The sequence below is a fragment of the Homo sapiens genome, chromosome 12 (genome assembly GCF_000001405.40).
Source record: "Homo sapiens chromosome 12, GRCh38.p14 Primary Assembly".
NCBI lineage: Eukaryota > Metazoa > Chordata > Mammalia > Primates > Hominidae > Homo > Homo sapiens.
The window spans coordinates 85,314,904-85,603,261 of record NC_000012.12 but is presented as its reverse complement, the minus strand read 5'-3'; the positions used below and the strand labels follow the sequence as shown (position 1 = coordinate 85,603,261).

At 34.8% G+C, this 288,358-nt stretch overlaps 2 long non-coding RNA genes and 1 pseudogene across 3 annotated transcripts, besides 10 other annotated features; 1 reads left to right on the top strand and 2 right to left on the bottom strand.

Moving 5' to 3' along the window:
• Positions 1 to 35,019: 35,019 nt before the first annotated feature.
• LOC101059974 (p53 and DNA damage-regulated protein 1-like) lies at positions 35,020 to 35,384 on the bottom strand (annotated as a pseudogene).
• Positions 71,588 to 71,647: an enhancer, noted in NCBI's record as "active region_6695". NCBI's record gives its function as "activates an Ori minimal core promoter by ATAC-STARR-seq in GM12878 lymphoblastoid cells {active_cell/tissue: GM12878}" and the evidence as "EXISTENCE:reporter gene assay evidence [ECO:0000049][PMID:35858748]".
• Positions 75,216 to 75,715: an enhancer, noted in NCBI's record as "H3K4me1 hESC enhancer chr12:85921325-85921824 (GRCh37/hg19 assembly coordinates)". NCBI's record gives its function as "activates a minimal SCP1, AML or CMV promoter by ChIP-STARR-seq in naive H9 embryonic stem cells {active_cell/tissue: H9 hESC(naive)}" and the evidence as "EXISTENCE:reporter gene assay evidence [ECO:0000049][PMID:30033119]".
• Positions 75,716 to 76,217: an enhancer, noted in NCBI's record as "H3K4me1 hESC enhancer chr12:85920823-85921324 (GRCh37/hg19 assembly coordinates)". NCBI's record gives its function as "activates a minimal SCP1, AML or CMV promoter by ChIP-STARR-seq in naive H9 embryonic stem cells {active_cell/tissue: H9 hESC(naive)}" and the evidence as "EXISTENCE:reporter gene assay evidence [ECO:0000049][PMID:30033119]".
• Positions 83,717 to 84,011: a silencer, noted in NCBI's record as "tiled region #923; K562 Repressive non-DNase unmatched - State 24:Quies". NCBI's record gives its function as "represses a minimal TATA promoter and a strong SV40 promoter by Sharpr-MPRA in K562 cells {active_cell/tissue: K562}" and the evidence as "EXISTENCE:reporter gene assay evidence [ECO:0000049][PMID:27701403]".
• On the bottom strand, positions 113,135 to 285,243 carry LINC02820 (long intergenic non-protein coding RNA 2820). Of its 2 annotated transcripts, NR_183553.1 has the most exons (7): positions 285,147 to 285,243; positions 260,543 to 260,790; positions 249,997 to 250,057; positions 248,203 to 248,270; positions 203,652 to 203,769; positions 179,058 to 179,144; positions 113,135 to 117,607 (listed from the first exon to the last, which is right to left on the bottom strand). It is a non-coding gene; the product is annotated as a long intergenic non-protein coding RNA 2820 (long non-coding RNA). The 2 variants fall into 2 exon arrangements; NR_183554.1 differs by lacking the exons at positions 248,203 to 248,270; positions 249,997 to 250,057.
• On the top strand, positions 133,627 to 138,530 carry LOC107984537 (uncharacterized). Its single transcript, XR_001749238.2, has 3 exons — positions 133,627 to 133,686; positions 134,633 to 134,724; positions 135,418 to 138,530. It is a non-coding gene; the product is annotated as an uncharacterized LOC107984537 (long non-coding RNA).
• Positions 134,466 to 134,515: an enhancer, noted in NCBI's record as "active region_6694". NCBI's record gives its function as "activates an Ori minimal core promoter by ATAC-STARR-seq in GM12878 lymphoblastoid cells {active_cell/tissue: GM12878}" and the evidence as "EXISTENCE:reporter gene assay evidence [ECO:0000049][PMID:35858748]".
• Positions 178,462 to 178,551: an enhancer, noted in NCBI's record as "active region_6693". NCBI's record gives its function as "activates an Ori minimal core promoter by ATAC-STARR-seq in GM12878 lymphoblastoid cells {active_cell/tissue: GM12878}" and the evidence as "EXISTENCE:reporter gene assay evidence [ECO:0000049][PMID:35858748]".
• Positions 284,519 to 285,120: an enhancer, noted in NCBI's record as "H3K27ac-H3K4me1 hESC enhancer chr12:85711920-85712521 (GRCh37/hg19 assembly coordinates)". NCBI's record gives its function as "activates a minimal SCP1, AML or CMV promoter by ChIP-STARR-seq in naive and primed H9 embryonic stem cells {active_cell/tissue: H9 hESC(naive and primed)}" and the evidence as "EXISTENCE:reporter gene assay evidence [ECO:0000049][PMID:30033119]".
• Positions 284,519 to 285,723: a biological region, named in NCBI's record as "H3K27ac-H3K4me1 hESC enhancers GRCh37_chr12:85711317-85711919 and GRCh37_chr12:85711920-85712521".
• Positions 285,097 to 285,391: an enhancer, noted in NCBI's record as "tiled region #9199; HepG2 Activating non-DNase unmatched - State 24:Quies, and K562 Activating non-DNase unmatched - State 9:DNaseU". NCBI's record gives its function as "activates a minimal TATA promoter and a strong SV40 promoter by Sharpr-MPRA in HepG2 and K562 cells {active_cell/tissue: HepG2 | K562}" and the evidence as "EXISTENCE:reporter gene assay evidence [ECO:0000049][PMID:27701403]".
• Positions 285,121 to 285,723: an enhancer, noted in NCBI's record as "H3K27ac-H3K4me1 hESC enhancer chr12:85711317-85711919 (GRCh37/hg19 assembly coordinates)". NCBI's record gives its function as "activates a minimal SCP1, AML or CMV promoter by ChIP-STARR-seq in primed H9 embryonic stem cells {active_cell/tissue: H9 hESC(primed)}" and the evidence as "EXISTENCE:reporter gene assay evidence [ECO:0000049][PMID:30033119]".

The following is a 288,358-nucleotide window of genomic DNA, read 5'->3' as shown; positions in this document are numbered from 1 at the left end:
ATGCAATCTGATCAGTTAGATAGAGTGAACATTACTAGCCATATTTTATCAATGAGAAAAGAGAGGCAAAGAAAGATGAAGAGGTCTAGCCAGATTCACATGAAGAAGAGCTTCTTAAATTTTGTACTAAATGATATTTTAGCTTATTAAAATAAGCGATGTTCTGTGATTTGGAATATATCATGCCATTCATATATGCACTACAAGCCCCAAGTTCTGAACATAGGTGTGCGACTCTCCTCCATAAGTGCTGAAGAAACACGCGCTGTCACTCCTCCTAATAAACTCTTATAGCACCTGGTTCTGTAGACACTGTGCAATGAGGTACAGACATTTTTGTATGAGTTGTTTCTAAAATTGTCATTATCAGAATGACTTACCTTTATTTTTGGCAGAAAATGGGGTGGGGGACTGATCGTGGCGGTTGGACTGCATCTTTAACTGCCAGCTAATTTTAATGTAATTAATTATCCATTTATGATGCTTATTCTCAAACATGAGGTCCTATTTTTCACAAGTCTGTCTAAAAGGGTAGATCTTAAAATGTGCAGAATTTCCCCTCAGCTTTTTTACTATAAGAATATCTTGAGGTACAGAGACATAGCAAGGTCAAGTAGGTCTTGTCTTTGCATATATTTCTAGGAAAAAAAATGGTAGGTTATTCTGGAGTTTAGAATCTCTATAACATGAGTTGATGAAAATCTAGCATTTAATCCATTGTGATAATGCTCTTAACTCTGTATAACATCCACAATCCTCCCTTCCTGCCTTTACTCTCATGCTCCACGAAGGCAGGTATCTTGTCTATCTTGGTTACTGTTTTATCCCTAGGATCTGTAACAATGCTTGACACATGGTAAGTGATGAATAATACTTATTGAATAAAAAACTGAATGAATATTACCTGAATTTGAGAAAATATATTCTGTAACTAAATAATTTATCTGGCTTTTAGGAAGTATTATGAACCCAAGCTATAGACTTGTCCAGATTGTGGAGTATAGTCAATCATGTAGCCTCATTAATATTTTAGGCATTTTAGTATCTTATTAAAAGAGAAATTATGAAAACCATGCATTTTCAACCTGTCCCTGGACCTTTAGCAGAGAGATAATGACAAAACGAGACAGGAAAGGAATCTAAGATAATACAACTGGGAGTGGGGGAAAAAGAATATTGGTTTGGGGTGGCAGAGGAGGAAGCAGGGTGTGTATTGGGAATAGAGTGGAATGAATGTGTTTGAAGGAAAGAGTGATCAACTGGGATGACTGCTGATGAGAGGAAAGTTTTCATTGCCTTTGACAAATGGAGATTATATCAGAGGTTGGATGGGAATATCAAAGAGTAAACGAGAAATAAAGAAATAAATTAGCTACATGTAGACACCCCTACCTTTTTCCCCAAAAAAGCTTGGAAATTCAAGGGAGCAGAGAAATAGTACAACAACTGGAGAGAGATGTGAGATCAAGAGAAGACTTTTTTTTTTTTTCTAAAGGTATTAGAGATTGGGTGAATGTTGACAGGAATAGATTAAAAAGGGATAGATTACAGACTCAAGAGAAAAAGGGTATAACAATTGGAATAAAGTTCTTTAAAAATTGAGAGGCAATGGGACACAGGACACAAATCAGTATTAGCCTTTGCTACTGTCAGTGACAATTAGATTAAAAACTTCAAGAAGACTGATTCAGATACAGGTAAGTTTATAGATTTGTTGATGAAAAATGAAGGAACTCCTATTTGATGATTTATATTTTACAATTAAAGGTGGTTTCATATTTACAAGAAAAGATTAATGGCTGAAAGAAGAATGGTATAAAATTTAAAGGGAAAGGAAATGTATGTGACAATTGTGAAAAGATATGTTCCTATGTTCAACTTTTTAAGTTTTATTACCCCATTTGGAACTGACCATTGGTATGGACTTGCATTAGAGACTTGGCAGGAGATCATATGGTTCCTTCTTTTAGGAAATATGAGATTAGAAAAAAATATTTTCTTGTGAAATGCACTTTTAGAGACAGAAGTCTTATTTAATTGAAAATTTCTCAAGTCATTTATTCAGGGAATAATAGATCTTGGAGAAAAGGGTTTAGTTCTTTATTTTAATAACCAGCTTCCAATTTCTTTCGTATTTTAACACTGGTCCTTGCTGTCTTAAAGTCCATCACTATATGTGGTTAGACTGAGGAAATCATGCCTGAGAACAGTAAAATGATCTAAGGGGGTTTCCAACTGATTTATGACCTATTGTTAGCTATTTTTTGGTAAAGGATTATTTGTAACTTCATCTCAGGTACTTTGAAGATAATGTTTCCTGGTTTGTCATAAATCATGATATTGTAGATAAGTCTAAAACCATTTTGTATTCGAGACATAGAGAAACTAATTACCCTTCCTCAAATGTTCATCTCTAAATATGATTGCTTTCTCCTTAACTTTAATGTTCTTCATGATCTCTGTCTGTTCATGGTTGACCTATAATAGTTCAATGCAAATGCCACCTATATATAGTACCATATCATCTTTAAATCCACTAGTGCACATTAGCTTTTCTAAATTATTAAAGCGTTTGATCATACCTTGTTTATTGCTATTACCTTCCTACTGACCTTTTAGAATACTTTTAACAGAGATATCTTGAAAACCCTAGTAGATTATGAGTTTGTTGAAGATAAGAATATCACTTATCTGTCTGTTGTCTTTGTATTTGTCATAGCATAAGCAAAGGTTGTGACTTTTATGTTAGTGACTTGTATCATAAACGCATTTTTGTTTTAATGAGTGAATGAGCTTCCTGGATATTCAGATTTCAGGGATTTACCTGATTGAATTTACCTTTTAGAAAGATTACCCTTGTGCATTTTAAAACATCAATACAGGAAATATCAGAACCACTTATTCTATTTATGGTTTACTGTTTCTGAAAATGAAGACATGTACTGATGTCTGAATGGCATTTATATATGACAATAAAAATTGATGTCTTTCCCTGAAGGGGTGAATAAGTTAAATGAACAACTGTTTCTAAGGAATATCAAATTCACACCTCCTATTAAGTGTCTGGATAAATAAGGAAAATAGAATCTACGACAGCTGATATCGGGCAGTTCGTCTGTATGAAGTGACTATTAAAATGTGTATTCAATATTTTAAGGCCAGAAGAAACAATATTCTAAGAATAAATACGAATTAAAGCTACCAAATCACTACCCATTTCCTTAAATACTCATTAATGTTTTCAGGCACAGAGTAGAAGTGGTGATATCCCCCTGCATTGTATAGAGAGAAGCAAACATTCATGATTTAGATATCCACTACACAAATTCAAAAATGTGATTTTTAAGGGCTATAACAAAAATAGGAAACATATTTTATTAACAATAAAAAATTAAATTCCTGTTTTCAACTGTATCACTTGTTATTAGTTTTTTCTTCTTCTTCTCATTGTTAATTACTCTATTACTCTTTAGTTTTGAGGTTTTTTTTTTGTTTTTTTTTTTTTTTTTTGAGATAAGAGTCTTCCTCCCTCACCCAGGCTGGAGTGCAGTGGTGCAGTCTTGGCTCACTGCATCCTCTGCCTCCCGGGTTCAAGCAATTCTCCTGTCTCAGCCTCCCGAGTTCAAGCAATTCTCCTGTCTCAGCCTCCCGAGTAGCTGGGACTACAGGCGTCTGCTACCACACCCATCTAATTTTTGTATTTTCAGTAGAGACGGGGTTTCACCTTGTTGCTCAGGCTGGTCTTGAATTCCTGACCTCAGGGGATCCACTCACCTCGGCCTCCCAAAGGAGAATTTTTTTTTAAGATTTCTGCAATTAAACTATTTATACTTTCAATGTAAACTCTATACGGGGAGGGATTTATTTCTGTCTTGCTTATTGCCATGTTTCCCATATCTAGATGCTGGTGGATGCTCAATGAATATTTGTTCTACGAATACATGAAAAACATAATAGGTAGGGCAATGCCAACGAAAAAAGGTGCCTTCCGTCAGTAATTATTATTATAAATTGTTTAATTATCTGCCTTGCAATATTGTTTTATTTTTAATGAGAATAAAACTTAGACTTTATGACATTATAAGTGGTAGAAGTAGATAAATGACATAAGATCAACTAGACATATAAAATTAGGCAAATCATTTAAAAGGTGACAGCTACCATGCTAAACTCAAAATGTTGACAAAAGGATCAAATGATATCATGGACTCATTTAGGAAATACCCAACAGTATACAACCCAGGCACTGCAAGTTGTGGAAGAGAAAATGCTCTGTGAATTCTAATATTTATTTGTGTATCAGTGGTTGTAGAATTATGAGTAATATTTATAAGCTTTAAAATATATCAAAGTACTTTGTATCCATATTTCAATGGATTTTCACAAGAAATCTATGAAATGGGTTTTATCCTGTTTTATAGATGAAAAACTGAGACAGATTAAGTGACCTGTCTAAAGTCACAAAGCTAATAAAGGAAAGTAAAAATACATTGTGAGATTTTACATACCAGGCACTGACCTAGATGTTTTATAAATAAAAAAGTATGCCCAAGAACAAAAATTCCCCCTTCCCTCATTTTCATTTTCAGCTTTCATCCCCAACCCCATTCCCAGACACTGATTAATTTGCTTTTTGTGAATATATATTAGTTTGCATTTGGTGGAATTCTATATTAATGGAATTATGTAACACGTACTCTTTTCTTCTTTCAGCTTCTTTCACTCAGCATAATTACTTTGAGATTGATCCATGTTGCAGCATATGTCAACAATTCCTTGCTTTTTATTGTAACATACCACTGAATGGATATACCACAGTTTATTCTTTCAAGTTTTTTTGGAATAGCTGGATTATATGATAGTTGTATGGTTAATTCTTTATAAAAACTGCTTAACTGGGCCATGCATGGTGGCTTACACCTGTAATCCCAGTATTTTGGGAGGCCAAAATGGGTGGATCACATTGAGGTTGGGAGTTTGAGACCAGCCTGACCAATGCGGAGAAACCCCGTTTCTACTAAATATACAAAATTAGCTGGCGTGGTGGTGCATGCCTGCAATCCCAGCTACTTGGGAGGCTGAGGCAGGAGAATCACTTGAACCTGGGAGGCGAAGGTTGTGGTGAGCCGAGGTTGTGCCACTGCACTCCAGACTGGGCAACAAGAGTAAAACTCCATCTAAAAACAAACAAACAAATAAACAAACAAACAAACAAAAACTGCTCAACTGTTTCCAAGTGGTTGTAACTTTAGGAAACTAGAATCTGATGATAGGAATATACAATCATCAGATTTCTGGTTTTCTATATCCTTGTTGACACATGGTATGCTCAGTCTTTAAATTTTAGTCACTCTAATAGTGTGCTTTTGAAAAGAATGTGTCTTCTGCTCTTGGTGACATTTCTATAAATGTCAATTAGATCAAGTTGGTTGATAGTGTTTGATGTGGTTTGGCTGTGTCCCCACTCAAATCTCATCTTTAATTGTAACTCCCACAATTCTCACGTGTTGCGGGAAGAACCCCATACGAGGTGATGGAATTATGGGGGCGGGTCTTTCCTGCTCTGTTCTCATGATAGTGAATGAGTCTCACAAGATCTGATGGTTTTAAAAACAGGAGTTTCCATGCACAAACTCTCCCTTTGCCTGCCATCATATATGTAAGACGTGACTTGCTCCTCCTTGCCCTTGCCTTTCACCATCTGTCATGATTGTGAGGCCTCCCAGCCATGTGGAACTGTAAGTCCAATAAACCTTTTTCTTTTGTAAATTGCCCAGTCTCATGTATGTCTTTATCAGGAACATGAAAATAGACTAGTACAGTAAATTGGTACCAGTAGAGTGGGGTGTTGCTGAAAAGATACCCAAAAATGCAGAAGTGGCTTTGGGAACTGGGTAACAGACAGAGGTTGGAACAGTTTAGAGGGCTCAGAAGAGAGGAAAATGTGGGAAAGTTTGGAACTTCCTAGAGACTTGTTGAATGGCTTTGACAAAAATGCTGATAGTGATATGTACAATAAGGTCTAGGCTAAGGTGGTCTCAGATAAAGATGAGGAACTTGTTGGGAACTGAAGCAAAGATGACTCTTGTTATGTTTTAGCAAAGAGACTAGTGGTATTTTGCCCCTGCCCTAGAGATTTGTGGAACTTTTAACTTGACAGAGATAATTTAGAGTATCTGGCAGAAGACATTTCTAAACAGCAAAGCATTCAAGAGGTGACTTGAGTAGTGTTAAAGGCATTGAGCTTTATAAAGAAAACAGAGTATACAAGTTTGAAAAATTTGCAGCCTTACAATGTGGTAGAAAAGAAAATCCCATTTTCTGAGGAGAAATTCAAGCCAGCTGCAGAAATTTACCTAAGTAAGAAGAAGTTGAATGTAGATCACCAAGACAATGGGGAAAATGTCTCCAGGGCATGTCAGAGGTCTTCACAACAGCCTCACCCATCACAGGCTTGGAGGCCTAGGAGGAAAAAAATGGTTTCATGGGCCAAGCCCAGCATCCCTGTGCTGTGTGCAGTCTAGGGACTTGGTGCTGTCAGTCCCAGCCTCTCCAGGCATGACTAAATGGGGACAAGGTACAGCTCAGGTCATGGCTTCAAAGGGTGCATGCCCCAAGCCTTGGCAGATCCACATGGTGTTGAGCCTGCGGGTGCACAGAAGTCAAGAATTGAGGTTTGGGAATCTCTGCCTAAAATTCAGAGGATGTATGGAAATGCCTGGATGTCCACGTAGAAGTTTGCTGAAGGGGCAGGACCCTCATGGAGAACCTCTGCTAGGGCAATGCAGAAGGGAAATGTACCCCTACTGGGGTACCACCTAGTGGAGCTGTGAGAAGAGGGTCACCATCCTCCAAACCCCAGAATGGTAGAACCATCAACAGCTTGTACTGTGTGCCTGGAACAGCTGCAGACACCCAACACCAGCCCATGAAAGCAGCCAGGAATGGAGCTGTACCCTGCAAAGCCACAGGGCAGAGCTGCCCAAGGCTGTGGGAGCCCACTGCTTGCATTAGCGTTACCTGGATGTGAGACATGGAGACAAAGGAGATCATTTTGGAGTTTTCAGATGTGACTGCTCTACTGGATTTCAGACTTGCATGGGGCCTGTAGTCTCTTTGTTTTGGCAAATTTGTCCCATTTGGAATGGCTGTATTTACCCAATGCCTGTACCCTTATTGTATCTAGGAAGTAACTAACTTGCTTTCGATTTTACAGGCTTATGGGTGGAAGGGACTTGCCTTGTCTCAGATAGGATGTTGGATGGTGGACTTTTGAATAAATGCTGAAATGAGTTAAGACTTTGGGGGACTGTTGGGAAGGCATTATTGGTTTTGAAATGTGAGGACATGAGATATGTGAGGGGCCAGGGGCAGAATGATATGGTTTGACTCTGTCCCCATCCAAATCTCATTTTGAATTGTAACTTCCACAAATCCCATGTGTCCTGGGAGGAACTCAGTGGGAAGTGATTGAATTATGGCAACGGGTCTTTTCTTCGCTGTTCTCATGATAGTGAATAAGTCTCACAAGATGTGATGGTTTTAAAAATGACAGTTTCCATGCACAAACTCTCTTTGCCTGCCACCATCCATGTAAGACGTGACTTGCTCCTCCTTGCCTTTCACCTTTCACCATGATTGTGAAGCCTCCTCAGCCACGTGGAACTGTCAGTCCAATAAACCCCTTTCCTTTGTAAATTGCCCAGTCTTGGGTATGTCTATCAGCAGTGTGAAAACGGACTAATACAGTGTTATTCAGTCTTTTTATCTTTATTTTTATTAATATTCTATTTACTTGTTTAATCAATTATACAGGGGAAGGTATTGAAATCTGTGAATATAATTTCTCCCTGAAATTCTAACAATTGTTGGTATATATGTTTTGAAGCTCTTTAACTGAATGAATAAATATTTAGGATAATGAGTTTTTCTTGATAGATTGGCTCATTCATCATTATGAAATATCTCATTTTATGCAGTACTATTCTTGGCTTTGGAATCTAATTTGTTTGATGTTAACATAGGCAATTCAACTTCTTATGTTTCCTGCTTGCATCCTGTATCATTCTCCATCATTTTACTTTTAACATCTTTGTATCTACATTTAAAGCTGGATTTTTGGAGGCAAAATATACTTGAGTCTTGATTTTTTTAGTCCAATCTGTTAATCACTGCCTTTTGATTAGAGTGCTTAAACAATTTACAGTTAATGCAATTATCGATATAATTAGATTTAAATCTATCATCTTTTATATGTAGACATTGTTTCATCTGTCCTTTGTTTTCTTTTTCTCTTTTTAAATTTCTAATTTTAGTTAATAATTTCTTATAATTTCAAATTATCTTATTTATTGGCATATTACATTTAACATTTTGTTACATTATTTTAGTGATTGATTTAGGGCTTAAGGCCTATATCTTCAATTTAATCACAGTCTATATTCAAATGATACTATATCACTTCATATTTATTATAAAAGCCATACAGTAATGTTTTTCCATGACTTCTCTCTTGACCTTGTTTTCATACAATTTACTTCTACTAACATCTCCATTACATTATTATTTTATTTAAATAATCCATTACATCATAAAGAGATTTATATAGTAAGAAAAAGGCCTTATATGTATACTAGCATAATTACCATTTATAGTTGCTCATAGACCTTTGCAAGAATTCATATTTTCATCTGTTCTCATTGGCCTTCTTTCTGAACACTTCTGTTATCATTTCTTATTCAGGTCTGCTGGTGATAAATTCTTTCATCTTTTCTATGTCTTAAAATGTCCATATCCTAAGCAAAAAGAACAAAGTTGGAGGCATCACACTACCTGACTTCAAACTAAACTATAGGGATACAATAACCAAAAGAGCATGATGCTGGTATAAAAAGAGAAACATGGAACAATGGAATGAATAGAAAATACGGAAATAAGGCTGCACACCTACAACCATCTGATCTTTAATAAACCTGACTAAAGCAATGGGGAAAGGATTTCCTATTCAATAAATGGTGCCAGACTAACTGCTTAGCCATATGCAGAGGATTGAAACTGGACCCCTTCTTTACACCATGTATGAAGATCAACTCAAGATAGATTAAAGTCTTAAGTGTAAAACCTAAAACTCTAAAAACCCTGGAAGATAAAGTAGGCAATACCATTCTAGACACAGGAAAGGACAAAGATTTCATGAGGAAGACACTAAAAGTAATTACAACAAAAGCAAAAATTGACAAATGGAATCTAATCAAACTAAAGAGCTTCTGCACAACAAAAGAAACTATCAACAGAATAAACAGACAACCTATAGAATGAGAGAAAATTTTTGTAAACTATGCATCTGACAAAGGTCTACTATTCAGCATCTATAAGGAACTTAAATAAATTTTCAAGAAAAAACAAACAACCCACTCTATTAAAAAGTGGGCAAAAAACATGAACAGACACTTTCCAAAGGAGACATAAATGTGGCCAAGAAACATAGGAAAAAAGCTCAATATCACTGATCATTAGAGAAATACAAATCAAAACCACAATGAGATACCATCTTATGCCAGTCACTATGTCTATTATTAAAAAGTCAAAAAATAACAGATGCTGGTGAGGTTACAGAGAAAAAAGAACACTTACATACTGTTGGTGGGAGTGTAAATTACTTCAACCATTGTGGAAAGCAGTGTGGTGATTCCTCAAAGAGCTAAAAACAGTACTACCATTTGACCCAGCAATCCCATTACTGGGTATATACCCAAAAGGATATAAATTATTCTATCATAAAGACACATGCACACATATGTTCATTGCAGCACTATTCACAATAGCAAAGACATGGAATAAATCTAAATGCCCATCAGTGACCGACTGGATAAAGAAAATATGATACAAATACATCATGGAATACTATGCTGCCATAAAATGTAATGAGATCTTGGCCTTTGCAGGAACATGTATGGAGCTGGAGGTTATTATTCTTAGCAAACTAATGCAGGAACAGAAAACCAAATACTGCTATTCACCTGTAAGCAGGAGATAAATGATGAGAACACATGGACACATGGAAAGGGACAACAGACACTGGGGCTACTTGAGGGTGGAGGGAGAAGATCAGAAAAAAAAAACTATTGGGTACTAGGCTTAATACCTGGGAGACAAAATAATCTGTACAACAAACCCCCATGACACAGGTTTACTTATATAACAAACTTGCACATGTACCTTTGAACTTAAAATAAAAGTAAAAAAAAAATGATATTTTGCCTTCATACTTAGAAGATATTATTTCCTGGTAGAATTTTTGATTGATAATTTTTTTATTTTTGTTTTTAATTTCAGTACATTAAAGATGTTGCTTCAGTGCTGTTTTGCTTTCATTGTTTCCTTACCTTCGTAACTTTTTATGATTCCTATTTTTCTCTGGCTGTCTTTAAGATTTTCTCTTTATCACTGGCTTTGAGCAAATTAATTATGATGTGCCTTGGTGTAGTTTTCATCATATTTCTTGTGCTTAAATTTCATTGAGCTTCTTGGATATGTGTACTTATAGTGTCCATAAAGTTTGGAAAGATTTTGGCCATTATTTTTAAAACTTTTTTCTTGGCTCTACTTCTTCTGTTACGTGTATATTAGAACACTTTAAAGCCTCCCACAGCTCCCTGATGATATTTTTATCGTTTTAAGTATTTTTTCTCTGTGAATATTTAAGTATTTTAGATATTTGCTATTGATAGTGTCCAAGTTCACTATTTTTTTCTCTCCCAAAATCTCATTCACTGTTATTCCCATCCAGCACATCTCAGACATTATAGTTTTCCTCTCTAGAGGCTTGGTTTCTGTCTCTTATATTTTTTATGTTTCTATTAAACATTTTGATCTCTTCTGTAGCTTTTTAAACCTTGAAATATAGTTATAATAATGTTTTAATGTTTTTCTCTGCCAATTATAACATTTGTGTCCGTCTGTGCCCAATTTGATTGATTTATTTTTCTTCTTACTATGGGTTGAATTTTCCTGCTTCTTTGCATGTATGGTCATTTTTTATTGGATGCCAGACATTGTAAATTCTAACTTGTTGGAAGCTAAGCACATTTGTAGTCCCATAAAAATTCTTGAGCTTTGTTGTGGTATAAAGTCGAATTAGTTGGAAAGAGGTTATTTTTTCTTTTGCTTTTCAGATAAGATGAGACAGGATGAGAGTTTTGAACTAAATAGTCACATTATTCAGGAGAGAGATTTCTAAGTACTCTTTATAGTGCTCCATGATTTACGAGGTTTCGCAGTCTGGCTGATGAGAAAAGATGCGAATCATTCCCCAGCTTCTGCTAATTTTCTCACTGGCAAATGCTGATGAATATTTTGCTCCCTATTCAAGGGAGGCCTCTGCAGATCTTTAGGCTTTTCTCTGTGTGCAGCTCTCTTTTCCTTGCTACTCTGTTCTGTGATTCTAGCCACCTTGATCTTCTCAGACTCTTGCCCTGTCTCCTCATCCCAGGGAATCTGTAGGTATCTATTTGACTTCCCTATCCTTTCACTGGTCTGGAATCTTTTTGAAAACAGTAGGCGGGGACCATGGTAGGGCTTATTATATTTGTTTTTCATCTTTACAGGGATCACTATCCTTTCTCGTTTCATCTCCAGTATCTTGAAAACTGGCATTTTTTTGTTTTTGTATAGTTTGTCTGGATTTAGTTGTTCGAGGTTGGAGGGTAAATCTTGGAAAGACATCAAAGAGCTAAGAGACATACCCTCTAGATTCACTCTCCTTATTTGTCTTCCTTAGCATCATTTATTCAAGTTTTACCTCTTACCTCTCACTGTATAAGAGGTAAAAACTTCTCCACTTTTCTCTGTCTTTCAGTTTTGGAGTCCTTAAGGAATTAGTGCTAGTTTTTTGTTTTTTCTTACAGTCTAATAAGAGTCAATATATGTAGAATGCTTACTCTTAGTTATTACATTTAATCCTTGCAAGTATTCTGTGATCAATGTACAATCATTTGCCCCAAATTAACCCCAACTTCACTAGTTTTATATAACTAGTTGGTGGTAGAGTCAGGATTTGAGTCTAGATATTCTGATTGCAGTGGCCTTGTTTTTAACAACTATGCTCTGTTGCTTTGTTTTACGTTGTTCTTTCTTCCTAGGTGGTCTCATATACATGCATTATTTGAATTACCATTTATATATATGCTGATGACTCTTAGGATCTAGTCTTTCAATGCTATCTGTTTTAGAGCCTTTCAAGTTCTGGTTCTGACCAGTTCTGATACTAGTGGTTTACATTATTGAAGGATGTTTTTGGCTAGATGCAAATATTCAAAGCTTTCCACTTTGTCAAAGTCCTTGGATAACAGTTAGAAGTAAATTACGTGTGTATATACACATAGAGAGCTATAGATATAGATGAAGGTAGATCTATAAGATTTAGATATATTGATATATATGTATATCAATATATACATACATTGTATATATACATGTATATATGTATAACAATATATACAATATATATACATATATATGTATATATATACACACTGAACAGACATGGTGCCAGCTCTCATGTATTTCACAATTGAGATTATAAGTAAACAAATAATTAAAACAATAAATTAAGCATCAGCACACAGAGTATTGTAAAGAAATGACATTGTATTGGGCTATGAAAGAGGAAAATATATGTAGTGTGATAAATTAGGAAAAGCTTCCCTAAGGAAATAACAGTTGAGATAAGACATGTAAACACATGAACAGACATCAACTTTCAAAGAGCTACTTTTTGAATGATTGAAAAAAAAAGAATATTAACAGATATAGCAATATTTGTTTCAATCTGTAAAGCCATCTTCCTGGTAACTAAAAATCCTATTTTGGAGAGAGGATCATTATTACCATTACCCAAAGAGTCTCTTCTTATCAATTCTGATAAATAATGCAAAGTTGAAATTACTCCTGATTAGTATTTATCTTAATTAGGATTTTAAATTCAGTTTGAAAATCATGTGTTGTATATTCAATGTACTCAGACGCCCATTGTAAACACTACAGGGAATAGGTAGAATCAGGGCCCACTTACTATGGGTAATTGTATTATATATCATCCACAGACATATACTGAGTCAGTTTTAGATTGATTGGTAGATGAGAAAGATACGTAAATTTTTTTGCTAATGAGTAAAAGGTAATAATTTCCCTAGTATGTAATAAATTGTTGTATTTCTAAAGCAAAATATTTATCAGTTATAGCAGATACTTAATAAACCTTAATTATCTTGCTCCTGGATGCTCTGCCTTAATAATTTTGCAAAGATATTGGCAAAAGGAGGGAAAATATTTGTATGCTATATATATATATATATAAAACTTTAAAATAATATAATAGAAAATATGTCCATAGCAGCAAGAACCAGAGATTCATCAAAGAAACTAATCATTTAACTTAAAAATATGTTAAAAATTTGCAAATAATGAACTTATTTTATGTACTTATTTGTTTTAGTTAAGTATATATATCTATGCTAAATTTTGTAAATTTAAAATAAGGGCTGTACTTCCAGTGTGTTTGTGAAATAAAATGTAATGGTATGTGTGTATTAGTCTGCTAGGGCTGCAATAACAAAATGCTCTAGACTAGGTGGCTTAAACAAACATTTATTTTCTCACAGTTCTAAAGGCTAAAAGTCCAAGATCAAGGTGCCAACAAATTTGGTTTCTGGGAAGACCCCCTCTTCCTGGCCTTTATGTGGCAGCTTTCTTGCTGTGCCTTCACATTACCTTTCCTCTTTGTGTGTGCCGAAGAGAGAGATCTCTGGTGTTCCTTCTGCTTCTCCTAAGAATCTCTGTTCTATCAGATTAGGGGCCCACCTATATGACCTCCTTTAACCTTAATTACCTCCTTAAAGGCTCTAGATCTTAACAGAGGCACATCTGGGGTTAGGGCTTCAACACATGAATTTGGGGTGAACATAATTCAGTTCATAACAATATATATAACTTTATTATAAAGACTCAAGTGATGCCTACATATTAGCTATCTAAGGGTAAAAAATAAACCCTTGGAATTGTAAACACATTCAATGTACAATAAATTATATATATATACATGCGTATGTAAATAATATGACTGTACTTAGAGGAAAACATGGGATTACGTTATATTACATAAAGTATTGATTTATAAATATATATCTCAATTAAGACTATAAATTTCAAAATAAAAATAAAGAGAATGCATCTGTTATAATTTTTTTAAAGTCACACATTCAAAATATATTGAGTTATATATTTTGTAAAATTCTTACAAATCTTTTACCATTCATTTTATAGCAAGTGGAATTTTGTCATTAATTTTGCACTTGAGACAAGGGTAGAACTGATTTAATCAAGGCATAATTAGAGTACTTGACAACGTAATTGTATTCTATCACTAATGGGAAATGATCACGTATTTTAAAAATGTAATATGAAATCTTTTGATGACATGAATATTTCCTTTCTTTTATCTCCTGCTAATTTCTGTCTCCTCTCCACTGTCTCTTATTTTCCTTTATTATCACTCTGCTTTATTCATTGAGCTTCCTTTTCAACTTCCTTTTGATATATCCAGCAATTTTTATTATATTTGAATATAATTTTGAATTTATTTTCTTTTTTGGGAAGGGGTCTGCTTTTTCTTCTTGTAACAGGATTTCTAGCATGCATCATACAGGTTGATCTTCCTGGTATTTTAATTACTTTTCTGAAAATATTAAATTCAAGATCTCCTGAGACTGTTGTAGTCATTGGCAACATGTCTGCCTGTTATCTGCTTTCTCAGCCTTATCAGCTCTAAAACAGTTGTTTACCTGAATTTGATAGCTAATTTTTTTAAAGACCATTCTCAGGGAATATTTCCTAACCATGGTAACCATAACGCACAAACAGACACAGCCACTTTTGTAGAGAAGTGCTGTACTCAAAGATTGTTGGCTATATAAAAACCAATTTGTTTTGGGTGGATTTGGGGATAATGTCGCAACTCAGTCAGCTTGTAAAGGATTTATGGAAGATATGATGAACCTGTTATAATAAGCAGATTGTAAAGGAAAAATTTTATTCTATCCCAGAACATAACAGAAATTATTCTGAATGGCTATCATTCTCTTCAAGTCACAGGTTATTTTTTTGTTCTATGTGTTTGTTACTTTTCTATTCTTACTTACACAGGCAACTTTGGAATTTTATATGAAGCAGTACATTATTCCTCCTTCACTTTACCTCTGGACTCAAAGGTAATTAAAATTTCCTAGTTTCACCATGCAGGTATTGTATTCCACACTCTCCTTTCTGTACAAAACATGTACACGAGAGTTTATTCATTTATTCATTCAACAAATATTTATTGAGTCCACACTATATGTCAGGCTGTACTAGCTGCAAAACCTGATACTATCCATGCTTTTTTGTAGTCCTCTCTACTGAGGAAAACACACATTAATGAAATAATTACACAAACAAATGGCAACTTCCAACTGTGATAAATGTTGCAAAAGGTACACAGTGCTATGAAATCTTTTTATTAACTTTTATTTTAGGTTCAGGAATACATACACAGGTTTGTTATACGGGTAAATTCATGTAACAGGGGTTTGTTGTTCAAATTATTTCATCACCAATGTATTAAGCCTGGTACCCAATAGTTATTTTTTCTGCTCCTCTCCCTCCTCACACCCTCTACTCTCAAGTAGACCCCAGTGTCTGTTGTTCCCTTCTTTGTTTTCATGAGTTCTCACCATTTAGCTCACGCTTGTAAGTGAGAACATGCAGTATTTGATTTTATGTTTCTGTGTTAATTTGCTAAGGATAATAATCTCCAGCTTCATCCATGTTATTGAAAAAGACATGATCTCGTTCTTTTTCATGGCTGCATAGTATTCCATGGTGAATATGTACCACATTTTCTTTATCCATTCTGTCATTGATGGGCCTCTAGGTTGATTTTGATATTGTGCCATGTCTTTTGCTATTGTGAATAGTGTTGCAATGAACATTTGCATGCATGTGTCTCTATCGTAAAATGATTTATGTCTCTGGGTGTACACCCAGTACTGGGATTGTTGGGTCAAATGGTAGTTCTGTTTATCCCTTTGAGGAATCAACACACTGCTTTCCACAGTAGCTGAACTAATTCGTAAGTGTTCCCATTTCTCCATAATCTCTCCAGCATCTGGTTTTTTTTTTATTCTTTCATAATAATAGCCATTCTGACTGATGTGAGATGGTATCTTATTGTGGTTTTGATTTGCCTTTCTCTAATGATCAGTGATATTGAGCTTTTTTTCATATGCTTCTTGGCCACATGTATGTCTTCTTTTGAAAAGTGTCTGCTCATGTCCTTTGCCCACTTTTTAATGAAGTTGTTTTTTCTTGTAAATTTGCTTAATTTTCCTACAGATGCTACATATCAGGCCTTTGTTAGATGCATAGTTTGCAAATATTTTATCTTATCCTGTAGGTTGTTTATTCTGTTGCTAGTTTCTTTTGTTGTGCAGAAGTGCTTAAGTTTAATTACATCTCATTTGTCAAATTTGGGTTTTGTTGTGATTGCATTTGTTGTGATTTGTCATGAAATCTTTGCTCATTCCTATGTCCAGGATGGTATTGCTTAGGTTGGTTTCTTGGGTTTTTTATAGTTTTGGGTTTTACATTTAAGTCTTTAATCCATCTTGGGTTGATTTTTGTATATGGTGTAAGGAAGGAGTGCAGCTTCAATCTTCTGCATATGGCTAGCCAGTTATCCCAGCATCATTTATTGAACAGGGAGCCTTTTCTCCATTGCTTGTTTTTGTCAGCTTTATGGAAAGCTTGTTTTTGTCAGCTTTAGGTGTGTGGCCTTATTTCTGGGTTAATCTGTTCCATTGGTCTATGTGTTTGTTTTTGCACGCATGTCATGCTGTTTTTGTTTCTGTAGCCCTGTAGTATAGTTTGAAGTTGGGTAGCATGATGCCTCCAGCTTCGTTACTTTTGTTTTGGATTGCCTTGGCTATTCAGACTCTTTTTTTATTCCATATGAATTATAACCCTGTTTTTTTCTAGTTCTGTGAAGAATGTCAATGGTAGTTTGATAGGAATAACACTGAATTTGCAAATTGCTTTGGGCAATATGGCCATTTTCGTGATATTGATTCTTCCTATCCATCAGCAGAGTTGCAGTTTGATTAAAAATGGTCAATAAACATAAATCTAAACTGCCATATGAGAGAAGTTAAACATCTAAAACTTAAGACCAAGCCAGATAGCCAGAAGACTGATAGTTTTTATTTATTTATTTTTATCTTATTTTGTATTTTTGATAGAGACAGAGTTTCATTCTGATCCCCAGGCTGGAGTGCAGTGGCACAATCATAGCTCACTACAACCTGGAACTCCTGGGCTCAAGCAATCCCACCACTTCAGCCTCCCAAGTAGCTGGACAACAGGCGCATGCTACCATGCCTGGCTAGTTAAAAAAAAAAAAATGTTAGAAACAGGTGTCTCGCTAGTCTTGAACTCCTGGCCTCAAGTGATCCTCCTACCTCAGCTTCTCAAAGTACTGGGATTAGAGGCACGAGCCACCACACTAAGCCTGATACCTTTAATTGTTTTTTAATTTCTCTTTTCTTTTAATACAACTGATTAAAAACTCTTAAAGTAAAATATTTTCCAACAAATTCATTATTAAACATCAGGACAAAGTTAATGTATTTTTCTATGAAAATGATATAATCTCACATGGTCTGAATATCTAAAATATTAACACTAGACACAATATAATGAAACTGTAATTATTACCAGTAATCTTACTGAGTTTTATACTTAAACTGACTGGACATTTTCTACAAGGCAATGTTGAACTTTTAGCATTATTTTAATTCTACTTACAGATATGGGTTACTGGACATTTTCTACAAGGCAATGTTGAACTTTTAGCATTATTTTAATTCTACTTACAGATATGAGTTACTGGACATTTTCTACAAGGCAATGTTGAACTTTTAGCATTATTTTAATTCTACTTACAGATATGAGTTACCACATTAATATTGCACAATTAGTTTCCCTCTGCAAGAAGCCATCATCACAGATTAAAGTGTCTTTTTAAATACTATTCAATTTTTTACATTTTCTTGGGATAATAATGAGAAATTTGGACTTATAACTCACCAAGCAATTCTTCTCAACTCTTTTAATCACAAATTTTTGATAATTTGTGATTATCAGAACAGATATTTCAGAATATCTGAAAATCATCAAATTTCTGATAATGTGATCCATATCTCTATTGCTAGAAATAATAGTTTAAGAAGGCTATTCCTCTGTACATTAACATAATCTGATGTTGCTTTCTTCATCACTATTTATACTTTTTTTTGTTCACCATTTATAGTGAGAAAAGTTTATACAATACTTTGAAACAGGGAGATGATTTGCGTTCCTTTTTTTTTTTTGTCATTTGTCAGCTTACTTTTTTTTGGAGGGTTGCAGGGATGGAGTCTGGCTATTTTGCCCAGGCTGGTCTGCAACTCCTGAGCTTAAGCAATCCCCCTGCCTCAGCCTCTTGAGTAGCTGGGATGACAGACATATGCCATCACACCAGGCATAATAGCAAAGTTTTTGTATCTATAAATAAAAACGTAGTTTTTTGTGTTTGTTTTGGTTTGTTTTTTAGATGCTGGCTAAAAAAGAAATTACTTGAAGTAATACTACCGTTTTTGTTTTGGTAACAAAAAAATTGGTAAATGACAACAAAGAAGAATTTCCTATCAGTATTTTTTCCTTTATCAAATAATTGTTGGAAAGGATATTATCCTTTATAAAAAGGGGGGAAAGAAAGGCAGTGAACACCTCTCATTATCTCTTCATCTTTCTGCATCTAGGATCATAAGGGTAAAGCATAAAATAGCCTTTTCTAAATTACCGTATATGAAGCCAATTATCAGAAGCTGGCAAAATAAAAAATAAAAGTAAGTAAAAAAGGCAACCCTGAGAAGTCACTTGCCAATTCCATCGCCATCAAGTTACATTCTTTCTGAATTGCTAAAAGGACACTTACTTTCAGATCAGCTCAATTACTTGGATAGAATAAAAATGTAAATATTAATTAACTTGGGTCTTTGTACACTGAACATAAAACTCATCCTATACATGCTTTTGTAAATTTTCATTGTGTGGTATTTATTAAGTATTTGGAAAAGTTCCTCTTAAAACTTTTTCTGATTAGCACATGAGCCATGATATAGTAACCATCCAAGTTATTGTCTAAACCCTGACAATTATGAGAGTGAAACAGAGCTATTAATAGAGTAAGCCAAGAAGCGTAGAGTGAGTCTGTCCCAGGCATATATGGATATTTGGTCATCACAGCCACAGCTGTTTTGTAAATATATTTACATCACCATAAAATTACCTTCCAGGCTCTTTCATCTATGGCTACCTCCTCCATGAATTATGTTTATTTTTTGATATACTCTATCATATGAAATTTCATTAGTCTTTGTGTTTCTATTATCTTACAACATTCCTTTTAGTCCACTTTGTTACTGTTGCTTAGAAATCATAATGCCCATATTTACAGTACATCAAAGATAGTTGTATTTAATATATGTTAAACATTGGACTAGGAACTCTTTACCTACATGTATAATTTCACAGCAATATTATGAAATAGTCATTACTAAAAAAAAACTGAGGCTTTAAAAATTATGTATATTACCTGAGGATGTCTTACCAATAGAAGGACCCATACTCCAACTTAGGTCTTTTTGAGTATGTTTCTGTGTTGCCTGTCCCATTTTTTAAATCCATCTTAAATTTTAGCTTTAGCTCTGGTGATTAATCTTTTATATTAATAACCTTAACTTTAGTGTTTTACATTCATTTTATCTGTTAAACAATCATTCCAGAAAGCAAATCATCTTGGAGACAGTAGAATGACAACCATCCTGTAGAGCTTGTTGTGTTATTTGATTAAAAGGACTGTACAGGCAAAATCAATGACCATCTCATGCACTTATCCATTCATTCAATTCATTCAAGCAACATTCCAAAGCATAGAGATACATTAATTAACTACAGAATTCTTGGTAATGAGTCCACAAAGAAGAATAAAAGACACTTCTTGCCCTCAAAGAGCTTATCCTCTGTTGTGAAACTGCAACTCACAATTACAAACTATTTGTTAAATGTAATGACAGAGTACTATGGGAGAATAGAAAAGGACTAAATTCTGAGGGCAAGAGAGGGTGTTAGCAGTATGGCCAGTGAGAAAGGAAGGTCAGGGAATAATTTCTGGAGGAATTAATACCTAAGCTGAATCTCAAGGGTGAGCTTGCTTTCATATATGTGAACCTGGCAACTCTTCACTCTGATGCATTAATTAAAGAATTGCCCTGAGTTCACCTGAAGGCACAATCCTGTTTCCATGTACACAAAATGTAGTTACGTAGTCAACAACAAATAATTCAACACATACGAATTGCTTAACTACTACTCTAATTTCTTCTTTTGTATTCTCTTATATTAAAGTGATGAATAAGGCATGTCTTTGCCCTCAGGAAAATTCTAATCAAAAGAAATGTAAAAATGAGTTACAGGGTAAGGATGTGATTTTGCCATTCTTGTCAAGCAAGCCATTCAAATCACTGTAAGCATGTAAACTGCATAGGCTGCAAACCAAAGTTAGTTTGATGATATGAGAGGTTTCATCTGGCACTATCTTTGAAGGGTTATATCAATATTACAGGTTAATATAGAAATAAAAACTATTTTATACATATCTGACTTCTAGGCTTGCCCACAGGTTTGCCACAACTATTCACAAAGGTTGGGAGACAGAGTCATGGGACAAGAAAGGTGGAGGTTGGACAAGGTGGGAGACAAGCTGGCTTCTTCATGGATCCTTGCAGTTTGTCTTGGCTGCAGGCACGGTGATCTTAGTACACATCTATAAAACCTTACTTAGAATTGCTGGAGCCAGAAGTTCTAGGGAACTCAAAATTAAAAAAAAAAAAAGGGCAATATGATGCCTCTTTTGTATATTACAGAACATTCCTAGTGGAGCCTGGCTCAGCACCCTGTAAAGCCATTAATATTCCTGTAGTGGAGTGTATAAATAAGTCAGCTTAGAGCATATATATACTTAGTGTATGTATATACATATATTTTGTGTATATATACACATATATACTTAGTATTCGAAACAGACTGTGTCACAAAGGAATGGGGAAGAGAATAGGAACTCTATGAACTGTCTTCTGTATATTATTTCTTTTGTCTGTGTTATAAAGAGGGATCATCTAAAAAAATCCTATGTTTTAACAGATTTTACAGTCAATTTTAACAGATCAATTTAATGTGTAAGTGAAAGGGGGAAGGGGAAGAATAACCATGACATGTAATCACTTTGATAAAAAGTTTAATGCACAAAGGAACATCAATGTATTTCTATAGCAATTAATATTTTTCATTTTATTACATCCACTTGTCCTAAGATACCTGAGGGCAGGAAGTTTCTTTCTTGTTTATTGCTGTGTCAGTAGTACTGAACAGACTTGTCCATACAAAAAATTCAGCACTCAATCAATATGTACTGAGTAAACTAAACAAAATATGAATATAAAGAGTTGCAGGTTGCTTTTTAAAACTTGTTTCTGAAGAAAAAGATTTACAAGTTAAATATACCATTGACAATGGTTTTCTAAACTTTAGAATTTTGAATCTAGTCTAATGTTATTTATAACATCTCCCTGAGTGTCAAAAGCTTTGTAAGTATATGGAACTTAGAATTTTAGTAAATGTTATTGCAAGAATATAAGTCTTCCACATAAAATATTATCACATTATTTTGCGAACAAAAAACCTATAAAAAGCTGTATAAAAATTGGCTTATTATTTTTTAAGATTTTCTTTTTTCTTAAATGTTTTAAGAAGTCAACCAATATTCTATTATTATAATATTGTTTATTATAAACAACAATAATATATATAAAAGATATATATATATAAAATGTATTTATGTGTAAAAAATTGTGCAAAACCAAACTGCTATCAAGGTAAATTTCAATTATTTGTCTTATAATACATGATATTTAAATATATAATTTGCTCACCTATTACAAATTTAATGTTAATTTGGGAAAGTAAGGTGGGAATTATTTTCTTATGCCAAAGTAGACAGATATAATTTTGAGAGGGGCAGGAAATGTACTTGCTCTCCCCATTGTGTAGAAATTATCCTTTTTATAAGGAACGGTTTTGGCAGCTGTGTGCATGTGGCCATGTAGATTGATCTGTGCTTCCTCAGCAAATCAAAACAAAAGGAAAGCACATTTTAGCTATCAGGCTGTAGATAATTGAAATTAAAATTGTGAAACAAATTGTTTTTGACAAAAGAGTTTCCTCCTCAGAACTGAATATCAAAATGTGGTTTCCATTTTTTCCACTCACATGGCACAGCTTCCACTGTGGGTGACGTCCAAGATCCTGATTCAGGATGTGGACTAGGAGGGTCCAGGTCACGGTGACAGCAACCAAGGTTGTTGGATTTATTAATGTATTACTCATCTTGCTAAAACAAGGTTTAAAATAAACAGTCATATAGCATTGTCTTACCTTCTATTTCATTATTTTAATTTTAGTTTAATTACATAATCTAATTTGATTGAAGAAAATTAATTATAGTTAAAAAGTAGTTATACCTTGCATTTATGTAGAAAAAGAAAAGAAACAAACAACAACAACAACAACAAAATAGATCCCTGAAAGCTCTGGGGAACCTATGTTTTAGGAAAAGCTCAACTTCCAAAATTTGACAATCTTTAATTGAAATGTACCTCTAAACATAGTGTGATAAACAAGTCTTTAGAACTATATGACAATCAGGGCTGTGCTCTAGTTTCTAGCTTCTCTGCTCCAAAACAGTTTTTTATAGTCAAGCTTATTTATCTTTAAACCACCATTAGATTGAAATAGATCAATAAAAGAATTCTCTGGAGTCCAATGAGGAATTGCTTTAATCATGAAACATTACTCAAAAGCAAAAAAAAAAAAAAAGTTAAGAGCTGTGTATATACAATTATTTTTATCTTTAGACTATCAGGAGATTAAAATTGGTTAATAAAATAGCTGTCTGGTGCTCAAAGGGAGATTTATATAATCAGAAAATACTATATGAAAGCAAAAATGATGAAAGCAAACTATTAGTTGTTTAAAACAGAAATTGATGCCCATCAATCAAGGTAAGACATACACAGTTTCTTCAGATTCACTAGTTTTACATGCACTTATTCATGTGTGTGTGTATTGTGTATTTAGTTCTTGCAATTCTATTACATGTGAAGATTTGTATAACATAATCAAAATTAAAAACTGTTCGGCTGGGCACAGTGGCTCACGCCTGTAATCCCAGCACTTTGGAAGGCCGAGGCAGGCGGATCAAGAGGTCGGGAGATCGAGACCATGATGGTGAAACCCTGAAACTCCGTCTCTACTAAAAATATAAAAAAAGAAAAAAAATTAGCCGGGTGTGGTGGCGGGCACCTGTAGTCCCAGCTACTCGGGAGGCCAAGGCAAGAGAATGGCGTGAACCCGGGAGGCAGAGCTTGCAGTGAGCCAAGATTGTGCCACTGCACCCTAGCCTGGGCGACAGAGCGAAACTCCGTCTCCAAAAAAAAAAAAAAAAACTGTTCTAGCACTACAAAGATCTTCCTCATACTACCCCTAGTAACCATCCCCCCTTCCCACTATTCCCTGAAAAATTTCTTCATTGATGACAACTGAAACATCATTCTGCTACCAAAATCATAAGGTTTTTAAAAAGGATTGATATAACCTTCCAGTATATAGTTTTCATTGCAGTTTTTTCAGTGTCAACAAAACACTTCTCTGCTCACTGTAAACATGTATATTATAGGAAAATGCAGAGTTGTAGTTAATTGACATCCTATGATACACACTATTATAGAAGATTTGGGGTAAGATAAATACATGATACAGACATACAGCTGTCTCTAAGGCCATGACATGGATTTGGAAAGGCTTAGAGCATTGTAAGCCATTTTATGGATTTTACTTTTAGTCTGAGTGTAAGGGTGGCTATTGCAAAATTTTGAGCAAACAGCAATCTGGTTTTATTTATGCTTTAATAGGACTATACTGACTGCTGTGTTAAGACTGTAAGCAGAGGCTACAAGCATTCAGTAAGATAGGGAAGCAAGGTGGTAGCTGTGGATGTGATGAGAAATTATTAGCAACTGTATTTGTCTATATTTTGGAATAAAAGTAAATATTTCCTAACCAATCATGTGTAGAGTATGACAGAAAGAAAGGAGACAAAGAGCACAATGATACCTTAGGATAAGCCCTGGAACAAGGAGGTTGCCTTTCATAGAGAAAAGGTGAAATGGGCTGGGGGAGGGAGGAGAGTAAGAAATTATGACTTACTCTTTTTGGAAATCAATGCATGCACTGAAAGCGATTATTCAGCTTTCAATGTATGCATTGCATTGCTTACTAGAAACCATTGCAGTAGGTCTTTTTTATTTATTCATTTACTTATTTTGGGGGGACGAAATTTCACTCTTGTTGCCCAGGCTGGAGTGCAATGGCGTGATCTCGGCTCACTGTAACCTCCACCTCCCAGGTAGCTGGGATTACAGGCACACACCACCATGCCTGGTTAATTTTTTTGTATTTCTAGTAAAGACGGGGTTTTGCTATGTTGGCCAGGCTGATCTCGAACTCCTGATCTCAGGTTATCCTCCCACCTCAGCCTCCCAAAGTGCTGGGATTACAGGCATGAGCCACAGTGCCTGGCCTGTCTTGATTCTTATTTACTATTATTTATTATTTCTCTAGTTCTCTTCTTTTCTGCTACATCATCTGTTTATTCATTTGCCCAGTTGCTCTTCATTGTTTGCAAGGTTCAATATAAAAATATGCAAAAAGGATTTAAGGTCCAGGATAATTTTCTTATCCTCTAGAGTAGGTTGATTTTTCTTTATGCAAGTGTCTAGGGCTATCAATAGACCAGAGTGACCTTCATATTATCAAGAATTTAAATTAGAAGTTGCAAATATATTTTCCCCTTATTTGAGGGGTGTAGATCATCAGAATCCTAATTAAAACTGTTGGTGAATTACCAATGTCTCTTAGCAAAATTTGAACCCAATTTTTATTTTCATTTCTATGAATTTTCCAAAAACTCTCAACAACTTCTTGATCTCACCAACCACTTCTTCCTGAATTGGCAGATACTCCTAAAGGAAAAAATTGAGCTAAATACCAGGTTCATGTTTCTCTAAGTTTCATTTTCTTTTATTTTGGAATTTGGTCCTATAATTGTCTTCCTAGCACTCCAAATGCACATGTGTGCACATGCACAGACACATACGCAGATACACACTTTCTTAATCTACCTTACTGAGAGGGTTGAACCGAATTACAATTGCCACTAAAAGAAGCAGGACTCCTGGGCCATTAAATATTTTTTTTACATGTAAATCCATATTTTATACCTAATAATAAGAAAGTGAAAAGGTAAAAGTTTAAGAAGTGAATAAACAAAGGTGCTTTTATATTAAAAAAAAAACAAAAAACACTGTTTACAATCCTACTCTAGGTGGTGGGATATAGTAAGAAACGGATAGATTGCCAAGACACCTGCTATTCTGGAACTGACATTCTAGTAGGGGAAGACAGGAAAGGACCAAAAAAGAAAAAAACAAAAAACAGATATCACAAATGCTAGCATGGATTTTAAGGAGGCTCCTGTAACACAGAGCAGGCAGCAGATACTCTATATTGAATGGTCTGAAAAGGACAGTCTAGGGACAGGACACTGAATCCAAGAAATGAAAGACAAGAAGAAGGAAGCTATATGACAATCTGGCAAAGTGGCATATGTCTGAGGAATAAGAAGGGGCAAATGCACCTGTACTGTATGGATCACAGGAGAGAATTATAGAAGACTTTGTGAGATCAAGTGAGGATAAAGTGATATAGAGCCCGGAGACCAAGATAAGAAATGTGATAAATTAAAAATATGCCTGCCTTGGTTTATCTAATACACCCAACCTCCAACCACATAATGAGGAGAACAAGTAAGCTGAACTCTTGCCTCTTGGAAAATCATCAAATATATATTAGGAAAGGCCTTTTTTATATCTTTCTTCTAAAATATCTCTTATTTCTTCTTGTAATGACTTTTGAGTTTTTTGTTTGTTTGTTTTGCTTTTGTTTTTTTGAGATGGAGTCTCAGTTTGTCACCCAGGCCAGAGTTCAGTGGTGTGATCTTGACTCACTGCAACCTCCAAGTCCCAGGTTCAAGAGAACCTCCCACCTCAGCCTCCTGAGTAGCTGAGTTTACAGGCACCTGCCACCCCATCCAGCTAATTTTTTTGTATTTTTAGTAGAGACAGAGTTATACCATGTTGGCCAGGCTGGTCTCGAACTCCTGACCTCAAGTGATCTGCCCACATTGGCCTCCCAAAGTGCTGGGATTAAAGGTGTGAGCCACCGCACCTGGCCCCTTTTAATGACTTTTAAACCGATATGTTATCAGGCTAAACCAGTGGGTTGATGATGCACATTTATTATTTTTTTTCTCTCTTGGAATCAAAATAAAATGAGATAAAATGAAACAGCGTAAACCTAGAAGTAACAAATCACCATTTTATAATCTCCAAAGTAATCATTGATTTAGGCAAGATCATTAATGCATAAAAATGTTAAAAGTAAATGCAAATTTAAAAATGTAGTTCTGCATTAGAGAGTTAATAGCCATCCTTACTTGATGTCCATGATATAGCAAGAATTCCATTTTCCAGATCCTGCAAATATGTTAGTGACAGCTTAATGTCCCATGAGGACTCTTGAGGATCATGAGAAACTACACTAAAACATGACATATGATCTCATTTCCTGTGTGCCACTGTATTTGCCACATATATATATATATATATATATATATATATATATATATATATATTTGACAAATTCAACTAGGACATTTATTTCATTTCATCTTAGAGTTCTCCCTTTCTCTCTTTCTCTCTCTGTTTGTGTGCATGTTTGATCACTTCTTCCAACCCAATTGCATATATAAAACATTCCTCAAGTCATACCACTTTTGTAATACATAGTTTTAGAAAACTCAAATTAAAAAAAAAACACAGATATTCTATGTCACAATGGCCAGTAATAATAAAGGCAAAACATTAATATTAAATGCACGGTTGTAATGACAGACAAGAAACATTCAATGACTAGGACTAGACTATACATCTAGAAAAATGGGTGGTCCAGGAGTACAGCTATGTAATCCAGACCTGTTCAGGAAGTGTTTGAGGTTTGGTGCCATCTCGTGGCACTTTTCTGCTATGGCCTAAATATCAGTGGAGATGATCCTGGGTCCTTATGTTGAGGACTACTGCTATCTTGTGCTTTGTATAACATCTAGAGTGTTGGAAGGCTTTTCTCAGCATGGTTGCTTTGAGCAGCCCTGCATAGGGACGACTCAGAAAGGGTCTTTGTCCATGTTCCTAGTGTTATCTCAGCAGTTTACTGCTGTTGCTTATTATTTCATGCAGGCCTTATGGTAGGAGCCGGGAAATTTCTCAGTTCTCTTATTCCAGCCTCAGTCTTAGGTAAGCCCTGTACACTTACCCTTCCAGGATGGGGCTTTCTGAGCATTCCTTATATCTCCCAGCAACTCACCCTTCCCAATCCCCTGCCGACCAGAACTCTGCCTTGTAAGGATGAGGAGGGTCTAGGCCAAGAGTGCATTTCCTGTCTGTCCCCAGTAGCTTTGCTTTGTATTACTGCAAAAATATAAAACCCTGAGCATTCTTGCCTCTGCCTAGAGTCTGGATTTCATGTCTGTTCTCCAGCAGCACCATTTGAATACTGTAGTCTCATTTGCATACCTGCACCACTGACACAGGGGGTGGAGCTTGTCAGGTTCTTTTCTCTGATCCCAGTCTTTCTCACATGCACCCAGTGGAGGCCCATGTTAAAAGGCTGGTAAGAAAGTGCTGAGGTACCTCATGTTTGAAGTTTCGAGAAATTCTAAATTCTCATGATTTCCCAAATTTAATCTTCAAAAATTCATTAACATTTTAGACGTTTCCCTCTTAGCATGTTTATGTCAGCTGCTTCTTCCTCTCACACTCTGCTAAAGGAAAAATAGTTGGCATGTACACCATCTTTTTGGAGGGGACTGTCACCCTTTTGGAATTCAGTTCACCTAGTTGTCTTTCAACCTCAATTCTCTGATGAGCTCAGAAAAGTTATAATTTCTTAGATTATACTTTCTCTTTTTCCTTTCTTCTATTTTCTTTTTTTGATATTAGAGTAGTAGTGACATTGTCCTGTGTCTTGAGATTTTCTACATCCTAAGTGGAAGTAGAGCTCACACTAATCATATTAAACAATAATTATATAAATGTCAGTTTCACTTCCATAGATCTCTTGTAGACAAGGCATTTTTATATTCCCAATGCCTAGTGATATTTATTTATTATATTGTTGTAGTGGATTGTCCACATGTCTGTCTCTCTAACTAGATTACAAACACGTCTGAAGCAGTGACTGTGTCTCACACATTATTGTAATAATAATAGAGCTTATATTTACAGAGAGCTTGCTATAAATGTGGTCTACTCTGTTATAAACGCTTCATATTTACAATCTCATTTAGCATCATCACCAACTTTATAACGTAGGCATTATCATTCTAACCTTAAGTTCAGTAAGCAAACACAGACAGGGCAGGGCAAGGTATATAGGCATGTGACCTCTACAGTAAAAAGTATAGGGCATTACTCTGAGAAGGGCCCCACACTTAGTTTTAAACTCCCACAACACAAATTTACCTATGTAGCAAAACTGCACTTGTACCCTTGAACTTAAAGTATGAGTTTTAAAAGAAGAAATATCAATAATACATTTTTTAAAAAGAATCTGCTATTGCCACCTAGAAATTCCTAATACTTTTATTTTTGAATTACAAGTAAAGTCTATGAGATATAGAGCAAGCCAGTAAGTGGTGGAGATTGGCCTCAGGATGTCCATGCAAGTGCAGGCTCAGGATTTTGAGCCTTAGGCTTTAAGCAATTGGCCTGGTGCCCCATCACACAGGTATAGGCTTCAGCCAGTTCAGGGGGTATTCTGGGGTCCCAAGAAAACCAGGTGGCACCTGGGTCCAGATTAGGAGCCATGGTGAGATGCAGTAGAGATGGCAGTAGTGGTTCTAGCCACAAGAGAGAAGTGAGGCTCCATATATCAGCAGCACTAGGCTCCATGGAGAGAGTATGGCTGGATCGTCCATCCCCAGAGCCCATCCTTGTGGCTTGTGCACAAATATTAACTCTCTAAACCGAGGGCTGGACAAGAACTGTTAATGCACAGGCAATATACTATGTCAGCAAATAATTAAAAAATAAAACTTACACATAAATGTTGTAATAAAACGTACCAGGAAGTGGCTAAAATTCTTCAAAGTGTTTGGAATATCCAGTTTTGAAAACTGCTGCAATATTGGAAAGCAGATATCAACAGTCTTAAAAATAAAAATTAAATTTAAAGATCACCATATTGAACAGAAAAGAACATGATTTCCATATGAATCTTCAAATAAACTAAATTCTCAGGATAACTTACATTTAATCTTTAAAAATTCATTAAAATTTCAGATGTTTTCTTCTTAGTATGTTTGTCAGCTGCTTTTTCCTCTCATACTCTCCTAAAGGAAAAATAGTTTGCATGTCCACTATCTTTTTGGAATAAAGATAACTTTAAAATTAATAAGAAAAGCAACTCTAAAATTAAATTTTCTCTCCTAATTGAAGATACGAAGATAAAATGCATTACCAGGCATTTTGAACTTTATATATATATATATATATAATGAATCCATTTTTAGTTTCTTAAATTGATTCTACAAGTTACAGGGAATTTCTGAAGAAGTGTTAAAATAATATTGTGTAAGTTTAAATTTAAAACTAAACTCAGAATACATAAAATAGATTTGTATTGAGTCATAAATACTCTACATAGCTTTAGTAGTTTACCAAAAATATTCTTCTCAAAATAGAAAATTATTTGTGGCGTTGCATTTCTCAAGAGCAATTGATGTCACTTTCACACATATTTTTAGAAAATTTAAGTATAAGTTTTGATGACTTAATAAACAAATTTGCAGAAGTGATCCAGAAAAATCTTATGATTAATCAAGATACCACATTAATAAAGTATTAAAAGATATTGACATTTTCAATGATATAGAATCCTGGTGAGTGAATATGTTCCCTGATATCCCTAGATACAAAGACAAATCTCAATCTTTAAAACTTTGATTCTGTTCAATTTAAATCTGTTTTTCAATATTTTGTTTATCTTTCACTATTTGTTATATTACATAAATTTATGACACCAAAATGTTTTTCGTTTGTAAATTTATGTTTTTATTCATGTATCATGGTTCTCTATTACATTTTATAATTAATAAATTTTTAAAAACTGTTTAATTTTTAGTTACATTTAATGTCACTTTTTTCCTGCATTTCTTATGAGGTAACCCACATCATCCTATTGCAGTAGGCCTCACAAATTTTGCAGCTAGTAAAGCACATAGACAAAGTAAATTGCATAAAAACTCATAGCTAGCAAATAAAGCAGTCAGTATTTCAACTCAGAAAGTCTGGCCCCAAATCTCTTAATCACTAGGCTATGTATACAATTTCTACATTAAGGAATCAAAGCCCATGAGGGCAAACGGAGTGTAGGACATGATCAATAAGTAATAATCCAGGTAGAAGGGAGGACTATGTCTCATTGGACAATGCCGGTATGGTCTCCTGGAGCTGTTGATTTCAAAAGTTGCTGTTACCGTGAAGAACCAGATGATATTAATAAGCACAAGATAATACAATTTTAAAGAACTTGCATTAGTTTGTTAGAGCTGCTTTAGCAAAGTTCCACAACTTGGATGACTTAACCAAGAGAAATGTACTTTTTCATAGTTCTGAAGATTAGGAGCCAGAGAAAAGGTAAAGGCAGGGTCAGTTTCTTCTGAGGGCTGTGAGGGAGGTATCTGTTAAACTGCTCTTTTCTTGGCTTATACATGGATGTCTTCTCTCAGCGTCTTCACATTTTTTTTCTGTATACATCTCTGTGTCCAAATTTTCCCTTTTTAAATAGATATCAATCATATTGTATTAGGGGACACCTTAATGACCTTATTTTAACTTGATAACCTCTATAAAGACTCTAAGTACCATTGTGAGGTACAAAGGAGTGAGGACTTCAATATATGAATTTGGGCGGACACAGTTCAACCCATAACAATGCTATATGTTTTAAAGTGTTTTCACAGTGTGCTTTTATTTTTGCTTAGAGTAGGACTAAATGAAATGAAGAACTACAAAGGAAAATATAATAATTTCTACATTGAATAAAAAGACACTGATGTCTTCAATTATATGGAGTGACGGTGAATATGTTTCTTAATGTCCCTAGATGTTAAGACATATTTCAATCTTTAGGACATTGATTCTGTTCAATTTAAATCTATTTTTCAGTATACCACTAATGTTAATCAAATTCAGTATTTTGTAACAATAGCATGTCCTCCACTAGAAAAATAATTTAAAAATTAAATTCCATTGCAGAAGATTGCCTTGGGTACAAAAAAAGGCAACACTAAAAATTGGGGGTAAAATATGCATATTTTTCTGAATATGTACATTTTGTATGTACATATATATGTCTCTCTCTCTCTCGAAAATTATGGAATAGTAAGAGAAATGTTATCACTGAAAACAAATTGCCAGCAACTAAGATAGATTGAGGAACAATAAATATTCAAGAACAGCTATATTTTATTATTTTAAAAATCAGAAAAAGAAAAATATAAAGTTTTCTTAAAGTAGGAAAAAACAGCATTTTTTTCAGAATATCTTCAGTAAGCAGCCACTTTCTAGAGCTGTAAACCGTGAAGACAGATCATAGTGTTCAGCTGTGTAAACTAAGACACAGATAAGGAGATCCAGTAGGTTGTAAAAGTAACAATACTCATCACTTACTGTCTTTTATATTTTATATCATACTTGCACTGTTATATAATTTCTAGGGACTTTCAGAGGAATTGTAGTAGCTACAATGAATTATTTATCTGCACATGAACACAAAACAAAAAAAAAATGGAGTTAGTCCATGTTCCCAAATACGCATTCGAGGGAGAAGTGTTGTAAATCTATAGAAGAAAATCTCTTAAAGCTAAGGATTTGTGTTGAAGTAGGAAATGTTCCTAATGCTTCAGAGGACAGTTACTTGGGTGAGGCTTTTGTTTCTGCTCTGTATATTTGAAATCAAAGGTTTAGAGTGTCTATACTTTTAAAAAGAGAGTGACTTTCACAGTATCCTCATACTGTTAAGTTTAAAAGATTACTTATTTTGTTTTTCAATGCCATATCTAATTAGGACCAACATTGTTAAGAAACCTAGGTTAATATTCGCTAACCTTAAATATTAGTAAAAATTCTTAGACTTTCAAATAAGGCATTTTTTCCTCTTATATTTCTCAGCTTATTGTATGAAGAAAATGGCAAATAACATTTAGATTATGAAAAGAGAATCTGGAGCATTTATTCAATTATCAGTATAGAGTAGTACAACTACAACTCCAAACCAATAAATTATGCAGTTTAATTCAGTAAGTGTTTTTCTAAGCTACAAGGAATCCTATAACGGGAATAGAAAATTTAAAAAAGGAAAAAATATTGTGAATTTACAAATTGTATTTTATTTTAGGAGAAACTAGTGTTATTTTTTTCTACCCTACCATACACAGTAGACCAGCAGAGTGAGCACACTGGTTTTGCATGACAGTTGTGGTAGGCAGAATTCTAAGATGGTCTTCATGATCCCCACCCCTAGTATCCAATTCTAAGTATCCAAGCATAAGCTTTTCTCTTTGTTTGCAGACAGAAACTTTACCTCGCTTTTAACCATGAATATGGCAAAGTAAAGGAATTTTGCAGACATAAGGTTTCTAATAAAAAGGAAGATCATCCTGGGAGGACCTGACATAACCAAGAAAGCCTCTTAAAAGAAGAACCAGGCATTCCCCGAAAGAAGAGACTCGAAGCAGCAGGGATTCTTGCCTTCTGGTCTTGAAGAAGAAACAGCCATTTTCTGAACTACCTATGCAGAAGGTTACCTCTAGGAACTGTGAGCATCAATCTCACAAACACAAGGAATTGAATTCTGCAAAAAACTTGAATGATTTTGAAGAGGATCTCAAGCTCCAGATGAGAATACAATCCTGGTCACCTTTACTGCAGCCTTTTGAGATCAATATGAGGACACACTTATGCTGTGCCCACATTCCTGACCCATGCAAACTTTAAGGTAATAAATATATATTGTTTTAAGCCACTATTTGAGATAAATTTTATACAGCAATAGAGAACTAACATACGTAACAATCATGAAGTGTGCTAAAACATAACTGCAGAGAGCTCATCAGAAAAATGTTATTGGTCATAGCCTTTATATAGATCTTACAGTCTAAATGTTTCAATATTTATTTTCAGTTGCTTACACAAATATAATCACACACACACGCAGACACACACATACAGGTACACATACATATGTATACCTGAGAAACTCTAAAGGGAAAAATTAATCGCATTTAAATAACAGTTGTTAAATTACTAAATCCAGCATAGCTTGGCTTCGGGTAAGGTTTATCCCAGCCTTTGTAAGTATCCCAACTTGTAGGCACTTGCCCATTTTAAAAATATGACTATCAGTATGCTTCCTGTTCTACTTGAGGTCACATGGCATGACTTCAAGATAAAACATAACTCTGTAATTCTATATAAATAGTAGGTTAACTGTTGACAGAAGATTTTTGAAGTTTAAATAGATTAAAACTATAAAAACCAAGAAAAGTTTCATGTAATTTACATTAATAGAGAATAATTTATCAGAGTAGAAAGACCATCATCATTCAAAGACATAGAAAAATCACCAAACAAACTTAGTTTAATAGTAGATTTTAAATAGAAAGATAAAATATGACATGAAGCATTAGGTATGTATTTGTATTACTTTTACAATCAAAGTTGAAGAAGTATTTCCATCCGTATTTGATTTTTTTTTTTTTTTTGCCCTGACAGCACATTCACACTGGGACCTCAGACCACTAAAGGCAGAAGGTACTCTGAGCAGTCAGAGCTGGCCAGGCCCTGCTTTCAGAGGTGGTGGGGCAGCATTCTTGACACTCGTTATATGCTGTTATATGCTCAGGGGCACACCCACTCACTCATCCCTGGTGCAGGACTCTGCAACACCCTCCTGACCAAAGAGCAGCCACAGATGGCTGATAAGCAGCATCTACTCTTGGAAGCAAGTAGGAAAAAAGGGGCAAAAATGGAGGCAGTAGGGAGAAATGTGTGTGTCTGCCCATGGAAGGCTGTGGTGAACCACAAAGCACCACGATTCTGTCCTTTACTCAGAAACCACCCTTGAGCCTCCTGCTTTATTCCAATTCCATTACACCTGCCTGAAATTGTCTCTCCCCTTTCTAAGAGGAATGCTGGAACAAAGCTTCCATTGTCCCTCTCCCTTCCTCCCTGCTCAGGGCCCATGTGAACAGCAGGTCATTGTTGAGAAGTGCCTGTTGCAGTCATTCTCACACCCCACAGCCACTGCCACACACACCCACTGGTGACTGCCAGGGCCTGTCAATAGATCTTATGTCCACTGAGCCCCCGTGGTGAGGTCCAGCAGCCACCGACAGGTTGTGTTCCCTCCTGCCGTCAAAGAGCACCCAAGTACTTCAGACAAAGAGGCTTTGTACAGGAGCTATGGCCAGATTCTTTACACCTGATCCCTTACAGGAGCGCCTGTCCTTACAGGCATCAAGGTTGGAGGGTCTTCGGTCCTCCATGACCCCAGGTAGAGGAGCTGGTCACTGGTACCCCATCTTATTCTTGTGTCTCATCCTTTCAAGAACTTGAGAGCTTTATGTTCATCCTGACTGAAGGGGTTCAAGTTAAAACTCTTTGGCTCTGGTTTGCCTTGGGCCCATTGTTTTTGGATTATTTCTATTTATCCAGATGATCCTGATTTTTCTTAATCATTTCCTTCACCTGAGGGTGAGGCATCTTGACAAACATGTTCCTGAGGCAAACCACATCTTCAGAGAGGCTGAGACCATTCTGCAGGGCTCTCAGGCCCTCTGGGTTTTTATTCCTTTCGGTGTCCACATCCACAATCTGCTGTTTGTCCACCAGCACCTCCTCAACAAGCTCCTCCACCTCGAACAGGTACCACAGAACTTGCTCTGCATCATGTGACAGCATGGCACCAACCAACTCGGGTGCACAACCCCTCATTTAATCTTTCAATGCTGGAAGAAACTGCTCCATCATGTAATTAAAATACTGTACAGTGTTTTGAAATTAACATCTTGACACCAGTAATCTTATGTGTATATATTTAACTTTAGATTAAAGTCAAATAGGGCCTAAATGTGATTTCTTTCACCCTTAATAAAAATTTCAATATTCCAAAGGTGATCTAGTCATCTTGGAGCTTAAGGAATGTTGCCTTCCCATTGCCAGGCAGGGATAAGATGCCACTTCTACCTCAAAACTCTTCTAGGAGTTTTATAAATTTGCATTTTGCATTTAGGTCTATGATCTATATTGAGTTAATTTTGGAAAGAGTGTAAAGTCTGTATCTAGATTCTTTTTTTTTTTTTATGTGGAAGTCCAGTTGTTCCAGAACCTTTTGTTAAAAAGATTTATCTTTTTTTGTTGTATTGTCTTTGTTCCAATGTCAGTGATCAATTGACTATTTATATGGACCTATTTCTGGGCTCTAATTAAGGGAGTACTTATAAATATCATTTGGGACCCTTCTGTGAGGAAGACTTGACCTTATCCTTCATTTATTCATTTAATCAATAATTTGGCCATATAAATATGTATTTCTGTATATTTATTTTATATTTTGAGTTATAATTCAATACTACCTTGCTTATTTTATTTTTAAAGTTATTCTAGTTTTGGCCATTGAGAGCTCTTTTAAATTGGTTCCTGTGTCACTTTGACATAACCTCATTCTCTTTTGTTTGTTTGTTTTGAGTTTTTTCTTACTTTCTGGCACTATATGTATGATGCTCTTTTATTTTATTTTATTGCCTTAGTACCAGAATCTGCCATTTCTCCAAGGACCCCTGGTTCATTTCATTGGAAAATGGTAGCTATTGCCTTTTATACATTGCTAATTTGTTTTCTTAGAGATAATTTATACCAAAAATCTCCCAAACCAGTTCTTTGTCCCTGAAACACCGTTAATAGATTTTTTTCCTCTTCTATCATAATAAATGTCATGGCAGGGCAGTCTACACAACTGCCCCCACAAAACTAAACAAAACAAAATAAAACAAAACTAAGCCTGGGCTTCATCACTGATTCTTCATGTTCCCTTAGGCCACATATAAAACAAACAAACAAAAAACCAACACATTTTTCTTTATTATATTTTGCTGCTGTGGATGCTTATTTTGTCATTCTGCCTCAAAAACTGCCTTATTCCCATGTATTTTCCATAATGATGCAAAATTATGGTAAACTCTGGTATAACGTTACTGAGGAAATCAAGAATAATTATTTCTACCTGTCTCATCATCGCCACCTGGTATCACTTCCCACTTCCTCTCCAACCATCCAGCAGCATTGAATTTCTTAAAGTCTCCCAGGAGCCTCATGCTCTCTCACCTCCTGTCTCCACCCATGTTGTTCCCTCTGTTTGCAACACTTTTCTTTGACACTGACTCAATTAAGTAGCATTCACTCTTCGTGTTCAAATTTAAGTTTCACTTTTTTGCCCCACCATGAACATATATTACAGTAGCAATCCAAAAAAGTAATTTACACAAACTTTTAAATGCATATTTTCCATTAATAGAACAACCCATGTTTAATAAGCAATATATATGTTAAAAATCAACAGAAAATAGAATTTTTTAAAACAATGAATCCTTTATGTATTTATAATCCTTTAAATATTTTGTGCATATTATTTTATTATGAAAGCTATTTATAATATGAAGTAGAACTAAGTTTACTTTTCATTTGTTTCTGCTTATAAATACTATATTCCCTGAGATAAATCAATAAATAAGAATATATAATTCATTAGTGATAACAATGATAATCATTTCTGGAAAAATGACAGGCAATCCTCTGAATTAAACCCCAAGTCTCATATAATATATCATCATCTAGCTAGTTAGAAATGAACTTGGGCATTCTTCATAAGCATGTATAATCTTGTGTTTCAAAAGTTGGAAAAATAATTGTATATTTTCTTCAAAAACAAGTAGATCAAGCATATGATTATTATTGTGCCAAACTTTCATTTTAGTTGGACTTTAAACATATATATACTCGTTTTCTAGTTTAACCTAGAAAGCTTATTCTAAGCATAAATTAAAACAGTAATGTAGTATAACTTGGTGGTAAGCAAAGAATTTGCCTGACAAAAAATAATTTCTGCCCCTGCCTTCTCTAACATTCAAGATTCTTTTCATTACTATAACCTTTAAATCTTCATAAGAAGACACATTGTTTATGAATATGCCCAAGGCATAATATTTCTGTTGAAAAGCCACCTATTAATTAAGAGTAAGGCATGGCAGCCAACCAGCAGAAAACAAATTATTGAGAACATAGGCTTGGGGCATGATACTTCTGTATATGTGCAAGTGTATGTGTGAGTGTGCCTATGTCTCTGTGTGTATATGCCTATAAAACCTGCCAACAAAATGAGAGGTTAACAGGAGTTGATTAAAGGGTTGGCAAATCCAACGGGTTTAAGATAGTTTATGTCAATAAATATATGGTGAAAAAGGTACCTCATCAAAATATCAGTAAGGTAAAACTTAAAACCAGTATAATATTAATAATTTAAAAATATATACATTAACATCAACTCACTCTTTGGGAAATAGAAGAACTATGAACATATTCCTTTCTCAAACAAATTACAATGCAATTCAAGAGGTGAGGAAAACACACTTAAAGTGACAGCAAATAACAGTAATGTAATTAGATGCAAAACAAATGTGATGACTCTAAAAGCTGCAGGAAGTGAACAAAAAGCTATTACTCAAAAAATATTCATGAAGATCTTGCAATCTACATGTGTCTGGAAGTGTAATACACAAACAGAGAGCGTGCAGTCATAGCGGAAGGGGAAGATATTTTATCTGAAAGCAAAAGCGTGATGGAAAGCGTAGAGAGAGGATTAAACATGGCAGGTTTATAGAATAGGTGAATCTTTTCTGAAACAGGCTTTATAAAGCTTGTTGAGGTCAAAGTAAAGTTCCACTAACATTTGTATAACTTTTCCTATGCTTTTTTCAGTATACTTTGAAGATGTTGCTTATTTGCCTTAAATGGTAGACCCAAACTCCTCTAATTACTAACTCTAAGTGATCACTAAATATAGTTGAGCCTAACGTTTTGAATCTGCTGAATTGCAACTACTTGTCTCCTGCTAGTTTTGCAAGGTAGCTTGTGAGAATTAAATAAGGTTGCATATAAAAATGTTCTAAATGTTGTAATTATAATTTGAGTATATAATAATAAGGTAAGCTGCTACTTAATAATTCTAACTTGATTCTTCATATATTCATGCTCAATATTTTAAATAAAGAAATACAATAATGTAAAAATAAAAATAATAGAATATTTTATGAAACCACAAGTGAAGTAATCAGTGTTTCAGGCTTCTCATTACTTGATCAAGAATTTCAGTCTCCAATTCTAAAACTGCAATACACTGCAGGCTACAAAACTGCTTCTGCAATTGGCCTTTAATAATGAAAATTAAATCAGCCTCAGGTAAAAATTCTGTTTAGTGCTCCAAAACCATCATGAGAAACTTATGGGCATGGATAAAAGCATGTTTGAAATTAATGTGACTTTAATAAGTAATTAAAAACAATTATCTCCTATATCCACTGCATTTTAGTTTATTGAAATGGTTAGATTTTCATTTGAGAATTTAAATCTGTGAGATCAGCTTTACTTCCAGTCTGCTAAAAAAAAGAAGAAGATTACCTTATTCCTACTACTCTTTCTCTTTCATCTCAAAAAACAATTCATGCAGAATCTGAAAGCTTATTTTAGTGATAAATACGTTTTGCAGAGAGTTTTTGGCATTAATGAATTAAAATTGTCTCTTATGTTAGCTAATTTATCTTATTTTAGTAAAACTTTACTGTCATTTACTCCAAGGCTTCTAACTGCTCAACAAGATTGCATAATTTTCCTGTCTGATCCAGAGTGTAATAATCTATCTGTGTTATAAAGAATAGTCTACTCCACGATATATTACTTACATTTTCTCAGGAGTGAGCTCTGATAAAATTGTTTCTTGGAAGAAGAGCATTTGAGAATTGTTTTCGCCAACTTCCATTTCCCCTTTTCTTTTGCACAGCAATTATATTAAACACTTGTTCCCTTTATATTTTTATTGTTCCTTATCGTACATATATCCTCTAATGTTACCCACTTGAACGTTAACTTTTATACAGAAAAAAATATAGACAGTAATTATGATTAATCAAATATAATGCCAAATTTCATATGGCTGAATTTCCTGGATCTTAAATTATTCTGCTATGTTTGTTATATCTCATATTTACTAAACAATTTCATCCTATTTAGCTACAAAAGATGACACATATTCGATGCATCCTTCTTTTCTGATTAGATAATGATGTCAACTAATAAGTGAAGCAAAACTATGTAAGTAAATACATTATGGGCACTAGTGTGATTTAGGACAGTTTATATTAAAAAGAGGTACTCAGCAGGGATAATTTTGCCTGCCAAGGGATATTTAACAATGTCTGGAGACATTTTTGATCATCACAGCTGAGAATGTGTCACTAGCATCTAGTGAATGGAGTCCAGGGATGTTGTCAAAGATCCTACAGTGCATAGGATATGCATAGGATTTGTTGTGGGAAAACTGCAACAAATACTTATCCAGTTCAAAATATTAATAATGTCAAAATTGAGAAACCCTGATATAGACAGAATTTATGATTCCTACAGTTTGTCAAGTTGCTATTTATTTCTTGATGGAAAAGGAATCACACATTCGATTTTTAGTTCCAATAGCTCCCTTATACATTAGTCCAGATTGAGGTGTGCATTTCTCTGCTTAGTCATGTCATTCACTTTATGAAATGTATGTAACAAGAAAGCTTCCGATTACCTAATGACAGGAATCTATCTAAATTATCTACAGAGAGAAGAGGATGGGAAGCATTTACATGCATCATGTTTCTGATAAATGATGACTATTACTGCATTGTAAGCTATGTTAGTGGAAAGACAGGGGAGATGAGTGTATGCTGCATAATTTATACATTAATGTAGTATTTAGCATCTAACACATTGTTTGAATTTTAATGAAAAAAGGGATAGTCATTTTTCTTTGAACTATGTTTACACAATTTTTGTGTGTCTGTAGAAAAATCTTGATCTAAGCTGATTTACCCTGCCAACCCCCCCAAAATATAACCCTTATAGATACTTCATCATTGTTATATCAATTGTACTTACTATGCTTATTTTGTTAATTATAGACCTTGAATTAAGTGTGTTTTAAAATGGTCAAAATAATTATTACCAGTCATGATTTGGGTTGGGAAAATCTATTAAGTATACTAGCTAACTTGGGTGAATTTATGGACAATGTATGAAAGTACCCAAGGTTACACTAACATTTCATAAACTGATCACCTTTAGGTAGATTTACAGGGATTCCATTTATAAGCAGTCTATTGTTTGCTTCACTTATTAGAATTGTTTTACAAGACCTGACAAACTGCATTATTCTTGGAAAAACAATTACAAAAATGCCTTCCAAAAGTTAGAAGATCTTGCCTTACTGTTCTCCCTTGAATTATTTCCCTCAACCTGGAAGGAAACTGCTTCTCATATCATGCTTGTTTGATTCAGCATGGTGATTAAAAGTGTTTCTTTTGGAATCTAACAAATCTGATGCTTGAATCACATCTTTTCCATTTACTACTAGCTTTAATAATTTTGGCAAGTAACTTAACCTTTATAACTCATAATGTAGTAGTCATAATAGTAGTAAAAACAATTACACCCTGTATTATTGTGAAGATTAATTCAATGCATGTAATTTGTTTAGTAAAATGCAGGACACACAATGTGTTTGACAAATTCAATTAAATGAATTTTCAAAATATTGTGTTAAACAGCAAAGTTTTTGCTGTAGCCTAGATCACTTTTCTGATATATCCAGTGACCTACTTGCTATCTTTATCTTGAAGTTTAAAAATACATGCACACCAGATTAAATATGTCAAATCTGAACTCTTTTCCCTCCAAAACGTGTTTTTCTTTCTCCTGTTTCCAGGTAGTGGAGACATCCATAGAACTGTTCCAATCAGAGACCTAATAGTTATCCTTGCCTCCATCTTCACAATAATTCTTCATGTTTGTGAATCAGTAAGGGTCTTCTAATCTATCTGTTTAATAGTACTAGAGATGGGGCCACTTGTCTGTGTTGCTACCTCCTTGCCTTTTATTTTAAGTCATCATGTGTCCAACAGAAAATGATAGCAAAAGTTCCTTCAGTCATATCCTTGACTCTCTTCTCTTTTTCCCACTGATCTGTTTTTCTGCATGAAAACCAGAGTGGTTTTTCAAAAAAGATCAAATCATGTAGTTTCTCCACTTAAAGGCAGTGACTCCCTTACCCCATTGCTCTTAAATTGAATTCTAAAACACTTAACCTAAGTTTTAAGTTTATCTAAATTAAAATTGTAGAAGCCCTTAATTTTTTTGCATTCTTTTCCATAAGTAATTTAAATTAAATACCATACAAAATGACAATATAAAATATTAATATTAGGAAATATAACAATTTTCATTTTTGCTCACAATGATAATGACAAATCTTTTTTTTTTTTTTTTTTTTTTTTTTTGAGACAGAGTCTGGCTCTGTCACTTAGGCTGGAGTTCAGTGGTATAATCTCAGATCACTGCAACCTCCGCCTCCTGGGTTCAAGTGATTCTCCTGCCTCAGCCTCCTGAGTAGCTGGAACTACAGGTTGGTGCCACTACCCCCGGCTAATTTTTGTATTATTAGTAGAGGCGGGGTTTCACCATGTTGGTCAGGCTGGTCTTGAACTCCTGATCTCAAGTGATCTGCCCGCCTTGGTCTTCCAAAGTGCGAGGATTACAGGAGTGAGCAACTAATCTTTAATGGCTCTCCTTCAGAGGCATTCTCCCTTACTCCCATCGCCACCTCCCACTCTGGAATTGACTCTCTTTGCTGGTTCCCCTAAGCACATGTTGAATAGGCTTCAAGATAACTGAGCGCCAAGGCCATTCTTAAGCCTCTAGCTTTACTTTCCAACCCCTCTTGTAACTATTTCTTTCACATCGTCCAAGCATCCAGCCATTTTAAGTTGTGATTCTCTGCCTTTCTTGTAAGCATTAATAGTCACTGTTCCATTTACTTTGAATACTTTATTTTTTTCTTTTTTGTTAGCTTATTCCTACTCTATTCTCAAGTACATCTAAATGTAATTCCTTCAGAAAGGCCTCCCCCAACCCATTATTTCCTCATATACTGAGTTAGGTTCTTACCTCTAAAACCCCATGCTACTTTCCATTTACTGCTAAGACATCCTCCTTATCCAAATTTTACTACTTCATTTTATGGCTCACAAATAACTGTTCTCTTTTAGGTCCATCTCAGAGATCAGCATGATCCAGTCTACTGCTTGTTTTTGTATGGCTCACAAACTAAGAATGTTTTTGGTTGGTTGGTTTTTGGTTTTTACTTTTTAAAATTGTTGACAAAAATCAAAAGAAGAATAATATTTCAGGACAAATAAATATTTTATGAAATGCATATTTTAATATCTTTAAATAGAGTAATAATGTAAATCATCCACTCTCTTTGATGTATACAATGCTTATAAGTACTTTTGCACTACACCTGCGGAGTAGTTGCAATAGAGATCATATTGTCACAAAACCTAAAATATTGACTATCTAGCTCTTTACAAAAATGTTTGCCCACTGCTGGTCTATTATATCGGATGTCAAATTTCTTAAGGGGGAAATTATATTTTCACAATTACATCTTAGTCATCTGCTGTTCACTGTATACTTGTTAGATGAATAAGTGAACTAATAGGAGTGAATGAATGTAATGAAGATGAATCAGTTCAATTTATTCAGTGGAAAGTAAAGTAAATCAGGCTGGCTCAACCTAGGAAAAAAGTGACAACTGAAAGCAAGTAGGTTAGGTCACAAAATAAAAGAAAATATTGAAGAATGAGGCCTTGGTGAGGATAAGAACTAGCATGGCTCATGAGATCTTAGTAACAGGAACCATTGGATGATCTCATTCAAATACAGTGATTAACTTTGAATCTACATTTGGCTCAAAGTTCATATTTCCAGGAGAGATAATCTGACTACCCTTTGACTAGGGAAAACAATCACTTTCATTAGCAGTTCAATTTAGATATTATATAAGCTTGAAGTAGACAATCCCAACAATACTACTTATAAAATAAAATCAGGGTTCTAGTACCAAAATAAGGAGTGGTATTGATGCTAGCTAGACAACAAAATGACAAGATGTACCCTACAATAGAAAAAATGGGAGTCAAAATTATTTTAAATGGAAATATCTGGAAATTAGACTATAGCTGCCTGTTCTGGGACATCTTCCTTCTACCAAATTGAATAACAATATATTCACAATTGTCTTACTCATTCTCATGAATTAACTAGCTTAGTTTTAACATTATTGTTAAAAGTGAAACTATAAATGAAACTATTCATAGAGTACACTGAGCGTACTCTCCTTCTGATAGTAAAAATATGCCTACCTGCCAATTTAATTGGAGAAGATAAAAACCATTATTTTGTTCATTAGTGGTTTTATAATAACTTAAAAAAGAGAGAAGGACTGGATCACAACTTAGTATACGATGATGAATACACTGGTTAGGCTGTAAATATGAAATTATCCACATCCCAAACATTTTTGTGATAAAGAGATGACTATGGCATATTAGTAATGTCATGATAAAGGAAATGTCTCTAATAGTCTCAGAAACACAGAAAAACATTTACAAAGTGATGGGCACTAATAATCCCAATATTATTTATCCTCTAGTATTTTTCTTTTCATTCTTTTACTGAGTACTGACTGTCCTCCCAGCTAGTCTGACACATCTCATATTATAACTGTTCCCTCAACTGTTAAGCTTGAACTCTCTGAAAAACCTTTATTCCTCCCTGAATGAGGCCATACTGACAGCTTTCAGAGATCATTTAAGCTGTCACCACAATTATACCACCCTCCTTCCAGTTGGGTACCACATATTTGAATCAGCTCTTATATTTTTAATTCATATGTGTCAAGTTCTTGAAGTGTCCACTTTGAAAAATTTCTGAAGGATTCATATGCAGCTCCAACTGGAGTTCTTTTTATTTTTGTTGTTATTTCCCAGATAAGTAGCCCTAAATTTTTTACTCCTTTCTCACAATGACTTCAAATGAATGTCTCTTGTGAAAAACTTTCTCTTATTAAGAAAAAGAGCCAGCTGCTTAAAATGCTTACATAAAAACCAGCATTTTGAAGTCTTTTTAGTCACTAAACCACATCTGCTTAAAAAAAGTCATATCTAATGATGTTCAGCCCCTGAGAATGAAAGAAATCCAGCTTAACTTTACATATCCACTTAACTTCCTTAGTAAAACAAACTAAATTGATTTTATGATACATAATACTACATGTATACTGTAGATATGATTACTACTTAGCTGATAAAAGATAAAACACATGTTATTTTATTTTTACTGTGTCTACTTTCTACATAATAAATTTATTGTCTGCTTCTTCAGCTTATACAGTTAAGCTTTCTTTCAATTAATTTGTAGTTTAGATTGGACAAGTCACTGAACAATTGTTGAACAGAAAACAAAATTACATATTTACCAGAAAAAATTTAATCATAAAACTTCTATGTAGATTATATTTAGACCACACTATAAAATTTCTGCTGTGTTTCCTAATGTTTTTGATGCCTATGTTGACTTTTCTGGCCATATATTTTTATTAGCATCTGTCATAAAACAGTTATAATACAATTCAGTTCTACTTTTAGATTTTTATTCAGAGAAACATTTTCGGCCCAATTACAAACATCACTCTAGGAGACTGTTTTTTTTTCCTTTGACTTAAGTATAATTATAGTTTTACTCAATAATTTTGGTTGATTTAAATTTTATGATACAGCAACTTCTCATTTTGATGAGAATTTTTTCCTGAATATTATAATAAGGTACTCTCTTTACAACAACCTGACTTTCTGCATCAGGTGACATTTTCACAGTTACTTCTGATTTGTTATGAATCTTTCTTGATATTTTGATATGACTCCAGTGTAAGTTATATACCCCACAAATTTAAAAGTGAAGAAAACTGGCATTATGATCTTTGTTTAAATGCTTTCCAGAATGCTTGAGTACAGGAAGAAGATATATTGTTATAAAACCTTTTTAATGTAATTTTAAAATAGTGGTTTAAATTTATTAAATGCTAGAACACACATTAAAAATGTATTCTTACAAAAGTTTTTTAATTAGTATTTTATTTTCAAAAACAAAAAGGATTTTTTAAAAATTAAAAGAAACCACAATGTCTCCAACATACGGAATAATACATTTGTTTGTGCTTAGTAACATGTGAATTTTTTTTCTGGCTGTATATTTCATATGAAAAACATGGTATAACAGTTACTGTTTTGTGGGATACAAGAACAGTGTCTGCTGAAACACAGTAGTACCTGCCTTGAGATATTTTAAGATTAACTTCTCTGAGCTGTTCAAAGCCTATTGGGAAAATTTCCGCTAATCTAAGTGGTTTTCATCTTATTCTGAACCATGCTTTTATTTTAACTCTTAGATTATACAATTAAAATTAAGATTCAGTTAAAATTATACATTCATATACTCTGCATCTTGAAAAAAAGGTATTCACGTTTTCTTCTCAAATATGAGAGTAGAAATTCAACCAAGTATGCAAGACATCTTTCAGTCAAGTATCTTATATGTATCACAAACCAGGATGATTTATTTGGGAATGTAATCTAATCTATTTGGAATTTAGTTTTCCAATTTGAAAAAAATCAGGGCTTAGGACTAGTTAACTGCAGTCACTTTCAGTTCTAAAATTATGAAGTTTTTACATTCATAATATGAATATGTAAAATTCATATTAGTTTTACAAAATATGAAAAGAGAAAATGACAATGTTTCTTAAGAGTTTTTAGTATGCAATATATTTGGAGCATTTAAAAATGAAAACACACCATTTCATATAACAAGTTTCTTTGAAAGAATAAGGATAAGCTATTATAAAAATTGTAATTATTCTGCCATGTTATGCCTAAACATAGACCAAGACAAAAGAAATGGTAAAGCCTAAAAATTTTTTTAAAAAAAGACAGGAGAGACATAGAAGTACAACCAATTGCTATTAGAAGCTTATGAACCACATTTTCTCAAATATTTAAATTATAAGTCCTTGACTGCTTATTTTTTAAAAACTCACACTTTTATAGCTTTTAATATTGACTGATAATGAAATAAAGTATATATCAAGTCTTTAAAGTAATAAAATTAGGTTGCTAAAATAGGGCCTAATATCTTAGGCATCAATAACATGAGACTTAAAAGATATTGAAAGAAAGTAATATCATGTAAGCATCTTACATTTTTTTCAAGCCTAATTTACTGTTTTGTATTAGAAATTAAGATACATTGACTACAAGGTTGAACTTCTCTGTCAAGGTTAAGAATGGTGATAATTCAATCAAGTTCTTCCACCTAAGCTCCCAAAGAGGAGTATGGGTGCAACCGCTTCAGAAACTGACTACTCTTAGTTGCATCTTAAACTGGTTGTCATGGATTTCATCTTTGATCCAATGGATAACATGTGGAAGAGATAGTGTATGTTGGTGATTAAAAGCTTGGCTTCTGAAGTTGAACTGCCTAAGTCAAACTACCAAATCTGCCACTTTCTCTATATTTTGGATCAAGTTAGTTAGTTTGCTCTTTTTTATAGTTTTCTCATCAGTAAAATCAGGATAATAACAATGACAATTTCATAAGGTGTTTGTGAAGATAACATGAGTTATTAGGTTGGTGCAAACGTATTTGCGGTTTTTGCAATAGTTTCAATTGCAGAACCTGCAATTACTTTTGCACCAACCTAATAATACGGAAAATATGTTAAACAGTATGCTGCACATAATAATGACTGAAGAAGTACTAATTCTTACACTATGTGTGCATGTGGAAGTTGAAGAAGACGAAGGAAAAACTATCAGATGCGATTTCTGCAAATCCTACAATTCAAGACCTGGTTTGCAATTAAGTGTCCATGAGGCCATTATATGTCCATGAGGCCAGTTTCTGAACACAAACTACGTAACATAGAGTCTCTTCCACCTGATAAATTTTACAATTTTACAATTCTTTTTTTATTCCAAAGATAAAAAGGGGTATGTAACTCTTTACAACTTGATAAACTCTTGCGTATAGAAATAAAAATATTAAGGGCAATATAACTTTTTATCATCTTACAATTTTATATTTTATGGACTGTAGTTATCACTAAGGTTATACACAAATATCTAATCATGATCCTCCATGAAAATAGTAGGTTGCTAATTCCTGACCTTGCATTTAATTCCAGCAGATAGATTGCAACCTGAGTGTTTTTTTTTTTATTTTTAAATTGACAGATAAAATTTATGGATATTTGTCATGTACGACATGATGTCTTGAAGTATATATACAGTGTGGAATGATGAAATCTAGCTAATTAACATATGTATTGCCTCACACACTTATTTTTGTGATGAAAACACTTTACATCCATTCGTAGCATTTTTTGAGAATACAATACATTGTGTAGTCACTATGTTGTACAATATATAATGTACAATATAGTTTAAGAGTAAACTTATTTCTCCTGTGTAACTGAAATTTAAGACAATACAATGTTAATAATCCCCTTATTTAAAACAAATTAAATAGGTGAGCTAGTTTGGCATTCCTACTTGATAAGAGATACATATACGCCAATTGTTGATTACATATTTTATGACAGAGAGAATAGTTTATTACATTTTTATAAAACAATGTTGGAATAACTATCAGGCAATAAATATTTTAACTATAAAGTAATTATTTACCATGTAAATACCTCTATTATAAATCTATAGAGTTTACATCCAAATTTGGAGAACAAGCAGGAAATAGAGGGAAGTCATGAGAGTAAATTATTAAATAGAACTTGGAAGAATTTGATAACCTGTTTAAAACCAAGACTCATAATCTCTACGTCAGGTTTATCCATACTAGGTTGTTTTTATTACTCAAAGTGTTTTGCTTAACAAACATTCAATTGGTTCTTACTGTCTTCCAGGCACTGCTTTAAGTGCTTTAGAAACTGATTCATTTAATTCTCAAATCAACTCTATGTGACATGTGCTATCATTATCCTTCTTTTATATATTAGAAAACTGAGGGATGAGAAGGATGTGTAACATGCCTAGGATCATGCAGCCAGTAAGAGGCAGAGCGAGGGTTTGATCTCCAAGAGTTTGGTCCCTGTTTTCATGCTCTTTATCTCCACAATGTACTACCGTATGTGAAGATTTCCTTTTCATTATTTATCTATAATTATTTAACTTTTTTTTCCATAAAGATAGTTAAAAGACTGGTTAGGTTAAAGTCTCTAATTCAACATATCTTCAATTTGGCCTACATATCTAAGTATCAGTTATAGCTTCAGCATTCAAATCATCATCATCACCATCATCGTCATCATTTTTCATAATATCTTAGTAAGTGTGTTTCAATTGGTCACATTTAAATAAGAGCTTGCAAACATTCACTGGCTATCAGGCGCCATGGAAATTACTTTGACCTTTATCATCACCACTTTGGACTCTTTCTAAAATCATAGACGAAATTAAAATCAGAAAGCAGCTAAGCCATTATCCCAAAAGAGCTGAGAGTTCAAAGGAAACTTATGTTAGACACTGAAATGCATTATGTGATTATGTAACACAAAATTTGCTTTCTCAAGTGCTCTATTTGCTAGGCTGAAAATAAAAATCACACCACCATTCACCTCAGTAGTAGCTCAGTAATAGCTAATAGAAAGAGAAAATTATTTTCCCTAATGTGCAAGTTGGCTTAACAATGAAAGTTGATATTGATAAGAAAGCCTCAATTAGATTGATCCAGAGTTTAAACCAGTTACTAAAGAATTATCTCTTTGTTTGAATTCATTATTCACTAGATGCTAGCAAAGCTTAAATTACTGAATTTTGATAACTGATCATCTAACATTTACCAATATTATATATATATATAAATGTATATATATATATAGACTCACAGCCAAGAACCTATCTCCCTATAACTAGTAGTACACAAAAGCAATTGAGAAATGTGAATAATGAGACTAACAGGAAGTCATAATAGCAAAAACACCTTAAAAATTATACATAACTCATTTAGTGAAATTTTTCTTATTTCTTTTTAAAGATTCTTACATGTTTAGCTTATTGCATCCATGACAGTATCAGAATATTAATAATATAACCCACAAATTAAAATATAATTAATTTTGCAAGTAAAGCTATTTTTGACAATATTAGCCAGGTATATCTATAGAGAGGAAAATTATTGAATTTTTAAATTTAATATTTAATTATTTGCATGTAATGCTATAAAATCAAGTGTTATTGAGTTTCTTCCTTACCTACCCCATCCCTCACCTCAAGATATTAAGGTATTAAGCAATGCCAATTTTATCAGGTAAGCAAACTCAACTTCAATTGATTAGCTAATTATAATAATAAAGTCAGTGAATTTTAACGTTATATAAGCCACTGAAAAACACTCTCCTGACGATTAACTCCAAGTGGAGTGCTATGCTAACATTGTTTAGAAAGGTCATAGAAATAACAAGAAATCCAGTAGCTATGAAGCAAATATGAATGATAACCTCTCAACAGGCATCTTTATTACCTTTCTCCTGTCACTCCCACTAAATCCATTCTGCACAATACAACTTATTATATTTCTATATAACACTGTATTATTAAGCATAATTTTCTTTATGGCATTCCCATTTTTGAAATTATAAACTAACTTTTGCACACAAATATAGATGACAGTATATGAAACTCCCATGTATCTATCGCCTATCTTAAGAAAAGATGATTGACAAAATGTAAGCCACTATATATTCTTGCCGTCAATTTCATTCCAGAGATACAAAGAGACTAAAACATTTGTCCTGTTTGTTAATTGCTTATAGGATTCATCCTAGGATGAATGGTTCCCAGATCAGCATCAACATTGCCTGGTAACTTCTTGGAAATGCAAATTATGGAATCACATTCCAGATCTACTGAATCAGAAACTTGCAGGGGAGCTAGCGGAGAAACCCAATTAATCCTGAAGAGTGGGATTTATCCTCTAGTGAAATCTTCATTGAAAATCCTTACAGTAATCATTGTCTACTAGTAAAATATTTCTGAGTTTGCAATCTTCGTGAAGTTTGTGTACTATCCCTAACATGTGACACTGTATATTAGTTGTTTCATATATGTCAAGCCTATTTCTCTAGAATCAATTGTAAAGTATCTAATCATAAAATTTGTGTTTTTATGTTAGCCTAGCACAGGGCTGGGCCAAACTGTGTCTAATAATGTTGTCTTGATTTTCTCTTCATTGTGAAGAGAAAAAAAAATGGAATTGCATTACATTTTCTTTTGATACAATTGAACATTGAGGGCATATTGTATTTCATGTATTTGCTAAATCCAGGCGTACATTTACTCAACAGCATTGGAAATAAACAACAATAAAACTTTGGAGCTATTATCTGCCATTATAACAATAATTTGACACAAAATTGCTTGTATGTTTTCAGGATTGGAACAAGAAAAATATTTTTTTCTCATCAGTTTTTTCCAGAATTTCTAATACAAAACATAAAATTACCTCCCAAATTTCATATTTTTACTACCTGCATCACTGTATATTTACTGTGATTTAAAATGGTAAGATTATCAATACAGTTTATTGACTCCTTAGCTAGTTTGGGGCTTCCAATTTAGATTGTAACAGCAACATCTGATAAAAGTATAGTGTTTTAAGATTAACATGGTGTTTTCACTTTGGATCAATATTTTGTCTTTTGTATTGTATTCCCCCTTAATCTGATCCATAGAGCAAATTGGTCCTTGATAAATGTTTGCTGAATGGTTCATTGGCTAAATAGATTATGTAATCTCATTTGTTTCTCACATGAACCCTATTTCTCTCTTATTTTGAAGATAGGAGCATAGGGCTTTGAGAAGTTAGGCAGCTTAGACAAAATCACACAGCAGCTGACCAAGTTCTTGGTTCTGTGATTCTAAATATTCTATTTGTACTACTGCTTCCTTACTATCTCCTATATTAAGCTTAGGTGAGAGATAGAAGTAAGATAATAGTGAATCAAAAGAAACCCTATCTGTACTATTATTTTGAAATCTGAGATTTGATTTCCAGTCTGTGTTTGATGTGATGCGGTTTTATTAAATGCATGGGAATAATACTTGGTTTACCTGTAAATGGTCGGGGTTATCAAGAGATTCACAATGAAAGGAAAATAAAGCAGAAATGTCCTTGGATTAGAGTGCATTCCTCTAAATTGGTTTCTGAAAATGATCTGCAGAAAGCAAATTGAACAGAAGGAGATAAATCGCCAATTCTGCAGCATATAGGAGGAGCAGTAGTGCTCATTTAAACATGTGGCAAAGTTGTCACACCTGCAGGCCTCACAACAGATTGTGGGAAATGTGACACCCCAAGTTGCCAGTTTGGGATTGCAAATTTGAATTTTCTCCATTAAAGGAGTGAATCCCTGCTGCTGTGCAAACTTTAAAAGCTTCACTTTTACTTTACAACAGCATGCTTGCAAGCTTGGAAAACATTCAAAGAGCTGCTGCAAGTCAGGAAGTGAACTTTAAAAGTCTTGATCTGCAGTGGCAAAGGTCTGTTTGAAACAGTGAGAGAGAGTAGGTGATTTCATAGCATGTCTTGTTGAAGAGCTTGCAGAGTGAGTGCAATATGGCGTAAGTGAAGTCAGCATGGTACATATCTTTCAGACAGTATAATGTTCTTCCAAGGTGATCAAATAATCACTGGATGAATGTATTCAAAAGGAAAGAAAACAATGAAAGATCTAATTTAAGGTAAAAGCAGTGGGAAAACAAAGCTTGGGGTTTAAGCACTTCTTTAATAGGGCTGCTGTGAAAAGTTTCTATAGTGTGTGAAACGTGAGGCCAAGATAGTGCAGAACCAGACCCTTGTGTTAAAATACAAGAAAAAGAAAGCTTTATTAGGGAAGTCTAGTGCACTTACTCTTACACGTGCCTGGAACTCCTCAAACCTAGTAATTTAGCTTGTAAAATCATCACCATCATTCCACAATACCTCATAGAAAGACATTCTAATCAGTATAATAAGGTTTTCACTACCAGGTCTGTTTCTCCTTTTGTGATATCTAGCTTAAATTATGATTAAATGATAAACATAATAGTCACAATGCAATGTACACCCTAGTTAATTGTGAGATTATTTATTTTATTTCTATAACTATTGTTCAGATTCATCTGTTGCTGCAGGGAATTGAGAACTTAAGAAGAATATGAACAATTTATTTGACACCATGCTTTGTTCTTTGTATTGTCTTGAATTTAGTTCTCTGTCATAGGCTTGGAAGCGACCTCTAGACATTAGATCATCAGTTCTGCTTCAGGCAGGACAGATTTTAGCTATGCCAGATGGTAAGGCGTCGATCAAAAGGTTCCAGGAAAGGAGATCTACAAGTTTCCCTTGGAAACCTGTTTCAGTGCCAGTGCTCCTAATCCCACATTAGTATGTTCTCAAACATCTCCTGTCTGCTGATCCATACTCCAGGAATGTTCTGTCAATAACAGCAATGATCGTGAGCATCCTAAATCCCAGCAGCTAAAATTTAAGCTCATATACAGATGGCTGACTGCTTAACAGCATCCTTTGTACAATAACCCTTTATATGTTTAAGACTTTCAATTGTCCTTGGCAAAGGATATCATATAATGTAATGCACAACTCTGGGCGCAAACATGATACAGATTGCCTAAGAGCAATATAGACTGTATTGGAGTTGATTTTCCTTTAATGATCATGAATGGCTCACGTCCATTCATGATTTCTCACTCAACCTATGTTGTAACTAATGATGTAATGTTTAAAGATAGCTAGTTGGGGTTAAAGTACAAAGCTACCTTAGTTAAATAGACATATAGCTTTAGGGGCAAAGGATGTCAACATTTTATTTTTCACAAATATTGTTAACAATTGGAACAGGCACTTAGGCAGCAATGGTGGAAGAAAGAGAACTAAACTAATGGTTCCAAGCTCTATAGCTTCTCCTCCTGACTATGTAACAATGTTTTTTGTAAGCATATGGGAGAGAATTAAGTGGCAGAGACATGGTACTGTCTAAGAAAGGGATGCTTGCCTAACTACACCCACTCCAAGTAATGGAACTTCAAATCTTAGAATTTGGCTGTGGTCATTCAATCCATCCACGCGCCTGTATGTTTTTGACATCTAGAGCCTTTTTTTTAAATTTTTTTTTAAACGTGGGGGTTTATGAAGGTGACTAAAGTGTTTCTTGAAAGTGAATAAAATTGACTTTGAAATTAAAGCATATATATATGACAGACTATAAAGTACAATAATATATGGAGGGATTATAATGCCAACCTCATTTCTATCAGAGGAAAAACTGTTGTAATTCTTTTTGTACACTTTGCATTTTTCTTATTAAATGGATTGTCTTTAGAAAGTACCACATTACCTTGCTCTAAACTACCTGGTTGGGATGCTATTTGTTATTTCAGAACTCTTTTTGCTAAACATGGGAAGTTTTAATGCTCACCTCATGCAGTCTTTGTTTTTGAATTTTTATTAGTTGATTTCTGTGGGAGTTGTTGACTTCCTCCAGCAGGCTCTGCAAAATATCAGGCCTCAGTTTTGCTGATTTGCTGATTTGCTGATTAACAAAAATGGCTAAATTTGCTGATGGCTTACTGTCTCTCTTTTTAAACTAAGCTTGGGCTTCCTTGTAAAGGGTCTATATTTTCCTTTCCATTGTATTTGTAGGCAGTTTCGCAACGACTAGGGATATTTTCAAGCTGTTTTTGTGGAAAAAAACTACTTTTCCTTCTTGGAGTACAAGCTGAAAACAGCTTCCTCAATTGTTTAAATATTAACATGTATTCTGTATCCATAAAGAGTTTTTCATCATTTATCTATAGCAAGAGTAACTTTAACATCCTGTACACTTAGTGTTAAATAAATGCTATTTTATCTTATTTGGTAAATGTTGCTAATCTCTCAAGGGCTAGATTTTTTACCTGCTGTGGATAGAAAGTGCCATAATGTATAATGTATTACATCTATTATATTTATAGACTTACTATAATCTGAGAGAGTATGGTACTCAAAATACATGTCATATGAGCCCAAGAACCATTAGAATAATTCACATTTCCTGGGATTATTAACCATGATCAAACACGCTGCAGCAAGATGATATTAAACAGTAGGTTTTATCTTAGTTACCTTTTCCCTATGACTAGCCCCATTTATACAACACCGTGCCCAAGGAAACTAGAGTTTGGGAATGTCCATTGACAATAAAACTATTAAGTAAAGCACAGAGAAACCACGACATATCAAAAAACAACTAAATGAATGAAGTAGAGCAATACAAAAAAGTATAGATGAATTTTAGACCCATATTTTTTAAAAAGTACCCAAAGACTATGTCAGTATAATATTATTTTTACCAAACAGGAAGATAGGGAAATAGAATAAAAGAGGGGCACATTGGTAGATTCTTATTACTGAAAATATTTCAGTACCTGCATTAGGCAGGTGTCTTTTATGATTCTATCATACTGTTATGCATATACCCTACCACTGTACTAAATACTATTTTATATATATTAAATGTTACGTTAATAAAATAAATAAAGAATACAAGTAGAAAAAATAGCGTTTCTTCAGTACCAGCAAAAAATTCTCTAACAGGGCACTGAATATACAATATCCAATATTAACATCTGAATTAACACTAGTACTTAAGAATGAACACCAGGAGAGTACTAGTTATAATGATCACAGTACCAGTTAGACTCTGTTTCAGGTAGCTCTCCCAATATATTTGGAGTGCTATTTTAATAACACAGGATTTTTGAAGAATAGTACATGTAATGAGCATGATGCTTGGTATAGACTTCACTCACCCACTGACACATAAAGCCTAGTGCTCAGAATCCACATTACAATGACAGCTTCATCTTTCATAGGTCTTATCATAGCTTTTTCCTTTTCTTAAATTACATTCTATCAGAAATCCTTTGGTCTCTTTTCATGCCATGTTTCTGTTTGAAAAAGAAGTTTCCTGAAAATACACTTAAAAACAAACTTCCCCTAGGAAAAAAGAAGAATTTCTGATATCCCCTTTCAAATATCCATCCCTGCCACTTTGATGATGAGATGGTGAAAGTTGAAGATGTACATCCAGCAAGGTTGATTGATAACCCCTGATACGTTGAAGAAAGCATGATGAAGATGAGAAATCAAATTTTACAGAGATAATTAAGCCACAGCACAAATTACATAAGAGGGAAGGAGATGAAGAAGATACCAAATAGGAAGTCATTCAGGATAATTAAACAGAACATTATAACCCCAGGATAAAAATGTACCCTACTCAAAACATGTACGTGATTAGAGGCCAGGGGCATAAATTTAAACTGGATTTGTGTCACTTTAAGATGATCTATAGTAAGTAAAATCCAGGAATAAATTCCAAGGCTTAAAGATAAAATAACCCTATTACTGGAGTAACAAAGAGAAGTAAAAGAAAAAAAAATCAGCATTAAACATGTTTTGGAAAGTAGGAAAAATTACAAAGGCTAGTGGCTTAAACTATATTATGAGAAGATCTTTATTTTTTCTGAAAAGTTAAGAGTAACCTGGAAAAGCGTGAGCATATTTATGCTAACGGGGTACAGTTTGAGTGCTATGCCTCATACACATTCTATTTAGTACACAATATAATTTGGGTCCCAATATTTACTTTAAAATGTGTGTGTGCGTGTGTGTGTGTGTGTGTTTGAAATGCCTGCTAGCATGTATTGTCGTACAGTGGATATCTCTGGTTCCAAAAAAGGATCAAACAGTGTTTCATTATCAATATCTTCCTGAACAATGATTATTAAAGAATATCCCCAGGATTCCTGAGTTTACAGTTACTGAAGAAGAAATATTCCCTTATCTTTCGGTCGGTAGGAGCAGAAGATTACCCTCAGATATATGTTTTCAAAATTGATATTGAGAGACATGTTTCCTGTCTGATCTGGTAGAATCCATGGAAGCAGAGCTTATTATCAATTTCCTTTGAACAACAGAAAGTCTCTAGTTATTATTTTGAACTGAGCAAACTTACAGTTGCTTCCATGTAGTGCTAAAACTTCTTCATTCAAGCACAACTTCTGATTCTTTTACATTCAGTCCAATCCCCAGGGTTACAGTCTAAGCTTATTGAACCCCAGTCTGTCTTTTGATTCCATTCTTCTTTAAATTCTTTAGTATCTTCTCAAACTATTTGGTTTTATCATTCTTTTTTATTATTTTTTGATTTTATACATTAATGGGTTTTGCCATGCTGACAATCTTTCTTCATGCTGAGTTTGGTTGGTGAAAAATCCTGTAAAAATAAAGTTACTTTTTCTCTCCTGCTGTTATCATTGACTTTTTTGAAATCATTATTATTTGCATCTTTGGTTTCTTTCTGTTTATAAAGGTTTTATAGCTATTTGTTTTAAATGAAAAATGTCTAGGTCTTTATTTTTTCCAGTTTTAAAACTGGAAATTTTTTTAAAACTGGATAAAATTTTTTTATCACTCTGAGAATTTATTAATAGCAAGAATAGTTCTTCTACTTATGGAATTGAACTTTTTGGAAGGTTGTTTTTCCTTCACAGATTGATGGAATTTCATGAGCCTGGCCTTGTCCCTCTTTTAACAATAATAACAGACCAAATATTTAGTTAAATAATTTGTCTTCAGGGTGCATATATAAGTATTTTTGGAGCTCGAAGTTTCAAATAAACTCATCAAGGCAGGTAACTATACTGCAACATATGGTTTGCCAAGATTTAGATAGTTATGGCTTCAAAAACAAATCATTCTGGATTCTAAATTTATGTGATTAAGGGAATTATTTTGTTGTTGTTTGAGAGGTGGAGCTGGAAAAGAGTTTTGGATTTTAAAAAAGATTGTCTTGGCCCAATAAAGAGATAGAATACACTTCTAATGCCTCTGACTGTCCTGGAGAGATGACCATGAGAGCCTATATATTTACAGTTGCAGCTCTCCTCAGAGTGATCCCGAATTCAGGTGTTGGGGTTCCCATGCACAAAATAATCCACAAATCATACGTCTACATTTCAAATATAGCATGGATACCAAAAAAACTAAACCCTACTACATCATCCAGCTTTAGGTTCAAAGTCTATAAGTTTCAACTAATTTAGATTATTTTCTCTAATGGTCAAAGGAAATCCTGTTATAGAATGGTATTTGCTAGGGTGGGGACAAAGGTAGTTTCAAGCCCTAGTAGTTCCGAGAAAAATGCTCCTAAGCTTATCTTACTCAAAACCTAAGGCAACCAAAGAATAAGTAAATTATTATGCTTGGGGCTCATACTCTATATTTCTGTTTCAAGGTAATCTTGTTTTTACTCAGAATGATTTACCTCAATGATTCCCATAAGAATTGAAGGAGGAGGAGAAGGTAGCAGGGGGCATTTTTAAGAGAGAATATGACAATGACTTGAATACATTTTTAAACTACATGTGGCTCACATCCCAGGAGATGCATAAACACAACTCGGTAAAGCTATTCCACCACCTATGGTCATTGTATTCATTTCCTATTGCTGCAACAAATCACTACAAATGCAGTGGTTTCAAACAACACAAATTTATTCTCTCTCTTATTGGGTTAAAGTCAGGCTGTTGGCAGGTCTGGTTCCTTCTGGAAGCTCTAAGAGAGTATTAATTCCCTGCCCTTGCCAGGCTTTAGAAGTTGCCCACATTCCTTGGCTCAGAGCACGCTTCCAGCAATGACATTATTTGATCTCTGTTTCCATATGATATCTCTCACATGACCACCAGGCAGAATATTATTCTTCTTTATAGTCCAACAGAATTATTTTCACATATGCCACTGTTTAAGCACTTATTACATTGTGTGGCGTACTAGTCTGTTCTCATGCTGCTAATAAAGACATACCCGAGACTGGGTAATTTGTAAATGAAAAGATTTTATTGGCTCACAATTCAGCATGGCTGAGGAAGCTTCAGGAAACCTTCAATCATGAGGGAAGGGAAAGCAAACACAGCATTCTTCATATAGCAGCATCAAGGAGAAGTGCCAAGCAAAAGGGAAAAGCCTCATATAAAACCATCAGATTTCATGAGAACTCACTCACTATCATGAGAACAGCATGAGGGTAACCACCCCTATGATTAAATTACCTCCTACCAAGTCCCTCCCATGACACATGGGATTATGGGAGCTACAATTCAAGATGAGATTTGGGTGGGGACACAGCGAAACCATATCATAAGGTAAATATGTATTAGAAATACTCCTCAAGCTATAACGGGGTTATAAACTGTTAAACCTATCATAAAGTTGAAAAATTGTAAGTTGAACCATCCTAAGTGGGGCCCATCTGTATATCTGTATATATCTTTCTTTTGAAATGAACTCTTCAACGTCAGAGACAATGCTTAATTTCCTTTTGAATATCAATGCCTACCACAATATCTACGATATAGTAGATGCTTAATAAATGTTTACAATAATTAAATAACTAAAATTCTTTGTATCCGCCAGAATAAATTTTATAGCTCTCTGTGAAGTAGAGGTACATGCCATGAAGGATCAGTTCAAATTTTCTAGGGAGGAAGACCTCATCTGTTTTTGGTTACATGGATTGTGGTGCTTCAAGAGGAATGAAACTGTTCTTCCATAATCCAACTTCCAAAAAGAAAATAATAAAAATAGGCATCTTACTGTTCATCTATCTTTGTCTCACTTGTAATATTGGCCCTATAGCTAAAAACAATACACTTTTAAAATATTTCTGTATTTCATCTTTAGGTTTTTTTTATATTTTAGCATCTTTTATAAAAAGAAGCAATAAATAAACATCATATAGATGAACACTATTGGGCATTTGTCATTGAAAAAATGTAACTTTGAATGGTATTTCAAAGAATAAAATCAATCTGTAAGTATTGAGATCTCTTGAGAATTAAACACATATAACAGGTTTTAGCAGTCATATTGGAACTTGTCTCCATATGTCTCTTCATTTATAACTCTATTATAGCATTTTCCTTTAGTTTGGAAAGTATCTCATTGGGTCATTCACGTAAGAAAATGTAGGAAGCAAGTTGCATCTTCTTTGACATTTATTGAGAATTCTCAGCTCAAATTTATGAAATGTGGGAGTTAGTGAAACAAAAGAGCTTTGTCAAATGCTACTGCACTTTGATGAAGAAGTCAAGAGAAAATGGAAATTTATCTCCATCTCTTTGATCTTTTAAATCTATTCATGTCAAAATACCCTATCTATCAAACTACGAAACTGTTATCATTCCTTTTGTAATTCATTTATTTTGAAATTTAGGAGAAAATCTTGACATAACATAATTTATTTTTATTTCTGCAGTTCTCCTGAGAACAATTTTACCTAATCAAAATTAATCCATAAATTCAATTAGATTGATTGCTACTTGATAACACATAGAAAATATTACCACCCGGGTGCTGTGGTTCATGTCTATAATCCCAGAATTTTGAGAGGGTGAGGCGGGCAAATCACTTGAAGTCAGGAATTCGAGACCAGCCTGGCCAACATGGCAAAACCCAGTCTCTACTAAAAATACTAAAATTAGCTGGGCATCGTGGCCACAACACAATCTCTTGAACCTGGGAGACGGAGATTGCAGTGAGCAGAGATTGCACCACTGCATTCCAACCTGGGCAACAGAGCTAGATCATGTCCCAATAAATAAATAAATAAGAAAATATTGAGACTGCTTTTTTCCTGAATTAATCTGGATGTAGGGCAGTGATATGAAGCAATCAGGAAGAATATATTTTCAAATAAAAATACTTAAAACTTACACTGCTATCTTGAGAAATTAAAAATCTCTTTATAATGCAGTACTTTTTTTTTCCATCTGACCATAATGAGGCAAATCATATAAACTCAAAAATCCTCCCTCCACCTCTCATTTAGGATGCTAAGAGTGTCCTGCATCCTAATAGCAATTCCAAAACAACTAAAACCACAAATCCACAAGCATCACTAACATTGGCATATATCTGGTTCTCCTCTTCAAATAAGATATAGTTTTCTTTCATCAAGCAAATAATCCTCAGTCATCTACTGTGACTATAGCCTTATGTTTATTTATTTCAGAATTTAAACATCAGTAGGTTCTTAGTTCATAGAACATAATACTCTGCTTTTGATAGTGACACACCATACAGTTTACAGATGAACGTGAAAGTTTCTCCCCATGGAAACATAGGAGTCTACATAGAATTATTTGAAAAATGTAAATATTGACAACGTTCAATTTGCCAAACATATCTACAAGAGATAAGTAACTATTTATTTTCCAGTGAATATATAACACAGAGAATGACCAAAAATAAGAACATTTGAGAAAAAAAGGAATAATTATAATCAGACAGCACTAAATGTGGAAAAACTTATTTCCACTTTTGAGATACATAGCAGTCTAGCAAATCTCAAGCAGCCAAAGGCATTCCAGGGTACAGCATATTTACAATGAAAAGTATATACTTTCTTAGCCTTGTATGGAACTGTAAGAAGCAATTAGGCCTAAAAACAGAAGTAGAGCAAGATATAGAGTATCCAAAAGTTTTTACCAGAGAAATTTAACTTGGAGGGATGTCGATAGGAAGAATGAGAATGTTTGCATTGTTGCTTGAATAAGTGACCAATGGGTCATGAATTATTCATAAAAATACTTCATAGTTTGTACAATTTGTCAGGAACTATCTTAATTGCTGGGCTTGTAATGGTGAGCAAAAACTACGCTATCACTTTCTCATTCAACTAAATATTGAATTGGGGAAATAGCAAAAAAAGAGAGAGAGACAGATAGTGTGCAAGAAATATTTTAATTCAAATGCATGTGTTTGTTTATGAACATATTCCAAGGAATATGATTAAAAATGGTGCGGCAGCTTCCACTTAGCTGAGATTTAAGGAATGATTAAGATTGAATAGTGTGATAGTGGGTTATGAGTAAAGCTATTTACAAGAGGCAGAGGAAGGTCATGCAAAGTTCTCATGAATAGATGGACTATGTGACTTCTAGTTAAAATGATCCCCCACACAGAGAGTGAGGTAGACAATGATATAAGATGGTTCTGTGGCATCACCCTGAAGTGGATTCCTAGTCCCATTTCAGAAAGATCTACTCTGTATTCTAAGAGCAATTGGAAACCATTCCTGTGTTTAAAGTAGGAATAGTATACATGATCACATTGACAATTTGAAAATGTAACTCAAACTCTAATGAGAGGGCTCAGAATGGATTTAGGAAATACTATAAAAAATGAAATTCAGTCCCATAAAGCATATCATAAAGGCAATCACTGAGAATAAGAGAAGCATATATATTCAAGGGATACTTACAAGAGAGAAACTGAGGGCTTAGTGAGAAATAGGCCACGAGGCATGAGGCAGAGAGAAGTGTCTAGAATGACTGGTAATATGGATCTGTGTCATTAATTTATATAGGAGACAGTGGGGAAAAACTGTCTGTGAATTTTGTTAATTTTTTTTTAAATTTAAGGTTCATTTGAGGATCCAAATGGAGACATCAAACAGGCACTTCAATCAAAACAATATTTGCACGTTATTGAATCAAATCATACAGAAGAGCATAAGCAATTGTTTCCAATTCTCTTATTTGCCTCTCCCAAGTAATCTCTTCTAAACATTTCTGGGTTTTGTGTTTTTATTTCATTAATTCTAGTGCTTAACCCATAACTTTAAAAATGAGCTCAGATTTCTCTCTCTTGATTTATTAGCTTCAGTTAATATTTACTTACAACTGATAAAAGAGTAACTCTCATCTCAATGTTACTATTTATAGTTTTTACCTTCCTAAACTCTTACTAAAGGCATGTGGTTGATTAAATATAATTTTTGCCATTTATTTTAGTTATTTGCATTTATACCTCTGTCCAAATTAGTTGCTGAGCTGTATTTATTATAACTAATTATATTTTATGTGCTTAGTTTTTCCTCAAAGATTCTTCTTATTGCCTGCTGCAGTATTTATTTGAAAATAACCATTTTAGGTAAAATGGAAGTATATCATCTGAATAAACAGGCTACAAATGCATTTGCAGTTTTTATTAGCAAGAAGCTTGGGATATGATGTTTTAGTTAGAGAATTACATGAGGAGTATGCACAATCAAGGAAGATACATTTTCTTTTCATTTTTAAATTATTTTTAGATACTTGTTAGATATTAAGAAAATATATTTTCAACATCGATGAAAGATATAGCCCTGTTACAGAGTAAAATAAAACAAAACAGAATTCCAACAACAAAAATGGGCATGTTAATTTGAAAATAATGCTAAAATAATAACATCGTGGTGTGAAGAGTCAAATTTATTCATTCATTCAACAAATTTTTATGAACCAGAGACTATTCTAGAGGCTAGAGTTACAGTTTTAGGTTTTAATGGACTATTGAAAATAAAGAAATATACATATTACCTTTTCTATAATTCTATTTTATTTTTAATTTTTAAAAATTTTTTGTAGAGACAAGGTCTCACTCTGTTGCCCAGGCTGGTCTTGAACTCTTGGTTGGCCTCAAGAGATTGTCCCACCTCTACCTCCCAAAGTGCTGGGATTAAGTTTAATGGTTAAGATCTGTGGATATGATGGTAAGAATGATGAATTATATAGCTCCAGGGTTAACATATAGTTACTCATTGCAAAAAAAATCCTTCTAAAATACAGGCAACAGAACAATAATAATGGTTTCATCATATCTTTGATTAAAAGCTGAGTTTTATCCATGTCATATTACTATTAGGCAGCTATTTTTTAAGGCTCATGTTGTAGCATAGTTTGTTACTTTATGACTGTTGTGTGACCCTGAATAAGTTATCAAATTCTCAAGCATTAGCTTTCAATCTGTAAAACAAGAACGACAAAGATCCAACTTGCAGAATGTTTTTGTAATGATGGCCACCAAATAATTACAATTCTCTTCCATGGCTCTTGGTAGGATTGTACTTCCAAGTTCCCTTAAAGCTAGCTGTGATTGTGTTTTCCTTTGGTCAATAAGAGATAAGTACAAGTGCTGTGTGACACTTCTGTTTGAAAGCGTGAAGAGCCTGTGTGTGAAAACCACACTCTCTTTTCATCTACCATGATGATAGCAGGTGTTCTAGACAGTGTTTGATCTGTTAGCTTGGATCTAAGTGGCAAGACAATGTGAAAATAGCCCCCGACCAAACAGCAGTGAACATGTAGAGAGTGGGAGAAATAAAGCCTCGTTTTTATTTTTAAGTCAGTAAGATTTGAAGGTTTTTAACTAACACACACACAAATATATATATAAAGGATATATATGAATAATATATTTATATATTATATAAATGGCAATAAAAATATTTTTAAGTAAAAGAATATAGAAAAATAGAATTATGGGACTGGGTATGATGCTCCTGTGAGCAATGTGTAAGAATTTCCAAAGGAATAAGCTTAAATTTTAATTAATTTTAGTAGAGTTCTAAAGAATTAAAAAATATGATATTGTTTTTAAAATATGGTGTATATACTGATACAAGTATATGCACATAAACGTTTTTACATATAATATCTCAATGTATATTCACATATTTGGGATGGTTTTGATAAAACCCATTTCAATGTGAAGGAAAATGTAAAGTTTTTGAGGTGTCTTTTAGCATTATGATTTTATGAAGTTTATTTTTCAGCTATTTTGGCATTTAAAATAGGAATAAAACAGGTACATGCTATTTGATGAAACTGAAAAATGTTCAATATGTACTACTTTTTACATATAACAGAAATCATGTTCAAATAATTATGGAATTTTATCTGCTCTGATGATTTATGGACCCATTTCTCTATCTGATGGTATTCTTTATCATTTTGTCAGAAGACGACCCATTGCTGTAAGTTTAATACATAAATATATAAGTCCAATATGCATGTAATCAGAATAAATAATAATGATAATATGGACATGTTACATAAACATTAAAAAGCTTTGCCATTTTATTGTAAATTCAGAGACAGAGAAACAGACAGACAGATTATATGTACATAAAAATGGCTGTAAGATGAATAAGAAATGACCTTTGTCTTCAGGAAGCTAAAATATCATAAGGAGGAAGATACTCACATGAATGAACTAGATAATACTGCATTGATAAAATGTGTGGTAGGAATTTCAAAAGTCAGAAAGAAGAGTTCAGAGAATGAGGGAACATCCTTTACAACAGTCGCTTTTCTGCCTTAGGACCTAGCAACTCACATCATTTAGGATGAGTGGCTGAATCAGCACTCAGACTCTCAGAACAAAGCATTTCAAGTGTTTATTTCAATGGAAAATAGGAAACATTATATTTCTGACTAAGCATGTCAGTTATTGTAAAATCATTGAAAATATAAAAATCTGGAAATAAATGTTAGAAAAGATAAAAGTGTACATTTGAGTATAAAAATTGTAAATGAAATATGTGACCAACAACATGGCTTCATCCACCTACTGAGGAGAATATGAACAATTAAAAAGTATCACCTAGTCTCCAGAAACCTGAAATTACCTCAGGTAAACTCACAAACAAAAGCTTAACCTGAGACCTTTGGGATGATTGTGACTGATGACTGTGATTCAAGACATTAATCACTGATACAGCAACTTTTGGCCATTAGGCACTTTTACAAATTTTGAATAAATAATGAAAGATAATTGAGGATAATTTCCATGTGATAAAACACAAAATCCTACCAGGCTTAATCTACAAACAGAGAGTATAATTTGGACTCAGTTATAAGCTATTATACTCAATCATTTACTAGACAATGTTAGCAATTTTTGGAGCAATTTATATGATTAGTCAAAATAAGATTCATATTTCTTTTCCAGTTACATGGAATTTGTTACCTTCAAAATACAACAAGAAAAAAGTCTGAAACTAGACATGGGACTTTTAAAACTACATGGTCTGTTAGAACGTTCTATTGTGTATTGCCTTCAAGATAGCATTTATGGAATTCCAATAAAAATAAAGTTTGAGTGCAAAATTACTAGAGTGATAAAGCCCCTTTATCTATAGTAATGGTCTCCACACTCTGTAAATCGTAAATTTATTTTATCTGGAACTGAATCATAAAATACTTCAATATCAAGTACAGCAGAGGGTAGAATTTTATCATCCTCAAAACTAGAGTGCCTACAAGTAAAACCGAGAAGTGAACTTTTGTAGAAGTTGTATATGTATATTTTGTATATGGCAGTAATGTTGGGACTGAAGAGTGAAAGGAGAAATAAGAAAATGTAAACTGTATTCTTTCTTATTTTTTATCAACCAAAGTGAGGATTTGTTTAGCTTGATTTGTAAATTTGATTCAACCTTAATTAACATAAAATGTTATGGAGGATATATCATTATAGCTCAAAACTCCAAAAAGCAGATGTTTTAATTTTATTAGATTTTACACTTTAATATCAATCTTTTAAAATTACTTTTTAAATTTTTAAAACCATCTTTTTAAAATATTTAATCAATTTTAACATAAGTCAGCCTCATAGTTTTAAGACTATTATGTGAAGAAGTTCACATAATCGTTCACCTCATATTTATGAGCTAGGTGTATAAACCAGAGGTAGAAATTGATTTGGAGAAGGAAATTTTAATTTAATAAAATTCCTCTACATTTGGTGAGAACCTAAGATTCAATATCAGCAGTAAAAATGTCCCATCTCAACCCCCACCTTTGTTTGTTTTAGTTTGTATCCTTTATTCCCCATTCTTAATTTCCCATTCTACCATGTTCAATCTCTTAATAAAAGTAGAGAAAATAAGAAAAAGAAATAATCAATGTGGGAATTAAAGATTAATTTATTCAATGCATTATACATATATTTACCACCTACTGTGTGTTATTGCTCTAAATGCAACCAATCAAACATGAACAACAACATCTAAAATTATTCTGGAGCTTACATTCCAATAAAAATAACATATGGCTTCCAGCTCCATCCCTGAATTATCCTCAGCAAACTAATGCAGGAACAGAAAACTAAACATCCCATGTTTTCACTTCTAAGTGGGAGCTGAACAATGAGAACGCATGGACACAGGGAGGGGAAAAACACACACTGGGACCTGTCGTGGGGTGGGGTGGGAGAGCAAGAGCATTAGGTAAAATAGTTAATGCATGCTGGGCTTAATACCTAGGTGATGGGTTGATAAGTGCAGCAAACCACAAGGGCTCAAGTTTACCTAGGTAACAAACCTGCGCATCCTGCACATGTACCCTAGGACTTAAAATTAAAATTAAAATTAAAAAATAAAATAAGAAAATATGACTAAAGACCTGAAGCAAACGAGTAGATGAGACATGCTGATATCTTAATGAAGAGCACTCCAGTCAAAAGAAATGGAAAATACAGAGCCCTTAAGACAGAAACCTGCTTGCTGCTTCTGATGAAGAGTGAAGTCATTTCAGTAATAGAATGATCAAAAGGAGAACAAGGAGAACAGCAGATTATGTCAGAGGTAACTGGCTGAGGAAAAGGAAGACAGATCATGTGGGTTATAGCTGCTTTTTAAAACGTTTTCAAATCATTTGACACTCCTCCATTTACAGTTGGCATCTAATGTTTTCTTTTATGAATATAAGTGGGCTTGTAACTCTTTTGGCTAATAAACTACAGTGAAAATCACAGTAAATTACTCGTTAGAGTAAGCCATAAAAAGTTATGAAGCTTCCTGCTTCTCTTGAAATATTCATTCTCTGGGTGTTTCTCCTTTGTGTATCCCAACCACTTTGCTATAAGAAACCCAAACCACATGGAGAGGCCACATGAAGAGGCTCTGACAATCCTAGCAAAACCTAGGCTTTTAGTTTTCTCAGCCTAGGTGCCAGATACGTAAGTGAAGAAATGTCCAAATTAATTGAGGTTTCAACCATTTATGTCACCCTGAGTCATTTGGGTCTCCCCAGATAAGGTTTCAGACATCATATAACAGAAATAGCCATTCCCTCTGTGCCCTCTCCAAATTCCTGAATTACAGAAACCTTAAGCAAAACAAAATGGCCACTTTTTTACACTGCTAGGTTTTGGAGTGGTCTCCGTGAGGAAACAGAATTCAGTACTCACATTGGAATGCTGCCATAACAAAAAACCTAAAATATGTGGCTTTGGCTAAGAGGTAAAACTGCAAATTTTGGAGTTGAAATAGTCTTAAGGGGACAGTATATGGAAGCCTGACAGGCCTTGAGAAAGATGTTTCAATAACTTAAAGTAAAGAAAGTGTTATTCGATGCTAAAGAAAAGTTGACGTTGTTATATAGTAGTAAAAGTTTAGGAAAACTGCCATCTTTGGTGTCATGGAAAATAGAAAATGTACCTAAGAAAACAGATCTTAATGCAACAGATCTGGCTAAAGAGATTTTTGGCAGATTATAGACAGTGTCAAGTGGCTTCTTGGAACTTTATTTTATAAGATGTGTGTCATAGTCAGTTTGGGCTGGTATAACAAAATCACCATAGAGAGAGTGACTTAAAAAACAGAAATTTATTTCTTACAATTCTGGAGGCTGGGAAGTCCAAGACCAAGGAGCCAGCAGATCCAGTGTCTGGAGAGAAACTGCTTCCTGGTTTGCAGAATGTCATCTTTTCATTGTATCCCTCCATGGTAGAGAGCAGATAGAGCAAGCAAGCTCACATGCCTCTTATGAGAACACTAATCATGAGGGCTTTACCCTCACAGCATACAAGACAAAATCACCTCCACATCCTTCACCTCCTAATACCATCACATTGGGGGATAGAAATTCAACATATGAATTTTGTAGGAACGCAAACATTCAGTCCATAACTGTGAATATAAAGCATTAGCTGAAGAATGAATTATTCAATTTTCAAGCAAAATTTAAAAGGAATGTAAAAAGGCCAAGTGTTGCTGGATTTAAAATAAAACTATTTCTCATAATGTAAGAAAGGGTTATCTTGGTCTGAGACTAAAGATAAAGCTAAGAATACAACTATAAGGCCTTTGTTAAAATGTCAGGATGGTTTCACGTGGAGCCTCACAGATCCACTCAGCTCAGGCAGTCAAAGGCCTTTTAAAGATTTTAAGGATATGCCTCACGTATCCTCGCCATGAAACAATGAAGCTTCTAAAAATTATAAAGAATGTTATCCTACTGCAACTCCATAAGAAACTTAAAGTTGAGAATAACTCATTTCAAAAGGATTTGTGGGATTGATTTTTGTCTAATACAATGGATTACAACTCAGTTAAGTACTGAAGCCCACAGAAAAAAACACAATATGCCACCTTGGGCTGAAAAGGACAGGCAGTACAAAATCAAAAGAGGACCTTGGACTCTCAAATTTCTACAAGTAGAAGATAATTAAGAAAACTACGTAGCTAAAAAAAGGACTAAGCAAGAATGACTTAGAACAGAGAGGATCTCAGGGGATCTAGTCAAGATCTGGGGAGAATCAGTCCTAGGGAATTTTACTGGGCCCATAATCAAGGAAATGGCATGTACCTAACTGAATTTCAAAAATGCTGTGGGTCCGTGTTTGCTAAGTGCCTCCCTTACCTTTTCTTTTTGAATGGAAGTTTCTGTTGCACTATACTATGCCTGTTCACCCACATTTACTGGGTAACTGTAGGGTGGGCTAAAAGGATTTCAGATTGGCAAAATATTTACCCAAGGAATTGACCCTGAGGTAATTCCTGTGCTTCCTGATCTGATTTAAATTATGAGAGTCTAGACCTTAAGCCTGAGCATGATGCCAAAGTGGAATAAAGCTTTTGGTAGGTCTTTGAACATTTTGAATTTATTTTTCATGTAAGGAAAACATAAATACTTTGTAGCCAGAGCACAGATTATGCAATGGGAAAAAAAAAAAGTCCAAAAATTTGTTGAGGCTGGGTGTGGTGGCTCACGCCTGTAATACCAGCACTTTGGGAGGCCAAGGCAAGCAGATCAACTGAGGTCAGGAGTTCGAGACCAGCCTGGTCAACATGGCGAAACCCCATCTTTACTAATAATACAAAAGTTAGCCTGGTGTGGTGGCATGTGCCTGTAGTCCCAGCTACTTGGGAGTCTGAGAGAGGAGAATCGCTTGAACCCAGGAGGTGGAGGTTGCAGTGAGAGAAGATCACGCCATTGCACTCCAGCCTGGGCAACAGAGTGAGGTTTGGTGTCAAAAAAAAAAAAAAAAAAAAAGTTGACATTCTTCCCATGGAGAAGTGCTGTCTCTGTCCCTTCCTCTTGAATAGATGCTGGCATGTGTCTGCTTTGACCAATAGAGTGTGAAGAAAATGATGCACTATTTCTTCCAAAGCTAAGTCATAAAAGAAATGCAGCTTGTCCCTGGATTTTTTGGTATGCTCACTTCCAGATGATTCCTTTAGATACACTTCCTCTTACAAACTCGTTACCATGTTTCCAGGGAGCACAAGCTACATGGTCAGGCCATATGTAGGGGCTCTGGTCAACAATGCAAGCTGAGCCCAACCTAACCCAGATACTAGAAATGTGGATTAAAATCTTTCTAAATAATTTCATACATCCATGATGACAACAACTATATAAGTATTCCCAGCTAAGGCTCCAAACATTGAGAAACAGAAATAAATTATCCCTACTGTGCCCTGATTGGATTTCTATATCAAAGAATATGAAGTTGTTTTGTTTTAGACCACTAAACTTTGGGATTATTTGTTAAACAGCAACATTGGGCAGTGGGCATAGTGGGCATACCAGCTTTAGCTTTAACTATGACCGAGAAGATAAAGCATTGAAACATTTTAAACAAAGATACAAGATCTGGCTTAATATATTTTGAGACACAATTTATCTATGAAAAAATGTATCTATTTAAAAAATTCAATAATTTATTGAAAAAATGGGTATTATCAGTGTTGCTTTATATATGTATTTTGTAATATATATTTTATAAGCAAGCCTTGAGTCAAAATATAAAGCCAAAATACTGAACACAGTTGTTGTTAGAGAACAGTAAGAACTGGATTTTGAACATTAAAAAGATTAAGTTATTCCATTAAATACCCTTAATCCACTAACCCAGATCCCATTGCTATCTGCAGAAATAGTCAATTTTTATTGACTATTTGTTCACCAAATCCTCTTATTTCCTTCTAATAAGTGGTAGCTGGGCTGGCAAGCTAGGAAGGAGAAGGGCTAGAAGAGTTGAGTGAATGTCCGGAGGCAACAGCACCAGACCATTCTCCAGCAGGCTATGAGATGGGTGGACAGGCCTAGGAAGTTGCTACTCTGGTCTCTTACCAAATGCAGTTGTGTTTTTGGAGGCTCCTGAGTTTTTCACTACCAGTGTTACTGCAGGTAACTTTGGTAGAGTTAGGCATAAAGAGGAGTATAGATCCCCATACGCATTGGAATAAGCCTTGAATAACAACCACATTGGTTACTATAAATAAAGTGTGTATGGGGCACTCGGAATGGGTAGAGGGTATTTGTTGTTTCACAGAGAACAGCAAACTCTTCCCATCTTCTTTATGGACAATTAAATAAAGGGATCAACTTTTTTAACAACTGAACAAAATATTAGACATGGGTGTTAAGCATTAGACTCAATATGCCTATGACATAATTTTAAAGCAATATATTGTCAATTGATCTTTCTTCAAAGGTAATGACGTGAGAAAGAAGAATAAGATAATATGAGGGTAATACTAGGTGTAATGAAATATCAAACACTGATATACTAGAGAGTGAGTGATTTCATACTACTTACACCACTTTTAATGGAGACTTAGAAGTAATTCAACAAAGTGTTTCAATTAAAGGAAATGTCAAACTTAAGCAATCAATTTCCCATATGAAATGTGAAAGAAAATACAATTTCTTTTTCTTATTCCCAGGAAGTAAAATATGCTCCTGTTTAATCTCAGCCTTCAGAGTTTAACAGTATTACATTGCTTTCCCTTCTCTATTGTGTGCAACCCAGGATAGAATATTACCTCTGTGTGTCTAAGCATGAATAGAAAGTGAAAACAGCCAGGCAGTCAAAGACAGTTCAGAGCTTATTGCATATTAGATAATCATTCATCAGTTTTCAGTTTCAGCTGTTTGCCTCTTCAGAAACTTTTCTTAAACAAGACCTCTCATCCTGTAGCCTTCATTACACATAATATTTTTTATGTTTGTAATACTACTAACAAGCGTTTATAGAACCCTTACTCTGTTCCAGTGAAGTGCTGAGTTACATGTGATATTTCATTTGTACCTGCCTATTAATTCTCTTAAGTATGTACTGTTGTCTCTATTTTGTAGATGAGGAAAGTAAGCACAGAGAGGTGAAAAACTTTTCTCCAACATTTCAACACAGAAAATCTATCTACAGTATTTAAGAAAGAATGCTTTCTTAAATACTTATTGCCCTATAGAGCTCACAGTTAACTGTGCTTATACATATATGTTTCTACATTATATGATCATATGCACATGAAGTATGACATCTTACATGCCACTAAGAATTTTTATTCACTCAAAACATATAGCAAGAATAAAGAACTAAGTCCAGTGTTACATATCTAATCAAAATTAATAGAAACCATGAATTAATCATACCAATCATGATAAAGAAACATTAAGGGAAATATCATCTAATATTTCCATTAAATGTCTTTAATATTAGAATTTATTATTTTTTATGTAGAGGCCAACTTTGCCTTTTGAAAGGACATTCCCTGAAGAAGGAGACTGACTTTCATGGATGGGTCTGAAATAAATTTCAAAAAGGATACAATAAAATAAATAGAAAAAGGCCGAAGAACATGCTTAGTGACTTCCACACTATGCCACTCGGAGCCCCTGGGGCCCCAGACGGCAACAAGCGAGTTAGCAGGCACTGTGAGTAGGCTGAGAAGGACTCTGAACTTGCCCCTACCTTTATTTAAGGGGAGGTGGCCCTGTGGCCAGGGAAGAAAGAGCTATGAGTTTGAAGGTACAATTCTACTAGTTACTCTGAAAGTAGAATAACCATCTAGTCAAAGGTTACAATTTATGAAACAATGGAACATCCCTCAATCTGAAAGGTTGCTCTCAACAGACAGACTCTTTTAGGAGTATCTGTGAAGGGAACAATAGATAATCACCAGGCTACAATTTGACAAGAGATCAGGTATTCTGGGAACCTGGACCTACTCTCAGTCAGGGTCCCTCTAGAATAAAGCTCCTAACACCCACCCCTCCATCTGGAAATGGAGAAAAGTGGTTATATCACCCGTGGTTTCACTCCTCACTGAAAAACTTGGTAGTTGGCGTCTGACAATTTCTCAAGATCTAAGTCCACAATTAAATTATCTTTCAAAATGTTAAGCAATAAAAGCTTTGTACCTTTTTAAAGAAATTATTTTTAAAAATATAATTGTAGTCCTGGTGACAGGAATAAAAAGAAAAGTAACTTCCTCATTCTTTTCAGTAGTGAGGTCAAATTATCAACAAAATGCTTTTATTATACCCACTGCAATTTACATTGTTTTCAAAGTTCACTTGGATGGAAAATACACAGTTAAGGTCTTTTCCAGAGTCATTTAAAGAAAAACCTGAAGCATAATGTTAAACTAATTAGTCATATTTTAAGATGAGCAGGTTCATGATGATCCTAAATGCCTTTGATTCTTTTTTGAGAGGTAAGTGGGTGTTAAATTATACATGAAATTACTTCTTACAAAAGAAATATTTTATTAAAAATCTTTTAAAAGTGTGATATATTCTCATATTTAAATTTCATGAAAGAAAAATCTTACAAAGAATAACTTAGACCAGTCACAGTGACTCACACCTTAATCCCAACACTTTGGGAGGCCGAGGTGGGAGCATTGCTTGAGCTCGTGAATTTAAGACCAGTCTGGGTAACATAGTGAGACCCTGTATCTAAAAATAAAAATAAAATAAAAAATTAGCTGAGTGTGGTGGAGTGTGCCTGTAGTGCCAGCTACTTGGGACTGGTGGGGGAGGTGAAGTGTTGAGATGGGAGGATGGCACTGAGGCCAGGAGGTCGAGACTGTAGTCAGATGATGTGACTGTGCCACTGTACTCTGGCACGGGTGAAAGGGTGACAAGCGAAAACCTGTCTCAAAAAAAATAAAAAGAAACTTTTTGTAGCTAAAGGGAAATACAACATTTTAAGGCAAATCATCTTGAGATTGACAGGATTGGGGAAAAAAAAACGGACACATTTTTCAAGCCAAGTCTTGTTCATAAGGAGTATGATGGAAATCCTATTGTCACAGAGTTTACAACTCATTGTTTTCTTCTTTAATTGTGTTTCCTCCTAAACCTTTTTTTTAAAATAAATATCTACTCAATTAACTGATTTCTCTTCTCCAGATTTTGCTTGGAGGTCTAGAGTTTAATGGGGCAATAAATGACTGGCATTAATCAAACAACAAATAATTGTGCAATTTATGTAGTCCACTCTTAGCAATCAGATTTTTATATCATTTTGCCTCTTTCCCACAAATTCATTTCTACCTAACAGCGATATTTATTTTGTGCTCCAACTTAAGGTTTAAGAGACAAGAAGACAGAAGCCTCAGTGGTTTGCAGTGTGTATGGGGGAAAATGTTTTAAAGAAAAAAAGCCCTTTTCTCTGTTATCACTAAAATAGGGGTAGGGAAGATAAATATGATTCTATAATATATTCAAAGGAGAATGCTAGGTGTATTATCTCTGTTACTGTTAATTGCACAAAAACCCTGCAAGGTATATATTAGATTTTGTTTATATAAATGAGAAAGATGATGATCTTAGAGAGATGAAGAAATTTGCTTAAAATCACAGTGATTTTTCACAGAAAAGATCTGACTTGAACCAAGGTAGATCTCACCCCAATCATGCAGCTCTGCTGTGCTTGTTTTCATTTGAAGCAGTATGTGATCAAATTCCTGTAAACCTGGAGTCAGAGGCAGAGCCTATGCCTGCGCCCCTTAAGGGACTAGGTACAGAAACTTCCAAGGGTCAGGCTTTGTGATGGGCAGCAATTCAAAATACTACACCTGGCTTAAATTTAACTTAAAAAAGAAGAAACATGTGAATAAGATAACCACAGATCTTTATTGTTACAACAGTCTGATAAATGCTAAAGGAATGAGTTTGCTGTTTTGTACATACGTGTGGCAAAAAGATCTTCACAGGACCATGTGTAAGAATGCTTTTCAATGCAGACTGCTTTAAGAAAGAATGGGTTTGGTTCTCTCAGAGTCTATTAGGAGATCACACTTCCACATTGAGTTATGACTTACTAATAGAGAAATGACATGAAGCTTATTTTAACTCATTCTTATGAATTAAAATTAATACAGATATAGTTTGTAGTGAAGTATCATGATTAAGAGATCTCACAGGCTTTGCAATCAGGCAAACCAGGGTTCAAATCTCAGCTCTTAACTTTTTAGTGATCTTGAGCAGTTAACTTCCTTGTATGTTTTTCCCCATTTGTATAATTGGGGGATTACTAGTCATTCCACAGTGGGAATTTTTGTGCAGACTTAATGATATATATAAGAAAAAAAAACTAGTTCATACCTGAAAGATCTGCACCTATGGCTTTGAAAAGTGCAGTCCCTGCTTTCACTGGTTGTTGAGTGCCTGTGGCTTTTCCAAGTGCAGAGGGCAAGCTTCCAGTGGATCTACCATTCTCACATCTGGAGGGTGGTGGCCCCTTTCTCACAGCTCCACTAGACAATGCTCCAGTGAGGGCTCTGTGTGGGGGCTCTAACCCCACATTTCCCCTTGGCATTGCCCTACTAAAGGTTCTCTGTGAGGACTCTGTCCCTGCAGCAGGCTTCTGCCTGGACCCTCAGATTCTTCCATACATTCACTGAAATTTAAGTGGAGGGTCCTAAGCCTCAACTCACTCAGGCTTAAAACCATATGGAAGCCACCAAGGCTTATGGTTTGCATTCTCCAAAGTGGCAATTTGAGCTGTAACTGGACCCCTTTGAGCTCTGACTGGAGCTGGAGCAGCTGGGATGTGGGAAGCAGTGTCCAGAGGCTGGCAGGGCAATGGGACCCTGGGCCTGGCCGGCCAAACCATTCTTCCCTCCTAGGTCTCAGGGCCTGTGACGAGAGAGGCAGCCTGGAAGATTTCAGAAATGCCTTCAAGGCCCTTTTCTCATTGTCTTTGCTGTTAGTACATAGCTCTTTTTCAGTTATGCAAATGTCTCTAGGAAGTGGTTACTCCACAGCCTGCTTTAATTTCTCTCTAAAAAATGCTTTTACTTTCTCTGTCACACAAACAGTCTGCACATTATCCAAATTTTTATGCTCTGCTTCCTGTAAAAAATATAAATTGCAATTTTATCATTTATTTGCTCCCATATCTGAGCATAGATTCTTAGAAGCAGCCAGGTGACATCTTGAAGGCTTTGATGCTTAGTAATTTCTTCTACCAGATACTCTAAATTATCACTCTCAAGTTCAACTTTCCACAGATTCCTGGGGCATAAACAAAATGCAGCCACTTTTTTTTACTAAGGTATAACAAATGTAATCTTTGCTCTAGTTCTCAATAAGTTTCTTGTTTCCATCTGAGACCTTGTCAGCCTAGACTTTACTGCCCATATCACTATCAGCATTTTGGTCACAACCATTTAACCAGTCTTTAAGAAGCTTCAAACTTTCCCTCATCTTCCTGTCTTTTTTGAGCCCTCCAAACTCTTCCAACCTCTGCATATTACCCAGTTCCAAAGTCACTTCCACAGTATGTGTATAGCAGGTATGTTTATAGCAATGTCCCATCCTTTGGTACCAATTTTCTGTATTAGGCCATTCTTGCATTCCTATAAAGAAATATTTGAGACTGAAAAATGTATAAAGAAAAGAGGTTTAATGAGCTTATTGTTCTGCAGACTGTACAAGAAGCATAACCTAGGCATCATCTGCTTCCGAGGAGGCCTCAGGAAGCTTACAATCATGGTAGAAGGCGAAGAGCAAGAAGACATCTCACATGACAGAAGCAGGAGCAAGACAGAAAGAGTTTGGAGGGGAAGTACCACATACTTTTAAACAACCAGATCTCATGAGAACTTACTCACTATCACCAGAACAGCACCAAGGAGATGGTGATAAACCATTCATGAGAAATCCACCCCCATGATCCAGTCACCTTCCACCAGGCCCCACATCCAACATTGGAGATTACAGTTCAACATCAGATTTGAGTGGGACAAATATAAAAACTATCTCACTCAGCTACATATTTTAGGCATAATTAGAACTTGAGAGAATTAAGCATGTTGGCTGAACTCATGAGAAACTCAGAATTGATGCATATTATTGATCACTATCTTATAAATCTCCTGATTATATACACACAAAAACACACACACTTTTAAAGCTTTGGTGGCACTAGTAGTTTTTGTTTGTTTGTTTTTTTGTTTTTGTTTTTGAGATGGAGTCTCACTCTTTGCCCCAGGATGGAGTTCAGTGGCACGATCTCGGCTCACTGCAAGCTCCGCCTCACAGGTTCACGCCATTCTCCTGCCTCAGCCTCCCAAGTAGCTGGGACTACAGGTGCCCACCACCATGCCTGGCTAATTTTGTTTTTGTATTTTTAGTAGAGACAGGGTTTCATCGTGTTAGCCAGGATGGTCTCAATCTCCTGACTTTGTGATCCACCCATCTTGGCCTCCCAAAGTGCTGGGATTACAGGCGTGAGCCACAGCACCTGGCCTAGTAGTTTTTTTAAGGTTCTGTTTTCATTTCTACAAAGCAGTTTCCTACTTCCTAGAAGAAGAAATAATTTCAGAAACAAATTTATTTTGGAAATACAAAAGCTGTGTAAAACTAATTTCTTTTTTTTTTCAGAAGAATTAGAAAGATTAACCAGAAGATTATAAGGATTACAGAGGGACAACATAGATAGAAGTTGACATTTAATTAAGTTTGAACTTTTGTTTATTTCATGATTTGATTCTTATACCTCCATGGTATCTTTACTATGTTAAGTGCTTAAACAAGCTATTATATATAGGAAAAACAAAAGTTTCCGGAAAGATCCCAGAGCAGGAAAGAGGTAAATATGTCAAAAACTAAATGAATAAAAGGGCTGGATATACTGGAGGAAAAAATGAGAAACTAGAGGCCAGACTAAGAATAAAAACCACAGTATAGGACGAAAGAGACATGAAAGATAACCAGATTGAAGATTCAAGTGAGACTTTTGAGTTTAACATCCTGGCAGATTCTCCACTTCGGGGATAAAGCAGAGCCTGCAGATAAAGTCACTGAGATATAGAGGAGATGGAAATTACTGACAGAAAAATGAGGATGAAGAATATTTAAAATAATGTGTACAAGCCCTTGACAAAGATGAGTGTCTTGGATGTTAGTAGATGGCCCCAGTGTGAAAGATTGTACCAGAAGTACAAGACAGAGGAATCAAAAGAAAAGCCATTGGCTTAATATTTTAAAATGTTGATGATTTGATTCAATAGTTTGAATCAAAGAGATATTTGCCCCTCTCATTTTTGCCCCATTGACAGAAAGAATGAGAAATTTGGAGGATCCATGAGGGCTGCTAGGCTAGCCAGGCAATGTAGTAGGCTGAATAATGCACAGAGACACAGAGAAGAGAACATCATGTGAATGAAGATGGAGGCAGATATTTAAATGATGTATCTACCAGCCAAAGAATGGCCAGAATTGTCGGCAACCACCAGAAGCTTGGAATAGGAAAAGTCTCCTGCAGAGGATCCAGAAGGGACCAATCCTGTTGGAATCATGATTTCAGAATTTTGCCCTCCTAATCTGCAAAAGAATTAAGTTCTGTTCATTTAAAACATTCTGTAATAATTTGTTGCAGCAGCCCTAATGAGTTAGTGAAAAACAAACAAACAAACAAAAAAACAAAAAAAAACTAGATTTTCAGCCAGCAAGATGAAATAATGGAAACACTTAAATATACGCATCATAGTTAACAGAGACATGGACAGTGATAGGCTACTTGGCCTGAGAAAGGGAGGAACTAATTTGTCTTAGTAATAATGATAAAGAGGGAGGTAACAGTAAGAAAATGTCTTGACTTAGATGACCAATTGTTCATAAAGAGAAATTAGGAGTTGAGATTCATAAAGAACATGCAGCCAGAAGTGGTGGCTCATGCCTGTAATCCCAGCACTTTGGGAGGCCCAGGGGGGTGGACCACCTGAGGTCAGAAGTTCGACACCAGACAGGCCAACATGGCGAAACCCCATCTCTACTAAAAATACAAAAAGTCGCCGGGCATGAAAGCGGGCTCCTGTAATCCCAGCTACTGGGGAGGCTGAGGCATGGTAATTGCTTGAACCTGGGAGGCAGAGGTTGCAGTGAGCCAAGATTGTGCCACTGCACTCCAGGCTGGGGTATAGAGTGAGTCTCTGTCTCCAAAAAAAAAAAAAAAAAAAAAAAAGGAAATTAAAGAGCATGCAATATAGACAGTATTGGAAAAACTAACAGAAACAACCCCCTGGAGTGGAAATTTTAAACTTTTTCCTAAACTCCTTCCTGAGAGGCATCAGGGCGTAGCAGAACTCAGGATTTGGAGCCAGACAGATTTGAATAACAATTCTTATTTTTCCACAAATAAGATATGCATATTTGGAAAACTTCTTTACCATGCTTGAACATCATTTTTCTTATCTATAAAGTAAGAATGACATTAACTCTTTCATAGAGTTGTGATGATTTACATAATATAATGTATTTTGAACTGCGAGCACATTGCATTCTATATAATGAAGATAGAGGACTTATCCCATAGGGTTGTTATGAGATTGGATGCATATAAAATACATAATAAACACTCCTATATGTTAGCAATTATTTAATATTAGCTTTTCATCAACCTCTCCTAGACCTCAATATTAATTACAGCCTCCTAGAGAAGAGAAGCATGAGCTGGCATTCAGTCAGAGCAGATACGCCTGTCTAGACAGTCTGCTTGAGTTTTTAATACACCAGTTGGAATACACCTGTTTAATGTGTTTCACAGAAAATACTCTGAATATAGAGTATTAGGACACATTTTAGCATACACCCTTTTTGAGGTGTGGCTGGCTCAGTAAAAATGTGCTGATGACATGAGAGAATATGTTATTAATGACATATTCTTGGAACATCACTGTATTTGTAGTTACATTTTGTCATTGCATAAGTGTGTACATAAAAGTAACAATAGATTACTCGTTATGAGAAATATGCGAACTATAAACACTTGTGTACTATCTCTGATTTATATTGCTCCCAGATGTTCACACATAGTAAAAGGCAAAGGCAGGAAACAATAACTTTGTTTATAATAAACTAAATAAAACTTCTCTGATAATCTTGCATAAATGAATGACATCAGAATTACAATTTATTGAATACATTATATACTGATAAACATTATCTCTGGATCAGAGAGAATGGTTAGTATCTATACTGTTTTATAGTTTCTTTTTTTTAACATTTTGGAATAATGAATATGCCAAATGAATTATTTCATGGCACTTTTATTGGGCAAATATTCACAAACACATTGGGCACTGGACTGAGTCAAATTCTCTATCTCTAGGACTTCTAATGTAACATGCCTGAATACTTTCATTCACTTGTTCAAGAAATAACTACTGGGTAATTACCATATTCCATGTACTATTCTAGGTACAGATGCTAAAACTGCAAACTACATCATTGTCCTCAAGGAGATTACATTGAGTGGCATAGAGATGGGAAGGGTTGGCTGAGAAGACAAACCAAAAACAAACAAACAAATAAAATAATAAGTGTACTTAATTAAAGAAATACAGTAGGAAGTGAGTAAGTGGTGCTGTTTACAGGATGCCTCACTGAAAAGATGGTATTGAAAGTAAGACCTGAAGTATTTTAAGAAGTCAGTTAAGAAGAGAGCTGAAGCAAAGGCTTTCCAAGCTGAGGATTATAAAGCACAGTGACCTTTTGTCTTAGCTTGGGCTGCCATAACAAAATATTATAAACTGGGTGATATAAACAACAGAATTTATTTCCTCACAGTTTTGAAGGGTGGAAGTGTAAGATCAGGGTGCTAGCGAGCTCAGGGTCTGGTGACAGCTCTCATTCTGGCTTGCAGATGGCTGCCTTCCTGCTGGGTATCACATGGCCTTCCCTCTCTCTCTTCCTCTTCTTATAAGGTCACCAATCTTATTGGATCAGGACCTCATCCTTGTGACCTGTCATAACCTATCATCCAATCCTATGACCATCCAATCCTTATGACCTATCATCCAATCCTAATTACCTTCTAAAAGCCCTATCATGTTGGGGGCTAGGGCTTCAGCATATGAAATTGGAAGGACACAATTCAGTCCGCAGCACCTAGGAAGGAGTTCAGCTGTGGGAAGAGCATTAAAAAAAGGCCAACGTGGCAGGAGTGAGCAAACAAACGGCAAGACAGTAGGCCAGTTAGGCAGGATCCACACAAATAGGGTTTCTAAGGCAAAAGTTAAGAACGTGGATTTTTTTCTACAAGTTATGGGCAGGGGGCATAGAATAGAGGGTGTTAAGTAGGGAAATGCAAAATTTGATTTGTAGTTTAAAAATTACTCTGGCTGCTTGGTGGAGAGAAATATTAAGGGAAGAGTCAGAACCAGCTATGGAATTTGAGAGGTGAAATTCTTGTTCAAAAACTATTAAGAATTTCAAGATGCTGACAGTACAATATTAAACCAACTGTGAGACCCTTATGTATGAGGCCCTCCATGACTGCACAGGTCACATATCCGTGAAGACAACTCTAGAATCAGGTGTAGAAGGAGGAAGACCACTTACAAGATTATCGCAGCTTCTGCCGTTGAAAAATGATGATGCTCTGTAATAAGGTAGTGGAGGTGGGAATGAAGGCAGGTTGAGAATTGAGGAAACACTTTGGATAGAAAACCCAGAGGAGTAAATATGGGAGGCTGGGGAAAAGGAGGATCTGGATTCAGCAGGTGGTTGGATGGTGACTAGAGCTGGGGAGGCTGAGGGAGAAACAGGTGGGCTGGGGGTGAGGATCAAATGTTCTTATCTGGAAGGCTACATTTAACAATCAATAAAAAATCAAATTATTGAAAAATAATATATAATGTTTTGGGGCCAGGCATGGTGGTTTACACCTGTAGATCCAGCACTTTGGAAAGCTGAGGTAGGAGGATCCCTTGAGCTTAGGAGTTCGAGACCAGTCTGGGCAACATGGCAAAACCCCGACCCTACAAAACATACAAATATTAGCCAGGCATCATGTGCCCACCTGTAGCCCCAACTATTCAGGATGCTGAGGTGGAAGAATCACTTGAGCCCAGGATGTCAAGGCTGCAGTGAACTGTTATCGTACCACTGTACTACAGCCTAGGCAAAGGCAACAGAGGGGAGACTGTCTCGAAAGAAAAAAATATATATATATATCGAAATACAGTTTACTCTTGGAAAACATCAAAATATTGAATATATGTAGCTTTTCCTTGACAATTTAAAAAGTTTTTGAAGTTGTGGTTTGCAAACTGGCGTCTATTTATATGTGTAGGTGTGCATTTGTTTATACAATCTGTGAGGTAATTAATATAAATTTTATTATTTTAAAAATTATTTCAATCACCTATGTTTAGCAGTGTTTTAAACTATCTCTGGTAAAAGATATTTTTTCCTTAATTTCAAGTCCATTGCGGACCAATACTTTTGTAAATTTTTTTTAATCCTAATTACTGACAATATACAATTTTGGAGAATGAAAAATTCAAGCCCCTTTATTTTGCTATTAGAGTCAATAGATATAAAATTGCTATGTAAACATTCTAGAAGTGTTTAAAGGACTAAGCTCCGCTTATTTTTTATTTTTATGGATATGTAATCGTTGTATATATTTATTATATACATGTTATATTTTGCTATGAGCATACAATGTGTAATGATCAAATCAGAGTAACTGGGATATCAATTACCTCAAACATTTATCACTTGTGTTAAGAACATTCCGAGGCTGGGTGCAGTGGCTCACGCCTGTAATGCCAGCACTTTGGGAGGCAGAGGTGGGCAGATCATGAGGTCAGGAGTTCGAGACCATCCTGGCCAACATGGTGAAACCCCGTTTCTACAAAAAATACAAAAATTAGCTGGATGTGGTGGCACGTGCCTGTAGTCCCAGCTACTCAGGAGGCTGGTAGGAGAATCTTTTGAACCTGGAGGCAGAGGTTGCAGTAATCCGAGATCGTGCCACTGCACTCCACGTTGGCAACAGAGCGAGACCCATCTCAAGATAAAATAAAATAAATAATAATAAAAAAGAACATTCCAAATTTTCTTTTCTAGCTATTTTGAAATATACAAAATTTTATCGTTAACTATTGTCACCCTATTGTGCTACTGAATATTGGATCTTATTCCTTCTATCTAACTGTATTTTTGAACCCATTAGCTAATATCTTTTTAACCCTCCACTCCCTCACTATCCTTCCCACCCTCTGTTAACCTTCATTTTAATCTATAACTTCATGAGATCAATTTGTAGCTCCCATATATAAGTAAAAACACGTAATGTTTGTTTTTCTGTGCCTGGCTTATTTCACTCCTCCAGTTTCATCCATGTTGTTGCAAATGACAGTATTTCATTATTTTATGTCTAAATACAATTACATTCTGTATGTGCACCACATTTTCTTTATCCATTTATCCATTGATGTTCACTTAACTTGATTCCATACCTTGGCTATTATGATGAACATGAGAGTGCAGACACATCTTTGATATACTAATTTCCTTTCTTTTAGATATATGCCCAATAGTGAGATTCCTGAATCACATGGTAGTTCTGTTTTTAAGTTTTTTGCAGAAACTCCACACTGCTTTCCATACTGGTTCTATTAATTTACATTTGCATGAACTAAACCATGTACGAACATTTCCCTTTCTCCGCATCTTTATCAGCATCTGTTACTTTTTGTTTTTTTGATAAAAGCCATTTCAAGTGGAGTGAGATGATAGTTCATTATGATTTTTATTTGCATTTCTCTGAAAACTGGTGATGCTATAATCTCAATTCTTGTACTTAGCTCATTGCAAACTGAACCAGTCACTTTGAGAAGCACGGTTTCTGACTACCTCCCAATAACTGTTCTTCCTTTCTTTCCCTAACCAAACAACTCCTCTTTCTATCTCCCTCTTAATCCACAAACCCTTGATCCTTTAAATTGCTTTGTCTGTGTCACGCAGGTGACCTCATCTCTTACATGCTCCCTGTAGCAGGGGTCGTTAGACATTTTTAAGTCACATCCAGTTCTACTAATGAGAAGCAGTAAAAGGTGGATAATCAACCCTAAGTGTGGAAAAAAAAAAAAGAGAAGATAAAAATAAGAGACTTTCATGGCAATTGAGGTTTAGGATAGGTTATCTAAAAATGGAACAATAATAAGCTTTTTACCACTGTTATCTCTGGTACCCATTCTACTAAAAGAATATCTGCTACTTTTTCAGCCCTGAATTTGAAAAGTCTGCTTTGTTGTCCTCACCTGCATGAATGAGAGCCTCTAGGCTGTTAAAGAAGCCAATGTGTGGGTCAGAGGAGCTTACAGTGAGTGGACAAAGCAAATATAATCCTGCCTTACTAATTTCGTAGGATATTCACCTTTCTGAAGTCACACAAATGTAAACATGAAAAATATTCATTATAAAAGAAACCTAGGGAAAGTGCAAACACTTGAAGAATGTGCATTTTTTACAATTGCATTTGTTTTATTCAAGCGCTTTTAGTTGCAAGGAATAAGAATCCAAAGAGTTAACAAATAAAAGAGATGCTATTTCAAGTAATTGATGGAAAATGCTATATATATGAAATAATGTCAGGAATTATGGATGAGACCTGGCTCTGGGAATTGAAAAGCAGGAACCCAGACAATAGTATGCTAAAACCTCTGATTTGTAGCATTTTTCTATTTCTGTGGTGTAAATATTCCCACCATGGCTGTTTTTAAACTACGAACTTGAACATAAAGTGGGACAAGATGCCCAGAAATATACAGTTACATTACATTACACACCAGAAGCACACCAATAAATATAGAATTCCTACCATTTAGATATAATATGCATAAATAACCTAAGAGGAGGAATAATAGTAAAATAATTGGAAAATATGTTTTGAGTATACATTGTCCCTATATATTTATATGTAAGTTTATATGTTCAAATTTTTGATAATGCCTGGGTTTAACAACCAGCTTGTTAAATTTGTGAACATTTAACAATCAGCTCTTTTGAACCAGCATAAAGAACCTCTAATACGCCACTAAATTGGGTTTGCCACAGCTTTAAATGCAGGTCTTACTCTACATTAAGTTCCAATTTTAGAGTCCACAAGCAATAAAATATAGCATAGTCTAATTTTTCTGTTGAATTTCACAAGGGGAAAATGCAATATATTCTTCATTCTTTAATAGACAGTTGTATCATGATTGATCATTCCTGGTCAGGGATAAGTAGAAGTATTATATAAATCAAAAATGACCTCTTACTATAGAAATATTTTAAATTCTATGATATATGGTTAAATAATAAGGCTAAATATGTGCAAAAAAAGATAAGAAATAATTGTTTCTCTGTTAGTATTATCTAACAATGATAAATATCATGACAGGTGATATTTATCAAAATTGCTTGTATGCGGTTGTTAACACAAAACAATAAGTAATTACTAGATTTTTTAATCATGAAAAAGCTACCTACAAAACTAACTGCTAATCAAATTGAAAACTGTCTCTGTTTACTATGTAGTAGGACCATTAAATCCTATTCACGAACCAATGTGATGAAGTATAAACTATGAATGTGAAAAACAAGAAGTCTGTGGACAATTTTGTTTTCCTCCTGTGTACCACTGACATGGCTTGTTCACTCCTTGATTGACAGTAAAAAGAACTGTCTCTGATGTCATACTTAAAACACAAGCCAAAGGCAATGAGTGAAACTCCAGCATATTCTGATTCTCCCAAAGCCAGAATAATAATTAAGACCCAAAATGAATTTGAACGAGGAGATAACCACATTAGCCACACCTTAGTAATGGCATGGCAGCTATTTTATACTGAAGAGTGGTCTTATGATTTTTTTAATGATATAGCTCTCTAGCAGATTTTAACTTATTTTTGGCATAAGAAAAAAGATAGATGTCAAAGGTAGCAAAATGATGCATTTTTAAACACTATTTCTATTGTCCAGTTTTGTGTTTGATTTTATATGCAAAAGTTGCTACTCTTTAAGTCTAATATATCTTACAGTATGCAGGCTACTTTCATTAGAATCACAGGGTAGTGGGCAAAAGAGAGCAAGGCTTGATGCAAACATAGATACCTGGGCTCCACCCAAGGCGTACTTCTGAATCAGAACATTGAAGGTGTCCCTCCACTCCCCCTTCCCTCCATCATGGCTACTGGAGGTGATCCAAGCATGATTCACATTAAGAAGTAGTTTGTTTTCCTGAGCCTCACCACCTGCCATCTAGTTTAAGGTGTGACCCCTGTAATTCTGGTTTCTTTTTTGAGGGTTTGTCTTTTCCAGGATGACTGAAAATGAACATTTTCATTCCCTTCAGGGGAAATCTCAGGACTGTGAACCCATCACAACAATTATATCAGAACACAAGACACGACCTGGTACATTCAGGATTTTCAGACTTGCTTAACCTTAACACTTAGTCAGGGAGACTCAGTTCCAGGTTGAGCTGCATAGAAAGCCAGGCCACGTGTTACTAGGTCTTTCCCCAAAACAGTGCTACTTGTGCATTCCATACTTAGCCTTCTTTGGATAATCTCCATCACTCTGAACAAATAAAAACAAACTATATTTTATAGGCAGAATGTCATGTTAACTCATCAAAATAAAAATTTTTTCTCATTTTATAAAAAGCAACAGTCTGAGAGATTCATCCCAGACTCAACCACACATGATTTATATCATCAAAGGGACACAAAAATGGGGATTTTGCCATTTTCCACATGAATAAAGGATAGGACTTGCTTTACATTTCTGAAAATAAATAGAACATTTTACAGTGATTTTTTTCCCCATATAAAAGTCTCTTCTAAAGGTAATTCATACTTTTACTTCTTGGGAGAGAGAAAATTTATATTCTAGAAATGAGAGCATTTACTGATTGTACTCTTCAGAGTTAATATAAATGAATAGAGTTAGTTTCCATTAAAAGCAGACTTATACATAATATATATTTCAAAATATATATATGCAATCTTTATAGAATTAAGGTATGTACTCTTTTTAATTTAAAGATATGTATTCTTTTCTTATTCTCTTTTGCTGCATCAGCATTAATTTCATTAAGCATTATTACTAAAGATGATTCTAACAGTTTCATGCATTCATCTTTCATTTTAGAAATATTTCATAGACCTTCACTATATCTCCAATAGTGCAAGATTAATTGTAATAAAAATGGCATGTCCTTAATTTCAAAGAGTGAATAATTAATATTTCTGGTATCCTTTGAGCAGCTTTGGTGTAAAATTCAGGAACTACTCTTTTGGTTAATACAGTATTCAAATAAATGATTTACAGATTTAATACAAATATTTAGTGTTTCAGCATTTCAATTGTCTAACAAATACTGTATTGTTTATAGACCTCATAAAAACGTATGCCTTTAAACTTAAAATTAGAATACAGAATTATTCATTAAGTTACAAACTTTAAATTGGAAATTCAGAATAAATCTGTTAGCTACTCTAATGTGCAAAATTCTCTTAAACATTAATTCTACTTAAAATGTAAAACACAGATTACTCCTATAAGTAATGTAAAACACATTAGTTCTAAGGTTATTATTTAATTTATAATTTCTATATTTATTATAAATATTGATTTAGAATACGTATCCTACAATGCAAATAATTCTCATCCCAATCTATGGAAATGAGAATTTTCTATGCCAATGCATTGGGATTTTATTTAAATCATTAAAAATTCTAATCACATCACAGGATTTTTTTTATTTTGTCTGTAACTCTATGGGTGCACACCCAATCAATTTCTGTTATACAAACTAAGTCTCTAAAACTGAAAAAAAAGTTCGTGTCCTAGGATAAGCCATATTACTACCTAATTTTTCCAGTCTTTACTCAAAAAGTCTGAGCTCCCACTAGAATTTTTGCTACCTCCCTTTACTGCTTTATTTGCATTTCTTTAGTTCTCTTAATACATTTGTGTCTTTCCATGTCTGTATAGATTCATTAATGCTGTTTGACAGAGTCCTTCATATCATTATTATATAATCTGTTGATCTCCATCCCCCTCATTTAAATGTACACAATTCTGCAATATTTGTGTTTGTTTACTGTTTTTGCTGATTTCCTTTTTTTTTTTTTTTACCACATTTTCCCTATTTGATAGGGCCAAAACTCATATAGTTATTAAAATGACATCAGACTAAATTATTTTTATTTCACATGGCTTTGTCTGTTTCTGTTGGCATATTGTCATGCTAATAACAAATGTAACCAAGTAAACAGGCAGCATCATTATAGGAAAATGTACTACAATAAAGGAAGTGTGACTCTCCATAGAATATATACTACTAGCAGCTTATCCAAACTTAGATGAGGAAGTACAATTAGTTTAGTGTAGCTTAAGAGTAGGCATCTAGCAGACAGTAAAAAAGAGAAAGATTCAAAAGATAAATCAGGGCTATATAAAGTGGAATCCAGTTGACTGGAAAATTATAGGAGTTTTCCTGGAATATTGAGCTACCCAAATAAGGTAGGATATCATGAATTTGTAGCAGTCCAGGTAAATGCAAGTATCTCCAGCAGTGCTTACCTTCCCTCAGAGTTCTATGGACATTATTGCTAGCTGGAGTAACCCTGGTTAAGAATTTTGCTATCTAAAGACAATGACAGCACAGACAGATGAAAGGCATGATAATACTGCCATGTGGTGGCACATGCAATTAAGCTGATTAGGAAAGAAAATGAAGATAGGGTGTAACTACTGGGAAAAAATAGAGTGGTTAAGAGACTCATGGTCTCCAATGGATCAAAGAAAATGTATGATAGAAGTAACGGAGGCAACCAGGAAAATAGGAGGTTGCAGCCAGAAAGAAGAATCTCTGAACTTACTATTATGGAAACGGACTTCTGAGATGACAAGTTTTAAAGTATAGCTTTAGCAGAAGTGGAAAACTAAAATAGGTGGGTATAAAGGTTCCTGGAGTTAGCAAGGTCAGGAATCTGATGAGCTAGATTGTTCAACAGAGTACTGATACTAGATTACAGTCATCTAGTATGATCTAGAAATTCCTTGTAAATGAGAGTGGCTGGGAGTTTGAGTAGATAAAAGCAATTCTTGTGAGCAGAGACTTCAGCCCAATTTCATAAGCCTGCAGAGAACAAGGAGTTTTACATGAGGATAAAGAAGTAATAGTTGAGGAGCAGCAGTGGGAGAAAGTAAGGATAAATCCTCCCTTGTTACTTTGAAATAGATCCACTGGAAAGTAATGTCTTTAGTGGAGACTCAAGTTTCCCAAAAGTGGAAACAGCATTCAGGAAACGGATTATGATAAAAGCGAGCTTGCTTACTCTGAAACAGGGATTTCAGAGAAGAAAGTAGGAAGATTTGGAAAGAAAGCAGCTGTGGGAGAATGAGTTTGGGTTGAAAAAAACACAAAGCAGCATGGGTATTATTACATAGGAAAGAGGGCATGACAAGATATATCTACATCAGGGTCAATAACTAAGGAAAACAGGTATTCTAGAGTTACCTGGCTGCAAGCTTTCCAAATAATTGATCCTGGGAGTCCATTGTTAGGTATGTGATTGGTGGCTAGATCTTTCAAAGCTTAGGGGAGCTTCGCTAGATGCTTAGGCAGATGAAATAGGGTTAGAGCCTTGTCTCTAGAATCTGGAAGGGCTGGTAAAAATTGTTGTGATCTATTGATTCATGTATTATTTTTCCATTTTGGTCATCAATTGTTATTTAAATATTTTTTAAAATTTTAGTGTATTTACAACTGGCTGTTTCAACTATTTATGAAGGACTGGGAAGGATTATATATATGCTATATTAAGTGGATATATATTTTAATTAATCATCCCTTTACTTTTGATAATGAAGTTACTTCCTACTTTTTGCAATTATGAAATACACAAGTATTATTACACATAAATATTTATGTATATTTCACATCATTGATTATTTTCTTAAGATAAATTCTTTTAATTAAGAACACCAGGTAAAATAATATAATTGAATTGTTTGTAACACACAGGCCAAATGCTTGAGGTGAACAATACCCCATTTACCCTGATGTAATTATTATGCATTGTATGCTTGTATCAAAATATTTTATGTACCCCATAAATATATACACCTGCTATGTACCTACAAATCTTTTTTAAGTATATAAACATTATTCAGACTCCAAATTAATTTTCTGAGTTTTTCTCACTTTTGAGTAATAGTTTCTTTTGAGGATATCTTCCTCAAATACTGGGTTTGATAACTTTAAATAATCTTTGATAATTTGAAACATTAAAAAATACATTGTTATTTACTTTATATTTCTTTATTAATGACATTTATCATATTCTTATATGTTTATTTGACATATGTGATTTGCTTGTTTGTTTGGGTTCTGTGTCCCACTGTTTTTAGATGCTTATATTTTGTGTGTGTATGTGAATTAATAAGAGATCATTACACATTAATTTTGCTAAATCACTGTCAAGTATCTGGTATATAATTTCTCAGTTGATTGGCTTTTACATCATGTTATGCTATTTTTAATTTATAGTTTTGATTATACATGCATGCACATGCACACACATAGACATTTATCACATACATACATACATGTATATCTATTTTAATTTGGCATGAGCTATTTTCAGGTATTATTTCCTGAACTATTATAGAAATCACATGTACTACATTTTACTTAGACTAAATTTTATAATTATTTTATATAAAATGTTAAAATGTTTAAAAATTTTATTATTTCTAGTAAATGGTGGTCTTAGTTATAGCTGTTAATTAGTTTAATCATTTTCTTTTCAAAGAAATGACTAAAATCTCTAATTAGTTATTCACAAATTTTGCTGATGCCCTTTGCATGAATCTCATTCTAGAAAAAAAAATCAGGCTACTAATTTTTTCTTTAAATAAAAATGGTATGTATATGTTATACACTTATATATTCTTATTTGAAAATGAAATTTTGTGGGAAAAAAGAATACGTGAGAACGGGATTTACAGCTTTTTTTATACCTGTTTTGTCTCACAAGTCAGCCATTACAATAGAGAAAAGTAATCATGATAGTCTTATTTTCTGAACTATTAGAATTACAAGCCTAATTTTGCAGTGATAATTATTTGACTTTTTTTTTTCAATATTATACTATTATCTAGAACTAAAAGTCAGAAATCAAACCTGGATATCTTTTTCTGGTTCAAAGATAGAAAATTCAAGGGTGCTGAAATTACTCTGAATGTTGTTTTTATTTAAGAGCTCAATGAATAGGAGAAATAATAAAGTTATTGGTGGTTTATATAAATTGTGGTTATTTTTAGTATTACCTTTTCTAATAAAATTCAAGAATATAAATAGGTTATATAGTGTCTATAAAGTGTTTAACAAAAATCTATTGTCTAATTGTAAACATCAACTAAGATTTTTAAAATAAATACTATCAAATAGACAATAAGCTTACAGGTACAAGTGATATGAAAGAAATTACCATTTTCTGTTGGCATGTCAGTTACCTTAGTTCACAAGAAAAACAACCTATATAAATTGTTAATATTTTAAAATGTAAAGCATCAAGCAGATAGGTTACAACATTTTGGAGCAAGAGCAAATGTGTTCATTGGCCTTTTAGCTACAAATACTTTGCTACAGAATATTTTTTGCTTATTTTACATGATCTGAAATGCCTGAATCTTATTAAAAAAGTCTGAGTCTTACTAAAACAATCATGAAATATTAATAGTTGTAGTTAGTTAATTAAATTATTATTATCCTGATGATGATGATAATTAGGTTAATATAAAAACAATTAGGTAAGTTCTTTTGAAGGGCACACTTTAGGAATATTCTATTTGAGACCAGAATGGACATTTTAAATGAGGAATATCATTCACTGGTTGGCCTACAACTGAAGCCATCATTGCACCTACAGGTCTTGGATTTTATCCTGATTCATACTATTTTACTCTACACTATTTCTCTATTGTATTATCTCCCCCCAAAGATTATTTTTTCATCAGAATTAAGGAGAACTATATGTAATACTATCTATTTTGTTAGAAAAACATTCTCTGTTTTTCTCTTAAGAACTATGTATCTCAAATGTTACTTTTCTATGATGTCTTCTAGGCAGGTTAAGCCCTTTTGTCATCCTTCATATCTCTTCTTGTTATTTTATCCACATAAATATGTATTTTCATAAAAATTTACAAGACCCTTCTTAACCTTTAATGCTAGGACTGTATTTTATTTATTCTCATAGCACTAATAATGTGATTGAAAAATAACACTCACTCAAGTAAATGCATAGGCGTCCCTGCATTCCTTCCTCTCTTTTTCCTCTTCCATTATTCTTTTCTTAAAACTATAAAACTTATTTCTACAGCACAAATAATTTGATCTCTTTGTGAAAAAAAAATCCTTTGTAAAATTTTCTTCGTGATTATATGTTGGCTTGTATATATTCCATTCCAAGTCCTTATACATTGTCCTCAAATCTCTGTCACCATTTCTCCCATCCTTACAGTTCACTCATAAATCTTTTTATTTCACTGACGCAGGAGAACAAAAGAAGCAACAGAAGAAATTTTCTGGTAGCTTTGAGCAAAATAACTACTGAATTCTTTCTTTACTGCAAAGAATCTGTTTTTTCTACTCTCCTGATTAAGATCGACATCTACACATGTGCCAGAGATCCCATTCATCCTGACCTACTCAAAAATAGATATTATTCAAGCAGCTCACTCCTCTCAAGACATATCAGATGTTCTGTCTGGGGGAGAATTATTCTTATCAGCATACAGATATTTTTAAAATGTCTTACATATTAAAACTATCCTTTTTTGATCCCATTTTCCTTTGAGTTATTGCCCTATTGTTCTGCTGTCTTATTGGCAAAACAAGTCACTCAAAAAGCAGTCTATACTACCCATCTTCAGTTTTACTGTGGTAGGCATAATTCTAAGAAAACCCCCAAAAGTTTTCCCCGTCCTCTTGATGTACAAAACCTCTATAATCCCTGGGACCACAAATAGGGTGAATTTATTTCTGTGATTAGGTTTTGTTATGTGGCACCGTTAATCTTAAAATAGAACATCCAGGTAAATGCAGTTTTTTCCCAGCTTTTCATAAAAGAGGAAGTCAGAAATTCAAGTATGAGAGATTTTACATGAGGGAGATTTTCCATTGCTGGCTTTGCAAATGGACAAAACCACATGCTAGGGAATGTGGGTTGCCTCCAGAAGGTGAGAGTATTTCCCACCTGACAGCCAGCAAGGAAACAGGGACCGCCCATAACCACCACGAGGAAGTGAATCTTGCCACAACCATGCAAGCTTAAAAGAAGACCACAAGCTCCACATGAGAACACAGAGTGGCTGACAGTCCTGCTGTGCCACAATTCTGACCCAGACTCTGAGCTAATAAATAGGTGTTGTTTTTTAACCACTAAGTTTATGGTAGTTTATTTCACAGTACTAGAACATTAATACACATCCCATTCTCCACTGACTCATTCCAAATAGTATTTAGCACCACCATTCCAACAAAGCAGGTCATCAGTGATCTCCATATTGATAAATTTGATGGACAATATTTGATCCTATTTATCCAGACCATCAGCATTATCTTACCATGTTGACCACTTCCTTGGTCTCCAGTTAGCCTCTGTGGTACACCATTCTTTCAGATTCCTCTTATCTCAACTGGCCTTTTTCTGGCTCCACCACACTCTTAACTTGGTTTCTGAGACTCCACATCCTTCCTCCAGATTTTTCTCCTACTTTTCTTGTAACCTGCCAGGATCCTTGGTGGACTGAACAAAGGGTGGCGAAAGCGGGAATAAAATTCAAAGACAAGAGAGTATATTTGGAAGATGGGGTCAGGGGGCACGTTGCCTCTAGTGGACAAGGGCCCTGAGCTTTACACAGACCTCCATATTTATTACACAAAAGAGATAGCAAGAAAGCGGGGGTGATTGTCAGGTAATTGTCAGCCGGCTGTTTGGTTCACAGCAGGCTTGCAAGACTGCAATAAGTGCTGGATTTCTCAGTAGATAACTTCAAGGAGCCCGGTGCCAGGGAGTGTGAGGCCCTCAGCAAACCTTTTGGTGGCAGGCGCAGTGTGATTTGCTCACATCCTGCATTCATGATCAACAGTTTGCTGTTTGATCATATAGCCTCCAGTGGAATGCTGAGTTGGTCACGATCCCACAGGCCTTTGGCTCCCTGAATTTTCTGATGCTCCTTTCAATCTCTTTTGCTGGTTTTCCCCTCATCTTTTCTGTCTCTCAAATCGAATGTCTCCGGCTTCATCTTCAGAACTCCCCTCTTTCTATTCCCACCCCTGGCTCATCTTATCAGGTCTCACGGATTTAAGTACCAACTACATGTTAATAACTCCAAAGTTTATATTTAGTCTGCTCTTTTGAAATCTAGACTCATAATATCTAATTACCTACTTGATGTTGCCTCTGGTATGCTTAAAAAGCAAATCAAGTGTACCATGCTCATAGCTGAAATCCTGATTCTTCCCTGCCAAAACCCGATTATTCACAATCGGGTTTTTCACAATGAGGACATCCAGTGAAAGCCAGGTTCATCCTTCTAGGAACCTAAATTCCAAATATTAGAAGTTTGGCTTAATTTCACTCATATGTCCTCCCACATATTTGATCATTTGGTAAGTTCCCTTAGAGCTTACATTCAAAATATATCCAGAATCTATTTTTCAATACCTCCACCACTAACCACCTGGTCCAATCCATGAGAGCCTCTTTCATGGAGGATCTTACTGCTTCAGGTCTTTCCACTACCACCACCACCACCAGATAATTAGGAATAAATGTTTTTTTAAAGTACTAAACAAAAAACAGATTTCATAACTTACCACAAAACCCTCCAATGGCTTCCCATTTCACTCAGATTTGAAGTATTTAAAATGCCCTCCAAAGTTCTTGATGATCTGGCCCGCAGTTGCCTCTCTGATTCTGTCTTACTGTTTTTTCCCTGGTTCACTCCACTTCAACAACGTGTTTTTCTTGTTCATTTTCCCAGCATGGTAAGCCCATGTTGCCATGAGTCTCTGCAATTACGGTTTCCTCTGCCTGGGAAGCGTGTTTTGTTTTGTTTTTGTTTTTGTTTTGTTTTGTTTTAAGTCATTTTCATGGTTCAATTCCTGATGTATTTCAGTCACACTTCAGATCTCTTAAAAGAGAAGCCTTCTCTAATCACCTGAGTCATATAGTTCTGTTCTGCCTTCTCCATCACTTATCCCTTCATTTAGTTGTCCAGTTAACTTTTTTCTATAAAACGTATCACCATATGACAAATTCTACATGTACTTTAAAAAATAGTTTAAGATTTGTTTTCTCCACATGAGAATGTAAGCTGTATGAGGGTAGGGCCATTTTATTCACTCTTGGTTCTTCTACACCTTAAAAAATTGTCTTGTACATAGTTGAAATTCCTATTTTGAAAGAATGTCTTAAAGATGATGTTCAAACTAACTAAATGGTTCAAAAATTGCTGTGACATTTCATATAGCTGATGCCAAATAACTAGTTTTACAGATGTATCCTCCAGCACACTGAGCTCATTAACACTTCAACCTTACTCCATCTCAACCAACTGAGTAGTTTATCAGAAATGTCTAATTTAATAAGTTCAGTATGTTTTGGAAGATAGAGCACTGTTTTTCTCCCAGACTTCTAGGTTCATGTTGGAAGGGGTACAACTATAACTGCTTCCAAAAGTTGTGGTGTGTTTCAAATTAGATAATATATATAAGCCTTAAATTCCATAATAATCCAAATCTTAATTTATTAAACAATGATTTTTTATAAGGTGTTATGCTTGGCAATGAATGAGAAGAGGGCAAAACGATAACAACTGCAAAACAAATGCAATGATCTACACTTTGTTATCCAAAATAATAGTCAATACCTAACACAGGAATTTTCTAATTTGTTCTGTAATTTTCTTATAAACTAAAAATAAGACCTAAAGGCTTGACTGGACTCAAATTAAATATTTTTGGCAAGAATAGTCTAACTAGGTGGTGTTGTATACCTTATTTTGTACCATAATAAGAAGCATATAATGCCTGGAAACATTATCATCAGTAATACTAAGATTTATTACTCAGCAAATATGTTGTCAGCCAGATCTCTTGTTTGTTCCATGCCAAATGAACAATAGTAAGAAAAAAGTGAAAAGGTTTTTATTCCCTGAAAAAGTTTTTAGTCATAACTGATTGAGCAATTATCACAACTTGTTCTTGATCCACTGCTGAACCACAAGAAAAAAATAAAAATTTATTATTCTCTCAGGTATAATCATTATCCAAATGACCACTTATATTAATTTAAAAGATTTGGGCAACATTAACAGTTTTTGACAAAATGGTTGATTAAATGTAATAGAAACAGGAAATTATGTGACTGAATCATATCGTTCAAATTCTTTTATTTATTTATTTATTTTTTGACAGAGTCTCCCTCTGTCGCCCAGGCTGGAGTGCAGTGGCACGATCTCGGCTCACTGCAAACTCTGCCTCCTGGGTTCACGCCATTCTCCTGCCTCAGCCTCCCAAGTAGCTGGGACTACAGGTGCCCACCACCACGCCCAGCTAATTTTTTGAATTTTTTTTTTTTTTTTAGTAGAGACAGGGTTTCACTGTGTTAGCCAGGATGGTCTTGATCTCCTAACCTTGTGATCTGCCCGTCTCGGCCACCCAAAGTGCTGGGATTACAGGCATAAGCCACTGCGCCCAGCCCAAAGTTTTTAAATGATATTTCCAGCAGCAATACATTTCTACTTAAAGTAATTTTTTTTTGTATATAATTTAATACATGTTGTTTTGTCTCTGGCTGAGGTACAGAGCTTCCTGTTAATCAAAGTCATGCATACATTTTTCCCTTATTCTTAATATCTACCTAAAAATTCAAAGAAGCATATATGATTAATTTTGTTTATCTTGCTTACAAACATACAAATATAATAACTCTGGAAAATATAGACAAAATGAAAAAAGTAATCTGATAGAATAATAACTTGAATAATGGAAATTTTTAAAATATTAGGCCCTATATGCCTAGTAATTAATGAAAACAGAATGTCTCAAATAAAGCAAAACATAATATAATTGTATCACCTAATATATAACTATACTTGAGTGATTTTGTTTCCAATTTCCATATTAATAAAGCATTAATAAAGAAATCAGAATTTGGAGAATGAGTATAGTAAATAGTACTTTGATTTACTAATGATTAAATGAGTATTCTGTTTGAATACCTTTATCATTGACTACTAATTAATTTTACAGAACTTGACACAGGGATCAACTATTTTGCCAATAAACCTACAAAATAATGTTAACTATATTTGCTATTTTCTCTATTTAATCATTGGATTGAATGGATAACATTCAGTTTGGAATTAGTCTTATGATAAGGTTGTGTTAAAAGGAATCATGTATCTGTTTTTAATTTCAAACTGTTGTATTATCTTTTCCACACATCTTCACATCTTCACCCCATCTCCACATTCAAAGTATAAAAATGGTAAACATAAGGAAACTTGTTTAATCATCTTAGAAATGAAATAATCACAAGTTAATCAAAATTTTGCTTTTTTTTTTTTTTTTTTTGAGACAGAGTCTCGCTCTGTAGCCCAGGCTGGAGTGCAGTGGCGTGATCTCGGCTCACTGCAAGCTCCGCCTCCTGGGTTCACACCATTCTCCTGCCTCAGCCTCCCAAGTAGCTGCGACTACAGGCGCCCGCCACCACATCTGGCTAATTTTTTTGTATTTTTAGTAGAAACGGAGTTTCACTGTGTTAGCCAGGGTGGTCTCGATCTCCTGACCTCCTCATCTGCCCACCTCGGCCTCCCAAAGTGCTGGGATTACAGGCGTGAGGATCGCGCCCGGCCTTTTTTTTTTTTTTTTTTTTTTTTGAGACAGAATCTTGCTCTGTCGCCCAGGCTGAAGTGCAGGAGTGCAATGGCGTGATCTCAGCTCATTGCAACCTTCATCTCCTGGCTTCAAGTGATTCTTCTACCTCAGCCTCCAGAGTAGCTGGGATTTACAGGGATGCGCCACCACACTCAACTAATTTCTTTATTTTTAGTAGAGACGGGGTTTCACCATTTTGGTCAGACAGGTCTCAAACTCCTGACCTCAAGTGATCCACCTGCCTCGGGCTCCCAAAGTGCTGGGATTACAGGTGTTAGCCACTGTGCCCGGCAACAAATTAATCAAAATTTGAAGTACCATTTAAACCTAGTATGTTAACAACCTTAAAATTCTTGTGAAATTGCACAAAAACTATAAATTCTCAGGCTGCTATGGGCATTATAAATTATGCATAGGTATATGACCAAATATTTTAAAGGATACACAGTTCTTATGTCTTGATTCAGTTATTTCACACTTCATATTAAGGAAAAATTTAAAAATAGCAAAAGTTTGTATATGGAAGATACTGATTGCAGAGTCATCAAAATAGCATAAATATGCAAATTAAATTTCCGATATTAGATATATGATCAATAAAGTTTTTGTTGTCCCAGAACGATATTGATATTGAGCTTTTTTTCATATGCTTGTCGGCAACATGTATGTCTTCTTTCAAGAAGTGTCTGTTCATGTATTTTGCCCGCTTTTTAATGCATTTTTTCTTGTAAATTTAAGTTTCTTACAGATGCTAGATATTAGACCTTTGTCAGATGCATAGTTTGCAAAACTTTTCTCCCATTCTGTAGGATGCCTGTTTACTCTGTTGCTAGTTTATTTTGCTGTGCAGAAGCTCTTAAAATTAGTTAGAACCCATTTGCCAATTTGTGCTTTTGCTGTGATTTGTCATGAAAACTTTGCCTCTATAGCTGTATATGAGAAATAGTACAGTGTTTTTATCTGTTAGTTTTGTTTTGAAGACATGTCCATAGTCGATAACTCTCTAAGTCAGTTGTTTCATAATGTTTTGTTTATTTTGGCTAGAATTATTGCCCTATTGATTTTGTTGTCCACAGGAAAAAAGACACAAATTTTGTTTCTTAGGTTTTCTAGTTAACTGGGTAATACGAATACTTATTATTCATTACATGCTAGATGGTACTGTTACTCCTTCTTTGGTTATTCATTAAATATAATCATTTTATTTAAATGAGTCTTTTATTTAAGCGTATTGCATCTTTTTGCTAAACTATCTCACCATACACTATGAGGAAAAGCTTTATTCATATTCTATGATTTAATAAATTCATCTGGATAACTTTATTCAGTTTTAGAACTTAAAGTAACCAACTAAGGCATGGGCTAATTATAAAAGACCAAGATTATCTGACCATGGATTGAAAGTGGTAAGATTGAGCCTCAGGGAAATAAAGTGTTCTCATGTCAAAGACATAAGTGCTTAGTTCCCAATAACCCGGGAGCCAGTGTAAATTGATATGATCTAACAAGCCCAGGGCATTTCAATACCTTCATGGAGTGCCCTGGGGGTGGAGTCTGCCAATTGTTCTGAAATTATGGTTTTATAAAGAAATCAGAAAACTACTCTCATTTAAAAAAAATGATGGAATGAAAAGATTTGAAAAGATTGGGCAAATGGACATTTCAAGAAAAAGAAAAGTATATTCTTAGCTCTTAAGCAAAACCTTCTAGTGTTTCTTCTATATCTGGAAGTTTAGAGTGACTGAGATATTATGGTCAAAACTTATGATGAAGAAGACTAAGCAATGTGAAAAGTATGGAAGGGGAGGAGCTAGAGCTTTAAGTTATCACCTCATGGGCTTCTGTATCAGAAGGAGGAGACATGTTGTCCTGGGAGGTAAGGTTCCTGGAAAGACTTACCTTAAGTTTAACCAATATAAATAATAAAATTTATAATACTACTAATAACTTGACAAATTAGAAATTCGAGGTTTCAGGAAAAGAGAGGGGTCTGCCAATGTTATACCATACCACTCAATTAATGCTAACAAACACATTTTTCATGATCATTAAAATTCCTACTAGGTCAACAATAAATGTTGAATACAGACAAAATATGATGTAATATGGCAACAGATTCGTGACTGTTTGTATCCCTAGATTTAATACACATACGAAATAAAATGAGAATTTTTTTTTTTTTTTGAGATGGAGTCTCGCTCTTGTCTCCCAGTCTGGAGTGCAATGGTGTGATCCCGGTTCACTGCAACCTCCGCCTCCTGGGTTCAAGCGATTCTTCTGCCTCAGCCTCCCGAGTAGCTGGGATTACAGACGCATGCCACCATGCCCTGCTAATTTTTGTATTTTCAGTAGAGACAGGGTTTCGCCATGTTGGCCAGTCTGGTCTCGAACTCCTAACCTTAGGTGATCCACCTGCCTTGGCCTCCCAAAGTGCTGGGATTACAGATTTGAGTCACCGCGCCCGGCCAAAATGAGAATTTTTATAAAAATATTAATTTGTATCCTTTGCAGCAGCAATAATAGGCACAAAAATGAATATCTATATACCACTACCTTTATTTAGAAGCTTCACAAAATGATACACTAAATGAGACAGTTTCGCTAAAGAATTCCACTATAGAAAATTTTTTTTTCCATTGGCCAATGTCAGAAGTGGGTTCCTAGTTGAGAATTAGTTCAAGACTTTATCCCTGTTCAATAGGGATAAAATTTCATTTATACACAATAATTAGTCCTAGAAATCTTCTGTACAACATTGTCCTCATATACAATGTGGTATTATACCTATAAAAATTTGTTAAGCTGGTAGATCTCATGTTAAGTGCTCTTACCACCACCACTACAACAACAATAATAACAAAAAGACCTTATCCATACCTCAACTCGAGGGATACCTAATTTTATATTTACTAAATATACCTTTCTTTCCATTTTCAGAGCTATTGTTTTTATTTCAACAATGCATCATACTTCACCCAAACAATTTCAGCCACCAACTACCTGTTCTTCTACCTCAAGTTATATTTCAGTTCTGTCAAAACTGCTAATCATGGTAATACTAATCATTCAAAAGCAGAATTCTTACAATTTCCTTCATGATCATAAACTTTCAATGATTCTCTATTTCATAACAAATTAAATAAAATTTGTTTGTGTGGAATTGTAGAATTTGTTACAATAATATCCAAACCTTTCTCCTAACCTTATCTGACACGTGGCTCCAACATAGCTTATTCTGTAATACATTCAATATCTTCCAATATCTCTTTCCTTTCTCCATGTTTCACTTCCCCATCTTTACTTATAGATCACTTGCACATCCCAAGATACCTTAAAATCACTGTGACTTCCTTCAAGATGCCTTTCTCCCAAAGGCAAGTGATAGTTTTATAATTTGAATATGTGTTTCACTTTTTTCTAACTACCTGCAAATTTCTTACATTTATAACTAGTTGTGCTTTTATCTTACCTTCCTCTCTAGAGTACATTCTTAAAGCAAGGTTGGTGTCTTACCCTAAGCCCATGCAGACAGAACACATTGTCTTGCGTAATTTTGATAAATTTTTAAAATTAAATGACTAAATCTTCATTTGACTCAGAAAATGATTACAATGGACACAGGATACCCATAAGTTGATAAAAATGTGACTTACTGTATCTTAGTGACTATTCATATCTTAGTAAGTATATTTATTGTTTACTACTATTAGTAAAATAGTCCCATAATTTTTAGAACTATTAAATTTGTGATTAAACACTGATTTAAAATCTAACATTCTATGGTAGAAGATACCAAATGACTATTAAAAGCCTATAATTTGGACTCACACTTTCTGCATTTAAAACTCAACTACAAAACCAGAAAAATCGAAACATTGAAGATATAACACTAAACAAAACAGAGAAGCACCCTTTGATCATGGAGATTACATTCTAGAGAAGAATACAGACAATCAGTTCATAAACAAACAAGATAATTTCAGATATAATAAGTGATATAAAGTAGAAATTAGAAAAATACATATCATAAAATGAACCGAAAGGGCAAAAATATATGTTTGCTTTGTTGTAGTCTATTTTAATTAATTATTTTTCAGAATAATTAGTACATGTTAATTTCATTTAACCTAATACTTGTATGATACAAAGCTGAATAAGATAGTTGTGCTTACATGTTGATAAAAATTTGATAGCCAAATTGGAATAGCAGGTAGTACAATTGTAGTATGCTATTCGGTTGAGTGATTGCAAAGTTAAAAATTATTTCCTTGCAATTATGGAATATGAGTTTGGAGACCACAGTGAAACAACATACTGAAGGCCATTCATGTAATACTTTGGAGGCCCATTCAACTCATTACGTTTCATGCATCATTAGTGAAAAATTGGCAATATGCTGTATGCTTTCTAATATAGAGGAATAAAAACTGTGGAGAAGGAAATGATTCAAGAGATCATTAGTGAACACCTCCAAACTGAGTCAAGTTTCAATTCCACTTCTTTGGGGAAAAATATTACAAGCCAATATGGGGTGGGAAAAATGTAATGTAAGTTAATAAACCATAATCTATATTTTTAAAACGAACTGTAAAACTTGCTTATGGTTTAAGTTTTCTTCAGAAGAAAACTTCAAAATAAATATTCATTGAACAACTGTAATGATTACAGACAGTGGCTTTTCCTTCTAGTAAATTTAATGATATTATTGTATAAAGCAACATAATAGTAATTTACCCCCAAACTTTTTTTTTTTTTTTTTTGAGACCGAGTCTCGCTCGTCGCCCAGGCTGGAGTGCAGTGGCGCAATCTCGGCCCACTGCAAGCTCTGCCTCCCGGGTTCATGCCATTCTCCTGCCTCAGCCTCCTGAGTAGCTGGGACTACAGGCACCTGCCACCACGCCCGGCTAATTTTTTTGTATTTTTAGTAGAGACGGGGTTTCACCGTGTTAGCCAGGATGGTCTCGATCTCCTGACCTCGTGATCTGCCCACCTCAGCCTCCCAAAGTGCTGGGATTACAGGCGAGCCATCGCGCCCAGTCACCCCCAAACACTGTAACTGATTTACATTTATAAATGAGGGATGAAATATCACTCAATAAAACCAATGAAGATGCCAGCAACTCACAATCCAGATCTGATTTCCAACACAGTGACCATTCATTGCAAGGGTATTGTATTCTCAGAGGAAACAGATTAGTTTTTCATTATCTCTAAAACATATAAAATCATTTTAATTTCAGTTATATGTCAAAGAAAAATGCAAAAAGAAATTTAACTTTAAATCATGGCCACTATATTCATGTATTGTTTTCACAAAACATACTATTTCCATGAACAAACACTGAAAACACAGCGCACTGAGAGAAACACAAACAAGATTTTAGACAGCTCTGTATATAGTTCTAATTATCATTTGGCAGTACTCTAAAATTTAATATAAATTGTATACATATATATATACACACACACAGACACACATATATAAACTTATATGCCATCTCATCTGTTGCCCAACATTGCCTTCTAAAAAGAGTTGACAGCAGTAACTTTCTTGAGCTGCTCCTAATCAATTTGAAACTTTTTCTCCTGTTCTTACTTTTCAGAGGCATTGATATATTTTTAATGAAATATTATACCTTTCTGTTTCTCATTTCCATTCTGTGTTTTTCTGACCTTCACATTTCTTAAACTGACCCTTTTATATGAGATGTATACACACTGAGCTGAACAGCAGCTTTCAAGAGATATCATCCTTGGTGATCAAGATATTTAAAAGGAAAGCATATTTAAGAAATTCTCAGTGCTAAACTTTACATGTAGCAAATACCTTTTAGGCACCCAAGGCTGTATCATTGTATCAAGATGTTAGGATGCGTCTTCTAGGATTTTCTGTTGGTTTCACCGTTGCCCCTTAAGTTACGGATACAACTTATTCTAACAAATTACATAATGATAACAGAACTTTATGAAGATTAATTCACATAATTTTTCATAATCTGTATATAATCAATTTAATTATCCATTTATTCATATATTCATTCATTCCAATTTTAACCAATCATCTATTATTTTTCATATAGATATTTGCGTATTGCCTACCCGTGTACTTGACAATGTAGAAGGCACTACATGTTTCCATCCTACAAGTGTTTGCTCTACCTTAGAAATCCAGTTCTATGAAACTGTCTTCTAAGACATGCCTACTCTACCTCTCCTGTCTTTGCTCATGTATTTTTCCAAGTCTCTTCCAACTGATTTCTTCATTCTTTAAACTATGAAATATTTTTTTCTTATTGCTGGCCTCATCCTGCATAAAGTATTCTTTATTCGATAAGGAAGACTTCTTTTGTCTTTCCAGTTATATTATAAACCCATGGAGGACTTATCTCTTTCTTTTTGACATCTCGAGCAGTACTACAGAACAGCAGTGGTATGATAGGCTGAATAATGGCTCCCTAAGATGTCTACACTTTAAACTCAAGAATATGTGACTGTTACCCTATGTAACAAAAATAACATTGCAGATGTGATTAAGTTAAAGATTTTGAGATGAAAAGATTATTCTGGATTGTTTGCATGGGCCATAAGTATAATCACAAAGAGAAAATATTATAAGAGGTAGGTAGATTTGACAACAGTAGAGAAACCAATGTGACCACAGAAACAGAGAATGGAGTGATGTAGCCAGGAGTCAAGGAAGGATAGAATCCCCTAAAAGTAGAAGAGTCAAGAAGCAGATTCTCCCTTGGAGTCTCGGAAAAAACAGCCTTGTTCTAAGCCCATACATTTTATTTTAAATTTCTAGGCTCCAGAACTGAAAGATAATAAATTTGTGCTATTGTAAGCCTTTAAATTTGTGGTAATTTGTTACAGTGGCAACAGCAAACAGATGCAACTGGGTATATCATAGCCATTTAATGGTTACTAATTCAGTCTTTGGGCTTTTGTCCACAAGAGGGACTTTTGGTAACTACTCTTCCATGACTCTGGAAATAACAATAAATTCTTCACCATCTACCTATTTAATTTGAAATAAAAGGAATATGGCCTACTTAGTTAAAAGGCATAATAATATACTTCATATTAAAAAGGATATTTTTCTTAAACTATTTCCCAATTGTCCTGATTATATTTATTTTGTCAATAACCTCAGTTTATGATGTGTTTATTACAAAAAGCCAGTGCTTAATATTATGTATATAAAAAAGGAGGATAATAGTCTACATTTTACTATTCTTGCAGTCCATTCCTCATTTATTTTATTTTATTTTATTATTTATTTTATTTTATTTTATTTTTTGAGACGGAGTCTCGCTCTGTCACCCAGGCGGGAGTGCAGTGGTGCGATCTCGGCTCACTGCAAGCTCTGCCTCCTGGGTTCACGCCATTCTCCTGCCTCAGCCTCCCGAGCAGCTGGGACTACAGGCGCCCACCACCACACCTGACTAAATTTTTGTATCTGTTAGTAGAGACGGTGTTTCACCGTGTTAGCCAGGATAGTCTCAATCTCCTGACCTCGTGATCTGCCCGCTCGGCCTCCCAAAATGCTGGAATTACAGGCATGAGCCACCGCACCCAGCCATTGCTCGTTCTTTAATGTTTACTTTTCTTTCCTATTTTACATGGAGGCACAGATCAACACAGGACTTTTCTATCTATAAAAATCATTTTCTTATAGTGATGACTTTAGTTCATATTTTAGAAAATATGTATTTTATATTTTCTGAAAACTGGAACAATTTGCATGTGAGTGATTTTTTAATAAGAACATAAGAATGACTAAATCTAAATAAAATATTCTGGGGAAAACATCCATCCCAGATATCACTTTATTATCTTGATAGTCATCTATAGGTATATACAGAAAGAAAATTCATCACACATGATGGGTCTTCTCACTAGTTTGATAATTGTGGGCCTCACAGCACTATGTTTATAAAAAATAAAGGTTCTTATGATAAGTTTTATTCAGAATCTATTATAGACTGAATTGCATCCCCCCAAATTCATATGTTAAAGCTCTAATATCCAGTACCTTAGAATGTGACTATATTTGGAGATAGGGTCTAAAAGGTAATTAAGAAGAGAGATGATTAAATTAAAATTAGGCCATGAGGATGTACCCTAATCCAATATGACTCATTTTCTTATAAGCAAAGGTACAGAGGCAGCAGGAGAGTGGCTATCTTTATGTCAGGGAGGGAGGCTTCGAAATAAATCAACCCTGTTGGCACCTTGATCTTGGACTTTCAGCCTCTGGAACTGTGAGGAAATAAATTTTCATTGTTTAAGCTACCTAGTCTGTAGTTCTTTGTTACGGCAGCCTGAGCAGACTAATACTTGATCTTAAAATATTTTATGTGAAAACCCAGCAGTGATAGATTTCATCAATATATATGTAGTCTTTTTCTTGATTCTCTAAATATTCAGTTTATGTAGCCAAGATATCAGCAAATTTTAATTATTAAGATTTATTAAAAGTGCTTCAGATGCTTATGTGCACATATTTTAAAAAGTCACAAATATACACTGAAATGGTAGAAACATCATTCATCTTTAGCCAGTCTGAAAATGTTAACTCTGCAAAAATTGGCAGAATATGACTACATATCATATGAAAAGATATACAAGAATATTTTTAGTTACGGAGAAAAAAAAAAGGTATGCTTTGAAATTTAGAGGTAACCTTTTCCAATTGGGGACTGTGGTAATCAGAATTCTAAATTTTCACCAACCCCCCAAACACTTCTGTGTAAAAGCTTTGCATAATCCTCAAGACAGTGAACATGGTGGATTTTACTCCCATGACTAAGTTATATGGCACTGGTTGCACAAATGTCAAAGAGAGATTTGAAAGAGGAAACAAATTTGATATGCCATGTCTGGTTTGAAGTTGAACAAAGCTATATGGAAAAAAACCTGAGAGTGACCTTTAGGAACGCTCTAGAAGCAAAACTCTAGGTATCTCATTATAACTGCAAGGAATGGGATTCTGCCAACTACCCAAATGAGCTTAGAAGCAGATTCTTTCCCAGCACCTTCAGAGGAAAGCTCAGGCCTGATTGACACCTTGAGTTCAGTCTTATGATATCCTGAGCAGCACAAACCTAGACACATCTTGGTGAACTTTTGGCATAAAAAGGCAGTAATTAATATGTGAGTATTGTTTCCAGTTGATAAATTTGTGGGACATGGAATTCAGCAATAGAAAACAAGCATATGGACTATAAAGGAGTCCTTTATTCAGGCTTCTATAGATTTAAAATTCATTCCAAAGTTATAAAAGCAGCTAACATTTTTATATGTCTTATATATTTTAATATTTGTGGTTAATGTTTTTTAAAAATTATTTGAAGTATTATATTATTCTATAATAACAAACTTTTAAGAGTTATTAAATGATCAGATTATATGTTTGTAGGTATAGAAAAACTGAATAATGTACAACTCTCCAAGGAACAACTCTCTAAATTACCCATAACCATTTATAATTTACTTTGTTTGTAATAAGCCAATTATCACTACTATTTAATAAGTGAGACCATGTGCATAGAAAATATGTGACCATAAAATAGAATTTATAGAGTAAAAGAGTGTTAACATGCATGCAATGCTAATGAACATGTAATATAAGCAGAAAAAAGCACTGTTCAACCCAATGGGCTGAATACAAAGGGAAGATAGTTTAATTGAAATGAGAGCACTTTAGAAGAAGGTGGAGCAAGATGGCAAAATGGTACTCCCCAGCAATCATCCCCTGACAGAAACATCAATTTGAACAATTATTCATGCACAAATCTATCTTCACAAGGGCTAAGGAGACCAGCTGAGAGATGAAAGTACCTGAATATAGCACAATAATTTTTTTTAAATGCATTGAAGAGAGTAGAAAGACCAGTTTTACATTACCCACATTACCCATTACCCCACTTTCAAGCAGCACAGTGTGGAGAGAAATACCATCTGCTTAAGGGAAAGAGAAAAGTAAGCATAGGATTTTTCCTTGGAATCTAACATTGGGCCTGCCACAGTAAAACCCAGCATCAGGTGGATCTCCATGACCTCTGACTCCAGGTTGATACCAGTGGACTGAGCCAGATCTGTTCCAGTGCCATACAGGAACCCATAGTTCCTGCAAAATGGGCTCTATCTGCAGTTTTCATCACCACAGCCAACTATGAGAGACTTGGGTACCTGTAAAACCATAGCAATATGCAGGACGCAGCAGCTGTAGGCTTCAAGAACACCTTAGTACTGAGTCAGTCTCAGTGGCCATAAGATTCCAGCTCTGCCCCATGCTAGTCATGGTGGGTCTCAGCTTAGGGCACTCCATAGCATTGAAATAGCCACAGTGGTCCTTGGTATAGGGATCACACCAGATGATCTGCTCAGAATCTCTGAACATGTTTACTGTTGAAGGGCATTCTCAGACAAAGCCAGACTTCAAGACTGGAAGAAATACATACTTCTTCAAATCAGTAGACATCAAAAAATGTTTATAAGGATCAGAAACAATTGGGGAGACATGATATAACCAGGCAGATACAATAAAGTGCTAGGGGCTGACTCTAAAGAGATGGAGATGTATGAATGGTATGACAAAGAGGTCAAAATAACTGTTTAAAGGACATTCAATATATTTCAAGTAAATACAGAGAAATAATTCAAAGCAATGTGGAACAAGAAAAGTAAATGACCAGAATTAGAAATTTAACAGAGAGACTGAAATAGTAATAGTAATTTTTTAAAAAAAATTAAACAAATTCTGGAATTGAAATAATATTTGACAACCTTTCAAATATGCAGAAAAATATAAATGTCCAGATCAAGGAAGGTCAAAGGTCTTCAATCAGGCTAAATTCAAATAATACTAGCCTAAGCCATATTATAATCAAATTATCAAAACTAAAAAACAAAAAGGAAATTCTGAAGGGAGCCCAAGAAAAGAAGCAAATAACATATAAGAGAGTTTTAATACACCTAGCATCAGACTCTCAGAAGAAACATTACAGGCCAGAAAAGAGTGGGATAAAATATTAAAAGTGCTCAAAGAATGAGAACATGTCCTTTGCAGGGACATGGATGAAGCTGAAGCCATTATCCTTAGCAAATGAACACAGGAACAGAAAACCAAATACTGCATATTCTCACCTATAAGTGGAAGCTAAGTGATGAGAATACATGGACACATAGAGGGGAACAACACACACTGGGGCCTTTTGGAGGGTGGCGGATGGGAGGAGGTAGAATATCAGGAAAAATAACTAATGGGCACTAGGCTTAATACCTGGGTGATGAAATAATCTGTACAACAAATCCCCATGGCATGAGTTTATCTATGTAACAAACCTGCACTTGTACCCCTGAACTTAAAAGTTAAAAAAAAAAGAAGAGAACTACCAACCAAGCATATCGTACCCAGCAAAACTGTGCTTGAGAAATGAAGAAGAGGCAGGGCATGGTGGCTCATGCCTTTAATCCCAGCAATTTCAGAGGCTGAGATAGATTACCTGAGTCCAAGAGTTTGAGACAAGCCTGGATGACATGGAGAAACCTCATCTCTATAAAAAATAAAGTAAAATAAAAGATTAGCCAGGCATGGTGGTATATGTCTGTAGTCCCAGCTATTTGGGAGACCGAGATGGGAGGATTGCTTAAGCCCAGAAGGCAGAGGCTGCAATGAGCCATGACATCATCACAGGACTCCAGCCTGAGCAACAGAGCCACTCTGTCTCAAAAAAAAAGAAAAAAAAAAAAAGAAAGGGAAAAAAAGAAATGAAGAAGAGATAAATCAGATAAACAAAAGCTGAGGGATTTTATCACCACCAGACTTGTCCTATAATAAATGCCAAACAAAGTTCTTCAAGCTGAAGAAATAGCTTACTTACTAATGAGTAAGACAAAAATATCTGAAAGTATAAAACTAATTAGTAAAAGTAAGTACATAGTCCAATTTAGAATACTCTAATACTGTAAATGGTAGTGTGTAAATCACTTATAACTTTAACATAAATGATATTAAAAGACAAAACTAAAAATAATAACTACAGTAATTTGTTAAGAGATATACAATATAGAAAGATTACAATGGTAACATTAAAAATTTTAAATGTTAGGTGGACAGCTGAGGAAATGCATAGAGATTTTCATTGTGGGTGTTTGTTGGCAATCAAAGTTAAGTTATTATCAGCTTAAAATAATCTATTTTAACTATAAGATGTTTATTGTAAGCATCATAGTAACTACAAAGCAAAATCTATGGTAGATTTAAAAAATAAATGAAACACAAGAAATTAAAACATACCACAAAAGAAAAATCATTTAACCACAAATAGAGACAAACAGAAAGAAAAAAAGAAAAAAACAACAGATCTACAAAGCAAATAGAAAACAATTAACAAAATTACAGTCAGAAGTCCTAACCTATCAGTCATAACCTTGAATTTAAATGATGTAAATTCTCCTATCAAAAGATATATAATGGCTGAATGGATAGACAATCAAAACCAACTATGTGCTGCCTACAGAAACTGATGACTTAACTCTTCCAAAAAACTGAAGAGAAAGGAATACTTGAAAACCTACTTTATAAGGCCATAATTACCATAATATCAAAATCAGACAAAGATATAGCAAAAATAAAATGATAATTCACTATCCTTGCTGAATATAAATGCAAAAATCCTCAAAGAAATGCTAAAAAACTGAATTCGATAGCACATTAAAAAAGATTATTCACCAAGATCAAGTGAGATTCATCCCAGGGATCCAAGGAAGGCTCAACATACCCAAATCAAAAATCATGATACATCATATTAAGAGAATGAAGGGCAAAAACCACCATATGATCAGTTCAACAGATACACAGAAGCATTTGACAAAATTCAACATCCTTTCATGATAAAAACTCAACAAATTATGTTTTGAAGTAATGTATCTCAACATAATAAAGACCATGTATGGCAAAACCACAGCTAACATTCATAGTCAATTGGAAAAAAATGGAAAGATCTCATCTAAAATCTGGAACAAGACAAGGATGCTCACTCTTACCATTTCTATTCAACATAGTTTTGGAAGTCTTCGCCAGAGCATTTAGGCAAGAGAAAGAAATAAAAGGCATCCAAAATGGAAAGGAAGAAGCTAAATTATTCCTATTGGCAAATGACACTGTCTTACATTTATACCACCTTAAATATAAAACTCCACTGAAAACAAAATTGTTAGAACTAATAAATTCAATAAAGATGTAAAATACAAAATTAACATTCAAAAATCTATAGTGTTTCTGTGTATTAACAGCAAACTATCAGTAGCTACAAAAAAACACAAAAACTTAGTAATAAAGTTAACCAAGCAGGTGAAAAATATCTACATTGAAAACTATACAGCATTTATGAAAGAAATTGAAAATGACACAAATAAATGAAATAGTCATCCATGTTAATGGAGTAGAACTAATATTGTTAAAATGTCTATATTGCCCAAAGCAATCTACAGATTCAGTGCAATTTCCATCAAAATAGCAGAGGCATTTTTCACAAAAATAGTAAAAAAAATCCTAAAACTTATATGGAACCACAAAAGACTCTGAATCGCCAAAGCAATCTTGAGAAAAAAGAACAAAGCTAGCAGCACCACATTACTTGACTTCAAAACATACTATAAAGTTATAGTACATTCAACAGTACATTAAATTCAACAGAACATTAAAAAATATTATTCACCATGATCTAGTGAGATTCATCCCAGGGCTGCAAGGATGGCTCAAAACAGCATGGTAGTGATATAAAAAGACACATAGACCAATGAAACAGAATAGAAATCTTATAAATAAATTCATGTTTACACAGCCGATTATTTTCTCAAAAAGTTGCCAAGAACACTCAATGAGGAAAGAATAGTCTCTTCAATAAATGGCTCCAGGAAAATTGGATCTCCACATGCAGAAGAATCAAGTTAGACCCTTATCTGACACCATATACAAAATCAACTCAAAATGAATTTAAAATTTAAATATAAGACCTGAATCTATGAAACTACTAGAAGAAATGATAGGTGGAATGCTTCATGACATTGGTATGGGCAATAATTTTTTGGATCTGACCTTAAAAGCGGAGAAAACAAAAGCAAAAATAGAAAAATGAAATTATATCAAACAAAAATGTTTATTTAGCACAGGAAGGAAAACAATCAATAGAGTGGATAGAGTATCTACAGAATGGGAGAAAATATCTGCAAACTATATATCATATAAGGGGAATATCCTAAATATATTATAAAGTTGGTGACCCAATACCAGGAAAACAAATAATTAAAAGTGGACAAAAGACCTGAATGGACATTTCTAAAGCAAAGCTACACAAATGGCCAACACATATATGAGAAATGCTCAACATGCCTAAACATCAAGAAAATGCAAATCAAAACCATGATGAGGTATCACCTCATTATTGTTAGAAGGATTATTACTAAAAACTTAAAAAATGAGTATTAGGAAAGGATATGGAGAAAAGAGACATTTGCACACTGTTTGTGGAAATGTAAATTAGTACAGCCACTATGGAAAGCAGTATAGAAGTTCCTCAAAAAATTAAAACTAGAACTACAATATGATCTAGCAATACCACTATAGGGTATAAATCCAAAGGATATAAAATCAGTATGTAAAGAGACATCTACACTCCAGTGTTTATTTCAGCACTATTTACAATAGCCAAGATTTGGAGTCAATTTATGTGTCCATCAACAGATGAGTGGAAAAAGAAAATGTGGTAACACATGGAATAAAATTCAGCCATTAAAAGAAGGCAATTCAGTCATTTGTAACAATATGGATGAACCTGAAAGACAAGTGAAATAAGCCAGGCACAGAAACACAAATATCACATGAGCTCACTTATGTGTAGAATCTAAAAAAGTTGATCTCATAGAAACAGATAGTAGAATGGTGTTTACTAGAGGCTGTGGAAGTTGTACTGGACAGGGCCCAGGGGGAGAATTTGGTAAAAGGATACAAAATTGCAGGTAGATAGGAGAAAGAAATTCAAGAGGTCTGTTATACAGCATAATGACTATAGTATATGAAGATACACTGAAGAATGCAAACGTTAACTGTTCTCACAAGAAAAATAATAATTATGTGAGCTGATGTATATGTTAATTATCTAGATTTTATCATTCTACAATGTATATGTCCCATAAGGCATCATTTTTTACATAATAAATACATACAATTTTATCTATATTAAATAAATTTATTTGAAAAACAAGAGACACTTTTGGAACAAATTAAGAAAAAGAAGTTGTTGGAGAAAGAAATTTTGAACAATGTGGTAAATATGCATGAAAGATTTTTCTGCCTACTTAGAAGTGAAGAGATATGCAAAATTCAATAGCCCAATTATCATAGGAGCCATATCTACATTTGAAAGATCTTATTTCTGGCTATTTCCAGTACACACAAACTTATTCAATGCTAATTAGGAACAGAAATTAGAAAGGCAATTGACAGACAGACAGTACATTCTAGGTTATTGTAACAAAAATTCTATTTCTTAAGGAGAAATTTCAGAGATAAATCCCGGGCAATATGTAGAGAGCATGTTCTTTGTATCAACAATGGAGAGCTAAGCTTACAGCACAGGTTAGCGATAAGAGAAAATAAAGAAAATTTGTCAAAATAAGCTAAGGGTTCACCAGATAAGAAAGATGAAAAATGATCATTAAACCACTTAAAACTATTTACAATCTCTAAATTGTCATTTTAGTAGATTTTGCATGGCTGATTTCATTGTCTAGGTTTTATCTCAGTTCAACTTTAAGAGCCTTATCCACAATACATAATTAGCTATATGGCCTTAGCCAAATTGCTTTACCTATATGTGCTTCAGTTTGTTCATCTGTAAAATATTACTCAGTTTACCGGGACAAAAGCTGGCTCCCAAGGTGTGGTGAGGGTTTGGTAAGCTAATATTTGTAAAGCACTTAGAACAGCATCTGGCACAACATAAGCATTACATAAGCATGTGCTGTCATAATCTTTAAAACACTGGGTAAAAGGAATCCTTTGATTCATGCATGAATGCCTTAACAAATGTTATCAACCAGTATTTTGATTATTGATTAGGTGTTAGGCACCATATAAGATTCTGAGGATGAAGCAGTGCCAGATACAGTCCATGTAGTCAAAGACTTTACAGTCTAACGTGGATTAGAGAAACAACAAAGAAATGTCAATGTCATGTGAAAGCACAGTGCAATATATAAAATGGATATAGTGATAATACCTACTTTCTAAAATCGGCATGAAGTTTCAATATAATTCATGAACATATTTTAGTACAGTAATTAGCATAGAGTAAGGACATAATGAAAGTTAGCTCTTACTCTTGTGTTGTAGTCTTTTCTGTTTATTTCTTTTATGCTTGTTTTTTTTACTAGCTCATGAGATTCCCTCCAGAAAAAAAAATCTTATCCTCCATGAACATTTAACATTTTTTGAATAGTATATGCTTGATATTCTTAATACTGAATATGTGAAGATTAATAATACAAGGTTCTTGCTCTCAAGAGACAAACTTGCATATTTTAAGTTACAACATAATATGATAAACACAGTTACAGTGCTATAAGCAATAAACTCTAGAAATGCAGAGAATGGGGCAACTTTCCCTGAGGAAACAAGAGGTTTCCAAGGACTTATTACCTCATCCAGATCTTAAAATGAAGGAAGGTTTTTACAGCGAAAGAGTGATATTGAATGAACCACGTAATGAAAGAATATGATTAATCTAGAGGTTTTAGGAAAGGCAATAGTAAGGAAAAATAATAAACAGGAGGGCAGACATGTGGGTTGGCCCCACATGGGGAACCAAGCTCTGGAGTAAGTTGGGGAACCAAGCCCTGGAGTAAGTTGTACTTCAAGGTAAAAAATTTAGATTGTGTGCAGAGAGCAATGTGAAGCATTGGAGCAATGTCCTTGACTTTACTTGCTTTTTTTCATCCCCTTTTTGCTTAAGCATCCATGGATTATAATCTTCATACAGTAAGCTTTGTTTTAAAGAGGACTCTGAAGGATCATGGTTGGTTCAAGCGTCGTATCGGCTGATGCCTGGAACTGACTTTAATCCCCAGTATTGTGCTTTAGAAACACTATATGCTCTATACACATTTATGGAGCCAAATTGAAAGTGTGAGCTTAATCTGAAACAGTTTCTTACTGCACTCACATAAAAAATATTTTTGGTAGAACAGTCCGGACTTGAATATATTTAAACCTGTGTCCTAACAATAGACTCCTCTTATCCCACAACTTTCTAAGAAGGTCAAACCTTTTACTGTCACAAGAAAGATTGATTGTGATCTGGAAAAACTGGGAATGAATTTTCTCCATGGCATATGAGCACCTCCCGTCAGAAATTGTGCTTATTGCAATAAAGTATTAATGGTTAAAAATGTTTTGGTCTCTTTCTGTTAATTTTATTATCATAGAAAAAAGAAATTGAGTATCCAATTGTTGAAGCTGCAAGAGTTAGGATATGTTGTCATAAGTTTCTATTTATATTCTGGAAGCCAAAAGTGTAATTGGTTCCTCATCAATCATCAAACTAGAAAAATAGGAGACTGGAAAATTGAGATTCTAAATTTAAAAAGTGGAGTTTTCTTCTTCATTACAACTATCCTATGAATTTTTCCTAAAATCTTTTCTCAGTCATCTATAAGTGAGTTTATTATTCAGTCTTGCATGATCACACTGTTATTTGTAATCCATTATTTGGCCAGTATGGGTCTGAATTTTGTAATGGGTGTGCCTTAGTATACAGTAATTAAATTATGATTAAGTCAATTTAGATGACTATCTCCTAGTGTTTATGTCCAATTTTGAAAGCATTAACAGTATTAGTCATAGTACATGTTAGGCACACCAAATTGCCTAATGAGGTATCTCTATTAATACAGAAAAATTGAAAACTGTAATTTAGTAAAATTCAATCCTAGCAAAATACATAAATCAAGTCATAATCTCTCCAAATGGAGACTACTTTTTACACTATATATATTTTTTCCCTAGAGTTATATGTTTCAGGTACCACTGCTTATTCCTACTTTCTATGATCTAAATTACCCTAGACTAAATTCCAATCCCTAATGCACTGAGCTTATTCATCCACATGTTTGGGATGGGCAAGAGAGAAGCAAAGGTCCAGTTCCTGAAACTTTCTATTTAATTAGAGAGTATCTCATTGTCTATTTTCTAAATTAATGGGTTCTTATTTTTTTGCCATTGTGTATAAAATACAGAGGCAAAACATACTTTCTCTTTACACATAATTCATATTCAACTGGGAGATTTTATAATTGTCACAAGAGGTGTCCCTCTGTGCCCAATAAGCCATGACAATTTAAAAACATTTTTAAAAAGATATAGGTAGTATATATTTATGTATTAACACAGTTTATTATTTTTAAATGTGTTAGCATTTAAGAATGGAATCCCCTAATAAAAAAGTGCTTTTTGTTAATATTGTCCTCTGACTTTCCAATGCAATTGTATCTGATCATGTCCATTTAGAGCTGTAGCCTTTATTACATTTAATTTTCACCAGCCCCCAATGAAATGAAATAAAGGCATTCATTGTCTCTTTTTTTCTCTGATTGGCCAGGAAAAACACTATTTTATACTGTGATTTATAATTCATGTCATCAAGTGGCCAGATATGCAAGCTAAACAATATTTTTAAAATATATACTTTATACTTACACGAGAATAAACTGTGAAGGAGATCAGGGAAAATACAGATCATTTTTCAACTCTAAAGGAAATAAAACTGGAGCTTATGTCACATTCTCCAAATGATAATAGACTGATGTCCAGTCATTTGTCTCCTCAGGGCTACTTTAAAGACTTTTGTAGAAAAAAAGAAACATGTTTCTCTGGGCATAAGCACTTTTTAAAATTTATGTTCACCTATTTCCTTGATAACCATATTTAATTGTACTGTATTAACAGAGATTTTCAGCAGATTTTTCAGGCATTGGTATTTCGTTATACACAAGTAAGAAATGCAAGAGTTCTCATTTAAAAATATATACATAATGGCAGCTTGAATTTTAGTACAGGCTTTTCAGAATAATACAACCAACAGTACATATAAACTATGAAAGAAAAATTACTAATTTACTTACAATGAATACCACATAAAGGATGTCTTTATTCTAACTAAAATGATGATGTAAGATGAACAGTTCCTAAAGAACTGAAATTATCCTAACAGAACCTCATTCCATATCTGGACAAGTGTATACTACTATTTACATAAAATACTTCAATTAAAATCCTGCATTTGTCAGCTCTGATTTTAAACCTCTCAAATGTGGAATACTGGCTTTTCAAGAATCCAACAAGAAAAAAAGATGCTGTATATTTTATCTACAGAGTATTTTGTTTGTTTGTTTGTTTAGCTCAAAATTAGGTAGTATCACCTAGCAGGCACAGGTGCCTCTAAATAAACTCTCCTTTCATCATCCTCAAAAGCAATCTCATAGAAGCAAGTCATATTTAAGGACATGATCGATGGCTCAGAAACTGCAGGCAAAATAGCTTTGCCCTGAGGTTTGATGAGGATCTCGCCCCAGTGGAAATTATAGGCTGTTACATTACCAGAGAAACAGGTGCCCCAGATACTTCAATTCCCTTCCAGTTCCCACTGTGGAAAGAGGAGAGGAAGTAGAAGGTTAAACAGGCACACAGAAGCAGAACTGATCAGTAATAATGGCTCACTTTTTCCTCATGAAAGAATTACTCATTCCACTGCTGTTTCTTAGTATATTTGGAGTTCGATAACAGGTTTTTACCGTCTTTTATGCTGCAGTAAGCTTATATCTTTATCTCTTAAAATATCTACTGTTTAAAATTTGTACTAGTTTTAGGAAATAATGCATAGTTATGTTTCTATAATGTGCTAACACTGCCTTGTTAATGTTTCTCACATGCCTCATTCATTTTCCTAAATCCTGGGCAAAATCCCCAAAAGGAAATGTCAATTGCTTATACTGTTTCTTCTTTAATAATTTTCCAACACTGAGAATCTCAATAACCTGATTGAAAAAAAAACTTTCTCAAAAGTATAGCATAACATTTGGAAGAGTCAGTAAAAATGCAATGTTTTCTAGAAATTTAAATTTCTATTTTTCATTGCCTTTCAAAAGTAATATCACTAGATTTATAATTAAGTTTTGTGAAAAAAATGCCTGAAGTGTCCCAAAATGAAATTTACCAAAAATCTACTCCTCAAAGGAGAAGGAAAAATAAAGAGGTAAAGGAGGGGTATTTTAGACTATTTTACATATTAGGAACAGCTGAAATATTTTTAAACCACTATTCTTATCCTTCACAGATTTTATGCACAGCACACACAAGTTGAAAGGAGAAGAATTGAGAGTTTCAGAGAGAAAAGGAGTAGTACAACTAACTGTCTCTAAGAATTCCCTTAAGGTCACAATAAAAGAAACATGCATATCTTTTAGGACTTTTAGAATTATTTTAGGCCAACAACCATGGAAACTTTAGGTGAGAAATGGAAAGACAAAAGAGAAGTCTCCTTGTCCTAAAATGATGGCTCCCAAGGAAGGAAGATGATGGAACATTTTGATCACACACACCCTTTTTCTTCTAATTTTCATTTTCTCAGGGAGGAAATAACTTGAGTGGCATGAAGGGTACACATCAGAGAGTATCACAGACCTGAAACAACTAGAGGATGTGCAACTGTATAGCTATTCTTGGTCCTAGCACGAACAAGGTCCTTTGCTGCATCAGTGGGAGTGAACAGATCATTCTGAAAAAGCTTGTATAGAGTTACATTATCTTGAAGTTTTTGCAGGGGGTTTCAGACTCATAGGCCCTCTACAGTCTCTCTTACTTTATTTACTCTTACTCTTCAAGTAGTACTTGGGAGTATCTTATTTGAAGATGCTCTTTAAAAGTTAGGAGGTGCCAAGGTAAGGTTCAAAGGATAAACACAGCTCTTCAGGTCTGACTCTTGTGTGAACTTTTGATGTAAGATGATAAAAAAATTGTGGGGTTGATTGAGGAGTTAGTGCTACTTATTCTTTTAAAAAAACTGTAAGTCATACCTTTAGTTATACTTATACACACTTATATATAAGCAATACTTATAACATGTATTTGATGTCTGCTTAATAACCTATGATATAGGTACATTATTATTATTCTCATTTCACAGGTGAAGAAAAAGAAGTATAAAGACATTAAATAAGTTTTTTAAGGGGTTACAACTAGTAGGTAGCTGAGCCAAGATGCAAACCCAGACTGGATCCCACTGTAGCATTCTTGGACATTATGCTACTGGAAGGATAATACCCCTATGTTAAAAGACAATTAATAAATTATTGCTATATAATCAAGCAATTTTCCAGGAATTTGGGATTTCCTTGTTGCCTATCCCCTATCAATGAGGTAGGAAACTTGAGTTAAATTTGGTATAAGTGCACAAACAAGGAAAAGAGTTTACGCATATTACATATTACATAGTTTTTACCTTTGCTATATTTCTTAGAAACCTAAAATTCAAAGAAGCAATTTATATAAATTTGAAATTTCTTGTTTTTAGTTAAATTCTGATTGTATTAATATTTTCCAGTGAGTCCTAATGCCATAATATACCCTATGCAAAAAAAGAGGGTTTACTTTTGTCAAGCAAATTTTGGGAACTGGTAGGAACTCCATTCACCTTTTGGAGCTTCTCAGGACATCTCAAATGTTAAAGGCTCTATGAGATCCTGCGGTGAGGTTTAGTGTTGTTCACTTCATCATTTCCCAGACTTCTTTGAGCAAGCGTTCTTTGGTTGTCTATGTAGCTGTTGTTTCTTAGATACCCCTATTCAAGTTTTGTGTAGCTACTTGTTCAGTGGAACACTCCATAGTAAATTCTGGATTGCTCAAATTAAAGTGGGGAATGAGGACAGCCATTTTACTCCTCTCACATTCTACAAAGAGTTGGAATCTCACAGATTTTCTCACTGTATGAAAGCACATGCAGTCTCTGGAATTGGGCAGAGTTTCCATGGTAAATTATTTCTTTCAAGCCTCTTTAAAGAAGGTATTCGGCATCTCCTTTGTTGACATTAAACAATATCACTTTCCAATTTCTATGCAACAGCAGTTTACTGTTGTCAGTTTAGAGTTATTTTGCATTATAAATGTTTCTCTGGTTCCTGTTCACTTTTAATAGAGAATTTTAGTCTTTATTAAACACACTTGTGTAATGTGTTTTAATTATAACATTCAATTTAATTTTGATGGCTTCAAATTATATTGAAAAGGCAAGAAAAGAACTTTGCATTTTTTATGTTTCTTTTTAGCTGGCTGGCTGATTGGTTCAGTATTAATTGATACTTTAGCCAAACAGAATAAATACTAACAAGCTCTTTCTGTTGTCAAACAGCTGTTATGATGATGGCTTAACTACTAATGGCAGATTTTCTACCATCAAATACAGACTCATTATACTTTGTACCATTAACAAATGCTTGTCAATATCAAATTATCTTAGATCTCTGAACATGTTGTGCTTAATCATTATTCTGATATTTCAGACAAGCAGATTATTTTTAAAATTGGCAGTGGTGTCAAACAGCAAGTTCATTATCTTAGAAAAATAATTATATCAGCACTATAGAAGGTCATTTGTTAACTTTCTGTCTAGAGAGATAAACATTTGTAAGATCCCAAACCAGCAGATCAAGATTTTTAGTTTTAATGTGTGACCTATAAATCCCACTGAGTAGCTCCACCTCATCCTTTTTTTTCTTTCTTATTATTATTCTTAACTTTACACATTGGAGGTTCTAGACTCTTCAGGTTCTTGCAAGAATGACAGTTTGGTTCTTCTATTAAGGGTCTTATCTCACAGTACAGGAACTAAATCTCATGTCATTTCCCATATTTACATTGTATTATCAAGAGAGTTTGGGAAGAGGATGGAAAGTGTGATCGATGTAAATGAACAACCATTATTTCAAGTGATATTTTTTCTTCTCTATTAAAAAAATGACGGTTAGAAGTAAAGCAGTTGAAAATATAAATTTTTATATGCTTTTCTAAGATATTCAATCCAATAGCATTTCCTTTCTTGTAAGTATTGTCGTTAAAAGTGTAGCTACACAGATGGCTATTAAGATGGCAGAAATGAATGAGACTTCCACTTGAGAATACTTGTGTTTGAAGGATTAACACAAGGCAAAGGAATAATGGAAGAGTTAATGTTTTGTCCTCTTAGGAAAGCAAATAGATGACTAAATATTATGAATACTTCAAGGCAAGGGATGTATGGACAGCATAGATTCCTTAAGAAGTCTATTACAGTACCTCAATGAATTTTGGATAATAGATTAATAAAGTTTAGGACCTAGAACTTAGGATAACTTAAAAAACATTTATAGGGTAAATATCTATGGATGGAAAAAAAAGAGAGTTTCATTCTGAATCATTTTTGTTCCAATCTAAAGTGCTAACATAACCAGTTTTTCTGCCAATGTAAAACATATATTTTATTCTCCTTCTCCTCCTTTAGTTGTAATTACTTCCTTCTTCCATCGAGTTTAGTAATGAAAAGAGCATTACTTTTGGAGACAGACAGACCAAATATTTTCTTACACTTCAGTATTGGGCTCTAAGCAGAGCGTTAAGACAGACAAAATTGAGGTTTGTAAGCTTTTGTTTGACTCTCATTTCCCATCCTAATGCACCTCTCTGCTTCCCTCTCCCCAGTCACCTCTTATGTAGACTTTCCTTCATCATACAAGAATTAAGAAACTCAGTCTCTCTGTTTCAAGAGCCTCCCTAACCTAAAGAGAGGGAAAAATGGTGTTTTTTTAGTATACTTGAGGCTACGGGCTCAGCTCAGCACTGCCATGACAGCCTCTCCTGCAAATACGTTTCCTACCACCAGTAGACAAAATCATAAGTATTTCTAACTGGGTGAGTTAAATTCACCTTTTAAAAGTAAATTATCACAAAGTTCTATATGATAAGAGACTAGCAGAACTGTTCTTGATCCAGTTGCTCTCTGCTCTGTGTTTCCAGAGCCAAAAAAATTTCCTTGTTTCAGCTTTCTTACTGAGTATATTCACTCATCCAATCCTTTCCATTCTTTCCAGGTGGAGATTCTTTCTATGTGGACTCTTCTCATGTGGGCGTATCTGGACATCAAGTGTCCCCAGTATTTTCATAAAATCTATTTATTTCTCATTTTTTTCCATCTCATTGAAAATATCACAGGAGATTGTAAGAATAAAACATTTTGGCAGTTTTGGCCTTGTGAGAAAGCATCTCAGGTTTATAGGTTATAGGTTCTGGCACTTATAAAAACCATATTCCAAGTTAACAAGAGATAATAAGTAAAGTTCCCATTATAGAACTCTCACTATTGAGTCTCCCACCATTAGATTTGCCCATCCTGGGATCTCAGTAGAGACCATGGTGACCAAGTCATACATTTTATTTTCAAATCTTACTTTATTAAATTTTGCTTACCTTTATATCCACACCCAATTTAATACAGTGAAAGTTTATTTTCTATTGTCTTTAACACATCCTTTATCTCTAACACCCCTAAGTATGCTTCTAGAGCCTGCTCGACTATCACCCTCTCAATGTGGCATTATACTACCAATCGCAGCATTCTTTGTCTATTCCTCCTCTGTTTTCCATCAGACTCTATTCATACTTCCAGTGTTGAATTTGTAATGAATAGGATTTATCAGCTTACATGACTGCCTTTCACATAGTAGTCCCTCAAAGAGTATGCTTTATGTGATTACAGGAATAGATGAATAAATGGTTAGCTGGTGATATGGTTTGGTTCTGTGTCCTCTCACAAATCTCATCTTGAATTGTACTCCCATAATTCCCACATGTTGTGGGAGAGACCTGATGGGAGATAATTGAATCATGGAGGTGGTTTCCCCCATACTGTTCTCATGGTAATGAATAAGTCTCACGAGATCTGATGGTTTTATCAGGGGTTTCTGCTTTTGCATCTTTCTCATTCTCTCTTTGCCTGCTGCCATCCATGTATGACGGGACTTGCTCCTCCTTGCCTTCTGCCATGATTGTAAGGCTTCCCAGCCACATGGAACTGTAAGTCCAATTAAACCTCTTTCTTTTGTAAATCACCCAGTCTTGGGTATGTCTTTATCAACACTGTGAAAACAGACTAATACAGTAAATTGTTACCAGTAGAGTGGGGTGTTGCTGAAAATATACCCAAAAATGTGTAAGAAACTTTGGAACTGGGTAAGAGGCAGAGGTTGGAACAGCTTGGAGGGCTCAGAAGAAGACAGAAAAATGTGGGAAAGTTTGGAACTTCCTAGAGACTTGTTGAATGGCTTTGCCCAAAATGCTGGTAGTGATATGGGCAATAAGGTCGAGGCTGAGATGGTCTCAGAGGGAGATGAGGAACTTTTTGGTAACTGGAGCAAAGATGACTCTTGCTATGTTTTAGCAAAGAGATGGGTGGCATTTTGCCCCTGCACTAGAAATTTGTGGAACTTTGACCTTGAGAGAGATGATTTAGGGTATCTGGTGGAATAAATTTCTAAGCAACAAAGCATTCACGAGGTGACTTGGGTGCTGTTAAAAGCATTCAGTTTTAAAAGGAAAACAGAGCATAAAAGTTTGAAAAATTTGCAGCCTGACAATGCGTTAGAAAAGAAAATCCCATTTTCTGAGGAGAAATTCAAGCTGGCTGCAGAAATTTGCATAAGTAACAAGCAGCCAAAAGTGAATCCCTACGACAATTGTGAAACTGTCTCCAGGGCATGTCAGCAGTCTTCACGGCATCCCCTCCCATCACAGGTCCAGAGGCCTAGGGAAAAAAAAGTGGTTTTGAAGGCTGGGCCCAGGGTCCCTGAGCTATGTGGAGCCTAGGGACTTGATGCCATGTGCCCCAGAGGCTCCAGCCATGGCCATAAGGGGCCAATGTAGAGCTTGGTTCTTGGCTTCAGGTGGTACAAGCCCCAAGTCTTGGCAGCATTCACGTGGTGTTGAGCCTGTGGGTACCCAGAAGTCAATAATTGAGGTTTCTGAACCCCCGTCTAGATTTTAGAAGATGTATGGAAATGCCTGGATGCCCAGGCAGAAGTTTGCTGCAAGAGTGGGGCTCTCATGGAGAACCTCTGCTAGGGCAGTGTGGAAGGGAAATGTGGGGTTGAAGCCCCCACACAGAGTCCCTACTGGGGCACTGCCTGGTGGAGCTGTGAGAAGAGGGCCACCATTCACCAGACCCCAGAATGGTAGATCCACTGACAGCTTGCACCATGCACCTAGAAAAGCCACAGACACTTAATGTCAGCCTGTGAAAGCAGCCAGGAGAGAGGCTCTAGCCTGCAAAGACACAGGGGCAGAGGCGCCCAAGACCATGGGAACCCACCTCTTGCATCAGTGTGACCTGGATGTGAGACATGAAGTCAAAGGAGGTCATTTTGGAGCTTTAAGATTTGACTGCCCCACTGGATTTCGGACTTGCATGGACCTTGTAGCCCCTTTGTTTTGGCCAATGTCTCCCATCTGGAACGGTTGTATTTACCCAATGCCTGTACCCCCATTGTGTCTAGGAAATAACTAGCTTGCTTTTGATTTTACAGGCTCATAGGTGAAAGGGACTTGCCTTGTCTCAGATGAGACTTTGGACTGCAGACTTTTGAGTTAATGCTGAAATTAGTTAAGACTTTGGGGGACTGTGGGGAAGGCATGATTGGTTTTGAAATGTGAGGACATGAGATTTGGCAGGGGCCAGGGATGGAATGATATGGTTTGGCTCTGTGTCTCCACTCAAGTCTCATCTTGAAATGTACTCCCATAATTCCCACATGATATGGGAGGGATCTGGTAGGAGATAATTGAATCATGGGGGAGGTTTACCCCATAATGTTCTCATGGTAATGAGTGAGTGTCACGAGATCTGATGGTTTTTCCAGGGGTTTCCGCTTTTGCCTCTTCCTCACTCTCTCTTTGCCTGCTGCCATCCATGTAAGACGGGACTTGCTCCTCCTTGCCTTCCACCATGATTGTGAGGCTTCCCCAGCCATGTGGAACTGTATGTCCAATTAAACCTCTTTCTTTTGTAAATTGCCCAGTCTTGTGTATGCCTTTATCAGCAGTGTGAAAACGAACTAATACAACTTGGCAAGGATCTTCTTTTTCAACTGGGTGTAAACTCATTATGGGTTTAGAATCAGTCCTTCACTGAGCAAATGAAGTTAACTCTGACCAGTAGGCATTTTCTAGATTAAAGTAGGTTTGCTCAGCACTGGCCTTTTGACCACAAAGTGCAATTTCAGTCCAATTTCATTCATTATCTCCTTCTATTATGTTTTTAATATCTATTGGCCACATGATAAATGCAGCAATTATATGCAAATGACTGAGAAAAAAGATCAAAGTGTGTGCCTCTAGCAGAGACATTCATTCATTAAGAGCATGGTGCCAGGTTGCTCGTAACTGTGCTGATTATCTGCTTATGCTTTTAACAAAAGTTCCACAAAACATTCTTATCTATCTTCCTAAAGTCTGTCATTTGGCTTTGTAATTTTTTAGAATGTATTTTTTCAAGAATAGAATGTATACACTCTGGACACCCATGACACTATTATCTGTGCACTGGTAAGAGACATGTGTTCCAGGGAACCAAAACTTTTCAGATTGTATTTCTGAGGATTGTTTCAGATTTTTTATTCAAGAGCAATAGAAAAAAATTTCTGAAATTTGATAGTGCTTAAATATTCATATGTCTTCTCACTCTTAGATGAGTTGATCAACTCAGAAAACTTTATTAGATATTTTATTTATATTTTAATTATTTTTCATATTTCCAAAAGAATATATAATGGAAAAAATATTTCCCCCCCACCCAAGCAGTTCTTTGGGTTAAGAGGCAGACAACTTTCTAATAAATATCTCCATCTAGTGGTACAATTAGAAATATATTAAAGACATAGTTCTATAAGAAAACATTGCTACAAATTCGTTTTCTGTGTTATGTATTAAAAGTAATGGCAGTAACTGCCATTACCTTTGCACCAACCTAATGTTTAAACATGTGTGTGTGTGTGTGTGTGTGTGTGTGTGTGTGTGTATTCAGGAAAGTATCTAGTTAGGAAGTAAAATTCAACCTTCCATATGATAACAATATTTATGCTAAATTTTGTAAAAATGGTTGTACCAAAAATTTAAACATTATTTACTAAATCTGAGACATTTTATTCACTAACTTAACTGATATCTAGCTTATTCATGACCAGCCACCCTGTATATAGCATACACATCAATATCAAAAATAAGGAAGTAAAATTGATGAACTTTTCACATTTTCAAGTTGGGTCAGTTGAGAAAATACTTGACATCACATTTTCTTTTTAAGTTGTGTAATTTGAGAAAATACTTGACAATGGCTTTTCACCATCTAGATTAGATGCAGAAAAATATGCTAAATGTTGAAGCCATTGTTTCTTCCTTGCCTTTCTGTTCCTGTAAACCAGAATTCAAGTTCATAACACAGAACTTCAGAGAGGCATATTGACAAAAAGAAATGTACTAGATGATAAAAAAGTTCTACATTTCAACATGTAAATACTTGGGAACAAATACACTAGATAATGTCCAGATGGGACATTATCTGGATTTATAAATTATATTTGTAGATGAGCTATATTACTTATGAATATTCATTTAGGATATTTGTTATGACAAGGAATTGGATCTGAGAGGAATGAAAATTTCTGCTAGCTCATGCTCTCTTTAATGTGGAAACTTTTCTTCTGAAAGCCTGAGCTGAAGAGACAGATATTTAGAAGATGGCCAACAATTTAACTTGTCGCTACTCAGGAACTCAGGAGTATCTACAATTGTCCTAGATAGCTATTTCTTTTACAATGTTTCTAGGACTGTAGGAGGGCATAATGCTCCTACAAATCAACCTTTTTGTACAAAAGCATTTGCCATATGACTCATAATAAATCCTCCTTCCATAATAATTTATATAATTTATCTGTTTTTTAAAATGTATTTCTACCCTCATCTGAAGGATATAGATGACTGTGAAAGCGGCCATTGCTCAGAAAACAGCTGGAGGACATATTCCCTAGGTATGAAGCTTCTTCACTGACTAGTCAATGTAGACTAAAGAAAAAGATCTCACTAGAAGATTTACACAAATCAGCAGCATCTACTTATTTATGGCTTAATTGCATTTCTAATTAATCTACAAAACACATTTGCCAATCATCTCACATAAACACTCCTAATGTTGCGGAGCTCGCTACTGTGTCAGAGAAGTAAGAAGAGTGTTAATTGATGTGTCCAGTCATCATCAAGGCTATATTTCTACTCTCCTGTACCAAGAAGTGAGAATAGAGAAAATAAAAACAGCACAGGTCAATGTGATCTTCCTGTTCTCTCCCTCTTTCTGTTTTTTTCTTTCTTTTTTTTTTCTCGCTCTCTCTGTTTACCCTTCTTTCTTTCTTTTGTATTTCTCTAATTCCAAGCAGATGGCTAGGGTAAATCAATAACAGAATAAATACTATAAGCTAGGTATGGTGGCTCATACTTGTAATTTCAGCATTTTGGGAGACCTGGGCTGGCAGGGAGTTCTAGACCAGCCTGGGTAACATGGTGAAACCTTATCTCTACTAAAAATACAAAAATTAGCCTGGCATGGTAGTGCACACCTGTAGTCCCAGCTACTTGGGAGGTGGAGGTTGCAGTGAGCCAAGATCACACCACTGCACTCCAGCCTGGGCAACAGAGTGAGACACCATCTCAAAATAATAATAATAATAATAATAATAATAATAATAATAATAAAATATAATAATAATAAAATAATAAAATAAAATAATAGTAATAAAATAAATGCTACAAATATCCTAAAGTCTAACAGTCTAAAAAGATCAATCCAGACCTCGGTATAAATCTATAAAAATATTTAGATTCAAAATATAGTAACAAACTTGGTTGAATTTAGCATTTTAAATAAGGCTTGAAATGAAAACTAGAGGTATATCAGCAGACACTGGTAAAGTGAAGAATATGAAGAAAGATATCAAATGTATTTTATTGTTTACAGTTCTTGAAAATCTTTAAATTGAGGCTTACATTGAAATGTAGTGCTCATTATTATGCATAGATTAGTTTTTATGTAAAATCTAAATTATCTTTAGATTTTACATAAATCTAGATTTATGTAAATAAATAAATCTAGATTTTACACTCAATCATTCCTGTAAGTAGTCCAGCCTTTAAGGTCAGGGCCATAGAGAATGTGCCAGTTTGCACAAAGTTTGCAGGACAAAAGAAATACTGATACTAATTTTGCATTCAGTAAAAATTACAACCATTTCTTGGATTAATAAACTACTAAGGCTTTTTTTCTGGCTTTTAAAAATATTCTCTTTGGGCAGGGCACACTGGCTCATGCCTGTAATGCCAGCACTTTGGGAGGCCAAGGTGGGCGAATCACAGGGACAGGAGCTCAAGACCAGCCTGACCAACATGGTGGTATAATACAAAAGTTAGCTGGGCGTGGTGGCATGAGCCTGTAGTCCCAGCTACTCGAGAGGCTGAGGCAGGAGAATCGCTGGAACTTAGGAGGCGAGGTTGCAGTGAACCGAGATCGTTGCCACTGCGCTCCGGCCTGGGCAACAGAGCAAGACTGTCTCAAGAAAAAAATATATATAAATATCTTTTATTTGCCTCAAATTTGAAATATAAAAAAAAATTGGGAAGTGTTCCCTTAGGCCAAACCAGTCAAACAATTCTAACATTTCTTATATTTTTGCCAAACCCCATTTCAAACAATTAAAGTTTAGAGTTTTGTTCTGTGCTTTCTCCAATTTTGTTGGTCTGGCCTCCAAACATTTTGTAAATATTAGAATTCTGGATATACCAAGTGTCAGACCTCTTTTATCTTGACTCCAGTAAATGATTTTCTAAAATCTTACTTAGCATATTAGTAAATTGAGTAAAACTTTTTCATTTCCATAAATTGTAATTAGTAGGCCATCATCAACTTAGAGAACATGTTCAGGGAAGTGAGGCTGGGTCTGGTATTTTAGACAGTTATTTTTTTCTGATATGAATTATTGAGTACAAAGCATTCTTATTAAAGTTACGACCAGTATCAACTTACCTATTTTAAGGGTGATAGAAATTCAGAATGCCATTGTAAAACAGAGAAGTGGTCAGAAATAAAGAAAGGGAAATAAGTTAACATTATTGCACTATTTGTCTATTCAGGTGCCCACACTTCATAGTACTAATTTAATTTGTTATTTAGGACACTCCAAGCAGGGTTTTTTTTTAATGTGATAACATAAATCTACATTTCAACCCAACCAATGTTTCACTCTGACAAAAAGAAAAAAGAAAAAAAATTCAGTAAGCTGATTTTTCCAAATACATTTGATAGTTCTTAATGCTTTAAAATGAAAATAAAAATAGTATACTGTAGAGTGTGATTAAGAAAACTGATTTATTTTTATTCTCTCATGATATGACTTCTTATTAATTACATAAACCCATGAAGCCACTTTAGAGTATGCCTGTACATTCAAAAAGACTGAAATAAAGTGGAAACATTTTCAATTTAAAAAACTGAAAGAAAAATGTTTCATTTCAATACCTTTAAGACTGAGGATTGGTATTCAAACATATCATCAGCATGAAACTGAGTCAAGACATTTACTTAACAACTTGAAAATTTATCATGATCGATATAATTTATACATTTTTATTGTATATGTTTGATTTCCATTGTCAAAGTTTAAATGAGCTTATTACAAATTATTACATGAAAAAAATTAGGTGGATTGAAGAGGAAGCCCATACTTTATTAATATATCAAATTATTTTCTCAATTTATTTTTCCACAGGCTGAAGGTCACTAATACCCATTAATTCAACTGTGTTTTCTGAATCCTCTTTTTTTAATCACTCCTTATCATTCTGAGGTATTAAAATCTCACTTAATGTTCCAGTCCTGCAACCATTCCAGCTCTGATATCTCTTCCCTACAAATATACAAATAAGAGAGTTCTTTCTCAATTAAATTATGTGCAGAAAATTAGAGTTTTCTTGCTAAGACTCTTAAAGTATAAAAGCAAAGTGACCCAGCATATGTGCATTTACTAAAAACTACATAAAGAGGGTTAATTGGAAAATACGAATGCCTTCCACCTAGAGACCCTACTGTACTATTCAAGACACTCTGTTCTGATACCCTACTGAATGCTTAATATGCTTTACAAACATTGTATAATTGAAACCTCGCCAGCACTTTGTAAGACTGAATATTATCATCACAATTTTACAGTTGAGAAAAATGAGGCTTATAGAGTTTTAATAATTTGCTCAAGATATACAAGTAGACTGTACTAGAGAATGTTTACAGCACTATCCAGAGGAAGAAATGAGTGAAACCCAAGACAGGGCTCCTGCCTTTCAGGATGTACCATTACCTAAATAATGCCATAGATAGCACTGCTTTAGGTTAAATAATCTCATTATTTTTCCCCTCTTTCTAGATATGAAATGTTTCATCATTATTCTCATAATTTGACTATAGGGGTAAACAGCAAAATTAAGGCAGACTTTTTTTAAAAAAATGAAACAAATAAAAAGACACAACATACCACAACCTCTGGGATGGAGCAAAAACAGTGTTAAAAGGAAAGTTTATAGCACTAAATGCCTATATCAAATCGATAGGAAGATCTCAAATTAACAACAGCATTCTCCCTAAGAACTGGAAGAAGATAAGGACATCCACTCAGCTGCGCCTACTGAACATACTATTGGAGGTCTTATGCAGAGCAACTAGGCAAAAGAAAGAAACAAAAGCCATCCAAATAGGAAAAGAGAAAGTCAAATTATCTCTGTTGGCTGATGACATCATCCTAGAAATCCTAAGATAACTAGAAAACCCTAAAGAGTCCTCTAAAAGCCTCCTACAGCTGAAAACCAACTGCAATGTTTCAAGACACAAATCAATGTACAAAAATCAACAGCTTTCTATACACAAGTAACCTTCAAACTGAGAATCGAATCAAGAACTCAATCCCATTTACAGTAGCCACACACATACAAATAAAATATCTAAGAGTATATTTAACCAAGGAGGTGCAAGATCTCTACAAGGACAACTACAAAACACTGATGAAAGAAATTATAAATGAAACAAACAAACGGAAAAACAGCCCATGCTATAGATCGGAGGAATAAATATTAAAATGATGATATTGCCCAAAGTAATCTACAGATTCAATGCAATTTCTATCAAATTAAAAATGTCACTATTCACAGAATTAGAAAAAAAATTCTAAAATTCACATGGAACTGAAAAGGAACCCAAATAGCTTTAAAAACAAACTAACTAACAAACAAAAACAACAAAACCAGTGGCAGTGGTATCACATTACCTGACTATACTATTAGGTATATCTGCTGACTATATATTACCTATAGCGATATACAAGGCTACAGTAACCCAAACAGCAGGGTACTGTTACAAAAATAGACACATACATCAATGGCACAGAATAGAGAACCCAGAAATAGCCACACATCTACAACCAACTGATTTTCAATAAAGCTGACAAAAATGAGCAATGGGGAAAAGGCATACTATTCAGTAAATGATGATGTGAAAACTGGCTAGCAATTTGCTGGAAAATGAAACTGGACCCCTTCCTCTCACCATATATAGAAATTATAAACAAACTCAAAATGTATTAAAGACTTAAATGTAAAACCTCAAACAATAAAAATCCCAGAAGGAAACCTAGGAAAAACTCTTTTTGACATTGGCCAAGGCAAATAATTTATGACTAAGACCTCAAAAGCCATTACAACAAACACAAAAACATTGACAAATGGGACCAAAGTGCTTCGGCACAGCAAAAGAAATGATCAACAGAGTAAACAAACAGCCTACAGAATGGGAGAAAACATTTGCAGTCTATGTATCTGACAAAGGACTAATATCCAGAATCTATATGTAACTTAAAGCAGAAAGAAAAAAGATAACCCCATTAAAAAGTGAGCAAAAAACATGAATAGGCATTTCTCAAAATAAGACATACAAGCAGTCAACAAATAGATGAAAAGATGCTCATCATCACTAATCATCAGAGAAATGCAAATTAAAACCACAAAGCGATACCATCTCACACCATTCACAATGGCTACTATTAAAAAGTCAAAAAAAAAAAAAAACAGATGTTGCTGAGGATGGAGCAAAAAAGAACATTTGGTAGAAATGTAAACTAGTTCAGCGTTTACAGCAAGTAGTATAGTATTTCTCAAATAACTAAAACAAACAAACAAACAAACAAAAAAGCTACTATTTGACCCAGCAATTCTACTACTAGGTATCTACCTGGAGGAAAAATGAATCATTTCACCAAAAAGACACTTGCACTCTCATGATATTGCAGCACTCTTTGCAATAGCAAAGTCATGGAATCAACATAAGTGTCCATCAAAAGTGGACTGAATAAAGAAAATGTGGTACATACACACTCTGGAATACAGCATAACTATAAAAAAGAACAAAATCATGTTACTTGCAGCAACATGGATGCAGGGGAGGCCATTATCCTAAGTTAATTTTTGCAGAAACAGAATATCAAATACCGCGTGTCCTCACTTGTAAGTGGGAACTAAACAACGGGTACACGTGGATATAAAGACGGAAACATCAGCACTGGGGACTCCAAAAGCGGGGAGGAAGACAGGAGGGCAAGGTTTGAAAAAACTACCAGTTGGGTATGATGTTTCGTATTTGTGTGGTGAGGTCAATAGAAGACCAGACCCCAGCATTATGTAATATATCCGTTTAACAAATCTGAACATGCATCCCTGAATCTGACGTAATACAAAAATAAAATACAATATTTTTTAAAAATATAAAACTATCTTATTCCAAACCCCTAATCACTTCTTCTGAAAATATGTCTTTTAATTAAAGTCATAAGATGTAATAGCGAATATGAAACATAACCAAAATTATTATTAAAACTTAGTTTGTATAGTAGAGAGAGTCAAGGAAGATGACCAATGAAAATGGGTAGCACAGCGGGCTGTGCTGTTTAAGAGTTGGAAGAGAAGAGAGGCTACTGGTGAAAATAGAGTTGTCTCAGTGAGAGCTATAGTAAGACCCAAGCTCTGTCTCTGGGAAAGAGGTACTTTGCTCCTTCTGGGCTGTTTAATTTACCACAACAAATAGTAGGAGGACCCAATAAAGGCATTCACCTGCTTACTACTGTTTGCCTACATTATAAGGTAACCCCCAATGTATTACAATATAATTAAGTCAGATTCAACAGTAAAGTACATATCTTAATTTCTGAAACAGTGTAAAACTCTGTAGTACTTCTAACTGTGTGGGAAAGAAAGAGAGATCAGACTGTTACTGTGTCTGTGTAGAAAGAAGTAGACGTAAGAGACTCCATTTTGTTCTGTACTAAGAAAAATTCTTCTGCCTTGAGATGCTGTTAATCTGTAACCCTACCCCCAACCCTGTGCTCCCTGAAACATGTGCTGTGTCAACTCAGGGTTAAATGGATTAAGGGCTGTGCAGGATGTGGTTTGTTAAACAAATGCTTGAAGGCAGCATACTTGTTAAGAGTATCACCACTCCCTAATCTCAAGTACCCAGAGCACAATACACTGGAGAAGGCCGCAGGGACCTCTGCCTAGGAAAGCCAGGTACTGTCCAAGGTTTCTCCCATGTGATAGTCTGAAATATGGCCTCGTGGGAAGGGAAAGACCTGACCATCCTCCAGCCCGACCCCCATAAAGGGTCCCTGCTGAGGAGGATTAGTAAAAGAGGAAGGAAGGCCTCTTTGCAGTTGAGATAAGAGGAAGGCATCTGTCTCCTGCTCCTCCCTGGGCAATGGAATGTCTCCCTGTAAAGCCCGATTGTATATTCCATCTACTGAGATAGGGGAAAACTGCCTTAGGGGTGGAGGTGGGAAATGCTGGCAGCAATACTGCTGTTTAAGGCATTGAGATGTTTATGTATATGCACATCAAAAGCACAGCACTTTTTATCTTGTTTATGATGCAGAGACATTTGTTCACATGTTTTCCTGCTGACCTTCTCTCCACTATTACCCTATTGTCCTGCCACATCCCCTCTCCGAGAAACACCCGATAATGATCAATAAATACTAAGGGAACTCAGAGGCCAGTGCCGGCGCGGGACCTCCGTATGCGAACGCCGGTCCCCTGGGCCCATTTTTCTTTCTCTATACTTTGTCTCTGTGTCTCTTTCTTTTCCAAGTCTCTCGTTCCACCTGATGAGAAACGCCCACAGGTGTGGAGGGGCAACCCACCCCTTCACTAACCAGCCAAGTAAATAATGAAACATAAATTATGACTCAGCTTTTGCTTCACTGTAAAAATCCTGCATTTATGGAAACTGGAAGCAAAGCTAACCTAAGCGTGCCATCTAGTGGAATGATCCAGCATGACCACAACAGGTTGTTCGCTCTCCCTGGATTTTTCTTAAAATGATGAAAATAAATTGGAGGGAGTCAGCCATGCAGAAATGGGATGCTCTAGCTAATACTTGGCAATTAAAGAAAGAAGTTTAAGCCTAGAAGTAAAGATGGGAGGGAATGCTAATCATTGTCTCCTTTCTCCCCCACAGAAAAACTCACTACCCAGCCCACAGGCAGAGAAGGGAGTGGAGGCGGCCAGCGGTGTGTCTCAGAAGAGCTGTAAATACTGTGCTGACACAGGGTGAGAAGGACCTTCCCACTGTGCTCACATTCCAGGGTAGGAGGGTCCTCTCATGGTGATGACTCCTGTGAAGGGGAAGATGGGACAAAGAAAGAAGTAGGAGTTGAGGGGGGTTGGGAGGAGTGCAGCTTTCCCTTAAAGAATTTGATAGTGATATAGATATGACTGCAATAATGATAATTTTGAAATGGCAGCTATGGAATATACAAGAGAAAGGAGGGCCTGATTGGAGATTAAACATCTAATAATTGCCCTGGGGCAAGAGTTGGAGGGAAGATTCTGAAACAATGTTTAGAATCCCATTTATACACCAAGCACTCCTGCATGGGGCAGGATTTTGGTAAACCCCAGGTATGTATACCCCAAAGTATGCATGTAACCACAACTTGAGGCCTTATTTACATAAGTGCCTGTATTACTTAAATAAGTTCAATACATCAAAAAATAAGTATGAGGCTTTTGTCAACTCTGTCATTACCTAAACTTGATCCAGATAGCTAAAAACAGAAGTTCTCTCTTGCTACTTTATAAATAGACTTCATAAAGAAATACAGCCCAAACTTTAATGCATACAGATATCCCTATAAAATACTTATTAGAAATGTGGTTTTGCAGGTTCCATCTGTGAGATTTGAGGGTTGATCTGAGGTAGAACTCAAGGATTTGAATTTAAAAAAGCACTCTTTGCTTCAGGTTGCATGTAACCACAATTGGAGAAATGCTTTCTACTAAGCCAAAGGTAAATTGGCACTGCCAATTGCTACTTCACAGAAAGTAAAAATGATGTTGAGAGGAAAGCAAGGAAGTATGGGATCTTGTGCTGCTGTTGTTACCTGGCTGCTCCAAAGAACCATAAGATTATAACCAACTCATCTTGGTTTGCCTGGGATTTTCCTGGTTTATCACTGAAATTCCTGTATCCTGGAAGACCCTTGAGCCCCAAGCAAACTAGGACAGTTGGTCACCTACTGAAGAAACTTCCTTAAAAAAGAGTTTGCACAGTTGTAGCTACCAGAAGAAAGCTCAGCAAAGATTCAAAGTCCTTCTAAAATGATCCAGATTGAGAATACCAGCTGCTGGGGAATCATTATTAGGCATTACATCAAGAGGAGGCATCAAAAATCCAACAGGAGAAGCTACCTTTGCTAACAATAGCGAAGAGGCAGAATTCAGAATTCTTACTGATTGGAGTCATCACAAGATTATATTATATTACATTATTATATTAGATTAGATGGTTTCTCCTGCTAGAAGCAACTTTTATTTTTTTTAACTTTAGCAGTCTTTTATTTCCAAAATGAGTAAATCAATGGACAAAAAAGAAATAGGAAGAAAATGAATTTGGCATAACTCATTACTAGAAAAGCAATGTTCATTTTGAATAATGGGAAACTGAATTTGTGTGAATTTGTGTGACATCATCCAAAGCCTCCAATTTCACCAATGTCATTCCTTTGCATCTGAGTCACACAGTTGGTAGTTTTTCACTTTAACTCTTCCAAAATAAAAGTAAATAAAAATATTCTATTAGGAAACCTGATAAATTTTGAAACCCAAAAGCTCAAGCCAGTTCTATAGACCTTGAATTTTTCAACCTAGCACTAAAATTGTCAGTAATGGATTGGATAGAATACAGGCTTACACAGAAACAAACATGGTTGACTTTTTCCAGACACAGAAAATAAGGTTACCAATGTTATAAAATCTCTAAGTTGTATCTACTTGGAGATACTGTGCTTGATATCAGTGGTCCCGATTTCATTAGGAGAAATCTGATCATCTTTCTGGAATTGAAAACTGGAAATGGCCCAGCTGGATTTCCTTTTAGAAGACACAAGGTTTCTTGAAATGAGCTATCCAAAAGTAAGATATTCCTTTCTTGCACCAGTAAAGACTGAATGAGCCTGAACAGGTGTTGCATAAATGACCACTTGATCACCCAAATGCATGAGCCTCTCTTCTTTCTGGATACAAGGTCAAGCCAAATCATGTTTTCTTGCCTCCCTTTTACTTATGTGTGGCCATGTACTAAATTCTAGCCAAAAGAAAGGAAGCAGAAATGATATGTGCTACTACCAAGATTGGACTATGAAAACCTACTACACATTCTCCTCAATGTATGCTTCACTTCAAGTCTACCAAGATGGTGGCTTACAGGGTATCGAAATCTGCTGAAGATGAGAGAACCTGCATTCACCTGGGAGCCCGAATGACTGTTAAGAAGGTCGCCTGTCCAGTTGATCACTTGACTGGTTTATGTGGGGAAAAATATATTCAGCAAGAGCTGATATGGTTTCAGGAGTATTGCTAGAGAAGTTAGCCTACTTTCACCAATTTGAACAAAAGCCGAAGATAGGCTGCATTATGAAGGCACTGTTTCTAGGGCTTGCTGTAAAAGATGATATCCAGGTAATGAGCATTCGTGAGGGCAGGTGATGCCTTTTGCTATGTGCCATGTCAATGCACAAGACAGACATACTTTCTCTAAGGCAGTCTATTTCCAGCAGAGAGTTTTCTTAAGTGTGAAAAGATATTGCAGTAGACAAGCAAGATTTCTTTTTATTTCTGCTAAAGGTAATAAACATTAAGGTCTCATTTTAAAAAATATAAATAAATTGAATTATAGGTGAAAAGGAATGCATCATGCTGCTACTTAACATTTCTTTGATTTCCCCAAATGGAAATTATGATTAAGCCTAAGTTTTAAGTTATAAGTCATTTGAGACGCTTCTGAATGTTGTCTCCAAATTTGTCTCCATATTTGAAGAACTATGTATTTCTCCAAGGACTCATAAAGTGGAGAGCGGTCAAATGTGCCAACAGCCTAAGAAAAGGAAAACTTTTAAGTGAAGGAAATGTTGCTAATAAGTGGAAAGGTTACGTTTTATTGAGTATACACATTTATGGTCATAGTTTTAAGTTTCGCTTCAAGCAGCATTGCCAAGATTAAAGTTATAATTAAATCCCCATTTTATAAAGATGTCAGTTAGTTTTTTCAGTGATTTTATGATTTAATTAAGGACTAGGACAACTTATTGCAAGCATGAGTAGTTTTAATAGTAAAATATAGTTTAGATTACTAACTTGATGTTCCAGAGGGACTGCTTCCTTGTGAAAGGGTAATTCACTGTAAGACTTCCTTATGTTCAAACCTGTTCTCTCTTCATGCAGTGTATTTTATGACTCAGTTTTGTGGTTTCCACATACAACTATCCTAATAGCAGCTGCTTCCCAACCTCCCCCCACCACACACACACACACACACACACACACACACACACACGTTTTTGTCTTACAGATTTAGTTCTTTACTTGTGGTGAAACTATTAGAATAGAGGCAAAATGCTACATGAATCTACAAAGATATACGTCTTCTAATGAAAATAGTAATTACTTTTTCATAATTTCACAAAATGAATAAGCCTAAACAAACAAGACACATGCAATGACCAGAGGAAAAAAGAGGCAATTCCTAAAACACATGTACAAAGCTTCGTTTACACTGAGCTCCGGCCTTTTTTTGCCTCTTAAGGAAATTTGTTTCAGTGGAGGAGTTGTGAGAGTACTTGTCACATACAGGTATCAGCTTTTTCCTACCACAAAGGAAAGAAAAAGAAAAGAAGCTGATGAACCTGATTAATAATAATTTAGGGTGGCAGACGTAGAAGGGAGTCAGAGATTCATCCAGTGCATTTTTATAATCTAATATTGGACAAAACTAAATACACGTACAGGATCACAAGATGCCTTAACGGAGTCTATATTGGACATACAAAGACTTGATGATTAAAGCTCTTAAAAACAGACATCTGGTAAATCTATGACTGGTAAGTGTGTGTGTGTGTGTGTGTGTGTGTGTGTGTGTGTGTGTGTGTGTGTGTAGAGAGAGAGAGAGGGAGATAGAAAGAGAGCAGAGGGAGAGCGCACACACATACAACAGTCTGTGGCTTGGATGGTCTAGGCACTTGGAGGATATGCAAAGTATGAACCTAAATTTTAAGAACCCTCTACCAAATTGGGAAACAAGACTCATGCAATGAAACAATAAAGTAATACAAGAAAATAAGATGTGATTTAATGGCAAAACAAAACAACATGTTATTGGGGGAAAAATAAAAGAGCACTTCCTATTATATAAAATTTGAAGCTGTTAGTCAGCTCTGCAGTACCTAGTTCTTTGACACTGATAAATTTCCTTAAATTTTCTAAGGTATTAAACTACATGATCTCCAAAATTCCGAATTTCCTTAGATTATCTAAGGTATTGGACTACATGATCTCTGAAATTCCTTACGCCTGGAAATTCTAAGACTTTAATTTTAAAGATAATCAGACTAGGAAGTGAACAAATGTGTCCTCAGAGGGAATAGGACATGAAATGAGCCTCAAAGAAAAAATAGGTTTCACAAAGTGTTCAAGGACAAGGTAGGCATCCAAACATGAAATGAAAAAAAAAAAAAAACCACAAAATATATATCTGATATGATGAATGATGTGGCATGTCCACTTTTCCATGACAAGTCATCTGAGTGGAACACATAATCCATGTCAGAGGCAGTCGCCACATATTAGATCTTGGCATGTTTTGAAAACCAGGGTGAGAATTTGACCATCACATTTAAAAGGTGATAGGAGGAACACAGCTGGAAAATGACAGAGAAAGAACCAAATGTTGAGGAAGAAGTTGAGGTAATGAAATGAAACAGAATTAATAGAGAACCAAAATGATACCACAATGGTCTGGGGATAGTGTTGAAAAGAATAGCCAATCAAATAGTAGGTTTTTGAATAAAAATATAAATGTGTCAAATGAGATAGAGACATACTGGTTCCAAGCTATTCCCAAGTCAAAAGAAAATGGAAATTTAAAGCGGTGCTGTGCTTGCTTACTTCATAAACAAAGAGAAGACTATTGTAATCAGTAGCACCTTTGCTTCCTCCATCCCGTGTCCATATAAAAGCAGTCATTGGCACAACCACTGTTATTGCCAATAGAAGGGAGAAACATAAAATAAAATAAAATAATAATTACATGTAGTTTCTAAATGTTTGCAATTTATGTATTCAAAACTGAATATATTTTTATAACAAAAATTAATTTTAAAAAGGGAGTGTTTAACATAGGCACTGATTAAAATAATGATGTGTATAAGGCAATGCTAGCCATATCATTATGGGTGAGAAGTTTTGTGCTATAGTCAATAATCTGATTTTTTAAATCTTTAAATTTCCCATAGCTTCAGGCATGAAAGGAGGACTTTGTGTGTATCAGCGGAAGAAAGAGAGGGAGGTTCTTGCCGTTACACTGCAGAAATTAACAAAATTTGGCCTACTCAGAGGCAGTTAAGCGAAGAACATCATGATTACTTATAGTTTGTGGAAACAAAAATAAAAGCCACTATGCTATAAAAGAAACAAAATTAATCTGATGCAGAGGAGCAAAGAGAATTTAACACTTCCTGTATGTGAAAAACTGCTAAGCCAAAATTGGTTAGCAGCCGTTGTTTTCTGTAGACAGGAAGCAAGAATTAACTTAAATTGTAGCTTGCTATTAAGTTAAATATAAGGAAGTGTTCATTTACTATGCAAATTATTTCCAAATACAGGAAAGAAATACAAAACATGAGAAAATTATGGAATGAGTTTTCATAGCCATACTAAGAAATGGAAAAGTAAGAAGTAAGTCGCCTTTCTGAGATGTGAATCTGTCAAATGTAAAACATTAGAAGAAAAGCACTTAGAGATTTGGATGAGAAATATTAAATGAGAAGCCTGCATAAGGAAGAGTGACAAAGTATAAAGAATTAGAAATTAATATTAAATACATTATTATATTCAAAATACTTCCCCCTAAGAAATTAAGATAAATGGTTCATGTTTATTTTATCTATTCATTATAAAAATTTTAAACAATGCAGTAAAGAATAACAGTTTTTAAATTAAACACAACAAAACTTAGTTAAGCCACAAACAAATGACACAAACTACCACAATCCAGAAATAACTATTTTTATCATTAGGTAAATATCATTACAAATATATATATATATTATTGACATAATAGATACAATTTTTTTACTCCTAGTGAGGTATAATCGACATACAACAAACTGCACATATTTAAAATGTACAATGTGGTAAATTTGAGACGTGTAAACCCATGAAACCATCACCACAGTCAATATATTGATATATGAGAAAAGTTTTGGGGGTAATAGATATCATTATTTTGATTATGTATTTAACAGACATTAAACATATTTTTAATAAACGTTAATTAACCATTCTAAAAATCCTACAAGTGTGGTGTTATTTTATCCCCACTTAAGAAAACTAAAGCCTAGTTGGGTTAAGTAAACTGCTTAAAGTCACAAAACTAGTAAGTACCAATCTGAACTTGAACCCAGGCATTCTGGAATATAAATAAGCAAATATAATGTCTGTAGGTATATACTTACAGAAATGGTATAGAGATTACAGAATAAATTCTTATAAACAATAACAAAATAAAAAGGAAATTGTGTTTCTAATTTGGTTTATTTAGCAACCCTTAAGGGCTTAAAGGCGAAGATATTACTTAACTCTAATGGAAAGGCCATGTAAGATATTGGCTGGGCATACTGCTACCTTCTGGGAAGCTCTCTGTAAAGGTGAGTTTAACTGTGAGATGGGGACAGTACATCTCAGGTGAGTAACTGTGAGGTGGGGATCTAATTCATAGGGAGAAATTTAAGTGTAAGTCAATGATTTAAATCACTTAAAATTTTGCCTACCCACCCTCCCCGACCCAGGGAACATTGAGCAATGTCTGGAGACATGTTTGGTTGTGACAACTTGGGGACATTTCTGCCATCAAGTGCCAGAAGTAAGGATCTTGCTAAACATCCTGCAATGCACAGGACAGCCCCCTACAAAAAAGAGTTATTTGGCCCCAAATGCCAACGGTAGCACCGTTGAGCAGGTCCTGAATGAGGAGAAGCCATGAGTCAGCCAAAGCCATGGACACAACAAAAGAGAGTAGGGACATTTAGCCTGTAGAGCACTAACAGTAAAAGCCAAAACAGACAGAAGCTTAGCTGACTGTCCACAGTGGCAGAGGTCTTGTATGGAACAACGGAAGCCTACTTTTTAGAAGAAAATGGGTCGTCCAAAGGGAATCAAGTCTCTAGAACTATCCTGAACCGTGACTCATATTGAAGTTCTCCCCAAAACCTGCTGAGACATGTTCCTTTTCCTTACTGACGAACCTGTAAAATAAACTCCTCTTACCTGTTATACAGTAAGTATGCCTCTTTTATATTTTTGTATGCTGAAATATCCTAAAAGAACCTCCAAGTTTAATTATTTATGTATTATAGTCTTATGCTCTTTAGTATTGAATATACATTTAAATACTAATAAAATATTTTACCCAAATCATTTATTCATTTCTCAGAATATATTCAAGTTGGTTCCCATATATATTGTTTTCCTGTACATGGTAAAATTAAACTTATAGTACTGGCATTGATCCTTAAACAGGATATTCAAGAGCTGTTGAGTTAAAATAATTAAGATTATTTAATATGAAGATGGACACAGGTTACTCTGTCAACTACCTGTATTTAAATATTATCAATGACTGAAATTAGAAGAGTCATTTCATAAAACTCTTTATAATTAAAAAATAATATTGTCTTAGAAAATATACATAATATGTATAATTTTTAATGTAAGTTTATAAGAAAGGTTCACACTTTCAATATAGTCTCAATTTTTTAAGTCTTCAATGAAATTTTATGATTTTGGTAGATTAAATGATTAAATAATCTCAATTCTCTCTTTGAGATAGGCCTGTCAAATTCTTCTGTATCTGTTTATAATCATTTATTATAGTGTAATTGTTTCAAATACACCTGAAATTATAATTTAGCATATCATTTGAAGTTACAATTTATTAGTAAATATAACAAAGCCTAATATAGAATGAATTCTCAGTTATAATCTAACACTTACTAAATGTATGAGCATGAGCAAATTATATAATCTCCATAAATCTAAAGATGTATTTTCTATAAAATATGGACAATAGAGCCTATGTTATAGTAGTTGTTAAAAAATTAAGATAATGCATGTAAAGCATAAGATTATGGACAAATGTTATCAATTATTATTGTTGTTTATACTTCTAATATCATGACATCAGAAAAATACTTTTTTTAAGTGAAAAGTTCATTCAATTAAATGACAACAGCTGCAAAGAATACAACTAATTTATTATGTTTTTGTAATTCTATAGATTATTTTAAATTTGAATCATCATATAAATTAGATAACAAAATTCTAAAGTTGAAAATAAGTGACCTAGTTTTAAGTATGACCCCATTTACTTACTGGAAGCTTACAAAATGAAAGACCAGCAAGAACTAATTCTGACAATGTTTCTTTTTAGTCTGACAGCGGGAAAGAACTTGAGCCACAAAAGTACAATTTTCAATGATAGTAGAAGTCAAATTCAATTTCCATATGACAGATAAAGATTAAAAGGTGGTTGTCTCTAAAAATTAAAATTTAGTGTTTAGTGCAAAATACAGTGTTTATGAAGGCAATTGCTCCAAACACTGTGACAGATGTATAAAGCACTGATACTGATTTCTACACCCAAGTCAGAGAATAAATACCAATTGCTACAAAGAGAAGACAATGAAAAACACTAATTGTCATAGCAATGACAGCCCATGGGCTGAGCTGGACTTGCCATTTTAGAAAAATAAGTGAAAATCTGAGTAATATTAAGGTGCCAGCAGGGACCCAGGGACCATAGATAGAGCTCTAAAACTATCCAACGGAAATGTTAGGGGCAGGGGTTTAGGGAGACATCTATGTGAGTTTAGAAATAATTTAAGAGTTATAGAATAGAAAGAAGTAAGGCCAGGCGCGGTAGCTCATGCCTGTAATCCCAGCACTTTGGGAGGCTGAGGCGGGTGGATCATGAGGTCAGGAGATCGAGACCATCCTGGCTAACACGGTGAAACCCCGTCTCTACTAAAAATATAAAAAAATTAGCCGGGCATGGTGGCAGGCGCCTGTAGTCCCAGCTACTCGGGAGGCTGAGGCAGGAGAATGGTGTGAATCTGGGAGGTGGAGCTTGCAGTGAGCCTAGATCGCGCCATTGAACTCCAGCCTGGCAGCCTGGGCAACACAGCGAGACTCCATCTTGGGAAAAAAAAAAAAAACAAAGAAAGAAAGAAAGAAAAATAAGTAAAGAAGACTTGTCATTTATGTATGACTCCATTGCTTTTTTAGGATTCCTTTTTTTGTGACCTATAGAAACACACACACAAATATACACAAATGAAAAAGAATTTTCTATGATTTTAGCCAGAGAAAAACTGTGGCAAAGTGAGTCATTAAATTACTTTCATTTGGCGAGACAGAAAGAAACTCCAGCTATTAAGTTTTTGGACTGTTATTCCAGTGTGCTACAGCTAAGTGACTGTTTTTTTTGTTTGTTTTTTTTTAAGAGCTCAGTTTCTTCTTAGTGAAAGAAGATTGTTCAGTGTGTTCAAAGTAATTGTCAGGCAATTATGTTATTTAAAATCTTTCAGAAGGTGCTTTCCTGAACAATTTAACGATTTAGGAAAAAAATCTAATTTCAAACTCCAGATTAAATTGTTAAAGTTCTAAAATATTCCAATCAGATCTGGAAGGATAGTCTTATTCTTTTCTATTTTCAATAGAGATATTTTAAGGAAGGTGTATTCTGTACCGTGATCTCCCTATATTCTAAAATGAATTGACCTGACACTTGTCAAGTTAGGGCCAAGCTCAAACCCCAGAGCCTCTTTGTATTTCTGTATTTAAAGATGTAACAGTGTAAGAATATGTGTTATAAATGTAACTGACTACCCAGAGGGAAAGTACCTTGAATATTTTCAATGAGAAAAAAACTATTTTTCTCTTTCTTTTTATCTAGTACTTGTTTTTAATTTGTACTTCATTGAATAATTGTTTCAACCATTCAAGTATTTTTTTAGCTACTCAAAATTCATGACTTTAATATTTTATATTCTAGTCAAGGATGGAAAAAAACATAAACACAATGCAAAATAAAAACACTTTTTAAGCAATATGCTGAAATACACTTAACTACGAAGTGTAATATTAACTGTAAAGATGGAGCAATTAAGTCTTCCTAGTGGAAGAAATGGTGTCTTAGAAAAGATTCATTTGATCTTGATCTGGTTTTAAAAACTAGTCATTCCCACTTACAAGTAGAAGGCGAACAATGAGAACACATGGATACAGGGAGGGGAACAACACACACTGGGGCCTGTTGGCAGGGGAGGAGGGGTGGGGGAGAGCATCAGGAAAAACAGCTAATGCATTCTGGACATAATACCCAGGTGATGGGTTAACAGGTGCAGCAAACCACCGTGGCACACGTTTACCTGTGTAACAAACCTGTGCATCCTGCACATGTGGCCCACAATTTAAAATTTTTATTAAAAGGCGGGAGAAACATATTTAATGCAATAAAGCTAGTTTAATTCTTGGGTTCATGCCAAAACACTTATTGATTTATTTCCTTCAGGCAAGCATTGTTCTTGGCATGGAGATAAAACTATGAACAAAATAGAGTTCCAATTTTAAATAAGTTATATTCTGTTGGTGAAAAACAAGGAACAAAGAAATAAATAGGGAATGTGTTAGGTAGTGAAAAGTGCCACAAAATGACACGAAATAAAATCAAACAGGTAACAGGATAGAGCATATCATAGGTAGGATTGCTATTTAGGCAGAGAGGTCAAGGAAAGCCTTTCAAACTGGCCTTTGAGAAGATGCCTAAAGAAAGTGAGATCAACTCATGTGAAGATAGTATATGTGGGAAGTGCATTCAAGAAAGAGAAGGGTAAGAACAAAGACCCTGAGGTCTTTGTGGACATCTTTGAGGAACAGGTAGTACAAAATAACGAAAACAATGTCTAAGTTTAGTTTTGGCTGCAGAGTGGTTAAGGTAGGCTGGAGGTAAGGATAGTAAAGTACATTTCAGATAAGTTGTGTATCATGTCCTAATTTTACTTATGAAAGGAATATGATCTTTGTCGTACAAAGAAAACTAGTGGCAATATAATCAATCTCATTGGTTATAAAATATTCAGTGGAGTACCTAAGTGAGCATACTCTAGAGACAGAATGCCTACATTAAACTTCAAAAGGCACCATGCAATCTTGGACAAATTTACCTCACTTGTATGCCAACATTTTCTCTCTATAACATCACTGAAATGAGGTATCTGCAGGATTGTTGTGCATGTAAAGGCTTGATATGAAACCTGACATCTGTTAGATAAGCAAAAACAAAAGAAGAAATTCTCCATTATCTTACCACAAAATGCTGAAATGGGAGAGTTCCCATTATCCCCTTCTCAGGGCATGCAACATGGGTGTGGTTTGCTTCTTCAGTGCCCCACTGCTCAAACCCATAAAGGAAGCATGCAGACGGGCAGGTCCTGGGGAGCATTTCTGGACTCCCACCCCATGGCAGCATCTAGGGTTGAGTGTTTATAGCTCCTGAAGCCCTAGTGGGTGTGTGTTACAGTGTGCTCTTTCAGTTTTGCCATCTGCAGGTGGCTTGTGTTAATCAGCTCAGATAGACCCTCTGCCTTATCACAAGGACAGAGGGCTTTCTGTATCCTGGGTTCTTGCCCTAGTGTACCAGAAGCATCGGATCAGACGTGGGTTTGGAGGATGAGCGCAAAGTTTTATGGAATGGTGGAGGTAGCTCTTAGCAAGATGGATGGGGAGCCAGAAAGGGGATGGAAAGGGAAGGTGGTCTTCCCTGGAGTTGGGCTGCCCAGCAGCCAGACTCCCCTCCAACTGCCCCTGGCCAAAGTTTCCTTGGCATCCACGTCACTCCACCATCTCTGGCCTGCCACTGTCTGCTGGTGTCTGTCAGTGTCTTCTTCTGCTTCTACTGATATCCAGCCACTTGGGTCTGTGCCCCAGGTTTTTATGAGCACAAGGTTGGGGGGTGGGGGGTGGTGGGCCAAAAGACAACTTTTGGGGCACGAAAACAGAAATTCCTGTCCTCATTTAAATCCATGGACACAGGCCTGAGGGTGGAGCCCTCACCAGGTACCCCACCCTTCTCTACCCAGCACTTCCCTGCCCGCCTCCCGTATCAGTGCCAAATGCTGGATGAATTTCAAGAACATGAGAAAGTAGATGGTATCAAATGCTACAAAATACTAATAATTAAAATTGGTCTTTAGGACTTATAGAGTTAATATAAACACAAGAGTAAAAGAAAACAGGTTGCATGTGTTGAAACCACATATTTCAGAAACAGAAATATTTAGGAGGTAAGAATGGCTGAAAGTTGGTGGTGTGATTTTCATTTAATCTTTTCCCTGGATACTTGAGGTAAGAGGGGAAGGCACCTGAGAGTCAAAGAGATAAATTGGGAAGGTGGAAGGCATACAAAGTTGTAAGAGGCAGACCAGAAAGGAGTCAGGTTTATAAATGAGTTATGGAAAGCTGTGTAAGCACAACAAAATGCTGACATTCTCCTGCATTAAGACCCATCTCAGCCCACCATCTCATCTAAAAGTTCTAGACATCCATTTCCAAGACATCTTAAAAATAATGCAATCTTTTACTGATTATTTCTTGCAGAAGACACAAAATGAAATTAAATCACATAGTACATGTCAAAAACTACTCTTTAAGTTATTACTTCCTTTCCAAAAGTTTTATACTCTTCATGTACTCTCAAATCTACCCTATCTCAGCACACATTCTTAGGTCACACTGAATCTACATTTTACCTCTCCTCTCACTGGAATTTTCCCCCTGTATGATTCACATGTTGATGTAGACCTATCAAGCCATTCCCCAGGGTTCTATTATTTCTATCCACCACTCAATATAGCAAAGGAAGAGATTCTTCCATCAGACCCACCCTCCACAGACAGCAGAGGAGATAAATAATATAAATGCTTATAATTTAAAGCTATTGCCTCTCTGAGAAAGAAAAGTTGTATCAGAAGATTGCACAGAGACAATATCTTTGGAGGAAACAGAAGACAAATGCACTATAATTAAAATACTGTTTTTAGGTTTATCTTGTACCATTCATGAGTATTTCAGATTATGAGATTATGTTTTCTTTGACTTGTTTAGTATGAAACATGCAATTAATGCCTTAACCTCCCTTTTAAAATCAATTCTTAGAAACTAAGTAAACACAAATTATAACTTACAGTGATAGCATTTTGATTTTAGATCTTTGGTGACATTTACTTTGCAGGCCGTTGAAGACACTTATCTGAGTTTCACCTTAATCTATTAGACTGGAATGCCACAAAGGGGTCAGAAAAATAAAAGAGAATCATTTTATAAAGCTATTATACATTTTAAAATAGCATGAAAATCATTTGTGAAATGAAAAACAAGAGGTAACTGTCTTCTCTTCTTTCCATAAATGAATTGTAATCAAACCCCTTTGCCTGAAATTGCTCAATATACTTGCATTATCACAGTATTCAAGGCAGTAACTGTGGCACTAGGATTGTTAAAAATCTACTAATTCAATTTTTTTTTCTAAAAGCTTCCCCCATGTTGAGGTTTCTGCCAGTTTCTTATATTATATTGCTATTCATTTGCTAATCTTTAAAAAAATAATTTGACTTCCTTAGGAAAAGAAACAGTAAGTAGGCTACCAGTAAGTAGCACTGCACTATTAGCAGCAATACTGTTTAATTTCACATGTTCCATATTCGAATTGAGATAGAAGGTGACATCTGAGAGTTGTACAGTTGCTGTCAAGAAAAGGCTGAAATGCATTTCTCTCTAAATGTATTATAAAAATACACATAATTATGAATTCTCATGAAATGCTGGAAAATAACAGCCCTCTGTTGGAAGAGGAAGCATAATAACCAATATGTCTCTATTTATTTTTGCTCCAACATGAGGGTAAGGGGTTTCTTTGACAGTCAGTGATTTTCAAGCAGGTTTAAGAGATAGAACTCTTGGTGATAGGTAGAAGGGTGAGGATAGAAACCAACAACTTTCTTATTTTCTGAATCTCTGCTCTCTCAATTTTAATCTGACCAGATATTTGGATACTGATAAATTTTTGCATTCAGCCTAGTCCCATAAATCATAGTGCCTTACAGAGTCCACAAAATTTCCCTACCCAAATTAAAGTGCTCTTAATTTATTACAGCAAAACATTGTGTCCATTCTTTATTACATTTGTCGAGTGTTTTTCTTGTTTATATCTACCCTTCCTTTCCTTATATCATTCCTCAATGCTTTCACTGTTAAAGCCAAGTGGAATGTAAAACAAGTTAACTGAATTTAATTAATGCAAAGGAAATGGCTATCCTAGCAAGAGAAACAAAGTAAAAGCTTCCAGAATTCCCTTCACTAGTGAATGAGACTTTCATGGACGTAGGTAGAAGCTAGGAAGCATGAAGAAAGAGAGGAATACATTCATAGATAAATTGCTTGGAAATAATTTTTAAAGTATTAAATTATTTAAATAAATTTGTTTTAAACCTATTTATAATTCTAATGGTAGAAATTGCTCATTTCTGAAATCCCAATTTGGAAAATACAGCAAAAGCTAAAATGTCTGGAATGAGTAGAGATTTAGATATATTAAATAATAGAATATATATAAATTATAATATTCAAATAATCGGAATATTGCATCATATTTACTATTAAAACTTAACTTGAATGTGTACATTATTGTTAGATAAAAGGATTTTATGGTCTTTCCATTTTGTAGATTATTTCCATTTTGTAGATTATTGGTCATTTACAAAATCAAAGCAAACTTTCTTACACATAACATCAGATCATATTTACTTGAGATGAAAAATATGTGAAATACACAAAAGCCTAAAATCTTAGAATTAGTGGGAGCCTGAACTTCCATCTAGTCTAAACCTTTTATTTTATAGACGAAAAGTGTTCTAAGAATTGGTAGTCAAATTCAAAAATCAGTTAAAGTCAGAACATAAAGTCAGAAGAAAGTTGTGATTGGGAGATTAAAAAAATTGAGTTAGTAATCACGAACCAGTCTGAAGATTGTAATTAGGTGTACCGTGAAAGCAATAGGTAACAATGTGACAAGGACAAGAACTTCCAGTCCAGCCTGGATGTGTATCTCAGCCCTATCAGATTTTAACTTTGTGAGTTTGGGTAAGTAGTATTTTGAATGTTGGTCTTAATTATCAGCATATTTTCTATAGCTTGTTATATGTCAAAAATATGGGGAAAATTAAGAAAAAAATACGTTATGTAGTAAATGAGACCATTTTTACCCTAATTTCTTTTGTTTGAAAATTATCAGACCTATAAGAAATTTGAAAGAACTCCTACATGGCTTTAATTTAGATTCATCAGTTGTTAATCATTTGCTTCATTGATAAATATAGTTGCATATGAGATATAACTATAGATATTGAGTATTCACATAGATATAGTCATAGAAATAGAGGTAGGCATAAATATAGATACAGATTTGTCTTCTTTTCCAGAAAAATATTGAGAGTAAATTGCAGATACGATGATACTATACTCCTTATTACTTAAGCATCATAATACTTTCTATATTGTCTCATAATGACACAATATTCTCCTACATAATCACAATAACATTATCACACTGAAGAAATATAATATTAATGCAATAATAATCATCTTATATAAGAAATCTTCCCAAGTATCTCAACAATTTAGATTATAGCTGCTTTTTTCCCTCTAAATGATGATCAAAAAATTAAATATTATATCTAATTGTCTTGTTTCTTTAGTTCCTTTAATCTAAAACAGCTCTTACTTTATATTTTATGACATTCACACTGTAGACTCTAGGCCAGTTGCATTATAGACTACCTTGTAGATTTGTTTGTATTTTCATGATTAGATTCAGATTAAATATTTATGTCAACAATACTATATTTTAGATAATGTTGTATCCTTCCCATGGTATCATATCAGGGGAAATATAATTTAAGCTTATGCCATTACTGATTATGCTAATCTTAAACACTTGGCAAAGATGATGTTCACTAGATTTCTCCACTGTAGAGGTACATACCTCTTCCCGTTTTAAATTCATATGTAATCTATAGTGATACTTGTGATCAGTTGAGCATTAAGTTCCCAGACAACTTTTTACTCAATGGTTTTAGTATGCACTGATAATCTTTGTCTGAATCAGTTATTACAATTTTGGTTACAAAATGATGATGCTTAGTAATTTATACATTTATTTGTTTGATTATTTGTTTTAATTTCTAAAAGATATCCAGCTCATTATCAAAGTTATACTAGATATATGTAAGGAACTAAATACACTTTGTGTCTGACTTGGTTAGAACATAACAATAAAAGTGAAAAAAATGAGAAAAACTATGAACTTGGTATTCAAATAGAATATTTTAAATGTGTTTTTTATGGTCATTTACAAAATCAAAGCAAACTTTCTTACACAGCCATTCTCTTACCTTTTGGTAAAATGCTGTGGAACTCCTAACGCAAATTCAGTGAACCCGATTTAAAAAACAATAGTCTAAACTAGTAATTTGACTTCCTCACAGAGTAGAACAGTGGTTACTAGAGACTGAAGAGGTGAAGGAGGTAGGGAAGATGGGGACAGGTTGGTCAATGGCTACAAAGATACAATCAGAAAAGAGGAATAAATTCTGGCATTCTACTGCATCAGACCTGTGCCAGCCTTTTTGGCACCAGAGACAGGTTTCATGGAAGACAATTTTTCCATGGACCAGTGGTGTGGGTCATGGTGGTTTTGGGATGACACTGTTCCAACTTATATCATCAGGCATTAATTAGATTCTAATAAGAATAATAAGGGGTGCAGAACCTAGATCCCTCGCATACGCAGTTCACGATAGGGTTCTCTCTCCTATGAGAACCTAAAGCCGCTGCTGATCTGACAGAAGGTGGAGCTCAGGCAGTAATGCTCACTGGTGGCTCACCTCCCCTCCTACTGTTCCAGTTCCTAACAGGCCACAGACCCATAGGGGTCCAGGACCCAGGGGTTAGAGACCACTGTTCTATTGCACAGTAGGGTCAGGATAGTTAAGAGTAAGGTATTATACATTACAAAATAGCTGGAAAATAGGCTTTCGAATGTTCTCACCACAGAGAAATGATAAATGCATGAAATGAGGGTTATGCTGGATAACTTGATTTTATCATTATACAACATATATGTGTGTTGAAACATCAAACTATACCTCATAAAGATGTGCAATTATAATGTGTACATTTTTAAAAAAGATAAACTGTTTTCTTGAAGAAAATTATACCTCTTAAATTATAAACAAAACAAAAATAATAATCTGGATTATAAACAGCTACTGCATACTTATTTTTTATTGCTATAATTTCCAGTTTTATTATTCCTTAAATATTAATAGGATGTAAGTTTAATGGGGCAATACGTTTCCTCAGGACAGTGATATTGATTTATATAATTTATTTGGTTTCCCACTGGGCCTGATATCATTATGCATATATAGATAATGTATTTCAAAATTTTTGAAGAATGAATGAGTAAATTAATGAATTCCAGCTGCCCACCTCCCTGCACCTCTATTCCCTGGTAACCACCTTTCTACTCTGTGTTTCTAAGACTTTTTTTAGATTCTGCATATAAGTGAAAACATAGGTTTTTAATATTTTCAGCAAAGAAAATAATAATAAGTTGGTGATATGATGGATGTATTAATTAACTTGATATAGTCTTTCTGCAAAGTATACATAGATTAAAACATTACATTGTATTCTATAAATATACACAATTATTATTCATCAATTAAAAAAAAGAAGCAGAATAGCCAAACAATACTGAATAAAAAGAATAAAGCAGAAGGCATCAGATTACCTGAGTTCAAATTATACTGCAAAACTACAGTAATCAAACAGCATGGTACTATCATAAAAACAGACACATAGGCCAATGGAATGGAACAGAAAACCCAGAAATACATCCAAGAATTTACAGTCAATTGATTTTTTTTTACAAAGGTGCCAAGAACACACATTGGGGAAAGGATAATTTCTTCAATAAATGGTGCTTGGAAAAGTAGAGGGACATATGCAGAAGAGTGAAACTAGACTCCTATCTCTCACCACATACAAAAATCAAATCAACATGGTCAGATTTCAGGTCTTCAATATAAGATCTGAAACAATGAAAGTAGTAGAAGATAACATTGGGGAAATGCTTCAGGACATTGGTCTGGGAAAAATTTCTTGAGTGCAACCTCAAAAGCACAGGCAACCAAAGGAAAAAATGAACAAATGAGATCACATCAAGCTAAAAATCTTTAGAACAGCAAAGGAAACAACAACGTGAAGAGACAACCTATAGAATAGGAGAAAATATAAGCCAACTATTCAATTGACAAGGGGTTAATAAACAGTCTATAGAGTCAAGTGAGGTGGCTCACTCCTGTAGTTCCAGCTACTCTGGTGGCTGAGGTGGGAGGATTTCTTGAGCCCAGGAGTCCAAGGCAGCAGTGAGCTATGATCATGCCACTGCATTCCGGCCTGGGAGACAATGACCTTATCTCTAAATAAATAAATAAATGTATTTTTTAAAAAAACAGAATATATAAGGAACTCAAACAACTTGATAACAGCAAAATAAATAATTATATTTTTAAAATGGGCAAAAAATCTGAATAGGCATTTCACAAAAGAAGGTCTACAAATGACCAACAGGTATGTGAGAAAATACTCAACATCACTAATCATCAGAGAAATGCAAAGGAAAACCGCAGTGAGATATCATCTCACCTCAGTCAAAATGGCTTTCATCAAAAAGACACACACACAAAAAAAAAAAAAAAAAAAATGTTAATGAGGATGCAGAGAAAGGTAAATGCTAATACACTATTGGTGGAAATGTAAATTAGTACTGCCACTATGGGAAACAGTATGCAGGTTACGTTGAAAGCTAAAACTAGAGCTACCATAAGATCCAGAAATCTCATGTCCAAGCAAATGTCCTAAAGAAAGGAAATTGGTATTTTGAAGAGGTGTTTGCACTCCCACGTTTATCACAGCACTATTCACAATAGACAAGATACATAGAGAAAATGTAGTACGTATATACTATGGGATATTCAGTCATTTAAAAAAAGAATGAAATCTTCTTATTTCCAGCATGGATAGAACTGTAGGACGTTATGTTAAGCGAAATAAGCCAGGCACAAAGAGACATGTATTTCATGTGCTCATTCATATGTGGTAGCTAAAAAACATTGATCTCATGGAGGTAGAGAGTGAATGATGGTTACCAGAGACTGGGAAGGAGAGTGGGGAGGAGTGGGGAATTTGGGAATAGTTAATGGTTAGAAAAATACAATTAGATAGAAAGAATAAGATGTAGTGTTCAGTAGCACAATAGGGCAACTATAGTTAACAAGAATTTATTGTATATTTCAAAATAACTAAAGAAGCGGATGTAGTTGTCTTCAATACAAAGAAATGACAAATGCTAAGATGATGGATATCCCAATTGCTGACCTGATCATTACAGTGTGTGCTTACATCAATATATCACATGTGCTTCATGCCTATGTACAAATATTATGTATTCAGAAATATTAAAACAAAAAATGTAAAAGTAAATAAATATATTTATTTTTTAAAAAAGAATTAAATTTCTTTAGGATACAGGGAAATGTACTATACTACCATTTTTTACAATTTTTAAAAATATACCTGTATATTATTACCCACAAGATGGTGCTATTTTCCCAGCAGCGAGACCAAAAATAGTCGTGTGGTTTATATGTACAGCTATAAAATTCAGTACATATGACTGAGGGAAAATATTTTCCTATTTGAACTGGAAACACAATTTTTTTCTATTACTGTTCTAAATGTCTGTCTTCCTCCGTAAACTTTTTTTAGAATGTAAATCTATTTCCTAATACTTCAGTTTCACAACCAACTAAGGGCTCAATGTCTCCACATAAATGCCTAACAGTTTTCTCAGATTCAACACATCCAAGATTAAGCTTCTGATCTTCTTCATCACTCTCACCCAAATCTATTTCATCAACAGTTTTCATGTCTCATTGGATAAAAACTGCATCTTTCCCACTACTTGGGCCCAAAAGTGCTGGAGTCATCATTCACTTCTCTGTTTTATCAATTTGTTCTTTTTTTGTTGTTGTTCTCACATTTCTCTTGCTATCTCTGTCTGCCTCTCTCTCCATATCCAATATGTCGGAAAGTCATGTTGACTCTATCTTCAAAGTATTCCCAGAATCTAACCACTTCTTCTCACCCCTACTGCTGTTATCTTCTTTTTAGCCACCATTACCTCCCTACTGACCTCTTCATTTCAGCCCCTGTTTTCCTGCAGTGTATTCTTAACCTAGTAAGTAGTGGGTCTTTTTAAATCACCACTCAGATCATGTCCCTGACCTGCTCAAAACATGAAAATGTTCCTGTTTCACTCAGAGTGAATGTCTAAGTTCTGGTTCCCTACTACCCTTCTGGCCTCAACTCCTACCATTCCCCACTTCTCTTATTCACCCCAAACCACACCCCAAGTCTTTTCTGCAGACAAAGCAGATACACAACTCTGCTCTAGTTCTTTACTTTGTTTTACTTGGAATGCTGTTCCCCAGAGTACTACTTGGCTGCTGCCACACCATCTTCAAGTCTTTCCTCAAATGGTGCCTTCTCAATGAGTCCTACCTAGCCTGCCCCACCTACATCTTCATCATCTCCATGCTACCTCTTTCCTAGCACCCTGTACAGATTACTTACTTATAATTGTTAATGCCTGCCTTCCTCACTCCATGAGAGAAGAGGTTCTGTTTGTTTATTTGATTTCAACCAAAGTTCTGAAATAATAAACTAGTAGATGCTCAATAAATACTTATTGAATGAATAAGTTATACTCTAAGCATTAATAGTGTTCAGTCAAAAGAGATGAGAAGTTTTTCCTTATAGAAATATGAAAAAGAAAACTAAAGAAGATATCAATTATATTACATACATGGTATCAATTTTAATTCAAAAGATATTTATTTACAACCCATAATATAAAACATATTTTCAATAAATGGCTACCAATAAGCAAAATAAATATCTCTAAAGTTTGCCAAAGCTCACTTGGCATTACATGCTATAAGTTGATATAACCCCTCCTTCTGGAAAAGATAATAGGAGCTAAATTAGGACGATGCAGTGAGCCAGACTGGGTTTCCTAGAGTATGTATTTCCATAACACAAATGCATTTGTTGCATAAAGGCATAGACATTTTTATATTTCACTTTAGCTTTTGGTTTGATGTGATTATGTTTTAATATGGCTTTCATGCCTAGTCTGTATATGTGTAACTGTGGTGGAATCAGATGTCGCTAAGTGTCCATTTCTCTGATTCAGTAAGACATCCCTGTGAGAAGTCAATCCAAGGTAAGTAGTTTTTAACAATTACATTGAATTGGGGTCAGGGATTTCCAAACCAAAACAACTTTTGGTCACATTCAATTCTGTCATAGTCTTTTGGATATAATTTGAGGCTAAAACTATATGTTCTACCAATTCGATGATTTTTCTTAGTTTTACTCACTACTTTAGCTAAACACACTTGTTTTTCGCCAGTTATTTGACTAAATTGAAAAATAAGTATTTAGTAAGCTCTAAAATTAGTTAAACTGTCAAAGCTGGTTATGTAGACTCAATGAAATTTATAAAAACCCATGTTCCCATTTCTAAGAATAGTCTCTTAGGCTCCCATACAGAGGAACTTTGATTGCAACCCTGTCCCTTCATTGCCATAATCATGGTCACAGCTTTATTATTATCATGCTTTATTTCAAACAATTTTTCAAAAGCAGAATGACTGAATAATTTTATCAAGTATTTGTAGTTCATATTTTATGCATTTGTCAAGTTTTTAACTGTAAAAGTTATATAAAGAAGTACAAAATCCTTTTTAAAAATTGCTTAATTTATGTTTTCTAATGACTTAGGCTGACAGTTTATGCTTCACATTTCAAATTCATTGGGGGAGCGGGGAGAAGGAAGGAAAGAAGAAAGAAAGAAGGAAGGGAGGGAGGGAGGCTAGATTTTATATAATTTAGATATATTACCATCAGATGGTGTTCAGAACTCACATAATAAAGTTAATTCAAGGCATTCTGCCTTTTAGATAATATTCTCTGATCAAGCCCTTTTGCTTTTTCAGAATAAACTTTCTACTTGTTTATTGTCACATTTATAATTTCTCATTCAAAATCCTGAGATAAACGCTGAGCATGGTGGCACACTCCTGTAATCTCGGCACTTTGGGGGGCCAAGGCACTAGGGAGGCTGAGCCAGGAGAATCACTTGAACCTGAGGGGCAGAGGTTGCAATGAGCCAAGATCGTGCCACTTCACTCCAGCCTAGGCAACAGAGTGAGACTCCGTCTAAAAAAACAAAACAAAACAAAAAATCCTGAAATGTTCCCTAGTATAAAAATTTTACTTAGTGATAAATTGTTTTAGGTCTCACTACATCTGCTTTGTTTCACTTTTCTTTGTATAATAGAAGGCTTTCAAGACTCCTGCATTATGCAGGGCCATATGACAAGTATTGGCCAAATGGCTGTGCACAGAGTGGCACTTGTCATGTCCAATCCACAGCATTGGAGAATGAGTGTGAGTTCCCTGGCCTTGTCTCTTTCCTTCTTGCAGCTGCCCTGGAAGCCGTGCTTTGAGGTGGTGTGTCCCAGTATTGAGGAACGTCAGTCAGCTGGGGTCCCTGAGTAATCTCCCAGAGCAGTGATTTCCACTGAGCTCACAAGACAACTGCTAACATGTGGGAGGTTAATGTTTAATGCAGCATAGTCTAGCATATCCTGACTAATTAAACCAGTAAAGTAAATAATTGTAAAGTTGTGTTTCATTTTTTAAAAACTCAAGGTAAAATTTGCTACTTGATCACTGTTTATCCTGTGGCTACTAATATATTTCGCATATTCTAAACATTTTAGTACAATAATCCCACTTGAAGCAGGCACCCTGATGTTAACTACGTAAGGAATAATTTCACAGCAGCTTCTATTTGCCAAGTAACAGGATAGGATTGGGAGAACAAACAGGCATCGGGTCCTACTCCAACCAGGTTTAGAATCTGTGGGGGAGAGAGCTAATAGAGAAAAAGCATATCAATCCAATCAGGACAAATTCCCTGGAGGAAGAGAGTGGAAGGCAGTGATGGGTGTGACCGTATCTGGGAACACAGGGAGGGCTGGAAAGAGGGAGCTGGGTAAAAGCTGATACTTGATGTTTGAGGCTGGGATGAAGAGTCATGATAGAACATTTAACCTTTGCTACCTTAATCACCATCTTCATAAAGAAATATATCTACAATCACATCACTGTCTGGATCATAACAAAACAGATACATTTGTAGCCAACATTATAGTTACCAACAACTTGATCCAGGGAATGAGTATTTCAATTTAACATTTTAGGTAGGGGGAAGAAAGCTTTTTTTTTTTCTTATAAATTGAAGTCTAAAGTTGGAAACAAGCATGAACACAGAAAATTAATTCTCTCCCATGACATAAAAAAAATCCAAGAAACTGCACATTTGGCAGGAAAATTCTAAACAGCCTTCAGGTGCCAATATCAGAACAATCTTACACTATGTAGAAAATTGTTAGTTAATCCTTCTCCAAAAATTTTATTTTGTAAAATGAAAGCAAGTTCTATGTTTTAGCTATAGTAAAAGAGTATGTAGTTCTCTCAAATTGCTGGATGATGTGAATTTCAAACAAATTATTTCAAACAGATTTAAACTACAATGTTCCTAATACATGATTTAATCTTTTGCATATATAGAGTGATTTAGGCTTTTGAAAGCATTTTCATATACATTATGTCATTTGATCCTAAATGGTGAAATGTACATAATCATATTTAAAAATACAATACTTACGACAACTCTACCACCCTCAAAATTAAATGTGAATTGAAAATAAACTTAGTCTCTCTGAAGCCAGAGTAAGTAAAATAAAATCAGATTTAAGATACTATTAAATGGCAAAAGACAATGTACAAATCAAAAAATAAGAAATGGAAAGAACCATCACAGATGAGATAGTTCAAATTTCCCAATTGTAGTAATGATCATAATAACTTCATACAGTTTATAAGGCATATTTTAAAATATGCTTGGGACATTTAGATCACAGATCATAAATGGTACATTGACAGGAGACAATCTTCTATCACAGCTTGCCTTTCAGCAACAAATGGCACTTTATAATAAGGCTTTCTCCCTTTTGTCCCTAAACAGTCATCTAAATGCATTGAAACCTATAAGCCTTTAAATAAAAACAGGACGATACAACAGTATTTTACATTTAGGTCCAGATATTATTTCTACCAGCAAGTCTTGCTAAGATTTCACTGAAATAGTTCTCTTAAAACTGATCACTCTGTTTCTACTCTTGATCCTTTCATTCTATTTTCAACGTAGCAGTTGTACGGATTCTGTTAAAGCTTTATTCAGGTAATTCAAGGTCAAACAAGATATGTCACCTCTCTCCATCCCTGACATCTACTACTCTGTCTATCTCACTTCCCTCTAATCATGGGGACTTCATTGCCATTCCCCTGATGTGCCTTAAGGCCCAGATTGGATATATTATTCGTGGGGCCCAGTACAAAAAGCAAAATGCAAGTTTTACTGTTCAAAAATTTAAAAAAATTTCAAGATGGCAAGGGTCTTGTGCAAGATCTTGTGCATCAGCACAGGGTGCACACTTAGGAAACCAACCTGCTTAAAGTATTGAACTGTTTTGTGCTTTCTGCCTGAACACTTTCCCTAGGTACCTCCTAGATACCTGTGTGCTAAACTAGTCATTACTCTTTTTTTTTCTTCCATTATACTTCCCAAACTTCAGTTCTTTCATTAAATACCACATCTCAGGCCTTTCTACCCACCTTATTTAAATTTATAATCTCTATTCATGCACACCTAACCCCTATCCTCTATATTTTTGTTCATAGCATATATTGCTATCTATTACTTTTTTTTTTTTTTTTTTGAGACGGAGTCTCGCACTGTCGCCCAGGCTGGAGTGCAGTAGCGCGATCTCGGCTCACTGCAAGCTCCGCCTCCTGGGTTCACACCATTCTCCTGTCTCAGCCTCCCGAGTAGCTGGGACTACAGGTGCCTGCCACCACGCCCAGCTAATTGTTTGTACTTTTAGTAGAGATGGGGTTTCACCGTGTTAGCCAGCATGGTCTCGATCTCCTGTCCTCGTGATCTGCCCGCCTCGGCCTCCCAAAGTGCTGGGATTACAGGCGTGAGCCACCGCGCCCGGTCTATTACATTTATATTTTACTTACTCAATCTAATTTTTGCCTTCTCCCATCAGAATACCAGTTTCAAGAGAGAAGGTGGTTATATCTAATTTTTACTGCACTTAAAATATTCCCTGCGTTTAAAGTAGTAATACTCAATAAAGGTGTTGAATGAATGAATGAATGAAAATATGATTGGCTTTCAGCAATAAAATGCTAAAGACCTGTGCATCAACAACCCATGGGCTGAATGCTGGTCCGTCTCATGCAGGAAGATTCCCAGGGTTTACTTTGGATCAAACAGGTCTCAGAATATGTACTGTAGTGTATATTATTGCCTGAAAGCTATTGGTAGAATAGTGGACCTCAAGAGCTGAATCGGAAATTCTCAGGTAAATCATGGTTTCTGGGACAACAACCTCAATCTCCTCCCCCATCTACTAGTAAATTATGCTCCACCCTTCCTGGAATAATGAGATCCAGAATACTTAACATTCCCCTGCCTAGGGATGTTCACTTTCTATCCCTTCAGGTAAGTTTGGCTGGAAGGTCGCATTAATTAAATTAACTGTTTTTCTTTTATTAACTTTTGGTAAGTCTGCTTTTTGTTGTTGTTATTGTTTTGTTTTTGTTTTTGTTTTTGAGATGGAGGCTCGCTCTGTCACCGAGGCTGCCAGGCTGGAGGGCATAGGTGCGATCTCAGCTCACTGCAAGCTCCGCCTCCCAGGTTCACACCATTCTGCACCATTCTGCTGCCTCAGCCTCCCTAGTAGTTGGGACTACAGGCGGCCGCCACCACACCCGGCTAATTTTGTTTTTGTATTTTTAGTAGAGACGGGGTTCCACCGTGTTTGCTAGGATGGTCTCGATCTCCTGACCTCGTGATCTGCCCGCCTCGGCCTCACAAAGTGCTGGGATTACAGGCGTGAGTCACTGTGCCTGGCCTGGTAAGTCTATTTTATCTCTACATATGCCCACCTATTTAGATTTATTAAAAACTCTTCTCATGTCACATTGAGAATTTAACACTATTACAAGTGTCATATACAGCTTCAAACCCAACAGTGACTCAAATCTGGTTGTTTTTTATCTATAAGAGCATGTAAACATAGTTGCCCAGCTTCACCCTCCCAGTATTTCACTAAGTAGCTCAAAATCATCTGGGAATAACTTTTTTTTCCTCTAACTTCTCTCCCTTAACTCTAGATCAGCCCTCTGGACTATCCATTAGGTGGCACTGCAAATCTCTGGATAGTTGTCTTGTCCTCCTAGAGTCAGATTAATCTTGTTTTATTTTCCAGTTAAATATGAGTTAATATAATCACCTGGAAATTAGGAGATTGTTGGAGGTTTGTACAGAGGGAAAAATGTGTGTCATAATGCTCTGAGAGAATGAGTGGGAAAGAAAATATTCCGAGAAAATATAATGGAATGATTTGTCAGTTTTAGTACACATTTGAGATTTACAGTAAAGGAAAGGCAAAAAGTCAGCCCTGGTGTGTCTGAGTACATGTATCTCATGAATGTGTGTTTGTGTGAATGTGGGTGTGTGTTTCAGTCCCATTCATCTGCATAGGTATAGTTGTAAAATATGCAGCTCGTTGGATAGTCGCTTTATTATGATGGGCCATGATACTAAACATTTTCTAAATATTATTTGAACATTTGTGGTTTTTGGCCATGAATTTAAAATAGAAGCCCTTGGATTATGGTTGCTTTTTCTCTGATCCCACAATGGTTACATGAAATTTTCTTGGTTTATTCAGACTGCTATAACAAAATACCTTACCCTGTGTAATTTATAACTACAGAAATTTATTGCTCACAGTTCTAGAAGATGGGAAATCCAAGATCAAGGTGCCAGCAGATTTGGTGTCTGGTGAGGGCCTGTTTCTTATAGACAGTGCCTTCTGTGTTTCCTTGCATGGCGGAACAGGCAAAAAAGCTCCCTGGCGTCTCTTTTATAAGGGCACTCATCCCATTTATGAGGGCAGAGTTCTTATATCATAATCACTTCCCAAAGTCACCACGTTTTAATACTGTTGCACTGCAGATTAAGTTCCAACTTATGAATTTTGGGGAGACACACATTAAGACTACAGCAGCAATTCAATCAGCCACTAGTTGTAGAGAATTATCCTAATTATTGATCATAGAATATAAATCGTGCCCATAGATGATAAAGGCATGATGGGTTGAAACATATTGAAAAAGTAATGGGATAAGTAGATTGTAAACCTCAAACGAACTTATACAATTTTTGGAGGGGGGTGCTAAAATATATTTTATAAAAGAGTAGGACATAGGTCAGAGAAAAAAGTACTTGAAATTAACATATCAAGAAGGACGGCAATTATTGGTGATAACTTGTTCAAGAGTATTGCCTAAGACTTCCCTTAAGGTTTTCATAAATTAAACTATCTGGACCCTGTGTGCAACAGATTCATCCAATTGCAACATCTTTTCATCTATACAGCTTTCTTATGTGCAAGTGTACCAGAAGAAATGTTATCACATGATAAAATTAGTATATTCTTATAAGAATTCTGAAATACAGTGAACATCAGAAAAAGAAAATTATCTTAGTTTGACATACTTTGGTTGTGAAATGATTCTCCAGGCTTCTTGCATTTCTGCACCTCCTAGGAGAGAGGCATTCACTGCCTCTTGTTTCTGGCAATCTTATCAAGAGTATTTGTATAGCAAACAGTCTTGAAAGATAACAGTACTTTTCTCTCTTCAGAGCAAAGGGCAAGTTTGTTTACCGCCCTGAGTAAAAGATTGTAGTTCTCTAAGGTAGTAATTTCTCTTTTATATGTAAGCCATTGTATTTTCAGGTATCATTTGGGCTTGTCAAATCACCTCAGGAGTATTGAGGCAAAATAAATTTATGAAAATATGTTGATGTTCAAATTGCTTGCTCTGCCATGAGAAATATTTTTCTTGATCTCTAACCTAGGAGTCTCATATCTTCTGCCAACATCTATGAAGTTGTGGCAGGCTCACTTGCTAGCTTGCAAGTAGGGCAATATTTCAGATCCATTGCAACTCTAGACAAACTTTATTCCAGGTGATTTTATAATATTTTCTAGTGATCAATGATTATAAATGATTACAATTTTAGAAATTCATCAATTAATGTCAGGGTGTTGGAGCCAAGATAATTAACTAGAAGTAGCTAATGTGCATTGCTTCATGAAGAAAAGAAAGAGTGGTGAGTAAATACTAGTGTCTCAAGTAGGTCATCCAGCTGGGCATGTTGGGATTCATCAAGGAAGCAAGGTGGCCCATGGAGAACAGACAAAAGCAAGACAGGACAGCCACCCACCCAGGATTGGTGTGGAGTCAGGGTAGGCTCCCCACCATAGTGAAGTAGTGAGTGAGTGAGAGCCTCCAGGAACCACTTGTGCTGTGGACCTTTGCAATCCTGGGCTCAGGAGATCCCCCATGACTCTTACTAGAGCCTCCAGACTGACTCCAGACTGACAAGACAAGGATGCCCACTCTCACCACTCACCACTCCTATGCAACATAGTACTGAAAAGTCCTAGTCAGAGCAATCAGGCAAGAGAAAAAAATAAATGGGTCAAAATAGGAAGAGGAAATCAAACTATCTCTATCTGCAGATGATAGGATTTTATACCTAGAAAACTTTTAGTCTCTGACTAAAAGCTCCTAGATCTGATAAACAACTTCTGCAAAGTTTCCGGATCCAACACTAATGTACAAAAGTCAGTAGCATTTCTACACACCAGTAAAGTCCAACATGAGTGCCAAATCAAGAAAAACCCCCACAATATCTACAGAAAAGATAAAATACCTAGGAATACAGCTAACCAGGGAGATGAAAGTTTTCTACAATGAGAATTAGAAAGCACTGCTCAAATAAATCAGAGATGACACAAACAAATGGAAAAATATTCCATGCTCATGGATAGGAAGAATCAACTTTGTTAAAATGACATACTACCCAAAGCAATTTCAAGACTAAATGCTACTCCTATTAAACTATCAATCACATTCTTCACAGAATTGGGAAAAAAAACTAACTATTCTAAAATTCACATGGAACACAAAAAAAGAGCCCAAATAGCAAAAGCCATCCTAAGCAAAAAGAACAAAGTCAGGGGCATCACATTATGCAAATTCAAACTAAACTACAATGCTACAGTAACCAAAACAGCATGGTACTGGTACAAAAATAGACACATAGACCAATGGAACAGAATAGAGAGTACAGAAATAAAGCTGCACACCTGCAACAATCTGATCTCTGAAAAAGTAACAAGCAATGGGAAAATGATTCCTTATTCAACAAATGGTCCTAAGATACCTGAGTGGACATACACAGAAGACATACACAGAAACTGGACCCCATTCCCTAAGCCATATATAAAAATCAACCCACTATAAATTAAAGACTTAAATGTAAAATGTAAACTGTAGAACCCTTGAAGAAAACCTAGGAAATACCTTTCTAGACATAGGCCCTGACAAACATTCTCTAATTATTTGAGAAATCCAAATCAAAACCACAATGAGATACTGATACCATTTTATTCCAGTCAGAATTGTCTATTATTAAAAAGTCAAAAAGTAATAGACGCTAGTGAGGCTGCAGAGAAAAGGGAACACTTATATATTGCTGGTGGGAATGTGAATTAGTTCAGCCACTGTGGAAAGCAGTTTGGCAATTTCTCAAAGAACTTTAAACAGAACTACCATTCAACTCACCAATCCCATTATTGAGTATATACACAAAGGACTGTTAATCATTCTACTATAAAGACACTTACATATGTATGTTCATCACAGCACTATTCACAATACTAAAGACATGGAATCCACCTAAATGCCCATCAATGCTAGACTTAATAAAGAATATGTTGTATGTATATCCCATAGAACACTATGCAGCCATAAAAAAGAACAAGGTTATGTCCTATCCAGCAACATGGATGGAGTTGGAGGCCATTATCCTAAGCAAACTAAAACAGGAACAGAAAACCAGATGTCACATATTCTTCCTTATAATGGGAGCTAAACTTTTAGTACACATGGACACAAATAAGAGAAAAATAGACACAAAGGCCTACTTGAGGGTGAAGGGTGGGAAGATCAAAAAAACACCTGTTGGGTACTTTGCTTATCACATGGGTGACAAAATAATATGGATACAAACCCTAACAACATACAATTTATCTGTACAGCCAACATACACGTGTATCCCTAAAACTAAAATTAAACTATATATATATATATATATATATATATATATATATATATGTATGTATAAAACATCTCCATCACCACAAGAAGTGTCCTCATGCCTCTTCCAGTTAGTTCCCCTGCCGAGAGGCAACCACTATTTTCATTTCTATTCACATAGATTAGAGCTGCCTGTTTTTGAAATTCACAGAAATGGAATAATATCTTATGTACTCTTAATGCATCTTTCACTTTACACAACACTTATGAGACTGTATAAGTTGTTGTGGGCATCATTAGTTTGTTCTTTTATTGCCGAGTAGTTTTTCATTGTATGAACACACCACAATTTATCTACTCTCCTGTGGATGGATATTTGGAGAATTTCTAGTGTTTGGCTGCTACAAATAAAGCTTCTGTGAAGAAAAAACTATGGGAATTGGGATAATCAGAAAAGAACTAGAATACTTCACCATTACCAAATTTTTGCATCGAATAAACATGGTTATTTTAACATGTACTCTGGAGTCGGCCCCCTACCCCCCCAAAAAAAGAATTGACATCAGATATGTAACACTAAATGTCACTGACATAAACTCTTCTCCCTTTTGTTAATTTGGACATTTTTCTGTCCCTAGCTTTCTTTCAAGATAGCTCTAACTTTCCATGATGTCTCATTAATAATTTGCAAATACCTGAATCACATTTCAGAATATGACACATCTGTTCTAGGAGACTTGAATTTTTGTAATGGTGCCCTCTAATGTTTTTCCAACAAATTCTTCATCAATTATATTTAAAAATTTTAAATTTACATTTTCCCTACTTTTTACTATTTCAAGAAGACAGGAGTAATGCTCAATGGGATAGGTAAGAAAAATATGAACTAATTATTCTAATTCTTCATTATTCATTATATACACATTTTAAGTATGTATCCACTTCATTGTATCTCCTAGATAAGCCCTTTGAAAATCCAAATGAATTATAATCTAATTGTAGAGAAATATTTGTTTGCTTAAATGTATCTATTTTTCTTCTGATTTAAATCATCTGATTCTATTCAGTGACTATTTAATGCTTATTGTATACAATGGAATACTTGCTGTGGGGAACATAGAAAGATCAAATCAGGTTAAAATATAATGAGAACAAAGAAGTAATCAAATTTAATATATAACCGAGAGAAATAAGTGTATAACGTAGTACTAATTTGAGAACATAAATACAATAATTGCATTTTTGAGGTCTTCTCATCTCTTTTCAAACATCTTCTTTTTTAGAGCCTCAAGCCCTGTTCAAATTTATCTGAACATTCTGGAAATCCTATTTTCTAAAAATAGATATTTATTGCTGATTAGGAATTCTTTGGTTAATGTCAACTTATATGACACTGTAATTTTCCCTGAAAATTCGCTAAATTCTACCTCACCAATCAGTTCTTTCTTATTCAAAATTAAGTTCAGTGGCAGATTGACATAAGGAAAGTATATGAGTTTGAAAACTCAGGAAATTTTTATTTCCATCACAGACCTGTCTCTAGACAGCAGAGTCATCTTTTTTTGCTTATCTAATAAATTCACTCACTCATTCCAGAAATATTCATTGAATGTCTTACCATGTGACAGTCACTATTCTTTACCCTAGGAATAGAGCTGTAAACAAGATAGCAAAATGGTATAGGGACTATTATAATGTGATTATAATTTATTCAATTTTAAAATTTGCTTATAGGTAATTTCTTAATTTGTATTCCACCTTAAACTGTCTTTGAGGATAATTTGTATTTCTTCTTATAACAGGAAAAATTTGATAAAGAAAATAGAAAAACATAGTGAACTGTCATTAGGAAAACAGCTAGAATGAAGTAGATGTAGACAAACAGTAAAAAGTAAGCAAATGACTACATAAAATGTCAGACAGTTGTTAAGCGCTGAAAAGAGAATAAAACAGAGTTCGTGATGGAGAATGAGCTTAGTGGGAGAATATTGGCAAGATTTTGGAGATGCTGTTAAGATGAAATATACTAATGTGGTAATAAAGGTAGGGATTGAGCAGAGTGCTTGGTGAGCTTCCTTTAAAGAAATGTTTTGATGATCAGCAATTTCCTATGTAAAGTATATCTCTTTGATCAATTTATTTATTTATTTAATTTATTTTTTGTGTAAGACAGTGTTGCTCTGTCACCCAGGCTGGAGTGCAGTGGCCAACCTCTGCCTCCTGGGTTCAAGAGATTCTCCTGGCCGGGCGCAGTAGCTCTGTTGCCCAGGCTGGAGTGCAGTGGTGTAATCCACCTGCCTCAGCCTCCAAAGTGCTGGAATTACAGGCGTGAGCCACCATGCATGGCCTGACCTCTATTTATAATAAACTTTGCTTGTAAGGAAACAATATAATCACTATGATGATTTTCTTCTGGATAAACTGTATTGTGATGGTTAATTTTAGATGTCAACTTGACTGGATTAAGCCATACCTAGGTAGCTGATAAAACATCATTTCTGGGTCTATGAGGGTGTTTCCAGTAGAGATTAGCATTTGAATCGGTGGACTAAGTAAATAAGATCTACCCTCACCCCATGTGGACAATGTGGACAGGAACTATCCAATTGAATTAGGGCCCAGATAGAACAAAAGGCAAAGGAAAGGAGAATTTCTCTCTCTCTGTCTCGCTCTCGCTCTCTCTTCTTTCTCTTCTGGAGCTGGGAAACCTCTTCTCCTACCTTTGGACATCAGAACTCCAGGTTCTCTGAACTTTGGACTCTAAGATTTGCACCAGTGGCCCTCCATGTTCTCAGGCCTTCAGTCTTTGTCTAAGAGTAACACTATCGGTTTCCCTGGTGGTCAGGCTCTCAGACTTGCGTTAGCTATGCCACTGTCTTCCCTGGTTCTCCAGCTTGCAGACAGCTTATTGTGGGACTTATCATGCTCCATAATCATGTGAGGCAATTCTCTAATAAATCCTGTTTCATCTATCTATCTATCCATCCATCCATCCATCCATCCATCCATCCATCCATCCATCCATCCCCTATGGATTCTGTCTCTCTGAAGAACCCTGACTAATACACATATTATTTGAGGTAAAGAAAAGTTATGAGATTGGAGGACTGAGGGCAAACTACTAAAAAGTCATGTTGTCACTGATAACACACCTTTTCCCCCAAATGTTTGGAAAACTATTACCTATGTATATTGCATTTTCCTATTTTGCCTGTCATTAGAAGGAGGGTTCATGCAAAGTGGAGACTACAGAGACAATTTAAATGACATTCAAATGAACTCAAAACCTCAGAGTTAGAATACAAATTGAAGCTTTATTATAGATCAAATCAGTTCAGAAAAAATTGTCACAATTTAACAGTTGAGCAGAAATATGAAAATCTTTAAATAAAATACAACTCAAAAGCCCCAAGCATTTACACAAGCCCTAAATTATAAAGCATAAAGTTTATCGGTCTAAACATTTTCATCAAGTGCAGCATTTTGCCTTACCAAAAGAGGATTGCTAAGGTTGAAAGTGCATCCGGAGCAGGCAGAATAGAAAAGAAGGTACCTGGTCTGGCAACCATAGGTTAAGGGTTTTTGATCCACACAGCAAACATTTTCAAATAAGTAGAGATAGAAAGTTGAAAGCTATTAAATAGAGAATCATTTCCCCATTTCTTGTTTTTGTCAGGTTTGTCAAAGATCAGATGGTTGTAGATATGCGGCATTATTTCTGAGGGCTCTGTTCTGTTCCATTGGTCTATATCTCTGTTTTGGTATCAGTACCATGCTGTTTTGGTTACTGCAGCCTTGTAGTATAGTCTGAAGTCAGGTAGTGTGATGCCTCCAGCTTTGTTCTTTTGGCTTAGGATTGACTTGGCAATGCGGGCTCTTCTTTGGTTCCATATGAACTTTAAAGCAGTTTTTTCCAATTCTGTGAAGAAAGCCATTGGTAGCTTGATGGGGATGGCATTGAATCTATAAATTACCTTGGGCAGTATGGCCATTTTCATGATATTCATTCTTCCTACCCATGAGCATGGAATGTTCTTCCATTTGTTTGTATCCTCTTTTCTTTCATTGAGCAGTGGTTTGTAGTTCTCCTTGAAGAGGTCCTTCACATCCCTTGTAAGTTGGATTCCTAGGTATTTTATTCTCTTTGATGCAATTGTGAATGGTGCTGAGAAAACTGGCTAGCCATATGTAGAAAGCTGAAACTGGATCCCTTCCTTACACCTTATACAAAAAGTAATTCAAGATGGATTAAAGACTTACATGTTAGACCTAAAACCATAAAAACCCTAGAAGAAAACCTAGGCAATACCATTCAGGACATAGGCATGGGCAAGGACTTCATGTCTAAAACACCAAAAGCAATGGCAACAAAAGACAAAATTGCAAATGGGATCTAATTAAACTAAAGAGTTTCTGTGCAGCAAAAGAAACTACCATCAGAGTGAACAGGCAACCTACAGAATGTGAGAAAATTTTTGCAATCTACCCATCTGACAAAGGGCTAATATCCAGAATCTACAATGAACTCCAACAAACTCACAAGAAAAAAACAAACAACCCCATCAACAAGTGGGCAAAGGGTATGAACAGACACTTCTCAAAAGAAGACATTTATGCAGCCAACAGACACATGAAAAAATGCCCATCATCACTGTCCATCAGAGAAATGCAAATCAAAATCACAATGAGATACCATCTCACACCAGTTAGAATGGCAATCATTAAAAAGTCAGGAAACAACAGGTGCTGGAGAGGATGTGGAGAAATAGGAACACTTTTACACTGTTGGTGGGACTGTAAACTAGTTCAACCATTGTGGAAGACAGTGTGGCGATTCTTCAAGGATCTAGAACTAGAAATATCATTTGACCCAGCCATCCCATTACTGGGTATATACCCAAAGGACTATAAATCATGCTGCTATAAAGACACATGCACATGTATGTTTATTGCGGCACTATTCACAATAGCAAAGACTTGGAACCAAGCCAAATGTCCAACAATGATAGACTGGATTAAGAAAATGTGGCACATATACACCATGGAATACTATGCAGCCATAAAAAATGATGAGTTCATGTCCTTTGTAGGGACATGGATGAAGCTGGAAACCATCATTCTCAGCAAACTATTGCAAGGACAAAAAACCAAACACCGCATGTTCTCACTCATAGGTGGGAATTGAACAATGAGAACACATGGACACAGGGTGGGGAACATCACACACCGGGGCCTGTTGTGGGGTTGGGGGAGAGGAGAGGGATAGCATTAGGAGATATATCTAATGTTAAATGACCAGTTACTGGGTGCAGCACACCAACATGGCACATGTATACATATGTAACTAACCTGCACATTGTGCACATGTACCCTAAAACTTAAAGTATAATTTTAAAAAAAGAAAGAAAGTTGAAAGCTATAACCCAAGCCTATAAAACACATTCTTTCACAACTAAATACATAGATTGCTTCACAAAACAAACTATTTACTTGTTGACATGATATCAATTGAAATATGTCTTACTGATACTTAGTTAAAACAATACAAAAATTAAAGATTAATTGCCAGAAAATATTTTAGAATACTTTCCATATCCCTACACTTCTCTCTATAAAAAAGACTATTTTTCATAATATAACTTTTCTTTTAGTATTTTATGTATTGAGACTATAAATTGGCAGTCATATCACCACCATTATCATTAGCATTCATTTCATTCCTATCTAGGTAAGTGCTGATTCACAATATGATAGAAGGTGAAATATCTTATTCTTTCAGAAAAAGGCAGAATAATATCTTCATGATCTTGAAATTGGCAAAATTTTGTTAAATGGACACAGAAAGAGTTATAAGAAAAAAATGGATGATTAAAAACACACTAGAATTAAAAATTTCTTTTCCCCAAAATAGAGCATTAAAAATGATAAGGGAAAAGGCAAGGCACAGAGTATAATAATATGCTTGTAGCTGAGGATAGACATTCTAGAATAGCACTATACAAAAGAACTTTCTGCAATGTCTGTAACTGAGCTAGCTGTCCACTATGGTAGCCACTAATTGTGCATAAATATTGATTACTTGACATGGGACTAGTAAGACTGAGGAGTCAAATTTAAAATTTTATTTAATTTTAAATGAAAATTTATTTAACTTTTTAAAAATATTGCCAGTGGCTACTATATTAGACAGTGCATTACAACTGGGTTTTAGAGACTTACGTATACTTGCTTATTAGAACCCAAGCCTCCTAACTCCAGATGAACTCCCCTATGATATCATAACAAGTATACATTTCTAGCCAGTTTTGACCTTCACAACGAAGACATATACAATATTAGAAATAAGTTTGTGTTCATTTTATTCTTTAAGCTCTATTCCCACTAGTTAATTTTACTCATCCAATTGTCATATGTAATAGCTATTGAAATAGCTGAAATAATCATTTTCATCAATTTTTAAATCAAATTTTATCAAATTTATACATTTTACTTCCTTGGAGAAGCATCATGAAATAGTGATGACAAACAAATTAAACTCAAAGTCAAATTTTGCAGGATTTTTTTTTAATTAGCTAAAAGTTGTCTTTTTAATTACATTTTAAAACTTTGTCCAAATTATTGGAAGCTGCTTTGCAAATAAGCTTGGTTTAAAAAAGAAAAAAAAAGAAAGAAAAAAAGGAAGAAAGAAAAAAAAATCCTTATTTGGTGTGATTTGAGAGGTGCTAGAAGATAATTTAGTCATAAAATCTCTTTCCACTGGGTTAGGATCATTATCATTGGTCTTTGGTCTTTACCATAAACATCTATTTGCATCATCAGTGCCATTAATAAATAGCAATCAGATTAATCAATTTCAGCATTAGAACTCTGATTTTAAAATCAAATTATGATTAGCATAAAGAGTTCTGTCTTTACTATCGACAGCAATAATAGCTTCTATAAGTCAATGCTTACTATATGATAGTCATTATACTGGACACATTACATGTTTAATCCAAATGCTAGCTTCAAGTATCTCTTTCCTATATGAATCATCTACCTGAAAGTTGTTTCTCTGTCATATTTGAGTTCTGCATTAGGCTCTTACTGGTCACTACCTAGAAACTGGCATCTATTGGATGCCATTCTACCCAATCCCTTAATTTCACATGGACGACTACTAAGACTTTTATATATATGACAGAATTGATTGAAAAGTTGAGGCATTACTGAAGAGAATCAAGTTACAACATAGAAAAAAACAACAAAAAAAATCCCTAACACACTATGCTAAGTATGACTGTTCTCACGGTGCTAAAGAAAATAACTACAGGCCAGGCATGGTGGCTCACAACTGTAATCCCAGCACTTTGGGAGGCCAAGGTGGGCGGATCACCTGAGGTCAGGAGTTCGAGACCAGCCTGGCCAATGTGGTGAAATCCCATCTCTACTAAAAATACAAAAAATTATTTTTGTATTTTTATATAAAATACTTTGTGCCGTGGGAGTGGTGGCAGGTGCCTGTAATCCCAGCTACTTGGGAGGCTGAGGCAGGAGAATTGCTTGAACCCGGGAGGCAGAGGTTGCAGTGAGCCTAAATTGCGCCACTGTGCACCAGCCTGGGCAACAGGGTGAGACTCTATCTAAAAAAATAAAATAAAATAAATAGAAAACTACAAAAGGCAAATCCTTTATAAGACCCTTTCCTAGCTTGCTCTTGAAAGTCCCTTTTTCTTCATTCACAGTTCTAACCTCACAGTCACTTTTAGAAAAACTCAATCTCCTAAGCCTGAGTCTATCTCTTCCTTTCTTTCTTCCTTTTCTTTTGAGATGGAGTCCTTCTCTGTCACCCAAGCTGGAGTGTAGTGGCGCGATCTTGGTCACTGCAACCTCCGCCTCCCAGGTTCAAGCAATTCTCCTGCCTCAGCCTCCCTAGCAGATGGGATTACAGGGCACCTGCCCCCACATCCAGCTAATTTTTATTTTTATTTTTTATTTTTAGTAAAGATGGGGGTTTTACCATGTTGGCCAGGCTGGTCTCTAACTCCTGACCTTAGGTGATCAGCTCACCTCAGCCTCCAAAGTGTTGAGATTACGGGCATGAGCCACTGCACCCAGCCCATCTTTCTTAACACTATAAGTTTATTGAACAAAATGCCACAATTGTGCATTTATCTGACTCAGAGCTATGCAATGCTATAGAAGCCAGGAGCTTCAAAAGACTATGTTGAAATGGACATCAGCATTCCAAGGTCGAAGCTTCCTCACTCATCAAACTTGTCGACGGATAACTACTGTTTGAAATGCTTGTGCTCGCACACACTCAAAACAACTTCTTAGGATGAACAAAATTTCTCATTGCCAGTGTCAAGTAAATCACATTAATGAAGATGTTAATTTTCCTAAAGACAAAATAATCCACATAGTCTACTGCCTTGAAACGCAAATCCGTATTCCTACTTCCAAGCTGAGACACAAAGAAAATCGGCACATTGTATTTTCCATATATGGCTGAAGCAATATTTCTAGTCCCTAACATTCTTTCACAATCTTGACATTCCTCATCCAGAAATTAAATTTCTTTCCATTCTCTTTGAACCTGGTAAGGTTTTGACCATCCTGATAAATAGAATATGCATAAGTGCCATTGATCTCTGAGGCTAGGTTATGAAAGCACATACAGCGGCTACCTGGCTTTCTCTTGGAATATTCACTATTAGAACTCAGCCACTAGGTAGGGCACGGTGGTTTATGCCTATAATCCCAGCACTTTGGGAGGCCGAGGTGGGTGGATCATCTGAGGTCAGGAGTTCGAGACCAGCCTGGCCAACATGATGAAACCCCATCTCTACTAATACAAAAAATTAGCTGGGCATGGTGGTGTATACCTGTAATCCCAGCTACTCCGGAGGCTGAGGTAGGAGAATCGCTTGAACCCAAGAGATGGAGGTTGCAGTGAGGCGAAATCATGACACTGCACTCCAGCCTGGACAACAAAGTCAGACTCTGTCAAAAAAAAAAAAAAAAAATCCAGCCACTATGTTGTGAGAAAGCCCATACCACTTGGAGAGCCCATATTGCAGGTGTTTAAGCCAACAGCCTCAACTAAAGTCTAAACTAGCATCATCCACCAATGTTCCTGAGGAATTAAGACTTCCCAGCTTTCTATGATACTGTTTTACTCAAAAGTTATCTCCCTATCTCTCAAAGATATTCAAGGACTCCTCAGTCAGATTTTTGATGACTTTTCAAGAAGAATCATTGACTTCCTTTTCCTTCACCAAATTTGACTCCTTCTCCATGAGCACAACAGCAAGCACCCAGCCTTCATTCCATCCCATTGCTCCTCCTGTCCTTTTCAATCTCTCACTGTCTAAGTTCCATTCTTTCTTCAAGCTCCACAAATCACACCTCTTTAAACAAGACTCACCTTGGATTTCCACCCTTCACTCAACTCTCCCTTCCCTGAACTTCTGGAATTTTCCCTAGGATAGCAACTTGAAAGTGAACTTGAGCTACTGAGTATTTCTACTTAAGTTTTATGAATGTGACTACAGTCAGATCAAGTCAAGCGTATTAAAAATCTTCCAGCCTTTATACATATGCCGTTATCTGTTTTGAATCCTTTTCTGCAACTCATGACACACCCTTCAATTCTATGCTTAAATATCACTTCCTCAGGAAAGTTTTACTTCATCTTTCAATCTAGCTTAGGTCTACAAAACAGTCTATAAAGGCATAACAAAATATCAACAAAAACTGTCATCATTGAAACAAAATGCCTTTTTCAAACCAATACTCCTGTGAAGATCATCTGGCTGACTCAGAATTGCTTAGCTTTCTCTCTTTTTTGACAAGTTAGACATTCTGTTTGGTTAGAATGGGCAAATGTCTGTTAAGAAAAGAACATCTAAGATTCAACTTGAAATTGATCCCTGAGTGGTGCTGCGGTGTTGACCCCATTATACATGTGAGTGATGTTTGCGGTGGGTGGGGGAACACCAGGGGAAAAGGCTATATAATCTGTCTTGGTCTACGAAAGGCAGACAGAAGGAAAAGAATGTAGGAGTTAAATTTGCAGAGAAATAGAGATTTTAGTAGGAATATGGAATTAGGGAAAGAGATGACTCTCAGAAAATAAGTCTGGAGGAATCTGCATGGCTATGAGGAGAATATCCATTTTCTCAGAGAACATGATAGAAGATTAATATTTATTTTTAATTCCATGTAGAGGGTGACTCCCAGCTGACATCTAGGCTTTAACTATGCTGTACTTTGACATCATGGTACTTACAGATTATGATTTTTAAAATATTTGAATAATGTGTTTTTGCTTAAACTTTGTTTCTCCCACAGAACTGTAATCTTCCTAAGTGCAAGGTTCATGTTTCTTTCATTCATTGTTATACAAGTTGAGAGTCCCCAATCTGAAAATCTGCAATCCAATATGTTCCCAAATCTGAAACTTTCTGAGCACTGACATGTCACCGTAATAGAAAATTCTACACCTGATCTCATGTGACAGGTTGCATATATTATGAAAAATATTGTATAAAAGTACAATGTGTTTAAGATGTACAGACACATAAATGAATTTTGTGTTTAGACTTGGGTCCCAATCTCATTATGTATATGGGGATATTCCCAAATCAAAAAAGAATTCAAAAGACTTCTGGTCCCAGGAGATATGTAAAAGGGTTATTTAGCCTGTAATATCATCAATATCATCATCAAAACCAATTTCTGTTATGTACTAGGTGTTCAGTAAATATTTGTTGGTGAAGAAATAATTATCTCAAGAGGACTGTATATATTTTAGGGCAGAGAGTGTGCCTTATGATCTTTTAATCTCAGTCTATCACAGTGCCACACAGAGTTAGGTTTTTTAAGTGTTTACTCTTGATGAAAATTGCTACCATTTATTGAGAAGTTACCATAGGTTAGATGATTAAGTGTTTCATATGTTTTATCTAATCTAATAACCAAAACCACTGTTAGTTATAGGAACTATTCTTCCCATTTTCCAAATTAGGTAATAGTAATGCAGAGATATTAAGTAAATTAACCTAAATTATGTAATCTGTAAATAATGGTATCAAGATTCTAACCCAAGCCTGTTTAAAACCTGTGCTTTTGTTTTGTCAACTAGTGAACTAGTTTTCTTTGGAACTGTTGTAATTCACTGATGTTTGCTGAGCACGCCTCATTTTAAGCTGCATTTTTTTTTTAACCAGCATTATGAGAATGTTTATTTTGACAAATAAAATGCAGTACAATGAATTTCACCAGAAAAGTTTTAAAAAGTAGGTACAAATAAATATGTTTACAAATTATTATAGAAACAATACAAAAGAAGACTAAAATTCTCAGTAAGGAAAAACCAAAATGTGCCCAATCATATAAAGGCTCTTCCTTTGCAAGAAATGGGGATAAAGCTGAAGACCCAGTTTGGTTTTGCTGCTGAAAAATGTACAGAATACTTAGAAAAACCAGTTGCGGTCAAACGTTGTAAGCCCACTACCCGTACCTGCCTATTTTTGATCTGAGAAAAGTTGATGACCACAGTGCAAGATAGAGCTGAAGACAGGACAGCCAGGCATTCTCCATCCAAAGTCCATCACCCTACATTAATCTTTAAGTAAAATCAGAAGAAAAGCAAGTCCTTAGTGAGGTCTGAACTCTGCAGCCGGGTGACTGGATCTCCTCCATTGTAGTGCTCAAAATCGTTTATTTTTTGGCCAGCAGAACAACTTTATAGATCAACTGCCTTTAGCAAATGCCAGCTGCCTCACAGCCTTCACGAGCAGGGTCTGACACTGACCAACAGTCCTATCAGAAACTCAAGGTCTGTGTGATGTGGCAACTGTCGGCTATACCTGGAAAGCCCTTGAGAACATGAGAGGTAAAGGAAAGCACCAGGGTTTGCCCATTACTACATGTAATATGGAGATAAGGTCAGGGAAAGAGGAGATGATTATGAAGCAAAACCAATTCACCTACTGCACAATTTGACTTATATCTGGTTCTGGTTGGTCATACAAGGTGGGTGGTGGGGTATGGGGCACATAACTACATCCTGCAGAAGAGTTTGACCCTAATGTGTGCTCTATTTATACTACTTGTGCACTTCTTTCTTTTAGCCAAGACCTACCTGAAATGGGATTTGTACATGCAGATATGGAGAAAGACACAGAAATTAAAGCTAGAAGAAAGAAGAAGGAAAACCAACTCAACAAGCTAAAAGTAAAGGCATTTATCTAATATGAACCTTGACTTCATCTCACTGGAATCTAAATCCTTACATGAGATTTTCTATTTACAGTTGATAGCTTAGCACACAAGAGCTGAGCATTATTAAACTGAAATGAATGTCCTATATAGCTGTATAGACTCCAGTTCCAGAAATAATCAGAATAGTTTATAGGGGTTGTTAATAACAGGCCATAACCAAGGAATACTATTAAGCAAAATGATACCTTTCTGGAATTTTGAAAGATTTGGGACAAGAAATACCTTCTTCAAAAGCTGTGTAAAGTTATGCAAAAAAAAAAAAAAAAAAAAAAAAAAAAACCTGATTGTAGAGAAATTGTTGTGGTCAGTGGACGATTGAATACATAGTGGTAGAAAATATTTTATTCCTGATAATTATTCCAAAAAAATATAAGTTTACCAGTGTAGATAAAATCTTTCAATAGCTCAAAAGTTTCTACAGCTCTCTGTAATGCAAAATTGTCTACCAACAGGCAGAACCAGCACAGTCTGACTGACACACAGCACTATAAACTGGTAATCTGATTAGAAGAATAGTAGTTCTGAATTAATTAACCCTTAAGTGATATTTTTTAAATTAGATTTTCAGTTTCCGGGTCTTTTAGTTGTCTTCATGATTATGGACTTCGACCGCCACCCAGTGGAGAAATGCATACAGTTTGCAATTCTTCAAAATAGTAATGTTCTTTAAAGTCTCATTATTTAATGTATGACCTCATGAGCATCTGGATGAAATCTCATAATGGGAAAATTACATTTTTTTTTCATTTTTTCCTGCAGCCTAGGAAGCCAGTAGGACACCGTTCGGGCACCCTGGAGGAAACTCCTCAGTGCACTTCTGCAGGCAGCCATATGGTTAGAATCAGCGGGTTCACCCAGTGCCAGCTTACAACGGGCGTGTATATGAATAGCATGCAAGCAATCAGACTAGCTATGGGTTTCATATACTCCCTCTGTATAGGGTGCTTTTTACACCTTATGGAAAAGGTAAGTTAGACAAGAGCTAATATTTTTCTCCCCAGTAAGGCAGCAGGACTGCCGTTAAAGTGATGTCAGAGTTTCCATTTCAGTTCCTTATTTTCAATGCTTTAGCCCTCTGCCGTAAACATTAACTCTATGAAAAAAAATACATACTCACTTATATTGCATCTCAGGCCAGGAGAACATTCTTCTTATTAAATAAATGGTCTTGAAAAGAAATTAGATTGAGCATCATAAAATTCTATTTTTAGGGGAGGTGGAACCAACACAAGGCAGAATGAGGGATTTTTTTGTAAACTGTAATGTGTTTTCTTTCAAATGTTTGGGAAGAAAACAACAAGAGGAGTCAGAATATAGAAAGTTTGCCCAACCTTGCCTAAAAGAGCCTATCTAGTTATTCTGATTATTATAACGCTACGCAAGGAGTTTATTCTGTAAAAATCAGGTCAAAGTGGCATTCCCCAATCCTGCCCTCCTAAATAACACAAACAGGTAATTTAGAAAATATTTCTGAGTAAACAAGCAAAAGCTCCCCTCACCTTGTCCAGTGGTACTCCAGCTCTCAGAGTCACGGCTCAGGCAGATTGAGGTTTCTGTGGTATGGCCTCTCCCCATGCAGTCAGTACCTGTTACCATGATAAAAAAGCATGTCAGTCTTCCTTGTGGTCTGAAAAGTTCCAGTTCTGAGTACTCAATTCATTTGGATAAAATAGATTTTTTTTAAGATTAAAAAAAACTCAGCTGTCTGATCAAGGCTATGTTTTTCTTTTGTATGATCTGCACTCCCTGTGTAAAAAGGAGTTGGTAGTAACCACAGATCTCTGCCTCTGAAGGTTAAAAGAAAAAGAAAAATAAAGAAAAGAAGGAGAAGGAAGACAATGACAGGAAGAGGAGGAAGATGAGAGAAGAAAGAAAGCAAGAAAAAGAGAAAAAAGAAAAAAATAAAGAAAAAGAAAGAAGGAAAGAAGGAAAGAAAGAAAAGAAAAGAAGAAAGAAAAAGAAAGAAAGAGAAAAAGAAAGAAAGAAAGAAAGGAAAAAATCTTAAGAATTTAATATTAGGTCAAAAAAATTGTGGTTTTGGCATAAAAACTGCCCTTTTAACTTCTGAAAACTTTTTTTTCTGGTTTGGAAAAGAAATAGAGCAGTTTTGTGATGAAAGGATTTATAGAGAAGGTTTTCTTGGTATTCTGGTTGGATTTATTTCAACTACTGTTTAGAAAGAGAATATTTGTTATGTGTTTAAGTTGTTTTATAGTGTTAGGATCATTCCATGAGAAGACTAAAGCGATTATAAGAATATTGTCTAACTTTCTGCCCATCTCCATCTCAATTTCACGAATACCAAAGTACCAGACACAAATTTAAATTTCCTGAATTGTGAAGAAGGATATTAGCCATGGTGTCATCTGTATTTTTTCCTTATGTCTCTGTATTTCCTTGTAACCACCATGAGGTTTATAGATGCTTTACATTTTTTAAAGTGTATTTTGTCTTTTTATATTATTTACTTCTCTCATCTTTCTAAGACATGAAGAACTACCTAATTTGGGGTCATAAGAATGAGGGCTATACAGGAAGACTAATTCAAGGCTTCAGATTCAGGGCAGGCAGTTTAGGACACAACACTTATTATCATCTCCCTGAACCTCAGACGTTATCAGTCTGCAAGAGAAATTTAATCCTGAACATAAATTGCATTTCCTAAAAAAACATAATCTTGCCTTAAGACACCAACCTCCCTGATTACAGGGAATGTCTGTGTTTACACATTTGTACAGAGCATGCTGACTGTATTAGTGTCCTAGGAAACAAACTGTGTGCTGCTCACAGACCTGCTGCAAGCACTAAGGAGAGAAAGAAAAAGAAATTTTGAAATCAGACCCCCGATCTCCAACTCCTTTCAAATTCTTGAAGCACATTAGCTTTACTACTGCATGATGTACACGGTAGTATTTCTTCTAATGAAATCTGACTAAAAGTTTAAATGAGTTTAATGCATGAAATGTATAAATAAAATGTGGCCTTGATTAAATTTAGACTTGATACATAACTTAAATGGGTAGCCCAAGAATAGCATTGGTATCATGTGTCTAGACCTTTTCAGGCTTTGCAAAAGTAGTTTGGATTTTATCAGTTAGTGCAGAACACTTTCTAACAGGAGCACAGTATATATAAAAAGCTGAAATATGCAAAAGTACTGTGGAGAAAAGTGAGCGTAATTGAAAAGAAGCGACTGAGAAAATAACATAAGATATTAAAAGGTGACCGCAGAGTGGAATTTTGAAGTGTTGATTTGCAAAGAGCAATTTACATAGGTAAAACATTCCATTTGCCGTTTCTTCTGGATTTATTTTCGTTTCATGACTTTGGAAAAATCTCTTAATTTCATGAAGCCTCAGTTTTCCCCAGTCGTGGATCCAGATGCCTTATTTGCCTACTTTCTAGTTTGTTGGAAGGATTAGAATGAGAAAACAAATACAAAAGGATTTGGATTCTGTAGAGTGCTTATAAATCTAAGGCATTATCATTATAATAATTTCAGCTATATATCTAATACACTGCTTTTCAGTGTATTGAAAATACACAGTTGGCTTTTTCCTTAAGGATTTATCCAAAAGTCTACAAGACCATATCCATTACTCATATAAAACTCTTTGACCACATGACACAGAAAAGAGACTTTTTCAGAAACGAACTTTTCAGCTAGTGTGTTAGATATGTAACCCATTATTTGTAATAGGTAGGGCTAAAGCTATTAGACATATTAAATGGATTTTAAAAACAGCTCTTGGGAAACTACATAAATTAGTAGTAAAATGTACGGTCTTTGAAGTCAGCCATCCTCAGCTTCAATCCTGCCTCTACTTACTTGCTATAAGTATCACAGCTGTACAATTAAGAATGTTACTGTATCTTCATAAACTGTTTTTATATCATTTATTAAATGGAGATAAAAAATACCTGCTTAATGGTTTTGCTGTGAGGATTAAATAATATGATATGTGGAGAAGTTTTAACTCATCCCTGGTATTCAATAATAGCTATTCGAAAAAATTCTACTTTATTTTTTATTGTTTTATATATATACCACATAAATACTAAAATATGCATTTCAAGGCAATCACACCCATAAATAAAAAGGAACGTATTCCACTTCAAAAGGTCAAAGAGTTATTCCTTATTGACAGTTTAAAAACGGAAGACCAGTTCTGAAATCTCTCAAATTGAAGATGGAGAGGGGGATAAATGAAACATTGCAACATAAGGACAGCGCATGATGGAGTGGCAAAAGTTTCTCTTAAACCTCCTCAGGAGAAATGTTTGATGATTTTAGGCTAACCCACAGCCAAACTCTGTTTTTGTTTTGTTTTTATTTTTTCTGTTTTAAAGATTGCACAGTGCCACTCAGTTTTAGGCATCTAACAGAATGAAACCAGGTGAGTTTGAGCCAATTTTGCCTTTCATTTTTCAACTTTGTTTATTACTTTACTTAAACCACAACATTCTGAGATCTCACAAGAAAATCTGTTTCTGTGACATTTTCAGCCTGATTTCCAAACCAGAGAAAGAGGTTCAGATAAACTTGGGCTTGTTTCAAAAAAGCATCTGAGATTCTGGATGTTTATTTGAAGCAATCTGGACTCCTGACCTTTAGAGATTCCCCCACCACCCATAAAGAAAGCCTACAATGAATTTACTGTGCAAGGGTCTACTGCTTTAGTTTCTGAATGGATAAAAATCCCCTTAGTTTCAGGGAAAGTTGTTTCCAAACACATTCAGTGGAATCAAGCCTTAAGCAGATATATCGATGCCCTCCATTTAGGAAAAGATATCAACCAGTCAGGGCCCTAGTTCAGAAAACCTGTAATAGATTATGTATTCAATATGCTTTATGAGTTTAAAAAGTATTCCTAGGTTGATACCAATAAGAAGAGGCTCTTGTTGAAGAAGGTGGAGGGTTTAATATCTCCTGGAGCACTATAGAAAAATTCAGACCAAACTGCTCTCTCCCATACAGAGCTTCCTTTAATATCAATGTGGAACTTTAGAAAGTATGCCAGTCCTCCCCATGTTCTTGAACTTTTTCAAAAACTGAATTCTGCCACTTTTGAAACGATGAACACTGAGAAATTGGATTTGAAACCACAGCATTAAATGCTTAAAATCCGATCCTTCTGTCAGGACCTGGGATAAATTAAACTGATGTACATTATTTTTAAAGAAAGGAAAAAAATATGGGAAGCGGGTTTTGAACCCTGAAGGCATAGAACAAAACAAGTTATGCAGGTGATACAAACCATCTTAGTTCATTCCTATAATGGCTTTCTACTTCCATATGGTGGCCCATACTGGAAGTAATTCTTAGGAAAACATGTTTGTATGTGATAAATAAAACATTATTTTAGAGGTTTCTGTTTTTATTTTCAAAGATTGCTATTTTTGTATTCAGAGTTCAGACTGCTGTGTAATTTTTTTTTTTTACTTTGGTATTTGAGTTTATTTTTTCAAAGAGAGAGTGCTAGAGAATGTGTATAGATGATAAGGGTATAAGGTGAACAATTATCAAGTGTTTGCATCAGATGAATTCAGTGCAGCTGGATGATATGTATTAGGATTTAATCAAAGCTTTAGGAATGTAAACATAAAACGGGTTGAGTTTCACTTAGCATATTCTAAACTTGTTAATAAGTTATTTCACTAATACTACATAGATTTTATTAACATCTAACTCTCAAATAATAGCATTAGTCTAAAGATAAATACACAGTTAACAGTAAAAGCCTCTAGTTTATTAATTTTGGTTGTTGTCAATGGAATAATTTAATTTCATAATAGGTGCATAATAGGTGCATAAATAGGGAATAAAGCTTCCTAATTTAGAGAAATCTTGAAAAAATGAATTTCTTGATAATGATTCAAGCAGTAATAAGAAAAGCTCAAATATCAGAAGAGACCCACCATAGATAACCATCATTCAAATATTTTAAAAATCTAACAATTTAAGTTCACTTCACATATTTCTGCCAAGAGCATGGCTTTTTTCTCTGTTTCAGATCATTCTGGTATAAAGTATAAGCTTGTTTTCAGATCCGGGATATTTGCAAAGCAGGAATTAGAAGAAAGAAGATGTCTATCAAATTTTCACTTTTGAAAAAGATGCATGTGTACATATATACCTACATTATTACTATAGGCAGCATCATTTGTCAATCACATTATAATTACTTAAATGGACTTTGAGATTTACTGTGGGTTTTTTAATGTCTTCAAAAATTTCACTTAAAAAATTTGCTATTTTGTTTAATAAAATAATTAAAATGAATTATCTGTATATAATAGACTTTAAAAAGTAACAAGACATTGCAGAATATAGACATAAGTGTCCCCTGTAAGCTGCAGAATATTTAGAACTAGATACATTCAAATTGAAGTGGAGACATTAAAGAGTAACTTGGAAAAAAATGGGTGAAATAGAATTAATGGAATATATAAATATTTGAGACAATGAATACTCAAAAGTTAAAAGAGTACTTCATCCACTTCACACAGAACTTTTACGTTTTCTCAAAAATACTCTTGGAACAAGGCCCAAATATCAGAAGTTGAACAAATGAATGCTTACCGGCAAACAACAAACGAGTGTAGGCTGTGAAGCTGCCACACCCATGTAACCCCTTGTTTCAGTATGCATTCCAGACTGTTCCATTTCATTTTATAGCATCAAAAGTGAGCAGAAAACATATTCCTGAATCAATTAACACAACATGCAACCTTTTTTTTTAAACCTCTGATCTTAAACAGTGCCTATGAACTAAAGAAAAAGTCATGCAGCTTTCTGGTGAATTTGATCTCTGTTTGCAGTCACCAATTAGTTCTAATTATTCAACATCTCATATCCTTAGTTTTATGATTTGGATCATAAAGTGCCTAAGTGTTTTATTTCACATTGTTTCATTGATTTGGACCTGAGATTCAAGGGAAAGCTAAGGAATACTACAAATCTCAAGGTTGTAAACACTCGTGTAAAAACCAGGTAGTTCCTAAAAGAGGATGTTTTCTGGAATTTTTTTTAAGGCAACTGGACTCTCCATTCTCGTATACATTAAGCAGCTCAAAGGGCATGCTCTTTTCAGAAAGACTTAATGATTTGTACATCCTTCCTTTCTCCCACAAATAACTGAGAGGAATTTTAATCAATTTTTGTTAACATTTATTTTTTACCAATTTATTTTTAAGTTTTCAATTTTGTAACGTAGTGGATACATTGAAGTTTTTAAAAAGTATGCTAAACTACAAGCACATGGATTCTCAAAATTTTTCTCACATATGTGGTATCAAAGTGGGGTTTATATATTGTGAGATTCCTTGATAGGATATGACTAACACCCTTTTGTCATTATTCATTTTATGCCAGAGTTCTCTGATAATTTATTATATTTAGAGAGTATATGTTTCAAACTTTAGTACCTCTAAAATCATGTGATAACAGATTTTTATTATTTAAAGAGTTTACAATAAGATAATTATGTATCAATAACATTGTTATATTTTTTCTCACAAGAAATTTTTCAAAAATTTGTTTCTGTGAAAGCATTTAAAGAATTCAGTCTTCATCTCAAATTATTTTTTCTCTATTAAATTTTATTATGGAAAAAAAGGTAAATCATCACAACTGAGTACTTTGGCCTTGCATAGATGGAAATTTATCCCACGTATTCACAAAGGGCCACTTCGTACTACAGTAACACCTTACTAAGTGGATGTCATTGACTGTCAGCTGAAAGGAAGAAGTATTTTTGTCCTGTTGTAATTTTTATTCAAAAGGGACTCAAAATACTTTTCAAATTCAGCACTACCTTCAACTTGAAATTGAACCACCCTGGAGAAACTGCAAGGGCCGTCAATCATTTCATGGCCGCTACACAGCTGATGGGGAAACAGCATATTTTTGGCAACCATGGGGAAACCTTTTTCATACCAAAAACACAGTGGTGTCTTTGATCTCACAGAGGGAGGGCAAGACTTGTTGGCTTTTTTCTTAAGGATTTATCCAAAAATCTACAAGACCAAATTCATTACTCATACAAAATTCTTTGACCACATGACACAGAAAAGAGACCTTTTCAGAAACATTCAATAGGGAATTTTTCCTCTAGTCCTAAAGTTTGCAAAATCCCTGATAAATTTCTTACTGGAATTCAATCTTAACCAAAATTTATTTTCATTGGGTATCCCACATGCTACCTTCCAATGGAAGCTTTGCTTTATTATTTTGTTAATGATGCCCATTTAATTGAGAGATATATATATCAATTAAAGTTTCTAAGAAATTAAGAACACCTAAAAAATTAAGAATGCATTTTTAAAAATCAGGTCTTAATTTGTCAATTCTTTATTGACAATTGCATTGGAGGATTAAAATCTTTCTGTTACTGTGATTTTTGAAATATGACTTTCATTCTTTTAACTATCAATTATTATAATAAAGGTTACAAACAAAACAGACACTGGAAAATTGTTATATGTGGCTGTAATTCCTCATGAGCTTGGTCTTTGTTTAGCTTAACTCTGGATCCCATAGAATGAAAGTGAAATACCATTTCTAGAGAACATATTATGTGCCTAAAACCCTGCTGGGAGCTTTACTTTTTCATCTCATTTAATCATACGATAATCCTGTGGATGTTGTGGTAAGTGATAGTATTTTTCCAGTTATCCTCTGCCTTTTCCTATGAGGTGATGATACCTTCCTCCATGTGAGGCTTGGGTATGTGACTTCCTCCTGCCTATTTAAAGGTGAGTGAGAGTGATGCATGGCCCGTTTAAGCAAACCCTTTCAGAGCTACCGTATAATCGGTTCCTGCATCTCTCTTCTCCCTCTGCCATAAGACCAACACATCCCAGAAGGGGTGGCTTCTTCTGCCAGAAGGAAGAAAACAGGGAGCAGAACTTTAGCTGACCTGAAAAGGGTCTGCAATCCAAGCAATAAATGGACCTTTGATGTTGTAAGCCTCTCAGATTTTGGCAATGTTTTTGACCACAAACACCTTAACAGAACACAGGTAAGTAACATTAATACTCATTTAGTAGAGGAGTGCATTAAGGATTGGAGGAACAAAGTAAGTTGCACAAAGTAGCACAGTTAGTAAACTAGACAGCAAGGAAACGAATGCAGGTGTCTGGCTCCATCTGCCATGTTCTACCTTACAGTATTTCAGGAGGTCAAAATGCATGCCAACTCATTATCTGAAAGATTCCTTAGTTGTATAATTCAACTAAATACCAAACAGAATTATCGATTATTCCACTGATTCACACAATTTTTCCTCAGTAGGCCTGTACAAATGCTAGACCAGAAAAACTTCTTTGTTCTTTTATCTTTTCTATTCTATTCTATTCTATTCTCTGTTATTTACTTATTATCTGTTTATATTTCTTCCAAGGTTAATATACATATTTTCATTATTTTTAATATTCAAACCTTAACTCCATACTTGGGTACAAATCCCTGCTCTGCCACTTATTTGCTATATTACCATGAACAAGTCACAACCTCTGTAAGCCTCAGTTCTTGGCATATATAATGGGATAATAATATCCATTCACAGGCTTTATTTGATAATCAATAATGCATGAAAAACTGTTGTCATAGCAGGCATCTAACAAAGATTAACTTTTTTTTCCTAGTATCCTATCCCTTCTGTTAAGTGAGGTAACATCTCTAGAAGAAATTGCAGAGTCATGGATAACTAGTTCCACAAAATATTCAAACAACACTCTTGAAACCAACACAGAGAAAAAAAAATATGCTTCACCTTCCACCTTGATTTTCCTCAGTTTATATATTAATATATTGTTTTGTTCTTTTTTGTTTTTGGGACAGGGTGTCACTCTGTCACCCAGGCTGGAGTGCAGTGGCATCACCTCAGCTCACTTCTCCTCGACCTCCTGGGCTTAAGTGATCTTCCCACTTCAACCTCCTGAGTAGCTGGGACTACAGGTGAACACCACCACACCCAGCTAATTTTTGTATTTTTTGTAGAGACCGGTTTTCACCATGGTGCTCAGGCTGGTCTCAAATCCCGAGGCTCAAGTGATCTGCCTGCCTCGGCCTCCCAAAGTGCTGAGCCACTGAACCTGGCCTCAGTTTATATAATTTTACCTTGAGTTTCTTCAAAAGAGGCAAGCTTGTTTTCTTTTGCTTTGTTTTTCTAAAGGACTTTGTATATTGTTTTATAAAATCAGTAACTTTGGCTATAGGTATATATTTGTTTTTGAGATGGAGTCTTGTTCTGTCACCCAGGCTGGAGTGCAGTGGTACAATCTCAGCTCACTGCAACTTCCGCCTTTCGAGTCAAGTGATTCTCCTGCCTCAGCCTCCTGAGTAGGTGGGACTACAGGCCTGTGCCACCACGCCTGGCTGATTTTATTTATTTATGTATTTTATTTTTTTAGTACAGACAGGGTTTCACCATATTGGCCGGAATGGTCTCGAACTCCTGACCTCGAGTGATCTGCCTGCCTCGACCTCCCAAAGTGCTGGGCTTACAGGCATGAGTCACCACGCCTGGCCCTTTGGGAATATTTACTTTTCTTGTATCTGCTCAATCAAAAGTATCAGGTCTTCTATACGGATTTCTCTTGTATTATTATGTTTCTACTCTAACACACCCTATAGCATTAACTATAAAATATTACAAAGTTTTAGCTATAACCGTGTTTTAATCTAATTATCAACCAGAATTGAGCGGTAATATCTGTGTGCACTTTTTGCATGTTAAAGCATAACACCAGGATGGCAGATCCATTCTTCATTTGACATTAAGTTATTTGTCTTTACATTAAATTTTGGCGTCGCTCATTATGTCTTGAGTCACTTCAACAAACTTCTAATTTTATGAAAATCACAGAAAGAAAGGTAGTAGACTTGAAGTTCAAAGACTGGATCAAGGTTGGATTACATTAATTTTTATTTCCATTAAGTAGATAAAACAATCTATCTTCGTAATATGCAATGTACTTTTGAGGTTCAAATGAGAAAACAATAGAAAAATATTACTCTAAACTAGAAGATTAATATTACAGTGTTACGAATGTTTTTATTGTACCTAAAATTAAAAATGCCAGCATTTTCTTCCTATATTCTTTGTCATCTCAGCAGTTCAGTAAACTTCAATGTAATATTTTAAACAAATTTTATATGAAAACCAATATTAAAATATATTTACCTATCCTTTTATATGTGCATGAGGTATATACTTTTTAATTTGCAAGAAAATAAATTATTTTCCATATTTATTTAAATCATTTTATTAATAGATTAGCACAGGTATTACTTAATGATTCTGACTTACAGGGAGAGAGAAAAAAGTTTTTTTTATAAAATTAGGGTGTTTTAAAACATAATAAGGCAACAGCATATTATGACTTGCAGTTGTAAATCTCACAAAAAGACAGCTCCACTGACTCTTTACCTTGTAGTTCAGTTTTACCTTTTCATTTTAAGATGTTCATATTATGTTCAATTTCCTCTTCCATCCTCTATTGAATTTAGTGTCCAGGTTATTTTCATTTCTGTAACTCATCACTATTCATCAGGAATTATTAGTGGTAGTATTTTCTGCTTAAGCAAATGTGCAACAAATTTAAAACCAAAGAAGCTGATCATGAAGTAATCCTAGAAGAAAACATGGTTTTCAGATTTTCCACAGCCTGCACAATAAATTAGGTTGAAGACAGAAAGACTTTTACAGGGAAACTCAACAACACATGTAGAAAATATAGATTTTCGCCTGGGTGCTCATGTTTCTAGATTGTATTCATCTAATGCTAACATACTTGATTCAACCTGAGTGCTTTTGGCAAATGGAAATAACTGGGTACCAAATGCCTACCTGTTGCCTCTTTATAAATTACTAGACATTGTTCACTCATCCCTGCATTGTCTTATAAATTTTCACTCATTCTCATACCTAAAACAACGTATAATTACATCTTAGTAGTTGTTTTTCTTACAATTTAACCTAGTGGCTTCAAATATAAACTCAGCAGCAAGAAAAAAGGAAAAAGTACTCTTGTTAGCATTTTAGCATTTGTCAGACTCGACCATGTTGGAAATTACCCTCTAATTATTACAGAGCCTTGACTATGTTGTTTGAAATGAATGCAACAGTGTTCATAATCTTGACTAACCATGCTGTCCATGGTCTTTGAAAGATGGCATATTTTCAAATATCCCAGACTGGCTCACAATGCTGTCATATGTCACACTGGATTACCTTAGCCAGCTTGTGTTATGTTACATCAAGGATGTGACTAACATTAACCACATGTAATACAGCAGAGCAGTGCTATCCGCCAGGGAAATTTCAAAATGGCACAATTTTAGAAACCAGAATTTTAGACATTTCTGGTCATTAAGAAAAAAAAAGGCATCTTTAAATTGTTTTAAAAGAGATTTCTATTTTTTTCACTCTCACTTTCAAAGGAGCTGGCAGTTATAGGCAAAGCACAACTTGCTATACTCAGTATTGCAAATAAAAGAAACTGTAATATCAAAGCAATGTAGATTCAAAATATTCAAGTGAAACTTAAATGTAAGTACTTTAGAAAACAACATTCAATTGAAATTTTGCAAATTAAGTAAATAACTTTAATAAAAGAGGAAGCAAATGATGTGTGATTTAACTTTACCTCAGGTTCCACAGGTTTCATTTTGTAAAATGATTATATATTTATGTATCTTTCAGGGAATAAATTATTTTGCTTATCAACAAAATAAAGCAATTATTTGCTTACCAACAAAATAATCAGACCAACAGTGCAAATTATATTTCTAATATATGTAATCTAAATTTATACAAATCAATGAATAAAAATTAGGTATTTAAAATACTGTTAACAGTAGCATGTAACTAATAATGTTTATAGTTGCATGTAACTAGTAATGTTACCTTACAGGGTTCAACAAAGTCCTAATAGTCTATCACTCTTCAAAGATACTAAGACTTGCCATGAAGCCACTAGAGTTCATTGCCAGTAACAGGAGCAAAAATTCCAGTGAAAAAGATTCTGGCCTGATTAATGTCCACATGTATAGTAGAGATACAGACCAGCTCTGCTTTTTCCGAAAATGTAATCAGCAAGAACATGGTCTCTCAGTTAAGCTTATTCAAGGATATGCCAGATTAACCACCTGTATAAGTAGATACACCCCACCCCTTTCAAATTGGAATTTACAAATACTTCATACCTTTTAAAATTCTTTTGTTTCCAGTAAACTTAATCTTAAACCACTTGGAAATCTCTAACTCTTTTGGCTTTACTTCTCTGTCTACCCTGGATCCTACTTTAACTGAAAGTCTCAAAATAGTACTGAAAAATAATGTTGCGTTCCTGTTCTTGTTACCCACTTTTATATCCATGACAATTATTCCAATTAAAGAAAATTATTTGAGCCATATATATTGGAGCCAAATTAAATTTAAGGTTTCTTGTCTCAGTAGGGTTATATGGTTTTCTTATTACTCTGCATTCTCTTCCTACTTACTATCATTTAACGAGTGTTTCTCAAAAAGGTGTGGTTTTGCACCCCTGTGGAATATTTGGTAAAGCTGCAGACATTTTTGGTTATCATGACTCAGGGGTTGCTACTGACATCTGTGAGCAGAGGCTAGGGATGCTCTAAACATTCTGCAATACACAGTATCACCCTGTACAATAAAAAATTATTCGGCCACAATGTCAGTGTTCCAAGGTTGAGAAACTTTGTCTTGAGCTTCAATTATACCACCTATATGACTATGCATTAAAATTTTTACTGCAAATAGCTCCTTTGAATCTTTGGTCCTTGTATTCAGTTCTCTATATAATATCTCCACTCGCGTGTCACAAAGTTGTTCAAACTCAACTTGTCACAAACTAATCTTAAATTTTGTTCTATAAGTCTTCTACCTCAGTATTATTGAATAGCATCACTACCCACTACCTAGTACCACAGCCAGACACTATGCCACCCTTCCCGTCTTTCTTCCCCATCCACTTGCCCAATGCATTACAGAGCTCTACCATTCCCAAAGCCTAAATATTCTCTAATGTGTCCACTTCTTTCCGCTATAATGTCAAACACCGTAAGCAAACCACCTGGACTCCCCAGATCCCAGATCCATTCTTAAATTTCCTGAGTCCATTCACCAAATGCCTCCGGAGTGTTTTTTTGTTTATTTGTTTGTTGTTTGTTTTTGAAAGCTTGACTCTCATCATGCCACCCTACTTTCTACCATATGCAGACTTAAAAAACTCAATATTCTGTTCTTGTCCCTGCTTGCCACTCCAGTGTTCATTTTATCTTTCTTCAGATTTCTCCTTTATTTAGATAATCTCATGCTTCACATGTAATTTCATTAATTTCACAACACACATATTACCTTTCAATAATTATTCTTAACATCTTAAATTATTTTTACTGATATTTATAATAATTTTTTAACTTAACTCAGAAAGTTAGAAGTCATCACCATCCCTTTTAGCCAACGTCTTCTTCGTTCTTGAGTTCAGCTTTTTAGAATGTATCTTTTTGTTTTTCTAAATGAAGCATAAGTACTATATTTTCCATGTATCTATACATGTAAATATGTATTCTTATTGTCTTATACATTAGTCTAGTGATCACATTGTTGGCCATAATATTTTTTTAATCTTCATTTTTTTTCTGATACTTTGTACTATAGAGAGGTCAGAAACTAGACTTATTTTTTTTGGTAGGTATGTTTTTTCCTGTTTATAGGGATTATTTTAAAAATTATTAAATGTAATTACATGTAATTAAAATAGTTTTCTAATATATGTCTAGTTGAATGTCTTTTCTAATATTAAAAATGATCATGATGAGAGATTGTTGATTAAATCCTTAGTATAAGTCAAATACTAACTGTTTTATATACAGTATTTAATCTTCAAAATTACCATGTGAGCTCATTACTTTGTTATCCCCATTTTACCAATAGGAAAACTGAAATTTATAAAGGTTAAGCAGTTTCCCCAAGGATGTGCAAATAGGGCTTAAATGAGGCCGTAAGACTAATTCTTGCTAATTGAACGACGGTAAAAGTAATTTGTCATTTTGTGGAGAAGACAAAACAGACTGTGTCTTCCCACAGTCTCTCTCATCAGCTTACCAGTTGTTTTTTGACACCCAGGGTGACTTCGAAAGCCACTGTCATAGATGAAAGTGCCTCTATCAATGACTCCATGAACGACTGCATGGAACAGAAGTCCTTCTCAACTCCAACCAGAAATACCTACATGGAATTTCTAGGTGAGTGAAACATAAATCTGTATTATGTTAAGCTTCTGGGCAGGGCACGGTGGCTGACACCTGTAATCCCAGCACTTTGGGAGGCCGAGGTGGGCACATCACCTGAGGCCAGGAGTTCGAGACCAGCCTGGTCAAAATGGTGAAACCCCGTCTCTACTGAAAAAAACAAAAATTAGCTGGACGTGGTGGCAGGCACCTGTAATCACAGCTACTCAGGAGGCTGAGGCAGGAGAATCGTTTGAACCCAGGAGGCAGAGGTTGCAGTGAGCCGAGATCACGCCATTGCACTCCAACCTAGAGGACAAGAGTGAGACTTCATCTCAAAAAAAAAAAGCTTCTGAAATTTTGCAGTTTAGTATTGCTTCTCTCTAAATATTTATTAACACAGTCAAAAACATAAAATAAAGCTACACATTTAATCTTTACTGGGTAAAATAGGGTGTGCCATAAGTGTTCTTTCAGTGTGTGTTAAAGGAAAATACAGTTTACTTTAGATAGAGAATTAACTATGTTGGACTGGCATTGGTAAGGTATCTGTTCTGAATGGTTTTCCTAGTGACAGTATTAATATAGCCTATTTATTCCTATGTGGAAAGATTACAAACATCAAACATTTGCATAACAAGCATATTCATAGCTAAGTATATAAAAGTCAGAATATGCTGAGGATCTTCAGGTTGATTATAACATTTTTGTATCCAGTAGGCACTTTGCGATATTTAAAAGTATACTATTTTTATTAAAAAGTTAAAATGCTTAACCCCTTTAACCTCAATTTCAATTATGGTAATCCATTCAAAGCAAATTATGCTAAAACACATAGAAACATAAAGATGTGCACAAAAATATCTTTCAGTTATAAGATTAGTTCCTGTAAAAATTGGAAACAAATTACATGTCAGGGAAAGGGGCATATATTAAGGAAATCATGGCACTAATGTTTTTGTTTAATTATCCATCCATTTTGTTGTTCAGAAGTATATAGCTCCATACATACAAAGACAGTAAAATATAAAGACAGTGAAATTGATGTGTACTAAATTGGAGCTTTGGTGTAATCTTGCCATATCTGCATCTCAGTTTGTTCTGTTCATACGCCTATATGGGTGTATATGTTTGTATTTATATCTCTATTCCAAGATTTTCTCTTGTAGCCTTTTTTATCTTTGTTGTATTACATTTACTAAAATATTTATGTTTATTGCTTAAAAGGTGAATGACACAAAATAATTATATAAAACTATCGCCATGTTTATTTTAAGGAGTGGGTTGAGGATTTTTTTTATTACATCATAATGTGTCCTTTTTACTAGGAGTCATAAAAAAAATCCCTCCAATTCCAGGCATAACTGAACTGCTCATGTGCAAGAATTTAATTTTCAATTTGGACTAAATCGAGTAGTTGATGGTCTCTACTTTGGCTTCTAGGAAGCTGAGAGCTAAAATCAGGGCTTGTTTCTAACGTGTGCAGGATTTTGTGGCACATGTTTTATGTTCTGAATTCCACCTGGCACCATTCTCATTTTTAATCCTTATTTTACTTTTATTACATTTTCATCATTTTCGATGAATTATACATAATTCTAGTGTTGGGTCTTAGCAGTACCTACTTTAGGGAACAGGAAAATCTACCTTTAAAGCCTGCTGATAACCACATTGAGCAATAGGTGGGGAGAAAGTTACATTCCTGCATAGTTAAGACAAAATACGTTCTACGATGAAAAAGCACATATTTATTACCGAATTAACATCACTTTTACTTCTTATTTGTGTTCATTCATTGTGCACTGAGATTTATTTTCTCCAATCAGTTATTTTAATCGAGGTTATGCCTTTTCTTGCAAACTGTAGACCTCAGAATCCATAAGTAAGATGTAAAAACTAGGAAGCAGGCATGAAGGATCTTGTCAGCACATGTGTTAAATTTAGTTGTCTAAAATGAGATACTAGCTACATTTATTTATTTAAATCTTTATTTTTAATGGAGATGGCAAGGCACAGACTCTGGGCTTATACTGCTTGGTTTCAAAACTCACTTCCCGAAGGCCATGTTTCATCTTTCCTGGATCACTACAGTGACGTATTACAGTTGTACAGTTCCCAGTCTGGCCTTGGCTTGCTCAGATAAAACTTTGTATGTATTTTGTATGGCATAGATTCTATATTGTAATGATGTCCTATGCAAAAAGAAAAATTAATGAAATTGTAAATTTTATTGTTTTAATGTGTATGCATGTTTAGTGATGTTTACATTTTGAAATAAAATTTATGATTCATTATTTAAAAAAAAACAAAACTCACTTCCACTATTTAGTAGTTGTGATGCTTAGAACAAACTATTATGTAGTCTCAATTTTTTCATCTGTCAATTGGGAATAATAGTGTCTATCTCAAAGGTACTTTGTGAAGTCTAAATAAGCTAATATGTTTAAAAGTGCTTAGGATGTAGTTTGGCACTTCATCAGCATTGTATGTGTTAGTTATTATTTGTCTCCTTGCAATTAAAACATAGTTTCAAGATGCTTGATACTAACTGTTAAGTAAGAAATCATTGAATGAGGTATGCTCAATTTAAGTATACCTACTAACTGACTGAATCTGGAGAATTAGCTCTTATCCTTTGCCAATTATAAATTGTAGCTAATGTTACTGCTTTACACAAAACACTAACTAGTGTTCACAGCAGGGAAGAATAGTTAGCAAAGCCTCCAATTAGAGTTTTGTTTATACTTCCACTGGGAAAGATGATTTGTTAGTTTAAAAGATACCTATTGTGTTGATTACAGGTGTCAGCACATCCAAATTTTGGCTGTGCTCAAATACCTGCTGTGAGATGTAAGACAAGAAAATCAAGCCTAATTGTTTTAATTCAAACATATTTTCATTTACAACTGTGCTGATTGCTTTGACCCTTGGCTGAGTAACTTATTTAAAACTAATGTTTTTAACTACAAAAGTAATTTGACCTAAATTGATTAATTTCTTATTGCTGTCTTTGCTACTGAAAATAGCTTACCTTTAATACATAAGCATCCAGTATATTTATTACATTTATTTTTTATGGAAATAAATTAGGAGTTCAATTCACCTTTAGAAGGGGGTATCATGTATATGTGGTTGTGGGCATGACTGGCACATTTTTAAGTTCAAAGAATTCAGGAATTAACACTCTAAATTACTCAGGTAGAACACATAAAAGAAACTACCAAAAATGAATTAAGATTTTTAAAAAACGCCATCATAGATCCCTCAACATGTAATCTTTATTCCTGGGTATGAGTGTGGGATGGATTTGAAGGGGCAATGGCTGACTACCTTCATGCAAAAAGAAGCTAGACTGTGACACTTCTAGATGTCTTGATTTCTATGAGACCCCCAAAAAGTTATTACAGGCAAATGCACAAACTTAAAGTGAACCTACAGACATGGACACGCTATATTCCCTTTATAATCCCACAATATGCTTAAGGTATTTAATATTTTATTTGTTTTTTAACCAGCTCTTCAGAATTTAGTTCCAAAAAACAAAATCATGCAAATATTTTAAACTTCTTCACAATGATACAAGCTATTTATTACTGCTGCTATTTTATTGAAAGAATAGAAATGGAAAATATTAGATAAGTGAAAAAAATTAACAAGTGTACTAAACTAATATTTCTCTTTTTTTTCTTATCTTTCAACAAAATGCCTATCTCTTTCATTAACTTTAACTTTCGGGACTCTTAGCTTGGCTTATAATAAAATAAACAACCTAAGGTTGTCTTCCCTGTCTAAGTTAATTTGAATCAGAAAAGAATATTTACCTTTTCTTGGAATTTGTGTGATTCAAGGTTAGCCTATTTTGGAAAGACTGAGTGAGGCAAACCTAATCCTTTTCTGAAGCTCATTAATTGGAAGCAGGACCACACTGCAATAGCCTTTTCTAAACTGAGGGGAACAATTAAGAATTTAAATGAGGTGAAAACTCCAAAACAAGATTCTCCCAGTGGCCTCTTCTGTTTATACAGTAACACTCTAAATAAAAAGCCGACACCATCCGTGTTAAATTTCACTAGTTAACTGATAAGCTGGAGCGGAGAATACATTGACACTCTGGGTAGTCCTGTCAGTCACTCAGGCAGAGTCCATACATAATGCATGAGGATTTCCACTTTATTAGCAATGCTATTTTTTTAAGTCAATGGATGAATAGATAAATTGATAGACAAATAGAGAAATAAAGGGGCTAGACATTCAATTTAAACTCCCCTTAGTATTACTATCGGATTTGGAGATTTAAAATATTATTTAAGCTTCTCCAAGTGAATGAAAATACACCAGCATTTTGTACTGTGTCTATGAAGATCTGGAATGCATAACATTCCTTGTAATTTTGCAATTGACCACAATGTCACAATCTTGCACTATTTCAGCTGTCTCCACAATGAAAACCAAATTGTAGGTTAAAATTACTTGCATAATGGAATGAAATTCTTGCACTAGTACTTTAAGCCTTGTCTAGATTTTAAGCACTCACTTAACCACAAAAATTTTTTTTCATCAGTTATAACTAACCAGTAAATTTCTCAAATCCACAAATTAGTTACTAAATGACTTTTTGGCATGTTTGGGCAATAAAAAAGAATAATTCCAGTGCAAAGCACGGTTCATCATCTTTATTCAACTATGTTTCAATGGAGAAAAACACCAATATCTTTTACGCTGAAGCGTCTGAACACAGCTCAGAAGCACAGAAGGACAACTACTTTTTCCAAGGAGGCATCAGGGTATGTCAAAGGAGCATGGACCTTGAGTTATGACACCTGGAATCTAGTCCCTGCTCTGCCACTAGCCAGTTGAGGAAACATGGGCAAGCCTCTGGGACACCACTTTGTCATGTGAAAAATGAAGATGTTAGATGATCTCGTCTATTCCTTCTATCTCAACTCGATGAGACCACAATATTTGAATTATTTATGCACAAACGGTGGCATCCACGCCTGTAGATCTGGAAGACTCACTGGCCTTCCCTTTACATTTACATGCAAACTGCCCAAAAGATGAGTCTGCACAAAAAATCTTCAAGTTCACCTCTGTCTGCATTTTTTGTCCTTTTCATCTAGAGCATAATGTAGAGTCTGTAAATTACATGTAATACGGTGCAAGACTGTGGTACATGATCACATGTGTTTGGGGGGAGTTATATTAGATTTTCAAAGGAATCTATGACCTTAACTATAATGTCTATCTTAATCCATCTATAAGATCTAGCCACAATATAATCCCATCTCCTACCACAGTTTCAAATATTTCTTTTTAAATAAGATTTTCTTTTTTAAATTTTTTTCTTTTGAGTGCAGGGGTACAAGTGGAGGTTTGTTACACAGGTAAACTTGTGTTGAGGGTTTGTTGTATAGATTATTTCATCACCCAGGTATGAAGCCTAGTATCCATTAGTTATTTTTCCTGATCCTCTCCTTCCTCCCACCTTCCAACCTCTGAAAGGCCTCAGCGTGTGTTGTTGCCTTCTATGTGTCAATGTGTTCTCATCACTTATCTCCCACTTGTGCCTTAAATAAATGTTCTGTTTTTATATTTTTAAATTCTAGAGCAGAAACTTTAATCCAATTCTTTTTTACTTCAAAACCTTAGTTATCTTATGGGGATATAAATCCCAATATTAACTTGAAAATCTTCTTTAGTTCCTAACGCTTTAGCTCCTACAATTTAAGCCACAAGGTACTCATTTCCAAGATGGAGACTATTCCTTGAAATATTGACTATTCATTCAAATATTTTGGAGCACCCACTATGATCCAGTAATGCTGTGAAGAGGCTTGTTATTTGAATAAGATAGTTAAGCAAAGCCTTTTTGATTAGGTGCCTTTAAGCAGAGACCTGGAGCTAGAAAAAGGGTGAACCTTGGAAATGTAAGACGGAAGAACATTCCAGGCAGAAGAAAGACCAAGTAATAGGACCATAATGGTGAAGCCTTCTCAGAGTTCCAGGAATAGCAAGAAGTACATCCTGGTAATTAAAAGGGGTACAGAAGTTAGAGGATACCAGAGGAGTAACCAGGCTTTTTGCTAAGGACTTCGACTTTTTTATTCTGAGGGTTGTTAGCAGAGGAGTGCTATAATCTATCATATGTTTTAAATAAATAACTCTGCCTGTTGTGTGGATCATAAATTGAAAGCGGGCAAAAGTGAAACAGAGAGACCATTTAGGGAAAAAAATTGTATTAATCTAGATGGGACAGGATGCTGGTTTATATCAGGATATAGTAGTGAATATGATAAATGAATTCTGGATATATCTTGAAGGTAGAGTTACTGGATTTCCTTATCGATTGAATGTAAAGCATGAGTGAGGAAAATAAGTATAGAGCAACCCTTTTTTTTTTTTTTGCCACCTCAATAACTGGAAAAATGGAGTTACCATTTTCTAAGATGCGGAAAGACTGCCAAAAGGCTTGTGGGTGGAGAAACTGAAATAAAAACTTTGTCTTTGAACATCTTAAGTTTAAGATATCTATTAGATATGCTAAGTCCCAGGAGAGTCTAGCCAAGTACATTTATGTAGGTGTCTTTAACAACATAACAATTGTGCTTCAAGTCATAGGACTGGATGTGAAATTACTTAGGGAATGAGCATAGTTAGAGAAAGAGAAAAAGAAAAGAGGGTCAATCACTGCACTTTGAAGCATTCTTACATTTACTAGTCAGAGATATAAGGTAAAATCAGGAAAGGGACTGAAAAGTGACTCATTAATAGATGGTGACACGAACTAATAGGTATATAAAATTGTAACATTTTAAAAAGAAATGCCTTGCGTATTGTGAATCCTCAATAAGTAAAAGTTACTTATTGAAAAGCTTATGAATAAGCTGCACTCATAATAACTTCTCTAGGCTAAGTCTAAAATTTTAACATCAATTGCCCATGGGCCCTTGCTATCTAATTGTTCCACTAATACCTCAAACTCAATGTTTAAAATTGAGCTTACTCACTTTCCCTGTAAACCAGATGCTTCAATTGTGTGCACTGTCTTGGTTTTGAGCATCAATGCTCTCCAGACAGGGTAAAGTAAATTTAATTTCCAAAAAGAATTTTTCATGTTTACACGGTAGTTTCGCTTAAATGAAAGTTCTCATGAACACACTTTCTGAAGCATGAGTCCAAACTTCTGGATTTCTTAACCGTGCATTCAAGGTCCTCAGCGATTTGCACCAAACCTTTTCCAAGCTCACTTCACATTCCTACTTGCTTTTAAGAATAGCCTGCTCCACTTTTAGATGGGGTTGTTTGCTTTTTTCTTGTAAATTTGTTTCAGTTCTTTGTAGATTCTGGATATTAGCCCTTTGTCAGATGAGTAGATTGCAAAAATTTTCTCCCATTCTGTAGGTTGCCTGTTCACTCTGATGGTAGTTTCTTTTGCTGTGCAGAAGCTCTTTAGTTTAATTAGATCCCATTTGAAAAAGTGGGCGAAGGATATGAACAGACACTTCTCAAAAGAAGACATTTATGCAGCCAACAGACACATGAAAAAATGCTCATCATCACTGGCCATCAGAAAAATGAAAATCAAAACCACAATGAGATATCATCTCACACCAGTTAGAATGGCGATCATTAAAATGTCAGGAAACAACAGGTGCTGGTGAGGATGTGGAGAAATAGGAACACTTTTACACTGTTGGTGGGACTGTAAACTAGTTCAACCATTGTGGAAGTCGGTGTGGCGATTCCTCAGGGATCTAGAACTGGAAATACCATTCGACCCAGCCATCCCATTACTGGGTATATACCCAAAGGAATATAAATCATGCTGCTATAAAGACACATGCACATGTATGTTTATTGCGGCACTATTTACAATAGCAAAGACTTGGAACCAACCCAAATGTCCAACAATGATAGACTGGATTAAGAAAATGTGGCACATACACACCATGGAATACAATGCAGTCATAAAAATGATGAGTTTTTGTCCTTTGTAGGGACATGGATGAAGCTGGAAACCATCATTCTCAGCAAACTATCGCAAGGACAAAAAACCAAACACCACATGTTCTCACTCATAGGTGGGAATTGAACAATGAGAATACTTGGACACAGGAAGGGGAACATCATACGCCAGGGCCTGTTGTGGGGTGGGGGGAGGGGGGAGGGATAGCATTAGGAGATATAACTAATGTAAATGACGAGTTAATGGGTGCAGCACACCAACATGGCACATGTATACATATGTAACTAACCTGCACGTTGTACACACGTACCCTAGAACTTAAAGTATAATAAATATATATATATATATATATAAAGAATAGCCTGCTCCAGCCAACATTAGTAATTCCCTCTTGTCAAGTCTACTGTGTACACTGCTGCCAAGTTATCTCTGTTTAGATTATCTTTCTTTCCATCTCTGTTTGGTTAAATAATATTTAAGACTTTGTGTTGTCACAATATCACAATTCCATTTTCTTGGGATTTTACTCATTCTTTTAGAGCTGACTCCAGTGAAGTGTTATTCACAAGCTTTCTGCAGACTCCATTCAGAAGGGATCTCACTGTCTTCTCAGAGCATTTGCCTCCTTCCTGGCTTACGACATATCCAGTTTGAACCCATATCTTCTTTAAAATTACTTAGGCATGGCCTCATATACCTTCTAGATTTTAAACTGCTCCAGAGGCCATGAATACTATCTACCAACTCTAACACCTTTCCTAAGTATTTTTGTCAAAATTCTGTCTCAATTTTTACAAACTTTACTTGTTGAACCGTATTCACTGTATATTAACTGCCTTACTTTACAAAATGAAGCACCGATGCCTAGCAAGCTTAAACTACCCGCTCAGGGGCCACATACTGACCTTGGTATAAGGTCAGTTCACTTTTTCTTCCCATTCTACCACAGTAAATACAGATAATAAATAATCACATATTTGATTAACAGAGAAGAATATAAATATTTTAAATGGTAAAGAATAGTGTCTGACTTTATAGTATCCCAAATCAACAATGCTGTCAGTTCTTGAAAAAGGTATGCATTACCAAATTATGTTGATAAATATATATACCTACCCAGTTGTACCCTAAGAAAACCAGTAGCATCTATTTTGTAAAATTACTTGCAAAATATAGTTTTATCATTTCACTTTCTAACTTTTTTAACAAAAGCTTTATTGAAGTGTAAATGACATAGAAAAATGCACATATTTACACAATTTGATAGGTTTTGATATATATTTACACCCATAAAAGCCTAACCACAACCAAGATTGTGAATATATCCATCACCCTCAGTAGTTTTCTCATGCCTCTTTTTAATCCTTCCATCCTCAGCCTTCCAGTATTTGCCTCACGCAAACCCCAGCAACCACTATTCTGCTTTCTGTCACCATAGAAGAGTTTTCATTGTTTTGATGTTTTATAAAATTGGTCTATATACCCTATACTTGTGTTTTCTGACCTCTTTTACTCAGCATAATTATTTTGAAATTCATTCATTTCATTGCATTTCTCAAAAGTTCATTCTTTTGTATTGCCGTAAATAGTATTACGTTGTATGGGTATACCACAGTTTGTTTCTCCATGCACCTGTCGATGGAAATTTGAGTTGTTTTCAGTTTTTGGTTATTAAAATAGAGCATCTAAGAACATTAATGTACAAGTTTTTATATGCACATATGCTTACTTTCATGTGGGTAGCTACCTAGTAGTGTAATAGGCAGATCATATATCTGTACGTGTAGCTATTTAAAAAATTGCCCCAAGTATTTTCCAAAGTGGTTTTACTATTTTCCCACTATTTCCAGCAGTGTATGGGAGTTTGAGATCTTCCACAGCCTTGACTCAACTTACTTAATTTAATTAGTCTTTTGAATTTTAGCCATCATGAAGTGTACACTAGTTCACCTTTTAATTTTTAAAACACCGACTATGTGCCAGGCATTGGCAGTGGGAATATAATGCTTAATAATATGTCCCTTCTTTCACAGATGTGACAGTCAATGAGAAAATAATAATCAAACTCATAACTTCAAGTACAATGTGGTAAACCCTTCAATACAGGTACAGAGAAATTCTTTTAGAAACATAGGGAAGTGAAGTCAAAGAAAGATTATGGAAAACTTTTAAAGATTTAGAATTAGAAAGATACCTTGACTCAGCTAGATATGAAAAAGTAAAGATGCAAACGCATAAAAGATGATGGCATTTTTAGAGAAGGGGAAAGACGTATGTGGATAGTCCATTAGTAGTGAGGATATAGTTGGTCAGAATGGTAGAGAGTAGATTTCAAAATAATTTACCTACCCTGCTATGGAGGTTGAGTATTTTTGAGGCTGAGGACAGACATTTCCAGATCTGTGCTTTTAAAAACAAAACAAAACAAAACAAAGCAAAACAAAAAACAGAGAAAGCTCTGAAGAATGGCTAAATTTAAAAAAGAATGTGAGCAGAAAGACACTTAGCAGGCTAAGGCAATGGTCTAATCAAAAGAAAATGATGAGGCTTTAATGTATGCTTTAGTTTCCAAATAGAGAAAAACTATACATGATGTGTTTTTTTGAGCCATATATAATTTTAAATTCCCCCCTCCCGTAATAAAGGCACTGATTTCCCAAAGGACCAAAACTCTTTATTATACACTTATGATGGAATCCCCTGAGTAGGAAAGTTTTTGAATTTTTAGCATCCATTTATTCTTTTAGAGATTTCAACAGCTATTTAGTCTCTTAATAAGAAAAAACCCCCACAAAACTGAAAAACTCCTAGCACAAGTCTTTAGAGAGTTTACAGAGGGTATTCATTAGGTTATATACATCTTACCGTCCAGCACCACATTCTCTTCTGTAACTTCATTAAGTAGGAATAATTATTCTTGCAGTATAGTTGAGATTTCCATGGAGCAAAAGCCACAGCATATGGTTTGACTCCGATCAGTCCCCTTAATAAAAAAAAAAAAAAGTTTAAGTTAAAGTGGCGTATGGTATAAATTTATAAGCAATATTACTGCCTGGGGCATATAAAAATTCTATCATTTGTGGCTAAAAATTGTAAAAAGGCCCTTTTCACAAGTTTTATTGTTCTATAAGAATGAGAAGTAATTTTATAGTATAATAAAATGGCTACATGTAAGTATTACCAAATCCATCTTAATATGTCCCATATACAAAAAGGAGTTGAAACATATTTGTATCCTTCATTTACATGCATTCTGAAGTATGGCATAAACATAATCCTAAAAATGCTTCTCATACATAAAATAGGATATGTTGCCCTACAGCAATGGTTATTAACTTGTTTTTGTATTGAAAAGAGTATCTACCCGTCTTCTTTTACTTGCAAATACTGAGCAAGTCTGCAGTGAACAACTGTATTTTGCCTGTTTGCATTCATTCAGTGAATATTTACTGAGTTTCTGTCATGTGCAATACACACAGATTAGCCAAGTAGAATCTGTCCCTGACTTCATAATGCTTACATTCTTAGTATATCATTTTTAATGCACTTTGTACCATTATGGTTCTTTAATACCTCTCTACTTCAGGGTTTTCCAAACTCGGCACTATTGATGTTTGGGACAGAATAATTATTTCTGTAGAGTATTGTCCTGTGCAGTGAAGGATATTTAGCAGCATCCCTGGCCTCTACCAACTAGATCCTGCTAGTGCCCCTCCCCCAGTTGTGTCAAACAAAAATGTGTCCAGATATTAAAAAATATATCCTGGGGGACAAAATCAACCCCCATTGAGAATCATTTCTGTCCTCAAATAAGAAGACAGAGTTGTGCTTTCCACTCTAAATAATGTTGTTTTAAAAACTTAAGTAAATTTTAATCCAAAACTATTTCTAAATGATGCCCAAAATCTAAGTAAAAAGTAAAATAAAAAGTTCATTACATTGCTATTGCCTAAAATGTCAATGTTCCTTAACATCTTGATATTTGATGTTATGTAGCCAAACAATCAGGTGACTAACTGAATGTGCCTTTGTTCATGTGGAAATGAAGGCAAGTTTTTCTTTTGAAATTCATTTCTTTATAATTATTGTTTTAAAGGATACAGCATTTATTTCATTTCTCTTCTAAAATCTCAGAGTAGCTGAACAATTGTAAAACAAAATGTATATTCAACAAACATAAACAGTTATGTGATGCAAAATGCCTACACTGCAACATTAAATTATTATATTAAATTTAACTGAATCAGTCAGGACAGATCATGGGTAATCATATATAACAAAGACCTGTTGATTTTAATTGAATGACCAACTCATTTTTCCAAGTATTGAATTCAGCTTTATACTTGTGAAAAAACACAGCTTTTGAATTTTGCATAACATGTTTCATAATATTCATAAAGTTTTCCATATATCAGGTAAGCGTCTCTGAAAACTGACTCTGAGTTATTCAACTGAATCTAAGTTAAATAACTTTCTGGTAGTAAAAGTGGGAAGTTAATAAAAGAGGAATGTTAAGAAAATGTTGATCACATTCTGCAATTTGAAATAGGGTATAATTTTTCTTCCATTCTTTTTTATCCTTTTAGAAGTTAACAATAGCATAGACCTGCTTTTGTTATGTAGGCAAAGTAGTATTTTAATTTTACTTTTAGCTATACGAAGTGGCTATATCTTCAAATTGTCTGTTAAAATACGAGATCTATTTTGAAATCAAGCATTATTTAAATTAATTCTTCCATCATCATTACGTGCTAATACAAAATCAAGGTTAACCCCTTCATAGTCAATTTAATTTTATAAATGGACTGACTGATAAACTTCCTTCTAGGCTTTCCTAAGAAAATCAATGTCAACTTATTGATTCAGAAGCATTCTTTATTTACTTCAATGGGCTAAGATTACAATCAGAATTCAGTCAACAAGAAAATAAGGTACCATAATCTCCCTTGGCCTAAGGTTCCTGCTATACTGTAACAAGGGAAACCCACAGTAGTTTTTCAAGAATTCTTACTTAGGAAATGTGTCAAAATCAGTCTTCATAGATAACTTATGTGTTATATTTTTTTCTTATGCTCATTTTATCTTATGTTGCCATGGAGAAGTGTGGTGATAAAAGGGAGAAATTTGAAAATAGGGTCAGTTTGTCGTCTGATCCATTCTGCTTTGCTGAATTGTATAACTCTGTGGCTGTCATTTACTCTAAACTAAGTAGATAACAATGACCAAGGCAGCTTTATGACACCATGCTATATTCTGAAACTAGATGTAAAGCCACAATCTGTAGATTTTTAATGTTTTAAAAGGTGCTAACATAGCTACATGTTATTAAGCATGTAGTATCCAATGTACATATGAACAGGAATACAACTACATGTTATCAATCATCATTCTATATTTCCTTCTTTCCTAGTCCCTTGAGACAAGGTTCAGACATTTCCTAGCTACATTCTATTGTTCATTTTCTAAGAATGAAGATATTGGAACTGGTTAAAAGCAATAACTTTTACCTATTGATACTCCTTTTTACACCCATAATCATATACAGGAACGTTCTTCTTTGTGACGCTTTATGTCTGTTAAGGTCCCGATAATTGACAAAAAGGAATACATTCTCAACTAAAAGGATAGGTAGCCAGGGTGAAAAAAACAAGAGCTTTATTTGTGAGAAAACTCATGCTTCAAATCCTGGTTCTGCCACTAAACAGCTGAACAATTTATTGCCTTTTCTTGAGTCTTTATTATTTGTAAGTGATAAACTTTGGCTTCAGTTATTAAAATAAGTTATATTATACCCAATTTTTTTTTCTTTTTGAGACAGGGTCTCGCTTTGTCACCCAGGTCAGAGTGCAGTGGTGTGATCTTGACTCAATGCAGCCTCGACCTCCCAGGCTCAATCAATCTTCCCATCTCAGCCTCCAGAATAGCTGGCACTACAGGTGTGCACCACCAGGCCCAGCTAATTTTTGTATTTTTTGTATAGACATGATTTCACCATGTTTCCCAGACTCCAAATTATTATTATAGATAATATATTATAAATTATAATTTATTGTTGAAGATAAATTTATGGAAATTAAAATTAATCAAGGAAGATTTCATGAAGGAGGTAGGGTATATGGATTTGGGGGACTGGAAAGTAGATGGAAAATGAACATTTCTGGAATCATAGGCAAGGCAATGTTTATAGCACATGTGAAAGATAAACATAAAAAACATAAGGAATTTATCAGAATTGTATTATACACAAACCCCTCTCCCATTCAATGTTGTGTCACATAATCCAGCCCACAGCAATAACAAAGTGACTACAAACCTCCCTCATTTCCCCAGTCAGCTGTATTCCTAGGTATTTTATTCTTTTTGTGGTAATTGTGAATGGGATTGTGTTTTTAATGTGGCTCTTGGCTTGGATGTTGCCAGTGTATAGGAATGCTACTGATTTTTTGTGAAATATATTGATTTTGTATGCTGAGACTTTGCTGAAGTTGTTTATCAGCTCAAGGAGCTTTTGGGCAGAGACTGTGGGGTTTTCTAGATAGAGAATAATTTTGTCTGCAAATAGGGGTACCTTTATTTCCTTTCTTCCTATTTGGATATATAAATTATTCATTCTACGATAAAGACACATGCACACGTATGTTCATTGCCGCACTCTTCACAATAGCAAAGACAAGGAATCAACCTACATGTCCATCAACAAAAGACTGGATAAAGAAAATGTGGTACATATACACCATGAAATACTATATAGCTATATAAAAGAATGAGATCGTGTTCTTTGCAAGAACATGGGTGGAGCTAAAGGCCATTATCCTTAGCAAACTAACGCAGGAACAGAAAATCAAATACCACATATTCTCACTTATAAGTTGGAGTTAAATAATCAGAACCAATGGACACAGAGAGGAGAATAACAGACATTAAGGTCTACTTGAGGGAGGATGGTGAGAAGACAGAAAGGATCAGGAAAAGTAACTATTGAGTACTATGCTTAGTAGCTGGGTGATAAAATGGTCTGTACACCAAACCCCAATGAGACAAGTTTACCTGTATTAACAAACTTGCACATGTACTCCTGAATCTGAAATAAAAGTTAAAATAAAGAAACTTATTTCAACTACTGCTTGTCTATAATCTATTCTATATATAATGGACAGAAGGATGTTTTTAAAAACATAATTCATAATACTCCCCTTCTTAGTATCTTTTAATGGCTTTCCATCACAGCCAGAGGAAATTCTAACTTATTGCCCTAGCCTGTGCAGTAGTCTGTGATCTGGCCTCACATTCCTCTGATCTCCTCTCACCCCTCTTTTACCCACTTCGCTCACACTGGCACTCCAGCAATGCATACCTTTATTTCAGTTCTTCCAACACACCCAGCTTATTCCTTCAGGGCCCTTGCATCCTTTGCCTTGAATTTCTGTACAGATATTCATATAATTTATGCCATCTTATCATTCAGATCTCAGCTATTCAAGTCATCTCCACAAGGAGGCCTTAACATTTGCTATTTGTCTTATTCTTGTTAATTTGCTTGGTTATCATGCTATTCCCATCGCGAGGCTCTATGTGTATGAGAATGAGACCAGGCCTACCTTCTCTTTTTGCTACATCCTCAGAGCCTGGAATGAAGATTTATCATGGTTGGTGCCCAATAAATATTTGTTATAGGAAAGAGTGAATGAATGAAAGCCATGAGTACATGGGGATAAAAATAAAAAACAAAAACAAACAAAAAAACACAACAATTCCTTCACAGGGAAGAGATTCCTATGTTGCTGATTCACTTCGTGTGTCTAGGAGGATTTTAAAATCTCATCAAAGTATTTTATATTTCTACTCCTTTGCTTTTAGTTTGCTTAACCCACAGAATGTAAAGGAGAAATACGAACAACAATTTTTTGAGCCAGTTATTTGTATTTTCCATTTCTTGGAACTTAACCAACACTTTTAGAAATCCACATTCAGAACATTTGGATCTATTTACAAAGTATAGTACTTTGAAAGTGATTGAGCAAATACTGAATGTATGGAAGCAAAGGTATATCAAATAATTAAACAACCAGCAAAAGTTCCATACACAGAGGATGACATTTTCATTGGTAGAAAGCAACACCATACTCTTATTACTTAAAGAAAAAGGTGTCTTATTACAAAGCCTATAATTCACTTCCTTTGTGACATTCACTGCAAAGAGCTTATTTCAGCACACGTGTACAAACACCCCCTAATTCACAAATCCTGTTCAGTTACATTGAAAAGAAGGTTTTAAACTGCAAAGTTGTGAATGGGTTCTCTTTCTCAGATATCTCTTGTTTGATTACGATAAATTGGGGTTACTCTAACAACTGAACACACGACATGTTAGGATCTTTGTTCTTACAGCCCAAGACTGTTAATTTAACTACATAGCTTTGACACATCATTTTACTGCTTTGAAGCAAAAAGGCAAGTGGACTTTTTAAAAAATTTTTTAAAGAAGTTAACTTTCAGTAATAAAGTGAGGAAGACATTTTTTGGATTATATCTTCCTTTTGGCTTGTCTATCCTCACATCATCACATTTTCAGAAAGAAGGATTGGCTGGAAGCTGGCTCCAACTAAATCCTCTCTAGTACTGTTTCATTGAAGGATTAGAAAGTGACAATTCCCATCAGGCAGCTGTTTTTTTTCTTTCCTTGCCAGACTCCAGGGCAATCATATGAAACTGAGAGAAACCACAACTCAACTGTTGGCCTTCCACTTAATTTTTCATACAAATTTAAGGTCAGCCTATGGCCTAGCAACCAGTGAGGTACTTCTAACATGGAAAAAGTCACACAATTATGTGGCTATTTTGAATATGATCACTGTATTACCTGACAATTAAAAGCCGGCTTTTCAGTTGGTAGCAGAAATGGAATTCAATGCAATGGTATATTTTGAAGGCTGTACTAATTCTTATAAGAAATTAGCTTTTATTTCCTATGGATTGTAAACTTTTGTCAGTAAGCAGAGTTAATATGTTTGAATTAATTTTTTTTGTAAAAGCATGCATTCCCTTTAGAAATGACAATAATTTCAAATAATCTATTATAGATAAAACATTTATTTATATATATTTATCTTCTTATATAAAGGGAGAACTATGTGTGTTCTTGAATCTGAAATTTCTATTTAAAAACAAAGTATCATGTTATTTTTACTTTTTAATTTGCTGTAGCACATTATGATTTTTAAGTAATTGAATAAAAATGGCTCTAACATAACTTTTTGTTTTCAGGAAACATCTAGGAGTTGCTTACATTTTTAACAGAACCTTGAATACTTTGATTTTGTAAAGGTTGATAACTCTTTTTCCAATTATTCATCTGGAGAGAAACGCAAATATTAAACTGCATTTGCTAAGCTGCTCTTAAGTCTTTTGGTTAACATCTTCTATGAATTGACTATGTGATGCCTGATAGAGTCCTGAACTCTATGTTTTTCTGATGACTAGATTTGCCCTTCAGTAACATTTGCTCATCATCAATATCCCATGAATGAGATGATGTTTCATTGGAAGAAACAGATTGAAAACTTGTGTCTCTTATTTTCTGACATCTGGGTGAAGCTCCCAATGTGATTGTTTTTACTTTCTTTTAATCTTACAAAGAAATGTTAAAATTGAAGGACTGACCTTGTGTTCAAAGTTATTGTCAGAAACAGTGAAGTCATAGGCTTCTGTTTTTAATAATGCCTCACAAAACACAGAGCATCATTAATCATAAATGACTGCAGATTTCCTAGATCCTGGCACTGCTATGGGGCTTGAGCATTTTTAAGAGTCTTATAAATTTGAGCAGACAACAGCCTCATGACATTGCATAAAAATTTAGCTGTGATGGAAAGATGAAACAAAAGTTGAAAGCATTAAAATACTTAGAAACCGAAGATAGTTTTATTGCATTTCAATAAAATATGAGTCTAATTTTCAACTACTTTCAGTTTTTATGTTTCACTAACATATCTATCAATCAGCACCTTTTTATTGAATGACTACAATGTGTTCAGCACCATTTACCACCATTGACAATACAGAGACATGAAAAATTTATTCAAGAAACTTTTTATTGAGCATTTGAGTGTGACATTCTGTGCTGAGTACTTTAGAAGTACTCTGCCTTTTAAAGATGAGAAAGATATTCTTTTCTTCAAGAATCTTATAGCCAGCTATGGAGATGTTATAGACTTAACGTTTTGTCCCCCACCCCCAAATTCATATGCTGAAATTCTAACCCCCAATGTGATGGTATTAGGAGGTGGGACCTTTGGGGAGCAATTAGGTCATGAGAGTGGAGCCCTCAGGAATGAAATTAGTGTCCTTATACCCCAGGGAGCTCTCTAGCCATGGGAGGATACGACAAGAAGACCACAATGTGCAACCTACAGAAGGGTCCTCATCAGAACCTGACCATGCTGGCACCCTGATTTTGGACTTCTAGAGCTACGATAAATAAGTTTCTGTTATTTATAAGCCACCCAGTCTGTGGTGCTTTGTTATAGCAGCCTGAATTAAGACAGAAGGCAATTTTAAAAATATATAACATTTAAGAAAAGTACTAGACAAGTGAAGCACACTGAGGAATCTATCCTTTGGCTCTTAATTTCAGGGAATATTACTTGCTTGAGAAGGGAAACAACGTGGGTCTTAACGAGTAGGTAGGATTCAGATGAGAAGAGAAATAGATGAAGAAGTTATTTCTTAGAGAATAACTCTAAGAAAGGGCATTCATGTAAAAGATGTGTTTTAGGAGAAAGTGAGTCATACTAAAGGGAGATTATGTGGAGGAAATAATGCTAACAAAAATATCTCAGCAATTTTATTATTCAGTTCAATTCAATAAAGTGCATTAAACGCTATGAGTAGACACAACTAGATTCCATAAAGAGTGAAAAATTGAAGAGATAAAACATGTGCTCTCAAGGAAGTTTTAATCAAGAAGGAACTTTTTTTTCAACTATCTCTGCCAAAACTACTCTATTCTGCCACTGCAGTGCAAAGGCAGTCACAGGCAATACCTAAAAAGTATACAAAAAACTCTGATGTGTTGCAAAGAAATATAAAAAGCACTCTTGGTACTTACTGCAGAAATAAGTCATATGTAACCTGAGAGGTAATGGTACTCTTAATGAAGGCGCCATATGAACTAAGTCTTGAAATGTGTATAAAGCAATAATAACAGAATTAGTTTGCGAAGTCATTCCATGTGGAAGGAGCAACCCAGGCACAGGGAGTTGGGAAAATGAAAGGTGTGCTCATGGAAGAGCACATATTCACTTTCATTTGAACGCCTGTAAATGAGGGAAAGAAGCTGAAAATAGAGCTATTTCCCATGGTCTGCTGATATGTACTTAACACCAGCTCTCATAAAATGTATATATACACACAGATTCATGTACATTAATTTATGTTATTGGTGTAAAGGATGTGTAACTCACAATTTTATAAATGATGATAAAATACAGTACTTTTTATTATAATTTCCACGTAGTCAAATAATTCTCACAGAGTACTTTCATTGATATTGATGCACTCTTGTATCCAAAGCCAAACTATAGTTGCAATTAACAACTCATTATAGTTCCAACATGAATATTGGTTGATAGTTTGGCTTACATTAATGAGTAAGATGAGAGTAAAACAATAAAGATGAATGTTGGACATTTATTCATTTTTTTTCAATGACATGCACAACTTTTAAATCATACACATAATAGTTTTTGAAAACTGAAAGAATATTTCTTCAATTTGTTATAATAGTCATAATTTGAGGGCTACACAGAACACATTTTTAAGTTTGATGTGCATTATTAACATTTTTTTCTATTACTTTTGTAAGTCAAGACCAAGGGTTAGCAAATTATACACAGTCTATGGGCCATGTTTGGCCCACCATCTGTTTTTGCAAATAACGTTTTATTAAAACACAGGAACTACCATTTGTTTCCCTGTTAGTTTTGGCTGCTTTCCCCTTGCAATCATAAGCAAACTGTTTCTTAAAGGGCCAGAGAATAAATATTTCAGGGTTGGGAGCCAATTGTCTCTGCCAAAACTACTCTAGTCTGCCACTGCAGTGTAAAAACAGTCATAGGCAATACCTAAAAAATGAACATGGCTGAATTTTAATACAAAAACCAGCAGCTGGTCCACTGGCTATCATTTGCCAACTTTGTACACACTCAAGAAAACAATTCATTTTTATTCCCAATATGCAATATTTTCCCATTTCTGTGGTGTAAATTTTCCCATAATGGTGATTTCAATTTACTAACAACACATTACTGTACGCAGTTAGGAAAAGATGCATAGTATCACACCATAAAGAGTATTTCCACCATACAGATGCAACATATGTTAATAACCTCAAGAGCATAATGGTAAAATGGCAAAATAATTTTAAAGTAATGAATTTTGAAGTTTTATTACCTTTGTTTTTAACAAAAATGTTTAATTCTGTTTATATAATTTAATCTTTCCTAATACTTGTATTTAACAATTGGGTCACAAAATTTCTCAAAATTTAACATTCAGTCTCGGAAAGTGATATGAGCTTTCTCCAGCACACTAATGTCAAACTCAAGAGATAGTGATGTAATTTGCTAGGCCAAATAGAGTATTAGAATCATTTTGAAAATGCAAGTTACATGATTATGATTGTGCTTTAATGAAGATGTATCTGAAAGCAATGTGAAGGATAAACTAAACTGGAGGGAAATTAAAGAACAGGACACAGGTTATGAAGTTCTTACAGTGTTTTAAGCAGATATGACAAGAAATGAAACTATAGTAGTGACAGTAAGAATAGAAAGGAAGAGGATAAGATGTATGAGACTACAGGGAAGTATAACCAGTACATCTTGGCTATTGATTGGATCTGGAGAATGTGCAGTCAGTACAGTTAAAGATTATTTTAATTCTAAGGATTTTTAAAAATCATATGTGATGGTAAGTATGCTGATTTCATTGACAAAAATAGGATTTAAAAAATGTTTTCAAACACTTTATTAAGATCACTATCATATTTTTAAAAGTAAAAATAATTTGATATACAGGAAAGAAAATACACTATTTTCTGGAATATTTGATAATCAAAAAGTTTTGATTATTGATGCCCCATCGCAAAGTGTGGTATTTATATGGATCAGTGTGCACAGTGGAGACCCAAGATTAAATATTCAAGGAAACTGCCTGTTATCATAAATAAAAGGATAAATTAATAGTGAAATGTTTCACTTTTTAGTTAAAACTATTTTATATGAAAACATTCTAACATATGAATGAAAATTAAAACACTTTTAGGTTGCTCTTACTTGAACTATGATGATGAATAAGGGACAAAATCTATGCATATGTCCGTATTAATTGCAGCATTAGTGAAAATTAAAATTGAGTTGCATTTTACGTGAGGTTCATTCCATTGGAATGGAAGAGTGACTAAGAGTGAAGAATCTGAGTCATGAATCTATCACTTATTAGCTGTGATCATTTGAACAAGTCACTTAACCTTTCTGGGCCATAATTTTCTTAACTTGTAATTAAAGAATACGGTAGTATCCCACTAATATCCCCAACAGGTTGCGAATTTCAAGTGAGGCATTTCAAATAATGCCCTTACAACAGTGCTTGGCACAAAGTAAGTGGTGAATAAGTGTTAGAAATTAATATTATTTTATTAGTAGTAATGCGAATAGACTATTCAAACTATACCTTCTTTCAAATATTTGTGACTTATAATTTATCTCTATTCTACCCACGTAAGCATGCGCTATTTTAAACTCGAAGTATCAAGAAATATTCTATACTGATAATATTTTGAATTTGACAAAAATCTTTAGGATAAAGGAAAAAACGGTACTTAAAAATAAGTGTGTAATTTTTGATTAAATATAGGCCCAGGAATTGGGGATTTGGGATCTTTCCCAAATGATCTAATGAGTTGCTTTCTACTGAAGGAAGGCTATATGTTTTCTGCACAAAACAATATTTGCTTTTTGGAAAGGTGAATTCACTCTCAGGGACTGAACTCCCATCTCTGTCTTGAGTCATACAGGTCCATACCTTCTATCCAGACTTCTCTTCTGACCACTGTCAGAAAAATTCACTCAAGTGCCTTCTCCCTTTTGATATTTTACACGCAAATTTAACTCAACATCTCTGAGAATAATTTCATCATATTCCCACTCCACTCTCATACCCCCAATCTTCTCCTCCATTATTTACTAGTGATCCAAGCCAGAAATCTGGGAGTCATTATTTGTTCCATTCTTTCCCTCACTTCACACATTTAATTACTGCCAAATTCTGCATATTTTGTTCTCTGATAGTTCCTTGTATGAATGGTGACAACAGATCCTTGCTAGCCCTGGGAAGTTCTAGACTTTACCTGTTGTTCTAGTTTAAATATGGGTTACACTCTTTCGTGCTCAAAGAAGTTGCAGCTTGATGACAAAATATATCCTACTCATTTTCCTTTTTATCCTTTCAACAGCCAATGACACTACTAAAGTTAAAATCCTAGTCACCTCTTCATGGATTTGTGTGATAATATCCTAAATGATCTCCAATCCTCCAGTCCTTTTTCACTTCAATTAAAAATGTACATTGAAAATTGAATGGTCTTTCCATAAGGTAAATTTGACATTTACTCCCATGCTTAAACCTACAAAGGATTTAACATTTATCTGAGACCAGACAGATAAAACCCAAAATCCTTACATCAGCTATACAGATGTTTCTAATGTCAAACCACTCTTGCCTTTCTACAACAAACTTTTTTATTTTTGTATATAATTTTATTCACTGTTGAATTGAGCTTTTATTTACAATTGTTGAATCTGTATTCATGATTAAGCTAGGCTCATACTAAGTAATTTTCCCTTTATGTGTGTGTGCTGTCAATATCTGTTTTGACATCAAAATGACACTAGCATCACAAAATGAAAGCACTTTTTGAATGTTCCTATTTGGAAAAAATGGTATAAGAAAGGAATTTCCTGATTCATGGAATTTGATGCAATATACCTATGAAACCATTTGTTCCTGGGGTCTTCCTTCATGGCTAATGGCTCATTGTAGCAAAATTATATTCTTCAGAATGTTGTTTATGTTTAATTTCTAGTGCATGTTTTTCAAAACCATCATTTTAAACTTGTCATTCATTACTTGTAAATATCTGCTATCTGTAGTTATTTGTTCATTTTTATTAATTGCTTATACCTTTTTCAGGATAACTATTGAAAACTGATTATTTTGTTAATCTTTTGAAGAAAACAGTTTGTGATTTTCTTACTCTTATTTTTGTATCGTTGTTCTCTATAGTATTCTTTCCTTCCTCTGTCTTTATAATTTACTTTTCTCTTATTTCTTTAGTTTGTGGCTTTCATTTCAGCTTTTCCAGTTAAACTCAATTCATTTATTTTAAAATATTTCTTGCTCTTGTTTATTTTGTATTTTTAACTATTACTTTTCTTAGCAGTGTTTCACAGATTTTGTTTTCTTATTTATTTTTACCATGGTTCAGTTCTAAGATTACACTGTTGCTGTTGTTCTTTGTTTTTTAATGGAATGCTTTGGAGATTCCAGATACATGAGATTTTTTAAAGCTATCCATTTCACTGCTTTATGATCAGACAACATAGTCTGTATGATAAATTTTGGTATTTAATGTTAATTTGTGACATAGAATTTGACCAATTTGTGTTAATGTTTCATTTGTTCTTTAAAAGAATTGGAGGCTTGATCTCCAAGCCTCCAATTAAGACTATTAAAAACTAAGAATTTGGGGGCCGGGTAGAAAGTTAATAGATATGTACAAGTTGCTGAGAGAATAGTTTGAAAGGGAAGTCAAAGTGGAAAAAGAGTCTGTTAATGGGGTTAATAAGGTTTTTTAACAAAAGCTAACAGTAATGAAAAAGGTAAAGGAAAGATACTTCAAAAACCACACCCACACCCACACCCACACAAACACAAACACACACACAACAGAGAAGTAGAAGAAAGATATATAATATGTCACATGGAAATCTTAATATTGACAGTAATGTCAGGCTGAGTCAAGCTATTTGCATGGTTATCTCCTCATCCTTCATGTCTCACCTTAAGTTGGCGTCCCCAGGAAACAATTCCCTGACTATCTAATCGAAAGTAGGTCTTCCTATCACTTTCTACCTCAGTACCTAATTTATTTGTTAATAGCAGTTACCACAATTGTTAACTCTTCTACATATTTGACTGTTTTTTAGTCTATCATTTCTAAGTGGCTGGACCTCCATGAAGGAAGATCCAACATCTTTCTCACTGATCATTGTCTCTTGGGTATCTAGGGCTAGACTAAGCACCAAGAGGAGAAAATACGTACCATAAGGAGAACACAGGAGATCTTTGCAATAATGCATAGTGTGATTTGAAATATATACAATAGGAATTTGAAAATAAAAGAGAATGTTTTTAAATGCTCTTTACTAGATTTAGAAACTATATTAGTTTTAGAAGCTAAAATCTTCCAAGTCTCATAGGTCATCACTTTCTGTTAAATTAAGGGAGTAACTAATAATATATGTTTTGTGACTTTCATCATACTGGAAATTGAGATAAAGCAAGAGAAACGAGGAAAAGAGAGAGAAAGAGATAATTATATATTGTTAAGAACTTTATTTTTGGATAAAGAGATAGACATATAGAGAACAAATTAAAAATAATAAAAACAAATAAAAATCATATAGGCAAATGGATGGTATTTATTCAAAGTTGTTAGGTGAACTGAAATATGAAAACAGTAAGAGTTGTGGGTCATCATCTCCACTAGGTAAATAAATTGAAAGGTGAGGAAGGGCAGTTTCCCAGATGGCTTTAGTTTAGTTTGGCTCTGAAACAAAAATACTGTACTCTTAAAGGGAAAATGATATTTCAGCCTTTCTGTTCCCATGAAAAGAAATATGAAGAATTGTAAATCTTTAAAGAGGAAGTTCATTTTCACTAAGCTTTTACCTAAAGTTTCAAAAGAGGAGAAATAATTTCATTTATGTTGGATAAACACTTATGAATATTTTAATTTCTAACAAATAAAAAAAAGTTTGAAGTTTCTCTGATGTTTTTCTTCTAAAAAATTATTTAAATGAAAAAGCTGCTCTTAAACAAACAAGTTGCTGAAATACAGTAGCCATAGCATATAAACTATGTCTTTCTCTTAAGCTGCCAAGTTCAATTTCATAAATTACCCAAGTTTTCTAAAGTATCCACTGGAAGATATTTTCTAAAATAGGCTTCAGTATGTGTACCTTACTATTAAAGCTTATCAATAAATGCCCTGTCTCTTAATGTATCAAGATGACCTAATTCTTCATGAAGAAGTACACAGTTACACAAAATAATTTCATAGTTTTATATATATGATCCAGAACAAACTTAGATACTTAACTTAGAAATCTACTTTTTCAAATAAAAAATACATAACTTTTTATACTGTTGTGTGCATATTGACTTTATTTTTGAATATATTATTAAAAATTTAGATAGTTTTAATTTATATTTTCTTTAATTTTGATGGTATGACTAAGCCATTCTAACATCAAATATTAAAGATGCCCTATTTATTAAATGTTTACAAATATTTTTAATTGAAGTGATACATTTGAATAATTAATGATTTCATACTTATGTCAAAAACTTCTTAATCTCATAACTATACTAATATTTTCCACTGAGCTTTCGTACACATGATGAATAAATGTGCCCTGACAAAAGAATCTTTTGCTACTCAAAGCCAAGAGTCTTCTTTTTGTTGATGAGAATTGTTACTTTTGAAATGATATTCATTCATCCTCCCTTTTAGCACCTCTAAGTTTCCATTCACTCAAATGATTAACAAGTATCAAAAAGTTTCCCTATGGAACAGATCAAAATTGGTATCTGCTTTCTGACCAAGACAATGTAGTTGATGTAAATAAATAAATAAGGTACGCAGAAAATCTGCAGTAATTCTTTGTTCTTTATTTATTTATTTATTTGCATTAACCTCATTGTTCTGGGCAGAGAACAGAGACCAGTTTTTATATTTGAACACTTACTTGGTTTTTGTGTTTTAATGTATGCTACAATAGAAGCCAACCATTTTATAATTTCTACAGCTTAGACAAATCAGGTTAGACAGAAGGTAGAATGAGAATTTTCACCCACTGCATATTCATTATATAACCAGCACTGTGCTTGACTTCTTCACATCAGACCAATGAAGTAAGCAAAATTACACAAAGTCCAGATCATCTGAATAAGTTACAGAATCCCACATACCTAGAGGGACAAGGAGCAAGGATTGTATATTTCGAAGCTACCCTGTCCCTCTCCTTGCCTCCCTCCATTCCACTTGCCATATACATATAATAGTATTTATCTGCTATCAGCTCATCCAGGAAAATTTATCTGTCTTACATATAAATATTTAAAGAAAATTTTAAAACACTGCATACTGTTACAACAAAAGTTAAAGTTATGAATCTTTTATACATGTGAGAAAAACTCACTAGAAAAAAATTCACAAGGAAAAAAATCTCACAATGTCTTCAATAATTACAATTCAACATTACTACATGAAAACCACCATAAAAACAACAACAATGTAGCAATTGTTGATTTAAGAGAAGATCAGGAATACAAGAATGCTGAGAACAGCAGTATAGGCTGGAATAGGTAGGAAGCATACCACAGAAGAAAGAGAAAGGGAAAACTGTAGCTCTCAGGAAGTAAATAGAAGGAAAATAGCCAAAATACTTGAGAAATAATGGCTTAAATTACAGAAAAGGACAGTAGCCACTAAAAGAAAAATGATAAACATAAAAGGAAAAGGTGATTCCACTGTACATATCACTGAAATTCCTGAAGGAAACTAAACAATGAGACAAGACAAAAAGTTAAATATGTAATTAAAGAAAACATTCTGAAACAGAACTATATCATTTCATATATTGAAAGACCATATTGTGTACCAAGAAAAATTCACTCAGGACAATGTTACATTTCTTTGTAAATTTATTTGACTTTCAAATTAAAGAATCCAGGCAAAAAATATTGTGTCACATATATGAGAAAACAATGAAGCTGGTATCAGACTTGCACACAACATTCCATATGAATCTTCTTCACATTCCTATAAGCTCTCCTTCAGGTATGTAGGGTAAAGACATTTAAAAAAATTTTTTTAAACAACAAAAATGTATTTTCTCACAGTTTCACAGGCTAAAAGTTTAATATCAAGGTGTCAGCAGAGTTGCTTTCTTCTAAGGCCTCTCTTATTGGCTTGTAGATGGCTGTCTTCTATCTATGTCTTCACATGGACTTCCCTTTATATATGTCTGTGTCCAAGTTTCCTCCTTTTATAAGGACACCAGTCATATCAGATTAGGGCCCACTCATATGACCTTATTTTAACTCAATTACCTCTTTAAAAATCCTGTATCCAAATAGTCATATCCTGAACTCCAGCATTTGAATTTGGGGAGACATAATCAGCACTTAACAGGTACCAGTGATAACTACCTCTAGTTATTTGCAGAGCATATAGAGAACCAAAAAGAAGAATTTCCAAATTACTTGTAATCTCATCACCCACAGGGACCCACTCTACATACCTTCTAGTCATTTCTTATGTGTACACAGCTAACACAGACATATGTCTTTTTTACCAAAATAGGATCCTACTGTGCCTACTGTTTTGCAATCTACTTTTTTATTTCACCATTATCTTGAACATCTTTCCACATCAATTCTATTTTTTAATATATGGATTTACCAATGTTTTCTTAACCTTGTGTTGTTAGGTACTTAGGAAGTTTCAACTTTTTATGATAAACAACACCGCAATAAACATCTTTATAATTAGATGAAGTTGCATCTCTATCATTGTTTATTTATTTATTTTACTTAAAGTTCTGGGATACATACGGAGAACATGCAGGTTCGTTACATAGGTATACATGTGCCATGGTGGTTTGCTGCACCTATCAACCCATCATCTAGGTTTTAAGCCCCGCATGCATTAGATATTTGCCCTAATGCTCTCCTCCCCTTGCCCAACAAATGGTTTTTAACTTGAAGGTACTCAGGGAAGAGCATTCACATAGTCCTTGAAGAGACTGCCTGATAATGAATTCCATTCAAATAGCAGTAAAAAGATGACCTACTAGCACTGACTACATTTAACTGCAGATCCAAAAATAAAAGGTGGGGAGGGTGATTAGAGTAAAAGAGTGAAATTGAAGGTTATATTTTTGGACACTATAGAGATTGCATAACAAACAAAATTTAGAGAAGGGAAGATATGGATAGATAGAAAAATAGACAGATATTGATTGAACATTTATATTCATATCAGTCTGAAAGCCAGCATCAGATTAAATGGAAAAATAATACTGGGGACAGTTTCATTAAAGCTAGTAATAATAAAAGGCTGTTGCTGTCACAACTATATATTGTACATTTTTGGTAGGTATTCTCCAGTGAAAATATATTAGGAAAATAAAGAGATGTATATAAATGGGAAGGTAAAGTTTTTATTATTTGTAGATGCAATTATTCTCTAGCTATCCAAACAAACGTCTATCCAAACAAAAAGATAATTCAGTAACATAGTGATTTAAAAATAATACAGAGATATACTGTCATCATAAATGACAAGATCTAGGTAAAAATATAATGGAAGAGAAAGTCTTGTGTACCATATCAACAGGAACAATAAAATTAAGAAATTCAATACAATAACAATGAAAAGGTTTCTACAGGTTTTATTTATTTTCAACCCTGGAAGAAATGGATGTGCTGATTCGAATTTACAGCAAGAAAAATAAATGAACAATAAAAGCCACTGAAACTCTAAGTAAGAAAACAATGTAAGGAGACCAGCCCTATCAGATAGTAAAATAGCACACAATAAAAAGCTTCAATAATTGGCTGGGCGAGATGGCTCATGCCTGTAATCTCAGCACTTTGGGAGGCCAAGGCAGGTGGATCACCTGAGGTCAGGAATTTGAGACCAGCCTGGCCAACACGGCGAAACCCCATCTCTACTAAAAATACAAAAATTAGCTGCGTGTGGTAGCACATGCCTGTAATCCCAGCTACTCAGGAGGCTAAGACAGGAGAATTGCTTGAACCTGGGAGGCAGAGGTTGCAGTGAGCTGATATCGTGCCCAGCCTGGGCGACAAAGCAAGACTCCATCTCAAAAAAAAAAAAAAAAAAGCTTAGATAATTAAAACAGTGCATGTAAAATAAGATGGAAAGGACAGAATTGAGAGTTAAAAGTGATTCTATTACACTTATCACATTTGTTTTAAAGTGAAGACTGCATCTTCAATCCTGGGCAAACACAAACTTTTTAATTCATAGTGTTGAGACAACTTTGTGCTGATCATAATCCAAACTCCATAATCCAAAATGTTGAAATCCCCAAAGTCAAAATCCCTAAAATCTAAAATCCCTGATGTCTAAAATCCAGACAATACTGAAACATTAAAACCCTAAGTGTTAAAATCCTGAAAGCTGAATTCTGGGGAAGAAATTAGTGCATTTTTCAGTTGTGTGAAAGACAGTTGCATGGACTTAATTTTTGGTGTTAACTTGACTGGATTAAGGAATATCTAGAAATCTGGTAATGTATTATTTTGGGTGTGTCTGTGAGGATGTTTCCAGAAGAGATTAGCATCTGAGTGTAAGTAAATTAGGTGGAGAAGATCTGCCCTCAGTGTTGATGGGCACCATCTAATAGGCCATGGGCCCTGAGAACAAATTCAGAAGACAAATTGGTCCCTATCTCTGAGAGCTGGGACAGACTTTTTTTCTGCAGCCTTGGACATGAGAACTCCAGACTCACCGGCCTTTGGACTCCGAGACTTACACCAGTGGCTCCCCAGGTCCCAAAGCTTTTGGCTATACCATCAGCTTCCCTGGTTCTCAGGCCTTCAGACTTGGACTGAGCCATGCTGCTGGCATTCCCAGGTCTCCAGCTGGCAGACAGCTTGTCATGGGACTCTCAGCCCCATAATTGTGTGAACAAATTATCATAATAAATCCCTTCTCATATATTTATATACATATCCTAATGCTTCTGTCTCTGTGAAGAACTCTGACTAACACAGATGTGGTATTAGGGAAGCTAAGTGTTACTCCTTTTACTGTATACAACACAATGAAAGAGATCTGTGAAATTATTCCCTCACAAAAAGGCTGTGATAATGGCGTAATGATAAAAGTTTAAAAGCTAACTATTATAGGTACTGCATGTGAAAGCAGAAAATTGCTTGTGATATCTGAGCAATAACCAGATTTTCAAATGCACAGCATACACTTATGGAATGTATGGACCACAACCACTCTCCAAACACAAGTGCAGAGTATTTTGAAGATCATAGAGGTGAAAACACAGGTGAAAAATGCTTGAAATCTCCTCTACCAAGTAATTTGATAGTGTACTTCTGTACCGTAATGCCAGTTTGCTGTTATATATTTAATCATTACATCATTGTTTAAAAACTTTTATATTTTCTTCTTCAAATTTGACTCCACAAAAATGCATTATCACAATGTTCACTTCATGTGTAAGCATTGTGAGTGAATATAAAAACTCTGATCCTCAATACATGAAGATATATCTTACTTTGTATATCTGCATTTGTGAAAGAAAAAATTTTTTCAAGATCTCAGCTCTTTGGGCAACTGCATACTTTGTTGGGACCCATTGCAGTATTTGATAGATCTTGTCAAAAGACTCAGTGTGTCCATCATAGTATTTTACATGACCACAGTTAAAAAGTTGGGTGCACACAATTGCCAACCATAGTGATATATGTTTATGCATTTTGCTTTTCGACCTATTTCTTTATAAATATGGTTGATTTATAACTGTTATATTTGTGTGACTTGTTAGTATATATTAGTGTTTATGCTTGCAAAAATATGTGTCCTGTTATTGTATGTCTTATTGTGTAAAGTAGCTGATGAAGTATCCTCTCATGTTCTTATATGTTTTCAAATAAACCCCCCCCCCTTTTTTTTTTTTGAGACGGAGTCTCGCTCTTTTGCCCAGGCCGGACTGCAGTGGCACTATCTCCGCTCACTGCAAGTTCCACCTCCTGGGTTCACGCCATTCTCCTGCCTCAGCCTCCCGAGTAGCTGGGACTACAGGTGCACGCCACCACGCCCAGCTAATTTTTTGTATTTTTAGTAGAGACAGGGTTTCACCGTGTTAGCCAGGATGGTCTCGATCTCCTGGTCTCGTGATCCACCCGCCTCAGCCTCCCAAAGTGCTGGGATTACAGGCCTGAGCCACCGCACCCAGCCCTAAACCCCATTTTTAAAATGTAAATAATGTCTTTGATATTTTCGTCTCCAAAATTATATTTTCAAGGTCTGATGTTTTGGGATTTTAGACATAAGGAATTTTGATCTTTGGGGATTTTAACATTCAGGATTATGGCATTCAGGTTTTTGTCTTTCAGATTACGATCCAAACCCAGTTTGAGTTTACAGCATGGTGGCTGGCTTACCCAGAGCTAGCATTCCAAACAGTATGGGTCAAGTGGAAGCTACGTCTTTTTTATGACCTACTATTCGAAGTCATACAATATCACTTCTGCCTTACTCTTCTGGTTGAAGTAGTTAAAAGTCTGATCCAGATTTAAAGGGAGGAAACAGTCTACACTTTTCCTGCCAGCTTTTCCATATAATTTTGTATGCTAGTTGACATTGTTAATTAGCCATGGGTAGTTAATATTTGACAGCATTTGCCAAATATATCCAAATTTACTTTTTTCTTTTCTTCCTTTTTTTTCTTTCTTGATAGAAGTGTCTATTAATATCTTAAGGAGCAAAGTTTGAGAATTTCTATTCTCTATATTAAAATGTCATGTTGATAAAATGTTCAGCCAGCAGCAACCTTGGAATGATACATTTTGTGGTTATTTACTTAAATTGAAGATAAAATATTGTGGTATTCCTTCAATGTGTCCTTAGTAGAACTTTATAATCTGCCAACAATAACAACAGATCATTTTTAAAGCCCCTAGACTAGGAATAAGCTTGCTTTCTACGTTGTGTTTGAATTCTCCCCCTTGGCAACCTGTTTTTACTTCCTACAACTAAGGCACCATGCTAACCTTTCCAAAGAAGGTCTGTTTCCTAAAATATGCAAGAGGTACAGGTATGGTCTACTTGTGGCTAAGGTAACCAGGAAAAATTCACTGAAAACAATGTGAATCAGCCCTTGAACTACTAAAATGAATGAAGGTTTTGGAAATGTCATCCAACGCAAAATTATGACAATTCTGGGAATCACTGTTCCAACTTAGATAAAGTGACACAGCCACACAGCCACTCTTCTGGGCTCCCTCTTTAGAATTCCATTGGTCATTTTTTTTTCTTTCTTTGAACTAGTGCCACCTTGTCTAATTTACTGTAGATTCATACTAAGTTCTGACAGTGGATATGGCAATTCCCATTTCATATTCCTCCTAAGATATCTAATAGCTGATCTTGAACATTTACTCTAACACATACATTTTATCAAATTTCATGGAAAACTCTGAGATTTTGATTAAAATTGCTTTTAATTAATAACTTATTTGGGGAAAATTGAACGTAATCTTCACATTATTTGTGTTCTTTCATATCTACTAATAAAGTTTTAAAATTTTCTTTGCAGAGGTCCTTCACACTGTATGTTAGCTTTATCTATGTACTTGATATTCTCTGAGAATACTGCAAGCAGTATTATCTTCTACTTAATTGCAATTTCCAGTTATTTTTGCTGGTATATAAACTGAAAGCACAAAAAATGTTTATTCATTAATTCTATATCCAGCTTTAAAAAAAAAGACAAAAATCTTACATTACTCCCTAAATCTTTTTCTGTATTTGGGGGACTTTCTAAATAAAAGATCCTGTTATCTATAATAATGACGATCATATCCCTTTTCAATGCTAGACATATATTTTTATGTTTGTCAACAAAATACAAAGTACCCAGGTAACTCTTTAAAGAATAATAATTAGTAATTATTTCTGCCTTTCACATGTATTATATCATTCACTATTTATAACAGTCATGCAAGACTGACATCATTTATTATTATTGTTAGTATTATTATGTTTATTTAATATCCCCATTTCATGATAAAGTCCATGAAGTGACTTTTCCAAGGTTGTTATTCATTAATATGAGGAGTTCACATTGTAAAATCAAATTACCTTAAGTAAAAAATAATAATAATAATAGTATTTGAAGTGTAAAATTCCGCAAATAGATCAGGAATGTCTGGAACTAGGTGCTCAAACAATATAAGAAAACTAGGCTCTTTTTTTCTCTTTCTCTGTCCTCCTCCTCTTTCCCTTATCTTCTCCCTTTTTGTCTTTTTTGTTCTCGCTCATCAATCATCTTTCTCTGTGTTAGTTATATTCTCAGAGTAGTTGACATAGTAACCCACAGAAACTTTAGTGTACATTACTGTAGCTAACAACTGCATAATTTCTCTTTCTATGATTTAAAGAAAGAATCCTAGAAGGGATTCTCAGTATTCTGGCTTGATATATGGGCACATCTTTGAACTAATCACAATAAGCAGCTTGGTTATTCGTGCACAGATCTTAGTGTATGTGACTGTGTGCTGTGAAAGTTCCTAAGTGGGATGTACTGATTTGCAGTTCACTGTCTCCACTGGAATGGGGCCCTAACATGAACCTAAACCAAGTTGGCTAGTTCCTTACCCTTACCTAGCCCTATCTGCATTCTTCTCATTGAGGTGAGCTTTGGAGATTTGGGAGACAGATACTGTCCCTGAATCCCAGATGCTGAGTATGATCCTTATTAACCCACAAGGAACTACGAGCAGCAGCCTGCCTGAAAGAATACTTCTACTGACACATCTCCTACTGTTTTTTTCACCATGTACAAGACTAGAACTCTTAGTTGAATTCACCAAATCAGACCTAACGGTTTCATGAGCACTTCAACATTAATTGGAATATCTGGCCTACATTAGTTTCTGAGCTCAGCCATGTTTAGGACAGAATCATCCCTTACACTCATCCACTGAGGTGACAGGTAACCTTATAGTAGAGAAAACTTAAGTCATAGCACCCAGGGAATTTTTTTTCTCAATTATTTGGTTGAATATATTTTAACCAAAGATTTTCCTAGAACCTATATAGTATTTTTTAAATGTCTACCTTTACTAATAATCAATATGTAATGCAGTGTGACATAGTGAAAAAAGATCTGGGTGTAAACATAACCTCTTCATTTCCTATCCTGGTGAAACTGGATGAGGAGCTCTTCAAATTTTCTGACCCTCTGCTTTTTTATTTATAAAATATACATTAAAATACTTATAAGGTTGCTTTAAGGATTAAAGGTATATAAAGAGTAAATTTAGATATATAAATAGTAATATAAATTTATAAATTTACTATTTATATACCTAAATGGAAGTTTGGGTTATTTTTTAAATATCTAGTATGTTAAAAGCATCACGGAAAGATAATACAAAGACAATATCACAGACAGTTTCTCAAAGAAGCAGCGTATAATTTAGTAAAAACCAAAGTATAAACAGGATCAAACTAAAATTCTAATATAGAAAATGAATAACAAAATTTAAATGATTTCAGAAGACAATAATTATTTCTCATTTAAGTAATATACAGAATGAATATTATGATAATCTCAAATTCATATTTACAGTTATGATCGCTATGCATAAATCCTTATTCATTTGGAAGTAAATGTTCTTGGCATCTAAATCCATGTATAATTGATGTTTCAATCTATGGCAATAATTCACCACAGAAGAAAAGTATAATTCTATGTTTGGAAAGTTCTAATTAATTTTCAAACTCAATAAAACCCATCATTTAATCAACGTCCTGGATTGTTGCTCTGAGTATAATTCTGTGGTCATGTCCAAATTTGAAGTGAAGTAAATTATGATTGAATAAACAGACAACTTTTTCCCAGAATGATTTGGAGTTGATGCTTATACTGACTGAATTAATGAATCCTTTGGCACAGCCAAAACATATTCAAAGAAGAAACTCAGAAGAAATTATTTTGTCTTTTCATGGCTCCAAATATTCTACCATTTTTGTTTTCTCAAAAGATTACCCATTATAAGCCAACCAGCCAGAATAAAACATGAATTGGCAGTTTTAACATACACCTTATCTAACAGGAGAGCCTGCTGTGTTGTCCTGGGTACTCTGGAGAAAAGGAAGGTGTCAAATACTTGTCTCCTAATGCTGGGCTCAACAATCACTAAAGTTCTTAGATTTCCTAGCAGGATTAGTTAGAGAGGGCCTATCATGGATTCTTAATTCTTTAAGAAAACATTAAAAAGTGGCTTCTAATTGCTTTCGTGCAATGGTTAAAGATTAACCAGAGGGGGTGTATTTAGACAGAAAGTGTTTGATTAGGCCTAAAAACTTCCTGCAACAATCTGTGTAAGATTCCTCTAAATGGACTATGGAGTTCAAACTTAACAGACATTATTTTGGAAATTACAGCTCACCTCCACTCATGAATGTATTATAAATTATATGTTTTAAATGCATACCAAATATTAGTACCATTTACATTTTTGGTCTGTTCAGCACTCTATTTAGTAAATATAATTTGATAACCATAAAAATCTTAAGCCTTGAATTACAACTTAGTTCTAAATAAACTTTCATTTATTATGTTGTTTAACAAAAACTTAAGTTTTAGCTCTATGCCAAGGGTTAGCAATAAAAAGATATATAAGACATTATCCTTCTTATAAATATCAGTCAAGTAGAGGAATATGCAAATAATATAAGCAGATTATATGGCAAATTTTATTAAAAGTGTGTAGGATCACTCAATTAACAGAGAAAAGCATAAATTAAGAAGGGGAATGACTGAAGGCAAGATAATTTTGAAGAATCTAGAACTCAACAGTCTAAGACTGAGACCACAAAGTCCCAGAAAAAGGCAATAACAGTGAGTCAAAAGCATCACTTGAAAATTATAATTATGATGATGATGATAACAATAATAGCTAACACTTACTGAGTGCTCACTCTTTGCTAGATAACATTCTAAAAACTTCATGCTTATTTAATAAATGTAATTCTCAGAATAACCCCAAGTGGTTCATTCTACTATTATCGCCATGTTACAGATAAGGATACTAAGGCAATGGGCAGTCAACCATATTTTCCAAGGTCACAACAGTAGGAAGTACAAGACCCATAGAGCTGAAATTCACACTCAAACATGGATGCTAGAGCCTGTTTCTATAACTAGGAAGCCATGAGAAATAAAGAATTTTATGAGTCTCAGATTTCTCTCTTAGATCACTGCATAGATGACTTGCCAGTACTAAGAATAAACATTAGAGGAGAAGAAACATTATTGAAGAGAGAGATTACTAAATATTACTTCTGTTAGTGTTGATTTTGAGGGTCTTGCAGGAGATCTAAATGGAATGGGCTGCTATTAGAAACATGAATCTGGATCTGGGATAGAGTTGAAAATTAGAGGTATACATTTGGAGGGCATTTTATTGAAGTCATAAACTCACCTAGCAATGAGTGGAGTCAGAAGAGATCCTAGAATGGAACTATGGAGTATGTCAATATTGAGTATGTAGGCAGTGAGCCAACAAAGAATTATGAATCCAAATGGCCAGAGGAAAGAAGATTTCAAATGTTCATGGGGAGGGGTGTTTAGGAGAGTGTAAATATTAAGCAAAGGTCAAGGAAAATAAGGGATAACAAGTGATGACTCAATGTAATATTTCACAAGCTTAATAAGTACAGTTTCGGAAAAAGATGCGGAGAAAATTCAGATTTTAATTGTATGAATAGTAGTCATAATTATCTGAATCAACAAGTGATGCTTAAAATGGCACAGATTTCAAGCTAATTATTTTACATATAATATGGATATAAAAATGAGATATATGAAAAGTCTCTGTACCTTCTTCTCAATTTTATTTCACTTTCCCCTCAATTTTGCTATGACCCTAACACCTCTCTAAAAAATAAAATCTATTTATAAAATAGATGCTGCAAGTTAAACTACCTTTTTAATCACTACCGTAAGTACACAAAGATGATCATAGAATATTTGTTTTTATGATCATCTTTGCTACATCTATCAGTACTTTATACCTCTCCTAAATCAAAATGTTACGTAATCAAGAATCTATATCAAATTATAGAAAACCACTAACAATCGGAAGAGATGATACTATGAAAAATGAAACAAACAAAACAAAACCAAAAGTTGAACTCAAAAAAAAAAATACGAGGATAAGTTTAAGCAAGCCAGTTAGGTAACCATTAAAAACACTGAATTCATTCAAATCAAATTATTAGTATCTATTTAGCCTCTCAGCCATAAGGAATCACTGAATGTTAAAAATGTGTGGAAATTTAACAGATAAGGAAATCAAGGCCTTTGGCACTAAAATAGCCTAAAATCATGCTGCTAGTAGTCTTAGAATATAAATCACAACACGTCTTCCTTGGAATCAACATAAATGCCCATTGACAGTAGACTGGATGAAGAAAATGTGTACATATACACCGTAGAATACTACATAGCCATAAAAAAGAATGAGATCATGTCCTTTGCAGCAACATGGAAGGAGCTGGAGGCCCTTATTCTGAGCAAACTAATGCAGAAGCAGGAAATCAAATACCACAAGTTCTTACTTATAAGTGGGAACTAAATATTGAGTAGACATGGACACAAAGAAAGGAACAATAGACACCAGGACTTACTTGAGGGTGGAGGGTAAGGGGAGGATGCGTATTGAGAAACTACCTATCAGATAATATGCTTATTACCTGGGTGATCAAATAATCTGTACACCAAACCCCCGTGAAAAATAAAACAGAACACATCTTGATTCAAAGTTCAGTGTTCTTTTGACTACACTACACTGTATCCTTCTAAATTTTGTAGTCTAAATAATTTAAACTTGCATCTAAAAACTCTATATACCTGAGTCAACTACATTAAATATTCATGTATAGATTTATAAATGAATTGGCATATCTGACTGTGTATGACTGAATATATTACTGAATATGTTGCAATTCTTTCATTATTATCCTTGTATATAGTAGGCAAAAATGACTTGCTAATGAAAAGATTGCTTTCAAATGGCATGTCTATTTCCAAGAACTGTGTAAAATGTTGAATCAACATTACCCATTACCTTTAGTTTCTTGAATTTTTTGCCACAGTGATTATCCTCTACGAAGATCTGACAAAAGCTTAAGGAAGAACAATGCTCAGAGAGACTGGTATTATTTTCCTTAAAAAAAACTACAAGGATAAGGTTAAGCAAGGTTAAATGTAAATATGTCAATGTGTAGAGCTTATGTTTCTTCATAATGCGTAGTGCAAGTGTGCTATTAAATGCTCCAGAAAAATTGACTTAAACTTAGAGAAACTCGTATTTTTTTTTCCTAGCTTTGCTCCCAAAGAAAGACAACCAGATGAATGAATCCAAAACTTAAAACTTTCAGGTTTTTGAAAAGGTGATTTCACCTTACATTTATAAATGTAGTCCATGACTGTATATGACTATGCTAATTAGTGAAAAGAAGCAGATATTTTTGTTCTGTGCACTTGTTTGTGTGTTCTGTTTCCATTAAAAGCTTCCTGTTAAAAACAGGAATAAGCAGTAACCATTACAATTGGTATGACACCAAAGTCTGTAGCTTAAGCCTCCTTAATATAATAAACCATGAACTCAAGTTAGAATGGCTTTCATTCCTTAAATGCAAGAGAACTTTTTTAAATTAAAAGGAAAAATCTTCAACTTCATATATCATAGAACTATGCATAAGCATTCTAACAGTCTTATTAAAACCTAAGTGTTTTATTTAGGTAAATAAAACAACCATTTTTTTCTGAGAATATATTCAGTATTACTCATTAATACCTCTTAAATTGACAGTAAGATTAGAACATGTAAACACAAATTATTATGGAAGATTAGGTTTAGCAGTTGGTAGAATTATGTGTCAGGAATGATTTGGAAGAGAGCTCAAAGAATATGAAAAACTGCCTTAAGATCAATTACAATAATAACCAAGTAAGTAAAACTTACAAAGGTCAGTGCTCAGGTTTATCACAAATAAGACCTATGTTGGAATTTGAGAGTTAAAATTTCTCAGAGAACCCATAATTTTAAAATGTCAAATTGAAAATTTTTACTACAGATTAAGCTGCTCTAGCAAAGGAAATATGAATTACAATAACTTCTTAAAATTACTTTTCACCTATGTTCATTCATATAGCCAGCAATCAGTAAATATTTGTGGAATAAGTAAATAATTAGAGAAGTCTCTCCTTGCACAAACTGCTTTCCTAAACATTTTTTTGTTTCTTATTTTAGTGTTTCTTAAGGTATTGATAGTCCCTGTATGCTCTATTAACCAGCGCTGTAGATTGCAAGTTAGTAGAGAAATGTAGATTTACTTTACGTTATCTTATCCAATTGAGTTTAGAAGAAAAATTCTGGGATTTCCCTTTTCATCCAAATGTTTTCACTACTTTATCTTTCAAGAGAAAAGGAATGAGGAAAGATCAACCAAGGGGAAATGAAAAATGACAAGTGTTGAAGACACATATGTGTGATATCTGTAAATATAACCAAGTAAGCCCAGTCAGAATTAGAGGCTTTCGTGCCGACCTAGCAGGAATACTCCCTAGAATGAAGCCTCAGACTTTTCCAGATATTTCTCTGGAGACCTCAGAGTCCCTTTTTTTTTTTTTTTACATATATATATATGTCAAATATATATACATGTATATATATATATGTCAAATATATACATGTATATATGTCAAATATATATACATGTATATATGTAATATATATACACATATACATAATATATATGCATATACATAATATATATGTATATATGTAAAACGTGTGTGTATGTGTGTGTGTGTGTGTATATATATGTAAATATATATATATATGTAAATATATATATATATATATAGCATGAGAGCCTGTTAGGAGCCAGGTACTGTGAGAGAGAGAGAGAGAGATATACATATATAGTCTTTTTTTTTCTTTTTTCTGAAATCCCTACATTTACTCACTCCCACTTCCCTATTTCCAATGACCTAAGATATCAGAATTTCTATCTACTTCCCTTTTTAGTCCCCAGAAGAACCAATATTTTCCACAGGCAACCTTTAGTTAAGAAGTATCACTGGATGTGCTTAAGTTAAGAAGTTATCACTGGATGTGCTTTGGCCTTTTTAATAGAAAAGATATTTATTTACCAAATGTGCTATAAATATATCTCTATGTGAGACAAATCATATACGATAAATTATCAGCTAAAAATTCTCCTCAGAGGTAATTTGAAACCAAAGTCAAATTTGGCTGAAACACAGAAGATATAGTTCTCTTTAACCTAAAAATATGTAGTAGTTGAATTCCACTGAAGGGCTTGGCAATGCAGTAATATGTTTGTAACCAGGGCCTAACTTCTTGTTATTACCAGTGGTTTATGGTCAAAGTATTACAGTCAGCACATTGTAAAAAACTTTTGGGAGAGTGGCTTACTTAGTGCCAAACTTGAACTGAAATTTCATTTCTGGTAGCTTATCTGCACACATCTCTAAAGGCATCTTAGTTCTGGTTCTGTGATAAACAAAAACAAAGGGGGAATCAGACAAGGAAAACAATCTGTATTTGTGGTTTATTTTCAAACTGCCTTTCTTCCTCACTTGAGTGAACAAACCAACATACAATCAGAAAGAGTAGGGGCCCAGGGAAGGGAGCGAAATTTAAGATATCTTACAGTGCAGTAAACTCAAAACCGTTAACATTCACAAACCATTTTTAAAGCCTATAATTTGTGCTAGAATGATTCAGAGTGATGGGCCTTTCATCCAAACCTTGATATTATGCCAGGACTCAGCTTTTCCTTTCAGTTCCTATAGGCCTCAGGAGGCTAGCCAGCTCCACTATGGCTCCAGGTATCGTTCATTCATTTCTTTTGTAAGCATTTATAGCATGATAGCCTGTTAGGAGCCAGGCACTGTGCTATTCCCTAGGGATGCAAGGATAAATAAATCATCATTCCTGACCCCCCCAGGCACTTATTACCAGTTGAGGAGGGAAATGATAGTAAGACTCTTGGAGTGTGACAAGTGCTGTGATACAAAGAAAACCAGAGAGCTATAAGGGGTGGGGAATAAAAGGATGCAACACTTAGTCCATGGAGTCAGAGAAGGCTTCCTAGACAAAATGGGTCTTGAAGAGAAAGCAGGATTTCGCACAGTAAATATTCAATATCTAGCATCTCTTATTGTAGTTATTATTACAGCTTGATCACCTCTAATTTGAAAATCTGAAATCCTTTTTTTTTTTTTTTTTTTGAGATGGAGTCTTGCTGTATCACCTAGGCTGGAGTGCAGTGGCGCAATCTCAGCTCACTGTAACCTCCGCCTCCCAGGTTCAAGCGATTCCCAGCCTCAGCCTCCCAAGTAGCTGAGACTACAGTTGCCCACCACCATGTCCAGCTAATTTTCATATTTTTAGCAGAGACGGGGTTTCACCATATTGGTCAGGCTGGTATCAAACTTCTGACCTTGTGATCCACCCGCCTCGGCCTCCCAAAGTGCTGGCATTACAGGCGTGAGCCACAGCGCCTGGCCTGAAATCCCTTTTGAGCACTGTCATGATGCCCTAAGTGGAAAATTCCACATGTAAGTACTTAACAAAAACTTTGTTTCATGCACTAAAATATTTAAAATATTGTATTAAATTACCTTCAGGCTATTTGTATAAGGTATATATGGATCATAAATAAATTTCATGTTTATACTTGGGTCTATTCCCTAGGATATCTCTTTGCAAATATTCAAAAGTCCAAGAAAAAAAAAATCTGAAATCTGAAACACTTCTGGTCCCAAGTATTTCAGATAAGGGATATTCAACCTGTACTATGATTATTATTTATATGTCATAAAAGGGTGTTATTCATTTCTAGTCTCAACTGATAAATCACTTCATATGAGAGATGAATAGTTTACTAGGTACAAGTTTTTTTTGGAAATTAACAAATACAAAATGCAGAGCAGCAGATGATAAACCTTATAAAAATCAGGAGTTTTGTGAAGCTGAAACTGGTAGTATCACAACAAAGCAGTCTTTATTTATGTGACCTATCCCAACTGTCCTAAAAAGGTCAGTTGAATTATGATCATAACATTGTTTCAAACAAAATGCCTTTGGCTGGATCACTCTAGAGTTACTTTATCCCTGGAATGCGACTCTCATATTTCCTAAAAAGGGAAGTCCCTTCTATAAAAGTGTGTCACTCATGGATGAGAAGGAAGCCATAACTATAATTTAGACTATTAGAACAGGGGTCAGCAAACTATGACCCGTGGGGCCAAATCCAACCTGCTGCCTGTTTATATAAATAAAGCTTTATTTGCAAACAGACACACCCATTCACTTAACCACTGCCCATGGCTGTTTTCACATTACAAAGGCAGAGCTGAGTAGTTAAGATAGAGACCTTATGGTCTCCACAGCCTTAAAGTATTTACTATTTGACTCTCTACAAGTTTTCCAAACCCTGCATTACACTATTAAAGTAATTCATAGCAGTTTACACATTGCAATGACTTCTTTCTGACATCAGCGGGGTGGTGGGGGGCGGGGGGGGCTTTTTCACTAATGCTTTCATCTTTGAAGTATTCAAGTACAAGGGGCCTTATTTAAAGTTATTATTCATTTGAGTTATTCTATATTTTCATTGTATTGACTAACACAATAATTCTTTTCCTTTCTGATAAATTTTCTTGACTATTTATTTATAAACCAACCAGAAAGCATAATTTTAAAGCCTATTTTTAAAAACTGTATAATCTCCTTTGCCCTATTCAATTCAATTTTACCTTAAATATGACCTTTATCATAACATGTGGAAAGAAATGCTTAAGTTCTTGTAACCAATTCCAGTTAATATGACTTCAGACCAATTAAATGTACATGGTAAAGAGAGTTAAGTGGTCTATAATTTATCATCTTTGGCTGGGTGCAGTGGCTAACGCCTGTAATCCCAGCACTTTTGGAGGCAGATGTGTTCGGATCACTTAAAGTCAGGAGTTCAAGACCAGCCTAACCAACATGGTGAAACATGTCTCTACTAAAAATACAAAAATTAGCTGGGCATGGTGGTGGGCACCTGTAATCACAGATATTTAGGAGGCTGAGCGAGATAATCTCTTGAACCTGGGAGGTGGAGGTTGCAGTGAGCCGAGACTGCACCACTGCACTCCAGCCTGGGCAACAGAGCGAGACTCTGTCTCAAAAAAACAAACAAAACAAAACAAAACACCTTCACTATAAGTGGGAGGAAATGCTGGGATTGAGGGCATGGATTCTGTGTTTTATAAGATTTAAAGATTATTTTGATGATGAGATATAACACAATGACACTAGGATAGATGAAGGACAGAAATCTTTGTTACTTAACAGCTCCAAACTAGTTACTTAACAGCTCCAAACTGCTAGGCAGGGCCAACAGTTGTTGCACCCTGGGAAAGGGTAACAGCAAGTTGAAGCTGTAGGGAGAAACTAATGTATGGCAAGTAGCGGGGGATAGCTAGGTTTCCTAAATTTCTCTGGATTGGGTAATTTGAATAGTATCCTGTGCTTCGGGGAAAAAGGATTATCCCTAGTTGTCTGATATATGGTCTTGGGATGATAAAGGCTGGTACATAGAGGATCAGAGTATAAGATTCAAAAAGGAAAATGGATGGAGTATGGACTTAACTAGCTTTTCAAGAAGGGAAAGTGGCTGGGCACAGTGGCTCACGCCTGTAATACCAGCACTTTGGGAGGCCGAGGCGGGCAGATCACCTGAAGTCAGGAATTCGAGAGCAGCCTGGCCAACATGGTGAAACCCTGTCTCTACTAAAAATACAAAAATTAGCTGGATGTGGTGGTGGGCGCCTGTAATCCCAGCTACTCGGGAGGCTGAGGCAATCGCTTGAACCCAGGAGGTAGAGGTCGCAGTGAACGGAGATAGGCCATTGCACTCCAGCCTGGGCGACAAGAGTGAAACTCCATCTCAAAAAAAAAAAAAAAAAAAAAAAACGAAGGGGAACTGACCAGCCTCTAGTAGTCAAGGCTTCAAAACTGAGTCAAGCTTCCTTTTTATAAAACAAACGCAAAACTACACTCTGGGGTTGGATTTCTTAAATTCAAGTCGGGTTACAAATACTGGTAAACGATTGGGCCCTGACCAAGCTGCTTAATCACTCTAAGCCTCAGTTTCCACATCTTTAAAATAGGGAGAAAAAAGTATCTACCTTTAAGGGATTGTTGCATGATGAAATGAGAGATCTGTATTAAGTGTTGGGGTATTAGTCTGCTTTCACGCTGCTTATAAAGACATAACCGAGACTCGGCAATTTACAAAAGAAAGAGGTTTAATTGGACTCACAGTTCCACATGACTGGGGAGGCCTCAGAATCACGGTGGAAAGCAAGAAGGAGCAAGTCACATCTCACAACAATGGCGGCAGGAAAAGAGAGAATGAAAGACAGGTGAAACTGGTTTCCCCTTATCAAACCATCAGATCTCGCGAGACTTACTCACTACCATGAGAACGCTATGGGGGAAACTGACCCAATGATTCAATTACCTCCACCTGGCCCTGCCCTTAACAGGTGGAGATTATTACAATTCAAAGTGAGACGAGTGGAGACACAGAGCCAAACCATTTCAGCTGGGCACTGTATCGGGCCCATAGTGATTACTCAGTATGTGATAGCCATTACTATCAGGACCAATTCTACACACACAGAGTATTATAGTCTGTTATCCTAGAAAATAATATTACACAAAGTGGACTGTGGTACAGTTTTTAAAAATATTACTACATATGCTTTTTGAATACAGAAAACCAAATATACAGAGACTATGTCTGATACATAAATTCCCTTTCCTTTAACAGCTTGTTCTGTTAAAGCTATCCTAATGATCATATTCTGCTTACCACTTAATCAGTTATACAGTGAATTTAAACCAGTAGGTTATAATTTTGAAATCACAGCTCAAGTAAAATTGCTTTTATTGATTTTTTTTTAAAAATAAAACAGCATCATATAATTTTACCTTTCTGCAATAGCCATAGTAACCTAGGGTTTAACAATGATTCATGACATCGTTTTAAATTTAAAGATCTATTGATTTGTTAACTTTTTCTTTAACTATAAGAAGAAAACAAAGACTCTAACTGCAAGTAAAAATTCATCTGAGGTTACTGGAAAGAAGAATTTTTGCTAAACATATCTATAACAATCTTTCTATATTTTCTAAACATGCAATGTTATGTTGGCATAACTTTATCATTTAGCTATATTGAAAAATAATTTATCTTTATTATAGAAATTAAATATTTTTCAGAGAAATAAAGCCTAAAGTTGTAAGTATATAAGAGATTTTTTAAAAGTTGTGAAATTAAATAGTATCTTTATATTTAATTGGGTTATTAGTATATTTGATTCTAGCATTTCCATAGCTCTAATCTTATTTCATTGTTAGCCACACTGATGTTTTTTTTTTCTTTAACTTCTATGAGGAAAAAATGAAATTAGCCCAGCATGAGATTATTCATTGTGGTCCAACATGTATAGCTTGGTTTGGAAATGTTTGCCTGCACTTGTGGCTGAGTCTCAATCAGCACACCAGTTTCATATAATGTATACAGGTTTTAATTTTAAATACGTATTTTCACCTGTTTATCAATCATTTTAGGATGTAATCAAGTATGTTGGTAGCATAAATATGCATTTGTGATGATATAGACTTTTCCTTGGAAATTTTATTAAACATTCTTGTGTGTGCATAATCAAAATTATTAAAGAATTAAGTGACATTCCTAGGTTGACATATAGTTTTAATCTACAATGATTCAACTTATATCTAATTGAATATTTAAAGTATACAGCATAAACTACATATAAACCACAAAAACAAATTGTGGAACACAAAAGTAAAGAGCATAGAAATAAAAAAAAGCATAGAAATCAACTGACATCAAACAGTAAGAAATATCACTGTTTATAAAACTATGGCACTCAGCATTAGCATATAGTTAGAGATTTGATGCGGATCTAAAATTCAGAGAAGAGTGAACTGACATTGATTCTATAGGACCAGGGAAACAAAAAACCTGCCCTTAGTAATAATTTGCCTAAAAAGTTGGGGCCTAGACAACCATCCTGTTTCCTTATCTCTTTGAGAACAGACCACGGGTTTTTAAAGAAATGGATCAGATTAAGTATCTAGGAAAATTCGTGACTTAAAAAAAAAACAAAAAAAACTTCCTTTTAAAATTTAATCAGAGAATAAACACTTGTAGGAAGGAGATTTGTAGAAGATTTCATTTTACGCATCATTCTAGCAGAAAGAAAAACTGAAGTCAGCACCACCCTGAATATTCAGAAAAACATTCTTTAGCGAATGGCCAAAATCAACATCATGTTCCTGGATTGTTGAACTTGCTTCCTGACCCATCAATTGGCCTTGCATCTGGGTTGGCTGCTAATCTAGCTAGTTACTCATTCTCAGAAAAGAAGGAGCTTTTGATTTTTAGCATTAGCTTTTATTTTGATATTTTGATATAAAAAAGTGTCATACAATAGGTTACTTGCAAGAGTTTCTTTCATTATTCAAAATGTATTTTTAGTATATTAGTTACATGATATTGGGATGGCAGCAATAATCAGAGGATATACAAAAGAATAGCCGTTTCCTGGAAGTATAAGCAATCACAGAAGAGGCCATCTTGTGTTTACCATGAGAATCAGTTGTCATTTTCATGACATCATTTATGTTTTTTTTCAGGTAAATTTTTGTACTGATGCAATTTTGTTCACTGTCTATGCTTCTTTCACAACTGTCCCTATAACCTTTGCATTGTTTCAGACAGGCAATTCCTGTATTATATTGAAATGAAAGGCCTAAATCAGAAAGCTGGGGTTTAAATTCTTAGTTTTTAGAGATACATGTTTTATTATTCACTATCTTTATTCTTTTATCTTTGCTCTGATATATTACATTATGTTTTCACATGGCCTTGTTCAAAGACTGGAAGAGGAAGAGCCATACTTCTTATTGTGTCTGTTTTGACAGAGTAGAAGATCCTTCACCAAAGTCCCTAACAACCCACTTTTGGTGTCATTGGTTCCTACCTGGTGATTCCTTTAGATGGGGGGATGGAATTGTCACAATTGGCTAAAACAAATCAACATTCACTCTGGGCCAAGGTGGGGTCAGCTTCCGTAGGCACATAATCACACCAGGGCTCTGCCACTGAGACAGGCAAGGGGAGAGTGAGGGAACTGATGGACACCAACAATGACTGGCACAGCTTTATGGCTACTTTCAATTCTTTATGCAACAAAGACATTTCATGAGACTCACAAATTATACCAAAGGAATTCATTTTTGTGTAAATGACTGTAATTTCAACGTCAAGTAAAAGTCTTAAGACTATGATAATACTACATTGTCTCTCTCTCTCTCTTTTTCTTTCTTTCTTTATTTTATTTTATTTTTTTGACTGAGTCTCACTCTGTTGCCTAGGCTGGAGTGCAGTGGTATGATGTCAGCTCACTGAAACCTCCGCCTCCCAGGTTCAACTGATTCTCCTGCCTCAGCCTCCCAAGTAGCTGGGATTACAAACATGTGCCACCATGCCTGACTAGTTTTTGTAATTTTAGTAGAGATGTGGTTTCACCATGTTGGCCAGGCTGGTCTTGAACTCCTGACCTCAAGGGATCTGCCTGCCTGGGCTTCCCAAAGATCTGGGATTACAGGCGTGAGCCACGGTACCCAGCCACATTGTGCCTTTTTATGATCTTTTTATAAACACAATGCGATACACAGTGTGAATGTGTAGATTTTTTTTGTTTGCACTGTTTATGGCTGTTGAAGATTGAATGAGGAGAGCAAATATTCTCTCAGATTTAGTTTGAATACAAACCACAATGAGAAAAATAATAGAATGCTTATGTTAAGTTGTATTCTCACAATGTATTAAACCTCCTAAAACAAGCTGTTTGACATAGCTTTTTCTTTTTTTTTAAGAGAAAAAATACAGTGTTTACCATGGAAAAATTTCCAAATTACAAAATTAATATGTTCTGTTTATACTAGTTTAACCACTTCTGAAATTTCTACATGAAAGTGAAATGGCTTTCATTCTGCCCACCATGTAAAGCAGTTGGGCGTGCATTTTTCCAAATATTTTTCCTGTCTTTTTAAAATTATTTTAGATTCAAGGTGTAACACGTGCAAGTTTGTTACATGATTGTATTGCATGATGCTGAGATTTAGGGTACAATTGAACCCATCACCCAGGTAATGAGCATAGTACCCACTGGGTAGTTCAACCCTTGTCCTACTCTCTCCTCCTCCCTCTTGTAGTCCCCAGTGTCTATCGTTTTCATCTTTATGTCTATATGTGCCCAATGTTTAGCTCCCATTTATAAGTGAAAACATACAATATTTGGTTTTCTGTTTCTGTGTTAATTCCATTAGGATAATGACCTCCAACTGCATCCATGTTGCTGCAGAGGAAATGATTTTGTTCTTTTTTATGACTGCATAGTATCCCATGGTGTATACGTACCACATTTTCTTTATACAAGCCACTATTGACAGATACCTAGGTTGAGTCCATGTCTTTGCTATTATGAATAGTGCTACAACAAACATACAGGTATATATATCTTTTTGGTAACATAATTTTTTTCTTTAGGTATAGACCCAGTAATTAGATTGCTGGGTAAACTAGTAGTTCTATTTTTAGTTCTTTGAGAAATCTCCAAACTGCTTTCCACATTGGCTGAACTAATTTACATTCCCACCAATAGTGTATAAGTGTTCCTTTGTCTCTGCAGCCTCTCCAACACCTGTTAAATTTTCACTTTTTAACAAAAGCCATTCTGACTAGTGTGAGATGGTATATCACAATTTTGATTTGCATTTCTTTCTGATTAATGATATGAGCATGTTTTCATTCATTTTTTTGGCCGCTTATATGTCTTATTTTGAGAAGTGTCTTTTCATGTTCTTTGCCCACTTCCTAATGGGGTTATTTGGTTTTTTGCTTGTTGATTTTTGTAAGTTCTTTATAGAGTCTGGATTTTAGACCTTTGTCAGCTGCATAGTTTGTGAATATTTTCTCCCGTTCTGTAGGCTGTTTGCTCTGTTGATAGTTTCTTTTACTGTGCAGAAGCTCTTTAGTTTAACTAGGTCCCACTGTTAATTTTCACTTTTGTTGCAATTGCTTTTGAGGACTTAGTCATAAACTTTTTACCAACAGTGAAGTCAAGAAGGATATTTTTTAGGTTTTCTTCTAGAATGTTTATAGTTTGAGGTCTTACTTGAGTTAATTTTTTAATATGGTGAGAGGTAGGGGTCCAGTTTCATTTTCTGCATATGGCTAGCCAGTTTTCACAGCACCATTTATTGAATAGGGAGTCATTTCCTTATTTCTTTCTTTATTTTTTTAAAGCCTGTGTCAAAGATCAGACAGTCATAGGTGTGTAGCTTTATTTCTAGCTTCTCTATTCTGTTCCATGGGTCTATGTGTCTGTTTTTGAACCAGTACCATGCTGGTACTGTAGCTTTGTAGTATAGTTTGAAGTCATGTAATGTGATGCCTCCAGCTTTGTTCTTTTTGTTTGGATTGCTTTGGCTATTTGGATTCATTTTCGTTCCATATGAATTTGAGAATAGAATTTCTAATTCTGTGAAAAATGACATTGGTAGTATGATAGAAATAGTCTTGAATCTGTAGATTGCATTGAGCAGTATGGTCATTTTAATGATATTGATTCTTCCAGCCCCTGAGCATGAAATGTTTTTCCATTTGTTTGTGTCATCTATAATTTATTTCTTCAATGTTTTGTAGTTCTCCTTGTAGAGATCGTTCACCTTCTTGGTTAGATGTATTCCTAGGGGTGTGTGTGTGTGTGTGTGTGTGTTGTAAATGGGATTGCATTCTCAATTTGGCTCACAGCTTGAATGTTATTAGTGTATATAAATGCTACTTTTTTTATGTTGATTTGTATCCTGAAACTTTACTGAAGTTGTTTTTCTAGGTGACATAGCTCATTTTTAAAGCACTTTGAGTTGTAGGAAAATAAGTTCACCAAATTAATTAATTTAGTCAACAAATACATCCTGAACACCAACTATGTACCAGTCATTGTCCTAAGGGTGAATATACAGAGATAAGTGGAATAGTTAAGATCAGAAAAGTTGTAATTGAATGAAAATATGAAATGAACAAACAATTCGAAAACAAACAAGTCTCAAAAGAACAAAAAGGTAATGTAACATAAAATAACAGTGCTGAGATACAAAATATACTTATTAGATAATAAAGTCAGAAAAATCCCGTATGAAATGACTTTTAAGCTAAATTTAGACAAATAGATCTCCAAAATACACCCTTGAGCTAAAATGTCTTTTTATATCTAATTGTTTAAAGAGGAGAAGAATATTTTTATACATGAAAATTATATAAATTCAAACTTCAATGTCCATAAATAAAGATTGGTGGAAAAACAGCCATGCTTATTCATTATGTATTGTCTATGGCTGGGTGACTAGTTGTGACAAAGACTGCATGACCCAAAAGCGTAAAAATATTTACTGTCATGCTTTTTATGAACTTTGCCCATCCTTGGTCTAAAGATGAACAAAACTGAGTCTCAGGTAGAGAGCCAGGGGAAATACATTCTAGGAAGAGAAAAGAGTACACAAGAAGTTCTAAAATAAAGCAAAGCCAAAAACAGAATGACAGTGATTATGTGGGAAACAAAGAAATTCAGTAGGAGAGGTTATCAGGGCCAGTTTATACAGGGTCCCCACGTCAGCCAGGTGGAACTACCATTAAGTGTGATGGGAAGCCCATGAAGGATTTTAAGCCAGGGATTTCTTGGTATTATCTTTTAAAAATATCATTTATATGCTGTTGGGAAACTTTACTAAAGGAGAGCCGTAACAGACAGCAAGCCTGATTAAAAAAAAAAAAAGTTACCTACTGGTAACGGCCAGACAAGAACTGACAGTGGGTCTTGGTCAGTGCTGGTCAATGATTTGCATGTTACAAATCTTTGAAGAGAACAGGTCAGAAATTAAGGGTAAGCATTTAGACACTTCCAAAAAGGATTTCTTATTGTGGTGCCATTCAAGCATATGAGCAATTGCTTATTTATATAACATGCTTGGAAAGAAGGAAGAAAGGAAGGAAGGAAGGAAGGAAGGAAGGAAGGAAGGAAGGAAGGAAGGAAGGGAGGGAGGGAGGGAGGGAGGGAGGGAGGGAGGGAGACAGGGAGGGATAGAGAAAGGGAGAGAAGGGAAGGGGAGGGGGAAGGAGGAAAGAAAATAAGGAAGAAGAGAAGAAAGGAAAGGAGAAAGACAGAAGGAAGGAAGGGAGGGAAGAGAGGGAAAGAGGGAGGGGAAAGGAAACGAAGGAAGAAAACTTCAGAACCCCAGCAAACTTATTTGCAGTGTGCCTGACTTCCTTATTCTTTGATTTTAATTGTGCTTCAAACAGCTTTATGTGGCCTCTTTTGTTCAATGAAATAAATTAAATAGTTTTTACCTTACCTCATACAAAAAAAAATCAGTGGAGCTTGATAAAACATTTGCTAAGTCCTATATAAATTACATCTCTGGCTCATTTTTACCATTGTATACTTGTGAGAACTTCAGTCTGAATATTCACTTGCTTGGCACACAGAATGCTGAAATTTTTGCCCCTTACTGTTGGAAGGAGACTAGTTAAAAACTATCTGCAGTGCTGACAGTTCTTGCAAAAGAGTTACCAGTAACAGTTTTTCTATCACCAAAATGTTGCCAGTATATAAAACATCAGGGCCAGCTCCTGATGATCTTTCTTCAAGGCATACATAAGAAAATTGGATTGAAAATAATATTTCATTCAGATGCTTATTTTTATTGTTGTTAGTACACTGGCTACACAGACAAACTTAATGAATAATTCATTTGAAGTTTTAAACTTTCAGCATAAAGTAAAGAAGGTTAATTTATTTATACTAACACAGATAAAGAAACTTTTGTGTAGTTGAGAACAAGTTAAAGTGAATTTGTCTAAGTATGATTCTAACAAGGAAAGACATTAAACACTAAACGTCGGAGTAAAATTTCTAATGTGAATTGAAACAATTGCTTCATTCTCAACAAAATATAGGATACATAGTAAAAAGAGTTCTTAGTAAAGAGTTAGAAGTCTAGAATTTCACTCTACTACTTATTAATCATCTTTAAGAAGGTTATTTTAAATACTTCCAGCCTCAGTTTATTCAACCAGAGAATGGGTTAATCATATGTAATCTGTTTAATTTACAGTTATGTGATGTAGCTAAATGAGACAATGACTGAGAACATACTTTGGAAATTATTTATACACATTACTATTAAAAAGCTTGTTAAATGAGCTCCTAGAATCAATATAGTTACTAATGTACTGCAAGCAAAAGTGGTCAAACTACTCTGTGCGTAAATAAGGCACAAAGGTCATTGGAATATTTTCAATGGTGTCTGAGGAAGGTAAAGGGAGTCAAAAGGTATATAAATCATCTCTTACCTACAACTGTCACTGTTTCTTCTCATGTTGACTTCTGAGTTGGAAAGGTTGCCCCACCTCTGAGTTAAGCTTAGTTCTCAGACATAAGACAGATGAAGCAGGTTATTAGCAGCTAGTGTGGGGAGGCCAGTTTTAACTTTTCAGTTTACAAGATGATTTTTTGCAAAATTCCACTATAAATCCAGACAGATGTATTTTGTATAACTTCAATTTTTCTCCTATAACTATTTTCAAGAATATATATGGAGTGGAGAATTGAGCTTTAGAAATGCCATTTCATATGTATTGTGGTTATTTGTATCCCACTGGGAGCAAATGGCAGAATAGATGCTGAAACCTAACCTGTATAAAAACCAGGAGTTTTGGCCAGAAGCTAAAATACTCTCTTACAAATAGCAATCACAAATCTTTTTTGATGTGGACTGAGTTATAAAGAAAATGGAAACTCTTACTCTTAAAAGACCATAAGAAACAAAGTATTATCTTTCCAGCTGAGGTTAGAGTTGTTTGTGACCTTAGAGCTGGCAGCAATGGAAAAATCATGTCGAGTTTTATATGCTACTCACATGGTTGCATTTTTCCAAAGGAATAAGTGCACATATGATTCTGATGACCTCATAAGAGATATAAAGGTGTTATATTATAGTGGAAGACCAGCAAGCCTTTACATGAAAACTTCCTTTTTCCTGCAGTGTTCAAGATATTACCCACACCATATAAATTACACAGGGCTTCCCAAACATATAGCTGCCTGCTTTTAACTAAAGCTAAAGCCAATGTGAAGGCAGGATTTGGGCTGCTTTGACCTCAGATAGCAACAAAAATGAGGCATGAATATGGACTGTGGGGGAAGGAAAACAGGAAGTATTTTCCAATGAGATTATCCTCCAGGGATATTAAATAGTAAAGAAGCAACTCATATATATTAAACTTAATCTGTAAACAAAAAGTTCCTTTATGATGAAATAAGCAGATGATTAAGTATTTGTGAAACATAAAGCAGACACATTTAACAGAGTCATTAAATACAAAGAAAATTAGTCAGACTGGAATAACAATAAGCCGAGATAGACTTGTCTAGCCTAGATACAAACAGTAGAGAAAGCCTGGAAACGTTTATCCTTCCTTTGACTGATTTTTACCTATCAGCACATTTTTTAAATGACCCTTCTAAAGCTATCTCTTGGAGCAAAAGGTAGAATCCTGAAACTCATATTCTAGCTTCAGTAACGGTAGCTTTTCCAAAGGGTCTAAGCATTTAAACAATTTAAAAATAGTTTTGAAAGATAATACAAATATTATCTTTCAAATACAAATATTTGCATGTGTATACACACACACACACACACACACACACAGTTTTTTGCCAAAAAAATTTGAAAATCCATCATGCACACTTCCTCATGAGTGGTCGATTAATTGACACAGTCATTCTAGCAGAGTTGAATAGCTATTCCTGGACACATCTCGGATGTTAAATGTTTAACATTTACCAGCTTGGTCCTTGTGTACTGGCAACACTCAGTGTAATGATCAAGACACCTTAACCATTGTTATAATAAAAGCAATAATATACGAAAAAATATTCAACCAGACACATATTCTTTTGAAGAATATAGTTTTTTACTAATAAAAGTCACTTGAATCGTCTTAATGCCTGTGGAAAATGGTGACTAGAAGAATTTTTTAGAGGAATTTTTCAATGGATAGCTCCAAGAGGAGAGTTTACATTGTGCTCATGGTCTTCAGACTCTTTTCTCCATTAACTTGAATTGGTACATGAAAAAATAAAATAAAACACTCATCCTTCTACTATATTAGAAACATAATTTGTTTCAAATCATAAAAGAATAATGCATTTACTTTTACATTGTGCTGCTATTGTTTCTTAACCAGCTTTAGCAAGTGTGAAGAAACACTGGGCAGTGTAACTAGAAGACCCTGTTTTTATTCTCAGTTCTTTCCCCTCTCCGTTATGAACTTGAACTCATTTTCCCCACTCCTTTGGAAACTTGTGCCATTAATTATGCTGTCTCTCACTTTTATCTTCAAAATCTCTCCATCCACTGGTTTCCTTCCATGTGCTTTCATAAATGTGTTCCCTATGCTGAAATATGTTCCCTATGCTGAAAACACACAAATTAACAAACACACATGCAAACTAACACTTTTTTCTTTGATATCTTCTTATAACCCATCATCCTGTTTCTCTGTATGTTTCAACAATCCTGACTCTTTGAGATCTTCAAAAACTCTAAGGTCTTCAGAAACAATTCGACATTATGCAACAATGCCAAACATCTCCATAGCCAATGACTTATAATGTTATTTTTAGAGAAATGTCTTATGTTTCTATCTCTTTACATATTCTTCAACAAGTAATGCTCTTATTCTTTTATTATTATTATTATCTTGGTAAGAAGACTTAACGTGAGATCTGCTGTCTTAACAAAATTTTAAGTGCACAATACAGTGTTATCAACTTTATGACCAATTCGACTGTTATAAAGTTTCAATTATGTAGCCAGTAATATTCTTTCATTTTTCTGATGTCCCCCGCCTCCCAATCTTTGCCTGGCAAATTCCCACATTCCTTAGTTGTCTCTGCTTTAGAAAGGTCTGCCTTAATCTATAGTAGGTCAGCTTTATTGCCTATATCATCTTGTGCTTAGCCTTTCTGAACACTCAGCTTACCTGTTAAATGTCTGCTTTCTGCACCAGACTTTAAGCTCCACTGGGGAACATATTGCTTTTCACAGAACCTGCCACAAAATGAATGATCAATAAATATATACTGAATTAAACTATTTTCTTTCTGGCCAAACTTCTTAAAAGAGATGTTCATAATCATCATAAAAGCTTCCTCAGCTCAAATTCACTCTTCATTATTCTAAAATATGACTTCTGCCCCCACAAATCTGTTGTATTTGCTTTCAGAGAAGTCACCAGTGACCTTGTAATTGCCTTTAGTTATTGTAACTCCTTAACCAAGCTGACCTCTCTAAGACATTTGATACTCCTAAGGCGAACATTCAGTAATTTGTTTAACATTTATTGTTTTCTGTGTGTCAGAAAATGTGAAAACGCTTCCCTTAGATTTCATCACATTTCTTTCACCTAGTTCCCCTACTTCTCTAAGTTTTCTTCCTGTCTTTCCTGAGCCAGCTTGCTTTCTTGTTCTTACCAAGGATTATTATCAGCCCTGGACTCTCCCTTTTACTTTATTGGCTATTCTTACATAAGATGAGTCTCCTTTAGTTAAACTGCTCATCATCCTGCTCATCATCTCTTAAACTATTACAGCTCCGTCTTACTGATTGTTCCCTGCTTCCAGCATGCCCATGCCAAGGCACCTCCCACTCTCATCTTCATTTAAAAATAAACCCACAGTTAGTCTTTGCTTTTAAATTTGTAATGTCCCCTTATTGGTCACAGGATACAGTTTAAATTCATCAGCCTAAACCACATGGCCTTTCACAATATCTCCCCAGCTTCCTCGAAGCCTCATCTCCAGATATTCTCTGTTGTACCCTGTGCTCCAAACATCCCAAATCATGTCACGTTTTAAAAACACATGCTACCCTCACTTAAATATGGGAGCTGTCCTCACTTTGCACCTTACGCTAAAAGTGCTTATGCTTCTCTGCTTCTTCAGAAAATTACAACATCAAAGATCTTATATGGTGAAAAGGGAGGTATCAGAAAAACATTTGAGAATCTGATCAAAAGATATTGAACCTCTTATCAGATAAAGTCACGCCTGCAAAAACAATTTTTCATACAATTTCATGGAATTTTATCTGCCTTGTTCATTTTGCAGAGTTGAATGTCAAAATACTATGTAAATGCGAGGCACTCATTTTTCTTCCATCTGAGAAAGAAAAATCTTCATATGCTATCTATTGCCTATATTAGGAGCTCAAGCAAAATGGCTTATGGGTAATTTTGAATAAATTGGCGATTTTATCAGGTTGGTCAGGCTTCAAATTAGATAATATAGTCTATACTCAGTCTGAAACATATAGAACAATGGGGCTTTCTATTAATTAAATAATACAAGCATTCCCTAAATTCATATTGTAGGGTGCAGTAGGGAGTAGGAATAGTATAAGTTTCAGAAGGTAAATACCTGAGAATAGCAATAACACCTGAGATTATGGAAAGCTAGTGGATTTAAGATGACACATTTCTTATAAGTGATAATTTCTCGACAACTATCTAGCCTCTTCTTCAACAATTAACCATTCTATAAACATTTATTAAGCATGACTCTGTGTTTGCATTGTACTAGACACTAGGCTACACGGAATTTAAAAAGTCTTTAATCTTGAGGCTTCGTTATCTGGAAGATTGCAGCATTCTTTATTTCTAGTTCCCCATGAGATACATAGTAATTGACTTATTTATCACATGCTGAACATGAGTTTAAAAAGGCAAACTGGTGCTGTATATACTGTGAGCTTAAACATCAATATCAATTCTGATTACCTTTGTGAGTTTGAAATGCAGAAAGGACACCAAAGAAATTCTAGCAAGGAACTAATGACACCTGATAACAAACAACAAATAAATGTTATTGTTTCAATAAAGACATGGCATGAAATAATCAATGTTATACATAAGAGCTTCTAATTATGATTTTACTGCACTGAGTGTCATGAGTTCTATAAAAGCAGAATAATTGAGCAAGCAAAATGAAATATTAGCTGGTTTCAGATGAAAGCAAGTGTGTCAGTCTGAGCTGCCCAGGCAGTCCTGTTTTCTGAGATGTTCTATGGCAGTAGTTTGAAGAACATATCCTAAGCCTTTAGGTGCTGAGTACATTTTGGAAGACATGTACTCACCTCTGAGTGATTAAACTACTGGACATTGTACCACAGCTAAGAGGAAAAATGTGTCCACTGAAACTAAAATTTGAAATTTATAGTTTTAAAGCTAGATTTTACAAGTTTATTGATACTTTGCATGATAGAGCAAAGCAATCAAAGGTACATACACATTTTTAAAGTAAAGTAAGAAAAGGAATAAAAAGACTATAAAACAGTAGCTAAAAAGCTTATGTGGCATTTTGAGCAGCATTTGGATGTGAATTTAATTTTTATGTAATACAACTCAATATGTCTGAAAGTCTCTTTTTGTATTTTTTTTTATTGCCTAAATGTCACAACTAACAACTAGTTTGGAGCCACACCTACCACTGCAGAGGAAATACTGTAAATGGGTGTGAGTTGGTGTGTGTGCAGCCATAAAACTTCAAGGACTAATTTCTCAAGTATAGGTATAATATTGTTCTCAATAGAGTTCAATAAATGCAAATCAATAAATAAAGAACAGATATTCCTCTAGCTAATGTTGTTCAATAGAATATCAATTAAGAACAAGGAAGTGAAAAGCTAAATTCAGCAAGATTTTGTCATCCCCTTGAGTAATATTGAACCAAGATTACTACTCTGAATTTGATCATCTAACAAGTAGTTCTCTTAACTAAGAGACACATGGTCTAAATCAGAAACTCTTAATACACATGCCTTAGGAGACCCATGAGACCATTGAACCTGCTGTGCTATTCCACAGCTGCTGCACAGTCAGTCCTGCCATTCTATTATTGCTGGGACCTAAATTGTCTCTACACTCAAGCAGTTATCACATCCCAAAGTTAAGCATCTGAGAAAGAATTTAGGCATTCTTTTTTGATGTTTGAGCAGATACTCTACCTCCTACCTTTTTGTCACCTTCACAACATAAAAATATGCAAACCAGCTTGTGGACATTTAGCCTAAATTATGATAGGCATTCATAAGGATCATAATAAAAAATGTTCTCTAATAAATTCTGAAAGTGTAAATGTTAAAAGAAGATGCATAAATTAGACACTAGGTTTACAGGTAGAAAAAAACAGAATTAGAAACATCATGTGTTTGCTTGTTTGGAAGGTAGGTCACTCTATCTCTACACAATAAATGGTACAAACAGGTAGGGATTAATTTAAGTAAGTATAGACTTATTAACCTAATTTTTCTTAAAATGTGCTGTAGACTTATAAATGAATGAATTTAGAGGTTAAACTATGAGTTGAGCAGAAAGTGAAAACAGTTTTATGGACCAAAAAATTGAATTTTACATTCAGCAGCAGGGTTGTCACGTAATGGATATCAGACAATATTTGTTGAATGGCCTAGGGAAACTATATTTTATAGAAATGTTGAACAATTATGAGAGTAATACTATGTTTTTTCAATTTAACCCATCACACATTTATTGGGTGCCTGCTGGGTGTAAGTCAATCATCACATATTGTGCATAGTGAAAATCTGAAGTTAGAGAACAAGCAGTGTGTTTTCCAAAGAAAGACCATTCTGATGTTTTCATTTCTCTATGGAAATTATTGTAATCACAACTGCAAGAAAATAAAACAGAGATCAAAAAGAAACATCTGATATTGGGACATAGACAGAAAAAAAGTTACTAAAAAAGTATCTGTATTTTTAAAATATAGGTGTGCTATTCAATTATGTATTGTGTAATAGATTATAATGTAAGATATAATAATTCTATATAACAACATATTTACTATGATATATATGTAATCTTTGAAAGTTATTTTGCAAAATATTTTTGCCATTAAGCGTACAAATTAATGGGATTTCAAGCAAAATTATAGTGGAGCAGTTATTGTTTGAAAAGAAAACACATTTTAAATAAAATAGCATGTTAGAAAAATACAAGTCAACATATAAAAATCTGTATTATTGATTTCTTGCTATAATTTTTACAGAAAATGATCATTTTATATTTCTGCTTACAACTACTATTCTCTGTGAGCCTCCCCGATAATGTTTTTACATGTGAGGTGTGTTAAAACTCTATTAAAGAAGTTAGTCAATTATAGATAATCCATTGGCTAAATGAGTTTTCTATCAACGGACTAAAAGTGGTAGCTGCTTGAAATAGTATTGTAGATTGAATCTATTCATGAAAATGTTCTTCCTATTAACTGGTGCTTACAGAACTTGAAAATTAAGCCTTAATTCAGAAACTATAGTTAGGGTCCAAAAACTCTACTTGAAATATCTTTTATTACCTTTTTTTTTTTTTTTCACAAGGGAGCCAAACTGTTACTTCCTCATAACTGCCATGCAATTTTCAGGGATTACTTTAAGTGTGAATTGTCAACTATTTCTTCCAGCTGCCTCCTGTCAGGCTATAATCCCATACTGAGCCTTGTCAGAGGTCACTGAGCTCTTGACTAATGCACTTCATTAGGGGAGAAAAGCAGAATGTCTCCAGCACACAAATGGCAGGAGACATACAGCAGAACTGGGCACTTAAAACAAATAGCACTAAACTGTAAATCCATGAAATCTTAAAAGTTCCTTTCAGTATAGTTCTAATCACTCAGAACAAAAGTTACTATATCAAGTTTCTATAATTACTTTGGATTTTTTAAATATATGATACATTCTGGAATTAAATTCAAGCTACTAACAATGATAGATAAATGGCTAATAAGGAAAATAGTTATTCCAAAGAACCTGCTCCTTTTTCACAATTGTTCCTTTAAATTAATTTTTGTTTAGAATTTTTACTTTTCTCTGATCATTAGTATAATACATTTATTTTAAATCTTTGAAATTCTTTATATTGAAAATTCATCTACTTTCAATGAAGGTGGAAATTTACAAATATAGAAATTTGGAAAAATGTAAATTTCTAATATTTATCTATATAAACCTTCACTATAGGAGCATTTGGTTGGCTCAATAATTAGATAAAAATTTTCCCATTATTTTGCAGTAGACTATTTAAGAGTAGCTTTTGAAGCAAGCTACTACATACCTATTCTGTTTTTATTCTTGGTCATGATACTGACATTTCTGTTTTTGTGTTTTAGCTTTATAAGAACAATTTTGGAATATTATTCTTTAGTCAGAAAGATATTAATGTTCATTATAAAATATGCTAAAATATATATTATTATTTCCTTTGCCAAATTTAAATAACCTTAACAGAAAGTAGGGATATATATTAGTCTATGATATTATTTTATATGAAATAAACTAAGAGAAGCTTTATTCCTGCCTAAGGATTAATTATTAAAAAAACTTTTAATCACACCTATCAAAAGTACAAAATGAAATTACATAGTTAATAATGGTAAAATGATATAACCAGTGTCTGACTACCATATTCACTACCAAACATGCTATCATTTTGAGAAGACTTTCTTTAATTTAGGAGACAATCTTCTTTATGTAAAAGTGTCATTTAAAAATGAAAAAAATACAAAATATATTAAAATGTGTTGAAAAATCTGAAGAAGGTATATACATAAATGCTAGTGTTTTGCTTGCTCACCTGAAAAGACTAGGTTCTTCATTTTTTTCTTGAAAAAAATAACTGAGTTATATACTCCACATCTGTCTTTAGAAGTTATCTTTATAGGAAACTAGAATGATGCATCTTTTTCCGGCTTTGTTTTTGAGATGGAATAACAAACATGAATTGTTTAGAGCAGCAATGTCACTAATAGGTTTTAATTTTTTTATCTTTGTTTTGTATTCTTCTCATAGAAATGCCACTATTTTTTTCTCCTCCCACTTCTCTCTATATTTTCTAACCCAGATGTCAGGAGCCAATTTAAAAACTCATAAACATAAAACTACACATCATGAACACAACTTACTATGTTACATTCGTAAAAACTGTGGCATAATCTCACCAATATTCATTACATTCTAGTCAAAGTAACCCAGAAGGGTGCAATCATTTCTCAATCACAGTTTAAAAAGTCATTACTCAAATCAGAGCTTAGAGTACAATCTACTGTTTTCTCATAATTACTTGAGGCTCTTTCTGGTTTAGAGAAAGTCATAAACTGATGTCATTGAGTTTTCCTAGAGGCATTTTCTTTTAAAAACCATTTAGATATCTGGTAGGTACTTGCTCACACTGAGAATTGTTTTGTGACATTTTGATATGTTCTCCCAATGTTTTTCTCACCATAATTTGCAGTCACCCTCTGGACCTCCATGACAGTGGAATTGAATAACATTTTTTTCTAAAATCCCAAGGCTTCAAATTAGGGATCAGGAGTAAGCTCTTCTCAACAGAGGGCTCATGGGTCTGGACTTTAATTAAAGTTCTTCTAGTGCTAAGAAATGTTCTCAGTTTTCCTTCTTCACCTATGTCTGGGAATTTACTTAAAATTAAAAATTTCATTCAAGATGAACTTTTAACATTCAACATAATATTTAAAAAATAATATGTTCATATATAAAACAAATAACCTATTGGAAATGCAATGCATTATTAAAATACTAAAAAATTATTGTTGCAATGTATCCATATAGTGATAGTAGACTGTAGACTTTCCAGTGCATGTCAGGTGCAGCCCAAGAAATTTCTGAATTTGTAGCAAGATGGGTCCCAATTTTCCTTGAGATTAATTTTCATTGAAATAAAGCAGACAGTTTCTTAGTTATCCTACATATAAGAGAACCATTTTATATTATTAAATTCAAGTAGTTTATAGTCTTAAAAGTATGTTCTATCCTTTTAGTAGACTAACATACTTCTATGATATAATGAAATAAAGGACCAAGGAAACATGTACTGTGAAGAATGAGGAAATTTGATATGTTTCACCATTAGCAAGGATCACTTGAAGGCTAGTAAGGCAGGAATCAAAGCTTTCTCTAAGATTTGAATGGCTACTATGCAGAAAAGGTGATTTTTTTTTTGTCTTGCACCAACATGTAAAACTACTACTAATGGGTAGAAGCCTGGCAAATATACATTTGATTCAATTCTAGAAAATCTGAATTATCTAACATGGATAAGGGGATCTCAAAAAGTAGTGAAGTTGTCTCTGTGATGGTTCAAGGAAACTTTGGGTCACACTTAGTCAAGAATTCACAGAGCGATGTCTGTAATGGGAGAGGGCTTGAATCATATAGGACCTTTTGAAACCTAAAATTCTTTGCTTTTTGTTTAGATAAACAATGCAATTATATACACAAAGTAGCAATTGTGATGAACAAAAAAAATCTCTGTGGACTTGTTCTGTGCCTATCACCGCTGGAAGTTTGAATTTATCAAAGGCAGTGACTTATACATTTTTGCAATTAAATTTCAAGTACATAACAAGAATAAAGAAAAACATTTTATAAGGGGTGTTTTAAAAATAAGCTTGAAAAAAAGCAGGTACATTTTGACCTTTAAAAATGTTACTTGCTTGTTCACTTCTCTTCTCTTTGTTTTTCCAGGCCATGGTAGGAAAAACACAAAATGAGCCGAAAACATTTTCATCTAGCAGAAAGCAGGAGGTGCTCATGAATGATGAGAACATGTCAAACAGATACAGAAGTCTATTTGAAAGGGGCTCCCAGTGTCAAATCTATAACAATTTGGGCATAAAAAATAATGAATAAAATATTATAACCAATTGGAAATAATAAAAAAAAGCCCTGAGACCAAATTGGTATAATGAGATAAATTAATTGAAAGTTTGTTGAGGAATGGGGTATTGACATATGATATAATTTGGCTCTGTGTCCCCACCCAAATATCATCCTGAATTGTAATCTCCATGTTTTGAGGGAGAGACCTGGTGGGAGGTGATCTGATTATGGGGGCAGTTTCTCCCATGCTGCTCTCTTTATAGTGAATCAGTTCTCATGATATCTGATGGTTTTAAAATGTGGCACTTCTCTTTTGCTCTCTCTCTCCTGAGGCCATGTAAGATGTGCCTTGCTTCCCTTTCACCTTCCACCATGATTATAAGATTCTTGAGGCCTCCCCAGCCATGCAGAATGGTGAGTGAATTAAACCTTTTTTGTTTATAAGTTACCCAGTCCCAGGTAGTATCTTTATAGCAGTGTGAGAATGGACTAATATACGTAATAAGCACAAAATACTTACTATTGCTGTAAGTATTTACTATTAACATATATATTAATTAACTTTCCAGTGGAGAAGCCTACCTTAATCAACTAATAAAAATCATTAGCATGAGACTGAAATTGCCTGTCACCTAGTAGAATGCAATGAGAAGAATGTAGTGGCATTTCAGTGAAGTACAACCTGAATCTAATAATGGGAAATATTAGACAAACCAATTTTGAGAGATATTCAACACAGAAAATGGCTTGAAATCTTCAAGTCTCATCATCATGAAAGTCAAAGAGCAACTGAGGAATTGTTCCATGTTTAAAAAGACTAAAGTGATATGAAAAGTAAATGCAGCACATGATTCTGAACTGGATTTTTTGTCTGTTTTGGACATTGTTGAGACAACTGGTGAAATCTGAATGACTGAGAATGAAATGGTAATAATGTGCCTATGCTAATTTCCTGATTGCTATGCTAATATTTTGGTTATGTAGGAGAATGTAAGAAATGCACATTGAAGTGTTTGTAAGTTCAGGAAAAAGTATTCTGTGTGCTGTGTGCCTTTAACTTTCCAGTAGGTTTACGATTGTCCAAAAATCATATATACTGTTACATATAATATATATTCATATATATGAAGTATCTATTTACATATTATTACAATTTATCTTCTTTTGGCTCAATATATCAAAGGGATGCTAACAATCAAGGTTGTAATAATGATAGCACAGGTTTTTTTATAATTGGTGATCCTTCCTTTTTTTTTTACCTTTTTCAGTGAAAGATCAATTATTATCTTTCATAAATATTACAAAAGTAACTTTTGCATTGGAAAGCAACTTTTGGAAACAGCAGGGAACACTTGGGCCATAGGGTATCCCTGTGGTATAATAGAAGCACTGCAACTAACTAGGTTGTTACTGTAAGCATATTCATTAGTGTCTGTGAAGACATTGTTAAATCTTTTAAATGGGATTACTAATACTAGTCTTGGTAGACTCTTGCAGGTATTAAATAAGTTTAAAAGAAAACTATCAAAGAGCCCTAGTGCAATGTCTAGCACATAATATCTACCTATTCATTCTACATTCACCAAATATTTATTGAGTAGTGTTTGGGTTCCAGGCTGGTATTATGCACTGGGACTACAAAAAAAAATAAGGATTTCATAGTATAGTGGGTAAAACACACAAACAAATTATAACATATGGAGATAGTGAAATGAGAGAGTCATGCAACATAGAAGAATAAAACACTAAACAAATGCTATTATAGTGCATACGGGAAGAAAGGTTAGAACACGTGAAATCAGTGCTCAACTCTAATTCCAATACTACTCAACATTTTAATTTATTATATGAGACTACTATAGAAAAATATGCTTTAGAGAAGAAGATAAGTGAGAAGTGAGTTTGTGTCAGATAATATTGAGTCTTCATTTAATAATATAATTTATGATACATAATATCTAAACAAGACTCTTTCATTCTATTGTGTTTAAAGGAAAACTAGCACATCTGATAGTTATGGAAGAATTGCTATGTATCAGATAATGCCTTAAGAATTTTACATATATAACTTATTAAATCATCACAATGGACCACTGACTTAGCTCTTATCACAGTACACCTTGCAGACTCTTAACTTTTGTGGGTACTCATATCCACTTGCTAATCTCATCTAATATTAAGGCTTTAAATACAGTACTAAATTTTTGCTTAACTGATTTAATTACTCATATGGCTGATTTGGACTTTTTGCTCTGATCTTAAGATTCATATATCTCAGTGTCTTGGATTCATATATCTCACTGTCTCACAGGCTTTCCAAACACCAAAAACTGAGATAGCTTCTATGCTCCATAGCCTTCTGTCACTTAATGGTGATTCTATCTTCCTATTTAATCAGGCCCCAAATCTTTGAGTTATCCTTGACTGTGTTCTCTCATTCTCTACAAGCTATTCATCTGCAAACCCTATTAGCTCTATTTTCAAACATATATCCTCAAATCTAACCTCTTATTATTATCACCATTACTACCTTCTAGTCAAAGCCCCATTTTAAACTCTTGGTTGAATTTTTGCAGTAGGCTTCTAACTGGTCTCCTGCTTCTCTGCCTTCTTGCCACTTCATTCTACTGTTAGCACACAAGCCACTCCTCTGTCAAAACATTTTCATAGCTTTCCAAATCACTCAGAATAAAACCGAAGTCCTGGAAATGGCCTAAAGTGCCTATAAATGCTCCATCTTCCTCTTCTTTTAGGTTGCTCAGTTTTCCAACTGCTATTCCTTTCTTAGCAACCTCTCTACCCAATGCCTGCAGAATGTTCTCCCTCTCTCCCTTAAGGTCATTTTTCACATTCCGTCATTTCAATAAGGACTTCCCTGGTACCCCTGTTAAAATTCAAACCTATTTACTTTGCAGTCTTTATCCATCTTCCTTGTTTCTCTTCCGTTTTTTCTCAGAATATTTCATCATATAACACTCTACATACTTTTGTTGTTGTTGTCTATTGTTTGCCTTCTTCCATTGGAATGTAAGCTCCATGACTGAAAGAAACTTTGTTTGTGTTGTTTACTGCTCTTTCTTGGACTGAAAAATATTAGGCACTGAATAAATACTTCTTGAATGCTTGAATAACCTGAACAAATTTGCATCCCACAGCAAGGGACAATACCAGAAATAAAACTCAGGTAGTCTGGTTCAAGAGTCTGTGCTCTCACGCTCTCATTCTTTATAATATATTATTGAGATGACCTTTAGCTCATCCCCATCTAAACCCTGAATACCCGTTTATTTCCAACACACTCAGTAAACTGAACCACCTCCCAGAATATCTTTGATATTGCAACTCTGGCACCTCACAGGTAAATTGTGCTAATGAATGAAGAATATTATTGTCACAGAAGGATCAGTTTAAAAGAGGACATATTCCTGGAGGAGTTTAGGATATGTCAAATAGAGTGACACCATGTGAAGTGATGGCAAAACATACGGTTCTAGAGTCAGTGCATATGTACATATGCTGCTTAAGTACAGCCAGTGAATCCAGCATTTTTACAGATTATCTGTTACGTACGTACACAATCCTCTCTTCACTCCCCACACTAAATTGGCACTGATATTTCATAATATTCTACACCCTAAACAGAGACACACCTGCATAGGTTAGTATGAAAGCCAAGTTGACAGCATGTTTTATGCACTGGCTTATTTCTTGGCCAGAGATTTGTTTGCTGTCATAGAGACCTGGCTTTAGAGCTGTTTTTAATGTAACATAATAGAACACATACAGAGAGTACTCAGTCAACTTAAAAAAGTGTATATTGAACACCTCCTCTGTCCAAGGTGCAATAAGGCTAGAAAGAAGGATAAGAAGCAGCTGTTTCCAGAAGGAGTTTACAGTTTGGATAGGGAGGGAAAATTAATGCATACATAAAATTATCAAAGAACTGAGAACCAAAATGTAATCCTGACTGGAGACAATTAAGATAAAAGATGAAAGCCTGAACCAATGTAGTTAAGGAAGGCTCTGTGAAGGGATGAACACGAACATTTATTAAGTACCTGCTATGTGCCAGGTGCTTTGCATATATTGCCTCACTTAATCATCACAGTAACCACATGGGGTCTGAATTATTATGTTATTTTTATAGGTAAGGAAATTGTGTTGAGGTCCGTCCAATAAGCATTTATTGCAATCTTATTGCAATCATTTTGTATCTCCAGCCAGGAACACAATGCCAAGTTTGGAGGAGCCAAGCTTGGCATTGTGTTCCTGGCTGGAGATACAAAATGATTGCTTTCAGTCCTTTATGAAATTTAAATTTTAGTTGGGAAGGTTGGAAACAAGATAGGTGAACATAATTCAAATTTGATGTTGAACCACATTGACAAGATTAAGCTTACTTTCCATGGAAATGACAAGAAGCTTCCATCCAAAAATGTGGGTGCCAAGGAAGTTTCTGGAGGACATAGCGTCTATGCTATATCATTAAGGATGGCAAAGATGAAACTCCCCTCCAGACAGAGCAGACTGTAAAAGCAAAGTCACAGAGGTCTGATCCTGTATGGCATGTGTATTAGTTAAAGTCATGCTAACAGTTATTTTTTAAAAACCCTAAACTATATATTGGTTCAAACCTGATAGAAGTGAATTTTTCCGTTTGCAATGTCAAAATGAGTGCTCTTGATTTCAAGGAGTCTCTTCTTAGAGTGTTGATTCAGGAACCCAGGGTCCTTCATTCTTGTATCTCCTCCATCATCAATATGTGATTTCCAAGGTCTTCAAGCTTTTCTGCACCAGGTTGACAGAAGAAGAGTGTGGCTAATCACCTATGAGAAGCTTCCATGCACCAATTCTAGAAGTAGTTGTCTTCAATTCCATTTCCCTAAAAAACAGTAACACAGTCATATCAATCTGCAAGGGAGGCTAGGAAATGTATTCTATCTTTTGGCTCAGAAAGGGAGGAGGTTGTTTTCATGAATAAATAGTGATATTTGCTTTTGTGTATAAATTATGTTATTGCAGTGCAAATAAGGAGAGATTAGAGAGAAAGGTACAATCCCACCATAGAGAACCTTTTTATTTCATGATAAAGAGCTTCAGTTCAAATCAAGAAACATTTCTTGAGCAAAGACAGGTATTGTCATGTGCTAAGGGCAAAACATAAATCCCAAGCTTTGTCTTCAAGTGATTATATTTTAGTAGCACACATTGAAAATAGATTGATTTTAAAAGTTTAATTTTTAGCTTGTAGGTAATAGACATGGCAGGAGAGAGGGGCATAAAAGTGAGGGGATAGAATGATCTGATTTGCTTTCATATATATTATTCAGATGATGGCAAATGAGATAAATTTGGAAGTGAAAGACTATAGGCCAGTAAGCGAACATTTCTGACTTAAAATAGGGCAGTATTAGTGGGATGGAAATTTAAAATTTAAAGTTGGAAGCCATAATGTTCTATATGTAGAGAAAAAAGAGGAAAAGTCAAAGATGACTCCTAGATTTCTCATTTGGGTGAATGAGGTGATGGCTTTCCCATCAACTGAGACATGGAATACAAAGGGAGAACTGGGTCTATGAGACAGGATAGTATGGTGAATTCAGTTTTTGAGAAGTTGAATTTGAAATGACAGGAAAACATCTAGCTGTAGATGTTCATCAGACTCCTGGGAAGTACGGTAGGCTGAAATATGGCCTCCTAAATATGTCCACAACCTAGTCCTTGGAACCTTATATAGTAAAAGGGACTTTGCAGATGTGATTGAGGATATTGAGATGGGAAGCCTATCTTGTATTATCCAGTTGGCCTCAATGTAATTGCAAAGATCCTTACAAGAAGGTTGCAGGAGGATCAGAATGGAACCAATGACCTGAAAAGAGAGAAAATTCTATGCTGCTGCCTTTGAAGAAGGAGGAAGGGACCATGAGTTAAGGAATGTAGGCTTGGGAGGTAAAAATGGGGAAAGGCCAGGAAATTAATTTTCCCTTCTAACCTACAGAAGGAAGCAGCCTTGCCAGTACCTTGACTATAGCCTCATGAAACTGATTTTGGAATTCTTACCTGAAGAACTGTAAGATAATAAATTTGTGTTATTTAAGCTATTACATTTGTAGCTGATACAACAGCAATAGGAAACTAATAAAGGTGCAAATATTTCCAGGAATGAACATGTAGATGATGGTTGAAATCATAAAACTTAGATACAGTAACCCAAAAATTATAAGGCAAATATAAGATATAATATCCTGGGAATCACAAAAATTTAAAGGATAACCAGAGAAACAATGCTTAGAATAGGAATAAAAAATAGATGATCAGAGCAGTGTCAGTAGAACCAGGAGAATATGGCATCATAGAACCCAAAGTTATAAACAAAAGCAGAAAAAAAGTGATCAGCAAGTTCAAATACAGGACAATGGTCTTTATAATTTAATGGATGTAAACTTCTTGGATGGGACAGTGAAAGATGTGAGGCTGGAGGAGATATTGGAGGAGAAAGAGAACATATCACCTTTGAGTATAAGTATTTGAGTATAAGTATTTGAAGCACCTATGAAGTTATGAGGCCAATCTGAGGTGAAGCTTTGATAACAAGTTCAGACTGCTATTTTTTTGTACTACATCATCTCCATGGAATTTTGTTTCCAATTGATATCCCAGATTTGTCTTTGTAGTACAACTTGTTCCATTGATGTATCAGCTGATTTTTATTAAAATAAACGCAATGTGATGCCCCTCATTGAAGTGTTTTTGTTTTAAGTTTTTGTGAAAGTGAGATTTTGTTCTACCTAAAGGATGATAAATATAAAGAAGATGGGATCTCTGTGAGAGAGGGTGGCAGGCCATTAACAGCGGAATCATGATGGTATTACAGTTCTCTTCATCTATCAATGGCTCCTATTCATTGCATTGACTTTGCATCATTTTCTTCATATACACAACTCCTTATACTAGCTGTCATAATTCTCAATTTACACATGCATAAACAGAGACTTGGGAGTTTAACCAACTCACTCAAGGCTATAGTTAATAAGTAGCAAAACCAGGCATTCAATTCATATGCATTTCAATACAAATTCTAATTCATCTCATTATTCCATTTCATGTTGGCCTATAGAATGAAACAAGTAGAAAGGAAATTCTATTTCATAGATAGTAAACTACCACTTTCCCCAAAAAGTCACTTTTTTTCATTAAAGTAAGGTCTTCTATAATGTTTTCTGCAATAAAAAGTCATATCATAGTATTTTTATATTGGTTAGTTTTATTTCATTGGTTAACTGCAATAAACTGTTCAACTGATGTCTGTGTGATAAAGATGCAACATAATTTACCCTTTTACTACCTCAATGATTTTATGCTTAGTAACTGACCTGAATGTATAGAAAAGTGTTTTATACATTATGTATTATTAAAAAATATATAGGCTGGTATATACTTTAAAATAATCTCAATATGTTAGTAACATATCATCTTATTGAATCATACATTTTATAAATGCTATAACTATATACAATGTGCAAAATATAATACAAATTTTGACTTCAATATTTCTTAAGTAGTTCATATATTTTTCTAAATGAAGTATTTTTTCTATAAATGTAAACTGTTCAATTTTTTATGTTTTCCTCATTTCAGAGATTTTCCTGCAATTTCACTTCAAGTATTGATGCAAGTACAGCTGTGGTTTTTAAGGAGGTGTATACATGACTTATTGTACAAAATTTATCCATCATATGCTATTCACATATTTCAAGAATTAAAATACAGAAGAATGACAGTGGCAAAATGTATTTGACACTCGATAGGACTCCAGGAATGCAACATGCATAAGGAAAAGTTGTAGTCAACCTACCTAAACATCAACATGAGGAATTCCTCTGTATAACCTTCTGTTCAGACAAGCACATCGATGTTTAAGATTTGAGTTCTCAGCTAGGTTTAATATTGAATATACACACTATATTGAAAAGACATTACTAAAACAACTGAAATATAAAAACAGTATAATTTACTTCTCTTTTCATAAATCACTTTTTCTAATGAGTTTGACATTCCTACATTGATCCTCTGGCACAAAAGGACCTTCAGAAAGCACAGAACATTTTATGTTCCTTCTTTAAAAACTTAGTTGATTATCTTTACCCTCAGAATAACATTAATTTTGTTTGTTTGTTTGTTTGTTTGTTTTAGATGGAGTTTTGCTCTTGTTTCCCAGGCTGGAGTGCAATGGCATGATCGCGGCTCACCGCAACCTCCACCTCCCTGGTTCAAGCGATTCTCCTGCCTCAGTCTCCCGAGTAGCTGGGATTACAGGCATGCACCACTACACCTGGCTAATTTTGTATTTTTAGTACAGACGAGGTTTCTCCATGTTGGTCAGGCTGGTCTCGAACTCTGGACCTCAGGTGATCCGCCCGCCTCAGCCTCCCAAAGTGCTGGGACTACAGGCATGAGCCACCGTGCCTGGTCTAAAACTCCTTTCCTACAGCATGCCCAATTCCCTCATGATGGGGCGTAACGCTTTTCCCAAACTTATCTTTCTCTATCATGGAACCACCATCATATTTATTGCACCCCAAACATTGCATATACAATAAAAAATATGTACATATTGTATAAACAAAACATAGAGTCTGCCAATAAAAAGTTAATTAAAATATATCAGAAATGCTAATTATACCCTCAATGCTTACCATGCATCAAATCCTAGCTTAAATGCAATACCTATGAAGTCATTCTATTTAGATCAGGCCTATCTCTTCACTCCCTCCTCTGTACTGCAATCACACTCCCATCAGACCTCTAATGTAATACATTATGCATTCCTTTGAAAGTTTTGGCTACATGCCTTACTCTCTCACTGGACTCTGAGTTCTACCAAGTAGAGACCATGTCTAATTTTTCCTTGGGTCCCTAGAACTCAACATAGAATTAATTCTTAATTTCATATCTGAAAAGATTGTCTTGTTGGAATGAAAACATTTCAGATTTTATAAAAATTGTATGGAATTTATGATATATAATATACAAGATGACAACAGTTTTCTGGGTCTTAAATATAAAATCACCATAGTAATATTTCTGCAGTGAAATATAATATACTAATCATTAGCGCTATTTACCAAATATTTATATTTCTCTTCCCTACTAGACACCCAGTAGGATTATACTTCTTGTGTTGGGGAGGAGCCATGTAACTAGTTCTGGTTGTCAGTGGAATCATGGTGTCATTTCTAAGTTCAAGTATCAATTATTAATGAAAAATCATCCAGAGCTTTCTCTACTCCTCTGACATGACAGCCAGCAGCATTTGTGACGGGCAGTCTATCAACCTAGCTTCTTAGGTGACTATGTCAAACCATAGTGGACACGTTGTTCTAAGCCCCTAGATTTGAGGGTTGTTTGTTACTACAGCATAACCTAGCTCATTCTGACATACACATGTAAGCATTTATACTGAGTTAACAAAAAAGACTATAATTATCATGTTATTTCGGAGCATGTTTTATAATCAAATTGTTTTTTATCATATTGAGTTTTTCTATCAAGTAGATTACAAAAAAAAACTCATTGTCTAAGTTTTTGGTTTTGGGAATTATGAAAAAGATGCTTTGAGTCAATACCCGTCAAACTTATAGCATACAATGTAGCAGGAAACAGCAGGTATTAAATTTTTTTAAAGGTAGAGTGGAATGTCCTTGATCATAAGAACATTAATGTTTTGATATTTATTTGCTTTTATTATTAAAATGTAATATGTAAATTATAAGAAATTAAATACTGTAGATCTACTATATTAATCTCTAGTTTGGTTTTTATGCTGATCGACGTGTAAAATGCAAAGACAAAACAGATTTATATAAGATACAGAAATGTAAGTTATATGAGGAAAATTTCTTACAGCCCTATTTTGAATTCTGTACTTACAAGTAAGATAAGAATATAAATCCTTGTTCTGTCTAAATAATTCTATTAGCTAAATTTATTGACTACCTATTCTGTGTAGGTACTATTTTAAACACTTTATATGTATTAACGTAGTAGGAAAGCATAAAAATTTACTCTGTGGAGTATTATTAAGCTAGTTTTATAATATTGGGTAAGGGAATGGAAGCAAAGAGGAGAGTAACATCTAACATCATAGAAATAGTAAGTGGGTCATATCCAGGTATGCTGACCCCAGAACCTGTGCCCTTAATAACTATATTATGGGAACTATGCAGAAACTCTAGACTTAAGGAAACAAAAAATACCTAGTAACATTACTTTCATTCTGTTTATCATGGAGCTTATTTTTCTTTCTTTCTTTCTTTCTTTTTTTTTTTTTTTTTTTTTGAGACGGAGTCTTGCTCTGTCACCCAGGCTGGAGTGCAGTGGCGCGATCTCGGCTCACTGCAACCTCCGCCTCACGGGTTCATGCCATTCTCCTGCCTCAGCCTCCCGAGCAACTGGGACTACAGGCGCCCACCACCACGCCCAGCTAATTTTTTGTATTTTTAGTACAGACGGGGTTTCACTGTGTTAGCCAGGTTGGTCTCGATCTCCTGACCTCGTGATCCACCCGCCTCGGCCTCCCAAAGTCCTGGGATTACAGGCGTGAGCCACCGTGCCCGGCCGGAGCTTATTTTTCAAAGCTTTGGCCACTTTTCATTTCCCCACTGAAATTCTTCTCAAGTTCTTTGATCCTGAGTTGTTTATTCCAAAATTTAAAAAAGGATCCAATTCTATTTAAAAATGTCATTTCTATGCTGCTGATCCATATGTTGACTGCCAGTCATTAAATATATTTTCAATAGCATCACAGATGACAATTTTTTACTTCAAAATGTCTCTCTGGAAATATCCATTACCACTGAATGCATAACAATACAAGTAACACCAGCTATCACTTATTGAACATATAATATCTGCCACAGATAATATAAGACATTTTGCATTTACTACATCACTTACTCTGTATAACAGCATAACAACTTTTCAAGTTTTGCATTCATTTATTTTATAGACGAGGAGACTGAGCCTTAACATAGGTTAGGTAACTTAGAGATAGAACTGGGATTCCAAATAGGATCAGCCTAGCTTCAAATTCTGTGCTCTTTAATCTGTGGGAAATCTGGTATTTGGATGGTCATCTCACAAGTAAATGAACTAAAAATAATTTCACACAAAGGCTTTGGGGGGTTTGTCTCCGTTTTTTAATCTCAAGAAAAGTGCTACAATAATTGATGCATAAAGTACATTAAAAATATGTTCATTAAAATACAGTATGCATTTCAAAAATAAATGAGTATGTGGATTAATTTCATGAATATTCTTCTCTCAGAATGCTCTAAGTCAAGTCAGTTTATATGATATGGTGGTAACTTTTCACATTAACCTAGAAATTGCCGTTTGGTTTCTTTAGAAATTTATGCAATTTGAATTGACAAAAAGGATCAAGGGGTAGAATTATTTCCTTAGCTACAAACCAGGTACTTTCAATTCAGAATGCAGCCCGTATCAGTATTCCTTGTACAAGGAAACATGATCTCCTTAGCTCTTTTGGGGAAGAGTATATTTTAACATGTGTTGTCTGTGGCTGATCAGCATCAACAAACCCCAGTGCATGTGGCACTTTAATGAGCTTTGAGGATCTTGAGTTAAAAAGATGCATTTCACTCTTTAATTGTGCATAATTCAGATACAAAGATAATTTGGTAGGGAACATGATAATGCTTATACCAAGAAATCTGGTAAATCTATTTATAATAAATTGTGGTGGTTTTTTATTACCAGATGCTGCCTAGTTTTCCTTAGAAATAACTCCTCCTAAAGCAACGAGTTTCAGAGAAACTCATGTCTAAGATTGAACACCAGAAGCTACATAAATCCCCTGAAATTGCAATAAAATATCTTTCCAAAGAAACCAAACCCAGATTCCATACCATAATTCAGGCAGCACGGCCCATCATAAACAAAAATTCATTATGCCTGCCGTGTGGAAAAATGTTAAGCAAGAAGAAATAAACAGAGAATGTTTTAACAAATCATATTAGCCAAATGAAAAAAAGAGGATAAAGCCACAGTTCTGAATGAGACTGCCAATAAAGCTTAAAACTGAGCCAAAATTTGGAAGAAATCTAAACATAGCCAGACCAAGTCTAAGTCTTCCTAAGATATTTTATTCTGCCTTTTTCCTTTCAACTATTTCCTTTAGATTTAAGGGGAAACCTTGACCAGATCTAGAGATGTGATATTAAATGCACACGGATTATATCCAAACCTAAATTGAGGAAACAATTGAGTGAAACTCAGAGACGTGAAGCAGAGAATCATTCCTCTGCAAGTATTATAAAATTCATCAGGAAAGGATGAAAATGTTTTTAGTTCTAGAATGTTGACTTAAAAAAAATCTAAGAATAGTCATTTATAATCCAATCCTTCATTAATATATAAACCTATGAGTAGACTCAGTATACATTTCCTCAAGAGTTTAGCAGCATATTGAAGTTTGTTGTCAACATATAATAAAATGTCTTTCTGTATAGCCAGGTACAATCTAAATACCTTCTTATTTGATGTAACACAGACAACAACTAGCTGCCTGAAAAAACCCAAGGAAAAATTAGAATCTCCATCATGAAATAAAATCTGTCACTTGCAGAATGAAGCAGCCTTAGTGCCTTTCCACCTTGGTACTTTAGACAGACACTCTCTGCCTAATGAAATCGGGCAGATATAAAACGGTATCACTCTGTATTATTGAGAAGGTTCTTTTCACGTGCTGGCCAGTGCTGGTCGGTGTTACCTAACTGTGATCTTTGGAGGAAGAGGAGAGATAAAGATGAAAGTAAGCAGAGAGAAAAAGAGAGAAAGGATACATCTTACAGAACACAGTGGAATAAAACTGCTTCACCTATGCTGGGGGTGAGGGGGGCGGGGATTGCGAAGTTAAGCATATATTTCTTTCTTGGGGAATGTCTCTTATATGTGCTAAGGGACAAACCAGTATACAGAGTTAGGCTAAACACACCTTTGTGGAATTATACTGAGATCTTAGCTACCATTATTAACATTGTGAACTCTTGGAGAAACAAGGTCTATTAAGTTCCAAACAACTAAATTACAAACATATTTTTAGAACAAAAATGCCTTTACAGGTTGTAGAGTGTTTATGTAGTGGAAAGCCTTGAACTAAATACCCACACCATTAATATACCAAACACAAGAATTGAAACAGATTACACTATATTCATAAGTGAGACCTGTAAAAGGAGGAAAGTAGACAAATCAGCTGGATATAATAATTGATTAGATGATCATATATTAATTAGCACTGTCATGTTCTTCAAGTTGGACTTTCTTTTAATCTTCCAAATACTAAATTCTCTACTCATGGATAAATTTCTGAACTAAGTGTGTACTTTGAAATAATCTGAGTCCTCCTATACTTCATACCTACATATAATCAAGTGATCTTAAAGAAAGGAAAAAATGACAGAGGAAATGAAACAGAAATGTATAGCACATCATGCACTGCAGACTTGCCTTATCCTTCAGTGTCCTAAGGCAATTGTCTCTCCTATCGTCCCTTCACCTTTTCACTTTTTCCTTCTATATTATGTACCTCACTCATTTTATCTAAAACATTGTTATCCAATCCCCCTCCTTGAAAGAAGAAGAAAGGGGATGCAGGAAGAGAGAAAGAGAGAATATAGAGGGGAAAAATTCAATGGAAACCACAAGGTAGTAAGAGAAGTCACTTCTGAGAAGCAGAGTGATTAAGCATTAGAATGCTACACGTACAGCATTCATGCAAATAAAAACTGCATATGTCTATGTGTTCATCATGGCCTTAATGCTAAATTTGAACAGTGTGCATTATCTGATTAATTTTTAAAGAAGATAATTTTTTAAATTCCTAATCCCCATTTTTAATGAATGCAGTTTCATTCTTTTCTTCGGTGTCCTTTTCACACCAGTAATACTAAAAAGTTGAAATAAAAATTTAATATTTTCTCTTCTGCCCCTGTAAGTGTGTCTATTTATATATGTAAATGGCGCAGAAGAAACAATGAGTGTACAGTCAACAATTAGACTGAGAAAATTAGACTCAGAAAAGCTGATATATGGTTAGTTCATAAATATTACAGGACACAGTCTGTGGACAATTTCTTATAATTAAATCCATCTTTATTTTGACAAACAAGCTTGAAGACTATCAAATTCAATTTAAAAAACTGTTAATTAACCCAATTTATTGGCCAATTATTATCAAAGAGTTACTTATTTGCCTGAAGTTTTTAGAAATGGTTTTTGTTTTTTAAAAAAATGGCTAAAAAGTTATTCACCAATATGAACCTAAGACTAAGATTGCCTTCTCTGGCCTTAAAAAAATCCCAGAAAACAAATATAAGATGATTTACTTTTATGCTATCTACTATTTCGCATTTTAAAAGCTATCAGAATAAAAATTATGGCAATGAATATGTTTCAGGCTAATGGCTAAATATTTCAGTTTAAATAGACATTCTTTCTTCTATGTGCTTTACAACAAAACCTTTCCACATGCTATACTCAATGTTGACAGTTTCTAGTTAATTTATTGAAACTGAAATGTACATATTTATATGGTCAATAAATCAACTGACCATAGCACAGAAACAAATATTTTGCTGTTTGATTATATATATTTAGGAATCACAACTTTTTAAAATCTAGCCAGATGACACTAAAGTTTTAGGTGATGTTCTTTATAAGCAAGTATAGCTTAGAGCTACTAACAAAAGAAAAAAGCTTAATAAGAATTAAAAATTAAAAGGAGACATGAAGATCACCCCTTGAACAAGCCAGTTTTCTTAAAAATCTGAATTATTTTGAACTTTCAGATATCTTGTTTGGGAAAAATGTTTGTTTCTTTATGCTTTTCAAATCAGGTTTAAGGTTATTGTTTTCACATATAAAACCAGGTTACTAAAAAACATAATTACACTAAATAAATGTTTTATGCAAGAAAATTTAAAAAAATTAGGCAGTTTAAGTTATGGAAGCAAATTGACCAATCTGTTCTAAGAATAAAAACTTAGGTTGGTCAAATAATCAAATACTCATCCCAATTTGATACCTCATTCTCTGTTTTAGACAGCCATGAATAATAACTTTTATAATGCACTAGCAATGAAAAAAGTTCCTCATATTTACATTTTGGTTAGTACACCCACATTTGTAACTCTAAAATTCAAACCTTGTATTATCTATGTAATTTGTATCATTATTACTAGCATTCTAATTTTAAATAGGTGTTATTTTTGGTAACATTTTAAAAATGATAATTTGTAAAATTAGAACATATATAAGTAAAAATATTTTTTAATCAACAGATGATATGAATACATAGAGAATGAGTTATAAAGATATAGATGCGGTTACTCATATATTCCAGTGTTCATGGATCCACTGCCAGAGGCACAAACACAAACATGCTACTCTAGAAATGAATTTACTCACATACATATTTCTCTCCCCTTATTCTCTTCTTTTTTCTTGTTCTCTTCTTTCCTCTGCCTGTAAATGTGTAGATGTGATATTGAGAGACAGATGCATAAATACATTATTTTGTAGATGGTTTTTATTTGTCAGAAAGGTATAGTACTTAGATGAATTTAGTAAATTTTAGAAGCTGTAAAGTGGAAACCTATAAACAGATAAGGGGGATTCGAATCATTTTTATATCTACTTCTGTAGGTATACTGTGTATACATTCATACACATAGACATCCCCAGAGCACATGTTACCAATTAAAAGTTACATAAACTTAAATCTAAGTAAAAGCTTCAAAGCATACTTGCCTATGGAAAACATATATTGCCTTTAATTTAATGTTTAAAAAAACCTTTCCATAAATTAGCACAAGAATTCTTCCATTTTTTCCCTATGAATCTATAAAGTTAGGGAGGAGAATAGACAAAGATGAACTATTTCCCAATTTTTGTTAAGTATAATATTGATATAGTAGAAGAACTAACAGTGTAGTAGTGATTTTCCTTTGAAATCAGGTTTCATATTTTTTGCCATCATGAGATTTATAATCTCTTTGCTTAGAATTAACTCAAAATTTTACTTTTAAAAATTACAGTGCAATCATTCACTGATTTATAGAATATGTACCTGGACACCCATTAAATAAAAGAAAATTTAGAAAATACTGAAGATACAAAAAATTACTCTTTGAAGAACGTATAATCTAGAAGAGGGAACATTTGCATGTTCAGCTAAGTAAAATGCATGAAGTAATGGGGGTATGATCAAAGTGTAGGGGAAGCATTCAAGAGAGTGATGACTTCCAACGAGGGAGTTGAAAAGCTGGAGACTTCACAGATATGTTTCTCCAGAAACAGTAGCAGCAGATTTCAAAGAAAATGTCGTAACTTAAAATTTACAAAAAAGTCAGGGAACCATGGCATGTCATAACAAACAAGACACAGAGTGATGCTGTCTAGTCACATAAACCAGTTTGATGCTTTGACTGACTCAATCAGTCAAGTCAGAAGGAAAAAAGAAGGGCTCACCCTGTGATTGACTTGACTGGCATAGACAAAACAATCACACTTGTTTGTGTGTGTAAAGAACCAGTGTGCCTGTGTGTACCCTTCACACAAGAGAAGAGAGGACACAGTGACAAACATTAAGTGACAGAAGTAACTGTGTTAACACACTTTATGATCAGACTGTTCTCTTTACCCTGCAATAACTCTGAAAAAGAGGAGAGGAAGGCAAAGGGAGAAATAGGATAATGAGTTTTAATGGAATTATTAGTGTTAAGTAAATACAGAAGGAATGATGACAAGTCAGTGGCAGAAAAAGCCAAAGTCTAAAAGAAAGGCAAGATTTGATAAAATGGAGGAAAGGAAGAGAGAGAGGGGGTGGAGAAAGGGAGGGAGGAAGGAAGAATGTGAGTATGGGTCCCTGGAGGAAAATAGGAGCTACTGAGGAAAGAGGAAGGTGAGACTTCTGTAAGTCCTGTTTGTGGCAAGGGAGAAAGAACAAGCAAACTTAGGCTTACAGGCAACATAACTCATACACTAAAATGCTCTCTTTGATTGTAGGAAAAATTTCAGCTTATTTATGTCTGTTTAGTTAAGTCTCTGGTGATACAGATTCTACATATTAAGCATTTTAAAATTGTTGTTGCATTTGTGCACTGAAAATGCACATGTATGTCTTGGACAAAAATGAACCATACAAAAATGTTAATTAAAATAAACTGAGGTCAGCTATTTTATCTTGTTCCTGCTTTCTTTCAGTTTACAATGACAAACAATGAACGATAACTGTCATTTGAACCAGCTAGTGAATAGTATTTACCAAGCCATTTCACTCCTGTTGAATCGCTTCTGTATTACTTCTATTTGTTCAGCACAGTACCCTAAAGCATTCTACTGTGTTCATAACTGATTTTCAGAAGGATTTTTTTACCTTTCTCTTTATTATTTTGATGAAATGATTCACTTGACATGTCATTAAATTATAATATGTCATTATTTTCAAATACTATTTTCTATTTTATGAGCTAATCTATTGCATAACCAGGTAAAATATCAAGTTTTACATCGTTTGAAACACTTTTCAAAGGACAATATTTATGTAGCTTTAGACAGCACTGAAAAGATACAGACTAATTTACAAACAGCTCAGCTCTTCTTGCTTTTGAACTGGTAGAGTTCATGTTAGCACACCTAAATTTCAACTGAGCAGTTCAGGTATGGAATACTAACTGCTTTGTTATCTTTCACATCTCTTAAAATGTGCAGAACTCATTTACCTTAAAAAGACGAAATGGGGTTGGGCACTGTGGCTCACACCTGTAATCCCTGCACTTTGGGAGTTTGAGATATGAGGATCACTTGAGCCCAGGAATTCAAGACCAGCCTGAGCAATACAGGGAGACCCCATCTCTTCAAACAATTTAAACAGTAGCTGTGCATGGTGGTGTGTGCCTGTAGTCCCAGCTACTCAGGAGACTGAGGTGAAAGGATGTCTCGAGCCCAGGGGTTCAAGGCTGCAGTGAGCTGTAATTGTGCTACTGCATTCCAGCCCGGACTGGGCAACAGAGCGAAACTATGTGTCAAAGAGGAAGAGAGACAGAGAGAGAATTACTATTAAAAGTTAATTGTTTAAACTGTCTTAATTTAAATGTCTTAAATTAACTACCTTAACTTCAGGTTTTCTTCATTTTGCAAAATATCTGAAAAGAATCTGTATCAATGCATGCAAAATAATGGAGCAGTGACAAACACTTAATCATAAGGTAAATTAGCACAACAGTCAATACATCTATGGTTCAGCCACTCTAGTGATATGAAATTAGGCAGAGATGTCTCCACTCGAGTACCAACATGTATGCTGTAAGATACTCATTTCTTACGTTTACATGGCAACATTTTCAAGCCATTTCTTTGACTCAAGGCTCACATTCTTTGCTATTAAACTGACATGAAGGACACCAGTCAGAGCTTCCTGATATCTAACTATTGCACAACATGATAAAATGTGAGTTGTATTGACTGATTCCATTATTTATTAGTATTATCAACAATAGACTAATGTCCAGCATGTACCAGAGAATAATTCTAAAGATGATCATAAAACAGAAATAATCCTTCTTCTTACATTAAAGCCAAGATCCTGGGTACAGATCAACAATCCTTAAACTACTTTGCCTGCATACTAGGTTGAACAAATGAGTCAATAAATTATAGATAATGGGAGCTAGGTTTCTTGCTGTAAGAGAAAGAAGTCATAAATAAGCAAGACAGAAAACTAGAATTAAACTCTGTGGTGCTGGACTAGAATCACAGATATTACCTGAATGTATGTATTTATATACAGACAGACATACAAACAGACAGACATAATTGGATATAGATATGTGTGTATACATAGGTTAATATACATGACTGGGGCGGGGAACATACAAGATGATCCTGGAGCATCTTGCAGTGCCTGAGAGTAAGGAAGGGCTCAATAAAAACAAGACCAGAGTGTATCAAAAGGAGGCAGGAGCCAATCAGAAAGAATTTCCCAATAGCAAAATCTGAAACAATTTGACAAATGCAATAAATAATTAGGGCATTGAATTATAACCCAAATAATAAAAACAAATATCTATGAGGACACATGGGTATAAATAAATGGTTGAATGGACAAATAAATAAATGGGAGAAAAGGAAAATCTTCTTTACAGGAGAATTTCAAATAATATAGAAAAAATAAAGGAAATGGAAAATCACCATTAGAACACACTATAGTAATTATTAGTGTAGGCAAGAGCCATGAATAAATACTAAAATTAGCAGATGAAACTTTAAGAAGAAATAGGATAATTGAATAGCTGGCAAGTATCTTAGTGATCTGGTTCCCATTACCTGTCTGATCTCTTAACATTTTCCCTTTCACACAATAGGGACAATCCTGCCTCAGGGCCTTACCTCTGTATCTCTGCCTGCAGGGCTCTTCTGCCCCATATCCCCTTGACTCTATTGCAGCTCCTTCAAGTCACCTTTTCAATAAGGCCCTTCTTAATCCATCTCAATTATAAGTATAACCCCCTTTCACCACAGCAATTTCTTACCTGCCCCTCCCTTTTTGTTTTTTTGATTTAGCATTTATCATTTCTAACAAACTATGATTCCCCTTATTTCTTTAGAATATAAACCCATGGGACCAGATAATTTTGTCTGTATTGTTCACTGCTATATTCCAAGTACCTAGAACACTGCCTAGCATCAATGAATATATACTTCTTGAATGAATGAATGAATTCTATAAATATTGCATTTATTCTATGTTTCACATGCTGTGAACAAAATAGACATTATCCCTATGTTCATGGAGGATGCCAGTGTAGTGAGGAGACATACTTACAGTAACAATCATAATAAAGTATGACAATTGTTGTAACCCAGGAAAAAGAAGGTACTAAGAAAGCACTGAGCAGACCAACTAAGTCAATGTCAGCAAAGTGTCAGAAATAAGTGACTTTTAAGTTAGAACCAAAGGAAAGGAAGACCATTAGAAAGAGCGAGAGAAGATTTTTTCTTGGCAAAGGTAAGAGATAGGAAAACTTAAAAGATCAAACAAAGGGTATAGGGCATCCAGGAATGGAACAACATTCAGCCACTGGACTGGAGCATCCAGCAAGAAAGGCTGGAGAGGTTAGCAAATGCCAGATTACGGTAGGCATTGTTAACCATGATACTGGGTTTTGACTTTGATCTAAAGCAACTGAAGACACTGAAGAGATTTAAGCAGAGAAGTGACTCAATCCGACGTCAGCTTTACACTCTTTTTGGAGATAGGTTATGGATCATGATAGATAAAGGCAGAGTTGCAGTAATCCATGCAGACATGGTGAATAGATGACATTTTTATTCCAATGCGGAGAAATTTTCCTATTTATGTTGGTTTCCATGAAATATTTAGAAACAGCTTTTTCCTCAAACTAATGTTATTCATTAACTCATGAAACATATGTTCGGTACAAGTTCACTCTTACTCTCCTTCCCTCCACATGTGTTTAACTTGCACACATACAATCACACACAAATATACGTACACATATATATGTGTACATACATGTTACATTGAGAAATATTTTTAAATAGCTGCTATTGTATAGTAAAATAATTAGGGTCTTGAGAGAATTATTATAAAAGGTATTGATATACATATATTCATAAAATAGTGAAACTTCAATTTCTTTGTAGCTACATGAGTTTTTTAAAAGGCTGAAGGTTATCTATCCTCCCAATTGAAAGTTCAATATAACTTGAGGCCAGGAGTTTGAGAAAAGCCTTGCCAACATGGCAAAACCCCGTCTCTACTAAAAATACAAAAATTAACTGGGTGTGGTGGCAGGCGCCTGCAATTCCAGCTACTCGGGAGGCTGTGGCAGGAGAATCACTTGAACCCAGGAGGCTGAGGTTGCAGTGGGCGAAGATCAAGCCATTGCACTCCAGCCTGGGTGACAAGAGCGAAACTCCGTCTCAAAAAAAAAAAAAAAAAAAAAAAAAAAAAGAAAACGAAAAAGAAAAATAGAAAAGAAAGAAAGACAGTTCAATATAAAATGCTTTGGACGTGGCACGATTTATTTTTTTCATGCACTCAAGGTCAACTTACGGCAACTGACATCACATCAGACTGGCTTTCAAACTTTTGTTATGATCATAGTTAAACTATAAACCCCTTGATGGCAGGATCTATGTCTCAAAAATGTATTCCATTATCCTTTGCAATACTTAGCACAGGGCTCGACACAAAGTAGATATTCGGATTTGATAAATAACAACGTTGCCTATAGATGACGTTTAACTTAAATTAATTCAGCAGATTTTTATTGAGTATTTGCTATATGCAATTTATTGGGTAATGTATGGCTACCCATTAGAAATTCAGAGAGGAGCAAAAAATATATACATTTCACACAGCACTGAGTTTGTTAAACCTATCAGCATATTTAATTAATAGGATTATCACTACTAATATCACAAATGAAAGACATTATTTTTCTACTTTATTTATTTATTTATTTTTCTACACTCCTACTTTCATGAAGTCTTTCTCCAGGATCTCCCTGGCCTCCAAGGCTCTCCTGTCACTTTGCCTCTAAAGCTCTGTAATGAGGTGTCTGAGCCAGCAATAATCCCCAGGGGTTCTCAGTGTTCCAAAATCCCCTCTCTCCCTCCCTCCGCCACAATGAAAACTTGAAACCAGTATTTTGGAAAAGCATTTCTGGAACGTTGCCAGCCTCTACCCTGGACATTAGTGAGAACTGATTTTCATATTTTCATTCCATTAATTTGACCTTATTCCTTCTAGGAAAAAAAAAAAAGAAAGAAAGAAAGAAAAAAAAAGTGGTGGGTTTTTCAGAGGTGGGAGCATTGGTATTAAGGACAATAAAAGAAAGAGTTAAAGTTATTTAACAGGCACCAAAGGAGAAAGAAAGATAATTTAATGTGTTTAACCCTTGCATTTCTCTTCCTTTGAGGACCATATTATGTGTACTTATGATTAACTGCATATTTATTCTTTTAGATTACATTATAGCGAAACAGCCTTTTGCATATTTATTCCTTTAGATTACACTACAGTGAAACAGCCTTTGCCAAAAAAGCAAACACTTGATACTTTCTTTGCTTTCTTTTTTTGCTTTGTCAGTATCTTATCACATTAACTATATATTTCTTCTTTTATTGATCACATCCTTTGACATTGAGAGACAGAAGTATTAGGATACAGTAGCTTGATTCACACTGAAATAACCTGGAAAATGCCTCAGAACCCAGTGGGCCACAAAGAAAAATTCAGGATATTCCAGAGATTCTATGATACAATCACCACTTCATCCCTGCAAGCACAATGAGCTTATAGTAGTTATTTTCCATCCTGGGTAACTAGACCTCATAGTTAGGTTGCTGAGTGAGGGGCTAAGTAACACACCTTGGGGTTACTAAGGGTGTGTTACTAGAGAATATCTCTTAGTCAATGCCAGTCACCCAGTCTTCTGTGAGCCATAAGGGCATTTTAATGTTTATACTCAAAGTTCAAAAAAGTGATGAAAGACTTGGGGGCAGCAGGTTTCTCTGAAACTTGTACCCAAACAGCCATGCAAATCAACAGGGCCGGCACTTCAAAAAACATATGTTAAAAGTGAAAGGTTAGTTGAGGGTCGACAGGGGGGTAACAATTTACCTCATGTCCCTTCAAAATGGTTCACAGGCAAAAGTACTCATTTTCAAGGTTACCTAATTTTCTTCCTTTATCAGTGGAATCAAAAGTAATAATCCAGAGGAGCTCTCTTCTTCCTCTAGGCAGGAAGCTTCCACACTATGCCACTCATGTATTCCTTGCAATTGATTAAGATCGCCTTAGATGTGGGGAAGCTGTTTCTGATCCTCTTATCACAGTGTAAAGTAAAACATGCTTGACTGGTTAATAAAAATGGAAGATGGAGTTACAAAGGGAAAAGTTCACTTGAAAATAGGACCTTCAACTTCACTTGAAAATAAGACTAAAGACCTTTGGTCACACCCAAGAAAGTCAGACAAGCATATTTTAGACAAAGGGAATTGAAGGGTCCTTGGCAAAATTTTTCTAACTTACCATACTTAGGAATATAAGAAAAAGAGCACTCTATACCAGCTGTTTAAATTCAAATACATAAAACATACAAACAAACAAAAAATATTTTCCAGGTTTAAGGTCCAAGGTCTAGGAATGCAATCGCCAAAGGCATCTGTAAAAGCGATTTTTTCATATGCACCAGAACACTAAATGAATTCACTGTATTTCATGAGTTATTAATACGTATGATTTTAATTTCCCCTTTTATAAATAATCATTCTTTTTCTCTAGTTTTTCCATTTATAATATAATCCATTTTGGATACTGCACAAGTAGTCATTTCTCTAAGGTTTTGCTGTAACAATTAGAGACAGTCATAGAACGTTAGGCATCTGATAGATCTCAGGGCTCAGTTAGAGATTTCCTCGTTATTCAGATGGGGAATCCAAGACACAGAGAAACGAAGGTCATGGCAGTGTCAGAACTGGGTTTCCAACAATGCTCTTTCCACAGGAGACCATCTAGACCATAACATTACAACTGTTAACTGTTGGAATTGAAGTTAAATTGCCAGAATTTAAATCCTGGCTCTACCACTGACTAACTGTGTGACTTTGGATGAATTACTTAACCTCTCTAAAATTTAGTTTCCTTATCTATCAATGGGATAATAATAATAGGTGTCTCACAGAGTGCTTTCTAAAGTGATTAGTACTTAGCAGGATAAAAAAAATGGTATATTAACTTTTGTAGTTGTAATACATCAAGGATTATTTGTAATCTCACCTCTATTTGGGCTGTGAAAGTGGGAATTAATATTTTCTCCTGGGGAAGTTTGCTAGAAAGGAAATATTTGAAATCAAACAACCACCATGACAAATTCTTATTTTCTATATTCCAGATCCTCTTAGCAGCAGTGTGTCAGATATCACTCAATGTCAATTTTTTATTAATATCTATCTACATTACTCAGTCATTCAAAAAGATGTTGCAAAAACAATCATGAGATATTCAATGAGATAGTAATTAAAAACAGATATAAGAAATCAAAAATAGCTACAGAACATAAAGAACATTAAACACAAAACAGTTATTATGACTTGCAGAAACTTAATTTCTGAAAATTGAATTATTTTTATTGTCAACAGGAAGAATATCTTTTATTGGCACTTGTTTTTAAATAAGGCGATTCACCAACTTATATGTAGCACTTGTTATAGCACTCTGAATATATCTTTTTAGAGAACACTCCTCTCTGTGGTTGAAAAGTTCACAAGAGGCCTCTTTCCTTTCTCAAGCCTCACATAAATGGAGCCATTTCAGAACGTTGCTAAGCACTTAGGAAGAGTTTGCAATGTGGTTTGTTTTAGTGCTGGGAAATTCTTTTTGGTGTTACCCTGACCTCAAGTGGTCTATTTCCTAATGCTTTTAGGAATGAAAACATTATTTTTTATTCAAACCTATTTTATTTTTTAGACAGTTTATAAATTACATAGAGAACATTAAGTAAGATTTAATAGCCAGAGTGTTTCCTTAAAGTCTGAAATGGAATTGTTGCAAAGGCCAATTTGGTCTTTGGGGTTTATCCTACTTTATTTTTTGTTCTCTCCCTTCACCTCATCTCCGTATTGCCAAACTATATGTTCTTCTTGCCCTGAATCTCATATTTGGTGCTACTGCTGGCATAGGTAGTTTTACATAATTTATTTTTATTTTCTTGCAGTGAAACTATGTATCTGTTCCCTCAAGACCCTGGACAAAGTATGTAGACTTTTATGAGCATCAGTTGTTTCCATGATTAAGGTCCATACGAATACTTCAGCATCTATCCAAATTGGGGAATTATAATTATTCTTAAAGCATAGAGCTTCAAGAATGCAGGCTCACAGATCATATAAAGATCATTTTAAAGACCATCTCAGCCACTTACTATACCTCTTGAGTAAAACACTTAAGTTTTCAAAGCCTTAAGCATCATCATCTATAAAATGGATATAAAAGTGAAATTGACTTCAAGAAGGTATTGAAATAATTAAATGTAATAATGTAAGTAAAAAACTTAGCATTATGTGTAGCACACTAAGTGGTCAAAAATGTTACCTACTGTCACTACCATATAAAACAACTGGCTTATGTGGTTGAGTGAAATGGTACCTATTATTATTAAATATTAGTGCCGTGGCATGTAACAATAATGATAATAAACCTATACTAACTTCTAGGTTAATAGGCAGTAATAACTTGATGTGCCATCTTTCACAGGCAACACTATACATATTAACTCTTCTGGTGACACTCAACCTTATTCCACTGATGGAAGTAAGCATGATTTGGAAGGCAGCTAGGTAGATCAGGTCCTTCAAACTTCAGTTCACAGGTGGCCGTGTACTCTGATCATACATCAGGCCTGCCCTGACTGTTGCTTATGGGGGTGGGGGCTGGGGGATTTAGCCATACCACATGTGCTTTTCATTAGTGAGAATTATATTTTACCTTTGAAGTTCTTGTTTTAAAATCCAACATACTTAATGCTCAGCAATCCAAATTATATATAACTACTCAAGAACTTTACATATCTCTTTATGGGCTTACAGATTTCTGTATGAAATACAAACTTTCTTTTACATATACTAAATCCCAAGAACATTTATTTTGGAAAATTTTCGGTGCTCTACTTCAAAACAGATGAACGTGACCCCAGAAAGCTAGGTGTATTACACAAATTATGCAATCCCATATCTGAATCAGGCATTCCAAAAACTTGTTTTTAACAACAAAAATCAAGTAGACATACACATTTACCCTACAACGAAATCTATATAATTATTTCCCAAATTGGTTATTACCTAACAAAACTACTCTGTTCTGTTTAGATTAGAAAAATCACCTATTTTATACAACACCTTTTGGAAATTCACTACATAAATTGATATGTTAATGGTTCTGAAAATTCCTAGAGGATGGAAATTGGTTTAGGCTTGTTTTACCCAGCAGGTAAAAAAACTTATAATATTTTTGCTTTTGAAGAACACCTGTTATCAACCTGAACAATGAAACATCTTTGACACATGTTGTGGAGGAAAATATTGATCTAGATGACAAATATAGAAAAATCAATATTTTCTCCCTATGGATTGGGTAAGTGGGCAATATTTAGCATGTCATCTGTTATTTCCAACCTCTGGAAGGCAGAGGGAACCCAATCTTTGGCTGCAATTTCAGTAAGTTACAAATTTAGCAGCCTAGGGTTCAACTTCGTATGCCTTTGTGCTTAGGGAAGCTAAATTGCTATAGTCTGAATGTTTGTGTCCCCTCAAAAATCATATGTTGAAACTTAATACCCATTTTGAAGATATTAAGAGGAGGGACCTTTGAAGGTGTTTAGGTCATTAGGGTGAAGCCCTCATGAATGAGATTAGTGGCCTATAATGAACCTGTGAGACCAGAGTTTTTTCCTTTACCCATACGAGGACACAGTGAGAAGGCATCATCTATCAGTGACCAAATCTATCTTGCTAGTGCCTTGATCTTGGACTTCCCAGCCTCCAGACTGTAAAAATAAATTTCTGTTGTTTGTAAGCCACCTGGTTCATGGTATTTTGTTACAGCCTTAATGACCTAAGACATAAGGCTTGCCAGGAATTACTTGAAAATGATTGATATCATTTCAAAAATTCTAAACTAAAATTTCTAATTTAATTTTAAACACATCAAAATAGGTGTAAACTACATCTTGATATTCATAATACATCCTAAAATGGCTTAAGGATTTGAATTAAAGTTGTTTAATTCATTCATTCATTTAAAAATACCAAATAAATATTTATTGGGCACCAAGCATTGGATATTTAGATGCTGGAAACATGCTGCTGAAAAAGATAGATTCTTTGTCCTTAAGGATGATGACAGAGATGGATGTATTATACAAATAATAGATAAGAAATGAGTGTTGTGATAGAGTAAACATAGGATGCTACAGGAGCAAATCAGAGGAGTGTTTAGCCAAATCATAGGGTATGGTTTCAGGGAAGATATCCCTAGGACATAGCATTGCCAGAGAAAATAGAGAATGTCCAATAACATTTGATTTTCATATAAACAATGAGTAATTTCTTAATATAATTATGTCCCATGCAATATCTGTTGCTAGGTGTCTTGTATTTCCATTTGCTAAATTTGACAACACTACTTGAATACAACCTTTAAGTTTCAATCTGAAGGAAAACAAAGCATTAGCCAAATGAAAAGACAGAAAAGACCAATAGAGGCAAATGGACTCACCTGTACAAGGTGAATATTTAAGCACAGACACAGTGCCTGAAGAGAAGTACATGTAGGTCAGTGTAGTAGGATTAGAGATTTGGATGAGGAGAAGGTATGTAATCATATTTTGGATTGTCTGCTTTCTTTAGAGATGTTGGAGAGCCATTAGGTAGTTTTGTGTTTAGTGCTATCAGATTTGTGATTTAGAAGAAAACCATCTGGAGTGGGACCAGACTCAAGAATCATCCTGAGTGGGCCAGGTGCAGTGACTTGTGCCTGTAATCTCAACACTTTGGGAGGCTGAGGCAGGAGGATCACTTGAGCCTGAGAGTTCAAGATCACTCTGGGCAATATAGCAAAACTTCACCTCTGAGAAAAAGGAGAAGAAAAAGAAGAAGGAGAGGGAGAGGGAGAGGAAGAAGAGGAATAAGAAAGAGGAGGAGGAGGAGGACAAAGAGGAGGGGGAGGGGAGGGGAATGTAGGGGGGAGAGGAAGGGAGGAGAGGGGGAAGGGGAAAGAAGGAAGAAGGAAGAGGGAAGGAGGAGGAGGAGGAAGAGGAGAAGAAGGGGGAGGAAAGAAGAAAGGAGAAAGAAAGAAAATAAGTAAGGAGGGAAGGAAGGAAGGAAGGAGGGAAGGAAAAGAAAGAAAGAAAAGAAAGAAGGAAGGAAGGAAAAGAAGGAAGGAAAGAAGGAAGACACTGAGTGTTGTTAGTAAATTTACTGTGGGATGATAGTGGCTTGAATTAATATGATGGCAATACAGGTGAAGCGAATTAATGACAAAATAGATTTAGAAATTACAGTAATGCTTGGAAGTTCAGATCCCGAAGTCAAACTGCTCTGCCACTTATGAGATGTGTGTGGTAATTTCCCAAATAAGTGAAGAATACAGTTGTTTCAGTCTATATAAGCAGACTCCCTCTCTGAGCCGTTTCTCACTTAATATGGGCCTAATAATACAGAGGATTGTTGTAGTAATAAAATAAATAATACGTTAAAAATACTTACCATAAGTTTTGATAGCTGATGCCTATGAGGGAGAAGAGACAGGAATTTTAAAAAAAATGACACTCAAGTTTGTATTACAGAAGAAATAATAGAGGAATAACAGAGAAATGAAAAGCAGTAGCCCAAGAATGGACTCACACAAATATAGTCAACTGATCTTTGACAAAGGAGCTAAGATGATTCAAGGGAGAAATGATACTTTTTCAATAAAATACTTTTTTTTCAACAACTGGACATCCACATACAAAAGAAAAAAAATGAATCTAGGCATAGTCCTTATACTTTTCACAAAAATTAGCTCAAAAGGTATTAAAGACTTAAGTGTAAATCATAAAACTATAAAACTCTTAAGAAATAATATAGGAGAAAATCTAGGTGACCTTATGTTTGGCAACAACTTTTTAGATACAATACCAAAAGCCCGATCCATAAAACAAAAAATTAGTGAGTTAGACTTCATTAAAATTAAAAACTTCTGTTCTGTGAGAAACTTTGTCAAGAGAAAGAAATAAAAAGCGAAGAGAGGAGCCAAGATGGCCGAATAGGAACAGCTCCTGTCTACAGCTCCCAGCGTGAGGGACGCATAAGACGGGTGATTTCTGCATTTCCATCTGAGGTACCGGGTTCATCTCACTAGGGAGTGCCAGACAGTGGGCGCAGGTCAGTGGGTGCGCGCACCCTGAGCGAGCCGAAGCAGGGCGAGGCATTGCCTCACTTGGGAAGCGCAAGGGGTCAGGGAGTTCCCTTTCCAAGTCAAAGAAAGGGGTGACGGACGGCACCTGGAAAATCGGGTCACTCCCACCCGAATACTGCGCTTTTCCGAAGGGCTTAAAAAACGGCGCACCACGAGATTATATCACGCACCTGGCTCGGAGGGTCCTACGCCCACGGAGTCTCGCTGATTGCTAGCACAGCAGTCTGAGATCAAACTGCAAGGCGGAAGACAGGCTGGGGGAGGGGCGCCCGCCATTGCCCAGGCTTGATTAGGTAAACAAAGCAGCCGGGAAGCTCGAACTGGGTGGAGCCCACCACAGCTCAAGGAGGACTGCCTGCCTCTGTAGGCTCCACCTCTGGGGGCAGGGCATAGACAAACAAAAAGACAACAGTAACCTCTGCAGACTTAAATGTCCCTGTCTGACAGCTTTGAAGAGAGCAGTGGTTCTCCCAGCACGCAGCTGGAGATCTGAGAATGGGCAGACTGCCTCCTCAAGTGGGTCCCTGACCCCTGACCCCCGAGCAGCCTAATTGGGAGGCACCCCCCAGCAGGGGCACACTGACACCTCACACGGCAGGGTATTACAACAGACCTGCAGCTGACGGTCCTGTCTGTTAGAAGGAAAACTAACAAACAGAAAGGACATCCACACCAAAAACCCATCTGTACATCACCATCATCAAAGACCAAAAGTAGATAAAACCACAAAGATGGGGAAAAAACAGAACAGAAAAACTGGAAACTCTAAAACGCAGAGCGCCTCTCCTCCTCCAAAGGAATGCAGTTCCTCACCAGCAACGGAACAAAGCTGGATGGAGAATGACTTTGACGAGCTGAGAGAAGAAGGCTTCAGACGATCAAATTACTCTGAGCTATGGGAGGACATTCAAACCAAAGGCAAAGAAGTTGAAAACTTTGAAAAAAATTTAGAAGAATGTATAACTAGAATAACCAATACAGAGAAGTGCTTAAAGGAGCTGATGGAGCTGAAAACCAAGGCTCGAGAACTATGTGAAGAATGCAGAAGCCTCAGGAGCCGATGCGATCAACTGGAAGAAAGGGTATCAGCAATGGAAGATGAAATGAATGAAATGAAGCGAGAAGGGAAGTTTAGAGAAAAAAGAATAAAAAGAAATGAGCAAAGCCTCCAAGAAATATGGGACTATGTGAAAAGACCAAATCTACATCTGATTGGTGTACCTGAAAGTGATGGGGAGAATGGAACCAAGTTGGAAAACACTCTACAGGATATTATCCAAGAGAATTTCCCCAGTGTAGCAAGGCAGGCCAATGTTCAGATTCAGGAAATACAGAGAATGCCACAAAGATACTCCTCGAGAAGAGCAACTCCAAGACACATAATTGTCAGATTCACCAAAGTTGAAATGAAGGAAAAAATGTTAAGGGCAGCCAGAGAGAAAGGTCGGGTTACCCTCAAAGGGAAGCCCATCAGACTAACAGTGGATCTCTCGGCAGAAACCCTACAAGCCAGAAGAGAGTGGGGGCCAATATTCAACATTCTTAAAGAAAAGAATTTTCAACCCAGAATTTCGTATCCAGCCAAACTAAGCTTCATAAGTGAAGGAGAAATAAAATACTTTACAGACAAGCAAATGCTGAGAGATTTTGTCACCACCAGGCCTGCCCTAAAAGAGCTCCTGAAGGAAGCGCTAAACATGGAAAGGAACAACCAGTACCAGCCGCTGCAAAATCATGCCAAAATGTAAAGACCATCGAGACTAGGAAGAAACTGCATCAACTAACGAGCAAAATAACCAGCTAACATCATAATGACAGGATCAAATTCACACATAACAATATTAACTTTAAATGTAAATGGACTAAATGCTCCAATTAAAAGACACAGGCTGGCCAATTGGATAAAGAGTCAAGCCACATCACTGTGCTGTATTCAGGAAACCCATCTCACGTGCAGAGACACACATAGGCTCAAAATAAAAGGATGGAGAAAGATCTACCAAGCAAATGGAAAACAAAAAAAGGCAGGGGTTGCAATCCTAGTCTCTGATAAAACAGACTTTAAACCAACAAAGATCAAAAGAGACAAAGAAGGCCATTACATAATGGTAAAGGGATCAATTCAACAAGAAGAGCTAACTAGCCTAAATATATATGCACCCAATACAGGAGCACCCAGATTCATAAAGCAAGTCCTGAGTGACCTACAAAGAGACTTAGACTCCCACACATTAATAATGGGAGACTTTAACACCCCACTGTCAACATTAGACAGATCAACGAGACAGAAAGTCAACAAGGATACCCAGGAATTGAACTCAGCTCTGCACCAAGCGGACCTAATAGACATCTACAGAACTCTCCACCCCAAATCAACAGAATATACATTTTTTTCAGCACCACACCACACCTATTCCAAAATTGACCACATACTTGGAAGTAAAGCTCTCCTCAGCAAATGTAAAAGAACAGAAATTATAACAAACTATCTCTCAGACCACAGTGCAATCAAACTAGAACTCAGGATTAAGAATCTCACTCAAAACCGCTCAACTACATGGAAACTGAACAACCTGCTCCTGAATGACTACTGGGTACATAACGAAATGAAGGCAGAAATAAAGATGTTCTTTGAAACCAACGAGAACAAAGACACAACATACCAGAATCTCTGGGATGCATTCAAAGCAGTGTGTAGAGGGAAATTTATAGCACTAAATGCCCACAAGAGAAAGCAGGAAAGATCCAAAATTGACACCCTAACATCACAATTAAAAGAACTAGAAAAGCAAGAGCAAACACATTCAAAAGCTAGCAGAAGGCAAGAAATAACTAAAATCAGAGCAGAACTGAAGGAAATAGAGACACAAAAAACCCTTCAAAAAACTAATGAATCCAGGAGCTGGTTTTTTGAAAGGATCAACAAAATTGATAGACTGCTAGCAAGACTAATAAAGAAAAAAAGAGAGAAGAATCAAATAGACGCAATAAAAAATGATAAAGGGGATATCACCACCGATCCCACAGAAATACAAACTACCATCAGAGAATATTACAAACACGTCTACACAAATAAACTAGAAAATCTAGAAGAAATGGATAAATTCCTCGACACATACACTCTCCCAAGACTAAACCAGGAAGAAGTTGAATCTCTGAATAGACCAATAACAGGATCTGAAATTGTGGCAATAATCAATAGCTTACCAACCAAAAAGAGTCCAGGACCAGATGGATTCACAGCCGAATTCTACCAGAGGTACAAGGAGGAACTGGTACCATTCCTTCTGAAACTATTCCAATCAATAGAAAAAGAGGGAATCCTCCCTAACTCATTTTATGAGGCCAGCATCATTCTGATACCAAAGCCCAGCAGAGACAC